Source organism: Oncorhynchus masou, chromosome 30 (genome assembly GCF_036934945.1).
Source record: "Oncorhynchus masou masou isolate Uvic2021 chromosome 30, UVic_Omas_1.1, whole genome shotgun sequence".
NCBI classification, from domain to species: domain Eukaryota; kingdom Metazoa; phylum Chordata; class Actinopteri; order Salmoniformes; family Salmonidae; genus Oncorhynchus; species Oncorhynchus masou.
The window spans coordinates 41,430,959-41,719,316 of record NC_088241.1 but is presented as its reverse complement, the minus strand read 5'-3'; the positions used below and the strand labels follow the sequence as shown (position 1 = coordinate 41,719,316).

The window sequence follows — 288,358 nt, the reverse complement described above, 5'->3', positions numbered from 1 at the left end:
TGTGCCATCACAGCAGCACGATTTGTGACCTCTTGCCACAAGAAAAGGCAACCAGTGATGAAGAAACGCCATTGTAAATACAACCCATATTTATGTTTATTTATTTTCTCTTTTGTACTTTAACTATTTGCACATTGTTACAACACTATATATAGCCATAATAAGACAATTGAAATGTCTTTATTATTTTTTAACTTTTGTGAGTGTAATGTTTACTGTTCATTTTTTTATGTCACTTTTGTTTATTATCTATTTCCCTTGCTTTGGCAATGTAAGCATGTATTTCCCATACCAATAAAGCCCCTTAAATTGAAAATGAAATTGAGAGAGACTGAATAAAACCTTGTCACAGAGCTTATAGTCCAGATGTTAGGGCACAAAAAGGTCTGTGCAGCCCATGATCACCAGCAGCTTGAGTATGGCTATTCAGGCCTCTCAGTACCTCTCAGCCAGGGGACAGATAAAATAAGATGGTCTATTGTGTTTGAGGTTACTGCAGAGAAGACGAGGCGGCTGGCGTCTAATAGAGCTCCATGTTCACACACTCACCACGTAAAAACATTGCAGCATGGCCCTCCGCCCGTTAGCTGCTACCACATGATAACTGTCTGCTCCACTCAACCCCAACAGAGGAGGAGAGATCTAGGGCTCTGAAGATGTGGGGCGTTTTATGACCCCTCACGTCCCTGGTAAATCTCAGGCCACAGACAAATTCCTTTGTCCTGTTACTATGGAGAACCAGCCTCAGAACAATAAACATTAAATAAAGGGACTTTGGAATAATGGTTTCCGTCAGCCACAATGGTGGTCATGACGATAGATGGAATATGAAAATGTAGGTAATTTTGGTTTGTTATTAAAGGTTAATAGTTCACGTTATTACGAAAACATTGTAATGTGATGAGTTTTCCTAGTATATGTTTGATGTTTATACATTGTACGTTGTATGGAAAATATCCAATTCAAAGAGAATGTTTTGTGGAAGATGAAATGTTAAGTTTTTTTGTCTAAAATTGGATTTGAATAAAATCTAGACCTTGCCTCATTAACTTGGTACGCCCAGAGAATTGCCCTAAAGGCAGTTATGCCCACTTCTGACACCAAGGGTATAAAACCTGTGAGTATAGAATTTACAAGAGGACTACGTGACCCCAGCTGCAGCAAGGTCTAAAAAGTCAACGAACCCAGCAAGTTTGAGGACAAAGAAATCATTTTCGACCCAAGCTACGGATGAGTAGCTGTGTCTAAGCGTGTGAATTCAAGTCGAACCACCTAGCCTCCATCTCCCATCGAATCGTGGTATCTAAAGGGTTTCATTCCTATGCTGTGAGCTCTGAGCTACAGAGCTGTCTGTCCTCAGAAGACCCATTCCAGAGCAAAGGGTGAGGGAACAGACTTCTAAGCCAAAAAGGACACTGACATCGGGAGGACTCTCAGAGAGGTGCTCCGGAGGAGCGCGTCAACGAACAGCTGAAGGCCTACACAGAGAATCCTTGGTTATCATCCCCACGTAATTACATCATTATATTCTGACCCATAAGAGCAGCAGTTTGGGGCAAGGCTAGGGTTAGAATAGCAGAGCTGACAAATTCACCCAAATGTATATTTCTCGTGTACTTTCTGTTTTCTCTCTCTATTGAAATCCCCATCGTGGGCAACATGCGCCATAGTGTGTTGGCCCGTTATACTAAGTTCTAATCAATAGCCTATAATGTGTTTTGTCTATGTGTATCTTTTATTATCATTTCAGCTATTTAGTAAATACATTTTCAACTAAGATTGGTGTGGTACGAATTCATTGGTGAAACCTGGGTCCGTGCAGATTCACGGGCTATATGATGTTGGTAGAGGCAACTGGTTAATTAGCGGCTGCTGTAAAATCGATATTCTGATATTCTTAGAGTTCATTTGGGAAATAGAAACTCAATAAAAACTAGTTTTCCCATGGTGTCCCAGGTTAATGAGTTAATAATTGCTTGATTCAGTTAATCACGCAATTAGAAACTTTAATCATTCGATGAACAACAGTCGTCACATTAACTAATACAACGTCACGACAAGTGTGTGAACCTTTTGTCCTTTGATATAAATGACGATAACAGAGGAAGATAACACCTTGGATGATGTAATGTGTGGGTGTGTGTGTGAGTGCATGTCTCTGATACATTGATGAGGGTTTAGTAGTTTTGTATGTGAAATGGAACCTGATGTTAGCTCCTTTGTGAGCAAATTAAAAGGGCACCAAGGGGATTATGTGGAAAGCATAATGGCAGCATATTTGGTCCCTCCACAAACCTTAATTCTAGTCTCAACCCTAACTCTAGCCTTAACCCTAACCCTGTGATGGCAGCCTGCCCAGTCTACATGTTAGCACCCTTCCGTTTGAAAGAGTTTAAAGAAAATAACCACCAAACACCCAGGCACGACAACAACAAGTTGTTGGCAGAGTTGCAAAGAAAAAGCCATATCTCAGACTGGCCAATAAAAATAAATGATTAAGATGGACAAAAAGAACTTAGACGCTGGACAGAGGAACTCTGCCTAGAAGGCCAGCAACCCGAAGTCGCCTCTTCACTGTTGATGTTGAGACTGGTGTTTTGTGGGTACTATTTAATGAAGCTGCCAGTTGAGGACATGTGAGGTGTCTGTTTCTCAAACTAGACACTCTAATGTACTTGTACTTTTGCTCAAGTGTACACTGGGGCCTCCCATTCCTCTTTCTGTTCTGGTTAGGGCCAGTTTGCGCTGTTCTGTGAAGGGAGTAGTATGCCGCGTTGTACGAGATCTTCAGTTTCTTGGCAATTACTCACATGGAATAACCTTCATTTCTCAGAACAAGAATATACTGACGAGTTTCAGAAGAAAGTTATTTGTTTCTGGCCATTTTGAGCCTGTAAACGAACTCACAAATGCTGATGCTCCAGATACTCAACTAGTCTAAAGAGGGCCAGTTTTATTGCTTCTTCAATCAGGACAACAGTTTTCAGCTGTGTTAACATAATTTCAGAAGGGCTTTCTAATGATCAACTCTCCTTTTAAAATTATAAACTTGGATTAGCTAACACAACATGGCATTGGAACACAGGGGTGATGGTTGCTGATAGTGGGCCTCTGTACGCGTATGTAGATATTCCATTCAAAATCAGCCGTTTCCAGATACAATAGCCGAAGTCAAACTCTAAAGTAAAAGTGAAAGTGAGACAGATTTTTTATTTGAGGAATCTTGGAGTGTTATCATTCAAACGAACCGAGGAGCTGTTTCTGCAAGGACAGGACGTACTTCTGGACGGGTAAGTGCTAATGGCGTTTTATGAAATATAAAAAAAATATATATATTATATATAAAAAAATATATATATATTTTTTATTTTTTTTGCAATGAAATGTGTAGTTTGTTTTTGTGTGTGTGTGTGTGTTGGTTTGTTTGTGTGTGTGTGTGTGTGTATATATATATATATATATATATATATATATAGGAATAGGAATAAAAAGAGATAGAGATGTGGAGTGAGGAGTGGGGGAGTGGAGCAAGAGGAGAGTGGAGGGATAGAGGAAGAAGAGAGTGAAGGAGAGGAGATGGAGGGGAAGAGGAAAGTGAAGGGGAGGGAGAGGAAAGTGAAGGGAGAGGAAGAAGCAGAGGGAGGAGAGGAGGAAGAGATAGGGAAGAAGGAGAGCACACCCTAGAGGAGGGCCCGAAGTCCAACCATTCGCCCTTGTACCACAAACCCTGGGCCTAAAGTGACAGTGGCAGGGGTTTTGGAGTTGGTTTTAAAAGCGGCAGGAACTGATATCTGTTCCAGTGCTTGTAATGGATTACGATAAGAACATGGGCGGGGTTGACCCTCTTGACCAACTGAGGAGCTATTACAGTGTTGGACGCACAGGCAGAACATGGTGGAAGTATGTGTTTTGGGGATGCTCAACATTGCCATCGTAAATGCATACATTGTGTAGGGGATCCTGCAAAGCCCCTTCCCAAATACCACAGGCATTCGTCCCTAAAGGTGTTCAAAATGTAGCTTGTGCATTCACTTTGTGGTATGGCTACAGTGGCAGGAAGATGGGAAAAAAGAGTGTGGCACCGGAAAATGTGGAGTGAGTTGTCACTCCTGTCACGAACCGGCTCAAAGTGCGTAACAAAAAGGGAGACAATGTGGAGATTTTTTATTTTTTAAATTTCACCTTTATTTAACCAGGTAGGCTAGATGAGAACAACTTCTCATTTACAACTGAAAAAGTTGGCCAAGATAAAGCAAAGCAGTGTGACACAGACAACAACACAGAGTTACACATGTAAACAATAAACAAGCCAATAACACAATAAACAAGTCAATGACAGTAGAAAAAAAAGAAAGTCTATATACAGTGTGTGCAAAAGGCATGAGGAGGTAGGCAATAAATAGGCCATAGGAGGGAATAATTACAATTTAGAAGATTAACATTGGAGTGATAGATGAGCAGATGATGATGTGCAAGTAGAGATACTGGTGTGCAAAAGAGCAGAAAAGTAAATAAAATAAAAACAGTATGGGGATGAGGTAGGAAGATTGGGTGGGCTATTTACAGATAGACTATGTACAGCTGCAGTGATCGGTTAGCTGCTCAGATAGTTAATGTTTAAAGTTAGTGAGGGAAATAAAAGTCTCCAACTTCAGCGATGTTTGCAATTCGTTCCAGTCACAGGCAGCAGAGAACTGTAAGAAAAGGCGGCCAAATGAGGTGTTGGCTTTGGGGATGATCAGTGAGATATACCTGCGGGAACGTGTGCTACGGGTGGGTGTTGTTATCGTGTCCAGTGAACTGCGATAAGGCTCAGCTTTACCTAGCATAGACTTATAGATGACCAGGAGCCAGTGGGTCTGGCAACGAATATGTAGTGAGGGCCAGCCGATTAGAGCATACAGGTCACAGTGATGGGTGGTATAAGGTGATTTGGTAACAAAACGGATGGCACTGGGATTGACTGCATCCAGTTTGCTGAGTAGAGTATTGGAAGCTATTTTGTAGATAACATCGCTAAAGTCGGGGATCGTTAGGATAGTCAGTTTTACTAGGGTAAGTTTGGCGACGTGACTGAAGGAGGCTTTGTTGCGAGATAAGGAATAACGAAATATATTTATTAACTGAAGTAAACTAAATATAATTAACAATGGTGTGTGTGTAGTCAGTAATCAGTTGTGTAAGTGAGTGGTTGTGTGCATAAATGTGATAATGAGGGGTGTTGAAAGGTGCCAAAGCAAACAACCAAAAGCAAACAACCAAAAACAGGCACAAAAATGCCACAACCACAATCTGTGTCTGCATGGAGAGAGTCTCTCCAATGAATGGTGAAGAGCTGCAGTTTGTGGACGACACAACAGTGGTAGGCTGGATTACCAACAACGACGAGACGGCCTACAGGGAGGAGGTGAGGGCCCTCGGAGTGTGGTGTCAGGAAAATAACCTCACACTCAACGTCAACAAAACTAAGGAAATGATTGTAGACTTCAGGAAACAGCAGATGGAACACCCCCCTATCTACATCGATGGAACAGTAGTGGAGAGGGTAGTAAGCTTTAAGTTCCTCGGCATACACATCACAGACAAACTGAATTGGTCCACCCACACAGACAGCATCGTGAATAAGGCGCAGCAGCGCCTCTTCAACCTCAGGAGGCTGAAGAAATTCGGCTTGTCACCAAAAGCACTCACAAACTTCTACAGATGCACAATCGAGAGCATCCTGGCGGGCTGTATCACCACCTGGTACGGCAACTGCTCCACCCACAACCGTAAGGCTCTCCAGAGGGTAGTGAGGTCTGCACAACGCATCACCGGGGGCAAACTACCTGCCCTCCAGGAGACCTACACCACCCGATGTTACAGGAAGTCCATAAAGATCATCAAGGACAACAACCACCCGAGCCACTGCCTGTTCACCCCGTTATCATCCAGAAGGCGAGGTCAGTACAGGTGCATCAAAGCTGGGACCGAGAGACTGAAAAACAGCTTCTATCTCAAGGCCATCAGACTGTTAAACAGCCACCACTAACATTGAGTGGCTGCTGCCAACACACTGACTCAACTCCAGCCACTTTGATAATGGGAATTGATGGGAAAATATGTAAAATATATCACTAGCCACTTAAACAATGCTACCTAATATAATGTTTACATACCCTACATTATTCATCTCATATGTATACGTATATACTGTACTCTATATCATCTACTGCATCTTTATGTAATACATGTATCACTAGCCACTTTAACTATGCCACTTTGTTTACATACTCATCTCAAATGTATATACTGTACTCGATACCATCTACTGTATCTTGCCTATGCTGCTCTGTGCCATCACTCATTCATATATCTTTGTGTACATATTCTTTATCCCCTTACACTTGTGTGAATAAGACAGTAGTTTTGGAATTGTTAGTTAGATTACTTGTTGGTTATTACTGCATTTCGCTACACTCGCATTAACATCTGCTAACCATGTATATGTGACAAATACAATTTGATTTGATTTGATTTTTATTCTGGGACACACCCGAGCCCAGGTGTGTCCCGTTTCTCTGATGACCCTCCCGGCTCCGCCCACCGACATCCTATTTAGGAAAACAAGAGCAAAGAGTAAGAATTCGGCAGACAGAGTGGGTGGGTCGTCACACTCCTTTAAAATCAGGGTGAAGTTTGAAAGGCACAAGAGAGGGTGTGTGGTGTGCATCCGGAGTGGACATAGGGCAAAGAGTGGGACGGACGCAGAGTGTGGAAACCTCCTTTGGGTGCTCTACTTGTTCTGTGCCACTTTGCAGGATGAATGGGTGCTTAGAGAAGTTCCATGACATGTTTTAGGCTAAATGAAAAAACTAAAGTGACAGTGTGAAATATGAAATTGTCCTACAAATATTTTATTGTCTCTGAACAGTTGTTGCGTTTTGTATCTTCTCTCTTTATCTGTCTCTATCTAATATGTGTTGTATTCACAGAATTTTTGTCAAAGTAGGCTACTATTTCTGCATTTATGTGTCAGGCCTAGTCTGTACTAAATCTTATTGAGAGAGGATATCTACATTTTGAAATAGTCTCTGAATAGTTTGCATTTTTACTCATGTTACAGTAGTAAGAATTGTTGTCACTCAAATAGCCTACTTTGTGTGGGTTTTGAAATACTTTCTGAATATTGTCCTCTGGTCACATTTTTGCATTTCTTTAATATGTATATGTAATTAATATGTATAAGTATAATATATTATACTTGGTACATTTTGAGTGAGTAATTGTACTACAATTTAAATACTCTAGTTGTTTTGTTGTTGAGCATTAAATCATTTTTTTCATGGTGAATGTCTTTACACAATGGAAGACAACATTTGTGTTATTTCTATTTACATGAATGTGGTGTCATATTAAAGAAGAGTTTGTGCTCTTTAAAACAAAGTTAACTTGTAATTGTCATATGTTCTGTGTTTTTGAGCTACTGTATGTCTGTTTGTTTGAATTGTGTGAGAAAATTTGCTCAGTAAAGTACAACATCATTCTAGAATTATATTGGGGTCTAAAGGGTAAAACCAGAATTTAAAAAACCTGTATGGTTCTATATAACAGTTCTATAAATAAGCATAGAAAAGGATTCTAAATAGCCCCAAAGGGTTGTAACTTGGGTTGAATGGCAGGAACCCGGTTACCGAGATTTACCGCCCAAAACCACTCCCTTTTCCCGGGATGAATAACTGCGAGAATCTGGTCAATTATAGTAAATTATTATATGAATAGCATGGTGTGAAATGGAACAATTCAATTATACTGTATGTGATGTCTAAATCTGGCTTCTCTACAGCCTCTGGATGATGAATCAACACTCAGGGTGGGGACAAATAGCCCATCTCAGTACAGAGTCCACTTCACAATGCATGTACACTAGACCTATCATCTCATCATGGTAACTTTTTTTCTTGTCACAGGTAGGTCTACATTTGCTGCCACATAGCCTATGCTACAGTAATAAAGACCGAATGCGCATCTAATTTACCCATCTCCATCTGGCTTTCGGGGTCACCTTGTTTTTTAATTGTAAAGATTGTAATATTTTTACATTTCAGCTGCAGATTATTGAAACAGCCTATCACTTGAATATTGTTGTTATAAATCAAAGCATGCGCAAGCACTCTCCTGTTCTAGATTGATTTAATTTAACTTGAATTACAGGTTCCATTTAGAACCTTATGAGCATGGTTCTTTATAGAACCAAAAAGGGTTCTGCTATGGTTACAAGCCAAATAACACTTATTTGGCACTATATAAAATTATTTGTTTTTAGTGTGTACTGTAACAATTTAATTTGACACAGTTGGTCGGGGTGAAAACCACAACACTAGATTGAATGATGCACTCAGTCCTCTGATTATTCTGTATCTGTGAATAGGGCACTGAATAGCTGTGAGTGGTAGCTTTCAGCCAGCCAGCTACTGGATGCAATTAGCAGTAATTGCAAGATGAATGATGAATTATGAAAATAACCATAAGAAGAACTTGGAAAATTGCTGATGTTTATTTTCTAAGTAATAGTCCCCTCAAGTGGTTTCTCGATAACGACTGAAATTACTGAGAAAACGTGTGGTCTCTCACAGCACAAACTGTGTAAATGTCTTTATTGAAAGTTAATGCAGTTCATACAACATAACTATCTTAAAATAGTCTCTCACAGTTCAAAACGTATATAGAGCATCTTTGTTGTAATGCCAATACACAGTACATAGATTTTCAGAGTATCCTAAATATTGTATTTTAAAGATGCACTATGCAGAAATTGCTCCACCATTTCCTGGTTACTAATATTGTAATAGTTCACCTAATTTCAGTTTATGTGACAAAACAAGCAAGTATAGTGTAGAGAATTATTGTACCATCTAAATTGCTGTGAAATTTGTTTTCCATAACCATAAATATTGTATTTTCAGGTGTTTGAAGATACAACTCCGAGAGTAGAAGAAGTAAAAACTAAACTTAAGAACGGGAAGCATAGAAACAGCGCACATAGAACAGATCAACAGCTTCTTAGACTTGTTTTCATTGAGTATGACAGATTTATAACATACATATATGTGAATTTGGTTGGGTCACCCAAAAAGTGACATATTGCAGATTTAAGGTTCACCCTGGCTACATGGCTACCATCTTGTTTGTTCAGCAAATTATCTTTGTAGGAAAGGTGGGGAATAAAGATAAGGTGGGGAAATGAAGGACAAAGGATAGATAGTTCTCTCCTCCATGTCATTATCAAGGTAGCATTAAGATATCTCTCAAAGCACAACCATAGGGCTTTTTCTTCCCACATGAAAATGCCAAGCGTGAAGTCTCAGGATTTTAAATGTTTCTCCTTCATAAGAAAGAGTGAGCCCTGGGAAATTTAAGTAGATAACTACCTTTGAGGTTAGGGTCTATACCATCATGTTTAAATTCGGTAGAGAACAAGAGATATTTCTCTCTCTGAAGTCTACACTCTCCAAAAATCTTTATTGATGGGTTCTTTGTCAGGGGTGAGGATGATTTGTGTAACGATTTTTCAGGCAGAGTTCTTTACTGCTCAGGCAGTTTTTTTACTGCTGTGATAGTTGTGAAGAACCATCCTGTTCTTTCCTTCTCCTCCACCATGTTTTCCTTTATGCCATGAAATGCTATACTGTTAAAAATTTCCTGTAATTTTACAGTACACAACAGGCTACTGGTCGCAGTGAAAATGCAGTAAACAACAAGTTACTGAATGTTGTGTAGTTGTGCCAACCGTCGCTAGAAGTGTTGTACCAGTTTAAGTGGTTAACCTTTTAACAATTTCTATCATACCCACAGACCCGGTGGTGTAGAAAACCTGATATATCTAGCCATGATGGAGCTCTCATTTCTATGTGTGGCACCCTATTCCCTATATAGTACACTTCTTTTGATCAAGGCCCTTGTCAAAAGTAATGCATTATGTAGGGAATAGGGTTCCATTTGGGAAGCAAGTTCATCTGTCCAGAGGGGAATTCTTAGTTGGATTTTTATCATTATCACATTATATCAAAATATAAAAAATATTCCAATGATTAAAAACTCTCATGGAAGGAAGAAAAATATCAATTCACAATGATCCTTAAAACGTGTTCTAATTTCCCCTCTCTCAGATATTAGAGGGATGAAAAGCCAATTGAGCTGAGACTGTCTTTTAATATGGAGCTAAGGCTGTCTTCGTCCCAAATGACACTCTATTCCCTTTTTAATGCACTACTTTTGACCAGGGCCCATAGTGCACTGGTCAAAAGCTGTGTACTATTTAGGGAATAGGGTGCAATTTGGCACACATCAGCCTTAGCTCCATATTAAAAGACTGTCGTTAATATACCTCAATTTGGAATAAGGGAAGGATCCAGTCAGCAGAACAGAAATATATTAACTAGCTTCATATCCAGTCAAACTGAAAGAGAAAGAGCAGATTGCCAAATGGAGGCTGACAACTTAAAGCGATATCACTGGTATTTTGTTTATAATGCCAATAAATATAAATCTGTGGTGGAGACATATATAGTCAGCAGATTTAGACTACAGTAAATTGCATCATGTTTTGCATCTCTTGGAAAAAGGGATTTTTATAGTAGATGCAAGTTGAATGTTGTGGAACAGCTGTTCTGTTCATTAAAACATGGCCATGTAATATATTATGCCCTCTCAACATACCCGCCCTCTCAATTGAAAGTTCAAGGTATGATGACATAATTCTTTCAGAGGTGCAGTAGGGGGTAAATGTAAAAGGTTAATGAAAGGTACATTTATCTTTCCTCTTGTCCTTTCAAACCCCTGACAGTTCCTATAATATTAGGGCCTAGATTCAATCAGATCAAGCGTTAACTGGCAATAGCAGACACCCACATAGCGGATGTTTGGAGATCATTGTCATGAAGCCACACCCACCTACTCGTATTAGTTCAGAATGAGAAAGTGTAGGCCATATAGAAACATTTACGGTCAAATTGAAAAATAATTAGACTAAATCATGAGAATTTCTATCATCCTAATCATTCCAGTGTTTGAACTTGTAAACAAGGTTGCATGGGATTTCTGTTAATACGACTGTCATGGCAATATCTGCTTTAGGTGTAATGCTGGGAGCAATTTGTGGATTTGACAGCTCTAACACAGTTCCACCTCTGACACCGCCAAAACAAGCGCTATGTGGATGTTGGCTCAAGCGGATCTGATTGAATAGAGCCCTAAGTAATATTCCCATCAAAGTCATGATCCGCCACCACAATCAAAACATTCTATACACATTCAACAACCTAACTCTCAAAATGTTGATGCAACAGAAAGGAACATTGGATTTGACAAAAGTGGATTAAGGATGTGATTGTAGAAGAAGAAAAGAGAAAGAGTGGAAAAAGCTATAATTGGATATCTAGTGTGTGGATAAAACCAGGTCTCATTTGAGCTGTTTATTTATTTATGCTCTCCTTTCTGATTAAGGGGGTTATCTACGGGACACACAGGTGCATCCAAAGTAGTGCTATAATAATGTGGAAAAAATATTATTTTTTTTGCAGAAAAAGCTTCTTTGTCGATTTGAATGCGTCACGTAACCTGTTGAATAGCTCTGATTGGTGGGGGCTCTGATTATGATTATCACTCCATCTTGTTCTGAATGCAGCATGAAACAGTCTGTGGTCCATCCCAAATGGACCCCTATTCCCTGTATAATGCACTACATTTGACCAGAGCCTGTCAAAAGTAGTGCACTATAAAGGGAATCGGGTGTCATTTAGGATACAGACCCTGTCTGAGGATGTAATAAGGTAATCAAAATGGGAAGATCATTATCTGCCAAGATAATCAGAGAAACTTTGAAATTCAGAGAAAATAACTCAGCAGCCAGATAAATTACTTGAACAGCAGCGAACTGACAAGGGTATCAACATCTAGACCCATTTTAGAACTACGGTATTACTCATAGAAAACTAAACTTGTTCCACTATCTGCTGTCTTAACAAGAAGTGGTTTTCACAATACAGTATGTGTGGAAGAATTACATGACCATAGCATTTGTATTGTTGATATTGATTGGACACCAGATGGAACATTTGTTGGATGCTTATCAGTATCATTGATAGATTGGTGAAATACAACAAAACTAGGCCTACATAAATAAATTATCCCAGAATATCAATAAATTATTCCAGAATATGAGGTGTTACCAAACAAATTAACACAGCTCAGGTGTATGCTATACTCAGCATGGGGGGGAGGATTGGGTTGGTTTTAAGTTGGCAGAATGTTACTTATTATGCAAGTCAATGATGTTAGAGTGGATATGTGGACATGTTTGTCATAAAACTGTTTGGCTCCTTATTGATTTGGTTTCTGAGTAATGGAAATTGTCTCTATCACATTTCCTTACACCTACTTTCCATTTAACCTTTATTCATATAGATCACATATTGCATCCCAAATGGCACCCTATTCCCTAAAGAGTACACTACATTTGAGCACAGCCCTATGGGGGAATAGGGTGCCATTTGGGATATATACAATATTTCCCAGTATTCTTCCAACCGAACCTACTCTTCTCAACCAATGTTATATAGTCATTCTAGTGGTCATCCTCACACAACTAGTGTTTTTGCTGTGAGAAATTGTAGTTTATTTTCCATAAAGAATTGGAGTCCAGGGTGAATCTGACTGGGAATAAGGGTCAACACACTCTGAACAGAATTTAGATCCTTTGGTGTTTCCAATAAACACACAGTGGTCGCAGGGGAACTCCAGAGCAAGTGTTAATAAAGTGCTCGGTAGCAGGGGTTTCATTTATTTCCTCTAAAGAATCATATTAAATCATCTCTCCTCTGAGATTTGGATACCCGGGCCTTGGATTTGGCTAGCAGGCAATAGCAGTACAGGCAGAATAAAATGTTTCCCTTCCCAGTAAGAAGGAGCATGCAGAGATTCAAGATTCAACGGTAGCTATATTGTTTTAAAATTTGGTTCACATTCCAGTAATATGTTCCAGAAGACAATGGAGTGGAATGGAGGGAAAGAGCAGTTAGAGTAGCATATACAGTTTATGCAGTACATGCATGATAATTAAAGTGATTCCACTCTAACGTTCTCTGGGGAGTCATCTGAAGGAAGTTACTCATGGCCTGATACACTATTAGTGAGGATCCAACATCTAAGCTACTTATTATACACTTTAGAAAGCCACCTAGATGTTTCAGAAACCTTTCATGCGCAATTCTAAAGGATCACACAGAAGGGTTGTGGAGTATCTATGAAATGTTTTTGAAGACTTTATGAATGCTCTATAAAGTTATTGTTGCTTCTTTAAAGTGGGATGGAAATGTTGGTTATGTAAATGAGCTAAAAAGCAAACTCTGGTCCTTTCTCTGACATTTTCCATTAAAATTCCTCAAGACAAAACATCTCAGTTTCTGAGTTATTTTATGTAGACTAAAGACTTTACTAAAGCAGTTGAGGAGAATACTTTAGTTACCCACTTCGTGAATCTTTGAGGTTGTTCTATATGTAGCTATTCCAAGAACATCACTGTTCGTTGTTCCTTCATAATCTCTGCATATGTTTGCCTTTCATCTCTAGGGCTTCATTCATTCTGATTTGGAATGCAGCAAGGTGGTGTTTCTGTGTGGATATGTCGTCTACGTGCTTCTCCTAAATACATAAACGGCTCAGGAAATGTGGACAGCACCGGCAAGAAACCTCCCTAAAGGTCAACACAAGCTTTTTATCTCCGCTTCGGTAAGAATAATAAGTCCCCATGTGCCATGAAAATGGTCACACATAATCACGAAAGTGCAAACATTAATGATCACTGACAATTCTTACTATCACCTATAGGGCTTTAGTGTTTGTTGTCTCTCACTACAGGTATTCCCGAATCTTTTTGCATGTCTTCCGCATGCTTAATGACACTACAAAGGCATAGCGGAATGCACACTAGATTCAGTTGGATGATCTATAATACCAACAAAACAACCAATGGAATGGCCTCTTCCCATGGAAGACTTTACATTGTAAAGTATGCACTCCTATATACACTCCACTACAGAAAATGACTGAATATGAAGTTGCAATAAGCGTATAAACAACAGAGTGCAGTGCTGCACTTTCCCATACACTCCAAATCAGAAATTGTGATTGTTTGGTCTTATGCATATCATGGATGATGGATAAAGAGGGAATTCGCAACAAATATATCTTAAATTCTTCTTCTCATAAGGTGTAGGCCCTATTTTTATATATTTTTTTGCCACTTGACTTTGTCTCCAAAGAGCTCATTATCTCTTTAATTTCGAATTATTCTGAAAACAAATGACTACACCTGGTATCCCATGGCCCTGCTCTCAATGACATACATTGGATAGTGTATTGGAGCATCCGCACTCCTGTCTGTCTGTCAGATGATCAAAGAATCCCGTAGACGCCTGTATACCATTTATTGCAAAGTAAGCCTATATTCCATAGAATCTGAGGTAGAATTAATTTCCTTCCAAAAAAATAGTTTAGAAGGTGGAATGTGGAAGGCTTCCTCCTGGGATTTCATGCACAACTGTTCGTCTTCAAGATGAGTTGTTGAGAATGATGCATTATGGGAAATCTGTTCGATGGGGAACAGGGAGGATCATTTACTCTTGTTTAGGCGTTTACTCATGTTTAGATTGCTCCTCTCTGGAGACTTCGATTTAGAACTTGACTTTAACAAATCAAAACAAAGGGTGAGACTTTTACAGACTACAGTTAGATAACTCAGGAAAACAATACAGGATAGAGAACAGATAACAACTGAACAAAAATATGAGACAGTCAACAGGGTATGCATACAGTAAAGTCAGGCCCAACAAAAAACATAGGAATTGGTACATATACTATATATATGCGCAATCTTGGAGTGCCAAGTCTAGGTCAAAAAGGTTTCTTAACAGCTTCTACCTTGAAGCCGTAAGACTGCTGAACAATTAATCAAAATGCCACCCGGACTATTTGCATTGACCCCCACTTTGTTTTTACACTGCTGCTACTCGCTGTTTATGATCTATTTATTCATAATCACCCCTACCTACAGTACATGTAATTTTGTACTTTTTTTGGTAAATATTATCTTAACTCTATTTTCTTAAAAATGCATTGTTGGTTAAGTGCTTGTAAGTAAGCATTCCATGGTAAGGTTTGTATAAGATGCATGTAACAAACAAACAGGTGTATAAAATTGAGCAGACTGCCGTGAAATCACCATAGACAAACATGAAGATCTCAGTGACCAGCATAGGGTGCCACCTTTCCAACAAGTCAGTTCATCAAATTCCTGCACTGCTAGAGTTGCTCCGGTCAACTGTAAGGGCCCGGCGAGTGTAAAAATAGTCTGTCCTTGGATGCAACACTCACTACCAAGTTCCAAACTGCCTCTGGAAGCAACGTCAGCATAATAACTGTTTGTTGGGAGCTTCATGAAATGGGTTTCCATGGCCGAGAAGCTGCACACAAGCCTAAAATCACCATGTGCAATGCCAAGCGTCGGCTGGAGTGGTGTAAAGCTTGCCACTATTTGACTCTGGAGCAGTGGAAATGAGTTCTCTGGATTGATGAATCATGCTTCACCATCTGACAGTCCGACAAGCGAATCTGGGTTTGGCGGATGCCAGAGAATGCTACCTCCCCCAATGCATAGTTTCAACTGTCAAGTTTGGTGGAGGAGGAATAATGGTCTGGGATTGTGTAAAGGAAATGTTACTTTGTGCATCTACGTCTTTGGTGTCATAAACAATCCTTGGTTCCTGCCTGTGCCTTTTAAATATAGGATTTTTCAATTGCAAGAATGGAGTCCTTGTTGAAATGAAATTGTCTTAGTAATTTGATGAAGTACATTTTTCAGTATAAGGACGAACAGAGGGATTGAGCATTGGGACTGATATTAAATTACAGACTGCTCACTCTTCAAGGCCTGGTCCACTGCTCTTGTGTAATCTGTTTTTTTGGGTTAGAGATACGATTCCTGTGGAACAATAGATAGCTGCCAGTACCTTCTGAACTCAAAGAGGCTGTAAGAGAGACAGTGGGGAAAGGAATAACTGAGGTATGAATATTTGAATAAGACACCTAACGGCTCAAATCGGTCTTATGTAGCAAAATTTGACATTTAGTTTTTTACATTGGATAAAAGTAGAGACTCAGAGCTACACAATGGTGTATCATACACTTTGTCTACACCCATTCAGCATCATCCACCACCTCTTAAGCTTTAGCCCCACCCATCTCTTTAAGGGTTGATCTGAGCGTTCTGTACTAACAACAGCAGTCAAGCACCCAAGCTAACTTGCTAGCTACTTCCAGACCCAATGAGAGAACAGCTCACTTAACATTACCCGCCCTTGCATGGCTGGTTAGGCTGTTATGTTATCCTTTGCGTTGGTGTGTGCAACTGTGCTGTCAGATTGTCTGTTCGTAAATTCGGAGTGTTTCAGTCTTGGAGCATTCAATGCGCATACTGTATGGTTGATCCGAATTCCTACCTCACAATGGCAGTCAAGCACCCAAGCTAACTGGCTAACATTGGCTAGCTTGATAGCTACTTCCAGACACAAATGAAAGAACACCCCATTCTGACCATTTTTGCTCACCCTAACAGCGCTGGTTAGGCTGTTTTCATGTTATCCAAGGCATTGGTGACTGTATCTGTGCTGCTGACAACACTTCAAGGTGAAATTAAACCACTTTCTGTGAAAATTAGAAATGTGTAATGTCTGCAAATGTAGGTAGCCAGACTACTTTACCCGTATACATCATTCATGGATGGACGTGTCTCCTGTCGGATGCCATAGTTGCCCTGAGTTTGAAGATGTAATCCAGAGACAGGTGTTTTCTCCATGACCTTAGCTATTATACTTGAAATTCACTGATTTCAAAACTCTTCAGAAAGTGGAGAGCAACACTTATGCAGTTTTACTACACAATACATAAAAAAAGTTGTGTTAGACAGGATTACCTAGACATAATGACCACCTCAAATAGACAGAAGCGTGCTATATCGAAGACCAATCCCAACTCATCTCTCGGCATATCCAGCCCACTCATTATCTCAGCCAATCATGGCTAGCGGGAAAGTTGCTTACTTTTTCTGTAGCTAAACTAACTAGTCTTGTAATTTAACAATTGTATTCATATTTAAAGATGCATACATGTTTGTTATTAAGGCACAGGAAAGTTCACATGTTCGAGAAGGCATTTCTGGCAAAAAAAAACAAATTTTGCTAAAAAAGAACGTACGTTCAAATTGCTCTCCTTGTGAAGTAGTGACCCGCGACATATTCCTAGTTTACTGAAATGGGTCACAATTTATTTCTAAATTCTATAGTTTGGGTAGAACCAGTGATTTAAGTAAAAAGGTAATGTCATCTAAAACAATAATCTTTTTTCATTATGTGGCACTGTGTCCAGAATTGAAGTAGATCCAAGTAAACGTTTTTAGAACTGAATATATGCTAATTATTTTTCTTCACATGCCTGCCAGTAAAAGTAAAAATATGTTGGTAATGGTTGACAGTTACTCCACAAGGATTGAAGTTTTCCCCACCTCGCGTGAAATGTTTGTATCGCTGTTGCTGCTTTCTTTCTTTTTCTTTTTCTGTTTTTGTCTTGCTTCAATAACAAATTTCACCAGATTGGGTCTGCTAGATGTTCGGGATTTCTCCATAAGTAGTAGCCCTCTAACTCCCTGGCCCTGAGCCTGTAACTCTGCAGTGAGATTGCCAAGATGATAGGGGTGTAAGCCAATTTGGGGGAAGAAATGGTTTCAACTGTGTGTTGTTATTCTCTTTGATATTAATTTTAGAAATCTGTATTAAGAATCAGGTAGTAATAATATGTCATACAGTAAAGCATTTGTCTAGATTTCCTGAATCAGAAATGCCCTAAAATAAACTGTTGTCCTGGCCTGTCCTTTCTCAAGGTTATGGCGAATGTGGCCACAGATGGTATCTAGATGCATGTTGCATGGAAGGGATCATTTGACCAAGAACAGTGTGAACCTCCATCCCCCCCAAACTGGCTGAAGCAATTGCGACAATGGCTTTCAGTATGGTCCTTCATCACTTCTACCATGAGACCTGAGTCCGAGCCAGCAACCTGTACAGAGCATCCAGCCGAAGCTATCAACTGCTTTTTCTCTCATTCCTTTTCTCTCAGGAGTGCGACAGGAGTCCACATGGACACATGAGCATGGAGAGAGATCCCATCCAAACTTCTCTCATGCTGCTGGTGGACTAGTAGGAAAATGGACAATACATACTTTTTACTTTGTGAATGTTGTCTTTAGTGTTATAATCCATCCTTAGCAGCTGCCTGTGCATGGCAAAGATGTGAGGGGTAGTCGTAATGACCTCCTCCTTCAGACTATGTGGTAGAACGCCCAGACTATGTTCTTTAAGTTAAGATAGGAGACAATGCTAGACACAAGACATAACCAACTCTATGAACTATGCCTATGTAACGTGTCTGCAATCAGTATATAAGGGAACTAAATGGGACTGCCCCGTTAGAGCTCACTTCAGACCTGTACTTTATGCATCTCAGATTGACTGTGTCCTCTCCAGCTTGCTGACAATAAAGAATGATTAAAAAATAAAGAAAAACCCTTGAATGAGTAGGTGTGTCCAAACTTTTGACTGGTACTGTAGGTATTTGTAAATCGTTGTAAATAATAATTTGTTCTTAACTGACTTGAGGTAGTCACTTCATACAAGTACTTGAGAGTAGGGCTAGACAGTACACTGTCCTTCTCTCAGCACATATCAAAGCTGCAGGCTAAAGTTAAATCTAGACTTGGTTTCCTCTATCATAATCGCTCCTCTTTCACCACAGCTACCAAACCAACTCTGATTCAGATGACCATCCTACCCATGCTAGATTATGAAGAAATAATTTATAGATCGGCAGGTAAGGGTGCTCTTGAGCGGCTAGCTGGAGACTTATATTTCCCTCACTAACTTTAAACATCAGCTATCTGAGCATCTAACCGATCTCTGCAGCTGTACACAGCCCATCCAATCTACCTACCTCATCCCCATATTGTTTTTATTTACTTTTCTGCTCTTTTGCGCACCAGTATCTCTACTTGCACTTCATCATCTGCTCATCTATCACTCCAGTGTTAATATGCTAAACTGTAATTACTTCGCTACTATGGCCTATTTATTGCCTTACCTCCTCACGCCATTTGTACACACTTTATATAGACTTTCTTTTTTTTCTTTTGTGTTATTGACTGTACGCTTGTTTATTCCACATGTAACTCTGTGTTGTTGTTGTTGTCACACTGCTTTGCTTTATCTTGGTCAGGTCGCAGTTGTAAATGAGAACTTGTTCTCAACTAGCTTACCTGATTAAATAAAGGTTAAATAAAAAATAAAAATATATATTCTTTACCATTCAGCCATCAGATTTGCCACCTATTCTCCTGATAGGACACATCAGTGCACGCTATACTCTTCTGTAAACTGGTAATCTCTGTATACCCGTTGCAAGACCCACTGGTTGATGCTTATTTATAAAACCCTCTTAGGCCTCACTCCCCCCTATCTGAGATATCTACTGAAGCCCTCATCCTCCACATACAACACCTGTTCTGCCAGTCACATTTTGTTAAAGGTCCCCAAAGCACACACATCCCTGGGTCGCTCATCTTTTCAGTTCGCTGCAGCTAGCAACTGGAATGAGCTGCAAAAAACACTCAAACTGGACAGTTTTATCTCAATTTCTTCATTCAAAGACTACTGACAGTTGTGACTGCTTTGCATGATGTATTGTTGTCTTTAACTTCTTGACCTTTGTGCTGTTGTCTGGGCACAACAATGTTTGTACCCTGTTTTGTGCTGTTACCATGTTGTGCTGCTGCCATATTGCATTGCTAACATGTTGTGGTCATGTTGTGTTGCTACCATGCTGTGTTGTCATGAGTTGCTGCCATGCTATGTTGTTTGCTTAGGTATGTCTTTATGTAGTGTTGTCTCTCTTGTCGTGATGTGTGTTTTGTCCTATATTTTTAATCACCCATCCCCACAGCAGGCCTTTTGCCTTTTGGTAGGCCGTCATTGTGAGTAAGAATTTGTTCTTAATTGACTTGCCTCGTTAAATAAAGGTTAAATAAATAAATATATATTTGTAGGCCTGATGTGGCCTGTAAAACATGGGTTATAACTAGGCCCTCAATGAAAGGCCTTGTGATATACTGTACATTGAGTATACCAAACATTAGGAACACCTACAAGCTGTCGAAGGTGCTCCACAGGGATGCTGGCCCATGCTGACTCCAATGCTTCCCACAGATGTGTCAAGTTGGCTGGATATCCTTTGGGTGGTGGACCATTCTTGAAACACACATGAAACTTTTGTGTTGCAGTTCTTGACACAAACCTGTGACCTGGCACCTACTACCATACCCCGTTCAAAGGTACTTGTCTTGCCCATTCACCTTCTGAATGGTACACACACACAATCCACGTCTCAATTGTCTCAAGGCTTAAAAATCCTTCTTTCACCTGTCTCCTCCCCTTCATCTGCACTGATTGAAGTGTATTTAACAAGTGACATCAATAAGGTATCATAGCTTTCACCTGTATTCAACTGTCTATGTCATGGAAAGAGCACGTGTTCTGAATGTTTTGTATACTCCGTGTTTAAAATGTATTGTCATAAATCATTTAATTGTAAAGCTAATAAGGCTGGTGGAACCACTCATAGAGGGTTCCCAGAAGAACCCGTAGATGATTTAAAGGATTCTTGTTAGAACCCTTCTAGAGAGTTATAGGCAGTACCCTTCATAGAGGGTTCTCGGTAGAACCATATACAGGGAGTTTTATGAAGAACCCTACAGTACATAGAGGGTTTTAAGTAGAACCCTCTGCAAAGGATTCAACCTATGTCCAAAAAAGGGTTCCCCTATGGTGATAGAAGGGGATATTTTGGAAATAGAAGTCTCTGGTAGGAAGTGGTGAAGGACAGTTTTAGTTGTAATTACATTGCTTTTACATTTTCATTAATGCTTCCCTAATATGGTAATGATCAACAACGTCCTGGTATAAATTAATAAACTGGTTGCTATTTATTCAACTCACTCAACCACATGACTCCCATCAGGGGGTGTGTTTCACAGGAAAATTATATTTACCATCCCTTCATTGGGTTTTTCATTTTGAATCCCGGTTATCAGGTCTCAGATGAATAATTTACTCTTTAAAATATGTCTGCTTCTCAAATGGCATCCTATGGGACCTAGTCAAAAGTAGTGCACTAAATAGGGAACAGGGTGCATTTTGGGATCCTCCCTGGGAATGGTGCAGAGGCTGAAACCAAAATGAATCACTCGGGCTTCATCGCAAATGGCACCCTATATACAGAATAGGTATTGGTTGAAGCTCAATGTTGAATTCAAATCTCCCTACCATCATATCTAAGCCAATTTGATACCAATCTCAATGGAAATTTGCAAATCAACTCGACTGGAAGTACACAACACACTCCTCTCCTTTGTCATGAGCTGTCCCTTGGTTACCGAGAACCACATACCATTAGTAATTGATTTTTAAGAGTTTTTCTTGCGTTGGCCTATCTCAAATTCTAGTCGTTAGACTAAAAAGAGACTATAGTGCCCATAAAGTGACCGTTGGACCGTTGGACCTAAAAGAAATGCAACAGTTTTAGTAGGTGCAATAGTTTTTATTTCATTTATAATTTATCTCTCTCACGTGCTAATTTCTGTCTGTTAAGAACCAATGATGTACTACGTTTTTGCAGCATTTCTGACAATGCTAACATATTTTTTCAGGGTTCTAAAACCAGGTTGGTTGCTCGGCAACAACACAGCTGCTTGCACCATCCTACCGCTGCCAGTCATAAGATGTGTATGCAAACTAACCTATGCTACTGTGTATAACTAGCTAAATGGTGGTATTCAAGCTGAGGTTAATCAATAAATGCAAATAGATATTTTGATTAGCTAGATACAGTGGGGCAAAAAAGTATTTAGTCAGCCACCAATTGTGCAATTTCTCCCACTTAAAAAGCAACATTGAGGGTTAGGTGGTTAACAGTCTAATATTGGCTATCAATGTTGAAAGAAACTAACTACAACTTGTTTTTGCGACATAGGATAAGTTTAGAGTTCGTTTTTGTCAGTTGAATGGGAAGAACATGACAGAAAGACAATAGTAGACATAATATCTAAGTCTCACAGAAGAGGTAGAGGGAGAGGATATTAGGTAAGCGGTCATTAATATCCTGGGAAAGGTGGCTCCGTGCATCAAAGACAAGCTAAGAGACGTGATCGACGTGGTGCATCAACTTGGGAATCGAAGATCTGATGGAACCCTCGCAATGTCATCTTGCGCTTAACTATGCGCCATTACAGGGACATCATCTGGAAAATGGCCAAGGGGAACAAGTTTCTGGACGAGAAGAAACTCCGCATCAAAGAAGCTCTGATACCACAGGATCAGACTGCCAGGGAGAAACTGTGGCCGCTTATACAGAAGACATGACAAGAGGAAAAGAAGGCTGGTGTCAGGATTTGGCCAGGGTTGTTCCGGGTTTTGGTCACTAGATGCCCCCATTGTGCTTTTTGACCTCATGTTTTTTCCCTTGTTCCCCATTATTATTTGCACCTGTGCCTCGTTTCCCCTGATTGTATTTAAACCCTTAGTTTCCCTCAGTTCTGTGCTCTGTGTTTGTATGTTAGCACCCAGCCCTAGTGTTCTGTGTATTCTTGTCGATTCCGGTGGATGCTCTTGTGGAATTCTGTTTTGTTTTTGAGTATCTCTTGAGGCTTTTTTGTGCTATTCCTACCACCTTTTGGATTTGCCATTTTTTGTATTGAAGGACTTCTCCTTTTTACTTTATTAAATACACCGTCTTAAGTACTGCTGTGTCTGCCTCATCTTCTGGGTTCTGCTGACTATTTGTGGCTCAGTTGGTTAAGTGACTGTTTCTCACTCCGGAGACCCAGGTTCGTAACCGGGTCCTGACAGCTGGGTTCAAGGGCCCACATGTGTTTATTGATTACTGGCTAACTCTGTTGACATTAATAAAACTGGAACTGTGAGTACTGCCGAGTAAATATACCATTCGAACTACAACTGATGAACACTTGCCAAATATAAAAAAGGAAGTAAATAGATTTGTTATACGGTTAACCACCGCTACCTCAGCTGAGCGTAGTTTTCCGTCAGAGTAATCCTCTCAAGGTTCAATGTTTGTTTTATTGTTCACATTACTACTTTTATCTAATTTGTGTTCTTTATTTTTTTAATGCAGGAGTTCATTTTCAACTCACTCAATATTGTTAGTCTGAATGCTAGGGGTTTGAGAGATCTTACACAAAGGATAGCTTTATTTGTATATTGTAAATGCAGTAACGCAAATTTTGTCCTTTAGGAAACTAATTTGGGTGAAGGTGATTTGAAATTTTGGAAATCACAATGGGGAGACATGGCCTTTTTCAATCATGTATCAAATCATTCTGCTGGTGTTTTGACACTTATTCACAAGTTTAAAGGTGACAATTTAGAATCCACATCTTCACCGGATTGGAGATGGATCATAGTAACTGTTAAACTTGACAATGCTAGTTTCATAATTTGTAATGTATATGGACATAACTCGCATACCTCAAAATAAGACCCTTTTTACCCAATTTACCAGAAAAGTACAGGATTTAAGCAACAAATACTCAGAAGCTTTTCTAATTATTTCAGGGAATTTTAATGAAACACCTGATGCATCTGATATTTTTCCTCCTAGAACGTTTCAAAGCCTTCAAAATAGCAAAATAATCACTACATTATGCAAGGATCTCTGTGTTGATGATGCCTGGCGTTATTTCAACCCGGATTCAAAGGGTTATACCTGGACCAACAAAACTATGTCACGTAAATCTAGAATAGATTTATTCCTAATTTCACCCATTTTGTTACAATTTGTTATAGATGCAGATCATCAGTGGGCTCCCTTTTCTGATCATCACTTGATTTTCCTGAATTTACAAGCTACTAAAAATTCAAAAGGTACTCGAGGATATTGGAAATTAAACAACACTCTTCTTAAAGATCCTACTCTCATCGAAAACATCAAATCGTTAGCCAAAGATATTTTTTCAAGAAAAGACTTGGGTCATGGAAGTAGATGGGAGTGTTTCAAATATAAAGTCAAAGAGCTGATGCACTATTTTTAACTAGGCAAGTCAGTTAAGAACATATTCTTATTTTCAATGATGGCCTAGGAACAGTGGGTTAACTGACTGTTCAGGGACAGAACAACAGATTTGTACCTTGTCAGCTCAGGGTTTTGAACTTGCAACCTTCACAGTTATTAGTCCAACACGCTAACCACTAGGCTACCCTGCCGCCCCAATGTAATGAACCTTAGAGAAAAAGAGTTGATGAGCCTGCTTGACAGTTTTCTAAAGAAAGATAATCTATCTAAATAAGAGTGTGTATTTAAGTCTTTACAACTAGAATTGTCTTGACACGGATCTGGCAAATGTTGCCTTTGTAATGTCAAGAGCAAAATGGATGGACGATGGGGAAAGAAACACTAGTTACTTTTTTTGCACTTGAAAAGAGAAACTACAAAAGAAAATCTAACTGCACTCAAAAATGAATTATGTTTTATGCAAAGATCCCATTACAATATCAACATTTGCCAATTCCTTTTATGAAAACATTTACATCCCTCAGCTCTCAATTTCAATTTATGTCCCTGTCGTTGAGGATGATTTCCACTCAATTTGCGATTCACCTGTGTCAATTGAAGACATTAGAGAGGCTCTGAATTCAATGAAAAAAAGGCCATCAGGGCCAGGTGATTTCCCATCAGTTGAATTCTATAGACAGTTTTGGGAGTTACTAGAAGATCCGATTTTTTTGTGTTTCAAGATTGCGTTAAAAGTGGGGAAATGGTCTCCACTATGAAACAGGACCTTATTTCATTGATTCTGAAGCCCGATAAAGACCCTTCTCTCATTGACAATTGGAGACCAATTACTTTATTAAATATTGATTACAAATTGATTGCTTTGGTTTATTCCAAAAGATTAAAGAAAGGAATAGATACCATTATAAATGAGACTCAAACAGGATTTATGAAGGGCTGTCACAAGCTCTAATATTCTTTTAGTCTTGGAACTTATAGATTATTCAGATGCAATTGACTCAGATGTGGTTGTCTTATTTTTGGACTTCTATAAAGCCTTTGACACAATTGAACATTAATTTATTTTTAGGTCACTTAAACTTTTTGGATTCTGTGAAAATGTTATCAAAGTCATTCGTATGTTTAAAAAATATAAATATAAAAAAAATATAAATAGTTGTGTTACTAAACCTTAATACTTCCAAAAGATTCAGTATCAACAGAAGTGTATGACAAGGATGCCCAATTTTGCCATTTTTATTCATTTTGGTTGTGGAACTTCTATCTCTAGATATTCTGAATAATGTAAATTTGTATGGCTTAACCATTATTAACAAAGAAATCCAAATTTCCCAACTGGCTGATGATACTACTCTTTTTTTAAGAGACAATGTAACGTTCGTCGTCTTCCTCTGGTGAGGAGAAAGAGAGATCGGACCAATTTGCAACGTGGTATGTGCCCATATTGATAATTTATTATCATAAGAACACGAAACAAAATAACACCGAAGACCGACCGAAACGGTCCTGTCTGGTGTAAACACAAAGACAGAAAATAATCACCCACGAAACACAATAGAAAACAGGCTCCCTAAAGATGGTTCTCAATCAGGGACAACAATTGACAGCTGCCTCTGATTGAGAACCATACCAGGCCAAACACAGAAATAGCAAATCATAGAAAAACGAACATAGACAAACCACCTAACTCACGCCCCGACCATACAAAGACAATAAAAGAACTAAGGTCAGAACGTGACAGACAAAGACCAGGTTGCCCATGCAATCAATGCTATAATTGCATTTTCTATTGCATCAGGGTTAAAACTGAATGTTTATAAATGTGAAATCTTATGTTTATTTGACTTTGATGATAAAGAAATAGAAAATATTCCTGTAAAGGACTGTGTTAAATGTTATGGAATATATCTGTCAAAAAACCACTTAGTCAGACGACATGTGAATTTCTCTCCTAAAATTAAGAAAACCAAACATATATTTAATAATTGGCTACAAAGAGATCTTTCTATACTTGGGAGAGTACTTCTGTACAAGGCAGAGGGACTTTTGTGTACTCCTCATTATCTTTATTTGTAAATCCTTCTACTTCATCAATAAGATCAAATGGACCTTTCTTGACTTCATCTGGAAAAATAAGTCTCACAAACTAAAAAGTCAGTCCTTTCTAATAAAAGAGCTGAAGGCGGTCTGGAAGTGTTGGATTTTGTTGACATAAATAACACTTTCAAGATCAACTTGTTGAAAAGATGTTTGATCAATACTTATTCAATATGGTATTTCATTCCAAATAATGTTGGGAGGTCTTCAATTTTTTACTGAAATGTAATTATATTACTGAAAGATTACCCGCTAAATTGGCTAGGTTTCACTAATAAGTTTTAATGTCCTGGAAAATATGTAATATTCCAGGTAACCAGAAAGTGTGCAGATAAAAAGACTTTATAAATATAACTAAATAGTAAGGTAATGTACAGATACCACAAAAAAACTACTGAAGTAGTACTTTAAGGTATTTACACTTAAGTACTTTACCCCGCTGCTATGAAAAAACACATTTGGAATCATGTAGTAGCCAAACAAATGTTAAACAAATCAAAATATTTTTCTATTAGAGATTCTTCAAATAGCCACACATTTCCTTGATGACAGCTTTGCACACTCTTGGCATTCTCTCAACCAGCTTCATGAGGTAGTCACCTGGAATGCATTTCAATTAACAGGTGTGCTTTTTAAAAGTTAATTTTTGGAATCTCTTACCTTCTTAATGCATTTGAGTCAATCAGCTGTGTTGTGACAAGGTAGGTGGGGTATACAGAAAATAGCCCTATTTGGTAAGACCATATTTTGGCAAGAACAGCTCAAATAAGCGAAGCGAAACAACAGTCCATCATTACAGAACATTTCAAGACCTTTGAAGAAACAAGAAGTTTCTTCAAGTGCAGTCGCAAAAAACATCAAGAGCTAAAACTGTCTCTCATGAGGACCGCCACAGGAATGGAAGACCCAAAGTTATCTATGCTGCAGAGGATAATTCCATTAGAGTTATCAGCCTCAGAAATTACAGCCCAAATAAATGCTTCACAGAGTTCAAGTAACAGACACATCTCAACATCAACTGTTCAGAGGAGACTGTGTGAATCAGGCTTTCATGGTCGAATTGCTGCAAAGAAACCACTACTAAAGGACAACTATAAGAAGAAGAGACTTGCTTAGGCCAAGAAACACGAGTAATGGACATTAGACTGATGGAATTTTGTCCTTTTGGTTCCAACCGCTTTGTCTTTGTGAGACGCGGTGTGGCTGAACGGATGATCTCTACAAATGTATTTCCCACCGTAAAGCATGGAGGAGGAGATGTTATGGTGTGGGGGTTCTTTGCTGGTGACACTGTCTGTGATTTATTTAGAATTCAAGGCACACTTAACTAGCACGGCTACCACAGCATTCTGCAGCGATTCACCATCCCATCTGGTTTGGGCTTAGTGGGACTATCATTTGTTTTTCAACAGGACAATGACCCAACCCACCTCCAGGCCGTGTTAGGGCTATTTGACCAAGAAGGAGAGTGATGGAGTGCTGCATCAGATGACCTGGCCTCCACAATTACCCGACCTCAACCCAATTGAGATGGTTTGGGATGAGTTGGACCTCAGAGTGAAGGAAAGGTAGCCAACAAGTGCTCTGCATATGTTGGAACTCCTTCAAGACTTGGAAAAGCATTCAAGGTGAAGCTGGTTGAGAAAATGCCAAGAGTGTGCAAAGCTGTCATCAAGGCTGTCATCGTATAATATATTTGTTTAACACCTGTTTGGTTACCACATGATTCCATATGTGTCATTTCATAGTGTTGATGCCTTCACTATTATTCTACAATGTATAAAATACTACAAATAAAGAAAAACCCTAGAATGAGTTGGTGTTCTAGAACGTTTGACCTGCAGTGTATACATATGTGTACAGTGCCTTGCAAAAGTATTCACCCCCCCACCCCCCCTTGGCGTTTTTCCTATTTTGTTGCATTACAACCTGGAATTTAAAATTGCTTCTTTGTTTTTTTCTTTTTTTACTTGTTAAAAAAATAATAATAATGGGAAAGGGGTGTGTTCATATGTGTTCACCCCCTTTGCTATGAAGCCCCTAAATAAGATCTGGTGCAACCAATTAATTAACAAATGCAATCTAAGTGTCACATGATCTGTCACATGATCTCAGTATATATACTCCTGTTCTGAAAGCCTCAGACTCTGAAACACCACTCAGCAAGGGGCACCGAGCGAGCAAGTGGCACTATGAAGACCAAGGAGCTCTCCAAACAGGTCAGGGACAAAGTTGTGGAGAAGTACAGATCAGGGTTGGGTTAGAAAAAAATATCCAAAACTTTGAAAATCCCATGGAGCACAATTAAATCCATTATAAACAAATGGAAAGAATATGTCACCATAACAAACCAGCCAAGAGAGGTCCGCCAACCAAAACTCATGGACCAGGCAAGGAGGGCGTTAAAATTAGAGAGGCAACGAAGAGCCCAAAGATAACCATGAAGGAGCTGCAAAGCTCCACAGCAGAGATTGCAGTATCTGTCCATAGGACCATTATAAGTCATACACTCCACAGAGCTGGACTTTACAGAAGTGTGGCCAGAAAAAGCTGTTGCTTGAAGAAAAAAATAAGCAAAAACATTTGGTGTTTGCCAAAAAGAATGTGGGAGATTCCCCAAACATATGGAAGAAGGTACTCCGGTCAGATGAGACTAAAATGTTGCTTTTTTGCCATCAAGGAAAATGCCAAGTCTGGTGCAAACCCAACACCTTTCATCACCTCGAGAACACCCTCCCCACAGTGAAGCATGGTGGCGGCAGCATAATTCTGTTGTGATGTTTTTCATTGCCAGGGACTGGGAAACTGGTCAGGAATGATGGATGGTGCTAAATACAGGGAAATTCTTGAGGGAAACCTGTATCAGTCTTCCAGAAATTTGAGACTGGTACGGAGGTTCACCTTCCAGCAGGAGCAATTTGGGATGCAGAACTTAGAGCAGCATACAGTCAGTAATGTTGGTGAGAGTTCAGAGCTGTGAGAGCCCAAGTTTACAACAAGGGGTATTTCTAGGTTATCCATCTAGCTGACAGAGGCATTCTGAGCCTCTCATCTCTCACAGTCATTTATTTTTTTGGGGCGTTTCTATGGAAATTATTGTCATAGTAGATGCGCTCTAGTCAAAGGGTGTACATGCTGATTTTCTTGTTGTATAGAAACAAATGCATTTGTAGATGGATATAAATATTTAATGAAGAGTAGATGTATATGAACGGTGTGTGTGTGTGCGTGCTTGTGCATGCATCCGTGCATATTCTTGTCCATAGTTCCAAGGCCTTTGACCAAGCCAAGATGTCTGTATGGTAATACATAATACCATTGAATGGCACCACATAATGTAAAATTAGAATCAAGGCATATGTAATTCTATTTCTATGTGACACAACCCCTGGCCAATAAGGAACTTTCCCACTTTCTTCTTGAAGTGAAATGTCAGCATAAAAAACTTTTCATAACTCATGACTTTTCCCACTGCAAAAACACAACGTCTACTTCTTTACGTTTCAACACAACAACTCCCCTCTAATGATAGTGGATTGACTTTTGAAGAGGGGCTTAGTTCTTTGATGTTTTTAATTCCATTTCACCTTCAGACACTTTGAAGACTCATGAAAATTCAGAGTATGCAAAGATAGGCCCTCCTTCAATCATATTTACAGTATACCCTCCGTCCGTGATGCCTGGCAGGCTGTGTGCAGTCCTCTGGGGAGCCTCTGACCTCAAATGCCACGAAAGGCCTCTCAGTATTGACTCTTAAGGCCAAGTGTTACGCAACTACCGTTCTCCGTGAGGACATGCACACACGTGTACACTCGAAGGCAGGTAGGTGCCCCCCCACACACACGTACAGTACTTAAAAACACAATACTCACACAAAAACACACACACATGCAACAACTAAACAAATATACAGGCAAAGCTCTGGAATCAGTGAAATTTCCCTCTTTTCCCTATACAGTACACTCCTTTTGACCATGGCCCTATATAGGGACTACACCTTTTCAACAACGTAGCAACGCCCACTTCCGCTCAACTTCCTACCCGATACATAGCTTCCTGTCCCAATCGCATCCTGTCAGCCTGATTTTAGCCATACTAGCCTCGAAGTCGCTCGTTTTATCATTATCTCAGTATATTAATATAATAATATTTCCATTTTTTATCATTATTGTTGAAAATTCTGTTTATCCATTCAGTTAGGGATTTTTGTAAGTCGATTATTGTGTTCTGTGTCTTTTTGTGTCTCTTAGCTAGCGAGCGATTAACGCACTAACTAGTAAGGTGGCTAGCAATTAGCCACCGCCCCCTCCCTTACCAACACTGTTTTACACAAGGTGCTTGCAAGAGTTGATAAAGATAACAGTGACGGATGTTCATTGTCTGGCCAAGACAAGTAGCAAAGCACCGACCTCCAAGTTGGAAAAAGGATTCAAACTTTGTCACCAGTTACCTTTGAACTATGAAGGTAAGTATAGCCAAGTTGTTTGGTAGGCCGTAGACCATCATTATAAATAAGAATTTGTTCTTAACTGACTTGTCTAGTTAAATTAAGGTTAAATAAAATAAAAAAAGTTGCCTATCAGACCAGACAAGACGTTTACTCAAAGCAATAACATAGTTTAAAACATGCCTTTTACTGTAGCTAGCTAACATTATGATTGCTCATTCTTTATATTCCAAATAGTTTCGAACAGGGACAAAGTCACAGGAGAGGTCAGCATAAGGGCTTGCTGCTACAGGTCCATGGGGAAAAATGAGAAACCACACAGTTTGAGTGTAAGGTGAAATTTCAGCTGTTTGCGAGACTCTACATGCCGTTTACACAGTCAGAGATGAAGTCTAGTCTTAGACTAAGAAGTTCATTTCAATGGATATCTGCATTAAGAGGCATTGCTTAGTCTAGGACTAGGCTTAACCCATGTCTATGAAACCGTTCTTAGTGTAGTAATTGTTCAATCGTCTTCCTTGCTGTTTATGTAAACTTTGTTATGTTGGACGCATTAGATTACATTTAAACAAGGGCATATACTCTTAATGGAAAAGTTTAAACCCTTGTTGCTGTGATGAACTTAGTGGCCATTGCATGTTGCGCCAGTCACTTCTGTTTGCTGGTCATGACACATGTTGAGTGATTTTATAGTCTAATCATTTTCTTTGTATATCCCCACGTAGGTTGTACTGAAGCCCTCTGAGCCAGTAACAATGACACAACATCACTGTTCATGTGTTGCTGGCACTGCATTATGCAACCACACAGTTGCATTACTATTCCAGTCTGCACACTATTCACAGATGGGAACACCAGTTGTCCCACCTGTGCACAGCTGCACAGAGGCCAAGCAGCAGTGGCATAAGCCAAGGACTGTGCTATGTTTTAATAGCTATACCACATATCAACATCAAATGATTATAATCACATCGTGATGCTAATATATTATTTAATGAAAACTTAAATTGTCTCATGATTAGATTTAGAATAGTGCTCTTGTCTTTTTACAGGGTCTGCAACCTGGGCCCATAGGCAAAATGACCATCACCAAGCCCACCAAAGAGCGCGTGGCAGGAGGGATTAGGTGAGTATTCCCTAATAGCCAGAATAGTAGGTAGTAGCTGGTCATGTGCTATTACACTTTGACTGTATAAAATGATTTAATTTCAGGTGGTTTCAAGTACATTGTTTAGATTGGCTAACCACAGCGGCTGCTTTGCTTTGCAGAAGTACACTCTACAGCGCCCTTCTTGAACCGCTCCCTGACCTCTCAGTTCTCCAGATGGAAGAGGCATACAACAACTTTGACCCTCCATCCAAGCCATTGATCTGCAGCATGGGGATGTCTGCGGAAAAGCTTTTAGTCGACTCCCATTTTGGAAAGCGACAGGTGGGGAGCCTCCTGTCTTACCAACAGCCTCCAATCAAAACGCGACACGTAGTTCACCATAAGGAGACACCACCATTCCCTTCACTGCTCCTGGATGGCTACAGACTGGAGAGCAACTTTCAAGGCTGCACATTTGTGCTCAGTGAAGAAGACCAACTTCACGTAGTCTCTTCAGGTGAGAGAATACATAGAATCCCAGTGGTGTTCTCACTAATTAGAGAGAAGGGTGACTGGTACTATTTATGTGTACATGCGAAAGTTCTTAGGCAGGAAAGACTAAATAACAAAATAAAGGGACAGGCTACTTTATCGTTCAATTAATGAAAGAGAAACAAGCCAACAAATCTGTCTGTGCAATTAATTAATTAATCATTTACATGAATTCAGTTACATTTTTCTGTTCTCTTGTGACTAAATAAAAACTCTATAGCATTTTGTTTGGAGTATAAGCAGAGGTGTGTATTATCTATACATGGATTACGGGGTGTTAGACAATGTGGATGGTCACAGGAAAAAAAGGAAAGATGCATTGCAGTAGTACTGCTGTCTTCTTCAGACGTCGAAGCCCACTAGAAGGTTCAATGAAATCTTCTTAATTTCCTAACTTTCAATAAAGATGCCGCACCAACTAATAACGTTAACGTCGTTAGCACTAACGTTAGCTAGGTACTGGTAGCTAACGTTTGCTAGCTAAAGAGACAAAAAAAGACACAAAACACAGAAAATCACTAACTGAACGACTTCGAGGCTAGTATGGCTACAATCAAGCTGACAGGACGCAATCGAGACAGGAAGCTATGTATCGGGTAGGATGTTGAGCGGAAGTGGGCTTTGATATGTTGTGCAAAAGGTCTACAGGGTACAATTTGGGACGCAGCCTCAACCTCTATGACAATCCATGTCATAGAAATCTGGTGCAACATAAATCTATGATGTGCAGAGATTTACTCACTACTGACACTAAAATGTTATAAAGTGCCATTTTCCATGTTATGTTACCTCTGCACACAATTCAAAGCACAATGTCTCTACAAACCTTGTCGTATAACAATCGATTAAATATGATATTAAGATTGTTTCTCAACTGCAAGCTGTAATTGATGGGAGATGAGTTATGCCAGTCATGTTTGAAAGATGTCACCTCATATAAACTACAAGACTGTTCTTTTCTTTACTAGATGTATCCTCTGCACTGTATTTTAGGCTTGAGTGTAAAGATCACACACACGCAGGCACGCACACGTAAGCGTGCACACACAGACACGCACACACACAGACGATGGTGGATGGAGGAAATTAGACATTTTGAAATGTGTTGATTGCACAACTACATCAATTAGAGCTGGCAAGTGATTTCCTGGCAAGTGACACTGGAAACCATTGACTTGGACATTATCTGGGGCACAGGGAAGCACACACATAAACACATACACAAAGACATGCATGTACAAGCAGACGCAAACACACACACACACACACACACACACACACACACACACACACACACACACACACACACACACACACACACACACACACACACACACACACACACACACACACACACACACACACACACACACTCCTACATATGTTAATGGGAGATAGTGATACTCTCTGCTCCAAACCAACGTCCAGTAACTCAAAGCTTTCTAATCAAACCATGTCCCAATATTTTAACACCAATGTGAGTCACATCGGGGGATTATTGTTTTCTCCTGGTGGGGGAACTGTAGGGGAGGGTCTCGGTTGGTTGAGAGTCAGCTCTCTGGGAACTGTAGGGGAGGGTCTTGGATGGTTGAGAGTCAGCTCTCTGGGAACTGTAGGGGAGGGTCTCGGTTGGTTGAGAGTCAGCTCTCTGGGAACTGTAGGGGAGGGTCTCGGTTGGTTGAGAGTCAGCTCTCTGGGAACTGTAGGGGAGGGTCTCGGTTGGTTGAGAGTCAGCTCTCTGGGAACTGTAGGGGAGGGTCTCGGTTGGTTGAGAGTCAGCTCTCTGGGAACTGTAGGGGAGGGTCTCGGATGGTTGAGAGTCAGCTCTCTGGGAACTGTAGGGGAGGGTCTCGGTTGATTGAGAGTCAGCTCTCTGGGAACTGTGGGGAGGATCTTGGAGGGCTGGTGGCCTGGCGGTTGGAAGCTTTGGCTGGTGGCTGATCGGTCGCTTGTTCGGGTCCCCGTTTTTGACCTCGTGGGAGATCTGTCAACATGCCCTTGAGCAGGGCCTTGACCCTGGTTTCTTCTGTGGATCGATCTAGGTGGGAGTCTGCTAGATGAAAATGTAATGAAAATGTTGAGGGGATTCACTGTAAGTAGATTGTATGTTTTACAGTTTTTCTCAATTGCTAAAACACTAAAACCCATTGGCTGAACAAAGTTCTCAGTTGCCTGGACTCATTTAGCTAATTATGCAGTCTGTTGTCAATACCTTAAACCATTTCACATGGTAAAACACAATTTGCAGATCTCGCCTAGACTTTTCAGCAAAACACATTTTCATTCTCAAAACACATTCTGCACTCTAATGCACATGTCATCCATACTGGTCAACACAAGTGGCAACAATCAAATACAAATAGAGAACATATGTTATTGATTGAACACAACCACTCAAAATTGATTTAACCTGTTTCAAATGATGCGACACAACCAATATAAGCCAGTTCAGAGAGCAAACAGGTTGTTGAAGGTGGGAAGGAGAAAGTCTGAGAATGGATACTCTAGTACAGTGCATTGTTGGCGGTATACTGTGCAATGGACAAATTGTATGGCCCTGAACATTGTGCTTTCTATTTATTAACAGTACTGACTGCTCAATAGATTTTGACTGGTTGCAGATTCATATCAACAAAGAACAAGAATTATAGTATAACAGAGACAAAGGACAAGTTTGTGAGATGCAGGGTACAGTACTGTAAAAATAGGGGTGCAAGGAGGAGGAAGAACAAAAAACAAATTGCAAAGAGCAAAGCAGAGTAGTAATTTCTGATCATTCCTGAGAATTGTATGTTTTGAACAATGTGTTTTCAATTTTTCAGTGTATTGTTTACTGACTGCTTGAGAGTGTATATCATTTTGATCACTTTGTTTATGATTTGAGAGCAGTGTTTGATTTTGAACACAGGTAAAACTGTTTTGAGGCGAATGTTCATTTTGCAAGAGGAGTCAGAGCTTATGTAAATAGTGCTTGAAGATGAGGTTTTGTGTTGAATGTTTTCAGGAAATGGAGCAAGGTTTCAGAAATCGTGTTTTAGCAATTTGTCTTTAATACGGCATCTGTGAATTTCAGGAGAAAAGACAAAAGATAATAGAGATAATAGAGAAGAGAAGGAGAGACAGTAGCAAGTGAAAGGGAGAGAGAGAGAAAGTGAGTGAGAAAGCTTCAGAGAGAGAGAGAGAGAGAGAGAGAGAGGTATCAAAAGACAGAGAGAGAGAGCATGAGAGATAAGGAGAGAGAGGAGATGTGAAGAGATAAAGAGCGAGTCTGTAATATTCATCAGTCTCCCATCCCTTCATCCAGACCCTGTCAGTGTCTTCGTAGCAGCTATCCCTTATGGAAAAAAACACATGATTTCACATGTGACATTTCTGAGTTATGCATGTGGATTTTCACGTGATCATATAACGTTTCACATGCAAAATCATGTGGTTTTGGAACACTTCACACTTCACATGTGATGATATTATTTTTCAAGAGATTTCACCTGCAAATAGAAATGAGTCGTAAGCAGTTTTATATTACACAAATCCAGTCTCTTGACCACATATTGAGTGTCTCTGTCTTATCTCGGTATCAGATACATTTGTACTGGGTCTTGACTCAGTCACAGAGAGTGAGGACTCATAAGACCAGCTTCCATTCAGTCAACGCATAAAACGGCTTCGCCAGGCTAAATACACAGTATACACTCCTTTCTTGAAGCAATAATACACTATTTTAACAGCCTTCACATCTATTATAAACATGTTTGCATGTTTGGCTAAACTATCGGTCTTCAGTGTGTGACAGGTTCGTAATTCCATTTAACTAGACAAGTCGGTTAAGAACAAATTCTTATTTACTTATTTACAATGACAGCCTACCCCGGCCAAACCCTAAAGACGCTGGGACAATTGTGCTCCGCCCTATGGGACTCAGCACAAAGTGATCATGTCAAATGTAATTATATTGATTAAAGATGTTTACTCTATTTTAGCTGAACAGCGTACCACTTACTTTAAGTAATGATGATGACAAATACATTACTCAGTAAGGTCACTCCTATAGAATTCTATCTTCACTCCCACTAAGGCCACATTTGAATGGTTGATATCCCAGGCTTATATGTGCAGTGTTTGCAATAGCCTGGGGACGACATCACACCAAGAAACACTTACCTTGATGAAAGCCCCCAAACTAAAGAAATTGAAAGTGTCTTTCTTCTGAAACCAAGTTACATGTTGCTCAGTCAGTACACAAACACGGACACAACAAAGATTTTCCATACCGTGAGATGCTGGACCCATACAGGTCTTTGACACATTTACCCACTCAAAATGTTGCCACCATTGTAAGAGGTTGTCATCAAGCCCTAGTTTCCAGCGGAAGCATCATGTTGGACAATTCTAAATCATGTAGATTCTGACACACACACACAAAAACGCAAGCTTTGCAGGTCCAACAAGCAATTTTAAATACCTCTCACACCCTACATTTACCTGTGGATCCATGTAGTGTCCTGTAATTCATGTAGTGTCCTTTAATACTTTGAAGTGAGACACCTTCGGTCATTTATAACACATCCATATAGACTATATCACATGACGTTGTACTTAATTTAAAGTAAGACCCCTTTGGTAATTTATAACACATACATAAATGCCTTATATCATATGACACTGTTCTTACAAGGTCACATACACAACATGACCAAAAGTATGTGGACACCTGCTCATCGATCGTCTCATTCTAAAATCATGGGCATTAATATGAAGTTGATCCCCCTTTGCTGCTATAACAGCCGCCATTCTTCTGGGTAGGCTTTCCGCTAGATGTTGGAACATTGCTGCAGGGACTTGCTTCGATTCAGACACTAAAGCATTAATGAGGTTGAGCACTGATGTGGGGCGATTAGGCCTGGCTCACAGTCTGCGTTCCAGTTCATCCCCAAAGGTGTTCGATGGGGTTGATGTCAGGGCTCTGTGCAGGCCAGTCAAGTTCTTCCACACCGATCTCGAAAAGTAGTTAACTTCTTGACGCTACCCATCCCTGTCGCGGGATCATTTTCATCAGCGACCGCTGAATAGCATAGCGCCACAGTCAAATAATATTACTAAAAAATATTCATATTCATGAAATCACAAGTGCAATATTGCAAAACACAGCTTAGCCTTTTGTTAATCCCCCTGTCGTCTCAGATTTTGAAATTATACTTTACAGCAAAAGTAATCCAAGCATTTGTGTAAGTTTATCGATAGCATAACATAGCATTATGTACACTTAGCATCAGGAAGCTTGGTCACGAAAATCAGAAAAACAATCAAATTAACTGTTTACCTTTGTTGATCTTTGGATGTTTTCACTCACGAGACTCCCAGTTACACAACAAATGTTCCATTTGTTCCATAAAGATAATTTTTTTATAGCCAAAATACCTCCGTATGTTTGTCGCATTATATTCAGAAATCCACAGGAAAGAGTGGTCACGACAACGCAGACGGAAATTCAAAATAGTCTCCATAATGTCCACAGAAACATGTGAAACGTTTTTTATAATCATTCCTCAGGTTGTTTTTAATATATATATTCGATAATATATCAACCGAGTGTGTAGGTTCTTCAATAACCACGGGTGGAACAATGGCAGCTTTACTCTGTAGCGCAAAACTCACTCTGAGAGCCCCCACCGATCCACTTATGCAATGTGATCTTTCACGCTCATTTTTCAAAATAAAAGCCTGAAACTATGTCAAAAGACTGTTGACACCTTAGGGAAGCCCTAGAAAAGGACTCTGGTTGATATGTTAAAAATAGTTAAGATTTACCTTCACTGGAACGAAGGGACCTAGCCCAAACCACGAAAAACAGCCCCAGACCATTATCCCTCCTCCACCAAACTTTACCTTTGGCACTATGCATTGGGGCAGGTAGCGTTATCCTGGCATCTGCCAAGCCCAGATTCGTCTGTCGGACTACCAGATGGTGAAGCGTGATTCATCACTCCAGAGAACGTATTTCCACTGCTCCAGAGTCCAATGGCGGCAACCTTAACATCGCTCCATCCAATGCTTGGCATTGCGCATGGTGATCTTAGGCTTGTGTGCGGCTGCACGGCCATGGAAACCCATTTCATGAAGCTCCTGACGAACAGTTATTGTGCTAACGTTGCTTCTAGAGGCAGTTTGGAACTCGGTATTGAGTGTTACAACTGAGGACAGTCGATTTTTACCCACATTCGGAAAGTATTCAGAACACTTGACTTTTTCCACATTTTGTTACAGTACAGCCTTCTAAAATTGATTAAATTGTTTTTTCCCCCCTCATCAATCTACATACGATACCCAATACTGACAAAAAATAAACTGAAATAACATATTCACATAAATATTCAGACCCTTTACTCATGGGAAGTGTCGCTGCACAGCTATTCAGGTTCAAGACCGGGCTCTGGCTGGCCACTCAAGGTCATTCAGAGACTTGTCCCGAAGCCACTCCTGTGTTCTCTTGGCTGTGTGCTTGGGGTAATCGTCCTGCTGGAAGTTGAATCTTCGCCACAGTCTGAGGTCCTGAGTGATCCGGAGCAGGTTTTCATCATTGATCTCTCTGTACTTTGCTCCATTCATCTTTCCCTTGACCCTGACTAGTCTCCCAGTCTCTGGCACTGAAAAATATCCACTCAGCATGAAGCTCCCACCACCATGCTTCACCGTAGTGATGGTGCCAGGTTTCTTCCAGACATTACACTTGGCATTCAGGCCAAAGAGTTCAATCTTGGATTTCGTCAGACCGGAGAATTTTGTTTCTCATGGTCTGAGAGTCCATTAGTTGCCTTTTGGCAAACTCCAAGCAGGCTGTCATGTGCCTTTCACTAAGGAGTGGCTTTCGTCTGGCCACCATAAAGGCCTGATTGGTGGAGTGCTGAAGAGATGGTTGTCCTTCTGGAAGGTTCTCTAGAGCTCTATCAGAGTGACTATCGGGTTCATGGTCACCTCCCTGACCAAGGCTCTTCTCCCCCGATTGCTCAGTTTGGCCTGGCAGCAAGCTGTAGGAAGAGTCTTGGTGTTTCCAAAACATTCAAGAATGATGGAGGCCACGGTGTTCTTAGGGACCTTCAATGCTGCAGACATTTTTTGGTACCCTTCCCCAGATCTGTGCCTCAACACAATCCTGCCTCTGAGCTCTACATACAATTCCTTCAACCCCATGGCTTGGTTTTTGCTATGACATGCACTGTCAACTGCGGGACCTTATATAGACAGGTGTGTGCCTTTCCAAACCATGTCCAATCAATTTAATTTACCACTGGTGGACTCCAACCAAGTTGAAGAAACATCTCAAGGATGATCAATGGAAACAGGATGCACCTGAGCTCAATTTCGAGGCTCATAGAAAAGGGTCTGAATACTTATGTAAATAAGGTATTTCATTTTGCAAAAAATGGATGTTGTGTGTAGATTGACAAGGAAAATTGTGTATTTATGCCATTTTAGAAATTAGGCTGTAACGTAACAACATGTGGAAAATTGAAGGGGTCTGAATACTTTACGAATTTACTGTCTGAGAAAGATTACATGTATTTATCATTTTTTTGTCACTCAACAGCCTCCATATACATTGCCTTCGGAAAGTAATCAGACCCATTGACTTTTTCCACATTTTGTTACGTTACATCCTTATTCTAAAATGGATTAAATAACAAAAAAAAAACATTTTTCTTTACACAATACCCCATAATGACGAAGCAAAAAACAGGTTGTTTGAATTTTTTGACATTTATTCCAAATAAAAAGCAGAAATACCTTATTTTCAAGATAGTCTCATCTCTCCATAGAGGGTTCATAATATACTGAACGAAAACATAAACACAACATTTTCATGAGCTGAAATAAAGATCACAGGAAAGTTCCATACATACCGAAAGTTCATTTCTCTCAAATGTTGTGCACAAATATGTTTACATCCCTGTTAGTGAGTATTTATCTTTTGTCAAGATACTACATTCACCTGACAGGTGTGGCATATCTGAAAGCTGATTAAACAGCATGATCATTATACAGGTGCACCTTGTGCTGGGGACAAAAAAAAAAAGTTTTGAGGGAGCGTACAATATGCATGCTGACTGCAGGAATGTCCACCAGAGCTGTTGACAGATAATTGCATGTTAATTGCTCTATCATAAACTGCTTCCAATGTCATTTTAGAGAATTTGGCAGGGCGTCCAATCGGCCTCACAACTGCGGACCAGTTTGGAACCAAGCCAGCCCAGGACCACCTCATCCGGCTTCTTCACCTGCAGAATTATCTGAGACCAGCCACCCGGACAGCTGATGAAACTGAGGAGTATTTCTGTCTGTAATAAAACCTTGTAGGCCAAACTGCTACTGACGATTTTGAGAGAAGACTGATTCATGATCTAACAAACACAGCTCTCGCTCTGTCATTTTTCACAGCAGATGCGGGAGTGTTACATAGATGGATACAGTGGATTGAGACGGATCCAATGCAAAAATATATTCTCTAGCTTAAGCGGTGCGTATGCCACCCTTTATAAAGCACAGGTGTATGTCACATTTGACATTGGTGGTGTCATATAATTATGCCACACTTTTAAACCTTTTAAAAGCATGATAGATATATGGTTATAGATAATTTGTAAAACATTTTTCAGAGAGTTTATGAAGGCTTTATGAAGGCTATACTCAGTGGCTGTTTTGAAATCAATATCCCTTTTAAGAAGAATCATGGTTGCTGTCTATGGTGTCAAATAGATTAAAGGAATAGTTCGCCCGAATTAAAAAATGTGTCGAGGGAAAGCTTGAAAGTCTATGTTCATTGTTTTGTGGGGTGTCACACATGACCAGTTTAAATGGTTGTTTAAAATAGATAAACCTGAAATTATAGAAAATATTACACTTTCAAATTGTTATTAAAGTGCAAGTGATGGTTCAATATAACTTTTTGTGCATTAAGTATGTAAAGCTTTGCGTAAACTCGGTTCTACAAAAATAAAATAAAAGGTTCTTAAATGGTTTATCCTCATCTCATAAGGTTCCTTGTATCACTCTTTCCAGATAAAGACACTTTTGTTATATGTGGGGTTCTTGAGGTGGTATTTACGGGTCTTCAGAATTCTAAAAGGTTCTTGAAATATATGGAAGCCTGCAGATGTGTCTCTTTCATAGCACACAGAAAATTTGCCAGTGTTCAATAGTGTTGATTATTCAGTGTAACATTTGAAGTGTTGATTCAAGTAGGACTGTACCAGACTAAAAAAAATCTTGTTCAAACGAAAGTTGTCTGTTCTTATTTTAAACGTGTATTTTTCCATATATACTGATAAAAATAAATATGCTATCAATCACATTGGCTACGCTTGGCCTGTATGCAACGAACTTGAAACATTGTATCAACTAATAACTTGGGCCCTCATTATTCTGTGCGTTCAGAGTTTCCCACACCAGTGAGCTCAGGACAGACATAGCTGTAGGCTATTTTCTCAAGAGAGCTCACCAGACCTGTGTACCGGCACCTCAAATTGTCTACTGCTTGATCTCCTGTTCCTTGTATAGAATATTAGCTCAAAAGTATTGTGGAGCACCTGCACATTAATATAAATGCTACCAGCACCCAAAATGAGTACCGGAACCCACAGTTGAAGTCATATGTTTACAAACACTTAGGTTGGAGTCATTAAAACTCGTTTTTCAACCACTCCACAAATGTATTGTTCACAACTATAGTTTTGGCAAGTCAGTTAGGACATCTACTTTGTGCATGACACAAGCGATTTTTCCAACAATTGTTTACAGACATATTGTTTCACTTATAATTCACTGTATCACAATTCCAGTGGGTCAGAAGTTTGCATACACTAAGTTGACTGTGCCTTTAAACAGCTTAGAAAATTCCATAACATTATGTCATGGATTTAGAAGCTTCTGATGGGCTAATTGACATCATTTGAGGCAATTGGGGGTGTACCTGTGGATGTCTTTCAAGGCCTACCTTCAAACTCAGTGCCTCTTTGCTTGACATCATGGGAAGATCTAAAGAAATCAGCCAAGACCTCAGAAAAGAAATTGTCGACCTCCACAGGTCTAGTTCATCCTTGGGAGCAATTTCCAAAGGCTTGAAGGTACTACGTTCATGTGTACAAACAATAGTACGCAAGTATAAACACCATGGGACCATGCAGCCATCATACTGCTCAGGAAGGAGACGCGTTCTGTCTCCTAGCGATAAACGTACTTTGGTGCGAAAAGTGCAAATCAATCCCAGAACAACAGCAAAGGACCTTGTGAAGATGCTGGAGGAAACAGGTACAAAAGTATCTATATCCACAGGAAAATGAATCCTATATGGACATAACCTGAAAGGCCGCTCAGCAAGGAAGGAGCCAGACTGCTCCAAAACTGCCATAATAAAGCCAGACTACGGTTTGCAACTGCACATGGGGACAAAGATCGTACTTTTTGGATAAATATCCTCTGGTCTGGTGAAAAAAAATAGAACTGTTTGGCCATAATGACCAATTTAAAGGCAATGCTACCAAATATAAATTGAGCGTATGTAAACTTCTGTCCCACTGGGTATGTGATGAAATAAACAAAAGCTAAAATAAATTATTCTCTCTCCTATTATTCTGACATTTCATTTTCTTAAAATAAAGTGGTGATCCTCCTTTTTGACTAGGACTGTCAAGAATTGTGAAAAACTGAGTTTAAATGTATTTGGCTAAGGTGTACGTAAACTTCGGACTTCAACTGCATGTGTAATCAGGTACTCCTCCGTACTCAATATTGATAGGAGCGCTCCAAACAAAAGACAATGACATTCATACTTCTTGACCTTCGCAGGGAAGTGCGGAGCTGTTGTGAAGGAAGTTGTCAAGGAAGTGAATTTGTGTTTACACAGGCTGTACCACCCCCACCTACCATCAACCATTCATGTCAATGTGGAGCCCTCTGCATTGTTACAACATATGGGAGGCCATGGTGATGCGCTTCTGGGCTCAATTTGGCCTCTGCATGCCTCTGGAGGCTGAGCATTGCACCACACCCTACATATGGAGTCTCTGAACACATTTTCGGAGCACAAATGTATATTTAGTCTTGGCCTGCGCAATGGATTAGTTCACTGAGACGGGTGCATATGTGAGTGACTGGCTCAAATCGGTCTTATGTAGCAACATTTTAAATTGTGTTTTTTTACATTGGATGAAAGTAGAGACTCGTAGCTACAAAATGGTATATAATACACTACAGTTGAGGAACAATGGGAAAGTAATTTTGCTTTGAATTTGATCAACTTGTAAACTCACTTTTGAGAAAATGACCATTGAATATTTTGGTACTACTACTGGAGAGCCCTTCTTTGTCTACACCCATTCAGAATCGTTCAGACCCCCTTAAGCTTTAGCCCCACCCATCTCTTTAAGGGTTGTTTTGATGGGTCTGTATTAACCACAGCAGTAATGCACCTAAACTAACTTTCTAGCTACTTCCAGACACAAATGAGAGAAGAGCTCACTTAACATTACTCACCCTAGCAAAGCTGGTTAGGCTGTTATGTTATCCAGAGTGTTGGTGACTGCAACTGTGATGTCAGATTGTCCATTTGTTAATTCAGAGTGTTTCGCTCTCCGAGTGTTCAGAGCGCACACTGAGGTTGATCCGAATGTTCTGACCTCACAACGGCAGTCATACGTTCATACGTTGTGCAGAACACACCACCCTCTGGAGAGCCTTGCGGTTGAGGGCAGAGCAGTTGTCATACCAGGCTGTGAAACAGCCCGACAGGATGCTCTCGATTTTGCATCTGTAAAAGTTGGTCAGTGTTTTGGGTGACAAGCTAAATTTCTTCCGTCTCCTGAGGTTGAAGAGGAGCTGTTGCTCATCCCCTGCTGATTTCATCCCCTGCTGATTTTGTACGTTTGCCCACTGACAAATAAATGATCAGTCTATAATTGTAATGGTAGGTTTATTTGAACAGTGAGAGACAGAATAACAACAAAAAAATCCAGAAAAACGCATGTTAAAAATGATAGAAATTGTTTTGCATTTTAATGAGTGAAATAAGTATTTGACCCCTCTCAATCAGAAAGATTTCTGCCTCCCAGGTGTCTTTTATACAGGTAACGAGCTGAGATTAGGAGCACACTCTTAAAGGGAGTGCTTCTAATCTCAGCATGTTTCCTGTATAAAAGACACCTGTCCACAGAAGCAATCAATCAATCAGATTCCAAACTCTCCACCATGGCCAACACCAAAGAGCTCTCAAGGATGTCAGGGACAAGATTGTAGACCTACACAAGGCTGGAATGGGCACCAAGATCATCGCCAAGCAGCTTGGTGAGAAGGTGACAACAGTTGGTGCGATTATTCGCAAATGGAAGGAGCACAAAAGAACTGTCAATCTCCCTCGACCTGGGGCTCCGTGCAAGATCTCACCTCGTGGAGTTGCAATGATCATGAGAACGGTGAGGAATCAGCCCAGAACTACAAGGGAGGATATTGTCAATGATCTCAAGGCAGCTGGGACCGTACTCACCAAGAAAATAATTGATAACACACTACTCCGTGAAGGGCTAAAATCCTGCAGTACACACAATGTCCCCCTGCTCAAGAAAGCATATATACATGCCCATCTGAAGTTGGCCAATGAACATCTGAATGATTCAGATGACAACTGGGTGAAAGTGTTGTGGTCAGATGAGACCAAAATGGAGGTCTTTGGCATCAACTCGCCGTGTTTGGAGGAGGAGGAATGCTGCCTATGACCCCAAGAATACCATCCCCACCGTCAAACATGGAGGTGGAAACATTATGCTTTGGGGGTGTTTTTCTGATAAGGGGACAGGACAACTTCACCGCATCAAAGGGACGAGGCCATGTACAATCAAATATTGGGTAAGAACCTCCTTCCCTCAGCCAGGTCATTGAAAATGGGTTGTGGATGGGTATTCCAGCATGACAATGACCCAAAACATATGGCCAAGGCAACAAAGGAGTGGCTCAAGAAGAATCACATTAAGGTCCTGGAGTGGCCTAGCCAGTCTCCAGTCCTTAATCCCATAGAAAATCTGTGGAGGGAGCTGAAGGTTCGAGTTGCCAAACGTCAGCCTCGAAACCTTAATGACTTGGAGAAGATCTGCAAAGAGGGGTGGGACAAAATCCCTCCTGAGATGTGTGCAAACCTGGTGGCCAACGACAAGAAATGTCTGACCTCTGTGATTGCCAACAAGGGTTTTGCCTCCAAGTCATGTTTTGCAGAGGGGTCAAATACTTAAAAATGCAAATCAATTTATAACATTTTTTATAACATTTTTGATATGCATTATTCTGGATTTTTGTTGTTGCTATTCTGTCTCTCACTGTTCAAATAAACCTACCATTAAAATTATAGACTGATAATTTATTTGTCAATGGGCAAACATACAAAATCAGCAAGGGATCGAATACTTTGGTCCCTCACTGTATTCCAGTCTGCGTGATCAAAACAATCTTGAAGCGTGGCTTCTGATTGGTCAGACCAGTGTTGAATGGTTTTCCTCACCGATACATCCTGTTTGAACTCCGCCTATAAGACGGAACGAGCAAGATGGCGTCGTGGTTGGATTTGCCCGAAAGGAGGGCGGGGGAGGGCTTTGTATGCATCGCAGAAGTTTGAGTAGCAGTGATCGAGAGTATTAGCCCTGCGAGTCGTGCAATCAATATGCTGACAGAATTTAGCTTGCCTTGTTCTCAAATTCTCTTTGCTGAAATCCCCAGCTACAATAAACTTAGCCTCCGGAGATATGGTTTCTGGTTTACATAGGGTCCAGTGACGTTCCTTGAGGGCCGTCTTGGTGTTCGCTTGAGGGGGAATGTACACAGCTGAGACTATAAATGATGAGAACTCTCTTGGTAGGTAAAATGGCCAGAATTTGATTGTAAAGAATTCTAGGTCATTTGAGCAGAAGTACTTGAGTTCCTGTATCTTGTTATGACTGCACAATGAATCGTTAATCATAAAGCATACACCCCCGCTCTTCCTTTTCCCAGAGAGATGTTTATCTTTGTTGGCACGATGCACGGAGAAGCCTGGTGGCTGAACAAATTCCAACAACATATCCCGAGAGGGCCATGTTTCTGTGAAAACATAGACTGTTACAATCTCTGATGTCTCTATGGAAGGCAACCCTTGCTCGAATTTTGTCTACCTTGTGGTCAAGAGACTGGACATTGGTGAGTAGTATACTCAGGAGCGGTCAGCGATGTGCACATCTACGGAGCCTGATCAGGAGGCAGCTCCGTCTTCCCCTTCTGCGGTGCCGTTGTTTTGGGTCAGTTTCTGGGATTAGGTCCATTGTCCTGGGTGGTGGTCCAAACAGAGGATCCGCTTCTGGAAAGTTGTATTCCTGGTCGTAATGTTGGTAAGTTGACGTTGCTCTTATGTCCAATAGTTCTTCCCGGCTGCACGTAATAGGACTTAAGATTTCATGGGGTAACAATGTAAGAAAAAATAATACAATAAAAAAACAAAATACTGCATAGTTTCCTAAGAACGCGAAGCGACCATCTCTGTTGGAGCCATTTTTGTATCTAGACATATTGACTAACTCAAATAGACAGATGCGTGCTATATGGCAGACCAATCCAAACTCATCTCTCGTCATGTCCACTCATTATCTCAGCCAATCACGGCTAGCGAAAGGTTGCTACCTTATTCTGTGGCTAAACCAATTGGACTCGTAATTGAACAATTGTATTCGTATTTACAGAGAGCATTCAAGTTTGTTATTAAGGCACATGAAAGGTCACATGTTCGAGAGGGCTTTTCTGCCCCCCCCCAAAAACACATTTTGATAAAAAGAGTGGCAAATCTAACTCTCTCTCTCTCTCTCTCTCTCTCTCTCTCAATATATATATATATATATATATATATATATATATATATATATATATATATATATATAGAGAGAGAGAGAGAGAGAGAGAGAGAGAGAGAGAGAGAGAGAGAGATATGCTACTGGTCAATTAAAACAATTTTGGTCAACCAAACAATCGAGCAGTTGACTAACTAGGGTCAGAGTCAAATTCAAGAGTCAAATTAACATTCAATGTTGTAAAATAACCTCAGTATTTGTGTTAATAACCAGAGTTCATATATCACAGCATGCTCTACTGCAGGCCGATATTTAGAACTGTTTGTTTCAATGTCTAGGTTTTTACATTTATATTGATTGATTAATTAAACTTATACTACTCAAATATAAATAACATACATTTTTCTAAACTATTCCAATGTGTTACTTGGACTTATTGAACCCCTTACTGAAATTATTGTTCCAGTTTAGTTGTTTAGGGTAGTCTCATATCCTGGTCTTCCCAACCCTGGCAGTCATTGTGAATGGAGGTTACGGGTATATTACATTTCCATATGTTGGCCATCTCCTTTCCAATAGGAATTACTTACCACTTTACAATTCAGCATAATGTGACTTACTGGCCTGATGTGGCCTGTCAACCATGAGTTTTAGGCCACTATATTAGGGTAAAAACTGGCCCTTAAAAGCAGGCCTTATGAAATATGAATTGTCTTCATGAATACAATTTAAATGTCAATATATCCATTCAGAACTTCACTTGTTAAAGGCAACAGGAAAGAAAATTAATTAGTCCAACAAGCATTTCTCTGGCACTAGCTAACAGATTTATGGGTGGTACTGGTAACTTTAAAATGCACTCGAAAGGCACCCTGGGAAATATGCAAAAAAGGCTTAAAACCCTACAGCAGGGCTACTCAATTCTGGTTCTGGAAACATTTCTGTTTTTTTATTTTTGTATGATACTTGTATGATACTATCCATAAAATGGTTCCCCTATGGCACCGCTCTTAATAACCTTATTTGGTTCCAACTTGCAACTTTAAATTTAAGAGTGTAAGATAACCCTTACTCAGTGGATCTTCAGAAAAAAAGTTGACACTCCGTTTCACATATATCCACTCATATGGAATTCAGGACTTTATTGAGCAATAAAAAATATACACCAGGGAAAATATTTTCCTTTTTCCGTTAATCCTTAATATTTTTCCATCCACGAAATCTGATTAAATTCTTCTGCATATTAGAACCATGATCCAAAAAGAAAACTGAAAAAAGGGGCAGTCAGTTATTCAACAGTAAAAGTAGATCAGCTGGAATGAGTTCAAAAGCATTTCTGTTTCATTGTTTTAAAATGATTTGAGAAGGAGGATTGAGCGAGAGAGAGGATTAGTTTAACAGACGTTGTGACAGACGTTGAGAGTCTAGGTCGCCACTGTCAATGCAACCGCTACATCCAACTCTGCCACATCCATATCCTCCCCGTAGAGTTCTGCCAGTTTCTGAAATTCGGGCCCCCAGTCATCCAGGTAGTTATAATCCTGTTCTGAGTGTGTTCCTGGGGAGTCCAGAGAGCTGATGGAGCCTGTGGGCGACCCTTGACCCTCGTATGCATAGGTCTGGAGGGAGTCATAGGGAGGCCCACCAGTGTCCATGTCTGCCTCCACCACTCTCTGTTTAATAAACTTCTGCACATTCACCTGGTCCAGCTCTGGGGGACTGTGGCAGCCCCGCGCCGGCCTGCCACATTGTCGGGCCGACTCCGGCCGGACGTCCCGTCGGAACTTGAGCTCTTCAGCGGCTGCGGGGTTCCGCAGGGCAATAATGTCGAAAGCCTCAGTGTCCTCTTCACCGCCGCCCTCGTCGTCGTAGGTTACCACGTTCTCGCGCACGTCCTCCTCTGAGATGATGAGGGGCTCCTTCTTGCTCCGCCGCAGGGTGATGAACAGAACCACGATCACTGGAGGAAGACAAGGACAGATGCTGTGTCAACAACAACAACAATAATATCAACAATGCCATCAAAAAACAGTGAACAGAATCACAATCGCTGTAAGAAGAGAGAAATTAACAGAGATATCATGTCAATAACAACAACAACAAAATGGTGATGAACAGAGCCACGATCGCTTCAGAAGAGCGTGACAAGCAGAGACACCATGTCAACAGAAACAACAATAATGGAAGCAACATCAACAAAATGGTGGTTTTACAATGCCACTCCAGAGAGTGATGAACAGAACGATGATCGATAAAATTAGAAAATGAGACATGTAGAGAAGCCATGTCAACAACAACAATAATGACTGTAATGGAAACATCAACAAAACGGTTGGTTTAACAACACCCCATCATTATTGTAGCAGTTGCGTTTCAGCACAATATCCAAGCCTGGTCGCATGCTAATTTCATGCTCTGCATGTGGTGTTTGCATGTAATGTATTAAGTCATACAAAATGTGCATGTTTTGGGTCGTAAACAGCTAACAAAATGAAAGCTCTGTCTTTGTCCCAAATGGCATTCTACTCCCTATAAAGGTAAGAGTACCATTTGGAATATAGGCCCTGAAACATTCCTTCTTTTTATTATAATACATATGAATTCCTGATTATACACAGAAGCGAGCAGAGCTGTAAATCAGTATTTCACATTAGCAGTCATCAGTATTAGCTGTGAGGATGCTCTGAATGCAAGCTGCTGGGATGCTGATGAGAATCTTCTCATTATAGGCTGAGTCCCAAATGGCACCCCATTCTCTATATAGTTCACTACTTTTGTTAAGTGCCAATTCTTTATATTTGCACATGACATATTTTAACCTGTTAATGTAATAGGAAATTAGCATTGTGAAATCATTGTCAAAGCCGCAAGATATAATGTTGTATGTAGGTCTAGAGTATTTATGCATTGATCATATCAAAACAGAAATATTAAAACATTACTTTAACAACTGAAAACAACTGTATGTGGCGCCAGAACCATTGACTTGCTGCATTATTATATTATTAAGATGCTTGATGGTAACTCTTAACTGGTTTGGACAGCTCATGAGGTCTCCTAAATATCTGTTGACGAGGTTGGACACTAATGACTAAAGATTCTTCATAAATAGTGTTTATTTTTACCCAAAAGAGTAGGAATAAAATGGCTCTATTCTCAGCACTTACAAACAATTTTCTACTCTGAGACGCTTAGTGGATATGGGCCCTGGGCGGTACCTCAAACTGTCATGATTACCAGCTGAGAAACCTTTATGAATTGATTTTACTCCTAGCTCAGAGTTTGTCTGGGCAGTGTCTAACATCATCCTAAAACCTACTCTAAACTGGGATTTATTTTGCCTCAAATCAGGTTAACAGGATTCCTAAGACCCTTTCTGAGATACTTTGTGGAAACTGGCCCAGGTCTCTCCTCCGTTCTAGCAAGACGTCCACAGTAGTACACACCTCCACACTCAGTCACTTGCCTGCCACTCCACGAACCCAAAGGCTCTTTTAAGAGCCACCTAATAAATGTAAATACGTGTGTGTGTGTGTGTGTGTGTGTGCCTGTCAAACTATAAATGAGAAAATGTAGAGCCCTAGGTGGTAACGCTAACCATTACGCTACAAACCCAGTCGTAAACATGTTAACTTGACAGTCTATTTAAATGGACAGTCTGGTGATGACAGGAAGCATTTGTTCCAAAACGTTTTTTTTTGTTCATTCACCCAGTACTGATTGAACGTTTGTTTATCTTGCGTGGTTAAAAGACAACCATCTAAAACAGTTGATTTGTTAAAAACAGACTCATTTTATCATGTAGCTCAGTGGTTCCCACCCTTTTTCGGTTAGTGTAACGCTAACTGAATTTAAGATTGCCCGGAGTACCCCTGAAGTACCCCCTCATGTGCATTTTACCAGTAAGTCTATGGTCTCATGAATCTTCTCAAGTACCCCCTTGTGGTTAGGCCAAGTACCCCCAGGGGTCCTAGTACCCCTGGTTGGGAACCACTGACGCAACTAAACGTGTTAGCAAGCACACAGGTCACACAAGCAAGCAATGATGTTGTTGTTGTTTTACCACCTATCTTACTTTTTTGTTGTAAAACAACCACACAGCTTACACAACCTATGGTAGCCCAATGCCATCACTATCACACCAAAGCGACAATAGTGACACATCAAGGGATAAGAGTGTGAAAGGCTTGTGATGCTGAGTTGTTGAGCAACCGAGTTGCTGTAACCGGTTTAGAACTCTTGAGATTCAGATGAAAAAGATATTAGCATGGTCAGAAATGCTATAAAAAAGTTGCACATAGTTGGTTTTTATTGGGCACGTGAGAGCAATAAATTATTAATTTAATAAAAACTGTTACACATACAAACTTGTAACTACTGAAACATGGCAAATTATCTGATGCCTAGATTTTGAGCTCGGTCGAGGCAGAACTTTGATTTGTTCCTAATGGTCACGACGGGTTCTTAAATCGTTTCCCCTAACCTCTTAAGTTGACAGCCCCCGAAATTGGGCACTAGAATTACTTACAAAAATATATGTAGATGTTTACATTACAAATTTGGTTGATTTCTCACCGTTTTATAAATCAGAAGACAGCCATCTAGAGCTTCCGAGGACCATGTCAATGTCCTCTGTCGAATAAACGTGTATTGCCTCCTGCTGGTGGTCGGCTACATCATTATATCAATTTATATCACTTCACTCCAATGTTACGTCAAAGGGGCAGAAAAACATGCATCCAGCTCGACTGCCTCACGGCACAGACATGGCAAAGCAATCGCTGAAATTGTCTTGAGCAGGCAGATCTAAATACATAACTTTCATAGCTCTAAGATAAAGTATGCGACCGACACACTTCCTTAAGCCTAAAATATTAAAATAAGTCATTTTGTGTGGAGGCAAACATTTGTTTTACCTCAGACACATTGCATATGCTCAGAACAACAAAATCAAGGCCTTTACATAGCCCTTCTCCCTTGTCTGTTTGACTATCAATATTGTCATGGTATGTTTGGTAAAGAAGGTCATTATCATATTTCCCAGCATGCTCATTGCAGGCAGATTTTTGGAATGGTTTGTTTCAATATCTGTTTTTTTGCGTGTACATTGATTAAAGGTCAACTGCACTTACTCATTTGGCCTTGTTTTTGAATTTTTCTCACTAAGATATGCTAGCGGCCAAGACTTTACCCAAACAAGAGTTGTCTGAGGGCTGTGGTTTGATGTGGGTGTGTTATGTTTGTATATCGTACCCCGGCAGGTACTGTTGTTAGTCCCTCTTCAGTTACTATGGCAACAACATAGCCCTTTCCTCCAAATAGTAATTTCCTTAAAATAGTCAGAATCAATCTAAGATAAATCAATAAACCTGTGAATCATTTATACATTTTTGCTAAGGAGGTCTTAGTCGTGCAATTTTACATCTAGCTAAGGTGATTGATGCAGTATTTCTCAAATAAATCATGAAAGAAATGAGTCGAGAAAGTATTGCTGCGCACTAATGACATGATTTTGTCACCAAATCTATATATATTTTTGGGGGTAAAATTAATGTAAATTAATAGTTAGCGCTCATCCAGCCGTGGGCTCCCACTTTTTTTTAAAGGTACACCAATACAAAGCATTAACCACCATAATCATAACACAGAGACAAACAATAACAACCCATCCTGTGGGCCGGAAAGGAAAGAAAGTTAAAAAATATATACATATGCCGCCGCCACCATGCGTCGCCGTAGTGATGGTGTCAGGTTTCCTCGAGATATGATGCCTAGTATTCATGCCAAGTAGTTCAATCTTGGTTTCATCAGACCAGAAAATCTTGTTTCTCATGGTCTGAGAGTCTTTAGGTGCCTTTTGGCAAACTCCAACCTTCGTGTTCTTGGTCACCTCCTTGACCAAGGCCCTTCTCCCCCGATTGCTCAGTTTGGCTGGGTGTCCAGCTCTAGGAAGAGTCTTGGTTGTTCCTAACTTCTTCCATTTAAGAATTATGTAGGCCACTGTGTTCTTAGGGACCTTCAATGCTGCGGAAATGTTTTGGTACACTTCACCAGATCTGTGCCTCAACACAATCCTGTCTCTGAGCTCTGATGGCTTTGACCTGATGGCTTTTTTTTGCTCTGACATGCACTGTCAACTGTGGGACCTTATATAGACAGGTTTATTCCTTTCCAAATAATGTCCGATCAATTGAATTTACCACAGCCGGACTACAATCAAGTTGTAGGAACATCTCAAGGATGATCAATGGAAACAGGATGCCCCTGAGCTCAATTTCGAGTCTCATATTAAAGGGTCTGAATACTTATGTAAATAAGTTATTTGTGTTTGTTGTTTTTTTTTGCAAGAATTTCTAAACACCTTTTTCTGTTTTGTCATTATGGGGTGTTGTGCGTAGATTGATGAGGGAATGTTTTTATTTAATCCATTTTAGAATAAGGCTGTAACGTAACAAAATGTGTAAAAGGTCAAGGGGTTTGAATACTTTCCGAATGCACTGTATTACATATGCTGACCTTCGCTAAGGGAAACGCTGGCATCCTGAATAGTTTTTGTTCATTTTTTTAATTAATTGAATGTATTTTCACCTGGAAAAATTAGGCTACAGCTGTGACAACATTTTATCATCATGTCAATGTATTATTACAACTGGACATGTCGCCGACAGATGCCTGCCACATTGCCAAGCAAGAAAGATATTTCGCAATCGTCAAACGCAGTGAGTTGTTATGGCTTGGATAGGCTTAAGCCCGGTCGGGCGGAGGAGAGTGAGAACAGGGTAGTGGACAAAGTCATGTAAGCAACAAAGTGAGGTAGTTTGTGTGGATGATCAGATTGAATGGTGTGTGCGTGTGATCAGCTACATGTGCAGAGACCGTGGCACGAGTGAGGCAAGGTTGTAGATATAATTTCTTAAATTGAGGAGCTAGACAGGATTATCTAGGTTTTTACATTGGCGTCATCTAGGGGCTCAATGTTACGTGGATGGACCAGTTATCAATCTCTTTCCAGAACGTGTTTACATTTGTATAAACTTCAAGTATTACTGACTAAAAATTCTAATCTGGCAAGCCGTTTGAGCTTTCTCCCTACGGCTAGGCTAGGCAGTAGGCTTGTTTTGATCACCTTTGAGGTGATAACACTAATTTGCTTTGTAATTGGTTAAAAAGAGTCAAATTACTTTTCAAGTCATGTGCTTCAGTTCTTGTATACAATCACATCGAACATTTCAACAAGCACATCGAAGATTTGTAATAAACGCAAAAGTGAACAAACTAAGTTGGTCTTATTCGGGCAATGGGTCTTTGACTTTGTTTATTTGCATTTTAATTAAAGCGAATGGTATTCTGGGATTAGTCCATTTCTGCTTATCAAACAGAAACAAACGTGGCTGCCATCAGAAAGAATTTAGTACTATGTGTGTGTGTGTGTGTGTGTGTGTGGGGGGGTACACCTTCACCAACTCAACAGTACCCACCATCTTTTCCATCCAACTTCAAAAATCTCACTCCCACTGGACCAGACCTATCTTTATCATAACCATGTCCATCAAAGCAAGGCTTGGACTCCGAGCGCCTCACAACAACTTCTACCCCTTCCATTTCACCTCCAGAACTCAAACTGGTGTCCGGCTCACTATGTTTGGATTTAACACCAATCTTCCTCGACAAACCCTCTCCCTTGTTATTACTAGCTTCAACAGATTCAAACTCATCCCCTGCGTCCCTCAGTCTTTTGAACCTGCTCTCTCTTCCCCTCCCATCCTGCTCCCCAATTGCCCAATTCCTGAAAATATTCAACTTTTCCAAGCTGAAATCTCTTTTTAGCCTCCTCGAGAGACACGCCAAGCCCTGTACTCCAATGTTGAAACGTTCTTCTCAACAGTCATTGGCACAAGACATTGGTTTTTCTCCAGGACGCTCAATCACTGATAATCTGTTCATAATCAGGGACGTGCCTGTCAAGGCTTTCAAATGTACATTTTTAAATGGTTTCCTTGGACCAGGAGGAAACCATAGATTGAGTGCACCATGGATATGTATTCAATGTGTTGTTTTGTTTGGTTGTGGTGAGAATTTTGTGGCCTGGGTTAAAGTGTTGTATGCTGGGGCTTCATGTATGGTCAAGGTCGGGGGAGGGCTCAGTAGGCCAGTCTGGGTAGGGCAGGGCATTCGCCAGGGATGCCTTCTGTCGGGGCCGCTATACACTCTTGTTATTCTGTCCTTTCTGGGCCTGTTACTCAGGAGACTACAGGGAGTGTGTGAGCCAGGCATAGGGTTGGCGACAGTTATAGCAGTGTCAGCATATACTGATGATGTCTCAGTGTTGGTTAAGAATGAGCAAGAAATAGTTTGAGGGTGTACGAGGCAAGAGTGAGGCTCTGTTATGTGGGGCCTGGAGGGACAGGGCACCTCCGCAGTTTCGAAGGGGGTTGCAGTGTGCTGTGAGGGTCTCAAGATGTTTGGGGTGTCTGGGCTCAGGGGGGTGGGTTAGGAAGAACTGGGAAGGAGTGTCACAAGCAGTGCGGTCAAGGTTGACGAAGTGGAGGTGGCTCCTGTCCAAGTGTCATACAGAGGGAGGGTGCTGATCATCAACAACTTGGCAGCATCCTCCCTATGGCATAAATTGGCCGTTCTCAATGCCCCCGATGGTCTGCTTGCGGAGCTGCAGCGCAAGTTAGTGGATTTATTTTAGTCGGGGCATCACTGGCTGAGGGCGGCGGTTCTGTACCTGGAGAGGGGACAAGGCCTGGTGGACCTGGAGAGCAGGGTGGAAGGGATCCGACTCAAAGCGGCAGAGAAGGTACTCTACCATACTGTGCTTTGTTGAGAAGGTACTCTACCAGCATGTGCTCTATTGAGGAGGGCTGGTGGTTTGGGGCTAGATCTGCAGCTTTTCCTAATGCGGCCGGAGAGACATAGCAGTGGTCTCTGATTTTTGCGCTGCAGTACTGAGGGCCTGGCATCTGCTGAGACCCACACGAGAGGGGGGGGGGTATGGTGCCTGGGCCATGGGTGTGGGAGGAGCCCATGTGCCACGACCCACTTATCCCTTTGAGGTCTGGTCATTCAGCCACCCTGCACAGACGTATAATGGCAGCAAGCATCAAGAGACTAGCAGACCTACGGCTGCCGGGGTGTGGAAAACTGCCCAAGAGTTTGCACAGCAGGTGGGACTGACGGGGGCATCAGATCCAGTGTCTCTGCGTGTCTTAGGTTTAAGTTCAAGATTTACAAAATGATCAACAGTGTGGAGATGTTTCCGGTGTCTTTATAGCTGGAGCGGAGGGGCTGGAAGTACTGTTGTAATGTGGTGCTGAAGGGTGTATTGTGCTGTTGTGTACTGTGTAATGTGATTGTGTGAAGGTTATGGTGTCGCAAAATGGGGGGGGGGGGGGGGTGTTTGTGGTGTTTTTAGTATAATGAGGATGGCTCATTACAGTAAGACCATTCAGTCAATCTCTCTCTTGGCATGAAACAGCTTTGTATCACACTAACAATTCCTTCCCCACCTTATCTCAATATTCCTGCACCAGACAGTATCTCGCTCGCTCACTCACTCACTCACTCACTCACTCACTCACTCACTCACTCACTCACTCACTCACTCACTCACTCACTCTCTCTCACTCACTCTCTCACTCTCTCACTCTGCAGTCTCTCACTCTGCAGTCTCTCACTCATGTGTTTGCTTCAAACAGTGATGATGGCATTTAGTTGCTGGGTGCCTCAGTCTCTGACAAAGCCGTGGTGAGACTGTTATGAATATTCATCACCTTCACGCACCGATGTCCACAGACAATCAAGGGAGATGGGGTGAGTGGGTGATGGCGGATTCTGTTCATTATACACAGTCTCTTCACTGTCCTACCACTGTTCTGTTTGCTCTGGAGAGGCACTTTGTTGGTATTTGGCAGTGCCGTTTCCCCTTTGCTGAAATTCACATGAATTCTGTGGCACATGAATACTCTGTGATCTCTGATTATAAAGCATTTATTATTAGACAACACATTAATTTAACCTAAATAGTGTGTTTATCCTGACTCTATGGAAATAGAAAGCATCAGAAAATCTCTGGACAGGTCTAACACAGCTCTATCCCCCTTCTGTGCCACGCTCTCTAAAGTCTTGTATCCCTTCTTTACCTCCTTCTATTCTCCTTAGTCCATTTTTCTTCACTCATCCATCTCCCCATCTGGCCCAATCTCACTAACTCTCTGTTATCCACTTCCACATCATCCTGACCTTGTCCCTATCCTCCCTCTTTCTAAAACCCACTTGTGTCCTTCCTTACCCTTCCATTCATCTCTCTCCCTATCTCCTCCTCTACCCTTGGTCTGTCATCCCTCCTTCTGTGAGGTCTCCACTCCGCCTCCTGCTGCTCTACTCCTTACACTTCACCATGTCTTCAGGCGTTTTTAACGCCCATACCCTTCACCACCTTGCCCCTCAGACAAGATGCCCCCGGGGTGTTCCAAAAACATGCCCTAAAACGTGATGCCATCTAGACCTGCACCCATACCATCCATCATCACCACCAATAATCGACCAAAGATGGGGGGCCCGCCAGGTGGCCCATAACCTCCTCCATACCCTTAGGCTTGATGTTACCCTGCCCCAGGCAACACCTACCCAGCAAGATGACGATGCACAGCAGGATGGCGATCAGGGCCCCTGTGCTGAGGCCTGCCGAGGAGAGGAGGCCCCTCTCATCCTGGCACGTCTGCACCCTCCCGTTCCTCTGACATGGGCACACCTGCAGGGTCAGAGTGCTGGTGCCGCTCAGCGCCGGCTCCCCACCATCCCACACCACGATGGGCAGCTCATACAACTCCTGGACCAGTCGGCTGAACCGCCTCCGGCGCGCAATGATACTGGCCGTGTTGTCTGGAACGAGAGAGAGACAAAGAGAGAGCGGAGAGAGAGAAAATACACTCATTAGGACAAATTAGAGGAGAGGACTCATTCAGGACGACTAGCTACCCAGGCCGCACTTCCCATTAGGGGGGATTCTGTCCAGAGCGCTCCATTCTAACCCACTTCCACAGATGGATTTTTAATGGAGACAGCGACCAAATGTACATTCACTTTGAAATAGAAAATTCTTCTATTCCACAAGTCTACCGATATACACATACATACTTCTTGTCTATTTCAAGCTGGTAAATGTCTCTTTCTCTGTGCCTGTTAACTCTGTTTGTTGTTTACTTTATGTTCCTGTTATAGTTCATATCCGAGTCATTCCAATAAACCACGAAATAAGCAGTTCACCTTGAACATCCATGAGGCCACTCTACTAATAAAGGTGAGACAGGAAGGAAAGAGACATGAAAGAAAGATGGAAAAAGGGAAATAAAAGGAGATATTCCAGTGGAGGTTGTGAGAGGCACTGGCTCCTCTCTCTTCACCGTGAAAACACTTCCTCCATACAGACGGCACTGTAGTGTAGTAGTAGTAGCTACCAAACTAGTAGCTACTACTACTAGCTACCAAACTAGTAGCTACCAAAAAGTAGTAGCTACCAAACTAGTGTTCCTAGACCTCCACCACCTCACACTCTAATCTCTACTCCATCTATGGAATAATTACAATGATTGACAGTCGGAATGACAACACGTACTTCAAGCTTTATTAACTCAGACTCGCCGTATCACATTATCAGCAAGACAGGAGGGGGCGGAAGAGAGAGAGAGAGAGAGAGAGAGAGAGAGAGAGAGCTGTAAGATAAAGAAAGGACAGAGAGAGTGGTATTCACGATCATAGCTTGCATTTCTGAAGCCCAGATCCAAGATAATATAAACTACATGAGAGCCTCCTGGTGTGCAGGGACAAATAAAAGGGTTCTATGTGGCACCCAAAAAGCTTCCCCCAAAGGGAAAAATGACAGAATGTCTATTGGTTCTAATCTTTTAACAATCTGTATCATACAGTGGAGTAGGAGGAAATTCAGGCAGCTGGCAAAAGAGAATATTATATATTTTTTAATTGTTTATTGCAATATATGTGTTTTGCATGTACACTGATTGATTAATTAATCAATTAATTGATCTTGTGTGACACAAAGATAAATAACATATCTAAAGTAATCAAATATGTTTGGTGGATTCATTGCACCTATTACTGAAAGGGTTGTTCCAGTTTAGATGCTTTAGGTAGTCTCGTTAAATCATCCTTTTCACCCTGGTAGTCATTCTGGATGCAGATTTTGGGATTCACTCTGGTTGGATTCCAATGGGAATTAAACATCCTTTTGTCAACATAATGTCACTTGATGCTATTTTTGCTTTAGCTTACGCTGGTCACAAGTGACCAAAACACAGCGAAGGCTGGTCACCAGTGAAATCATAACGATCTGCCAGCATAACCAGCTAGACCAGGCCTGGGTAAAGGCCGGCCCGGGGGCCGTATGCGGCCCGCGACATGATTCATTACGGCCTGCGGAAGTCAAGTTTTGCAAATTAAAAGAACATATGTGGATTTCCCTCAACTGCAAGATAAAGAATGGTTGACTGATTTTGCCTTCCCTGTAGACATCACTGGCCCTCAATAATGAACTGAATTCCAAACTACAAGGGAAGGGTCTTTTTTTCACATCAGATGTACAGCCTTGTTAAATCCTTCAATGGAACATTTCTCCTCCTGACCCACCAAGTAGAAGCCAACAATCTCACTTACCTTCCGACACTACTAGTCTGTTCCCTATCAGATGATCAGCGGGAGAAGTATACATCGCTGCTGCGTGCTTTGAATGGTGAGTTTTCTCGTCCTTTTGAGGATTTCAAAGTGTTGGAAAATGACATGCTGTTGGTTTCCTCTCTTTTCACCTTCAATGTGGATAACGCTCACACTGACCTGCAACTTGAGCTTATCGATCTTCAGTCTTATGCAGTGATTGGAGAACTATTCAAAACAATGTCAGTTACGAGATTCTATGCTTCTCTCGATGAACAAAACTTTCCAATTATTAGGAGTTAATCTCAGAAGTTGTGTGTATGGTTTGGGTCAACATATGTATGTGAACAGACATTTTCAGTGATGAAATATAACAAGTCAAGGCACAGATCATCTCTTACTGACTCTCACCTCTCAGCAATCCTGTGCATAGCGCTGTCAGAAACTATACCTTGACTTTACTGCTCTTGTCAATATCCATCAGAGACTTCACTCCTCACACTGATTGAGTAGTTTAAATGTAATGTTGAGCTCTCTCTCTTTCTTATGTTTTTGTGCATACCCGTTAACAAGAGTTCTGTCCGTGGTGCTGAATGCACAATGTACTTTTCTCCCTCCTTGTAGTTCATTGAATGTTTAATAATGAAAATACCTACCAAAAGGAAAACATGGATGTGGTCTATTTCTGTACATGTTAAAACAGTAAATTAAGTGGTATATCTGGATGTGATTTACAGTAGATATATCTGTCAACACAGTCATACACATGATGTATAATCCTATAATATCATTCTGGCCAGCGATGGCAAAAATATAATCTAATAAAATAATTGACCAGGCCTGAGCTAGACAATGCTGTTCAGACCAGCTTGACCAGCTAGACCATACTGGTCTGCACCATAACCAGATAGATCATGCTGGTCAGACCAGCTTGGTTGTCTTACCAGAGGCAACTGTTCTATCCTACTGATACAGTGTATAACCTGCCAGCTGTATGTTATTCATGTCGTCGTTCTGCCACAACTTGTGAAACACAGTCGTGGCTGAACAGTTTTTAATGTCACTGTAATACAAACACAGTCATGGCTGTATTACAGATTGTAATGTCTCGTTGGTAGGATATTTTTTATTTATTTTATCTTTATTTAACCAGGCAAGTCAGTTAAGAACAAATTCTTATTTTCAATGACGGCCTGGGAACAGTGGGTTAACTGCCTGTTCAGAACGACAGATTTTTACCTTGTCAGCTCGGGGGTTTGAACTCGCAACCTTCCGGTTACTAGTCCACCGCTCTAACCACTAGGCTACCACTAGGATATATACGTGCTTGTAGTTTGTCCACTTTATTATTCAGCGATTGTACATTGGCCAATAGTACGCTTGGCAAAGGCAGATTAGCCACTCGTCGACGGATCCTCACAAGGCACCCCGATCTCCTTCCGCGAAACCTCTGTCTCTTTCTGCTGCAAATGACGGGGATGAGGGCCTGTTCGGGTGTCTGGAGTAAATCCCTCTCGTCCGACTCATTAAAGAAAAAGGATTCGTCCAGTTCAAGGTGAGTAATCGCTGTTCTGATGTCCAGAAGCTCTTTTCGATCATAAGAGACGGTAGCAGCAACATTATGTGCAAAATAAATTAAAAACAATGCGAAAAAAACTATCAAAAATGCACGGTTGGTTAAGAGCCCATTAAACATCAGCCATCCCCACTGGATTCATTTTGACTAAAGGCAATATTCCCGCGTTAGTGGAGACTGCATTCATGGTGAAAGCTGCAGATGTCAGCTCAATAGGAAATTACCTTTCTCCAAAGATACAGATTGCATAATGTCTAGCTGGCTCAGATAATATGTTATGCCATGCTACGTCACTGGATGTTTTGTAATGCATGTTATAACACATTTCGTCAAATGCCTGCCTCATGCAAATAGATGCTTTTTAATGTAGGCTTTTGGATATAAATGTCTTAGTGTCTTACCCAAGTTAGCAAAGCAAGCACATTTTGGAGTTAAGAATTATCGTAAATACTGGATTCTTACAGTACTCTTTGGCACAAATACTCCAAAAGCTAAACCAGATGATCGTGTCTCAAATGTTAGATAGAAATAGAGCACCAATGGTAAATTGTTGTAAGAATGATACATAGGCTAATTAAAATTTCCAAATATCAATGGCTTGACAGCGTTGCTTTCTACCAAGCTGGTTAGCTTGGAATAACAAAAGGTCCTCTGTATGAAAGGCCTTCACAAATCTATTGATCTATTCAAATAACTGGGTTGTTTTGAACACATAGCCTTCTAGATAATTAACAGTGAAGAAAAGCAAATGTCACGGCAATGATGTGGCACAGAAAACTCCGATCATAGAGGGATGTAATGTTGAGTAATTGGAAATCACCATTGGGAAAGGCAATGTCTGTTAATCTTTTTTTATGTAGATAATGTAACAAAATGTGGGATACACTGCAATACTTTACCAGCATTATTTGAGACGAGCCCCAGATTCTACAACTCACGATTGCATTGTGTGCATCAGCTGTTGTCTTACATATCTCTTTCCCATGGACATTGTTTAATGAAACACTGCAACATAAATTACGCCATGGCTTTTTGATTTGAAATAATGAAATAATGAAATAATAACTACTCATTCTGAGAAGAACAGAGAATAGCACACAATGGAATTCAGGTTTTATAATAGCTTTAGAGATTCAGCAAAGATGGGGTTGCAAGCAGACAGGAGAAATGGGACTCTGAAGTAACTGTAATGCTTTCAGGGCTGTTTTAAAACGCTGAAATGGGCAGTCAGCTGAAACCAGAGACGACATAACACCCTTAACAATAGCAGCGTATAGAACGTATCACTTAGCCAGTGTGTTTTCTTTAACCTAGCTTTTATGGCTAAAAGTGTAAAAGTGTTTGCAGCAGCAGTAACGGAATGATAGGGCATAGGATTTGTCCCAAATAGCACTCTATTCCTTCCCTAAATGGCACTCTATTCCCCAATGGTCTCTGGTCAACAGTAATGCACTATAAAGTGAATAGGGTGCAATTTGGGATGCAAAACCCAAGATGTTGTGTCTATGAGGACCATTTTGAACATAACAGGGAGACTGGGGGTGGAGAGAGGGATGAGGGGGGGGGGGGGGAGGGGTTGTCTGTCTGAGGGTGTGTGTGAGGAATTTTCTTAGATTTCACGACAACAGATGGGAAGTATTAGGCGCTGGCAGACAGACATCCACTCCCAACCTCTGTAGTAGTGCAAGAGCCTGCTGTAAAGAGGCAAGAGCTTACTCTACACGGGGGGAAAAAGGATTCTTAAAAGGGTTCTTCCTCAGCTCTTAAGGTTCCTTGGAGAACTCTTGCCCGATAAAGAACCTTTGAGTTAATTGTGGGTTTCTTGACGTGGCTTCTACGGTTATTCTGAACTCTGAAAGGTTCTTGAAATAAATGGAAGCCTGCAGATGCTACATGTCCCTTTCATAGCACACAGCAAATTAGCCAGTGTTATCTAGTGTATATTTTTTTGTGACTTTTCTTGTGTTGACTCAAGAGTCAAATCAAAACTATAAAGAGTTCAATTAACACTCAGTGGTGTAACATACCCTGTGTTGGTGTTAACAACCAGCATTGAACCAAAACCATGCACATCATGGTCATATTTCCCAGCGAGCTCTATTTCAGGAAGTTTTTTTTAAATGTTTGTTTCAATATCTGTGTTTTTGCATGTACATTGATTGGTTCATTAATATTGTTTTACTCAAATATAAATAACATACATTTTTCTAAACTATTCCAATATGTTACTTGAATTTATTGCACCCGTTACCAAAATAGTTGTTCCAGTTTAAATGTTTAATATAGTCTCATATGTAAGTCTTTCTGAAATAATTATGAATGCAGTTTGCAGGTGAATATTTCCAAATGTTGGAGATCCCCACTCAGGCTAGATTCTATAAGGAGTTAAAACATCACTTTTCGATCAAGCAAAATGTGACTGATGTGGCATGTACTGAGTTTCAGGCCACTATATTAGCATAAAACATCAAAAGAATGCCTTACGAAATATGCATTGTCTTAAAATATACATTTCAATGATATTCACTTAGGAACTAACTCAGTGAAAACCACAGGAAAGGAATGAATGCAACAGCAATGTCTCTGTCACTAGAAAATACAGGCATGGCTGGTACTGGAAACTCACATGCAAATAACCCTGGAAAATATGCAACTAAACCCTACAGCAGGGCTATTCAATTCTGATCCTGGAGAGCCGAAACATTCCTTGTCTGGGATTTTTCTATGGTTCTTCAAAGAACCATCACATTTATGGTTATTCAGAGACAGAAAGTGAATCCAGGACAGTACTCCTAATTATGGTGGAACCGTTCATCAAGGGTTATAGGAAGAACCCTTCAACAATAAAAGGGTTATCGGTAGAACTCTTCATAGAGTGATCAGGTAATCAAATGGCTACCAGGACTCTTTGCATTGTCCCGCCCCCCCAACCCCTCTTTTGCGCTGCTACTACTCTCTGTTTATCATATATGGATTGTCTTTTTAACTATACATTCATGTACATACTACCTCAATTAGCCCGACTAACCGGTGCCTCCGCACATTGGCTATCTGGGCTACCACATTGGCTACCTATTGTGTCCCGCCACCCATCACCCGCCAACCCCCCTTTTACGCTACTGCTACTCTCTGTTTATCATATATGCATAGTCACTTTAACCATACCTACATGTACATACTAACTCAATTAACCCGACTAACCGGTGCACGTACAGTGCCTTGCAAAGGTACTCACCCACTTGGTGTTTTTCCTATTTTGTTGCATACAACTTGTAATTTAAATCAGTTTTTATTTGGACATCATGTTGGACATACACAAAATATTCCAAATTGGTGAAGTGAAATTTAAAAAATACTTTTTTCAAAAAAAATTAACAAATAAAACGGAAAAGTGGAGCGTGCATATGTATTCACCCCCTTTGCTATGAAGCCCCTAAATAACATCTCGTGCAACCAAATACCTTCAGAAATAACATAATTATTTAAATAAAGTCCACTAAGATTATGTGCAATCTACACCTGTCCTGAAAGGCCCCAGAGTCTGCAACGCCACTATGCAAGGAGCACCACCAAGCAAGAGGCACCATGAAAACCAAGGAGCTCTCCAAACAGGTCAGGGACAAAGTTGTGGAGAAGTACAGATCATGGTTGGGTTATAAAAAAATATCCGAAACTTTGAACAGCCCACAGAGCACCATTAAATCCATTATTGCATATATATATTTGGCACCACAACAAACCTGCCAAGAGAGGGCCGCCCACCAAAACTCGGACCAGGCAAGGAGGGCATTAATCAGAGAGGCAACAAAGAGACGAAAGATAACCCTGAAGGAGCTGCAATGCTTTACATCAGAGATTGGGGTATCTCTCCATAGGACCACTTTAAGCCGTACACTCCACAGAGCTGGGCTTTACGGAAGAGTGGCCATAAAAACCCCATTGCTTAAAAGAAAAAATAAGCTAACATGTTTGGTGTATGCCAAAAGGCATGTGGGAGACTCCCCAAACATATGGAAGAAGGTACTCTGGTCAGATGAGACTAAAATGTTGCTTTTTGACAATCAAGGGAAAACCTATCTCTGGCACAAAAACAACACCTCCAACTTCATCCCCACAGTGAAGCATGGTGGTGGCAGCATCATGCTGTGGGGATGTTTTTCATCAGCGGGGCCTGGGAAACTGGTCAGAATTGAAGGAATGATGGAAGGTGCTAAATTCAGGGAAATTCTTGTGGGAAACCTGTTTCAGTCTTCCAGAGATTTGAGACTGGGACAGAGGTTCAACTTCCATCAGAACAATAGGAAAAATGCCAAAGGGGGTGAATACTTTCGCAAGGCACTGTATTTAGCCTCGCTACTGTTATAGCCTTACTACTGTATATGGCCTCACTACTGTTATTTTCAGTTTTTTTTATTTCTTTACTAATCTATTGTTCACCTATTACCTATTCTTTACTTAAGAATTGCATTGTTGTTTAGGGCCTGTAAGTGAGAATTTCACTGTAAGGTCCATACCTGTTGTATTTGGCGCACGTGACAAATAAACTTTGATTTGATTTAATTAGAAGGTTCTAAGAAGAACCTTTAGAGGATAAAATTGTTCTTGGTAGAAGCGTTCATAGAGGGTTAGATATAGGGTTCTAGGTAGAACCCACATTTTTATAAGAGTCTATTAGTATAATTTAATCAAATCAAGCCACAATCGACAAAGGTAATATATAGGCACATTTGATCATTCCTGAGAAGGAGATTCTTCAGAGATAGTCTGTGACTTGTGTGAACTTATCTAAAATTGGAAGAAAACATGATGTCAAGTTGGACAGACAATTCAAGGGCAAACCCAGTTGCATGCATACTATTTTGCATCATTTTTAGTTTCACACATAAACACATTTCGACCACTGTTTTCAATTAAGTGTAACTGCAGCCTGCAATTTGGAGCATTCCTGCAGGTGAGCATTCCCTCGAGCATCCCATTGATTCCAACATGAATGCCCCCCCTCCCCCACGAACATCCCATTGGTTTCTACACGAATAAGAATATGTACATATAAATATATGGATGAGCGATGGCCATGCGGCATAGGCAAGATGCAGTAGATGGTATAGAATACAGTATATACAAATGAGATGAGTAATTTAGGATATGTAGACATCATTAAAGTTGTGTTGTTTAAAGTGATTAGTGATACCTAAATTAAATCTATTTTATTTTGTATTAAAGTGGCCAGAGATTTGAGTCTGTAAATTGGCAGCAGACACTCTATGTTAGTGATGACTGTTTAACAGTCTGATGGCCTTGAGATAGAAGATAATTTTCACTCTCTCGGTCCCAGCTTTGATGCACCTGTACTGACCTCGCCATCTGGATACTAGCAGGGTGAACAGGCAGTGGCTCGGGTGGTTGTTGTCCTTGATGATCATTTTGGCCTTCCTGTGACATCGGGTGGTGTAGGTGTCCTGGAGGGCAGGTAGTTTGCCCCCGGTGATGCGTTGTGCAGGCCGCACTACCATCTGGAGAGCCAGGCGGTTATACAGGCCAACAGGATGTTCTCGATTGTGCATCTGTAAAAGTTTGTGACTGTTTTAGCCAAATGTCTTCAGCCTCCTGAGATTGAAGGGGTGCTGTTGCTCCTTCTTCACCACTTTCTCTGTGTGGGTGGAACATTTCAGTTTGTCCGTGATTTGTACTTCGAGGAACTTAAAACTTTCCAACTTCTCCACTACTGTCCTGTCGGTGTGGATGGAGGGATGCTCCCTCTGCTGTTCCCCGAAGTCCACGATCATCTCCTTTGTTTCGTTGACGTTGAGTGAGTGGTTCTTTTCCTGACACCACACTCTGAGGGCCCTCACCTCCTCCCTATAGGCAGTCTCGTCATTGTCTGCAATCAAGCCTACCACTATAGTGTCGTCTGCCAACTTGATGATTGAGTTGGAGGCGTGCTTGGCCGCACAGTTATGGGTGAACAGGGAGTACAGGAGAGGGCTGAGAACGCAACCTTGTGGGGCCCCAGTGTTGAGGATCAGCAGGATGGAGATGTTGTTTCCTACTCTCACCACCTGGGGGCGGCCCGTCAGAAAGTCCAGGACCCGGTTTCACAGCGCGGGGTCGAGACCCAGGGCCTCCAGGTTTGGAGGGTACTATGGTGTTAAATGCCGAGATGTAGTCAATGAACAGCATTCTTACATAGGTATTCCTGTTGTTCAGATGGGATAGGGCAGTGTGCAGTGTGATGGCAATTGTGTGGTCTGTGGACCTATTGGGGCGGTGAACAAATTGGAGTGGGTCTAGTGTATCAGGTAGGATGGAGAGGATATGATTCTTGACTAGTCTCTCAAAGCACTTTATGATGACAGAAGTGAGTGCTACGGGGCGATAGTCTTTTTGTAATCCGTGATTGACTGTAGACTCTGCCACATACGTCTCGTGTTTGAGCCATTGAATTGCGACTCTACTCTGTCTCTATACTGATGCTTTGTTTGTTTGACAGAGGGAATAGCTACACTGTTTGTATTCTGTCATGTTTCCAGTCGCCTTGCCATGATTAAAAGCGGTGGTTGGTGCTTTCAGTTTTGCACGAATGCTGCCATCAATCAATGGTTTCTGGTTAGGGAAGGTTTTAATAGTCACCGTGGGTACAACATCACCGATGCACTTGCTAATAAACTCACTCCCAGAGTCAGCTTATACGTCAATGTTATCGTCTGAGGCTACCCAGAACATATTCCAGTCCACGTGATTGAAGAAATCTTGAAGCGTGGAATCCGATTTGTCAGACATATCTTAGTTTCTGGCTATAGGCTGGGAGCAACAAAATTGAGTCATGGTCAGATTTGCCAAAGGGGGGGAAGGCTTTGTATGCATCAAGGAAGTTAGAGTAGCAATGGTCCAGAATGCTACCAGCTCGTGTCGCGCCTTCGATATGCTGATAGAATTTAGGAATCCATGTTCTTAGATTAGCTTTGTTAAAATCCCCAGCTACAATAAAGCAATCTCAGGATATTGGGGGTGGATATACACGGCTGTGACTATAATCGAAGATAACTCTCTTGGTAGATAATGCTTTCGGCATTAGAGTGTAAGGAATTCTAGGTTAGGTGAACAAAATGGCTTGAGTTCCTAGTGTTAGCAAACTGTCTATCTTACAAGTTAGGAACACAATGTGCTAGAGCTAGAGCTAGCAGACGGTGTTGCTCCCGCCTGCTGTGTACCAGCCTAGCTAAGCTAGCACACAGAGTCCTTTGCTACCGCCTGACGAACACCTGCCCACGCCGTCGGGAAAAAGTGCATGACAGGCGGGGACAAAGGACACTGTCTAACTGTGTACAGCTAGCTAGCGACAGTTGTTGACACCACCCCCTCCTTCTGTGGGGTTTATCGGCGGCTGGCATCCAACTTTATTATGCATTTACGCCACCTACTGTACTGGAGCGCCCCACCTTCTGCTTGTCCTAGCTTAAAAAATTGACCAATAGAATATTATTAGGGGTTCCTGCAGATGCAGGAATGCCCACATAAAGGAACTCCCTGAATTGCAGGCCGTAATTGCACCCTTGTCACTTTTTTTTTACCTCAACATTAAACACTCCAGACCAGTCAGTACTTTTGGTTGTTGACCTAACTACCTCCATGGAAGGTATAGGTTGAGAGGAAGTGAGGAGGGTCTGCAAGTGCCACTTGGATAAACACGGTAAATCCAGTCTCTGGGCTGGGTTTATAAAGGGAAGGTGGACAGAGGAGGCGGATGGTACAGAGCTAAGGTAAGGTCTGCATCATAAATGGCACCCTATTCCCTTTATGGTGAACTACTTTGACCCAGGCCCATTGGGCTTTGGTTAACAACTATATAGTAGAATAGGGTGCCATCTGGGACACATTCATCGTCTCTGGTCTGTATTGGTGGTGTGGACCTAAAGTACTATAAAGGCTCAACAGCCTTATCTCCTATTATCGCATTGATTTTCTTTTGCTTCTTTCCCCTTCCTCTTTCTTCCTCAGGGATCCATCCAGAGATCTGTGAACTCTCATCTCCCAGGGCTACCTACCTATGGGGTCTATCGTCCGCAGAAGAGAGTGTAAAAGCCTCATGATTGCAACACAGAAACCAACCTGTGGGTCTTAGAGCTAAGATAAGTAGCCTATCTATCCCCCTGACACTCACCCCTGACTGCCAGTTGCCATGGTAACTATTCACTGCTCACTCGGCCTCTGCCTTGGTACACAATACAATAAGGCAAGTGGTTGAGCAGTACCACGAGAGAGGCACGGACTAAAGCAATGAGAGAGAGAGGCACGGACTAAAGCAAGTAATCTGTCTGACAACAACAACAGTCCCAAGCATTCTATTCCAATCCCTTTATGCACTCTAATGTTTTGAGGAAATCACATAATATGAGCCCTCATTGAAATTTCGTTCCCTGAAATGTCAACAGTGCCTAACTGTGATGTGTTTGACAATCAAGCTATGTAATATTTACAAGTAGCAGGTATCTAAAGATATCTGGTATTGAGTGGTTGAATGTGAAACCTTGGGTGGAGGTTTAGCCAAAGGGCATAGCTAGAGAAAACTCATAAGAAATGCACACAGACTATATTGAACGCAATAAATACCTTCATTGTCCTTGAGGGTGAAGTTGGGGTTGACAGGGATTCCGCTCAGCAAAGAGAAGGAGAATCGCTGGCCGTTTGCAAAGTCATCCTTATCCACTGCAGCGATAGTCTGAATCACCTGTTGTTTATCAGGAAAGAACAACATCAATAGCTAACTAATAATGAGTCATGACCTGTCTTCATATTAAAAACAGTGCAAACCAAAATGTATGCACATTTTATGGTCGGCTGCTTACAAGATGTTGGATCTTAATTGGACCTTTATTGTCACATCAAAAATAATCCTGCAGTAACAGGATTTGAACGTTTGTACCATAATGTTGCTTGATCAGTGGTTAAGCTGGTCAAAAGTAGGCTACATGAAAAGTGCAATACTGTTAATATAACTGTGTTGGTGTGGGTTTTCAGTGAATGTATGTAAATCACAAAAGCAGTAAAGTGCAGCAAACTTCTCAGTAACAAAAGAGTGATCAAATTAAGATCCTACATCTGTATGTTCATGCTTAACTAACAAGTGAACATCCAGATGTCAGTCCTCGATACGCAATATGATGTGAACCACAGTTTAAAACATTTGCAGCGGATTTATAATTCATAATTTTGTTTAGTTATTCTGATCACATGCATCAGACATATCAATCTGACCTATGCCTCATGCATAATCATGTACTTAACAAATACCCGTACTGTGTCTGAAATGACACCTTTTGCATTACATTTGACCAGAGTCAATAGAGATCTGGTCAAAAGTAGTGTACTATATAGGGTACAGGGTGCCATTTCAGATGCCGCCCCTGTCTTATCAAAACACTTCTCGTTGGAAACCATCTGTTGTCCTCACGTACATTTCTTTATGTGATGGAAGCTGAATTGTTGAGGGCCTATAAATTCTCAAACATCCTGCTCCAGCCTCGCAGACAGTAGGAGTTATCATCAAAGGCCTGACGAGTGCTCTCATAAATGACCCTTCTGCACTGTTGTCTGCTTGTTACCCTAAATTGGTAAGATACTGGGAACCAGCCCAAGGAGAGGCACCCCAGGAGAAGGCTGACCCGACAGACCCTGCCTCTGTGGGTAATGTTTTGATGTATACAAATGTTTTGAGGTGCACAAAACCACTACCGCTTTGACTGCCAACCTATTTAACTGCTGACATGTAAGGCATTCAGAAACTTACATTGGAATTAGAGGACAAGGGCTCCTCAGCTGCTTAAGGGCACTAATTTAAGGGCAATCAGCAGTTGCTACATCCATTTTTAGGACTAAAATGAATTAATGATATGTAACCACTGATTCTTAAAGAATGTATAAATACCTCATGAGCTTAGTTCAACTGTCGTACCCCATCAGCGTGTTTGTAAACAAAGTAAATGTAAACAAACACTATATAGCCGCAAAACTATATTTTTGATATCAAGGATGGTCAGTCCTTGCATCCATAGCTCTGTCTATGAATTTGAGTGTAGTTGGGTTGTTCCACAAAAAGAGTGCATTTTGTGTCCCTTTGATATTTTAAGTAGAAATTGAGCACCAATATGGAATTTGTAAAAGCCTAGTATGTATAGAAATGAAAGTGCCCTTTAATATAGACCACATGGAGAATTCAATAAATCGGATTTGTATATGGATAAAGACGAGCTAGTGCCAAAATTCAGCATTTTGAAATGTCCATCGTTGCATCTTCTGTGACTTTTAGGAAGATTTAACCAACTCAACCGCAAAATGTCTCCAAGTTTTCCCCATTACCAAGTTTCCCCTATACTGTAAACATTTTCCCGTGAAATGTGTTTTGTGATTCCTTTACGTCTGTCCATAATTTTAAGTGTCCCAAACTCTCATTCTGATTCGCATGCAAAATAGCTTTTTTTATGCAACTGTTTGGTTATTGTATTAGCGTCAATATAGACAAAACGTTGGCTGTATAATTTAGCTAGCTAGCCCAAATTTAGTTGACAGCACTGTTTATCAAGCTAGCCAGTTCATCTTGGAGAATTTCAGTTACAACTTTACAGGGTGTAGTCAGCGTACTTGTCATGAAATATGTATACTGACTATCAGATGATTTTGTATACTGGAGCATGACTATCGAGGATGTCAATAAGATTGTATAACTTTTCCGTTTGGCATGTCTCTTGATGTAATGACTGCTTCAGAGTTTTGGACAACTCTTCCCTAGCTGGCCAGTTACTAGCTAACACCAGACACAAATGAAGCAGAAATCTATAAGTATATTTGCCTTGAATGAATAGAGTAAACCTCTAATTATATTTTAGCACTAGTAGACTAGCTACCTAGCTATGTAAACCACACCCCTCTGCGAACACGCCTGCTGCAATGTTTGTTACAAGGCGGTACCTATTTAAATTAGGTAGAGGAATAAGACGATACCATTGGTGCATTAACATAAGGCTTTTTGTGATTTCACAAAAATACCTTAATTATCCTGCCTCTATCCCGCCTCCTGAATCCAAATGTTTGATATGGGGGAGAAGACCAGTAACTTTATGATCAAACTTTATCAATGTAGGAAGAAACAATAATTTTTCATACTTTGGCAGTTCTGCTTAAATTTTTATCCTAATTGTATCCAATGACTTTGACTGTTCGGGATCTTTAAGGTCAACTCTGTTACATGAACTGAACTCTCGTTTTAAAATGGTGAAACTAAATAGGAAATATTAACACTTTATTTGGATAGTCTACAGACTATCAGCAACATTTCAACTAACTATCTACTAACCATACCCTAGCCCTAACTCTAACCTTAACCATAGCCGTAACCAATACATATTGAACATCTAGTAGTCAAATCATAGCAGTTGAACTGGTTCTACTCCTTTGACCAATTTCTGGTGTTTTGTGTTGGAAAACTGAGCAGGTCGAGCAAAACACGTCAAACCTGTTTTTTTTTAAAGCTTGCATTCAATTGCCCCTCCCTGTTGCACACAACAAGCTTTCATTCCCATGGCTGATTTAAGATGTTATGGACAACCCTGTTACTTTATTTGGCACTTAATAGGCAATTACTATAGTCTTTTTTTATTTAACATCTTGAGATGGGAAACATTATTTTTATGAAGTTGAATATCTGCCCTTTATGACAAAATGTTAAAATTATGTGAAATATACTTAAAAGCATTTTGTTGAACAAGTTACACTTCTCAAAAGGCACTGAATGGTAAAATTCAGTTACATTTCTTCAGCCACATCCCTCAACTTTTTACAGAAAATGATTTGTTATTGAATACGGTTACATGCACACAATAATGTGATTATTCTGGATCGATATAATAAAGTAGTCTGATTAAAATGTTTACATGCTTTGCAAGAAGAACAATTTCCCTAATAATTCGGTTTACATGGACACATCTGAAATCAGGCTACCTGATGACACTGATAAATGTAGAAAATGTCAAAATCTAAATAAACAATCTACCACATCTACGATGTTATTTTTGGAAAGTATATTTGATTCTGAGTTCTGACCAATAAAGTTTTATTCCTATTCCTAAAACGCATACATTTAATTGTTCGTAACTCACTTCACTCGCGTTAACGAGGGAGGCTTGCGCTACTGGCGTTGACACATATGCAGATCAAATACACAGCTGGAATGCTGATTAAGGTGTTTACATGGCCTAATAATTTGAAAGATTTCTCAGAAAAACAGATGTTTAATCAGCTTATGCTTACCCCCAATTTTGACCTTATGCCAATTAAGATTAAAACAGAGTACTGTAAAGTGTTTACATGACTATTGCATAATCTGCCTACTGCCATAATCTGTTTAATATTGAGGTTTTACTGTGCATGTACAGTAAACATACTCATTGTTTCTACTACTGATTGCTGCTTTAAGTCTATTTTTTCTATCTGCTGCTACTTAAATATGGACCACTTATACAGTGTGAACCACACCTATCCACCTTGACAAGGTTTTGCCAATTTGGCAGTTCATTTTCAGCTAAATCTCTTTTTTTAGATAATTTTCTTTAAGTATGAACAGCTTTAAAAGCCATGTTTTATATTTTGTTATTCAGTGTTCCTTTATTGAGTAGCACTTTCATTCAAACTCAAACTTTATGAACCTCCCCTCAATTTTTTAAATAAAATATACTTATTTTATTTAACTCAAGGTTCTGTTGCCATGGTGACACAATTAAAGTCACTCTTAAAAATGTATTAACTGCACCTTATCACCGCCCCCTCCACTCATGTGTAAGTGCATGATGCTCACCTGTCCTGGTCTTGAGCTTTCACAAACAACGACCTCCTCATCTGTTTTAATTTCCGGAGGGTTGTCGTTCACATCCAACACCTGCACCGTGACTGGGACGTGGCTGAGGAGGCTGGGGTTGTCTGGATAAAACATCAACACAAACACTCATAAATAATATTAAAACACACAAGTGAGAATAGGTAGAGAAGTTAGGTAGGTCTGAATAATTTTCCTGCACCACAGTAATGAAAATTAGCTTTGTGATTTACATAAATTCACAAAAAAATGCACCAACACAGTTATATTAACAATATTCCACTTTTCATGTAGCCTAAAACTACGATCAAGCAACATTATGACAAAAAAATTCAAGTCCTGTTGCTGCAGGATTATTTTGCTGTGACAATACAGATACAATTAAGATCCTACATCTATATGGCAGAGGTGGGCAAAGTTTTGGGCTCAAGGGCCACCTCAGGATTTCGAAATTCAAGCAAGGGCCGTACAGATATATTTTTAAACAATTTGTTTGTTGAAATCAATATGTGGGCCAGACAAGGGGTAGTTATTTGAAAATATATAGGTTTGTTACAATTAAAAATACTTTCTCTCTAGTTTTAGAAGTTCAAGAGTGGGTTCAAGTTTTTATTAAAACATTAAATAAACCCCAGATATATAGCATACATCTTTGAACATATATATTCACAAGGATGTAGAAGAATCACACGGATATTATATTTTTAAAGCATCTTGGAGTAGGAATGCTGGACAGCAAATTCTCCAGTGTTAAATAAAATACAATGAACACGGTGTTAAATCAAAAACGCTGTCTCCTGTGAGGTAGGGGACCAGTAACTTTACGATCAAACTTTATCAATATAGAAGCAACAGTCATTTATTTATACTTTGGTCTTGATAGTTTGATATTGTTTCATCCAGTTACCATCCAAAAACATATTTAACACAATACAATACATATTTCACAAGGCCTTATTTTGTGGGCATAGTTTTAACCTAAAACATGGGCCTGAAACGCATAAACATTGTTTTGAAGAAAAAAAACGTCATAATCATATTTATCCACCATGCTCTATTGCAGGTAGATTTATTTTATTGTTTCAATATGTATCTTTGCACAATTGATTGATTCATTAATTGAGCTTATGCAACTCAAATACAAATTACAAACATTTTCTAAACTAATCCAATATCTTACATGGATTTGTTGCACCCATTACTGAAACAGTTGTTCCAGTTCAGATGCTTTAGGTAATATAATAACTTAGTATTCCCAACCCTGGCTGTCGTTTTGAATATCGGTTGAGGGTGATTATAATAGTCAAATCTTGGATTTCCCACACTCAATGAATTCCAGAATCCCTTTACAAGCCAGAATAATGTGATTTGCAGGCCTCATGTTGTGTAAAGGATGAGTTTCAGGTCATTGTATTACACTCTCAGAAAAAAAATATAGATTTTTCCCCAAAAGGGGTACAAACAATTGTCACTGTAGTGGTAGCCTGTAAGATCATCGTTTGTGCATTTTGTTATAAGTAGTGATGGGGAAATGAAGGTTTCCAGCCAATTGTATCGAAAATAGGTGCATTACTCAAGACTTTGATCAACACAGTGTATGCTACTGGCACCTGCTGGTCAAAATATTTTAGAGCAGTCAAATTACTATAGATGACGTTCCGCACCGTAGCGCGTCCTTTTTGTTTTCTTCCAAAATAATCAGGTGGTTGTGTGATGAAACAAAGCTCCAGACGCCATTGATAAAGTACTTCTGATAAAGTGATGAAGGCATCGGCACACTGCTTCGAGGTACACTGCTTAGCGATTAGCTGGCATCAAACATAACATCACTAATTAAAGTGTATAATTGTACCCCATTTCATAACACAGCCCACATCAGGGCTACAAGTAGGGTTGCAAAATTCCGGAGACTTGGTTGAAGTCCTGGTTGAAGGATTTTGATTTCCTGCTTCTGTCTCCAAGAAACTTCCAAACAGGGTTTCTGGAAAACATGGGAATTTAGAAAATTTGCCTGAATTTTGCAACCCTACCTTCAAGTCACTTTATAATGGCTTGCAAAGTGATGTCTAATTTTGAATGGAGTCCATCAGAAGCAAAGCTATCCAACAGTTGAATATTGTATTCACCAGCATCCTGCATTCAGAATGCATGCCATCGTTAGATTCCTGTATTTAAAATGGAAAAACATTTAAATAACCGGTGCATAATTGAATATTATTTATCTTTGTGAAGGATTTGGGGAGTTTCTCCAATTAATCTCTGCAGATCCCCTAAAGCTCTGTCAGGTTGGATGGGGATTGTCGCTGCACAGCTATTTTTAGGTCTCTCCAGAGATGTTCAATCAGGTTCAAGTCCGGGCTCTGGCTGGGCCACTCAAGGACATTTAGAGACGTGTCCTGAAGCCACTCCTGCATTGGCTTGGCTGAGTGCTCAGGGTCATTGTCCTGTTGGAAGGTGAACCTTCGCCCTAGTCTTAGGTATTGAGTGCTCTGGAGGAGTTTTCATCAAGGATCTCTCTGTATTTTGCTCTGTTCATCCTTCCCTCGATTTTAACTAGTTTCCCAGTCCCTGCAGCTGACAAATATAGTTCCCCATAGGGATGGTGCTAGGTTTCCTCCAGATGTAACTCTTGCCATTCAGGCCAAATAGTTCCTTTTGGTTTCATCAGACCAGAGAATCTTGCTTCTCATGGTCTGAGTGTCCGTTAGGTGCCTTTTGGCAAACTCCAAGCAGGCTGTCATGTTCCTTTTACTAAGGAGTGACTTCCGTCTAGCCACTCTACCATTCCTTCTGGAAGATTCTCCCATCTCACAGAAGATCTCTGGAGCTCTGTCAGAGAGACAATCGCTGACCAAGGCCCTTCTCCCATTGCTTAGTTTGGTCGGTCGACCAACTCTAGGAAGAGTCTTGGTGGTTCCAATCTTCTTCCATTTAAGAAGGATGGAGGCCACTGTGTTCTTGGGGACCATCAATGCAGCAGAAATGTTTTGGTACCCTTCCCCAGATCTGTGCCTCGACACAATGCTGTATCTGCGCTGTATAGACAATTCCTTCAACCTCATGGCTTGGTTTTTGCTCTGACATGCCCTGTCAACTGTGGGCCCTTATATAGACAGTTGTGTGCCTTTCCAAATCATGTCCAATCAATTGAATTTACCACAGGTGGACTCCAATCAAGTTGTAGAAACATCTCAAGGATGATCAATGGAAACAGGATGCACCTGAGCTCAATTTTGAGTCTCCTAGCAAAGGGTCTGAATACGTCTGTATACTAATAATGCATTTCAAAAAACATTTTTTTATACATTTGCAAAATTTGTAAAAACCTGTTTTCGCTTTGTCATTATGGGATATTGTGTGTAGATTGATGAGGGAAATCATTTTAGATTAAGGCGGTAACTTAACAAAATATGGAAAAAGTCAGGGATCCAAATAATTTCTGAATGCACTGTAGATATCTAAACAAACAAGTCTAAACCTGCAATAGAGTATGTTGGGGAATAAGATAGGGATGGGCGTGGTTTTGGTTCAATGTGATGTGTATGAGTTGCAGGCCACTGTATTAGGGTAAAACTAGGCCCTCAAAATAAGGCCTTATGAAAAACATATAGTATTTTGTTATACCGTGCCTTCAAAAAGTATTCAGACCCCTTGACTTATTCCATTTTGTTGTGTTACATCCTGAATTCAAACAGTATTAATTCAGTTTTTTTCTCTCTCACCCATCTACACACAATACCCCATAATGACAAAGTCAAAACATGTTTCTAGATATTTTAGCAAATGTATTGAAAATGAAACACAGAAATATCTCATTTACATAAGTATTCACACCCCTTTGCTATGTCACTCGAAAAACAGAGCTCAGGTGCATACAATTTATTTTGAGCATTCTTGATTCTGTAAACACAACTTGATTGAAATCCACCTGTGGCCAATTAAATTGTTTGGATATGATTTAGAAAAAAACACACCTTTCGATATAATATTCAACAGTTGACAGTGCATGTCCGAGAAGAAACTATACCATGAAGTCAATGATATGGCTGTAGCTCTCCGAGATATAATTGTGATGAGGCATATATCTTGGGAAGGGTATAAAACAATTTCTAGTGTTGGAAGTTTCCAAGAGCATAGTGGTCTCCATCATTGGGAAATGGAAAAAGTATGGAACTACCTCAACTCTGCCTAGAATTAGCCATCCGACCAAAATGGGCAAACGGGAAAGAAAGGTGTTGGTCAGGGAGGTGACCAAGAAGCCAATGACCACTCTGACAGAACTACAGAGTTATTTGGCTGAGTTGGGAGAACCTGCCAAAAGGACAACAGTCTCTACACCAATCTGGGTTTTATGGGAGAGTGGCCAGATGGAAGCCACACCTGGTAAAAAGGCACAAGACCACACTCCTGGAGTTTACATAAAGGTATGTGAAAGACATTGAGAGGCAAAGTAGTTTGTGGTCTGATGAGAAAAACATGTAACTCTTTGGCCTGAATGCAAAGTGTTATGTCTGGAGAAAACCACGCACATCTCATCACCCATCTAACACCATCCCTACCGCAAATCATGGTAGTGGCAGCATCATGCTATGAGGACACTTTTCAGCGGCAGGGACTGGAAGACTGCTAAGGATAGATGGAACAATGAATGGAGCCAAATACAGGCAAATCCTTGATAAAAACCTGCTTCAGAGTGCTAACAACCTTAAATTGGGGGTAAAGATGTAGGTTCCAACAGGACAATGACCCAAAGCATTCAGCAATTCAATGCTGGATTGGCTTCAGAACAAGAATGTGAAAGTCCATGAAAGCCCAGACTTGAATCCCATTGATAATCTGTGGAAAGACTTGAAGATTTCTGTTCACTGCCACTCCCCCTCTAATTTAACAAAGCTTGAGAAAATCTGCAAGGACGAATGGGAGAAAATGGCCAAATCCAGATTTTCAAATCTGACATAGACATACCCAAATGACTCAAAGCCTAAGGTGCTTCTACAAAGTATTGACTAGGGGGTATGAATACTTATGTAAAGGAAATATTTCTGTATTTAATTTTCAATAAATGTGAAAAACATTCTTAAAACATGTTTTCACATTTTGATTATGGGTTATTGTGTGTAGATGGGTGAGGAAAAAGGTCACTAATTAGTAAGGATCTCCCCACACCTGGTTGTCTAGGGCTTAATTGAAAGGAATAAACAAAAACCTGCAAACACTAGGCTGTCCATGGAATGAGTTTGTCACACCCTGCACTTAACAGTGTGTTCATTTAACACTGTTTTCCGATGTGTATATGGGTCCACAGACTCCACACTTCCAGTGTTGATTTAAGACTCAGTGTTATTTATTTATCTGGATAATTTGCTCTGTGATCTAAGATCATGTTACCCCCTGTTCACATTGACTAATCGTATTAATTAAGATCTTAACTGCAAAACTGATCCAATGTCAGCACTCATACTCTGAGGCGCTTTATGAATACAGGTCCTTAAGTAAAGAAAACACAAACTGATAAATTGGTTTCCAATGCATCTTACTTTGCACACCAAAGACATATTGTGTACTTAAAATGGACTTGTATCACACTGTCTCTGCATTCGATTTTCTAATAAAACAAAAAACTAAACTATTCAGCAAGATATTCTAGAAGTATGAGAAGTCATGAAGCAATATGTTTCTTAACTTGGAAGCCAAATAAACATAAAAAGCAATATATTTTAGTATGTTTGAGTTCATTCATGTTGTGGTTGATGGATCATTTGGTCCCCAAGCTTGCATAGGAGATTATTCAGCACATCAGAGTAAGGGCCCAGTCTACTAAACCATGTGCCGGTGTCCATTCATGTGTATATGAACCATTCTCTCTGGCTGACGAATAACAGCTCTGATTTCGCTGATGCATTCAAGGGAAAATTCATGCATTTATGCAAGTACTGTATACTGAACAAAAACATAAACAAAACATGTAATGTGGCAGTCCCATGTTTCATGAGCTGAAATAAAAGATTACAGACATTTTTCAAACGCACAAAAAGCTTATTTATAATTTCTTTATATCCCTGTTAGTGAGCATTTCCCCTTTCCCAAGATAATCCATCCACTTGACAGGTGTGGCGTATCAAGAAACTGATTAAAAAGCATGATAAATACACCGGTGCACCTTGTGCTGGGGACAATAAAAGGCCAATCTAAAATATACAGTTTTGTCACACAACACAATAGCAAACCTGATTCAGTTACACCAGCTCTGTCAGGAGTAATGGGCCAAAATTCACCTAACTTATTTTTGTCATAATAATTTTTTTAACCAGGTAGGCTAGTTGAGAACACTTTCTCATTTTCAACTGCGACCTGGCCAAGATAAAGCAAAGCACTGCGTCACAAACAACAACACAGAGTTACACATAGAATAAACAAACATACAGTCAATAATACAATAGAAAAAGTCTTATTGTGGGAAGCTTGTGGAAGGCAACCTGAAACGTTTGACCCAATTAAACTATTTAAAGGCAATGCTACCAAATACTAATTGAGTGAAGTAAACTTCTGACCCACTGGGAATGTAAATAAATAAATAAAAGCTGAAATAAATAATTCCCTCTCCTATTATTCTGATATTTCACATTCTTAAAATAAAGCGGTGATCCTAACTGAGCTAAGACAGGGGATTTTTATTAGGATTAAATGTCAGTAGATGTGAAAAACTGAGTTTAAATATATTTGGCTAAGGTGTATGTAAACTTCCGACTTCAACTTTACACATATTTAGCAGGTGTTGTTGTGGGTGTAGTGAAATGCTTGTGTTCCTAGCTCCAACAGTGCAGTAATATCTAACAATTCACAATAATACACACAAATCTACAAGTAAAATAATGGAATTAAGAAATATATAAATATTAAATATTAGGACGAGTAATGTCGGAGTGGCATTGACTAAAATACAATAGAATAGAATATATAATATACAAATAAAATGAGTAAAGCAGTATGTTATTAACAGCTATGTAAAGTGATTAGTGTTCCATTATTAAAGTGACCAGTGATTCCATGACGATGTATATAGGGCAGCAGCCTCTAAGGTGAAGGGTTGAGTAACCAGATGATAGCCGGCTTGTGATGGCTATTTAGCAATCTGATGGCCTTGATATAGAAGCTGTTTTTCTGTCCCAGCTTTGATGCACCTGTACTGACCGCGTCTTCTGGATGATAGCGGGGTGAACAGTCTGTGGCTCGGGTGGTTGATGTCCTTCATTATCTTTTTAGCCTTCCTGTGACATCGGGTGCTATAGGTGTCCTGGAATGTAGGCAGTGTGCCCCCGGTGATGTATTGGTCAGACCTCACCACCCTCTGAAGAGCACTGCGATTGCAGGCGGTGCAGTTGCCATACCAGGCAGTGATACAGCCCGCCAGGAGGCTCTCAATTGTGCATCTGTAAAAGGGTCCAAGCCAAATGTCTTCAGCCTCCTGAGGTTGCTGTTGCACCTTTTTCACCAGACTGTCTGTGAGGGTTGACCATTTCAGATCGTCAGTGATGTGTACGCCGAGGAACTTGAAGCTTTACACCTTCTCCATGGTCCCGTCAATGTGAATAGGGGCGGGATCCATCTGCCTTTTCCTGAAGTCCACCTTTGTTTTGTTCATGTTGAGGGAGAGGTTATTTTCCTAGTGCCACTCCTCCAGGGCCCTCACCATCTCCCTGTAGGCTGTCTCGTCATTGTTGGTAATCAAGCCTACTACAGGTGTGTCGTCTGCAAACTTGATGATTTAGTTGGAGGCGTGTGTGACCACAGAGTCATGGGTGAATAGGGAATACAGGAGGGAGCTGAGTATGCACCTTTTTGGAGCCCCTGTGTTGAGGATCAGTGAAGTTGAGGTGTTGTTTCCTACCTTCACGACCTGTCATTGTCCCGCCAGGACCCAGTGGCACAGGGCGAGGTTCAGACCCAGGGCCCCGAGCTTGATGATGAGTTTGGAAGGTAATAGGGTGTTGAAGGCTGAGCTATAGTCAATGAACAGCATTCTTAAATGGGTATTCCTCTTGTCCAGGTGGGATAGGGCAGTGTTTAGTGCAATTGCATTGTCTGTGAATCTATTTATCTATTGTCAGGAAAGGTGGAGGTGATGTAACCCTTATCTAGCCTCTCAAAGCACTTCATGATGACAGAAGTGAGTGCTGCGGGGCAAAGGTCATTTAGTTCAGTTACCTTTGCTTTCCTGGGTACAGGAACAATGGTGGACATCTTGAAGCAAGTGGGGGCAGCAGACTGGGATAAGGAGAGATTGAATATGTCCTTAAACACTCCAGCCAGCTGGTCTGCGCAAGCTCTGAGGATACGGCTAGGGACACCGTCTGAGCTGCCAGCCTTGCGAGGGTTAACACACTTGAACGTCTAACTCACATTGGCCATGTAGAAGGAGAGCCAACAGTCCTTGGGAGGGGGCTGCATTAATGGCATTGTGTTATCCTTAAAGCAGGCGAAGAAGGTGTTTAACTTGTCTGGGAGCAAGAAGTCGGTGTCCACGACGTGACTGTTTTTCCCTCTGTTTTCCGTGATTGTCTGTAGACCCTGACATATATGTCTCGATTCTGAGTCGTTGAATTGCGACTCTCTGTACTGAGGTTTTGCCTGTTTGATTGCCTTAAAACTTTCCATGTTGTGTTCATATGTTTGTTCAGTGTACATGTAATGTATATTAGGTGCTCAATTTACTGAAACAGCATGGAAATCATTCGAGGTGATACAAGGGAACACTTATGTGAATTTTGTTATTGCTCTGCATCATGTTGAGATTTTCATGCCGAGATGATAATTTTCCATCTGCAATAGTGACACATTATCTCTTTTTAAATGTTATGATATTACAGTATATCATATGACAATACACATACTATGAGTTTACAATCTGGAGAAAAAGCTGCAAAGCATTGTACAGTATATTCTCCACTTTATGCCAGTTTCCCAGACAGAGATTAGGCCTAGCCCGAGACTAAAAAGCACAATGCACGGAAATAAACGATTGAGAGTTCATGCAGTAAACAGACCAATGGAACGCAGACGTGGACACCATAGAACGAGGACACCATCATTGACACCCATTCAAATCTGCTCTAACAAAGTGGATATTTGTAAAATCCATCATGATTTACAATATGTGTTCTAACAGGCCGACAATGTGGATACAAAAATCAGATTTGGATATATTTGGCTATTTTCACTGCGGAATGTGGAAGTTGTCATTTTCGGCTTTAGAAAAAATATCTGGTAATTGCTAACTCCCGTTTGAATAAACCTCACAGACTATATTTACTGGATTTCAGTACCATCCTTCTTAATACAGTACCATAGTGTATTTTTGGACTCTAGAAATCTTTTCTTTCAAATCTACAGGAATTTACTGATTCGGTACCACTCAACAGACTATTGTGGATGCATGGTATTGTTAAAGTTCTCTAATTAACACATTTTGGAGGTGTGCCTTATAAGACGCAATACTTCTTGCACCTGTTAGAGTACTGTACCAACGGACAGTAAGAGATTTGTGGTAGTAGTTCCCTAGAAATTAAATGTGTATCGGGAACAGATCAGAGTGCCAGCATGTCGCAAACCCTTAATTGGGGAGTTTTTAGCCTTGTCATTTTGATCTTTTTGCCCTGTCGTCACTGCCAGTTTGTAAGCCTTTGTTTAGGCCTAGGGAAGTGCAAGTGATATAAAAACACAACATATTTTGGAGTACGCTGTAATATGTAATTCCATATTAACTTTTAGTAATTGCTGTAGATGTATTAAAATGTAATTTAACAATAAAGTACTGTTATGCTATATATTTACTGCAGCTCCCGTGAGTCAATCAAAGCAACATAATAAAACAATCCCCATCAAAGTCCGTCGGTTTAAGCTAGAGATATTTTTTGCATGTGCTGTGTCTCAATCCACTGCATCTGCCTATGTTGGCCGTCCATATCTGCGGTGGTCGGCCGAGCTACAGCAGTGTTTGTCAGACCATGAGGCATCCCGAAAATCAGTCTTCTCAGGACGTATGTAGCGTCCGAATGGTTTGGCGTGCAAACTATTATGAAAGACGTTTTTCTCTACGACCCCCCCTACGACCCCCGCATTTATTTGGTTAGGCCAGGGTGTGACATGGGTTTTTTGTGGTGTGTTTTGTCTTGGGGGTGTCCAGCATTAGTCTATGGCTGCCTGAGGCGGTTCTCAATCAGAGTCAGGTGATTATCGTTGTCTCTGATTGGGAACCATATTTAGGCAGCCATATTCTTTGAGTATTTCGTGGGTGATTGTTCCTGTCTCTGTGTTTGTTGTCACCAGATAGGCTGTATAGGTTTTCATGTTCCGTTTGTTGTTTTTGTATTGTTCGTTTATTCGTAGTCATTAAACATGTATCAAAAATACCACGCTGCATTTTGGTCCACTTCTCTTCCACCAGACGAAAGCCGTTACACATACACATACAAACTAATGGAAGTATGTAGGTAGTTATATGTGTGGGTTAAATATGTGTCCAAAAACACAAATATATCTTGATCTTTTTTGTATCTCTTAAATAAAGGACAGACACATCAAAACCTTTTTCCTTAAGATTTTTTTTTTTTGACTGTGTTTTTTTTGCCATTTATGAATGTGTTATTCAATTCATTTCTATGGGCGATAGTAGTAAAGGTCAAATTTAATATTTTATCAAATAGGCGACATGAATTGTTGTTCATGCCAGTGAAATAAAGTAATGATGGACTGTCTTTTCTATTTGCTTATTTGAGCTGTTCTTGCCATAATATGGACTTGGTCTTTTACCAAATAAGGCTGTCTTCTGTATACCACCCTTATCTTGTCACAACACAACTGATTGGCTCAAATGCCAATTAAGAATTAAGGAAATTAAGACATATCACAAATTAACTTTTAACAAGGCACACTTTTTAATTTAAATACATTCCAGGTGACTACCTCATGAAGCTGGTTGAGAGAATGCCAAGCATGTGCAATGCTGTCATCAATGCAAAGGGTGGCTACTTTGAAGAATCTCAAATATAAAATATATTTTGATTTGTTTAACACTTTTTTGGTTACTACATGATTCATATGTGTTATTTCATAGGTTTCATATATTTTCTATTATTATACAATATAGAAAATAGTACAAATAAAGTAAAAGTAGTTGTGTCCAAACTTTTAACTGGTACTATATATAAACAATAGCCCAAATGAAGGCTAATTTTGGTGGGTGGCAATTAGGAGCTTCTGTATGTACCCTGCATGGGGGGGATGTGTGTGGCCTTTCCATTGCATTGGTCAAACTCTTACCTTCTCTATGCTTTTAAATTCAGGACTAGGCTCAATCTGTGTCTGGGAAAAAAGGCCCATTTTAAAGAAATCAGTCTTGATATAGAAACATATTATTCACAATTTTGATGGGAAAAGTTTAAACATGCCCATTGTACCTTTTGCATACTAAAGAGAGGCAAAGAGATAAAGACACATTTGTATGCAGCCTCAGTGTCAGTTGGTGAGGGATTGCCTAATTGTGATTACAAATTAGCCTGATAGGAATTCCTGAAGTCGTCGGGGCCCGGATTTATTTAATTAATTTACAACATAATATTAAGAATACAAAGAACAGTGTAACATTGACTAATTTCATAATTGATTATTTAATAGGAAATATAGCTAAGGACACAAATGTATGACTGTCCAATTTAAACCAATGCTATAAATATGCAAATATTTGATTTATTGTATGTATGACTTAGTTTTTTTGCATTTTCTTGTCAAACGGTTTTACATTTATAAATCATAATATCAGTCTATACTGTATATGATGTGCACATTTATTGTATAAGTTCCACAATGTCCTAGCAATAGAAAGAAAAAAATAACCTAAACTTGAAGCATGTAAATGTGGGTGTGAGAATATTTTTTTAGTTAGTTAATGGTTAGATTTGGCATGTGCAAGTTGAGGTCACAAGCTAGGTTTCTATCCAATTGGTGACAGATTTTCAAGTGAATATTAAAAAATGTGCATAAAACAATATGCACATTTTCCCACTAGAGATGTGCTTCCATCACGTTGACTTAATAGGATAATAATAAGCTGTGGGTGATGAGGTAGTGCACATAAAATGTTAAAATCAAATTGAACTCTCCTGAGTTCAAGTCCCTTGATATTTTTTGGAAAGGAGCATCAAGTGCATCACCTTGCACTTTTACTACCCTGTGAAGTTCATGATAACTTCCAGTGCCTTCAGAACGTATTAATAGCCCTTGACTTATTCCAAATGTTGTTGTCTTATAGTCAATGTACAAAATGGCTTACATACTGTAGATTCTCAACCACCTACACACGATACCCCATAATGACAAAAGGGAAAACATGTTTTTAGAAATGTATTGAGAAAGTATTTACACCCCTGAATCAATACTTTGTAGCAGCACCTTTGGCAGTGATTACAGCTTTGAGTCATTCTGGATAAGTCTATAAGAGCTTTACTCACCTGGATTCTGCAACATTTACCCATTATTCTTTTCAAAATTCTTTAAGCTCTGTCAAATTGGTTGTTGGTCATTGCTAGACAACCATTTTCAGATCTTACCATAGATTTTCAAGCATATTTAAAGTCAAATCTGTAATTTTCCCATTCAGGAACATTCATTGTCTGGTTGGTAAGCAACTCCAGTGTAAATTTGGCCTTGTGTTTTATGTTATTGTCCTGCTGAAAGGTGAATTTATCTCCCAGTGTCTGTTGGAAAGCAGACTGAACTAGGGTTTCCTCTAGGATTTTGCCTATGCTTAGCTCCGTTACGTTTATTTTTTTTATCCTGAAAAACTCCCCCAGTCTTTAACGATTCGAAGCATACCCATAACACCACTATGCTTGAAAATATAGACAGTGCTACTTGGTAATGTGTTGTATTGCATTTGCCCCAAACATAACACTTTATATTCAGGACAAAAAAGCAAATTGCTTCGCCACATTTTTTGCAGCATTACTTTAGTGCCTTGTTGCTACAATAACAGTGCCATGTTTTGGAATATTTTATTTTGCACAGGCTTCCTTCTTTTCACTCTGTCAATTAGTATTGTGTAGTATTGTGGAGTAGCTACAATGTTGTTGATCCATTCTCAGTTTTCTTGTATAACAGCCATTAAACTTTGTAACTGTTTTATAGACTCAATTAGCCTCTTGGTGAAATCCCTGAGAGGTTTCCTTCCTTTCCAACAACTGAGTCAGGAAGGACACCTGCATTTCTATAGTGACTGGATGTATTGATGCCCCATCCAAAGTGTAATAAATAACTTCACCATGCTCAAAAGGATTTTAAATGTATGCTTTTTTCTACCGATAGGTGCCCTTCTTTGCAAGGCATTGGAAAACCTCTCTGGTTTTTGTGGTTGAATCGGTGTTTAAACCCATTGAGGCCGGTAAGAAGGCGGGCAGGAAAAAAAATTAAGAGAGTGGAATATAATAAGAGTACATATGGGTTGCTGCAGAAGAATATTGATCATGAAGAGAGCGAGTATGAATTAACTGTGTTGGCAAAGTTTCAATCTCATCCTGATGGTGATGAATTATGTTTTTCTGCCCAGTCGGAATGACATTTTTGGAGAGAATGGATCCTTGCCTTCTGGCTGATCCATATGTGGTGTCTGGTTGAGTGGAAAAGAGGTCCGGGAATGTTTGGTCGATGAAAGGGACTCAAAGTGTAATCATGTAGATTTTTTTCATTTCTGCCTTCCAGACGGAGTGTGTGACTGGGGACAAGAACTGTGACTTGCATTCCTTTCCATAGCAGGGCGCAGTTGAAAGGAATGATAACTGGAGAGGTGTGAAATGTTGAGAAGGGTCAACCGAAGTTGAAGATTCCTGGTGTCTGTGACGCCCTCTGTTTGGTGCAACGGAGGTACAGTGGAGAGTGTGGTGAAACAGAGAAGACACTGTATGTACTACTGCGTTTTGATGCAGAGTTTTAACCAGATAAAGTCAAGTAAGGATGTAAAATCAAATCAAAATTCTAATGTTATTTGGTGTTCTGTTTTTAATGGGTGTGGAGTTAGTCGGTAGGGAAATTTTTTTCACAAAGTGTAATGAATACTACAGAATAGTAGGCTGATAGACTGCCAATACAGTACGTTGCGTTATTCACCTAAACTCAGCAAAAAATAAATGTCCTCTCACTGTCAACTGCGTTTATTTTCAGCAAATTTAACATGTGTAAATATTTGTATGAACATAACAAGATTCATCAACTGAGACATAAACTGAACAAGTTCCACACTCATGTGATGAACATAAATGGAATAATGTGTCCCTGAACAAAGGGGGATCAAAATCAAAAGTAACATTCACTATCTGGTGAGGCCACCAGCTGTATTAAGTACTGCAGTGCATCTCCTCCTCATGGACTGCACCAGATTTGCCAGTTCTTGCTGTGATATGTTACCCCACTCTTCCACCAAGACACCTACAAGTTCCCGGACATTTCTGGGGGGAATGGCCCTAGCCATAACCCTCCGATCCAACAGGCCCCAGACGTGCTCAATGAGATTGAGACCCGGGCTCTTCGCTGGCCATGGCAGAACACTGACATTGCTGTCTTGCAGGAAATCACGCACAGAACGGGCAGTATGGCTGGTGGCATTGTCATGCTGGAGGGTCATGTCAGGATGAACCTGCAGGAAGGATACCACATGAGGGAGGAGGATGTATTCCCTGTAACGCACAGTATTGAGATTGCCTGCAATGACAACAATCTCAGTCCGATAATGCTGACACACACTGCCCCAGACCATGACGAACCCTTCACCTCCAAATCGATCCTGGTCCAGAGTACAGGCCTTGGTGTAACGATCATTCCTTCGACAATTAACGCAAATCCAACCATCACCCTTGGTGAGACAAAACCGTGACTCATCAGTGAAGGACACTTTTTGCCAATCCTGACTGGTCCAGCGACGGTAGGTTTGTGCCCATAGGTGACGTTGTTGCCGGTGATGTCTGGTGAGGACCTGTCTTACAACAGGCCTACAAGCCCTCAGTCCAGCCTCTCAGCCAATTACGGACAGTCTGAGCACTGATGGAGGGATTGTGCATTCCTGGTGTAACTCGGACAGTTGTTGTTAACATCTTGTACCTGTCCCGCAAGTGTGATGTTCGGATGTACCCATCCTGTGCAGGTGTTTTACACGTGGTCTGCCACTGCGAGGATGATCAGCTGTCCGTCCTGTCTCCCTGTAGCGCTGTCTTAGGCGTCTCACAGTACGGACATTGCAATTTATTGCCCTGGCCACGTCTGCAGTCCTCATGCCTCCTTGCAGAATTCCTAAGGCACGTTCACGCAGATGAGCAGGGACCCTGGGCATTTTTCATTTGGTGATTTTCAGAGTCAGTAGAAAGGCCTCTTTAGTGTCCTACGTTTTCATAACTTTGACCTTAATTGCCTACCATAAGCTGTTAGTGTCTTAACGACCGTTTCACAGGTGCATGTTCATTAATTGTTTATGGTTCATTGAACAAGCATGGGAAACAGTGTTTAAACACTTTTCAATTAAGATCTGTGAAGTTATTTGGATTTTTACGATTTATCTTTGAAAGACAGGGTCCTGAAAGAAGGACGTTTCTTTTTTGCTGAGTTTATAACATTTGTATGCGGACCACGATAACAAAGAAGAAGAAGAAGAAAAGTGGTCACTGAATTGTTTGATTAGCATGAAAACTATGTAAACCATATGCCATGGCCATCTCAGTCACCAGTTCTCAACCCAATTTAACACTTATGGGAGATTCTTGAACCGCGCTTGACAGAGTTTTCCACCACCATCAACAAAATATCAAATTATTTAATTTCTCATGGAAGAATGGTATTGCATCCCTCCAGTAGGGTTTCAGATACTTGTAGAACCTATGCCAAGGTGCATTGAAGCTGTTCTGGCTCCTGGTGGCACAATGCCCTAAGACGCTTTATTTTGGTGTTTTCTTTATTTTTGGCAGGTACCTGTAGATATCATCATGATAAGTGCATCATCACCCCTTTGCAATGTTATGTCGGAGTCTTTGTGATGCTGAAATATTGCAGTTAAATGCTATGCTGTTAGATAGAATACTTTATATCATTATTCCAAATACTTGTATCATAAAGATGTTGACACATGTATATCATGTGGGTTTGTATGAGACATACTTATTTCAATCTCAAGTATACACGATTATTTGTTGCGACAAACTTCCTGCAAGTTTGTCAAATTTACTGTAAACTATATAGTGTGCCACAAAATGTTGTCAGAAGATTGAAAATTTTTGCCATTATTGGTGAATTTGCAGCAAAACATTGACAAAAATTATAGTTATTGCCACTAGAGGCAAACAGAGTGCCAGAGGTTTTTATCTGGCAAACAATTTTCGCAAGATTCTATTTGAATCTGTAGCAAACTTGTGGCAACAATACTTCTTGCCAGTAGTGACAAACAGTTTGCCAGAAGCCAGTTCTGGTGAACACGAGTTCCAAGAACAGTAACCGTTGACAAGCAGTCAGGGGTAGAAGAAAAATCTGTTGGAAAATGGAAACCAAGCTAGCTAAAATACCCACCAGGGTTGTCCGGTGAGTGTAACTTATTAAACTTCCTAATAAACTTGTAAATTGTGTATGCCAATTAAGGTCTGGTTAGCAATGTCATGTTGTGTGGGATAATTTGAAACACATCAGTTTCAATCTTTCAGCACGAATGACTTTCTAGTTAGCTAGCTAGAATGTTGTTTTTGTTTTGTGGTTTGTTAATGTTTCAGTGCATGCAGTACAATGCAAGTGGAACTAACTATGTTTATGAGAATAGTGAAGGGCATTGATGGCCAAAATGTCATGATTTTAATTATAATTTGATGAATAAAGCATCAATATTTTAATTATGAGCGAGCTTTCCCTATTCCTTCTAATTGACTAATAAATTAAATAATAATTGTTCAATCTGAGATGGAGTACAGTACATTGCCTTTGTCAATCATCTGCTTTACCAGCAGTGAGCCTGAAGTGCTTAACTCTGTGGATGGGATATAAACAAATTGAAGGCTGTTTAAAGTCATTTTTTTCAACACTTGAGGAGAAATCTTGCAACTCTTCATGATCCATGTATAATAATATACTTTTAAAAGCCAAAATGGTATGGGAATTGTATTTTTTTTCCCATTAAATGTGCTATGAATAGACTGTTAAAGCTTGTCCAAAACAACATCTCTATAGTTGTGCTTTTCATAAAAGAACAGCATTTTGGAAACGGTAACATAAATGACACATTAGACAACCAGAACTGAAATACTTTATAATAGGTTATAAAACACAATCATTAATTAATCATATGTTAACGTCCCAAATGGCAGCCTATTCCTTATTTAGTGCACTACTTTTGACCATAGCCCCATGGAATAGTGTGTCACTTGGGTCACACACTGTGACTCAGCCCCACAGCAGGGATGTCAACAACTTCATAAGTCATTTATCACTCAGTCACCTCCTTACAACCACAACTAAACCCCTCATTTCAAATTCAACAGTGACATACACACCGATTCATATTGAATCATCTCTAAATCTAATGCAACCATCTAGGCATATACCTCAATACCATTCGTCCATAATTATGTTTGTGTAAAGGCTAAAGGAAAGTTTAATAGCTGTGATGAGGTCAGAACAAGAAAATATGAATTGATTGACCCTTCAAACCTCACCTCCCAAACCTCTATACGGTAGATTTGAGATTTTAAGTTAGATGCTTCCCTTACCCTTTAGACACACACATACAGAGACACACATACAGACACACACCCTGCTGCAGTAGGAATGGAAACCCTGGGTACCTACCAACCTCCGAGGCCATCACAGTAATGTTGTGCCACGGCATGTCTTCCCGGTCCAGACTCTGGGTAGTCTGTATAACTCCGCTGTCCATGTCAATGTTAAAATACTTATCTCCATGTTCACTGAGGTTGATGAAATACCTATTTTGAGAAAGGAGGAGGTAGAGGATAGTTTAAAAACGCATTAATACCGTTTCTGCACAGTCTAATAAAAATGTCATGCAGACCTGTGGAAATGGGAAATGCATCACAATATAAAAACAAATTACCCTTGAAGGGTTGATGTCAAATGTATCCCTGTGTGCTATGGAGTCTACGGTCCACAGTTTACAGTACAGTGGGTCTGCATCCCAAATTGCACCCTATTCCCTATTTAGGGTGCTACTTTGACTAGGGCCCATAGGACTAGGGCTCACTATAAGATCAGGACCCATAGGACTGCATCAATCTAAGTATCATAATAAAAAACATCCCCATCAAAATATGTCAGTTTAAGCTACATATTTCAGTTTTTTTGGGGATGGGCTGTGTCTCAATCTGCCTATGTCCGCCTTACGCATCTGCTTTCGAAGATGGCCGAGCTACAGCAGTGCAGTGATGTAAAGTACTTAACCCTTGTGTAGTCTGAAAATTCTGTATACTCCCCATGTCCTAAAGGTAAACAATTACCCGCCTTCACTAAACCCCTAAAATAAAGCAGCTTAATTGAATTTTAAACCCCAAATCTATTTTGCATGAAGAAACAACCTGTCATTCATCACAAACTTGTGAATATCTGGGTTTTCCCTTTTCACAATGCAGAAAGACTGCATTTAATCAGTGGACACCACCTGTTTTTATTACAACACACCTGTCATAATTGTTTTATTTACTAAAGTAGAGGTTTATTATTATTATTGCTAAAGATACTGCATAGGTGTAAACAATTCATTTTAGCAAGAGATAGCTCTTGTATAGCCTAAAAGTTGAGGAAATGTGAAGAAAGTAGTTTTGAATGCATTTTATTGAAAGGAAGCAATAACAGTCTTGAACATTTTTGGCATCATAGTGATATATTCTGTACAATGAGGAATTCAACTGCAAAATACTAGTCTTCTCACATTTTTTTAACCATTGACCCCACCCTCAAGGTGTATAAACAACAACAATAAATAAGAATAAAATAAGATTATAGATACAAACAAAAATGTGAAGAACATAAATCAATCAAATTTAATTAGCAAACATGTAGGACAGTATGAAAGTGTGTGTTCATGGACTTGCAGATGTATTTATGACGTGCAGGACATAGTATTTGTTTTACAGTCCTTCTTTGGGGGAAAAATGGGCAAATCCTCCTCTTGCCTGCCCCAACTGCATCCTCAGGTGGATCAGGACAAGATTCAACAGCTTTCACAAGTGCTGCAGAGGCTACTGTGCAGGGGAGGTGCTCCCTTCTTTGAATGTGTGGGGTTGCAAGTGCCTTTCCCAGCTGCTCCAGGAACACCTTCCTCTTGTTCAGGTTATCAGGCATCCATTTAGGGTTGATCTTGTTCCACGAAGGCATTGTATGAGGACACATTAATGATGTTATGGAAGATGACCAGGGACCAGCAGGCAGTCATCCTCCTGCAGCTGTAAGTTCCAGTCACCTTGTCCAGGTTGTCCACGCCTCCTTTGTTGTGGTTGTCGTCCAGGATGACGCCTGGCTTCCTGTCCTCATGATCACTGATCTCAGCCGTTTTGTGCTGTGTGCTCAGGAGGGCCACATTCTTGTTCCTCTTTGGGAGGTAAAAAACTAGAGTGGTAGTGGGGGTGAAGGTAAACTTTGATGAGAAGGCCTCTCTCCCCCTTTTTGCGAGGAGTGCAGGGAGCTCAGGCTTGTTCTTTCTAACTGTGCCAACCATGGTAATCCTCCTCTTCAGGAGCTGCTGGCTGAGTTCGATCAGTAGCACACATAATCTCAAATTCTCATTGTATGTGTGTGTGTGTCTTTGTGGTTTTAGTGGTGTATAAATTATTTTATAACTGCCGGGTCAAAATGACCCTAAGACAATCTTTGTACCCTGGTGGTGTACAGCTTTTATGGAAATATGAACAAAGGCGATGTTTCACTTTTTCTAATGTTGTGGTCACTCAAATTTCATGTTGAAAAATGATTATGTAGGGGGTTTTCTCTGTGTAAGTTTCTGTATTTATTTTCTTAGTCAACCTTGTGTTCTGTTTCGTTGTGTTCTTGAATGTAGCCCTGTTTTCATTGATTTCACCTGTGTTAGTTACTCATCTGGTCTCATCAGCTCCTCATTTAGTTCACATCATTCTGTTTGTGCCTTTGTGAGGTATTGTTCATTTTGACTACTAAGCCTTTTTCAAGCTTGTTTGTGACAACCAGTTAGAGCCTTCAGTCCTTGTTTTGATTCACCTGCCTGTTTGCCTACCTGTGTATGACCATTGCCTGCCCTTGACCACGATTCCTGCCTTTTTTGAAGCGAAATAAACACTTGCCGCACGCTGAGCGTGAATATACACATTCTTCTCCCTGAGTATTCCCTACAGAATACCTCACACAAAACCGGAATGGATTTAGGGGAGCTACAGCTGCGCATAACCCAGTAAGAGAATCGTATTTGTGAAGCGTATGTGAGAAGTGCATCTTCTCCGCCAGCCTATCCTTGTTCCTCCGGTGCCTTGGTATCGTAACCCATAGCCCTGCTTCATTCATACCCATGCATGGAAAATATGAGGGATCACCTGGGAAATGTCAGGGATTTCTGATGCAATGCAGCAAATACATTGAGAACAACCCCACTAACTTCGCCATCGAAGTTAGTGGGGTTGTGCTCAATGTATTTACAGGCAAAGCCCTGGATTGGGCCACTGCCATATGGACTGCCAACAGCACAGAACTCGGATCCAAGACCAATTTCCACACCCTCTTCAAAGAGGTATTCGATCACTCTCATTCCTGTCATCCTATAGGACACCTCCTCATAGAACTTCAACAAGGACGCAATTCAGCTGCCGAGTATGCCCTTGAGTTCCGCACCATGGCTGGAGGGAGTGGATGGAGTGAGTCTGCTTTACTTACTGTCTACCGAAGAGGGTTCAATAGGGAACTTCAGGCGGAGCTGGCCTGTAGAGGTGACCTTCAGGATTTAAATCAATACGTTCATATGTCCATCTCCATCATTGCCGACCGCCAAAGAACTCTGCCACACAAGAACCCGAAACCTTCTCTTTCCATGATTCTGCCATCCCGTCCAAGTCTTCCAGAGCCCATGCAGTTGGGCCATGCTCCTCTCCAGTGTATCGAATGTCAAAGAAGGTCCAAGAAGGGCTCTGCCTATACTGTGGAGGGAAAGATCATCTACTCAGCCATTGCCCTGTTTGCCCCCCATGGAGAGATGAGAAGGGTCCCTCTGCTGCCATGCAGGTAGGTGTGTCCTTATTTCTAAATATCTCCCCGAAGCAATTCGTCATCCTCGTATTGATAACTGTGAAGTAGAGGGCTTGATAGGTAATTTTATCGATCACCAGCTAGTACAAGAGCTTGACAATGATCTAACCCCTGTCACCCCTCATTCTCCCTTAAGGATTAACACCCTGAACGGGCAGCCACTGGGCACGGGCTTCATTACGCACCTAACAAAGAGTGTCACCCTCCAGATTGGAGTCTTCCACACCGAAACTCTTCAACTCATGGAACTCTCCTCCCCCAAACAGCCACTCATCCTCAGACACCCAAGGTTTTGTCGTCACGACCCTGCCATCTCGTGGCGACAAGGTGAACTACTGTCCTGGTCTTCTACCTGCGTCACCAGTTGTCTCAGCCTACCCTGTAGAGTCACCACCATTGAGGCCTCTGCCTTTGCAGTGCCACCCACCATACCATCTGAATACGACCAGTACAGCAATGTCTTCAGCAAAATTAAGGCCTCCACTCTGCCACCACATCGCCTAGGGGACTGTGCTATTGACTTACGCCCTGGAGTGTCCCCACTGAAGGGCCGTGTTTACCCCCTATCTATCCCGGAAAATGAGGCAACAGAGAATTACATTGATGAATCACTAAAATGCTTTCATTTGTCCTTCTTCTTCCCCAGCTTCTTCTTCGCTGGTAAAAAGGACAGTGGTCTCCGTCCATGTATTGATTACCGTTCCCTGAATGACATCACGGTAACGAACCATTTCCCTCTTCCTCTGATCCCAGTGACCCTTGAACAAGTGGGCCGCCCCAACATCTATACAAAACTCGACCTGCGAAGTGCATATAACCTTATCCATAAAGGCGACAAATGGAAGACGGCCTTTATCACCAGACAAGGGCACTACGAATAACTGGTCATGTCCTATGGCCTCACTAACACCCCCGCCGTCTTCCAATCCTTCACAAACAAGGTTTTCCAGGATATAATCAACTGCTTTCTCATCGTCTACATTGATGACATCCTGATTTACTCACACTCCCTGAATGAACACATACAGCATGTGCAAAAGGTTCTTCAACGGCTCCTTGACCATAACCTTTATGTGAAGACTGAAAAGAGCACCTCCCATGTAACCTTTCTAAACTTCTTCAGTTTCGTACGGACACCTGGAGGGGTCAGCATGGATGAGAACAAAGTCACAGAGAACAAAGTCACCAAACCCACCACCGTTAAGGAACTCCGACATTTCATTGGGTTCTACAACTACTATCGCCGGTTCATTCGGAACCGCCTCTTCACCTCAGCTCACCTTCGCCAACCTGATCCGTCCTTTCCTTTCACCCTGGAGGTGGATTCCTCCGAAGTAGGAGTAGAAGCCATCCTCTCTTAGCGGGTGGGAACACCTCCAAAATCACATCCCTGTTGCTTTCTTCTCCAGGAAGTTATCCCCTGCTGAGAGGAATTACGATGTGGGGAACAGAGAACTCCTCGCCATCAAGCTGGCTCTCGAAGGAGTGGCACCATTGGTTGGAGGTCGCACAACATCCTTTTCTCATCCTAACAGATCATCATAATCTGGAATATATCAGAGGGGCCAAGAAGTTGAACTCCAGACAAGCCAGCTGGGCTCTCTGCTTCACACGTTTCCATTTTTATGTTACTTACATCCCTGTAAAGAAAAACGTAAAAGCTGGTGCTCTCTCCCGCCAGTTTGACCTTCTGTCCAGTAACTCAGACCCTACACCCATTCTTCCTTTCTCATACATTAAGGGACCGGTACAGTGGGAGGTTCACTCTGCCATACAAGAAGCCCTAACCTCAGACCAGGCTCCTCCTGAGACACCAGCTGGGAAGAATTACATACCAGCAGCTGTTAGCCCCAACTGATGCAATGGTGTAACAAGTCCTTGGTGTCAGGACATCCAGGCATTACACGATCCACCGAACCACTAGCCCGTAAATTCTGGTGGTACTGTAACGTTCTGTTTTTATTTTCTTAGTCAACCTTGTGTTCTGTTTCGTTGTGTTCTTGTACGTAGCCCTGTTTCATTGTGTTCTTGAACGTAGCCCTGTCTTTCATTTTTGTTCATTTCTTTCACCTGTGTTAGTTACTCACCTGGTCTCATCAGCTCCTTATTTAGTTCAGTTTATTCTGTTTGTGCCTTTGTGAGGTATTCTTCATTTAGACTACTAAACCTTTTCCCAGCTTGTTTGTGTGAACCAGTTAGAGCCTTCAGTCCATGTTTTGATTTACCTGCCTGTTTGCCTACCTGTGTATGACCATTGCCTGCCTGTGACTATAATTCCTGCCTTCTGTGAATGCGAAATTAACATCTGCCATGCTCTGCTCGTGAATCTACACTTTTTATTATCCCTGAGTATTCATTGCACTCTGTTTTGATCCTTAAGATGTAACAAGGGTTAAGTATACTTTAAAGTACTATTCAATATTTTTACTCCACTACATTCCTACAATTAATTTTAGTTTTTACTCCACACATTCTCCCTGTCTCCCAAAAGTGGTCATTACATTTGGAGCACATAGAAGGACAGGAAAATGGTCCAATTCACCCACTTATCAAGAGAAAATCCCTAGTCATCTCTACTGACTCTGATCTGGCAGACTCACAAAACACAAATGCTTTGTTATAAATTATTTCTGAGTGTTAGAGTGTGCCCCTGACTATCCATATTAAATATCATAAAAATAATAATAATTAAATCATGCCATCTGGTTTGCTTAATATAAGGAATTTGAAATAATTTATACTTTTACTTTTGATACTTAATAAGTATATTTAAAACAAAATACTTTTACTCAAGTATGATTTTACTGGGTGCCTTCCACTTTTTTACTTGAGTCATGTTATATTAAGGTATTTTTACTCAATATGATGAATGGCAACTTTTTCAACCACTACAGTGGTGTTTGTCAGACCATGAGACATCCCGGAAATCGGTCTTCTGATGAAAACGTCTGTAGCTTCGAATGGTTTGGCCTACAAACTAATATGGCCACTCTAAGCTCTCTGTTTTGCTCTACAACCCCCACGGATCACGTTTGAAGGTGATCCATATATAATTAATGGATGTATGGAGGTAGTTTTGTTGCAACACAAATCAGAGGTTAAATGTGTATCTAAAAAACGAAAATTTCATGAGCTTTCTTATATCTCCTCGATATAGGACAGACACTTCAAAACCGTATTCATTATGATTATTTTTTGACTGTATTTTACTGCCATTTATGAATGTGTTATTCAATCCATTTCTATCGGCAAAAGTACTTTTACATTTGACATGTTATTAATTTAGCAGACGCTCTTATCCAGAGCGACTTACAGTGCATGCATTTTCATACTTTTTTCCGTAGTAAAGGCAAAATTCAATATTTTATCAAATTATATATATTTGTATATTTATAATTAAAGAGGTCCTAAAATGTCAAATAAAACAGCTATATAATGCATGTTAAGACCATTTTAAAACAATTCCATATGTTAGCCTATATGCAGGTCAGATTTTTATTATGTGTGAAATGAACATTGAATGTGTGGTTGGTAATTTATCTTTTAATGAACCAATTAAGACTGAAAGAGAGATGTTAACAGCAAGGTTCAAGCGTTTGGTGATTACATGGGAGGAATCAAAAACAGAATGGGCGTTTGCATGACTATGTGTTTCCATAAGACGTTGAAATAGTGAAATGTTTTTAAGTGTGAAATTTTGACAGCACCAAAAATGCCTAAACACAACCTCATATCATATCAATTGCTTGGTGTGGTGGATTTTGCATCAGTCTATAAGGTAACTGAATATGATGGCAAAAGTTACACTCTCCTGGTAAACTGAAATCCTCCAACAAAGTTTGCCTGTCAATTATTCACATATCAGTGTCCTGAGATGGACATTTGCTAATGCCTATACTCCTTGCAGGGGTCAAGTAAGTCCAGAATTGGGCAGGTTACTTTATAAATGTAATATTTACAGGTTCTAGTTAACTGTCCAAAATTGTAATCAGTAACGTAACTTTTGGATTACCAAAACTCTGTAACATAATCGGATTACTTTCAGTTACTTTCGAAATGCTTTCCCCATAAAGAGATTCTCCAGTACTTCTGTATACTTTTAGCCAGTTGTTCTGAAAGTAGGGGGGCTGGCGCACGTATGGGAAAATGTAGGAAAAATGGCACCAAACAGTTGCTTTCAAACTAGGATTTTTGTGTCTAATTGAGGTAAAACAGTAATTATGCTCATAGATTATATGCATGTATGAACTACATATTGACACATCAAGCCCAAAGAGGGAGGTTTAAAAAATGCTAATTATTCACCAAAATTCCAGAGTATGTCTTTAAGAGGCATTAGAAGACAAAAAGGATCAATCAAACGCATTTGGTGTGTCATCATAGAGGTCTCTGACTTGTGGTGGAACAAACGTAAACTTGTGGCTTTTTTCACTGCTGAATTAAATATCATTGAGAAAACTGAAAGGTGTCATAATGTATTTTTTTGCAAGCATATTTTATAAATGTAAAACCCCTTTCATTGCAATATAGATCATGTTTTTATGGTTCTTCAAATAACCTTTATGAAGAATGGTTCTATAAAGAATGATTATTTGTAGATCCTTTCAAAGAACCATACAGGTTTTTTTATTATGGGAAGCCATATTATATTCTTAAAATTCCATAGGTGTTATTATTGGGTTAGGTGACAAGTTTAATCAAGTGAGCTTCCTCTGGAACAGCTGCAGTTCCCCGAGGAGAGACTTGAAAACCATTGATTGATTTAGTCAACCATTCTCAATTGTTCTCAATTGACTCAAAGTCTTTTACAAGACACTTTCACTGGCCATAGTATAGAATGGCATAAAACAACACGTTAGATGAACTGGAATGACACTCACTCACCGTTGCACAAAAAAGACCCACCCCAAAATATTCGAATGAGCTGCTTCCCCTACATTTTAATTATGACTAAACGAGCAAAGAACCCTTTGGTGAACTGTAAAGAACCATCAAAGAACTCAAAGGTTAATTTGAGTCATTATGATTCCACATAGAACCGTCACCCTTCCCAAAGCACCCTTGAGGAAGCCTCATATTTTAGTGTGTACAGTTTTTTTGTTTTTGTAATCAGATAACTCTCTAACCCTGAGTCATACATAGGGCTTTATTAAAAAATATGTTCGTACTATTACAGAAGACCATTTACAGTGCACTACGTGTGTGACACAGGTTATTACTCTCTGTAACTTAAGGAGTTGCTAGAGAACTCTCATCATGGAGGTGTCAGATCAGACAGCAGCTTGGTCAGAGGAACTTGAAGATGTTGTTCTGATGATCATGACTCACCACCTTGTTCGGCAATTAAAATGTGTCAATAACAAAGGGACCTGAAATTATCTTTCAAAAAAATCTAACTACTGGCCTTATTTCTTCGTATCTTGAGGGAACATAAATGATACATGAGGCAAAAGCAGAGAGAGAGAGAGAGAGAGAGAGAGAGAGAGAGAGAGAGAGAGAGAGAGAGAGAGAGAGAGAGAGAGAGAGAGAGAGAGAGAGAGAGAGAGAGAGAGAGAGAGAGAGAGAGAGAGAGAGATTGCTGTCCCCAACAGCAAACCGTCAACCACTAACTCAAGGAATATTATTTTGTGGCATTTTTCTTTTCCTCAGTTCAAATGGATTTTATTCAAACCTTTCCCATTGTCTCTTCCATTCTGGTGGTGAACAGTGAGACAGAGAGCTCTACAAATTAGACAAGGGGGAGGTATCCCACCAGGACCCTTTCATATGTAGATTTCCTTTTGTTAAACACAAATCCCTTTCAAATATCTTAAACTGTTGATTCACAATAAGAATCTTGTTTAAAAAATGTCAGACTCCGTCAGCATCTCTATCACTCCTTGAAAATGTATTATAGATACATCTTTCTTCATAAAGGGTCTGGCTAGCCAGCCTGTCTTTTGCAGACATGGCGGAAAGAGATATGGCCGCAATAACATGTGAAGGGACTGCGGTTCAGTGCTTAATACAGTTGAGGAATTCCCATATGTACAGCGTGGTGTTTCACCAAACCAAGATCTTATATCATGTAATAGGGACTATTAGATTACAATCTATTGGGGTATGGATAATATACTGTATCTGATATGAGGTTATGAAGCAATTCCCTCTTCATTTCTTGGAATGTGAAAATGAATACAAGGTTTGTATAGACTGAATGGCCCTAAGCTTTTAGACATGATAATTGGAGCCCATGCCGTGCAAACTAGGAAAGCTGATTCCTATTAGGACACTTGAAAGGTTGTATGTTTTTTAAAATCAGGTTAATATTACCATATCTTTGCGCGTGAGCATACATGCATATTATGTGTTGTCTAGTAGTTAAATCTATACTCATAACAACAAAACATTTGCCTGACCAGACTGGAGAATCATGTTGGAACACAAAACATGGAGTGGACACATGATTAGCCTAGTTCTGGAAACTGTACTACCCAGGCTTAGCGATGAGGTGATGCAGACAGATAATAGATTGTCTCCAAGCTCTTACCTGACAGGACTGTTTTTGCTGTCTGGATCCCGGGCTGTTACAGCCCCCACCTCTGTACCAATATGAGCGTTTTCATAAACATCCATGATGTAATAATCCATAGAGAATACAGGAGGCTCGTCCACATCTCCCACAGTGATCTTTAGGGTGGCAGTGTCTTTGAAAGGACCAAGGTAGGAAAAACGAGGTTCCACGTGGGTATTCACTCCTTCAATGTGAAGGGTGTAGGTCTTCTTCCTCTCATAGTTCAGTGGCTGTATGTTCAGGAAAAAGGCACCAGGAAAACATGCAGGATTAGGAACATACTTTACTCCACTTGTGTACCATGTAATTACAATGCAAGTAGCCCACTAAAGTACTATGTTACAAGATTTTAAACCAATGCGTCCCACAGCAACACCAGCATGTTTTAAACCAGTGTGTTTGAGATGTCTACAGACTTCTGGTTTATACCATTGGTTTAGTCTATTTATTCTGTATCAATAGATATAGATAACCATTAGTATGTGTGATTCATGGGGGCTGAGCTAGAGCGGTGTTTGTGAGACCGAATGGTTTGAGGTTTAAACTATTAGCTCTATCAATGAAATGCTGAGATGCTCACAAACACACACATGGAACATTTGCTCTATGACGCTCACAAGCTATAGAAGTGTTGTTACAAGGTAAGGGGTTCTTCTACAAAGAAGATCATTAGAAATCCCATTAGATATTGTAAATAATACTGTACTAATCTCACATGTTCGCTGTCACAAACTCCACACAATTGTCACTGACTAGTTGCATATTAATTTCACAGCGAGCAAACAATTTCTGTACAGCATTCATATGAATTCATTTTTTATCAGGTTTTTGCTCTCGCAAAACATTTTTATTGACATTTGTCAAATGGAATGGAAAAACACTTAAGTGTGAGGCCAAATACAGGTGTTGGACATGCAGATAAATGAAAAGCCAATCTTTGCTGGGGTCTCGGGAGAGATAGGGTTAATACAGCTGTTCCCAATCTAAGGTATGCAACCCCGGGTTTCCAAGACCACAGTGTTCTCCATCATTGGGAAATGGAAAAAGCATGGAACTACCCAGACTGCATAGAGCTGGCCGTTCTACCAAACTGAGCAAACGGGCAAGGAGGACGTTGGTCAGAAAGGTGACCAAGAACCCAATCACTAGTGACAAAAAATACGGAGTTCCTTTGCTGAGATGGGAGAACCTGCCAGAAGGACAACAAACTCTGCACCAGGGGCTCCCAAACTAGGGTTCGCGACCCCACGTGGGTTTGTGTAATATGAAAATGGAGTAGCTGGAGAATTTCTACAAAACAATAAATAATAATACATACATATATCCTACCAGCAAGACATTAGAAACTGTAATATCTTATGTTTCACCAAGTCATGGCTGAAAGATGACATGAATAACATACTTATTATACACTGTACTGGCAGGATAGAACAGTAGCCTCTGGTAAGACAAGGGTTGGCGGTCTATATACATTTGTAAACAACAGCTGTTGCACGATATCTAAGGAATGTTCAAGGTTAAATGAGTCAGGTTTGTAGGCCTCCTTGCTTGCACGCACTTTTTCAGTTCTGTCCTACACCCCCGTGCTTCACGGTTAGGAGGGTGTTTTCTGCTTGCAAGCCTCCCCTTTTTTCCTCCAAGCATAACCATAACGATAGTCATTATGGCAAAACAGTTCGGTTTTTGTTTCATCAGACCAGAGGACTTTTCTCCAAAAAGTACAATCTTTGTCCCCATGTGCAGTTGCAGACCGTAGTATGGCTTTATTATGACGGTTTTGGATCAGTGGCTTCTTCCTTGTTGAACGGGTTTTCACCTTGTTCTGTTTAGGAATCGTTTTACCCTGGATATAGATGCTTTGTACCTGTTTCCTCCAGCATCTTCACAAGGTCCTTTGCTGTTGTTCTGGGATTGATTTGCACTTTTCGCACCAAAGTACATTAATCTCTAGGAGACAGAACGCTCCTCCTTCCTGAGCGGTATGACGGCTGCGTGGTCCGATGGTGTTTATACTTGCGTACTATTGTTTGTACAGATGAACGTGGTACCTTCAGGCATTTGGAAATTGCTCCCAAGCATGAACTAGATTTGTGGAGGTCTACAATTTTTTTCTGAGTTCTTGGCTGATTTATTTAGATTTTCCCATGATTTCAAGCAAAGAGGCACTGAGTTTGACGGTAGGCCTTGAAATACATCCACAGGTATACCTCCAATTAACTCAAATGATTTCAATTAGCCTATCAGAAGCTTCTAAAGCCATGACATCATTTTCTGGAATTTTCCGAGCTGTTTAAAGGCAAAGTCAACTTAGTGTATGTAAACTTCTGACCCACTGGAATTGTGATACAGTGAGTTATAAGTGAAATAATCTGTCTGTCAACAATTGTTGGAAAAATGACTTGTGTCATGAACAAAGTAGATGTCCTTATCGACTTGCCAACACTATAGTTTGTTAACAAGAAATATGTTACCTATGTGTATGTAAACTTTCGAATTCAACTGTATGTGAGAATGCTATTCATTGACTACAGCTCAGCTTTCAACACCATAGTGCCCTTAAAGCTCATCACTAAGTTAAGGACCCTGGGACTAAACACCTCCCTCTTCAACTGGATCCTGGACTTCCTGACGGGGCACCCCCAGTTGGTAAGGGTAGGTAACAACACTTCCGCCACGCTGATCCTCAACACTAGGGCCCCTCAGTGGTGTGTGCTCAGTCCCCTCCTGTACTCCCTGTTCACTTATGACTGCACGGCCAGGCACGACTCCAACACCATCATTAAGTTTGGCGATGAAACAACAGTGATAAGCCTGATCAACAACAACGATGAGACAGCCTATAGGGAGGAGGTCAGAGACCTGACCATGTGGTGCAAGGACAACAACCTCTCCCTCAACATGATCAAGACAAAGGAGATGATTGTGGACTACAAGAAAAGGAAGACCGAGAACGCCCCCATTCTCATCGAGGGGGGGCGTGTAGTGAAGCAGGTTGAGAGCTTCAAGTTCCTTGGCGTCCACCTCACCAACAAACTAACATGGTCCAAGCACACTAAGACAGTTGTGAAGAGGGCACAATAAAACCTATTCCCCCTCAGGAGACTGGAAATATTTTGCATGGTCCTCAGATCCTCAAAATGTTCTACAACTGCACAATCGAGAGCAAGTTGACGGGTTGCATCAGTGCCTGGTTTGGCAATTGCTCGGCCTCCATCCGCAAGGCACTACTGAGAGCAGTGCGTACGGCCCAGTACATCACTGGGGCCAAGCTTTCCGCCATCCAGGACCTCTCTAACAGGCGGTGTCAGAGGAAGGCCCTAAAAAATTCTCAAATACTCCAGCCATCCTAGTCATAAACTGTTCTCTATGCTACCGCATGGCAAGCGGTACCGGAGCCCCAAGTCTAGGTCCAAGAGGCGTGCGTCTAAACAGCTTCTACCTCTAATCCATAAGACTCCTGAACATCTAATCAAATGGCTACCCAGACTATTTTCATTGCCCCCCCCCCCTTTTACGCTGCTGCTACTCTCTGTTATTATCTATGCATAGTCACTTTAATAACTCTACCTACAGTACATGTAGATACTACCTCAATTACCTCAACTAACCGGTACACCCGCACATTGACTCTGTACTGGTGCCCCCTGTATATATCTTCCCTACTGTTATTTTACTGCTGCTCTTTATTTATTTGTTAATTTTATTTGTATTTTTTTTTTGTATTTTTCGTAAAACTGCATTGTTTGTTAAAACTTCTTAAGGCTAGGGGGCACTATTTTCACGTCTAGATGAAAAGTGTCTGCCTGCTACTCAGGTCGAGAAGCTAGGGTATGCATATTATTAGTAGATTTGGATAGAAAACACCCTGAAGTTTCTTAAACTGTTTGAATGATGTCTGTGAGTATAACAGAACTTATTTGGCAGGCAAAACCCCAAGGACAAACCATCCAGGCTTTTTTTTGTTTGCGGTCACTCTCTTTTCAATGGTTTTTCAAAGGAAATCTAGAAATCTAAGGCAGTTGCTTGCAGTTCCTATCACTTCCACTAGATGTCAACAGTCTTTAGAAATTGGTTAATGTTTTTCCATTGAGAAATTAAGAAGTAGGGCTGTCCAGAACGAAGATCGAGTGAAGTGTACTGTTGTGGTTGAGGCGCGCGACCTGAAATCACGCTCCACTTTGTTTTCCTGCGGTATTGAACACAGTTTATTCCGTCTTAAATTTAATCGACTATTTATGTTTAAAAATACCTGAAGTTGGAATAGAAAAGTTGCTTGAAATGTTTGGATCAAGTTTACAGGTAACTAATTAGATCATGTGTAGTCATGTTGCGGGAGTTGGAACCGGTGTCTTTTCTGAATCATACGTGCCAAAAGAAAACATTTTGGATATATAACGACACAATTTATCGAACAAAAGGACCATTTGTGATGTTTAATGGACATAATGGAGTGCCAACAGAAGAATATCTTCAAAGGTAAGGCATGCATTATATGTTATTTCTGACTTTTGTGTTGTGCCTGGTGGGTTGAATTATGATTTTCATGTGTATGTTTGACGGGGTGCTATCCTTAGATAATAGCATGGTTTGCTGGATTAATAACCTCTTGAAGCTATGAGACTGATAACATTTTATTTTGTTTTGGAGATATGGGATCAGAGAATAACAATGTTCTATTTAACACCAAGGTTTGGTGGTTATCGAGGGGGGGTTTTGGAAATATTTTTTTGCGTTGAAAGTGGATCTATTGTCAATCAAAATGGATGTGAAAAAACGGACTTGGTGTCGGACTTGTGTCTCCATGCCTCTGTAACAGACATATTTGGGAAACTGGACCAAAGCATGCAGGGATAATACAAAAACATTCTACAGATGAGTGACCAAATCAGTGGATTCAGAGGAAATAATAATTATTGGATAGAGTCTTTCAAAAGCGAACCATGTCCCCTTTCCGCAGCTGTGCATGTTTATTGACAGAAAACAGTATCATTAAGTGTCCCACACAACTGATGACTTCTCACCTCTAACGCTCAGAGGAGCAGTTTGGGACATACTTCCCAATTTGTTTGACTGTGATCCTGGCTCGACAAGCACGAGGACACGACAAAGCCTCCCTCAGGAAACTAAAAAGATTTGGCATGGGTCCTGAGATCCTCAAAAGGTTCTACAGCTGCAACATCAAGAGCATCTTCACCGGTTGCATCACTGCCTGGTACGGCAATTGCTCGGCCTCCAACCTTTTTTTCGCACTATTGGTTAGAGCCTGTAAGTAAGCATTTCACTGTAACGTCTACACTTGTTGTATTTGGTGCACATGACAAATAAACGTTGATTTGATTTGAATCGAACAGCTGATAGAATGCATTCAAATGATGTGTGACTGTCGACCACGCCCCCTGACTTTGAGAAGTTCTGACGTAACATGCATCAAGCACACCGATCTCATTAGTGGTGGTGAGACAACATACTGTACATTATGTCAGACTAATTTGCAAATTGACAGTCATAGCCCAACATTTACAGTATGTGATGGTGAGTTGAGAAAACAATCAGAAATACTGTTAATGTTTTTCAATTGACTGTTCTAGCCCCAAATAAAAAAGTTAACATTGGCTATTAATTACATAATTGTTTTCACATGGTTGGGGTCGCTACGATTTTCCGATATCAAAATGGGGTTGTAGGCCAAAAACGTTTGGGAACCCCTGAGTTAATACAATGTTTTTACTAAAATAATAACAGTGTTATTACACAGGAATAGAGAGCAATATCATTGTTTTCCTAAAATTTGCATTTGCAAAATATGTCACATGGATTCTTACAATGGTAGAAACTCTCTCCAACCAGTGCTTACAACAATTGTATGCGTTTAAATCCATGACGGAGAGTGTGCAAGTACACACTTCTGGAAAAGAGTGCCTTAAGCACAACTTTGTCATGTACCTTCATGAAGTTGATTATTCCCTCCCTGTTGTCCCTGTTACTGTTTCATTCATTCATTGATTCATTCATTTACTCTGTCATGTACCTTCTTGAGATTCTTGATTATTCCTCCCCTAGAGTGCCTGTCATTGTTAATTCATTCATTTATTCTTTAATGAATTAATGAATTTATTCATTCACTCTGTATACCTTCTTTAGGCTGATGATTCCCTCTCTGCTGTCTCTGTCTGTGGCGATGGAGAACATGGCTGCTCCTTCTGAGTTGATGATGCTGTACTTGATCGCTGCGTTTACGCCAAGGTCCTCATCATTGGCTTTAATCTTCCCTACTGGCTTGCCCACCTGGGCTGATTCAGGGACGTACAACTGGTAATTTTCTGTGGATCATGAACATAACAATACAGACATTGTTTGCATCTCAAATGGCACCATATTCCTTAGAGTGTACTAAATAGGGAATAGGGTGGCATTTAGGACAAAGGCTAAGAAACAGCTTAGCATAACCAGTTGGTGCCATATTTTGGGTGGATTTTCCAAATGATGATGTATTTTACCTGTGTCACCCTGATTTGACTTCACAGAATGGAATTGTTACTAAATACCTTTTGATATCAAGTCAGATTGCTTGAATCAACATTTAGAGCTACAATGTGTCTGAGGGCACTTGAATAGAATTTACTTTAACTTGGACTCTAAAAGAGATGTGATTATTGAACTATAATTTTACAGTATTGATGTTCAGTGTTCTTACATATTTATTCAGCCAGCATGGCATTTGATGAGATAGATTTTGAGATCAAATGTCATATCAATATATGATTATTATTAGATAGGATACATAAAAAAATATATAAAATCAGGATTCACAATTGGTAAGGTTTTACTCAATGCTATACTAATCTAACTAATGTATGTTGAACATCTGTTAATTATTAAGGATTGGGCTCTTGACAGTCAATTAAAGCTGTTTAGTTTTTCTGTAATTAAGTTCAATCCATTTGAGTGAGGAGGAGTGTATTTCGATTCTTTAATAGATATATGAGAAATCTCCATTTGTAATTGGCCTGCTAAAAATACTCTCAAATTGACATTGTGCCAAATTGACATTGAGAAGCACTGCTGTTTATTAAACAAAGGAATTAGTATTTAGCATAAATAGACTGTCACACCCTGACCATAGTTTACTTTGTATGTTTCTATGTTTGGTTGGTCAGGGTGTGATCTGAGTGGGCATTCTATGTTGGATGTCTTGTTTGTCTACTTCTATGTCTGGCCTGATATGGTTCTCAGAGGCAGGTGTTAGTCATTGTCTCTGATTGGGAACCATATTTAGGTAGCCTGGGTTTCACTGTGTGTTTGTGGGTGATTGTTCCTGTCTTTGTGTTTTGCACCAGATAGGACTGTTTCAGGTTTTCGCACGTTTGTTGTTTTGTTAGTTTATTCGTGTACAGTTTCTTTATTAAAATAAAATGAATAACAACCACGCTGCATTTTGGTCCGCTCCTCCTTCTACAGACGAAAGCCGTGACATAGACATTCCTTAGATATTTCTTAGATACTGTAAAGCCATTTTTAAAATCACGTTCCAAGTGATATGGAGTAACTGTGAAACGTTCTGTAAATGGTGTGAAACGTTGCTGATATAAATTCTACGAATAAAACTGACGTGATTCCTTATTCCACATGTCAGAGAGGTATCTTTGTTCTTTCTCTCTGAACACTCTACAACGTTTGACTGCTGAAGGCAACCCTGGTGTCTGTACAGTACTCACTTTGCGGGAACTTGGGTGGGTTGTCGTTGACGTCGGTGAGGGTGATGTTGATGGTGGTGGATCCAGAGAGTCCTCCAACCGATCCTGCCATGTCTTTGGCTTGAATGACTACAGCATAGTGTTCCCTCGCCTCCCGGTCCATGTTGGCTAAGGCAGTCCTGATGACTCCTGGACAGGGGGAGAAGAATATAAATAATAGAAGAGTACCAATGTTACTACACACTTAAAAATAAAGGTGAAGTTGGAAACAAATAAGGTTATTGAGAACTATTCCATAGGTGAACCATTTTAGTCTCTCTGAAGAACCATAAATGGGATGGCTCTTTGAATAACCACACAAAAATCCCAAACCAGAAATGTTTCAGCCCTTGAGGATCTGAATTGAAAGGCCTTGCTGTAGGTTTTTAACCCATTCAAATTCATTTTAGAGTTAGCAGTACTACCCATGACTGTGTTTCCTGGTGATGGAGACATGGTTGTTGTATTCTTTGAGCCTTCTCCAAGTGAGGTCCTAGGTGAATATGTTGTCATTAAAATGTAATTATTTAAGACAGTACAAGACCTGTGTGGTTCAGTTGGTAGAGCATGGAGTTTCCATCACCAGAGTTGTGGGTTTGATTCCCACGAGGAACCAGTATGAAAATGTATGCACTCACTACTGTCATATGTTTGAGTGTCCTCATCAGGCCTGCAAGTCACATTATGCTGGCTTGCAAAGTGATGTGTAATTTCTATTGGAATCCAGACAGAATGGGGATTTCCATCATTTTGAATTTGTATTCACCCGCAACCTGTATTCAGAATGACTGTCAAGGTTGGGAAGACTTAGATATGAGACTACCTAACCCATTCACATCCTTCAGAAAGTATTCAGACCCCAACACTTTTTCCACATTTACTTAAGTTCCAGCCTTCTAAAATGTGTTCAATAAAACGTCCTCAGCAATCTACACGCAATACCCATAATGACAAAGCAAAATAAATGGAAATACCTTACTTACATGAGTATTCAGACCCTTTGTTATGAGACTCAGGTCCACCCTGTTTCCATTGATCGTCCTTGAGATGTTTGTAAAATTTGATTGGAGTCCACCTGTAGTAAATTCAATTGATTGGACATGATTTGGAAAGTCACACACCTGCCTACATAACGCCCTACAGTTGACTATGCATGACAGAGCAAAAACCAAGCCATGAGGTCGAAGAAATTGTCTGTAGAGCTCAAAGACAGGTTGTATCGAGACACAGATCTGGAGAAGAGTACCAAAAAAATATCTGCAGCATTGAAGGTCCCCAAGAATACAGTGTCCTCCATCATTCTTAAACGGAAGAAGTTTGGAACCACCAAGATTCTTCATAGAGCTGGCCGCCCGGCCAAACTGAGCAATCGGAGGAGAAGGGCCTTGGCCAGGAAGGTCACCAAGAACCCGATGGTCACTCTGACAGAGCTCCAGAGTCCCTCTGTGGAGATCGAAAAACCTTCCAGAAGGACAACCATCTCTGCAGCACTCCACCAATCAGGCTTTTATGGTAGATTGGCCAGACGGAAGCCACTACTCAGTAAAAGGCACATGACAGCCCATTTGGAGTTTGCCAAAAGGCACCTAAAGACTCTCAGACCATGAGAAACAAGATTCTTTGGTCCGATGAAACCAAGATTGAACTCTTTGGCTTTAATGCCAAGCATCAAGTCTGGGGGAAGCCTGGCATTATCCCTACGATGAAGCATGATGGTGGCTGTGCAACAACGCTCCTCATCCAACCTGACAAAGCTTGAGGGGATCTGCAGAGAAGAATGAAACTCCCCAAATACAGGTATACCAAGCTTTTAATGTCATACCCAAGAAGACTCGAAGCTGTAATTGCTGCCAAAGGTGCTTCAACAAAAGTCAAGGTCTGAATACTCATGTAATATTTCAGTTTTTAAAATTTAATAAATTAGAAAAAAATTCTAAAATCCTGCTTTTACGTTGTCATTATGGGGTATTGTGTGTTTATTGATGAGGGAAAAAATGAATTCATCTATTTTAGGATAAGGCTGTAGCCTAACATAGAGTGGAAAAAGTCAAAGGGTCTGAATACTTTCCAAAGGCACTATATTTAGTGCAATATCAAAATGCACCATTGAACAAATTCGGTTTTGGTGTGAATGAAATTTGGTGCCAGCATAGTACAAGTGTCTAGACAGGTCACCAAGGCATTTTAAGATTGACACAGAAAGTATGATAGATAATAACAATCAACGTTGGGATTTTGAGAACATTTTCAAATATCATTCAAATAATTTCAACATATGTATTTTGAAATACATTTCAGAATTAAATAGTTTAACATCATATAGCATTGTTATTTGACTTGTTCTATGCTCAAATATGCCAAATGTATGATTCATCTGGTTGTTGTTTTTGAAGTGTTTAGTACTACATGTGTACAAACACACCACAGACATACGCGGGTGTGTATGTTGATTTCTGTGATATGTGTGTACACACGCGTGTGCTTGTGGGAGAGAAAGATGGAGAATGCAGTAGCTGGCCTCACTTGCCATTGACATATTAGATTTGCTTATGCTGTACACAAATCAAATAATATTTTATTGACCACATACACATATTTATTAGATGTTATTGTGGGTGTAGGGAAATGCATGTGTTCCTGGGTCCAACAGTGTAGTAGTATCTAACAATTTACAACAATACAGACAAATCTAATAGTAAAATAATGAATTTAAGAAATGTTTATATATTAGGACTAGCATTGTCGGAGTAGCAATGACTAAAATACAGTAGAATACAGGATATACATATGAAATGAATAAAGCGGTATGTAAACATTATTAAAGGGACTTGTGTTCCATTATTAAAGTGGCCAGTGATTCCAAGTCTATGTATATAGGGCAGCAGCCTCTAAGGTGCGGGATTACATAACCGGGTGGAAGCTGGCTAGTTATGGCCTCGAGTTAGAAGCTTTTTTCCAGTCTCTCGGTCCCAGCTTTTAATGCACCTGTACTGACATTGCCTTTTAGATGATAACGGGATGAACAGGCCGTGGCTCAGGTGGTTGATGTCTTTGATGATATTTTTGTCCTTCCTGTGACATCGGGTGCTGTAGGTGTCCCGAGGACAGGTAGTTTGCCTCCGGTGATGCGTTGGGCAGACCGCACCACTCTTTGGCAAGCCCTGTGGTTTCAGAAGGTGCAGGTGCCATACCAGGCAATGATACAGCCCAACAGGATGCTCTCAATTGTGCATCTGTAAAAGTTTTAGTGGTCAATACACATTTCTTCAATCTCCTGAGAATGAAAAGGCGCTGTTGCACATTCTCCTCCACACTGTCTGTGTGGGTAGACCATTTCCAATCATCATTGATGTGTACGCCGAGGAACTTGAAGCTTTCCACCTTCTCCACTGCGGTCCTGTCGATGTGGATAGGGGCATGCTCCCTATGCTGTTTCCTGAAGTCCACGATCAGTTGCTTTGTTTTGTTGATGTTATTTTCCCGGCACCACTCAAACAGTCCCCTCACCTCCCCTCTGTAGGCTGTCTCGTCTTTGTTGGTAATCAGTCTCCAAACTTGATGAGGCGTGAGTGGCCACACAGTCATGGGTGAACAGGAATTGGGCTGAGCATGCACCCTTGTGGGGCCCATGTGTTGAGGATAAGCAAATTAGAGTTGTTGTTTCCTACCTTCGCCACCTGGGGGCAGCCCTTCAGGAAGTCCAGGACCCAGTTGCACAGGGCTAACGTTCCGACCCAGGGCCCCAGGCTTAATGATGAGCTTTGAGTGTACTATGGTGTTGAATGCTGATCTATGTATGGGTATGTTACAGTCCCTGATGTCTCTCTGGATGGAGCTCCTAACCTTGAGCCTGTCCAATATTTGTCCAGTGACAGAACATTAGCGAGTAATATACTTGGAAACGGTGGATGGTGTACACTCCTAGAAGTACACTCCGAACACCTCTTCTTCACAGGCGGCGTCTTGGATCAGCCTCTGAGATGAGTTCCATTGCTCCAGGGGATACGAACATGCTGGTGAGTTACCGACATTCTGATATCCAAAAGTTATTTCCGGCTGTATGTAATAACACAAAAAACTGTTCTGGGCTAATGATGTAAGAAATATATATATATGCCTTGATTACAGCTTTGAGGAATAACATGACAAGGGTTTGACTCATTACTGGAGCAATTCCGTGAACCATCTATCGGGCAGCAAGCCACAATGAAAACCTCTAGAACGCTCTGTAACCCCGCCACCAGTGGTGCTTTTCCCCAGCCTACCCCGGCTTCCAGATAACCGCGTTTACCTCCTCCTTAGCGCTATGTTGGGGAGCCTGGGACCTCCCGGACGTTTCTCTCCCAGTGCTACCTCATCTTTGAGCTGCAGTCCTCTTCATTTCCTTCAGATCGTTCGAAGGTAGCATAACTCATAATACTGATGTCTGGAAGGGTGCTTGCATGGGCTACGGCTGTGTGGGAGCAACAATCCGCCACCTGCCTTCGTCTGGAGGATTTCATAGCAGACTTGAGAAAGGTGTTCAATTCTCTGGTGTCCGGTAGAGAGGCGGCTCAGAAGCTACTTCAACTACATCAAGACTTCCGTAGTGTGGCAGACTATGATGGCGGTTTTTGCACGTTGGCCTGGAACCCGGAGTCCCTGGTTGACACCTTCCTTTATGGTTAACCTGTCTTGGACTGGGGTAAAAACAGCCACATCATGGACACAAGCTAAACACCTTCTTCGCCTGCTTTGAGGATAACACAATGCAGGTGAATCAGTAGGTATGAGTACGCTGGTGGGCCATACTAGAAGTCTCCAAACTCTTATTACTCGTACTCCTCTACATGCTATCCTGCTGTGGGGTCAAAATCTCTCCCGGTGCTCATTGACTCTGGGGCTGACAAGAGTTTCATGGATGCTACCCTGGTATCTGAGCTGGGTATCTCCACACAACTCCTCTCTATTCCCATGGACACCAGAGCATTGGATGGACACTCAATTGGCAGGGTCATTCACAGTACAGTTCTCATTAACCTGCAAGTGTTGGGCAATCACAGTGAGTCTATACAGTTTCTACTCATTGAATCTCCTCAATTTCCTGTGGTTTTGGTACTTTAGTAAAAGTATGAAAATATTTCAAATTCCTTATTTATTTATTTTTTTATGGAACGCAAACAAAGCATGTAGGTTTAGTGAGTCCGTCAGATCAGAGGCAGTAGTGATGATCAGGGTTGTTCGGTTGATAATGCATGAATTGGACTATTTTCCTGTCCTGCTAAGCATTCAAAATGTAAATAATATTTTGGGTGTCAAGGAAAATGTAAACAGCAAGAAGTACAATGTTTTCTTAAAGACTGTAGTGAAGTAAAAGTACTTAAGTGATACTTTAAAGTATTTTTACTTCAAGTACTTTACACCACTGCCCAGGACGTCCTCCTACGGGCTTGATAAAAGCCTTAGATCTCTGAGAAGTCCTGGTACTAACCAATACTCCTGCAGTGTTCAAGGCCCTGTTCAACGATGTACTCCTTGACATGTTAAACTGGTTTGTGTTTGTCTACCTCGACGACATCCTTGCCTTTTCCCGTTCGGCTCAAGAGCAAGTCCTCCAGCACCTCCTGGAGAATCAGCTGTTTGTCAATGCGGAGAAATGTGAATTCCATCACCCAACTATCTCCCTTTAGGGACACGTCATTGCTACAGGGAACGTTCAGATGGATCCTGTCAAGGTGAGAGTTGTGGTGAGAGTGGTGGTGGATATCTAGAGTGCAGCTAAGAAGTTTCCTGGGATTTGCACACTTTTACCATTGCTTCATTCGGTGTTACAGCACCCTGGCTTCCCCCTCTATGCACTCACCTCTCCCAAGGTTCCGTTCAAGTAGTCCCCAGCTGCTGACCGGGCATTTGTGGATCTTTCACCGCTGCCCCCATCCTAATCCATCCGGACCCGTCCCATCAGTTCGTGGTGGAGGTCAATGCATCTAATGTTGGGCCGTTGTGTCCCAACGTTCTGCCCAGGACCAAAAGTTGCATCCCTGCCCTTAACATCCCATTGCCATAATCCCGCTGAGAGGAACCATGATGTTGGTAATCGGGAACTTCTCGCAGTCAAGATGGCCCTGGAGGAGTGGAGGCATTGGCTTGAAGGGGCGGAACACCCATTCTTAGTGTGGACCGGCAATAAGAATCTAGAATATCTTTGCACCGCCAAACGCTCCAACTCAAGGCAGGCTCGTTGGGCTCTGTTATTCACTCAGTTCCATTTTACAATCTCCTACCGCCTCTGGGTCCAATAACGTTAAGCCTGATACCCTTTCTCACCCGTATAGTTATATGGCTACACCCTCTGACCCAGAGACCATCCTCCCTACATCCTGTCTTGCTGCTACCCTTGTCTTGGGTATCGAGAGCCAGGTCCGCAAGGGGCAGTGTTCCCAGCAGGACCCAGGCGGCAGCTAACCAGATGTTTATCTCTGATTCGGCCAGGTTCCCGGTCCTGGAATAGGCTTATTCCGCTAAACTTACCTGTCATCCCGGCTCCCATCAGACCTTGACTTTCATTCAAGAACGTTTTTGGTGTACAACCATGGTTCCTGTTGTCTCCGCATTTGTCGCTGCCTGCACTGTGTACGGGAAGAACAATACTCAGCCGCAAGCTCCTGCTAGCCTCCTTCAACCACTCCCTGTTCCTCACCACCCCAGGTCCCTGGATTTTGTCACTGGTCTCCTCCCATCAAATAGAAACACCACCATCCTTACGGATAGGTTTTCCAAAGCCACACGTTTCATTTCCCTTTTCAAGTTAAATATTTATAATAGTGTAGTTTGATTTTCGCACTCTGCAATTTCACTGGATGTTGGCCAGGTAGCGTCCCACCTGACCAACATCCGGTGAAATTGCAGAGTGCGAAATTCAAACTACACTATTATAAATATTTAACTTTCATAAAATCTAAAGTGTAATACATCAAAATAAAGCGTAACTTGTTGTTAATTCAGCCACTGTGTCAGATTTCAAGAAGGCTTTATGGTGAAAGCAGACCATGCGATTAGCTGAGGACAGCGCCCAGCACACAAACACATGAAAACATGAAAAACATATTTCAACCAGGCAGGTGCGACACAAAAGTCAGAAATAGCGATATAGAAAATGCCTTACCTTTGATGATCTTCTTCTTCCAAAAGGTCCCAGTTACATCACAAATGGTCCGTTTGTTCGACAATGTCCTTCTTTATAGCCATAAAAACTCAGTTTAGCTGGAGCGCTTCAGTCAATAATCCATCCATTTTCCCTCCATCTAAATGCATACAAAATGAATCCCAAACGTTACTAATAAACTTTTCCAAACAAGTCAAAAAACGTTTATAATCAAACCTTAAGTACCCTTATACGTAAATAAACTATAAAATTTAAGATGGAGAATCGTTATTGTCTTTACCGGCGAAAAATACCAAAGAATGTGCTCTCTTCCATGCTCTTAAAAACACTACAGCCAAAATGGGAGCCACCTAGAAAAACCACAATGTTTGGTGAATTTTTCAGAAAACCAGCCTGAAACTCTTTCTAAAGACTGTTGGCATCTAGTGGAAGCCCCAGGAATTGCAACGTGGCCTTAATTAATTAAAGTGATAGCCATTGAAAATGGAGGTAGGCTGAAATATATTATTCTCTGGGTTTCACCTGCCATATCAGTTCTGCTATACTCACAGACATTTTTAGTAACATTAGAGTGTTTTCTATCCAAATCTACCAATTATATGCATATCCTAGCTTCTGTGCCTGAGTAACAAGCAGTTTACTTTGGAAACGCTTTTCATCCAGACGTCAAAATACTGCCCCCTATCCAAGAGAGGTTAAAACCTGTTGAGGCTAGGGGGCAGCATTTTCACTTTTGGATGAAAGGTTGGAACCTTATTGCTGATTAATGTTTAAAACATCCTAAATATGGATTGCATACATCATTTGACTTGTTTCTACGACCTGTAACGGAACTTTTTGAGTTTTTGTCTGGAGGAATTGCTTGTGCTTTTTGAGGACTGAATGCTGGGCTGAACAAGCTAACATCAAGTGGCTAAATTATGGGCTTTTTGGAACTTTATGGAACAAATCAGTCATTTATTGTCGAACTGGGATTCCTGGAACTGCCTTCTGATGAAGATATTAAAAAGTTAGTGAATATTTATAGTGTTCTTTTTGTAGCTTCTGTTGACGCCACAATGGCAGCTATTTCTTTAGGTTCTGAGCACCGTTCTCAGATTATTCTTTTTCCATAAAAAATCTTTTTGAAATCTGACAAAGCGGTTGCACAGAGGATACATTTATCTTTAATTCTGTGAATAACACTTGCATCTTCTATCAATGTTTATTGTAAGTATTTCTGCAAAATCACCGGATGTTTTGGAATCAAAACATTACTGCACGTATCGTGCCAATGTAAACTGAGATTTTTTATATATATATATAGAGTGGGGCAAAAAAGTATTTAGTCAGCCACTAATTATGCAAGTTCTCCCACTTAAAAAGATGAGAGAGGCCTGTAATTTTCATCATAGGTCCACTTCAACTATGACAGACAAAATGAGAAAAAAATCCAGAAAAATTACATTGTATGATTTTTTATGAATTTATTTGCAAATTATGGTTTTGGGCAGAGTGTATGGCTCTCCACTCGGGATCTGCCCCTCAGGGTGGAGTCCCTTAAACGTTTCCCCTGCTTTATCAGCCCTTTCCCCATCTCTAAAATCCTTAGCCCCACTGCTGTTCGTCTTCTGTTGCCCTGAACCCTCTGTATTCATCCCACTTTCCATGTGTCAAAGATTAAACATCTGTCTCACAGTCCTTTGTCTCCTGTTTTCTGTTTGTCTGTTGCCAGTTTGCCTTGTTTTGTCAGGTCTTACCAGCGTGTTTCCCATTTCTCCAGTTCTCTAGTTCTTGTTTTCTCGTCTTCCCGGTTCCGAACTTTCTGCCTGTCCTGAGCCTGCCTGCCATTCTGTCCCTTTTTGACTCTGCCTTGGCTTTTGGACCTCTGCCTGCCCTCAACCTGCCCTTTTGCCGGCCCCTTTGTTACAATAAATATTCGGAGAACCGAACCATGTGCCTCCATCGCGATCATATCCTGCGTCGTGATACAAACATTTAAGAAAGTTATTTTTGCAGTGTACTGTATGAATTCCAATGTTACTGCTGCAGTATACAGCTAGGCCATAAAGTACAGTAATAAGGCCATCCTGGACAGGAGGAGAACATTTTGTTATCAACGTATACCAATGTAACTAATGTATTGTATGACTATGCAGTCCTGATGATTCCTGGACAGGGGGAGTTGAATAGAAGAATACCTATGTTAATTACTGTTTGGAGACCCTTTATTGGATTTTTGACATGCATGTGTTATTTCTATTGTTAAGTGGGGAGAAGTGACGATGGAAGCAACATATTTGTACTGTAATGGACAACTGTAAATTATACAGTAAGTTTTTGAATTATTAACAGTAAAGTACTCTGAAACGTTTCACTGCAGCATACTGTACATTTTGGTGCATTGTGGGAAAATGTTTTGTCCGGGGAAATAATTGCTGTATTTCTAACAATACTGTGATTTGACCCCACAGAATACACTACCGTACTGTATTTATGGAGCGCAAAAACCTTTTGAGCACTAGTGGCTCATTACAACGTCTTATGAATGGGGGGCAGTATTGAGTAGCTTGGATGAATAAGTTGCCCAAAGTAAACGGCCTGCTCCTCAGTCTCAGTTGCTAATATATGCATATTATTATTACTATTGGATGGAAAACACTCTAAAGTTTCTAAAACTGTTTGAATGATGTCTGCGAGTATAACATAACTCATATGGCAGACAAAATCCTGAGGAGAAATCAAAACAGGAAGTGAGAAATCTGAGCTTGGTATGTATTCACCACAGTTCCCAATGAAATCCCCTTGAGATATTAATGATGTTGCACTTCCTAGGGGTTCCACTAGATGTCAACCATCTATATACATTTGAATGAGACTTCTACTGTGTTGTGGGACTGAATGAGAGCAGAATCTATCAGGTGACTGGCAGTCAGCCATTTTCTGATCACGCTCATTCCTCATGTTATTAACAAATGTAAAGGTGTTTTGTAAGATGCTATTGTCACGCCCTGACCTGAGTATTCTTTTTTTTCTATATATACTTTGGTTAGGTCAGGGTGTGACATGGGTGATGTATGTGTTTTTGTACTGTCTAGGGGTTTTGTAGGTTTGTGGGGTTGTTTATCATCTAGGTGTTTATGTATGTGTATGGTTGCCTAGATTGGTTCTCAATTAGAGGCAGCTGTTTATCATTGTCTCTGATTTGGAACCATATTTAGGCATCCATCTTCTTTGGGTATTTTGTGGGTCATTGTCTATGTCTAGTTGCCTGTACTAGTATAATATAGCGTCATGTTAGGTTTGTTGTTTTATATAGTTTGTTAAGTGTTCTTCGTCATTCATTAAAAAGTATGTATTCTAATCACGCTGCGCTTTGGTCTCCTCACTACGACGATTTTTTACATTGTGAGTGAGACTGCTGTACCAATTTAACTCCAATGTGGTTATAGTTCCCCAAAAGCTTAACTTCTTGAAACTCCCCATCCCGGATCCGGGTTTGTGACTAAAGCCTCAGGCTCATTAGCATAACGCAACGTTAACGATTTCTGAAAATCACAAATAAAATGAAAATAATGCGTCTGCTCTCAAGCTTAGCCTTTTCTTAACAACACTGTCATCTTAGATTTTCAAAATATGCTTTTGAACCATAGAAATTGACTAATTTGTGTAAGAGTATGCAAAGCTAGCATAGCATTTTGAGTAGCATTTAGCACGCAACGTTTTCACAAAAACCAGATAACCAAATAAATAAAATCATTTACCTTTGAAGAGCTTCTGATGTTTTCAATGAGGAGACTCTCAGTTACATACCAAATGTGCAGTTTTTCCTGAAAGCGTCTGTGTGTAGGAGATCCATCTCTTCATTGATATGCAGTTTGTGGAAGCTTGCTTTCCTCTCTGTATCGCATGGAAAATACTGGCAGGTGACTTTTGCGCACCAATTTCGGCGCAGGACACCGGGCGGACACCTGGTAAATGTGGTCTCTTATGGTCAATCTTCCAATGATCTGCCCACAAATACGTCACAATGCTACCTACACCTTGGGGAAACGACAGAAAGGGTTGACTCACTCCTCTCGCATTCACAGCCATATAAGGAGACAATGGAAAACAGAGCCTCAAAAATCCTTGTCATTTCCTGGATGCCATCTCATCTTGGTTTTGCCTGAAGCTCACGTTCTAGGGCACGCACAGAGAATATCTTGGTATTTCTGGACACGTCAGAGTGTTTTCTTTCGAATGGTATCAATTATATGCATAGTCGAGCATCTTTTTGTGACAAAATATCTTGTTTAAAACGGGAACATTTTTCATCCAAAAATGAAATAGCGCCCCCATAGATGTAAGAGGTTAAGAGGTATAGGGGACAGATAGGCACAGCAAGTCTCTATAGTGGCAGCAAGTCTCATACCGTAAACAATATATTAGACTCTGGTTTCTCTTCATTAACCACACCAGGCGTGGGGAGCATTTTCTAGGGTTGTGTCCTTCTATCTACCGTATTTTCTCTGTCTTGTACTTCCTATCGACAGACTTGGGGACAGTGCTAGTAACAGTGTCTTTAACGCGGCTGGTGTTGTTCCCCAAGTTCACAGACCACTCTGATACCTGAAGGACTGGGGACGAAGGAAAGGTAACAGTGGCTTGACTATGGCCTGACCTGACTCCCAAGTGCACAGACCACCCCCCTCAACCCACTGAGGCCCTCATCCAAATCTCAAATGAAATGATCAGACCTGGACCCCCCAATAACCCATCATGACCCTGACAACACACTCCAAATAGAAGGACTTTACTCAGACGGCTGCTCATGGTTGCCTCCCCACTAGGGAATCCACCTATGGACAGTACAAGGTACGTACAGAGAACTGCCCCCATGGAAGTAATCTTACTGAACACACCCACCAACTGTTTGTGAGTGCTCCGTGGCCAGGTGGGTCTGGGCCCTGTTTGCTCCCTCTGTCTTCAAGCATCCGGAATCCAGCTTTGCCACTGCATCGCTTCTCCTCCAACACCAACCCAGGCAGATGGACAGGCCCTCCACCAACCCCAACCCCCTGCTCTCTCTTTATCCCTTTCACCCTTCCTCCCTCTAAATGTATAACTCTCACAGAACCAGACAAGAACCAGGAACCATTAATCACCAGACCTGAAGAGGCACGGAGGGAAGAACAAAAGCTCTAGTCCTACACCCAGAGTGAGCAAGCCTGGTGTGGTTAAAATGCTAATTAATTACTTAAAAATCATACAATGTGATTTTCTGGATTTTTGTTTTAGATTCCGTCTCTCTCAGTTGAAGTGTACCTATGATAAAAATTACAGACCTCTACATGCTTTGTAAGTAGGAAACCATGCAAAATCGGCAGTGTTTCAAATACTTGTTCTCCCCACTGTATATGTTTTGCCTTTCATCTGGGTCTGCTAGTTACTAGCTAGCTAGGGCTTGAGCCAGCATGAAACAAAAGGGGGGGAGGGTCATTCAAAACTCTGACACAGTTGTCATGTCAACACATCCGTCAGTGCTGCTGTGAAATGCATCACAAAAGACGTCAAATGAGAGATGTATAAAAAACATGTACATCGTTGATGCTATTTTAAATGATTGAGGAGCTTTGTGTATCACCGCATTTGCTTGAGATGATTTGATGGCAACACTGCTCACTGCATCCAAGTTGCTTGACATAGGCGTTACAAAGAACTATCAGTCAAAGTGAGCTCATGAATATATGCTCCCTGCCCAATCAACCAGTCTTTTCAAACTTCCTTGTAGTTTGCCATGAGAGAAACATTTATTTTTGTAAAATGTTAAGCATCTCTATCCCCCCAAAAAATTCTACGTGATATTTTGGTCACTCAAAAGGCTATTTTACATGGGAATCAGATTGACTGTTCGGGACCTTTAAGGCCTCTAGAAGTGTAAGTGATATAAAACACAAATAATAAATTAATGTGGTGTCATGTATGTAAAGACTTTACCTAGCAGCCAACCTGCTTGCACCAATCCCTTGTAATTATAGTAAAATACTGTGAAATACAAACCCCTCCCCTCAATGAATCTCATCCATCCATCCATTCCAATTATAGTAGCATTTACTTTTCTAGAGTATAATACAGTCAATTGTACAGTGTTGTACTGTGTGTCATTACACGGTACTTGCTTTGATAATGTATTTATATTACAGTAGGTCTATTGTAATAAAAATAAATATTTGCCACGAGCTGCCTGCAAGCTACTGTTAAATTCACGGCAACCTCTTTACACATGGTGGTAAAAGAGCCTGACCCTAGGCTCTTTACTTTACAGTAACTGATAATACAATTTTAGGAAATAGATTCTGAAGGGAGGAAGTTATGGTGCGGAAGTCTTTGAGTTAATATGGCATTACTGTCTAGGATGGAATTTGGATTCTCACAAGAGCCTTGTTAAAAATAATCATACAGTTTGACAGTTTAAGATGCATTCATAATAATAGGCTGCTCCAATATCCTTACGATCTTGATTCTTATTTCATTGCCAAGGTTAGCTTCTCCACTTTTCATTATATTTCAAATGACTATACAGCCTTTGTAGGACAGAGAATGCAACCTTCCTGAAATAACCCATTCAATCATGTTTATCACTATGATAACGCAGGAATTAGCACCATGATCTTTTTATTATTTATTATTTCACCTTTATTTAAATAGGCATGTCAGTTAAGAACAGATTCTTATTTATTTACAATGATGGCCAAACCCGGACGACACTGGGCCAATTGTGCACTGCCCTATGGGGCTCCCAATCACTTCCGGTTGTGATACAGCCTGGAATCAAACAAGGGTCTGTAGTGATGCCTCTAGGACTGAGATGAGGTGCCATAGATCGCTGCCCCACTCAGGAGCCCCCCAAGTGGTGCAGTGGGTTACTCGGGTTAAACATAGGTATCCTGCATCAAAGCATTGCATACTACAGTAAATATAGTATCAAAGTAGGAAGGTAAGTTGTCACTACAAATAAAAAATATGTTCTCAATGTAATGTTGGAGCTGTTGTACTATATTTAATTTTCCACACATTGAAAAGAGTACATAATCTGTTCAACAAACTTCCATTTTAGTCCATTAGCAAACGTTCTAATCCAGAGTGATTTACATGAACATGTTGGTATAAGTGCCTTGCTCAAGGGCACATCAACAGATGTTCTACCTAGTCAGCAAATGGATTTTAACCAGCAACCTTTTAGTTACTGGTTCAATCAACTTAGGCTACCTGCCGGCTAGGCTACCTGACATCCAGATTAGTGTGTGTGTGTGTGTGTGTGTGTGTGTGTGTGTGTGTGTGTGTGTGTGTGTGTGTGTGTGTGTGTGTGAGTGCGTGCATGCGTGCGCGCGTGTGCGTATTTCAAGTTTTATTAGTCATATGTATGGGATACGTACGATATACGGTACATCAGCCAACGAAATGCTTACTTGCAGGTTCCTTCTCCAAAATGCAATAACAGTAAGAAATAATAAGACAAGAATACGAACATAACGTAAACGGCAGCAGAATATAATTATACATTTTAGCATAAGAATAATACAGGAAGGCACAATTTATAGTCCAATATTTACACGTGCATTGGGGAAGGGGACGGGGGGAAAGTGTATGAATTGGGCAGTATAATAGTCTGGTAGCAGCATTTGTGATGTGTGTAGCATGTGTGTGTGTGTGCGCATGTTTGCTAAGATGCGGAGAATCAGAGCAAATGGCCAGTCCAGTTCAAGTCTTCAGCAGTCTGATGGCTTGAAGATACCACCAGGCTCAGAGACATTTTTATCAGACCTCATGCTCCGATACCGTCTGCCCGATGGTAAGGGAGAGAACAGCTCATGGCTGTGGTGTGTGGGGTCCTTTATGATGCTTCGTGCCTTCCTCAGGCACCATTGAGTAAATTCCCTGGAGAGGTGGGAGCACGATCCCAGGGGTGTGTTTGGCTGTCTTCACTACCCGCTGAAGGGCCTTGTAGTCATGGATGGAGCAACTCCCATACCAGGCCGTGATGCAACCGGTCAAAATGCTCTCGATTCTGCAGCGGTAGTATTTGTAGAGGACCCGGGGCAGTATGCCAAATTTTTTCAACCATCTTAGGAAGTAGAGACGCGGTTGCGCCCTCTTGACAAGAGTAATGGTGGTGGTGTTGGTCCATGACAAGTCCTCAGTGGTGTGGATGCCGAGGAACTTATAAATCATGACACTCTCTACTGCAGTCCCGTTGATGTAGATAGGGGCATGTTCCCTCCTTTGCTTCCTGAAGTCAACAATCAACTCCTTTGTTTTGCTGACATTGAGGGAGAGGTTGTCATCACAATACCACAATGCCAGTTCACTTACCTCCTCCCTATGTTCTGACTCGTCATTTTTGGTTAGGCCTACAACCATGGTGTCGTCAGCAAACTTGATGAAGTTGGTGTCGTGCAAAGCCACACAGACTTGTGTGAACAGTACTACAGCAGAGGACAGAGGACACACCCCTGGGAGGCCCCTGTGTTAAGAGTCAGTGTGGAGGAGGTGTGGTCTTTTCCGTTTGCCAATCCTCACAGCCTGTGGCCTGCCTGTCAGGAAGTCAAGGATTCAGTTGCAGAGGGTGATGTCCAGACCAGGGCTCTGAGCTTGGAGTCAAGCTTGGAGGGAATAATAGTGTTGAATGCTGAATTGAAGTCAATGAACAGAATTCTCACATAGGTGTTCCTCTTGTCCAGATGTGTTAAGGCTGTGTGAACAGCAATGGAAATGGAATCTTCCATTGATTTGTTGGAGCGGTTAGCAAATTAGAGTGGTTCCAGTATACATGGCATGCTGGCCTTGATGTGGGGTGGGGCATGACCAGCCTCTTGAAGCACTTCATAATGATCGAGATGAGCGCGAAGGGGGGATAGTCGTTTGTGCATATACAGATGAAATCACACACACGGGGGGGGGTTAAAGTGGCCCACTCTTTCGCCCCGCTGTACACTGAAACCAGATCAAGGACCTTGATTTACTATGTGTTGCCTGTTACCTCAGTTTTCATTCTCAATCTCTTTCTCGCTCTTGGTTTTCTGTTTCTCTCCCAGAGGCAAAACCCTAGAGCAACTGGTGAACTTGTGTTCTTGTGAACCTGTGTGTGAACTCTGTAACAGCAATCTACAGAACACAGCAGGGTCTCGCCTGTAATATAAAATCATTGATCAAGAAACGAATTGGTTGCTACTGAAGAGGAGTGTGTCCTAGGTTATTTGAAATCACAGCTATCAATGACAAGGTTATAGAAAAGATAAGCAGTCGTGTGATTTCATCACTACAAGGCCCCTTGAATAATATGTCAATATGGAATTTAGTGACTATGTTTGCAGGATTAGGGTTGTTTACTTTTAACAATATCAGGAACCTTCTAGGAGACAATCTGTAGATTATTGGAGTAAAAGTGCAGTTTGTCTTGTATTCCTTTTTCTTACCCCTTTTCTATGTACTTCTTCCTTGAGGGTAAAAATAATACTTGTTTACTTGGTAAGGTAGTCTCTGCATGTGTAAAAATCCTCAAAGTAACAAACAAACAAAACAAAGGTTTACGTCTGGAAAGAGCACATAACTAGCTACAATCTTCTCAGTTTCACGCCCACCGTTGCCATAAATCAAAATACATTAATGTGGAGAAGAAATGGGAAGCCGAAAGGCACCCACACAACAGACAGAGTTGCAATATTATGTGCATATCTAATGTAAGTATTTGCAATATGATTTTACTATTTCTGAGCAAAATGTGCCTATTTGATTTTGGTAGGACAAAGATATTGTAACAATTTATTTTTGACTTATCTATGATCACTATCTATCTGTTTGAATAGAAATAATGAAATGTTAATGAAAAATAGGATGTTGCTTTCCATTACCAGTCCTGCTGGAGATTGTTGATCTATAAAAAAAAAAGAATCCTCTTGTACTCTGATCGGATTCTAAGAGCAAAGCCATCTTAATATTGTAACTGTTTTAATGTTTCAGAAGAAAGGTGTTTCCATTACAATCCTGCCATATATTGTTAATCTATAGATAAACCTTATTCCCTGTATCCTTATTCTATTGTATTCTTAGAATCCACTGATCATCCACTGATCGGATTTTAAGAGCGAAGCCATATTTAGATTTTATCATGCACCATCAAACCAAGTTTGGACAAAAGAGGCCCTACTGATGTTTATTTTCTTACAGCAATCCATTCTTTCTTCTCTTTTCAAGAAGATGTTATAGGCAGAAAATAATCCAATCCAATTGCCTCGGCAAAATAATCACTGGAAGTGGGTCAAGGAGCAATGCAGCCAACATTTTTACCATCCAATGGATATGGGAGGCTAGGTTAAATATTGTCTGTATCCCAAAAAAGCACCCTATTCTCTGTTTAGTGCACTACTTAAAAAAATATATATATAAAAAATGCCGACAGCAAGTCTACCAGACATAACGAAAAAGACATTACAGGAAAAAATGTTAACCATTAACATATACATTACAAACATACACAGGAAACAATTAATTAGTCTCCCAGTCCATGTTGGCAAAGGCAGTCCTGATGACTCCTGGACAGGGGGAGAAGAATATCAATAATAGAAGATTACCAATGTTACTACACACTTAAAAATAGAACTCAGATCTATTCCATAGGGGAACCATTTTAGGCTCTCTGAAGATCCATAAATGGGATGGTTCTTTGAATAACCACACACAAATCCCAAACCAGAAATGTTTCAGCCCTTGAGGATCTGAATTGAATAGCCTTGCTGTAGGGGTTTAACCCATTCAAATTAATTTTAGAGTTAGCAGTACTACAAATGACTGTGTTTCCTGGAGATGGAGACATGGTTGTTGTATTCTTTGAGCCTTCACCAAGTGAGGTCCTAGGTGAATATGTTGTCATTAAAATGTAATTATTTAAGACAATACAAGACCTGTGTGGTTCAGTTGGTAGAGCATGGAGTTTCCATCACCAGAGTTGTGGGTTTGATTCCCATGGGGGACCAGTATGAACATGTAGGCACTCACTACTGGCATTTGTTCTAGATAAGAGTGTACTAAATTACAATATATTTCATAAAGCCTTCTTTTGATGGTCTAGTTTTACCCTAATACAGTGGGCTGAAACTCATAGTTTATATGCAAGTCACATTATGCTGGCTTGCAAAGTGATGTGTAATTTGTATTGGAATCCAGACAGAATGGGGATATCCATAATTTTGAAGTTGTATTCACCCGCAACCTGTATTCAGAATGACTGTTAGGGTTGGGAAGACTAAGACATGAGACTACCTAACCCATTCACATCCTTGTACTATAAAGTGTCTTCAGAAAGTATTCAGACCCTAAGACTTTTTCCCACATATTCTTAAGTTCCAGCCTAAAATTGATGTTCTCAGCAATCTACACACAATACCCATAATGACAGCAAAAAAACAAAAAAATGGAAATACCTTACTTCCGTAAGTATTCAGACCCTTTGCTATAAGACTCGAAAATGAGATCAGGTCCATCCTGTTTCCATTGATCGTCCTTGATATGTTTCTAAAACTTGGAAAGTCATACACCTGACTGCATAATGCCCTACAGTTGACTGCATGCCAGAGCAAAAACCAAGCCATGAGGTCGAAGGAATTGTCCGTAGAGCTCTGAAAAAGGATTGTGTCGAGGCACAGATCTTGGGAAGGGTACCAAAACATTTCTGCAGCATGGAAGCTTCAAGCTTCACTAACTTTATGCATCAGCTGTCAGAGCAGCTTACCAATTACTGCACCTGTACACAGCCCATCTGTAAATAGCCCACCCAACTACCTCATCCCCGTATTGTTAATATTTTTTTGCTCTTTTGCACCCCAGTATCTCTACTTGCACATCATCATCTGCACATCTATTCACCCCATGTTAATGCACAATTTTAATTATTTTGCCTACTATTGCCTATTTATTATCTCCTTAATCTTACTACATTTGCACACACTGTACATAGCTTTTTTTCATTGTGTTATTGACTGTATGTTTGTTTATCCCATGTGTAACTCTTTGTTGGTGTTTTTGTTGCACTGCTTGTTTTTATCTCGGCCAGTTCACAGTTGTAAATGAGAACTTGTTCTCAACTAGCCTACCTGGTTAAATAAAGGTAAAATACACAAATACAAGCTTGTCATACCTGTATTTGGGGAGTTTCTCCCATTCTTCTCTGCTCAAACATCTAATTTCAGGTCTCTCCAGAGATGTTTGATCGGGTTCAAGTCCGGGCTCTAGCTGGGCCACTCAAGGACATTCAGAGACTTGTCCCAAAGTAACTCCTGCGTTGTCTTGATGTGTTCTTAGGGTCGTTGTCCTGTTGGAAGTAAGGCAAGCTCTAGGAGGTCTTGGTGGTTCCAAACTTCTTCCATTTAAGAGTGATGGAGGCCACTGAGTTCTTGGGGGATCTTCTTTTGCTTTTCTTTTTATTTCACCGTTATTTAACCAGGCAAGTCAGTTAAGAACAAACTCTTATGTTCAATGATGGCCTAGGAACAGTGGGTTGGTCAGGGGCAGAACGACAGATCTGTACCTTGTCAGCTAGCGTCTCACCCAATAAAACTTGATTCTGTAATCGCTGCCAAAGGCTGCTTCAACGAAGTACTGAGAAAAGGGTCTGAATACTTAGGTAAATGTGATATTTCAGTATTTTGTTTTTAATAAATTAATAAATTAGTATAAATGTAGAAAAATGTTTTTTTCCTTTGTCATTATGGGGTATTGTGTGTAGATTGATGAGAAAATAACGATTTAATCAATTTTGTAACTTCAAATTTCAAATAGTGTATATACACTATATATATACACTTAGATATATATATACACTTAACCATAGGTTGGCACTGAGGTTGGAGTCATTAAATCTAGTTTTTTTTACCACTCCACAAATTTCTTGTTAACAAACTAAAGTTTTGGCAAGTCGATTGGGACATCTACTTTGTTCATGACACAAGTAATTTTTCCAACAATTGTTTACAGAAATATTCACTTATAACTCACTGTATCACAATTCCAGTGGGTCAGAAGTTTACATACACTAAGTTGACTGTGCCTTTAAACAGCTTGGAATATTCCAGAAAATTATATCATGACTTTAGAAGCTTCTGATAGGCTAATTGACATCATTTGAGACAATTGGAGGTGTACCTTCGGATGTATTTCAAGACCTAACTTCAAACTCAGTGCCTCTTTGCTTGAAATCATGGGAAAATCAAAATAAATCAGCCAAGACCTCAGAAATAAAATTGTAGACCTCCACAAGTCTGGTACATCCTTGGGAGCAATTTTCAATTTCATCTGTACAAACAATAGTACGCAAGTATAAACACCATTGGACCACGCCGCTGTCATACCGCTCAGGAAGGAGACACATTCTGTCTCCTAGAGATGAACATACTTTGGTGCAAAAAGTGAAAATCAATCCCAGAACATCAGCAAAGTACCTTGGCCATAATGACCATCGTTATGTTTGGAGGAAAAAGGGGGAAGCTTGCAAGCTGAAGAATACCATCCCAACTGTGAAGCACGGATGTGGCAGCAACATCTTGTGGGGGTGCTTTGATGCAGGAAGGACTGGTTCACTTCACAAAATAGATGAGAGGGAAAATGGTGCATGTTTAGTTTACTTGCTGTATTGAATACAGATTGCCCCGTCTACAATTTGATCGATTATTAATGTTTAAAAATACCTAAAGTTGCATTACAAAAATAGTTTGAAATATTTTGGCAAAGTTTATATGCAACTTTTGAAATGTTTTGTAGTGACGTTGTGTTTTGGAAAGCTGTTTTTTTCCAGATCAAACCTGCTTTATAAATGGACATTTTGGGTATACATGGACGGAATTAATTTTAAAAAAGGACCAATTGTGATGTTTATGGCACATATTGGAGTGCCAACAAAGAAGCTCGTCAAAGGTAATGCATGTTTTATACTTTATTTCAGCATTTTGTGTAGCGCCTGCTACGCTAGTTCTTTTGTTTACAACTGGTTCAGCTGGGTGCATGCTATCAGATAATAGCTTCTCATGCTTTCGCCGAAAGGCATTTTTAAAATCTGACATGTTGGCTGGATTCACAACGAGTGTAGCTTTAATTGAGTACCTTGCATGTGTGATTTAATGAAAGTTTGAGTTTTAACGCATTTTATTTGAATTTTGCGCTCTGCATTTCCCGAGGCTATTGGCCACTTGGGACGCTAGCGTCTCACTATCCCCAAGAGGTTTTAAAACAAGTCAAAATGAGGCTCAGTAGTGTGTGTGGCCTCCACGTGCCTGTATGGCCCCCTACCACGCCTGGACATGCTCCTGATGAGGTGGCGGATGGTCTCCTGAGGGATCTCCTCCCAGACCTGGACTAAAGCATCCGCCAACTCCTGGACAGTATGTGGTGCAACGTGAAGTTGGTGGATGGAGCGAGACATGATGTCCCAGATGTGCTCAATTGGATTCAGGTCTGGGGAACGGGCATCAATGCCTTCCTCTTGCAGGAACTGCTGACACATTCCAGCCACATGAGTTCAAGCATTGTCTTGCATTAGGAGGAACCCAGGGCCAACCGCACCAGCATATGGTCTCACAAGGGGTCTGAGGATCTCATCTCGGTACCTAATGGCAGTCAGGATACCTCTGGCGAGCACATGGAGGGCTGTGCGGACCACCCAAAGAAATGCCACCCCACACCATGACTGACCCACCGCCAAACCGGTCATGCTGGAGGATGTTGCAGGCAGCAGAACGTTCTCCATGGCGTCTCCAGACTGTCACATCTGTCACATGTGCTCAGCGTGAACCTGCTTTCATCTGTGAAGAGCAGAGGGCGCCAGTGGCGAATTTGCCAATCTTGGTGTTCTCTGGCAAATGCCAAACATCTTGCACGGTGTTGGGCTGTAAGGACAACATCCACCTGTGGACGTTGGGCCATCATACCACCCTCATGGAGTCTGTTTCTGACCGTTTGAGCAGACACATGCACATTTGCTCCTCCTTGCACAAATGCAGAGGTAACGGTCCTGCTGCTGGGTTGTTGCCCTCCTACGGCCTCCTCCACGTCTCCTGATATACTGGCCTGTCTCCTGGTAGCGCCTCCATGCTCTGGACACTACGCTGACAGACACAGCAAACCTTCTTGCCACAGCTCGCATTGATGTGCCATCCTGGATGAGCTGCACTACCTGAGCGACTTGTGTGGGTTGTAGACTCCGTCTCATGCTACCACTAGAGTGAAAGCACCGCCAGCATTCAAAAGTGACCAAAACATCAGCCAGGAGGCATAGGAACTGAGAAGTGGTCTGTGGTTATCACCTGCAGAACCACTCCTTTATTGGGGGTGTCTTGCTAATTTCCTATAATTTCCACCTGTTGTCTATTCCATTTGCAAAACAGTATGTGAAATGTATTGTCATTCAGTGTTGCTTCCTAAGTGGAGAGTTTGATTTCACAGAAGTGTGATTGACTTGGAGTTACATTGTGTTGTTGAAGTGTTCCCTTTATTTTTTGAGCAGTGTATATATATATATATATATATATATATATATATATATATATATATATATATATATATATATATATATATATATAAATATACAATAGACACACATTTACACACACACAATAATAAGAAACAATTCAACGAAAGAATAATAATGTCTGGGTGTGTGTCATAGTGTGTGCTTGTAATTGTGCATTCGTCAGTTACACAAACTTGGGCCCCGGTTAAAAGTAATGCACTAAATAGGGGATAGGTTGCCATTTGGGAGGCAAGCCTCATCTGTCACCCAGGAGAACGGATCAAGTAGTCCAGTTGTCTGTGTTCGCTGATCTCCACACTACCGTAGCCTTCCATTTCAAAGAAAAGAGATAGACGGCTTTAAGCACACAATAGATAAGAGGATGCTGTGCTGGCGGGCCAGTGGCTTTGACTACCAGGGGCAGAATGCAGAAAGAATTTATAGTCACAATGGGTAGGCCTTGTGTATGCCAACAGTATTAAGTCAAAGAGCCATTTTTCTGTATTTATTGCACAGGCTACCCTTGGTGGCATAACACACATTCAATACGTAGGTAGCCCATCTTGTGAACTGTTCGCGATCATCTGGAATCTGGAAATAACGCAACCTTTCAAAATGTACACCATGCTTAGCTGGGTAAACAAACTAGATAGGAAATGAATGAATGTTTGATTTCACCTTAGCCCAGTACTTGTGCATGAAATAACCTTAACCTTTCCTGTTCATTCCTCTTCAAAAGTATCTCATGTTCTTATCCCTTACAGAAAAACCACATGAATTTTACATGTGATCTTATGTTAATGTTATAACAAGTATCATGTAAAAGCAACATGTGATGGCATGAAACGACACGTGAAAAATCTGAGCATGTGAAATAAAAGTGGTATCTTGGGGATGGAAACTTCAACACGTGACAACATTTTAATGTTTGTCACATGTATAAACTTGCAATTCCACATATGGGATGTATTCTTTTTTACAATGGATGTAATAAAATGGTATGGGGGTTTTAATAAATATTCTTACGTGTAAAGTCCCCTGTTTAGCGGACCTGCGTGGTTCTGGTACCTGTTCCAACCAACATTTTCAGTTATAAATCGACCATAGATCGAAATGGCTTGCATTGAGTGGTAGACCTGATTCTCACGGACATGGTAGTATATTTTCAATGAAATCTGAAACCAACTGAAGCCGGGATGTCCTTCCTACCATTTCATTCGCTCTTTCGACTGTCCACCAATCCATGGCTGAACCCGACATCACAGCTACTGAGAAAGGACATGCATGCAATCCTGCATCGTAGCACAGCAGGAGAGAATGGTTTCATCACTGTAGCAAATTCAGAGATTGATATATACTGTCGCTGTGAATATAAAATAATGAATGGATTTTTAAGCTCTGTGATACGTTCACAGCAATGGGGGCAGAGGTTTTGATCAAGCGATTCTTCTCTACCACTAAACATACAAATATGTATTTTACAGTTATAAGGGAGGTGAAATGTTATTATTATACTACATTGAGAAAGCATATGTCATTTCAAGCGTTACTCACACAGTTTTGTTGAATATGAAATACATCATCAAATACATATTTCTATCAATCTTTTTGCTGTGTAATTGAGCTTGTGTCCTCAAAAATGACTCCAGTGCAACAATTTATAAAACATTTTACCAGAAAGGTTTGATTTTAACTTGGAGTATGCAGCATTGCTTTTCGATTACATTTAGTTACATTTAACTGTGAAGGTAAGTGGTACGCTGTACAGCAAAAAATAGTGTAAACATCTTTAAACTTCTTATGGCTGGGGGAAGTATTGAGTAGCTTGGATTAATAAGGTGCCCAGAGTAAACTGCCTCCTACTCAGACCCAGTTGTTAATATATGCATATTATTAGTAGATTTGGATAGAAAACACTGAAGTTTCTAAAACTGTTTGAATGATGTCTGTAGGTATAACAGAACTCATATGGCAGGCAAAACCTGAGAAAAAAATCCAACCAGGAAGTGGGAAATCTGAGGTTAGTAGATTTTCAAGTCACTGTCTATTAAATATAAAGTGTCTATGGGGTCATATTGCACTTCCTGAGGCTTCCACTAGATGCCAACAGTCTTTAGAACCTTGTTTGAGTCTTATACTGTAAAGGAGGGGGGAATGAGAGCTGATTGAGTCAGGAGTCTGCCAGAGTGGCATGAGCTGATCACGCGCGCTCACGTGAGAGCGACCTGCGTTCCATTGCATTTCTACAGGCAAAGGAATTCTCCGGTTGAAACATTATTGAAGATTTATGATAAAAACATCCTAAAGAGTGATTATATACTTCGTTTGACATGTTTCTACGAACTGTAATAAAACTTTTCGTCTGAACTTTTGCCTGGACTTGCCTGCGCCTCATGAGTTTGCATTGTGTACTAAACGCGCAAACAAAAAGGAGGTATTTGGACATAAATGACGGACTTTATTGAACAAATCAAACATTTATTGAGGAACTGGGATGCCTGGGAGTGCATTCTGATGAAGATCATCAAAGGTAAGTAAATAATTATAATGCTATTTCTGACTTCTGTTGACTCCACAACATGGCGGATATCTGTATGGCTTGTTTTGATCTCTGAGCCCTGTACTCAGATTATAGCATGGTGTGCTTTTCAGTAAAGCTTTTTTGAAATCTGACACAGTGGTTGCGTTAAGGAAAAGTTTATCTAAAGTTCCATGCATAACACTTGTATTTTCATCAACATTTATGATGAGTATTTCTGTAAATTGATGAGGCACTCTGCAAAATCACTGAACGTAAAGCGCCAATGTAAACTGAGATTTTTGGATATAAATATGAACTTTATTGAACAAAACATACATGTATTGTGTAACATGAAGTCCTATGAGTGTCATCTGAAGATCATCAAAGGTTAGTGATTAATTTTATCTCTATTTTTGCATTTTGTGACTCCTCTCTTTGGCTGGAAAAATGGCTGTGTTTTTCTGTTACGAGGTGCAGACCTAACATAATCGTTTGGTGTGCTTTCGTCTTAAAGCCTTTTTGAAATTGGACACTGTGGTGGGATTAACAACAAGATCATCTTTAAAATGGTGTAAAATACTTGTGTGTTTGAGGACTTTTTAATTATGAGATTTCTGTTGTTTTGAATTTGACGTCCTGCACGTTCACTAGCTGTTGTCATACCGATCCCGTTAGCGGGAACGAGACGTTTTAATCAGTATGATTTCTCTCTCTCTCTTCAACGACTGTGATTATTATTATCTGACCCTGCTGGTCATCTATGAACATTTGAACACCTTGGCCATATTCTGTTATAATCTCCACCTGACACAGCCAGAAGAATCCTGGTTCCTCTCTGGGGTTCTTCCTAGGTTCTGGCATTTCTATGGAGTGTTTCCTAGCCACCGTGCTTCTACACCAGCATTGCTTGCTGTTTGAGGTTTTAAGCTGGGTTTCTGTAGAGCACTTTGTGACATCAGCTGATGTAAGCAGGGCTTTACAAATACATTTGACTGACATGCATTGGTGGCTCTGTATAGGCAAGATATTAACTGGAACCAGGTTATTACTTAACCTGGGGTCCTTAAGTAACAGAAAATCTTGGCAAATGGCCACCATTAAACCAATACAAAGACAGATGATCTGACCTTTACAGTGGCTTTTTCCTGATTTACTCATGAAGGTGCATCGCTCCCGAGCCATCATTCACCGAATATTGTTTAGGAATAGTGAGCACAGCCCCACAATGAACTATGAAATGTCTCTTGGCTCTAGATATTCTGCACTTTTCCATCCAGCTATTGTGTCTGAAAATGAATCGTCAGCCTCCTCCCAATGACGGTCTGAAATCTGTCAGGAAGATGGAAAATGGAAGAAACTCACTAGACATACCACTTCTACAACAACAACAACAACAATTAAAGCTACAAGCAGCATTGCCTGGGTTCAAGCTGTGGTCCACTATGTCACCATCAGGAAAATTTGGACACATTGCCGTAGGGTGTGACACTTCTGTACTCATTTACATTTTAGTCATTCAGCAGACGCTTTTATCAAAAGCAACTTAGTAGTAAAGACATTCATTTTCAAACTTTTCTTTTTTCATACTGGTCCCTCGTGGGAATCAAACCCACAACCTTAGAGTTGCAAGTGTCATGCAAACACCATTGCAAGTGCCATGCTCTAACAACTCCATAGCAGAGTTGGCAAATATTCAAACTCAAAATCAACCAAATCATACAAAATGCTTTTGATGTATTTTGGACAAATGTTTATGATATTGACTACTTTAAATGTCTCCTCCTGAACCGCTGAACCAATCGGAACCAAGTTTAGTACAGTTGAAGTCAGAAGTTGGCTGTTGTTCTGGGATTGATTTGCACTTTTCGCACCAAAGTACGTTCATCTCTAAGAGACAGAACATGTCTCTTTCCAGAGCGGAATGATGGCTGTGTAGTCCCATGGGGTTTATACTTGCGTACTATTGTTTTTACAGATGAACGTGGTACCTTCAGGTGTTTGGAAATTGCTCGCAAGGATGAACCAGACTTGTGGAGGTCTACATATTTCTTTCTGAGGTCTTGGCTGATTTCTTTTGATTTTCCCATGATGTCAAGCAAAGAGGCACTGAATTTGAAGGTAGTCCTTGAAATACATCCACAGGTACACATCCAATTGACTCAAATTATGTCTATCAGACGCTTCTAAAGTCATGACATCATTTTCTGTAATTTTCCAAGCTGTTTAAAGGCACAGTCAACTTAGTGTATGTAAACTTCTGACCCACTGGAATTGTGATACAGTGAATTATAAATTAAATAATCTGACTGTAAACAATTGTTGGAAAAATGACTTGTGTCATGAACGAAGTAGATGTCCTAACCGACTTGACAAAACCATAGTTTGTTAACAATAAATTTGTGGAGTGGTTGGTTGAAAAACTAGTTTTAAGGACTCCAACTTAAGTGTATGTAAACCTCTGACTTCAACTGTAGCATCTACTGTATGTGTGCATGTTTTTAAATGCAACATTTTCCAAGAGTCTAGTTAAAACAACATGAACCAACGAGCTTGCATGAACGTTTTGTCCTTTCCATCAGTGCCACCATGCGGCCAAACTCAACCATACTCAACCATATGCTACAGGTTAGCTAGCCTCACCTCCCTGAGTGTGTGTGCCAAATTTCATCACTAAGTCAAACATATCAAGAGATATAAACATGTGCCTGTTACAGCGGCAGGTAGCCTAGTGGTTAGAGTGTTGGACTAGTAACCGAAAGGTTGCAAAATTGAATCCCCGAGCTGACAAAGCAAAAAGCTGTCGTTCTGCCCCTGAACAAGCCAGTTAACACACTGTTCCTAGGCCATCACTGAAAATAAGAGTTTGTTCTGAACTGACTTGCCTAGTTAAATAAAGATTTAAAAAAGTAGTGCCACTGTGTGTTCGATCAAAATGTGCTTAAATATGTTGAGGCTCACAGTGTTTGTAACATGTGGACCCATTTTTCTCACAATACAAAGGTCCTTGTCTGATTTGCATGCATTTATGTACGAGACCATGCCCATGTGAATGCTCATTGATCAATAGTGGCCATGTTGTTTTGTCACAAGTTTGGAAAATATTGCATTTCGAGACCTTGGTCGATAAATGCCACATGTCAAGTTTCATGCTGATCAGTCAAATCGGTACTAGAGGAGTAGCATTTTAAGTAATTTTCACAAAATTCAAAATGGTTAATAGTTTCATCGGGGAAATCTGTTCCTTGTGAGGAGAGAGACCTATGAACTACATTTAATGACTCTAGGTCACACGTGGTACGAGCTGATCTTTCAAAATATGCCTTTTCATTCGCTTGTTATAGCTCTACCATGTGGCCAATTGGCATGGTATTGCATGAGGGGGTGTGGCCCTTGGGTCTTTACCATGTTGCTAAATTGCAAAGTCATGGGCCTTTTCATCTCACAGGAATTAGATTTTTTCCACCAAAACTGCAGAAATAGGAATCATAAAAATAACAATAATGATCTGGAACAAATACAATAGGGTTTAACAAGTTTTACTGCTTGAACCCCTATCCATTTACTGCTAGCACTAAACCTTAGATATACAATCTTAAAGGGATGCTTAAATAGGCTTATTGAAGAATCAAAAACAGTTGTTTACTGTTAATATTAATTAATATTAATATTTCTAGAACACATGCATTCAATAGATGTGTAACTATACTGTGAGAGACAAAGCTACAGTTCTGAATATGTCACTAAAATACATACTCTGGATGTGATTCCCTCCAAATTGGCCAAATGTGTTCAGGGGAATATCCTACCAAACACAACAAAGACAAAGTGCATATACTTCCTCCAAAATGAGGTACTATAACAAAAACGCACTGCCCTGAAAGGTGCCTTGACAGTTTGACATAAGAATGATCCTTGAATCGCCTCCTCTACCGATTTCCTTTAGCTTACATCCATCCCTGATAGTCTGGGCTAGGTCTCAATGGAACAAGCCCATTAATTTAGAAAATAATTGAAAAGGAGCTGTCTTGCTTGAACCCAGGGCTATTTGAGTGAGTGAGATGGTTAGCCTTAACTTCAACCCCCACCAGTCTATTAGAGTTGATACCATCACAATATACACCTCTTTGTCTGGCTGGAAACTTCAAAAGGAGGTCAATCTCCAGGGTGAACAGGAAGGATTATGGGGAGATTACCAAAGCTTTTCTCCTGCTCTCGCCTGCTTCAGGGGCCCTTGATTTTGTGGTCCACAGTGCAATCCTTTGTATGTCTCTTGTCTTTATGATCCTAAGATCCTTCAGACAAACTAATTGCCTAAAGTGCCATACTGCGAGAAAAACAAATAATATTTTTTGTGGTTCTGTGGTTTAACAAATAAAAACAATTATCAGATGGAACAAACTGTGGACATTAATCTTTGAATTGACAAATCTGCATGGATCTTCAAGAGTCTTGGAGAACAGGAACCTTTTAAATGATGAGACAAAACAGAACTTCTCACTCCTAATTTTCTTGTTACATCTTCAAGGTTTATTCAAGCATTAAAAATAGCCATCTGAATTATTTTGAACAATAACATATTTGAAAGTTTTGTTATGCATCTACCCACATGCCTTCACACTTCCGCTAAACCAAAAATGTAAAGACATAACATAAAGAATTGCCAGATACAGTGATTTAATGAAAAATACTATTTTGATTAAAGCAAATCTACATTGTAGTTACAATTCAACAACCTTTGCAGACAATAGGCTAACCAGGAGATATAACGCATTGAGAATACTACACCATATTTTTTTTTCATGTACATTACACAAATTCCAATTTGATCTTAGTATATATACACCCTTTCTGAAAGCCCCAAAGTCTGCAACACCACTAAGCAAGGAGCACCACCAAGCAAGCGGCACCATGAAGACCAATGAGCTCTCCAAACAGGTCAGGGTCAAGTACAGATCAGGGTTGGGTTATAAAACATATCCAAAACTTTGAACATCCCACAAAGCACCATTAAATCCATTCTAAAAAAAAATAACGAATATGGCACCTCAACAAACCTGCCAAAGGGGGCCACCCACCAAAACTCATGGACCAGGCAAAGAGGACATTAATCAGAGAGGCAACAAAGAGACCAAAGATAACCCCGGAGGAGCTGCAGGGCTCCACAGGGCGTTTGGAGTATCTGTCCATAGGACCACTTTAAGCCCTACACTCTACAGATCTGGGCTTTACGGAAGAGGGGCCAGAAAAAAGCCATTGATTAAAGAAAGAAATTAGCAAACTCTTTTGGTGTTCGCCAAAGGCATGTAGGAGACTCCCCAAACATATGGAAGAAGGTACTTTGGTCAGATGAGACTAAAATGTAGCTTTTTGGCCATCAAGGAAAAGTTTATGTCTGGCGCAAACCCAACACCTCTCATAACCTCAAGAACATGTTCATCGGCAGGGACTGGGAAACTGGTCGGAATATGGATGCCGCAAAATACAGGGACATTGTTGAGGGAAACCTGTTTCAGCAACACTCGAGTGGTTTAAGGGAAACATTTAAATGTCTTGAAATGGCCTAGTCAAAGCCCAGACCTCAATCCAATTGAGAATCTGTGGTATGACTTAAAGAGTGTTGTAAATGTTGTGTAAATCAAATGATTAACCCCCCCCAAAGAAAAATCTATTTTTTTCCAGGTTGTAAGGCAACGAAATAGAAAAAAATGGCAAGGGGGTGAATACTTACGCAAGCCACTGTATACGTAGGGAGTTGAAAAGAGAACAAACAAAAGGCAGTCTCTTGTCTCTGGATTACATGCGCAACCATGGCATCCGTGACAGAGAGGGATAAGCATATATTCATGTATACAGGTAAAAGAGTCTAGCTAGCTACATTTTCATGTCATATACGTTTCTAATTTGGTCAGAAAGTCAAAGCGTACTGTTAGGTAGCTAACTTTAGCTGGCTAATGTTTCGTGTATGATCTGTGTAGTAATGTTATTCGTATCTCAGAGGCATTTGCATTTCTAGTTTTAGCCTAATGTTAGTTAGCTAGCTGACATTGAACCTAGTTGGTTAGCTTGAGCTACCTGTAGAGTCATGCATGGTAGTAACGTTATGAGTTGGGATTATGGTTCATTGTTTAGCTAGCTAGTAACCATTTCACACAACTGCAAGGCTCTCCAGAGGGTGGTGCGTCTGCCCAACGCATTACCGGGGCAGACTTTCCACCCTCCAGGACACCTACAGCACCCGATGCCATAGGAAGGCCAAAAAGATCATCAAGGACATTAACTACCTGAGCCACTGCATGTTCATCATCCAGAAGGCGAGGCCATTACAGGTGCATCAAAGCTTGGATCGAGAGACTGAAAAACAGCTTCCATCTCAAGGCCACCAGACTGCTAAACAGCCATCACTAGCACATCAGAGGCAGCTGCCTAAAGACATAGATTAGGAATAACTGACCACTTTTAGAAATGGATCACTAGCCACTTTAATAATGTTTCCATATCTAGCATTACTCATCTCATATGTATAAACTGCACTCCACACTATTCTATGGTATTTTAGTCACATTTAAATTGTGTTTACATATTGCATCACCATTTCATATGTATATATTGTATTGTATTCCATACTACACCACTGACTGTTAAACAGCAATCTCCAGCACATCAGAGGCTGCTGCCTATAGACATAGATTAGGAATCACTGGCACTTTAAGGAAATGAAACACGAGCCACTTTAATAATGTCTCCGTATCTTGCATTACTCATCTCATATGTATAAACTGTACTCTACACTATTCTACGGTATCTTAGTCACTTTAATTGTGTGTAAATATTGCATCACCCATTAGATGTATAGACTTACTCTATACTATGCCACTATATCTTAGTCCAATGCTGCTCTGAATATATATATATATTCTTAATGCATTCCTTACTTAGATTTACATGTATTTTGGGTATATGTAGACATTACTGCACTGTTGGAGCTAGAAGCACAAGAATTTCGGTCCACCCGCAATAACATCTGCAAAACATATGTATGTGACCAATACATTTGATTTGATTTGTATCCTGTGCATGTGATTAATAAACTTTGACTTCATTTCATATAGTGTGTGTTTACCAGAGACGGTAATGTGAAGAAAAACAGAACCTGCACCAAAGTCAAATTAGGATATTACATTAGGTCTACGAGACAGTGTCTAAGTTCTAAAATGATCAGCTTTTATTTAGTCACAATCACAAACGTAAGCTATTTTCTGTAATTAGCTCACCATTAAATTGTCAATGATGATCTTGTTGTGAGTTTATTTTCCTGTAATAACCAATGCAAATGAGCAAAAGTTAAGACCTTGTCAGCTATGTGATATGAAGCTACCAGCTTGGCACACCTGTATTTGGAGAGTTTCTTCCATTTTTCTCTGCAGATCCTCTCAAGCTATGTCAGGTTGGATGGGATTCGCTGAACAGCTATTTTCAGCTCTCTCCAGAGATATTAGATTGGGTTCATGTTCTGGCTGGGCCACTCAAGGACATTCAGAGACCTGTCCAAAGCCACTCCTGCGTTGTCTCTGCTGTGTGCTTAGGATCGTTGTCCTGTTGGAAGGTGAACCTTTGCCCCAGTCTGAGGTCCTGAGCTCTCTGGAGCAGGTTTTCATCTAAGATCTCTCTGTACTTTGCTCTGTTCATCTTTCCCTCAATCCTGACTAGTCTCCCAGTCCCTGCCACTGAAAAACATACCCACAGCAGGATGCTGCCAACACCATGCTTCACTGTAGGGATGGTGTAAGGTTTCCTCTAGATATGACGCTTGGCATTCAGTCCAAAGATTCCTATCTTAGTTCCATCAGACCAGAGAATTTTGTTTCTCATGGTCTAAGAGTCCTTTTGGTGCCTCTTGGCAAACTCCAAGCTGGCTCTCATTCCTTTTACTGAGGAGTGGCTTCCTTCTGGCCACTCTACCATAAAGGCCTGATTGGTGGAGTGCTTCAGAGATAGTTGTCCTTCTGGAAAGTTCTCCCATCTCCATAGAGGTACTCTGTTGGTCACCTCCCTGACCAAGGCCCTTCTCCCCCCAGGTGTGTGCCTTTCCAACTCATGTCCAATTAATAGAATTTACCACAGGTGGACTCCAATCAAGTTGTGGAGACATCTCAAAGATGATCAATGGAAACAGGATGCATCTGAGCTCAATAGCACAGGGTCTGAATACTTATGTAAATAAGGTATCTATTTTCTATTTTGAATACATTTGTAAGCTATTGTGTGTATATTGATAGCATAAGCATGTAATATAGCAAAATGTGGAAAAATTCAAGTGGTCCTATTGCACTGTACTCTCCTTTTTGGATGTGAAACATGGACAGTCTACAGCCTTTCACATAAAATGCCTCTGAGGAATTTTCAAAGTGACCTGACAGGACCGTACTCCATACTCAGAGATCCTGCAGGTAACCAACTGCAGGATTATTGAGGTGTCCATCACACACCACCAACTTAGATGGCTCAGCTATGCCATCTGAATACCAGAGGATTGCTTGCCGCGACAGATGCTATATGGACAGCTACAACAGGACATGCCTTTGAGTGCTCTGTCTGTGGCAGACAGTGTGTATCCCACATTAAACAATCATCAGCAAACCCACAAGTAAGTAAGCTTAACTTAATCTGCTGGCTAGCTATATTAGTGAATCATGGGGAAATGCTAGCTAGTTTCACCACTCTGGGTTAGTACGTTTCACTAACTAAAATAGTTGCTTGGAGTCTGAAATGGGGAACTGAATTTGAATGGTTTGAAAATTAATCCTTGCCAAATCCGTTAAAGAAAGGTCAAGTAGAAAAATGTTTTCCTGTCTCCTTAAATATCCTGAGTTACAAAAAAAAATCACTTCAATGCACTTATGTACAATGTACATTGTATATAATACATGTATATCCCCTGCAACAATATTTTAATTACAGAGCTGGTTGTTAAAGATTGTTACATTTTAAGTACAATGTCACTGGGTTATGTATACCTAACGTTATTCTATCTCCTATTTTATCCTGGTTAGCATATTGTCTACATTGTTACAAAGTGATTATAAAGGTTATACCCTACTGGGTTTCACTTTACATTAAGTGGCTTGCTCCTGGGTAGGTAGATGATCATTACACTTGATTCGATTAGCCTTTGAGCCATGTCATAACATAGAAATAAACACATGTAAAATGACTGGTAGTTAATGACAGGGTGTGCCTTGTTACAATTGTTGTTACCAGGTCCTAGCCTACTTATCAACAATGGTATTTCATGCGGATTCGATGGTAGTGGCACCTTCTACTTACATGTAAGGTCAGATTTTGGTTTAAGTTATTAACATGGTAATTCACAGGTGACTTTCAAACATGTAATTACAAAGCAGATACATAGTGGAAATATAAAATGTGTAATACAATCAGTAATTAGACATGTGGAATAAGCTTCTGCATATGGATGTGTAATTACACATTCCTTGTTCCAATTGTGTAATAACTGATAGAACTACAACCTTATTACCATGTACTTACATAGTAACATCTATATAACTATTACGTTGTTACTACAGTTATTACTGTGTAGTTCCATAGTGATAGGGGTAACTTAATGTAATGTTTTCGAATACGGGAAGAGATGGAGAACCGCACCCTGTAGAAAAAGTAAAAAATAAATAAAAAATTGAGGATTAAAGCAAAAATAGTGTTGGTTAATTGTGTGAACAAAACGTATTCCCTAACATCTAGCAGTGAGGGTTAGACTGTTTTTTGTTAACTACAAGATACATTTCTTGACTGGTATAGTCTAGGTGACCAAGTGACGGTGTTTAATTTGATCCAACAAAGCGTAGAACCTAATCCATGCTCTGAGAAAACCACCCGATCTGTGTCAGCTCCTTCAATTGAATTCCAGATCAGCTGAGAAATTAACCTACTTAAAATGCAGTGGGAACCGAGGGGTAGGAGGGTGGGTTCACCATCAGACTCGGAAACTCAGCAGTGTGCCAATTGGGACACAGCCAGAAACACGACATGCCTTAGTTAGCTCCCTGGGTACCTGTTCTAATGATTGGAGAAGACGGGAGATATGACCCGGCTATTAAAAAGGATCAATTATTTTTTTCCTTCTGTTCTGTTGCTAAAACATGTAATGCTAAAAAAGATCCCGCTTGCATTTTGAGCAGGTCACAACTCACTCACTGCGCTCATCAAGGGAATCCATTTAACTAACTTTTATGACATGCCGTTGATTTATATAGTAATTGTTGGCCTACTTTTCTACAAGTCAGGATTGGTTTTTCCTACTGTGTGTAAACTGTCATTGTACTTTTCACAAGATTTTCACCTGCAACAGAGCAATGTCTTCTTAGGCACTCATACTGTTTGTAAACATTCAATCTATCATGCAATGTCTTATGAGAGTCGAGGATTATTCACACGAGAAGACTCCATGCCTGCAAAGAATGTTGTCATCATTAATGAAGTATGCAGTGACACACACATAGATATACACCAGCATTTAAAAGTAAAGGGGTCACTTAGAAATGTCCATGTTTTCATGAAAACATACATGAACTGAGTTGCAATATGAATAGGAAATATAGTCAAGAAGTTGATTAGGTTATAAATAATGATATACACTAACATTCAAAAGTTTGGGGTAACTTAGAAATGTCCTTGTTTTCATGAAAACATACATGAACTGAGATGCAATATGAATAGGAAATATAGCCAAGATGTTGATTTTTAATTGAAATAATAATTGTGCCCTTCAAACATTGCTTTGGTCAAAGAATCCTCCATTTGCAGCAATTACAGTCTTGTGGATCCTTGGCATTTTAGTTGTCAAAATGTTGAGCTAATCTGAAGAGATTTCACCACATGCCTTCCTGAAGCACCTCCCACAAGTTTGATTGGCTTGATGGGCAATTCTTACATAGCATAAGGTCAAGATGCTCCCATAACAGCTTAATAGGGTTGAGATCCGGTGACTGTGCTGGCCACTCCATTATAGACAGAATACCAGCTGACTGCTTCTTCCCTATATAGTTCTTGCATAGTTTGGAGCTGTGCTTTGGGTCAATGTTCAGTTGTAGGTGGAATTTGGCTCCAATCACTTGGCGTTGCAACATTGAGTGATAGCCTTCCTTCTTCTAGATCCTTTTTACCCTGTATAAAACTCACACTTTACCACCGCCAAAGAACAGACAGACCAGCACATTGCCTCCACCATGCTTAACAGATAGATGAAACTCACACAGGATGTACCAGTGACGAGAACCTGAACCAGACGGCTGGCCCAGGCGGCGTCCTAGCCTCATCCTCAGAGCATGCACAGACTAGCTTGCTGTTGTGTTTACAGACATATTCAATCTCTCCCTATCCCAGTCTGCTGTCCCCCCATGCTTCAATATGGCCACCATTGTTCCTGTACCCAAGAAAGCAAAGGTAACTGAACTAAATTACTAGGGCTCTGTGTCACTCACTTCTGGCATCATGAAGTGCTTTGAGAGATTAGTCAAGGATCACTATCACCTGTCACCCTACACACACACTTCAATTTGCTTACCGCCCCAATAGATCCACAGGTGATGCAATCACAATCAACCTGCACACTGTCCTATCCCATCTGGACAAGAGGAATACCTATGTAAGAATGCTGTTCATTGACTATAGCTCAGCATTCAACACCATAGTACCCTCAAAGCTCATCATTAAGCTCAAGCAGATTGTCTGTGTCACGTTCTGACCATCGTTCGTGTGTGTTTTCCTTGTTTTAGTGTTGGTCAGGACCTGAGCTGGGTGGGCATTCTATGTTGTGTGTCTGGTTTGTCTATTTCTATGTTTGGCTTGATATGGTTCTCAATCAGAGGCAGGTGTTAGTCATTGTCTCTGATTGGGAACCATATTTAGGTAGCCTGTTTTGTGTTGGGTTTGGTGGGTGATTGTTCCTGTCTCTGTGTTTGTTGCACCAGATAGGGCTGTTTCGGTTTTTTCACATTTCTTGTTTTGTAGATTGTTCATCTTTATTAAAGATGTTTACAAGTAACCACACTGCGTTTTGGTCCGCATCTCTTTCCCCAGAAAACCGTTACAGTCTGTTGGTAAATTCAGAGCGTTTCACTCTCAGAGCATTCAGAGAGCACACTGGAAAATGTGGCTGAGGAGTAGGGTTGATGTGAGCGTTCTGACCTAACAGCAGCAGTCAAACATCCAGGCTAACCGGGTGACGTTGGCTAGATTGCTACCTACTTCCAGACACAAATGAGGGAACAGCTCACTCTGATCATTTATCTCGCCCTAGCAGAGCTGGTTAGGCTGTTTTTATGTTATCCAGAGTGTTGGTGACTACAAGTGTGTTATTGGAAATTTTATTACGCTTTTTTTGCCAACGTTTCTTGACACCGGCCATATTCAATAGGTGTTGAGCATTCATAAATTCGTCAGTTATCCTGCACTCTGGCACATTCAGATGAGTGCTCTAAAATCAGATTAGATAGCCAGAGCAAATTTACCAGCTTAGTCTATCGACAGTTGTCGCAGTGAGATCATGAACATTCTATTGAAATGGTTAATTGCGTAGTGGAGTCTTTTGTTTATACTTGTAGCTAGCTAGCTAAACAATGAACCATAATCCCAACATATGTCACTACCCTGCATGAATCTGCAGATAGCTCTAACCAGGTTCAATGTTAGCTAGCTAGCTAACATTAGGCTATAACTAGCACTGTAAATGGCTCTGAGATACAAATAATACAACTATACAGATCATACACGTAATGTTAACTAGCGAACCAGCCAGCAAACTTTAGCTATCTAGCTTACAGTATGCTTTAACTTGCAAAGAAAACGACTTTGACCAAATTAGAAATGTGTAATATCTGAAAATGTAAATAGCTAGACTATCTTATGGATGCTTCTCCCTCTCTGTCACGGATGCCATGGTTGCCTTAGTTTGAAGATGTAATCCGGAGACGTGTTCTATACAAGCGTTCTATGTGTTCTCTTTTTGACTCTGCATATTTGCAATCAAACTGCAGAATTGTCTCCATCTGTTTAGCTGTCATACTATAATTCCACTGTGCATTCCACTGATTTCAAAACTCGGTCCTCCAGAAAGTGAAGAACCACACCTTTGCAGTTCTACTGCGTAATATCTTTCAAAAAAGCTGCGTTAGAAAGGATTACCTACACATACTGACCTTCTCATGTTATATACAGAAGCCATTCTCCATGGCAGACTAATCCAAACACATCTCTCAGCATGTCAAGCCCACCCATTATCTCAGGAAATCATGGATAGCAGGAAGGTTAAACCATATTTACAGATGGCGTACAAGTTTGTTATTAAGGCACATGACAATTCACATGTTCCAGAATACATTTCTGCCAAAAAATTCATTTAGATTTAAAAAAGTTTAAATTCAAGTGGCTTCAAAACACCTTTGGCAGTGATTACTGCCTCAGTCTTCTTGGATATGACGCTACAAGCTTGGCAGACCTGTATTTGGGGAGTTTCTCCCATTCTTCTCAGCAGATCCTCTCAAGCTCTGTCAGGTTGGATGGAGAGCGTTGCTGTACAGCTATTTTCAGGTCTTTCCAGAGATCTTCGATTGGGTTCAAGTCCAGGATCTGGCTGAGCCACTCAATGATATTCCGAGACTTGTCCCGAAGCTACTCCTGTGTTGTCTTGGCTGTGTTCTTAGGGTTGTTGTCCTGTTGGAAGGTAAACCTTCACCCAATCTGAGTTCCTGAGTGCTCTGGAACAGGTTTTCATGAAAGATCTCTCTGTACTTTGCTCCACTCATTTTGTCCTCAATCCTGACTAGTCTCCCAGTCCTTGCCACTGAAAAACATCCCCACATTATGCTGCCACCACCATGCTTTACCGTAGGGATTGAGCCAGGTGTCCTCCAGACATTACGGTTGGCATTCAGGCTAAAGTGTTCAATCTTGGTTTCATCAGACTAGATAATCTTGTTTCTCATGTTCTCAGAGTCTTTTAGGTGCCTTTTGGCAAACTCCATGTGGGCTGTCAGGTGCCTTTTACTGAGGAATGGCTTCTGTCTGGTCAATCTACCATAAAGCCCTGATTTGTTAAGTGCTGCAGAGATGGTTGTCCTTCTGGAAGGTTCTCCCATCTCCACAGAGGAACTCTGGAGCTCTGTCAGAGTGACCATCAGGTTCTTGGTCACCTCGCTGACCAAGGCCCTTCTCCCCCAATTGCTCAGTTTGGCCGCTCGAGGAAGAGTCTTGGTGGGTTCAAACTCTTTCCATTTAAGAACTATGCCAACCACTGTGTTCTTGAGGACCTTCAATGCTTCAGAAATGTTTTAGTACCCTTCCCCAGTTCTGTGCCTCCACACAGTCCTGACTCTGAGTTCTACGGACAATTCCTTTGACCTCATGGCTTGGTTTTTGCTCTGACATTCACTGTCATCTGTGGGACCTTATATAGACAGGTGTGCGCCTTTCCAAAGCCTGGCCAATCAATTGAATTTACCACATGTGGACTCCAATCAAGTTATAGAAACATCTGAAGGGTGATCAATGGAAACAGGATGCACCTGAGCTCAATTTGTCTCATAGCAAAGGATCTGAATACTTATGTAAACAATGTATGTGTCATTTATTTGTATTACATTTACAAAAATTACTAAAAACTTGTTTTGGCTTTGTCCTTATGGGGTATTGTGTGTAGATGGATGAGAAAAAAATATTAGTAAATTAATTTTAGAATAAGGCTGTAACGTAACAAAATGTGTTAAAAGGGAAGGGGTCTGAATAGTTTCTGATTGCACTGTACAACTGCACGCTGTTGGCTAGAGCGCACATATAGCCTACATTATTAGATTAATATGGACAAAAGAGGAAGATACTGTCACGCCTTGGTCTTAGTATTTTGTGTTTTAGTTTATTAGTTAGTCAGACCAGGGTGTGACATGGGGTTATTATGTATTGTATTTTATTGGGGTTTGTAGTGTTTGGGATTGTAGCTGATTGGGTGTGTGTGTGTTAAATAGGTTGGCTGCCTGAGGTGGTTCTCAATCAGAGTCAGGTGATTCTCGTTGTCTCTGATTGGGAACCGTATTTAGGTAGCCTGGTTTCGCTTTGCATTTCGTGGGTGATTGTTCCTGTCTCTGTGTAGTGTGCACCAGTCAGGCTGTAATTGGTTTCACGTTCTGTTTGTTATTTTTGTATTTATTAGTTATTCGTGTATAGTTCGTTCGTTTGTCTTCACTTAATAAACATGAGTAACTTACACGCTGCATTTCGGTCCGACTCTCCTTCAACTAAAGAAGAACGCCGTTACAGATACGTTTTATTTGCAGCCAAGTATTGATGACCATGTCACCAAAATAAGACCCTCTATATTTATTGGAAAGGATCATCAAGCATATCACTTTGCACTTTCACCAACCTTTGAAGTTCATCATAGGTTTTCATCTGTAACCTAATAAACTGCATGCTTTTTCGTAGTGGGAGGACCACACATCGTTTGAATATCACTTCAATATGATGGTTATTATATCAATATTTGCACATAAAAACATTTCCACTGACATTTCTTGCATAATTCATTGTACCAACACAAAAAGATCCAACCTTGTCTTGCGGATTTTGTTTTGTTTTGACATTTGGAAAGTTTACCGAAGAATCAGGCCAGTCATTACATTTTTTATCCCATGTATTTTATTCCCATACAAAAGTTGGAGGGAGAGCCTCTCGATTAGTGCAGGGGTCTAAGGCACTGCATCGCAGTGCTAGAGGCATCCCTACTGAGCTGGGTTTGATCCCAGGCTGTATCACAGCCGTCTTCATCGACCTTGCCAAGGCTTTCGACTCTGTCAATCACCATATTCTTATCGGCAGACTCAGTAGCCTCGGTTTTTCGGATGACTGCCTTGCCTGGTCCACCAATTACTTTTCAGACAGAGTTCAGTGTGTCAAATCGGAGGGCATGCTGTCCGGTCCTCTGGCAGTCTCTATGGGGGTGCCACAGGGTTCAATTCTCGGGCCGACTCTTTTCTCTGTATGTATCAATGATGTTGCTCTTGCTGCGGGCGATTCCCTGATCCACCTCTACGCAGACGACACCATTCTATATACTTTCGGCCCGTCATTGGACACTGTGCTATCTAACCTCCAAACGAGCTTCAATGCCATACAACACTCCTTCCGTGGCCTCCAACTGCTCTTAAACGCTAGTAAAACCAAATGCATGCTTTTCAACCGATCGCTGCCTGCACCCGCTTGCCCGACTAGCATCACCACACTGGATGGTTCCGACCTTGAATATGTGGACACCTATAAGTACCTAGGTGTCTGGCTAGACTGCAAACTCTCCTTCCAGACCCATATCAAACATTTACATTTAAGTCATTTAGCAGACGCTCTTATCCAGAGCGACTTACAAATTGGTGAATTCACCTTCTGACATCCAGTGGAACAGCCACTGTACAATAGTGCATCTAAGTCATTAAGGGGGGGGGGGGGGGGGTGAGAAGGATTACTTATCCTATCCTAGGTATTCCTTGAAGAGGTGGGGTTTCAGGTGTCTCCGGAAGGTGGTGATTGACTCCGCTGTCCTGGCGTCGTGAGGGAACATCTCCAATCGAAAATCAAATCAAGAGTCGGCTTTCTATTCCGTAACAAAGCTTCCTTCACTCACGCTGCCAAGCTCACCCTAGTAAAACTGACTATCCTACCGATCCTCTACTTCGGCGATGTCATTTACAAAATTGCTTCCAACACTCTACTCAGCAAACTGGATGCAGTTTATCACAGTGCCATCCGTTTTGTCACTAAAACACCTTATACCACCCACCACTGCGACTTGTATGCTCTAGTCGGCCCTCGCTACATATTCGTCGCAAGACCCACTGGCTCCAGGTCGTCTACAAGGCCATGCTAGGTAAAGCTCCGCCTTATCTCAGTTCACTGGTCACGATGGCAACACCCATCCGTAGCACGCGCTCCAGCAGGTGTATCTCACTGATCATCCCTAAAGCCAACACCTCATTCGGCTGCCTTTCGTTCCAGTACTCTGCTGCCTGTGACTGGAACGAATTGCAAAAATCGCTGAAGTTGGAGACCTTTATCTCCCTCACCAACTTCAAACATCAGCTATCTGAGCAGCTAACCGATCGCTGCAGCTGTACATAATCTATTGGTAAATAGCCCACCCATTTTCACCTACCTCATCCCCACAGTTTTTATTTATTTACTTTTCTGCTCTTTTGCACACCAATATCTCTACCTGTACATGATCATTTATCAATCCAGTGTTAATCTGCAATATTGTAATTATTCGCCTACCTCCTCATGCCTTTTGCACACATTGTATATAGACTCCCCTTTTTTTTCTACTGTGTTATTGACTTGTTAATTGTTTACTCCATGTGTAACTCTGTGTTGTCTGTTCACACTGCTATGCTTTATCTTGGCCAGGTCGCAGTTGTAAATGAGAACTTGTTCTCAACTAGCCTACCTGGTTAAATAAAGGTGAAATATTTTTATTTTTTTTAAAACAACCGGCTCTGATTGGGTGTCCCATAGGGTGGCGAACAATTGGCCCAGCGTCGCCCGCGTTTGGCCAAGGGAAGTTTATTTGGCTCATTGCGCTCTAGTGACTCCTTGTGGCGGGCCGGATGCCTGCAGGCTGACTTAGTCGTCAGTTGAACAGTGTTTCCTCAGACACATTGGTGCTTCCTGGTTAAGAGGTTGGTGTTCAGAAGCGTGGTTTGGCTGTCCTGTTTCGGGGGGGACGCATGACTCGACCTTCACCTCCCAAGCCTGTTGGAGAGTTGCAGTGATGAGACAAGATCAAGATTGGGGAGAAAAGGGGTGTACAATTTTTTTAAAGGTTGGATGGAAACCTGTATACTACCAAAGTGTTGGCTTGGTGAACTATGCAATGATCTCCATTGATCAATACATAAAGAGTTTTATGTTCAATATGTGTCATAGTTCATTATTGTTGTCAAGCCAATCTTTGTGATAAAGTTCCATACCACTTTCTCAGACTTTTAAGTTATACATAAAAATGAAGATTGTCAAATTAATCTCAGAAACAGACTTCAGTGGGTGAAACAAGGACACAGTTTAACAACACATGCTTGGCTTGTGATGCCTTATTAAGAGTAGGAAGCTGAGGAGGGAGGCATTCTAAGAACTCATAAACACTTCTTAGAATCCAAGATTCCAATCAAATCTTTTCAGCCTTGCAGTATGTCAAATTGTAATTTAACATCCAGAATTCCAAACTATAGTTATCATCATGGTGTGAGATATTTGGTGACAGGTTTGCACATAGTAGCCTGAAGCGTGAATGGTCATGATTAGAGGTGACAGTGTAAATTGCTGACTGACCCCTGTGTGCTTGTTGAAGGCTAAGAGCATATAGGTTGCAGGCAGGTGCATCACCATGGAAACAAGCACTTCAGGTATACTTTAAGAAGGCATGTTGAAATCTGTCTGTACCTTTGGCAAAATTGTATTGGCAACAAGAAAAAAATGTTTTGTGTTAATTGCTGCTTGATGTTTTAGGCATAATTGCAGGCAGTATTTTACACAAGTAAGGAAGGAACCAAATAATATTCTGAGTGCAATAAGAAGTTGACACATTGGCCTACTGTTTATTTCTGGGAGATGTTGTTGGATGTATTACATTGTTGTTATCAGGCCTACAGCAAGACTAGTTTAGATTCAAGTAACACTATACTTATTGGGTTACTGCGAGATTCCGGCAGTCAAGCCCTTGTTCTACTTACCCAGAGTCACGTAAACTTGTAGATACCATTATTATGTCTCTGCAGCCTCGAGTCTTCTTGGATATGAATTTACCACAGGTGTACTCCAATCAAGTTGTAGAAACATCTCAAGGTTGATCAATGGAAACAGGATGCACCTGAGCTTAATTTCAAGGCTCAGAGCAAAGGGTCTCAATACTTATGTAAAATAAGGTATTCTATTTTTTATGTGTAATACATTTGCAAAAACTTCTAAAAACCTGTTTTTGCTAGAATAGACTGATGAGGGAAACAAATTATTTAATGCAAGGTCTGAATATTTCTGAATGCACTGTATATACTGAACAAAAAGTTAAAATGCAAAATGCAACAATTTCAAAGATTTAACTGAGTTACAGTTCATATGAGAACCAGTCAATTGAAATAAATTCATTAGGTACTAATCTGTGGATTTAAAATGACTGGGAATACAGATTTGCACAGGTTGATCACAGATACCTTAAAAAATGGACCTCACAATGGGCAACAGGATCTTGTCACAATATTTTTGTGCATTCAAATTGCAATCGATAAAATGCAGTTGTGTTCGTTATCCATAGCTTATGCCTGCTCAAACCAAAAACCCAACCAAAACCCCCGAAAATGCAGCAATGGGGCTCTCTGTCCACAGTGTTGACATCAGCAAACCCCCATACACGTGGACTGCGGTTATATCCAGGTGTTAGAATGGCCAAGTCAAAGTCCAGACCTGAATCCAATCGAGAATCTGTGGAAAGAACTGAAAACTGCTGTTCACAAATGCTCTCCATCCAACCTCACTGAGCTCGAGCTGTTTTGCAAGGAGGAATGGGAAAAAATTTCAGTCTCTCGATGTGCAAAACTGATAGAGACATACCCCAAGTGACTTACAGCTGTAATCGCAGCAAAAGGTGGCGCTACAAAGTATTAACTTAAGGGAGCTGAATAATTTTGCACGCCCAATTTTTCAGTTTTTGATTTGTTAAAAAAGTTTGAAATATCCAATAAATGTCGTTCCACTTCATGATTGTGTCCCACTTGTTGTTGATTCTTCACAAAAAAATACAGTTTTATATCTTTATGTTTGAAGCCTGAAATGTGGCAAAAGGTCGCAAAGTTCAAGGGGGCCGAATACTTTTGCAAGGCACTGTATGTACAGTACCAGTCAAAAGTTTGGACACACCTACTCATTCAAGGATTTATCTTTATTTATACTTTTCTACATTGTAGAATAATATTGAAGACATCAAAACTATGAAATAACATGTATGGAATCCTGCAGTAACCAACAAATTGTTAATCAAAACTAAATATATTTTATATTCTTCAAAGTAGCCACCCTTTGCCTTGTTGACAGCTTTGTACATTATTGGCAATCGCTCAACCAGCTTCATGAGGTAGTCAACTGGAATGCACAGCTGTGCCTTGTTGAAAATTAATTTGTGGAATTTCTTTCCTCCTTAATGCTTTTGAGTCAATCAGTTGTGTTGTGACAAGGCAAGGTATGGAGGGTATACAAAAGATAGAAGATAGACCAATTCCATATTATGGCAAGAAGAGCTCAAATAAGCAAAGAAAAATTACGGTCCATCATTACTTTAAGAAATGAAGGTTAGTCAATGTAAAATGTCAAGAACGTTTCTTCAAGTGCAGTCGCAAAAACTATCATGCGCTATGATGAAACTGGCTCTCATGAGGAACGCCACAGGAAATTAATACCCAGAGTTACCTTTGCTGCATAGGATACGTTCATTAGAGTTAACTGCACCTCAGATTGCAGCCCAAATATATGCTTCACAGAGTTCAAATATCAGACTCATCTCAACATCAACTGTTCAGAGGAAACAGCGTGAATCAGGCATTCTTGGTCAAATTGCTGCCATCAAAACACTGCTAAAAGGACACCAATATGAAGAAGAGACTTGCTTGGGACAAGAAACACGAGCAATGGTGTCACACCCTGACCATAGTTTGCTTTGTATATTTCTATATTTTGTTTGGTCAGGGTGTGATATGAGTGGGCATTCTATGTTGTGTGTCTTGTTTGTCTATTTCTATGTCTGGCCTGATATGGTTCTCAATCAGAGGCAGGTGTTAGTCATTGTCTCTGATTGGGAACCATATTTAGGTAGCCTGTTTGGTGTTGGGTTTTGTGGGTGATTGTTCCTGTCTCTGTGTTAGTTTGCACCAGTATAGGCTGTTTAGGTTTTCTCGTTACGTTTTTGTACTGTTCGTGTTCTTTTTTTCATTAAACATGAACCTAAATAGCCAAGCTGCATTTTGGTCCGCCTCTCCTTCACCAAAAGAAAACTGTTGCAGAATCACCCACCACAACAGGACCAAGCGGCGTGGTAACGGGCAGCAGCAGGAGCAACGCGAGGAGGAATGGACATGGGAGGACCAACTGGACGGTAAAGGACCCTGGGCTCAGCCAGGAGAATATCGCCTCCCCAAAGAGGAGCTGGAGGCAGCGAAGGCGGAGAGGCGCTGGTATGAGGAGGCAGCACGGCGGCGTGGATGGAAGCCTGAGAGTCAGCCCAAAAATGTCTTGGGGGGGGGTACACAGGAAGTGTGGCGAAGCCAGGTAGGAGACCTGCGCCAACTTCCTGTGCTTACCGGGGGCTAGAGAGACCGGGCAGGAACCGTGTTATGCTGTGGAGCGCACGGTGTTTCCAGTGCGGGTGCATAGCCCGGTGTGGTACATACCAGCTCCTCGTATCGGCCGGGCGAGAGTAAGCATCGAGCCAAGTGCCATGAAGCCGGCTCTACGCATCTGGTCAACAGTGCGTCTCCTTGGGCCGGCTTACATGGCACCAGCCTTGTGTCCCCGGTTCGCCTGCATAGCCCAGTGCGGGCTATTCCACCTCGCCGCACTGGCAGGGCAACCGGGAGCATTCAACCGGGTAAGGTTGGGCAGGCTTGGTGCTCAAGAGCTCCAGATTGACATCTATTGGAAGCCCTAGGAAGTGCAATCTCATCCATATCTCAATGTGCATTCGGTAGGCCAAGCTTTGAAAAACTACAAACCTCAGATGTCCCACTTCCTGGTTGGATTCTTCTCAGGTTTTCACCTGCCATATGAGTTCTGTTAGACTCACAGACATCATTCAATTTTAGAAACTTCAGAGTTTTCTATGCATATATTAGCATCTGGGACAGAGTAGGAGGCAGTTCACTCTGGGCACTCTATTCATCCAAAAGTGAAAATGCTGCCCCCTATCCCAAAAAGGTTAAAGCAGATTTTCCTAAGTCTGTCGCAACATTCGGAATTTTCGGAGTTAGCCATCGCTGTGATCGGGTATGGTAACTCGTGCTTCTATGGGTAAGTAAAGATGTCAGGTAATGTGGGAGTTTTAGCAAAAGGTCTTTATAAATGAATTGTCACGCCCTGACCATAGAGAACCCCAAGGGCGTGACTAGGGGGTGTTCTAGTCTAGAATTTCTATGTTGGTGTGAGTATGGTTCCCAATTGGAGGAAGCTGATGATCGTTGCCTCTAATTGGGGATTATACTTAGTGTGGTTCTATTCGCACCTGCGTTTGTGGGATATTGGTTTGTTTTGGTTTAGTGCTATGTGTGCTACGAACTTCACGTTTGTTTATTCTTTGTTGTTTTGAAGGTTCACTTTAATAAATATCTGGAACTCTACTCACGCTGTGCCTTGGTCCGCTCATTATGTATATGACGAACGTGACATGAATAAAATGCAGTGCTTCGACCTACGTGAGCCATCCTACGTTCTGACAGAGAAAGCAGTAATAAGTGCAAAACCTGTCATTCGTGATAAAACAAAAGTGCACTATGGTAAACTGCTTCTAACTGCTATAATGAAGTGGCAGCTGCATTCATGTAGATGATGCCCCCATAGTCTAGGAGAGGAATAAATGTCAACTGAATGATCTGCATTATAATATTTACTGAGAGGCATGACCTATTTCTATAGAAGAAGCCCAACTTCTTAGTTAATAACTCAGAAATATGTGTTTTACCTATCCAAATGCCCAGATATTTGTAAGCAGGGATATAAACGAACAATGTTGGGACCATCCAAGGTACATATACTTAAATCATAACAATTTTTGTGTGCTCTAGAAAACAACAACTTTGTTTTATCTGCATTCAATACGAATTTAAGATCAATAAAGGTTTTCTGCAAAACAATAAAAGAAGACTATAATTCAGAACTTGGTCAACAGTGGGGGCAAATGAATACACAGTATCGTCCACATACAGGTTACAATTATTTTACAGACAAACCAGTATTGTTAATGTATACAATAAAAAGTACTGGACTCAGAACCGACTCCTGCCAGACACCTTTCATTATAATCAGAAAACTTGATTTACCACCAGTAGTTAGTCTCACTCACACTAGAGTCACGTGCTCGTTTTTGGGAAAGGGGCACCAGGCCGTAAACCTTTCAGATACCACAAATTGTATAGGAAACTCATTCCGATACCCTCTGTGCTATAGCCCTTAGTAGACTCTCGTTGTAGTTTTTTATTGTCACGCACCGGATAGGTACATTGAAATGTGTTATTTTACAGTGTCAGCCATAGTACGGCACCCATGGACCAAATTAGGGTTAAGTACCTTGCTCAAACCAGCTACCTTTCGGTTAGTGAAACGGATTGGACAGATTAGTTACTAAAACAGCAGACAGAGACGGTATTGTATTAGCACGCATGGCTAACACTGCTATGGAGTGGAGAGAGCAGCTGCTGGCTACACCTTCAATCACATCCCCCCACACACACACATCCCTGCACCTCCCTCCATGCCTCATGCCCCATGCTGAATTACAATGCAGACAAGATGCAGAGTCAGCCGGAGCAAAACAACCCATCGAAAATATGACCAAGAGCACACCGCTGCATATGGGTAAAAATGAACATTACATACTTTATGCTTGGTGCAGAATAACAATGAACCCTTTTACACTCAATAATACCAACTGCATTTACAGAGGTTTCAACATCCAGTTATAGATTAGGCAATGGGGAGATGTTAATTTTGTTGGGACATACGGTAGGCAGCAATGCTCTACTGCAACTTGTTTCATCACATACATTTCTATGGAGAGACTTTCCCAAGAGACATATCTGAACTAGTCTTCAAGTCATCTTTCATTCATCGAGGTCATTAAAGCATTGCTTCTATGTGAGTAGTTCATGTTATGAGACACATGTATGCTACACACCCTTGCCATCTTACACAGACACAGAAGTATTGTGTGCACTTTGCCATCCGCATTAAATATTTTATAGAATCATGTAAGGCCATCTAAAACAAAATATGCATTTTTGAGTGAAAAAGTTTAAACCTTTCTTTTAAATTTTATTTTAAAGGCTGACTATAGCCCAGAGAGAGAGAGTGCATCTAATACAAATGGCCTCAGAGGAGATTGTTAGTGATTGCCTACAGAGTAAATAGGGAGCTGAACAATACCTTAAAGCAGTGGTCACCAACCTGAGCAGCTAACCAATCGCTGCAGCTGTATATAGTCCATCTGTAATTTTTTTTACTTTGCTGCTCTTTTGCACACCAGTATGTATCACTACTTACTCACCATCATCTGCTCATCATCATCTGCCCATCGATCACTCCAGTCTTAATCTGCTAAATTATAATTATTTTGCTACTATGGCCTATTTATTGCCTTACCTCCTCAAGCCATTTGCACATACTGTATATAGACTTTCTTTTTCTTCTATTGTGTTATTGACTGTATGCTTGTTTATTCCATGTGTAACTCTGTGTTGTTGTTTCTGTTGCACTGCTTTGCTTTATCTTGGCCAGGTCGTAGTTGTAAATGAGAACTTGTTCTCAGCTAGCTTACCTGGTTAAATTAAGGTGAAATAAAAAAATAATCAATGAAAACCTTTTCTGAGTCAAGATCACTTTCACAGTCAAAAAGCAAGCCAAGATCTACCGCTCCGATAAAAAAAACCACATTACTCAAAAAATGTAACATTAACCTAATAAAACAGTTCTTTAGGAATGAGGTTAGTGCTGTCATGTCTTTGGCTATGCCGGATTAAGTGATATGACATGCTATTCTATAAAATAATTTCTCCGTCATTAATATTACCTGATAAAGCTAATCATGTAAATGTAATTAACTAGAAGGACGGGGCACCACGACATAATGTTTATAGAGCTGTTATCTTCCGAATAAACTCTTTAAGACCTAGTAATCTTTTACGTCAGTAGCAGTCAATATTTAATCGTCACTTTATTCAGGCTCATCTGAAAGTTGTAAATTCTTGGTTATCTTTATGAACCCTGACAAGTTGAATCAGCTATACAAAATTTGGTTTAATGATTTATTTACTAAATACCCAAATAATCACACAGAATTACATATACACAGAATGTATTATACATTGATTACAAATGATGTCACAAAGGAAAACGTCCCTAGCGGACGGAACAGATATGACGCCTAGTTACCCAAAGAAAGTGGGTTGGGTTTGAGTGAAAGAGCGGGAAGACTGAGGAACAAAAAGGTTTTGTGTCTCTATCGGCCCGTAGGAAGCTATGTTATTGTAAATACAGTATCTTATGCAGTCTAAATAACCCTCCATTTGAAAAAATGAAAATGCAATAAATATTTACTCTGAGCTGCGCTTCGATAGATTGGTCGTAGATAGAAGGCGGGGTGGTCCAGCATGGATCTCTGGTCCTCTGAAGAATGTCTAGTGGTGAACTGGAGCGTGGTAGAATGGATACGCTGTCCGTCCTCTCCTAGCCCACATCTACATTTGCTGCGCTAATGCTAAATTCGATTCGTTAGGTTATTGTCATTCAACCAGTGCTCACGCTGAGGTTGGCTTAGTTCTGTAGGTGACCTTGTCCTTTTTAACATGGGGACCGCAAGTCCGCACGTCCCTGGAACAGGAAGTTTCATTTTTGTTAATGGGTTTGACATTTTGGATGAAAAGTGTGCCCAAAGTAAACCGCCTGCTACTTAGGCCCAGAAGCTAGGATATGCATATAATTTGGATAGAAAACACTCTAAAGTTTCCAAAACTGTTCACATAATGTCTGTGAGTATAACATAACTGAAATGGCAGGCGAAAACCTGAGTAAAATCCATCCAGGAAGTGTTATTGTTTTGAAATGGGTGTTTTTCCATTGAAAGCCTATCCACCATTTAAAGGGATAGGACCCAGATTCCGTTCCCTATGGCTTCCACTAGCTGTGAACAGTCTTTAGAAATTGTTTCAGGCCTTTATTCTAAAAAATGAGGGAGAATGAGCAGTTTCAATGAGAGGCCAGTGGAATTTCCCCAACCTGTTTGGTGCGCAATACCGAGAGTGCACCTTTCTTGTTTTTCTTTTATATTGAAGACATTATTGTCCGCTTTAAATATTAGCGATTATTTAGGCTAAAAACCACCTGAAGATTGATTCTAAACATCGTTTGACATGTTTCTACGGACTTTACGGATACTATTTGGAATTTTCGTCTGCCTCTTGTGACCGCATTTGAGCCATTGGATTACTGAACAAAACACACCAACAAAATGGAGGTTTATGAAATATAAAGAGCGACTTAATCGACCAAAACAAACATTTATTGTGTAACTGGGAGTCTTGTGAGTGCAACCATATGGAGATCAAAGGTAAGTGATTAATTTTATTGCTATTTCTGACTTTCGTGACTAATCAACTTGGCTGCTAACTGTTTGTAATGTTTTGTGCGCTGAGTGCTGTCCTCAGATAATCCTCATGGTTTGCTTTCACCGTAAAGCCTTTTTGAAATCTGACAGCGGCTGGATTAACAACAAGTTAAGCTTTATTTTGATGTATTGCACTTGTGATTTCATGAAAGTTAAATATTTATAGTAATTTAATTTCAATTTGGCGCTCTGCAATTTCACCGGAAGTTGTCAAGGTGGGACACCACTGATCCATAAGAAGTTAAACATTTAAAATGCACAACAATTCCATGTGAATCTGATAACTAGAATGTGTCGACTTTCCAAGATACAATTTGTCATCCTGTCATTAGTAGTAATGTCTTAGACAACAACTGATCTGAGATCATATTCATTAAGTACCAATGCATATTTTCAAGTGGTTGGATTACCGAAATATGGTTCCGTTTCCCACCTTTCAATGTTACCAGACTCTCTATGTTACAAAGGCTTTACAAGAGTCAACTCTATGGAGTAGAGAGAGAGAAAAGGAGAGAGGTATTTATGGGGGTCATAAACCTCCCCCTACGCCAATGTCATGACAGTGCATTAGGCCAAATATATTATCACAGCATATTGGGTATATGCTTGCCATGACAATATTATTCTTCTCAGACCATATTATATTTCAAAACTCAAGCTCAAACAAAATCAAGTGGATTTGTAAAGAATTCAGACCCCTTGACTTTTTCTACATTTTGTTACGTTACAGCCTTATTCTAGCGAATAATGACAAAGCAAAAACTATTTTTTACAAATATTTTTACATATATTACAAATAACAAATGGAAATATTACACTTGCATAAGTATTTAGACCCTTTACTCAGCACCTTTGGCAACAATTACAGGCTCTTAACTTTTTGGTTATGACAATACAAGCTTGGCACACCTGTATTTGGGGAGTTTCTCCAATTCTTCACTGCAAATCCTCTCAAGATATATCAGGTTGGATGGGGAGCGTCGATGCACAGTTATTTTCAGGTCTCTCCAGAGATGTTTGATCGTGTTCAAGTTCGGGCTCTGGTTGGGCCACTCTGGTTGGGCCACAGGACATTCAGATACTCCCGAATCCACTCTTGCGTTGTCTTGGCTGTGTGCTTAGGGTCGTGGTCCTGTTGGAAGGTGAACCTTCACCCCAGTCCAGGTTCTGAATGCACTGGAGCAGGTTTTCAACAAGGATCTCTTTGTACTTTGCTCTGTTCATCTTTCCCTCAATTCTGACTAGTCTCCCACTCCCTGCTGCTGAAAAACTTCCCCATAGCATGATGCTGTCACCACCATGCTTCATCGTGGGGATGGTGCCAGGTTTTCTCCAGACGTGACGTTTGGCATTCAGGCCAAAGAGTTCCATCTTGATTTTATCAGACCAGAGAATCTTGTTTCTCATGGCCTGAGAGTCCTTTAAGTGCCTTTTCTCAAACTCCAAGCAGGCTGTCATGTGCCTTTTACTGAGGAGTGGCTTCCGTCTGGCAGAGTACTGTAGAGATGATTATCCTTCTGGAAGGTTCTCCTATCTCCACAGAGGAAGTCTGGAGCTCTCTCTGAGTGACCATCAGGTTCTTGGTCACCTCTCTGACCAAGGCCCTTCTCCCCCTATATCTCAGTTTGGCCAAAAGGCCAGCTCTAGTAAGAGTCTTGGTGTTTCCAAACTTCTTCCATTTAAAAATGATGGAGGCCACTGTGTTCTTGGGGACCTTCAATGCTGCAGACATTTTTTGTTACTCTTCCCCAGGTATGTGCCTTGAGACAATCCTGTCTCGGACTTCTACGAACAATTCTTTCAATGTCATAGCTTGGTTTTTGCCCTGACATGCACTGTCAACTATGGTAACTTTATATAGACAGATGTGTGCCTATCCCAATCATGTCCAATCAATAGATTTAACCACAGATGGACTCCAAAATCTCAAGGATGTTCAAAGGAAACAGGATGCACCTGAGCTCAATTTCGAGTCTCAGAGCAAATGGTCTGAATACTTATGTAAATAAGGTATTTCTGTTTTTTATTTTTAATAAATATGCTAAAATCAGTTTTCGCTTTGTCATTAAATGTGGAAAAAAGAAGGGGTCTGAATAATTTCTGAATGCACTGTAGATATTGGTGTAGCACTTGCGACTATGCATAGATAATAAACAGTGAGTTGCAGCAGTCTAAAAACAAAGGGGGGGAGGGTGTCCATGTATATAGTCTGGGTGGCATTTGATTAATTGTTAGGCAGTCTAATAGCTTGGGGGTATAAGCTGTTAAGGAGCCTTTGGACCTAGACTTGGTGTTCTGGTAACGTTTGCCATGCGGTAGCAGGGAGGACAGTCTATGACTTGGGCGACTGGAGTCTTTGACAATTGTTTGTCCTTCCTCTGGCATTGCCTAGTATATAGGTCCTGGATGGCAGGGAGCTTGGCCCCAGTGATGTATTGTGCCGTACCCACTACCCTCTGTAGCGCCTTACGGTCAGATGACGAGCAGTTGTCATACCAGGCGGTGATGCAACCGGTCAAGATGCTCTCGATGATCCAGCTGTAGAACTTTTTGAGGATCGGGGGACCCATGCCAAATCTTTTCAGTCTCCTGAGAGGGAAAAGGTTTTGTTGTGCCCTCTTCACAACTTTCTTGGTGTTTTTGGACCATGATAGTTTGTTGGTGATGTTGACACCAAGGAACTTGAAACTCTTCACCCGTTCCACTACACGCTCAGTCGATGTTAATTGGGGACTGTTCAGCCCTCCTTTTCTTTAGTCCACGATCATCTCCTTCACAATGAGGGAGAGGTTGCTGTCCTGGCACCACTCTGCCAGGTCGCTGACCTCCTCCCTAAAGGCTGACTCATCATTGTCGGTGATCAGGCGTACTACTGTTCTGTCATCAACAAAATTAATGTTGGTGTTGGAGTCATGCTTGGCAATGCAGTCGTGGGTGAACAGGGAGTACAGGAGGGGACTAAGCATGCACCATTGAGGGGCCCCTGTGGTGAGGATCAGCGTGGCAGACGTGTTGTTGCCTAACTTTACCACCTGGGGGGCGGCTCGTCAGGAAATCCAGGATCCAGTTTCAGAGGGAGGTGTTTAGTACCAGGGTCCTTAGCTTAGTGATTAGCTTTGTGGGCACAATAGTGTTGAACGCTGGGGTGTAGTCAATGAACAGCATTCTCACATAGGTGTTCCTTTGTCCAGTTGGGAAAGGGCAGTGTGGAGTGCAATTTAGATTGCGTCATCTGTGGATCTGTTGGGGCGGTATGCGAATTGGAGTGGGTCTAGGGTTTCAGGTATGATGGTGTTGATGTGAGACATGACCTTCAAAGCAATTCATAGCTACCAACGTGCTTCGGGCGGTAGTCATTTAGGCAGGTTACCTTCGCATTCTAGGGCACAGGAAATATGGTGGTCTGCTTGAAACATGTGGGTATCACAGACTCGGTCAGCGAGAGCTTGAAAATGTCAGTGAAGACACTTGACAATTTTCCATGCATGCTCTGAGTACACACTCTGGTAGTCCGTCTGGCCCCACGGCCTTATGAATGTTGACCTGTTTAAAGGTCTTTCTCACATCGGCTATGGGGATCGTGGTCACATAGTCTTCCGGAACAGCTGGTGCTCTATCCGATTGGCTATTCGATTGGACAGCACAGTAGGAGCACTCGATTTAGCCAAAGATCCCCGGTTCCGCCGGGTAGTCAAAGTTTGTATTTTCATACAAATTAAATGGTCTACCTGGTGCACAGGGCTTCTGAACCAAGTGCACCTACCGCCAACAGCACAACACAAAAAAACTGAGCTTAAGCTTTTTTCGTTGGCTTTTCTACAGAAATGTTTGGTAATCGACTAGGATGATCGACCTGTTCAAACCAGCGGTCAAAACAGGGAAATGGTTCTAATCCTTTTTCAACCATTCATTTTTCCCATAGAGAATTTTAGAAACACTTAAAATAAGTGCTGTGTTTCGTGAAGTGGTGTAAAGTACTTAATTAAAAATACTTTAAAGTACTACTTAAGTAGTTTTTGTTGTATCTGTACTTACTTTACTATTTATATTGTTGACAACTTTTACTTTTGCTCCACTACATTCCCAAAGGAAATAGTGTATTTTTTACTCCTTACATTTTCCCTGACACCCAAAAGTACTTGTTACATTTTGAATGCTTAGCAGGACAGGAAAATTGTCTAATTCATTCACTTACTTCATCCCTGCTCATCCCTACTGCCTCTGATCTGGCAGACTCACTAAACACAAATGCTTCGTTTTTAAATTATGTCTGAGTGTTGAAGTGTGCCCCTGGCTATCCGTAAATAAAAAAAATGAATTAAAAAATCCTGCCATCTGGGTTGCTTAATGTAAGGAATTTTAAATTATTTAAACTTGTACTTTTGTTACTTGAGTATATTTAATTAAAACCAAATTCTTTTAGACTTATAATTCATGTACTTTTTACACCACTGGATTTCGTGTAAGCTTACCCTGGTGTGACTTTATGATAATCATAAATCTCTCTCGGACAAGTTGACTTTTATTAATATATTCGGCTATATTTACTCTCAGAATCAAAAATGCTAATTAGCATCAAAGAAGACATCGTGCACGACTACAAATCCCTGTCAGCTCCTGCACGTATTCTCTAACTGACACCTATGCTAACAAGTATTGTGTCAATCTAAAACTTGTACAAGAGAGTCCACAGAACTGTCAATACTACTAAATTTAGCAAACATAAGAGAGTTAAATCAGAGATTCTTACCTTTGCCTCAATTCGGTAGTCTTGTCCAGATGATCATGGCAGTTGTAGTTCTTTATATGCTTTATGAGTGTTATGACTTATTCCGTGGTACTCTATGGCTGTAGTTTGCTTACATCTCAGAGATAGCTTCTGTCATTACCTGTACACTGTATGTCATTTGCCCACGGAACCATTGTGGAGAGATTTCCGTGGAGATAATTCCGAAGAAAAAATCACAGCATATCCGACGATAGTATACTATGTATAAATATTTTATGTTGATTCTATTTCATGACTAATTCAAACCAGCACTGCATTCAGTCAAAGTAAGTTGATAATGTGTACAATATTGTGTCTTACCAGTTTTGGGATCAATAGAGAAATATGGCTGTCCTTGGAGAATACTGTAGACAACTCGGGCACTATTTCCATACGTTGGGTCATCAGCGTCCGAAGCAGTAACTTGATATACAGAAGTACCTGAAAATATAATGAAAGAAAAATCAGAATCAAGCATTCTTATCGATATGTGATACTTATGAGTATGTGTGTCTTCATGAGTGCCTTTAATTTCGTACAGAATTTGTTTTGATGTTGGGTAACTTCATATACTTAATTGAAGAAGTAATAGTTTCAGGACTGTTGATGGAATTTATATGTTTAAATGAATGACTAGAATATTACAGTATGTGCGTAGGATACTTACTGTTCATGTGTATGTATGTGCGTATGATATCTACTGTTTGTGTGTGAAAGTATGTGCGTAAGGAGCTAGTATAAAATGAATGGTTTTGTACAACGAACTAGCGCTCTCATGAGTAAACATTTTGACTATTTAGCTGGGCCTCCATCTGTTTCATTCAACAAGTATCTTACAAATTCTTGGTTGCAGGCCGAGTAGTGTAATTGCATTGGGTTATGAACATTGAGAACATAATTCTCGTGATAATTTGGTCCTTCGAGCCGGATCTCAATATCTGCCTCTGTCGTCCCAAGAAACTGCTGAAAACCGTGCACGGGCAGATCCAAGATCCGTAAGACAAAGACCAGACCTCTGAATTCAGGGTTTATTTCAGGTCAGTGGTGAACTGGTACACGACAAAGGTGGTGACGAGATCCAACCTGCACTGCTTTTCCCAGTCTACAAGACGAAGGTCAGTAAATCTTTATTCATGAATTCTGGGGAATTGATGCTCGGGCTACATTCAGAAATTTTTGATTGTTTTTGTGTAGTTTAGGTGTTGATTTTAAAATTCCCATAAGGCATTCTAACCCGGTGACCTATCTTTAGAATTTTAGAATTTTGTGTAGAGAACAAAGTATTCTATGCAATTGGGAGATAGGAATTGGGTGTAGAGCCACCTCGGCAGCAGTAGAAGGGGGTCCGTAATGACACCGGGTATCTGCAGTACCAATATAAACTAGAGAATATTGAGATCTAAATAATTAATTAATTAATTAATCTAGGGGATATTAGCAGGAAGGGGAGAGTCAGATCTTCGCACATCTAGGTCTGATTATCCAACAAAGAAGGGAAGTCTAATTTAGCGGAGTGAGTTACGAGATATTAACATCAAAATAACAAGCAACAACAGAAAAATAGGCTGCTGACTAGGGATTTACGACCCCTGGAAAATAACTTATAGGTTGTATACGGGTGAGACCTAGTGTCCAATCGGCACCTCTATAGATACAGTTTCAAGAAAGGAAAAGCACACATAGGTTAAGAGATAGCAAAATAAGCATAATAACTGTGAGCCCACACATAGGGAGTAGTGACATACACATCAGTGAGACACATAGGAGTAATTTAATCAGAATTAGAAATACATACACATAGATTTTGAGAATAAGCATAGGAACTACAAGGTTTTACTAACAATGGGTAACAATGGGAAAAATTATGTGCGTGTGAGACCTAATAATTTATCAAAAGTCATAATAGTAAGTGTTCCTAAATGCTGAGTAGGAGATAGAGAGAGTGACAAGGGCCAAGAGAGGAAAGGAAAAGAGAAGATAAGGGGACATACAAGGAAAAGACAGAGGCAGAGACAACGAGAGTGAGAGAGAGAGTAAGGAGATTCCTCGCTGGGGAAACGCTTGGACCTTTTTTCTATTTTCTGGGAATTGTCTCGGTAGTACGTGCCGGAGTTTACGACTTCAGACAATTATAATAATTGGGTTATTTGCGTCTCCATTTTAATAGTGTTGGTGGTCCAGGGGTTGAATTCTTGCCTACACGCGGGAGAATCGAGTTCGTATCTCAGCCTATGCACCAATAGACTAAAATTCATTCTGATTGTAATTCAAATATTGATATGTTTGGCCGGGTGAGATACGGTTGTTAGTGTTTGTTTAAGATATAAACTGAACGTTTTAATAGCTGGTTTAGGTTAAATTGAAAGACTAATTCATTCTAAATAACATCGAGGCTATTTTGATGTAATACGTTGTCTTGCCTAACTGATCTACTGGAATAACGTATTGAGAAAGGAGTCATATTGAAATTACTGAATCATAGAAGAGACAGTTACCTAAATCTAAGGAATTCTAAATAATAGACGAGAGATAATTGCGGTAGTTGTGCCCATCGAATGGTGTTTTTATTCTTATGGATTGACTGATGTAGGTTATACATTTTGGCGATTTACATAATGCTTTTAAGTCTGGGACAATTCATAAGGGTGAAGCCGAAAGAGAAGGGAAAGTTGTAGATTGTTTAGGTAACACCAATGAATTTGAACAGGAAGTTAATGTATTCTAACATTATAATGTTGTTCCATTACGTGGAACAATGTCAGCTCAGCAAAGTGGATTGCAGGTTGAGTTAATTTTATTTTAAATGGACAGTGCACATTAATCATATTTGTCTGTGTCTAACGGCAGGGTTTCCTATTAAGCATTTTCAGAGACTGCTTGCAGACATACTGAATGGGATTTAATGTTGCAAAGCAAGCTTGGGCTAAACTAGTCAAGTAGTAGGGGGATTTCATTGATTTAAAGTACAGTATTGTAACCAAGGGTAGCGCACGTTCAATTAAGTTTAATGAATCATTGAGGAAATGTAAAACTAATTATTGGAGGGAGTAGAATGGAATTATCATTATTATTAGGTTTTGTTTGTAGTAAACATTTGGGTTTCTGAATCGGGGTAGTATAATGAATGCTGACCAAGTGTTTTTTCTGTGAAAAGGAGAGCTTCATTTTCTTTCTTTCGGATGTTTTCTGGGGGCTGTAATCTTGAAGGGAGCGAGTGAGACAGAGGCATTTTGCTACCAAATTGAAAAGGCCTGGAAATATTTTGTTTGTTTTTAGCCTTTGGGTTTGAGGAGATTGCCATGTTTCCTAGATACGATATCTTAAAGGGGTGCACACACATATGGAATATTAGAAGTTTTAATTAAACACATTAATTATTTTGATAATGTTCTGGGAACCTAGGATACAACATGTAGAAAATGTTTGATGGTCTTTCTTTCATTTGTATAATATAGTATGAAACACGACTGTAAAAGGGTAGTATGACTTTTGACCTCTATCATGGCTTTCCTTTGTGGTCTGATCAGCCTCATGGGAGGGCCATTTGGATAATGAACTTAAATAATGGATGACAGTTTAGCTAATCAGGCAGAACAAATAGAAGGCCAGAGTTAAGGATCAGAACAGGTAGACGTAGAAAAAATACTAGCAGAACACATGAGAAGACTGTTTGTTAACCAAATCCGTATGTCCAAGATGTTGTGTCCTACAGGTGAATTACAGGAGAAGATGATTCACTCAATCCAACCAGGAGACGGGGGGGGGTGAATCCAGTCCCTGAGAAGAATATACTGGAAGCAGCCCCGTTGGAAAGGCCCATACCAGGTTCTGTTAAAACCACTGCCTTTGCCATTAAAATAGCTGGGAGAGTCACTTGGGTCCACGTTACCCACTGTAAGAAGGTGTGTACACATATAAACACTGCTGACACTGCTGATCACACACAGAGTTAGGAGAAGAACCAAGTACCAACAGGGTCCAGGGGTTACCTCCTTATCGAACATTTCCTATCCTGACCGTTCATCACTGTGTGTGCTCCTAGAAGTGTGAGTATGGAGTGGTACCTAGCAGACAGACTAAGGGCAGGAGAGGGTTGGCGGTTTTCGGGAAGAGTAGGGGCTCTGAGCTGCATCATAGTCTTGGTAACCTTTCTGATACTTCCAGATCCATCACCTGCTGGTACTGATTATATGACGCCATTGTCATTGATACAAAGTAAAAGATAAACTACAGAATAAGGAGTCAAAGAAGATTAAGATGTAGGATTTAAGGTAAACATTAAACAATTCCCTAGAAAAGCAATAACTCTAGAGAGATTGGGTTGGCCAGATTGATGTACTCAGCCAACCCACCTCGGTTCACTTTAAAAATAATAAGTTGTATTACAAAAGTAGTTTGAAATGTTTTGGCAAAGTTTACAGGTAACTTTTGAGATATTTTGTAGTGACGTTACGCAAATTGGAAGCTGTTTTTTTCTGGATCAATCGCGCCAAATGAATGGACATTTTGGATATATATCGATGGAATTAATCGAACAAAGGGACCATTTGTGATGTTTTTCGGACATATAAGAGTTCCAACAAAAGAAGCTCGTCAAAGGTAAGGCGTGATTTATATTTTATTTCTGCGTTTTGTGTGGTGCCTGCAGGATTGAAATATGCTATTGTCTCATTGTTTACTGTTGTGCTATCATCAGATAATACCTTCTTAGGCTTTCGCTGAAAAGCCTTTTTGAAATCTGACATGTTGGCTGGACTCACAACGAGTGTAGCTTTAATTTGGTATCGTACATGGTTGATTTAATGAAAGTTTGAATTTCATAGCATTTTTTAAAAATTTGTCACTGCATTTTTCCTGGCAATTGGCCAGGTGAGACATCAGTTCTGTCATACTCACATACAATATTTTGACAGTTTTGAAAACTTTAGAGGGTTTTCTATCCTAATCTGTCAATTATATGATTATTCTAGCATATGGGCATGAGAAATAGGCCGTTTACATTGGGAACGTTATTTTTCCAAACATAAAAATAGTGCCCCCTAGCTGAAAGAGGTTAATGGCTGAAAGGTAATCGTTAATGTGACTCATTTAGGTTTGGAAGTACAGGAGACAATTCTTAACCTCACAGCAGCTTTATCTGATGTAGGGTGGGCTCGTACCAGCAAAAGACGCATACAATAGAAACCACCAGAAGGTGGTGGTTAGGCACTTGCGCTCCTGGGTTATTGGTCCAACCAGTTGGAGTTAATCTTTCAAGCGCAGGGGTAGCGGAACTCAAAAATATTTTTTTGAAATATGTAACTTTCACACATTAACAAGTCCAATAGAGCAAATGAAAGATAAACATCTTGTTAACCTCTCTAGGGTATGTTAACAAAAGCATCCAACATTTCGAATGCTGCCCCCTACTCTAGAGAAGTTTACCATTTTGGGATAGGAGGCAGCATTTTCACTTTTGGATGAATAGCGTGCCCAGAGTGAACTGCCTCCTACTCTGTCCCAGATGCTAATATATTATTATTGGTATTGGATAGAAAACACTCTGAAGTTTCTAAAACTGTTTGAATGATGTCTGTGAGTATGACAGAACTCATATGACAGGTGAAAACCTGAGAAAAATCCAACCAGGAAGTGGGACATCTGAGGTTTGTAGTTTTTTAAAGCTTGGCCTACCGAATACACATTGAGATATGGATGAGGTTGCACTTCCTAGGGCTTCCACTAGATGTCAATCATCTTTATAAACTGGTTTGAGGATTCTACTATAAAGGAGGGACTCATGAGACCTCTTTGAGTCAGTGGTCTGTTAGAGAGTCTCGGTCTCATGACGCGCGCTCCCAACAGAGTTACTTCTCATTCCAGTGCTTTTCTGAAGACAAAGGAATTCTCCGGTTGGAACATTATTGATGTTTTATGTTAAAAACATGTTAAAGATTGATTCGTTTGCCAGGGACTATAACGGATCTTTTCGAGTTTTTGTCTGGATGAAGTGCCTGCGTCTCATGAAGATGGATTACTGGGCTGAACACGCTAACAACAAGTGGCTATTTGGACATGGTTTGAACTTTATGGAACAAATTAGTCATTTATTTTCGAACTGGGATTCCTGGGAGTGCCTTCTGATGAAAATCATCTGACACAGCAGTTGCAATAAGGAGAAGTCTATCTATAATTCTGTGAATAACACTTGTATCTTTTGTCAATGTTTATTATGAGTATTTCTGCAAAATCACGGGATGCTTTGGAATCAAAACATTATTGCACGTACCGCACCAATGTAAACAAAGATTTTTGGATGGAAATATGCACATTATCGAACAAAAGATACATGTATTTTGTAACATGATGTCCTATGAGTGTCATCTGATGAAGATCATCAAAGGTTTGTGATTAATTTTATCTATATTTCTACTTTTTGTGACTCTTATCTTTGACTGGAAAAATGGCTGTGTTTTTTCAAATTGGCTATGACATAACATAATCATATGTTGTGCTTTAGCTGTAAAGCATTTTTGAAATCTGACACCATGGGTAGATTAAGTCATCAGAGGCCAGTTATAGGAGGCTGAAGTAGGCACAGGAGGAGTTTTGACCAGGATGGGAGTAGCTTTGTCTCAATGCTATTGGCATCCTCAGGGAAGTTTCAGATTAATTCAAAGCTATGAATCCAATAGGTGAAGACTTATAAAAATGTGGATTGGATTAATGACATCTTTTATAATCACCAGAGATCTGTGAATGATACTGGGGATGCAGTAAAGGGTTTCTCTGACCAATTATCCGCCACCTCCCTCATGACCTGGTAAAATAGACATACTCTCGATATGTTAATTGGCAGAAAAGATCGGGGTATGTAGAATACTTGGGGTTCATTGCTGTACATTTATTTTTTTATAACATTGCCATTGCTGTATGTTTAAATTGTAATAACACAGCTCCAGAAGAATCAGTGACCAAGGCCCTGGCTGTTTTAACCACATTAGCTCATGATTTAGTGGAAAACTCAGGGGTGGATAATTGTCTAACAAATTGGTTTGACAGTATGTTTGGGAAATGGAAAAATGTCAATCACTGTGTTGTGGGCAACTTTCACCTGTATGAGTGTTTTGGTTCTGTTTGGATGTTGTTTGTTCCCCTGTGTGAAGGGTTTGATTTCCAGGACTCTGGAGAGGTCAATGACGCAACAGATGGTGAGGTAAGGACCAATTACGAGCTCCGGCCAGGGGGATGACAAATACAGGCATCCAGGCCTAGGAGATGGCTCCATGTCTTTTAACTACGAGGAGCCAATGTTAGATGAGACTGTTTTAATGTTTACGACTGTTTTTTAATGAAGATTGTGTTAAAAATCCTAACAGGAAGCGTTATAATTGGATATAGGCCTATAACAGTCATTGCTGAGTATCAGATGTATATGCATGTATTGGTTTGAATTATTCTTGTATACCATTTATGTTTCCATATAGTATTTGAGGTATCAGTGTATATTATTTAGTCATTAAGGGTGGATTGTTGATGGAATTATTATTATTAATATTCCACCCTGAAACCATATAATTGTATGAAATTGATAAAAAAGTATAAGTATTATTAATGATGTGTGTAGTTTTAGTCAGTAAAATTATAAATCTTTACAATATATCATTTTAGTATCTTAAACACAGACTGTCTGAGCAAAATTCAGTGCCGGCCTTGCTAGAGGCCTCTGAGAGATTTGGGAGAGGGCAGTGAGTACTCCCTAATCTTGAGGGAGGACAGGGAGTGCTTCTCACGGTCCCTAATCTTTGTCGGCTGGGTATTGATACAGTATGTGCGTAGGATACCTACTGTTCTTGTGTATGTATGTGCATATGGTATCTGCTGTTTGTGTGTAAAAGTATGTGCGTAAGGAGCTAGTATAAAATGAATGGTTTTGTACAATGAACTAGCGCTCTCGTGAATAAACATTTTGACTATTTAGCTGGGCCTCCGTCTGTTTTATTCAACCAGTATCTTACAAATTCTGGGTTGCAGACTGAGTAGTGTAATTGAATTGGGTTATGAACATTGAGAACATAACTCTCGTGACAAGGGCACAGAGAATGGTTACCTTTGGGATTTTTTAACCTCTTACAGCCACCCTTCTACTTTTTTAAAGTTCCTCCTGAACACACACCCACATCTAACTGCCTGTAGCTCAGGCCCAGAACCAAGGATATGCATATTCTTGGTTTCATTTGAAAGAAAACACTCTGAAGTTTGTGTACATGTGCATTGAATGTAGGAGAATATAACACAATAGATATGGTTTAGATATTACAATTAAAAAAACATATATTTTTTCTTTTTATTGTTGTATCATCATCTTTAAAACGAACAAGACAAAACAAACATTCAGATAGGATGATGGGGACAATTTCAATGAAAAAAGTTTCAGAAAAGATAACTTCCAAAATGAGTTTGCTACATGACATTTATCATGAAGTCACCCAGGTGTCCCACACAAGTAGCCCAAATGTACCCAAATTGGTGAAGTTGTACATTTTGAAGGGAATAACTATATACAAAATACCAAAATGGTATTCTAACACACCACCCCAAAAAATGCAGAAAAAACATGAAAAAAATATATACATTTACAAAATAACACTTTCAATATTTGGAAGACCCTCAGTCCTCTACACAATATTGTGCTGCTGATGCCAGGTGCCATAGCAGTCTCTTTCTGCTGTAAACCAGAGGGTCAACAAGCATGTGGTGCAGGTAATGGGGGACTTCATTTTGCAAAGAACACAGCAACGCCTCCTTGCTGTGCCCTTTTGGCCCTGAGACACATCCATGCCTGCAGAAATAAATTTGGGCAGATGACCACCACTTGTGGCAGGAGCAGAAGGGACAGAGGTAGAGGGGCCAGAACGTGGTGCAGTGGTGCTGTGGTGCTGTAGCCAGCAAGCTCCTTGATGAGCAGCTCTCTGAAGGCTAGCTGTGAGATGGGGGGCTTTCCACAGCTCTTAGCCATTTCCTTGTGTAGGATGAATGCATTCACCACAGCAATGTTGATGAAATAATAGAAGAAGGTCTTGTAATATTTCATTGTCTTTTGGAGAACATTGTAATAGCCTATCAGTGCATCTGACAGGTCCACACCTCTCATGGCCTTGCTGTAGTCCTTTATTGCAGTTGGAATGGGTACATTTTTTGCAGTTCATGCCCCAGTAGCGCTGAGACAACAGGAGTCCGGCAAGATGAACCAGCTTCATTGGGGGATGGACATCTTGGCACAGGGGGATACCATTCGGAGTCAGTGTCACTGTGAAAGAAAATGTTCAGTTAAAGTAGTTTCACATATGAGCCCTGTATCAACAGGTATAATAAACAGATATATATAGAGCACAGGAAACATAAGGTTGAATATATTATTATAGACCTGCTAGATCCACTGTCTCATTTCTATTATTAAAGACCAGATAGATCTACTGTCTATTTTATATTATGACATTTGGCTAGATCTATTGTCTCTATTATATTATGACAGACAAGCTAGATCTACTGTCTTTATTATATTACAACAGACCAGCTGTATCTACTGTCTCCATTTCACTTTGGCCATTGTTGTGGGCCTGCCCTCCCCTCAACAGTCTCAAATAGGCTATTTCATGTGGGTAAGGTGGAGCGGCAGACACACGCATCTCGGCCATGCTCCCTCTAATCCACAATATGTACAGTGCCTTGCGAAAGTATTCGGCCCCCTTGAACCTTGCAACCTTTTGCCACATTTCAGGCTTCAAACATAAAGATATAAAACTGTATTTTTTTGTGAAGAATCAACAACAAGTGGGACACAATCATGAAGTGGAACGACATTTATTGGATATTACAAACTTTTTTAACAAATCAAAAACTGAAAATTGGGCGTGCAAAATTATTCAGCCCCATTACTTTCAGTGCAGCAAACTCTCTCCAGAAGTTCAGTGAGGATCTCTGAATGATCCAATGTTGACCTAAATGACTAATGATGATAAATACAATCCACCTGTGTGTAATCAAGTTTCCGTATAAGTGCACCTGCACTGTGATAGTCTCAGAGTTCCGTTAAAAGCGCAGAGAGCATCATGAAGAACAAGGAACACACCAGGCAGGTCCAAGATACTGTTGTGAAGAGGTTTAAAGCCGGATTTGGATACAAAACGATTTCCCAAGCTTTAAACATCCCAAGGAGCACGGTGCAAGCGATAATATTGAAATGGAAGGAGTATCAGACCACTGCAAATCTACCAAGACCTGGCCGTCCCTCTAAACTTTCAGCTCATACAATGAGAAGACTGATCAGAGATGCAGCCAAGAGGCCCATGATCACTCTGGATGAACTGCAGAGATCTACAGCTGAGGTGGGAGACTCTGTCCATAGGACAACAATCAGTCGTATATTGCACAAATCTGGCCTTTATGGAAGAGTGGCAAGAAGAAAGCCATTTCTTAAAGATATCCATAAAAAGTGTCGTTTAAAGTTTGCCACAAGCCACCTGGGAGACACACAAAACGTGTGGAAGAAGGTGCTCTGGTCAGATGAAACCAAAATTGAACTTTTTGGCAACAATGCAAAACGTTATGTTTGGCGTAAAAGCAACACAGCTCATCACTCTGAACACACCATTCCCACTGTCAAACATGGTGGTGGCAGCATCATGGTTTGGGCCTGCTTTTCTTCAGCAGGGACAGGGAAGATGGTTAAAATTGATGGGAAGATGGATGGAGCCAAATACAGGGCCATTTTGGAATAAAACCTGTTGGAGTCTGCAAAAGACCTGAGACTGGGATGGAGATTTTTTTTCAACAAGACAATGATCCAAAACATAAAGCAAAATCTACAATGGAATGGTTCAAAAATAAACATATCCAGGTGTTAGAATGGCCAAGTCAAAGTCCAGACCTGAATCCAATCGAGAAGCTGTGTAAAGAACTGAAAACTGCTGTTCACAAATGTTCTCCATCCAACCTCACTGAGCTCGAGCTGTTTTGCAAGGAGGAATGGGAAAAATTTTCAGTCTCTCGATGTGCAAAACTGATAGAGACATACCCCAAGCGACTTACAGCTGTAATCGCAGCAAAAGGTGGCGCTACAAAGTATTAACTTAAGGGGGCTGAATAATTTTGCACGCCCAATTTTTCAGTTTTTGATTTGTTAAAAAAGTTTGAAATATCCAATAAATGTCTTTCCACTTCATGATTGTGTCCCACTTGTTGATTCTTCACAAAAAATACAGTGTTACATCTTTATGTTTGAAGCCTGAAATGTGGCAAAAGGTCGCAAAGTTCAAGGGGGCCGAATACTTTCGCAAGGCACTGTATATATACACACACAAACATAGGCTATGGGTCATACACATACATACAAACATACTCCCTCCCACAATGTATAGCCAACGTGTACTTTACACATTTCATTACACTTTTATACATTGCTACTAAAAAAAATTTAAATCACAAATAATATTTTATATTATTAATTACAAACAACGTCATTAGCATGAGAAGAACTTACCCGTCCAAAACGAGGTCCTCTCCGTTGAAAAAATATTCCTCCATTTGGGAATCAAAGCTATTCTAGCTAAATTAATCATCCTCCAACAATCTCTGTCTCACTTTCCAGATCAATTTCTACTAAAATTAGGTGTACATCTATATATCTAGACTTAGATTTAGCTTTCCCTGACTTAGTCGCTATACTGATTGATTTATAAACAGCTGAAGATGCACTTTACCAAAATAGTGCTGTGCATAACATGCGTGGCTCCTTCCAGTATGAATCTTCAATGGCGAATGGCCCTCTTTACGCCGGAGTTTACTACATGGGTTGGTCTTCCAACACATAACCATTACATACTGCCGATGACCTCAGCTCATTGGCTATCGACCAAGCTAGATTTCAAGACGATCAGTGGTCATTGGGTTAAAATACAGTCAATCAACGAAACAGCGGTCATATCATTGGTGCACAATGATTTCATTACTTGTTGTCTTCAAATCGGTTTCTTTCAGTCAATACGTCCCGTGAAATGACCCATCACGTTTGGTTGTGTTACAAACAACCAGTTGATTGCAATGAAACCAAACATGACTGGATAAAGTCACCTTTAGTGTGTGTATTTACATCGAATGTGTAGTTGAAAATTGAATGAGAAGGAATTCAAAACACAAGCAGTTCACAAAATGTTTTGTGTTAAGATATAAAAATAGATTTTATCAAACAAAACACCATTCATTGTGTAACAATGAGCATTGGGATTGCAAACAGAGGAAGATAGTCAAAGGTAATCAATTTATTTTATTGAAACTTGTGATTTTGTTACGCCTGTGCTGGTTGAAATAGTTTTTTTTATTGGGTTCTGTCCTCGGATAATCACATCGTATTCTTTCGCAGTAAATCCTTTTTTAAATCTGAAAACACAGTTGGATTAGCAATAATCTAGGCTTTCGAATCATGTGAGACACTTGTATTTTCATGAATGTTTAATATGACTATTTACGTAGCGATCACCGTATGTTGTCGAATTTAATTTAACAAAACAACAAACGAAACGTGACGCTTCTGATGTGCACTAAGGCAAGTAAACATATACAAGATTCCACAACACAAATGAGGAAAATGGCCACCTAAATATGATCCCCAATCAGAGAAAATGATAAACAGCTGTCTCTGATTGGGAACCATATCAGGCCAACATAAACATACAAAAAACTCTAGACATACAAAACCCTAGACAAACAAAAAGTAGAGTACCCAACATAGTCACACCCTGACCTAACCAAAATATATAGAAAAACAGAGATATCTAAGGTCAGTGCGCGACAATATTTGAGATTCTTCAAAGTAGCCACCCTTTGCCTTGATGACAGCACTCTTGGCATTCTCTCACCCAGCTTCAGGAGGTAGTCACCTGGAATGCATTTCAATTAACAGGTGTGCCTTGTTAAAAGTTAATTTGTGGAATTTCTTTCCTAATGCATTTGAGCCAATCAGTTGTGTTGTGACAAGTTTTTTTTGTTGTTGCTTTATTTAACTAGGCAAGTCATTTAAGAACACATTTTTATCTACAATTACAGCCTACCTCAGACCAATTGTCCGCCGCCCTATGCAACTCCCAATGAAAGCCGGTTGTTAAACAGCCTGAAATTGAACCAGGGTCCGTAGGGACATCTCCAGCACTGAGATGCAGTGTCTTAGACCACTGCGCCACTCGGGAGTCCAAGGTAAGGGTGGTACACAGAAGATAGCCTTATTTGGTAAAAGACCAAGTCCATATAAGAGCAAGAACAGCTGAAATAAGCAAAGAGAAACGACAGTCCCATCATTACTTTAGGACATGAAGGTCAGTCAATGCTGAAAATTTCAATAACCTTTTTGCAGTCGCAAAAACCATCAAGCACTATGATGAAACTACTGTAGCTCTCATGAGGACCACCACAGGAAAGTTAAGACACAGAGTTACCTCTGCTGCAAAGGATAAGTTAATTAGAGTTAACTGCACCTCAGAAAGCAGCCCAAATAAATGCTTCAGAGGTCAAGTGGCAGACACATCTCAATATTAACTGTTCAGAAGAGACTGTGTGAATCAGGCCTTCATTGTTGAATTGCTGCAAAGAAACTACTATTGTAGAACACCAATAATAATAAGAGACTTGCTTGGGCCAAGAAACACAGAGAAATGGACATTAGACCGGTGGAAGTCTGTCCTTTGGTCTGATGAGTCCAAATTTAAGATTTCTGGTTCCAACCGTTGTGTCATTGTGAGACGCAAAGAGTAGGTGAACATATGATCTCCGCATGTGTGGTTCCCACTGTGAAGCATGGAGGAGAAGTTGTGATGAGGTGGGGGTGATTGGATGGTGACACTGTCAGTGATTTATTTAGAGTTCAAGGCACAATTAACTAGCATGGCTACCACAGCATTCTGCAGTGACACGCCATCCAATCTGGTTTGAGCTTAGTGGAACTGTCATTTGTGGCTATTTGACCAAGAAGGAGAGTGATGGATTGCTGCATCAGATGACCTGGCCTCCACAATCATCATACCTCAACCCATTTGAGATGGTTTGGGATGAATTGGACCAAAGAGTGAAGGAAAAGCATCCAACAAGTGCTCAGCATATGTGGGAACTCCTTCAAGACTGTTGGAAAAGCATTCCTCATGAAGCTGGTAGAGTGGATGTCAAGAGTATGCAAAGCTGTCATAAAGGCAAAGGGTGGCTACTTTAAAGATGTCCAAATATAATACTTATATAAAAAAATATATATATAATACATATATTTAAAAAATATATATATATTAATAGATTTGTTTAACACTTTTTGGTTACTACATGATTCCAAATGTGTCCTTTCATACCTAGTTTTGATGTCTTCGCTATAATTCTACAATGTAGAAAATAGTACAAATAAAGAAAAACCCTTGAATGAGTAGGTGGGTGCAAACTTTGACTGGTACTATATGATACTATCATCGTTTGAAATGTCCAATTGGTTATTCCCATTCAGGAGTCTCAAGCTGTTAATAAGTAAAATATGTTTCCAGTAAAGATCTACTACTACTACTACTTGCCCAAAAGAAGAATAATATAGCTTTTGTGATCCATGTTTTTTGACTTAGCTCAGAAGTCAAACGTCTGAAATATGACATTCTTCTACATTTATAAAGTTTATCATAAAGTTACAAGTCCCCTCTCTCATGTCAAATACTGTGATTCAGGAGGTGAGATTATTAAGGGCATTTTGTGACCTTTTGTGACGTTTCATTTAATTCTCTTTGCTAATTTGAATAAGTACTGCCTTGTGACCAACAATGCAGGAGTCTCCATATATCGGCATAGTTTACATAGCTCGGTAGCTATTTGACTGAGCGTGTCAGCAAATATATACTGAACAAAAATATAGATGCGACATGTAAATTGTTGGCCCCATGTTTCATTCGATTAAATAAAAGATCCCAGAAATGTTCCATATGCAAAAAAAGCTTATTTCTCTAAAATGTTGAACAGAAATTTGTTTACATCCCTATTAGTGAGCCTTTCTCCTTTGTCAAGATAATCCATCCACCTGACAGGTGTTGCATATCATGAAGCTGATTGAACAGCATGATCATTACACAATAAAAGGCCACTGTAAAATGTGCAGTTTTGTCACACAACACAATGGCACAGATGTCTCAAGTTGAGGGAGCATGCAATTGGCAAGCTAACTGCAAGAATGTCCATCAGAGCTGTTGCCAGAGAATTAAATGTTCATTTGTGATAAACTTTTGTTATTGACCAAATACTTATTTTCAACCATAATTTGAAAATAAATTCATAAAAAATCCTACAATGTGATTTTCGGGAATTCTTTTTCTCATTTTGTCTGTCATAGTTGAAGTCTACCTATGATGAAAATTACAGGCCTCTCAACTTTTTAAGTGGAAGAACTTGCACAATTGGTGGCTGACTAAATACTTTTTTTACCCCACAGTATGAAGTGTACCCAGACTTCACCCTGTCTAGTTTCAACTCTAATAGTCCAAGATGAACTAGCTAGCTCGATAAAACAGTGCTAACAATTCATAAATCATTTGTGAAAACATAATGTGTGACAGGATTGAATGTTGCATGCAATGTTCAATGTTGTATGAGTTGCTTTGCGTATCAGCAAATTTGCATGAGATGATCTCACCGCAGCACTGCTCAATGTGTCCATGTTACTTGACATGGGCGTTTTTCTAATATCTTGTTGAGCTCCCCGCCCACTCAGGCTGTTTTTTTGGTCTTTCTAATAGTTAGAAAACATACATTTTCAAAAATGCTGAGCATTTCTAGCTGGAAAAATATTATTGGTGATGTTTTGGTCATTCAAAAGGTTATTTTACATGGGATTCAGAATGACTGTTTGAGACCTTTAGAACCCATGTCACATACCTCATCTTATTGTGATGCTGCATTCATAACCAAGTGGGAACAATATTTAACGGCCCTCGAAATGGTAATTACTAGTGGGAACTCGTTCATCATCCTGAGCTCCCACTTCTCTCACATGCTCAACAACAGCATTTTTGGCATTTAAATGCAACAAAACATTATTTATAAAAACGATCTATTAATATATTTATTTTAACACAATCATTTGTGTACAAGCTTGATAGCTGTACTTTTAGTTTATGGTTCATGCAGCATGATGACCATTAACCAATCAGTGATTCTCAATGTGTTCAAAGCACGTGAATGCATCCAACTGGTATTTAAGACATCACAACTAGTAAATTCCCACCTCCTACTTGATTACGAATGCAGCATTACCTATGACTTGTCCCTGCTCAATTTAACTCCCATTGGTTTCAATCCATTAATCTACACTGTCTGCTGTTTACTTATTGCAGGGACCACAAACCAGTTAATGCAGTTTCGAGAGCTCAAGATGACCATTTGAAATATGATTCAGTAAAATTCAGTGAAAGTCACAGTAAAAAGAGAAAACCTGTCCATCTTCAGACAATTCAACATTACTACCACATATTTTGTTTCTGTTTGAAAACAATTCCAGTTCATGGGGTAGTTTATCGAATGAGCTCAGTGCTTTATGAAAAGTTTAACAAAAGCAGTAAGCTTTTAGACTGATGATCGTCTCAGAAGACAGAGAGGGGAATCCTAGCGCAACAGACAGGTAGAAACTGAAATTTAAATCCCCCTGTTAAACAGCATCTTGAAAAATGACTTTTCATGTAATATGGATTGAAGAAATGTAAAACCACTTAATCGTAGACACAATTACTTTCTTCTTGCCAGCTCCCATGGGGTAGCATTGATCTGTATTTTATGACAGGTGACAGCACCTATTGGGATGCCCATTTCTCACTTGCCAAGGGTTTAGATTGAGCAAGGGGTAGAGGATTGAAATATGTGTTCCATCTTTTATATTGGGGCCTTGAATTCCTTTTAATATCTAAACAATCTAGAACAGAACAAATATTATTTTAGTTACTCAAAATGATTGTCACCCTTCCACATTTACCAGTTGAAAACACCCTTAATCTTTTAACTTGTATTTTACACCAATTAAACAACAATATTCTGGCCAGCTGAGGGAAGATGTATACAAGAAAGAGAGAGAGAGAGAGAGAGAGAAATGTATAAATGCACACCCCCTGTCCATTTAAAGATGTTCAAGCAGGAGTGTTTGCCAGAGATCAGAGTTGAGTAGATGGGTAGAAAATGGATACCCCTTTCATCTAAGCCTCCGAATATTTTTTTTCGGTTCAATTCTGAGAAGTGAAATGGTAATGTTGGAGTACCCTTGCACATGCCCAGCTAATCAATTTAGACAGCAAAAAGGAACACCACAGGCAATTAGCCGCCACACTCCCAGAAAGCCCGTTCATGGGTAAGGAGAGAGCAGGTATTGACAAACTCAGGGGAATTAGAGCTGTGAAGTGTGAGGACAGTTGATTGTTACAGCCGATTTGATGCCACAGACGCCAGCAGGCCGAAGAGGATTAGCTTAATGGACACAAGCAAAAGGGGGGAGCGGGAGGGAGAGAAAATGGGTAATTATTTTACCCATCACAGTCCTTGATTCCTCCCATTGGGTCATCAATGTTGATTGATTCTACATGTCGTAGGGACTAGCTACCTGGCTGGTTGGCAACGTTTTTCCAGGAAACAGGGAAACTTTTGAAACCTGTGGATTTTCCCCAACTGAGTCAAATCATAAAATGTCAAAGCAACACATTAGATGCAACATGGAAGCTCTCAAACCAGTAGCCAATTACATTAACATAGCAGTTTGTTAATGAGCCACCAACACATTCAGCCAATATTTGGCTTGTGAACTGCCAATTCCTACAGCCACTACATCAAACATTCCTGTCAGCTTTTATCATACGTTTACATTGAGATTACGAAGAATTTATTGTCCAGTATGAAACAGGGCTTCATAGAGGTTTATAAACATGGATACATGGGGTTTGTAGAAAGATGTTTAGCAACACAGCTCTATGGAATGCATGTCTGCTCATTAAAATGCATAAATACATCAAGGGTCATTATCATGACACAAGGAAAGACCCAGATGCAGACACAGGAGGCAGATGGTTGGAGTGTTTATTAATCCAAAAGGAGTAGGCAAGAGAATGGCCGAGGACAGGCTAAAGGTCAAAACCAGATCAGAGTCCAGGAGGTACAGTGTGGCAGACAGGCTCATGGTCAAGGCAGGCAGAAAGGTCAGGCAGGCAGGCAGGTACAGAGTCCAGAAACAGGCAATTGTCAAAACCGAGAGGACTAGAAAAAGGAGAATAGCAAAAAGCAGGAGAATGGAAAAACGCTGGTTGACTTGGAAAACATACAAACAAACTGGGGCAGAGAGACAGGAAACACAAGGATAAATACACTGGGGAAAATAAGCGACACCTGGAGGGGGTGGAGAAAATAACGAGGACAGGTGAAACAGATCAGGGCGTGACAGTCATATTGACTGTTTATGGATAAGGCCTCTACAGGCCTTATTGGGTTTACAGAGGTCAATATATTTTGGACAGATCCACACTGTCAATCGAGTTTTTTTAAACTCAAATACTTCTAGTAAGTTGAACTCAATGTCAATTAAACGTGATTATTACTTTAAATGTTTATGTGGTACTGACTCAAATCTATGAGACGTCACATCAACAATTGTTTTGAAAGTTACGATAAAAAAATATATTTTTGCTTGTAGTTAACGCTTGTAGGTAATTCTGTCGAAATCCCTGAGCAGTGTACTTCGAAGCAGTGTGCCGATGCATGTATCACTTTATCAGAAGTACTTAATTATTGACGTTCAAAGCTTCGTTTGATCACATGCTTTTTTCAAACCGTGTGTTGCAAAATGCGAGATCCCATTGATTTTGCTGTGGTTCCGGTACTTTTTTAGATTCCAAGCTGTTTGAAACACCAACCTCTACTGGTCACCTTACTTACAAATATGTGAAGGTAGTGATGGGGAAACCAAGCTACCTGAAGCACTGAGGTTTTCCAGCATGTTGTGTAAAATATAGGCTTTGATTAAAACCCCCCTACTTTTTTCAATTTCCGCCTGAAGACAAACCCAAATCTAACAGCCTGTAGCTCAGGCACAGAACCAAGGATATGCATATTCTTGGTACCATTTGAAAGAAAACACTCTGAAGTTTGTGTAAATGTGAATTGAATGTAGGAGAATATAACACAATAGATCTGGTTTAGATAATACAATGATTTTTTTTTTTTTTTAATTTTCAAGCTGATACAAGTCAAATCTGGACCCCATTTATGGTCACAGTGACTCTATTGGTTTGAGTAATGACTACAAATCACTATAAGTAACTGTACTCAGATATATTACATGCGTATTTTGAGTCATGACATCACATTGGGGTTTACAGTGCAGGTCTATACAGTACACTGAGTGAATTCCACTGAAGGCCCTATTCGCTAGACCACCCCAGGCCATCACTTTGTCATTTTTCAAAAGCACCTAAGAAGCTCAAAACGATAAACACCAAAATGGGTGAATGTGGACAGAAAGGAGGATAGCTTCTCAAAGAACACAAAAAGTGGCATTGATAGACCAATCATCACCAACTTTGAAAAATCTGATCAAGTGTCTAAAAGATGATGATATAAGCTTGCCACCATTCTGGGCAAAACACAACACTTTTTGGACCCAAGTCTGATATTTTTCAGCAAAACATTTTAGAGCCATTTGGCTGCCAGGCAGAGAGAAATCCATTGCACTGAAAAAACACTAAAACAGCTTTTGTTAGTCCATAGCTAAAATGGAGAGACAACAGATGCTGCCACATGATGCAGGCATTTCAGGAGGAGGCAACTGGACTCTTTCTCTCCTTGATGGAGAGGTTTCCAGAGGCTTGCAGAGTCTTGAGGGAGGGACGGAGGGATGACGGAGAGCACTATTGAGTGCTTCATAAAGACCTTCCTTTCTCTCTCTCAAAAAGAGAAAGAAAGAAAGAAAGAAAGAGGGAAGGAGGGAAGACTCCACTGCCACACAAAAATATGAAAATGGAAATGAAAAGAGAGGAAACAACTGAGAACATGGAACATGTTGCGTGTTTTTATCATCCTGTTGTTGTACGTGTACACTATAAAACTATGTATGGGCTTTTAACAATTAATTTAGTAGTGTAACAGGGTTAGAGTTTTAATAGTCGGGTTAAATAGTCGGGTTAAATCTTTTAGAATGTCTTAAACCCAGAGGTCTTGTGCCAGATGTTTTCAATTCGCAATCTATTTCTTGAGATTCCAATTATTTAAATAATAACATGTTGTAAATAAGAATTTCTAGATAAAGGACACACTCCAACAATGCCAAAATGGCCACCACGTCTTTTATCTAGTATTTGCATACTGCAAAGTCAAGTTAACTTATTGGAAGCAGGTAGCAAATTACAGGGCTGTCCTTACCCACTTGAGACATCTCAGGCACAGCAGCTACAAAGGGACCATCTGGAAATTTGGGGGCATTGTCATTGATGTCCTGGACTTTGATGATGAATTCCGACTTTGGTTCGAGGGGCTTTTCGGTGTTGCGGTCGAAGGCTTGTGCGTGGAGGACGTAGTGTGCTTTCCTTTCCCGGTCCAGACTCTCAGTTGCATGAATATCTCCTGTCACCTCGTTGATGATGAATATACTCCCAGCACCTTCCCCGCTCAGAATGTACCTTACGGAGCCATCCCCTTTGTCTGAGTTGGAATGAAGCTGTAAGAGAGACCAGAGACAACATATCAGAGCTCTACTACATTGCATAACCAGAATTATTAGATAATTAACTCCTTTCAGTTATAGCAATTGTAAAACTTAAATATTTAACAAGTGCTAAATGCCAGTCCAAAATGCTACAAAATATGGAGATATTCTCTAGAAAATCAAAGGAAGCCTATTAGTTGTGAGTGGGCTGGTAAGCTAATACTGTACATCAGACAAACCTGTGCGTCTTACATTATTCAATGTAACATATTCAAAATGTCATAGACAAAGCTTTAGCCAGGGATTACTAAACATGTGTTTGCCAGTGTTTCCCTGTGCCAGCAGATTGCTTTTACACGTGTGCAAATAGGCGTGCCTGGGGAAGACGAAAGCGGTGAATGTGTCTTTAGTCCAAATTCCAGTGAGGCAGCCTGGTTGTCGTAAATATGTGCTGTTCAGCCAGGAAACACTCTCCTTCTCCCTGTGGCACGTCTCCCTCAACAATGCATTTTGTTTGTATGCTCTTGTCAAGATAATAATTGTACCAGAATGACTTTACAACTGACAGCGCCGAAGATTGTTATATTTATAAGTGGACCTCTCTGAAGATTATTAGAGGACATCACCCTACAATTCTACGGAATCTACAAACTGAAACTATGCTGCTGCAGAACAAATGAAAGGGTTTCTATTTGAAACTTTATTCTAAACTTTTTATTTCCATGCTCCACCTATGTTGGTAAAGAACCTGTATTATTATAGATTGTTGATATGGTGTTTGGTAATTATCAGAGGTCCTCACCTCTTTAAGTAAAAAGGTGGCGTAGATTGGCTACACTTACTAACGCTTAATTCTCAGTAAGAGAGCAAAACATGGGAGAGAAAACCAAGCAGTTTGTTCAGGCATAATTGATAACTTGAGAATTGCCACTCTCATGCCAGTTATTCTGCTCAGAACTTCACAACAAATACTAACAACAAATCTCATATTATTCACCTGCTTTTAACCAAATCCCAATTAGTTGACCGTTTTAGTTTGTATCCTGTGAAGGTCTTACGGTAATAGTCACCTGCTTTACCAAATCCCAATTACCTGACCGTTTTAGTTGGAACTTAAAAGCAAAACCATAAAATATGTTTGTTTTACGGGGTCAGTTATAGTTTTACAGCAAATGAGGGTTAAGTGCCTTGCTCAAGGACACATCAGATTTTTCCACTTTGTAGATTAAGGTATTCAAACCTGTGATATTTTGGTTGCTGGCCCAACACCCTAACCACTAGTCTACCTGCCACCCAACATGACTTCACAGCAATAATGCTTCATGATAGCAGCACCATTTTCATATTGCATTGCATATGTATCTACCCCAACCATTATTGAGCATATACAGAACTCCTGAAGCCCAAGGACAAAAAATGTCCAACAAAATTTGACTCTTGGAACTTAATATCTCATTTGAATTACTTATCTCGTTCAAACAACTTAATTGTTATTTTCTTTTAATAAGGTGTCATTTGTTATGCAGTGCCAGTTGTGCTTGTCAGACCATTGATGCAGCCATTCATTCACTGATTCCATCCATTGATATGATTACTAATTGGCAGTTTTTGATAGGGCTGCGTTTGAATGCAAAAGCATGCGTGGGCCAACATGATCTCACGGTTTTACCAATTTGACTTCATATTCTGACATGTATCCATGTTTTTGGCACCCTTGGCTGCTCCTCCTACTCAGCACCTTCATTCATTAATTCCAGATGCTTAATTTAAAGGGGCAATCAGCAGTTGAAACAATAATAAAGTGCTATGGATGCAAGGAGTGACAATCCATATCAACATTATATACTGAACAAAAATATAAATGCAACATGTAAAGTGTTTGTCCCATGTTTGATGAGCAGAAATAAAAAATCCCAGAAATGTTCGATACTCAAATTTTGTGCACACATTTGTTTATATATCTGTTAGTGAGCAGCTCTCCTTTGCCAAGATAATCCATCTACCTGACAGGTGTGGCATATCAAGAAGCTGATTAAACAGCATGATCATTACATAGGTGGTGTAGTCAATAATTGGCCACTCTAAAATGTGCAGTTTTGTCACAGATGTCTCAAGTTTTGAGGGAACGTGCAATTGGCATGCTGACTGCAGGAATGTCCACCAGAACTGTTGTCAGAGAATTGAATGTTAATTTCTGTACCATAAGCCACCTCCGACATTGTTTTAGAGAATTTGGCAGGATGTCCAATCGACCTCACAACCCCTGCCACGTGTAACCACCCCAGACCAAGACCAAGACCTCTATATCCAGCTTCTTCACCTGCAGGATTGTCTGAGACCAGCCCACCGGACAGCTGATTAAACTGTGTGTTTGCACAACCAAAGAATGTCTGTCAGAAACCGTCTCAGTGAAGCTCATCAGGGTGCTCGTCAGAAACCGTCTCAGTGAAGCTCATCAGGGTGCTCGTCGCCGGCACAAGGGTGTTGACCTGAATGCAGTTTGGCAAATGCTCACCTTTGATGGCCACTGGCACGCTGGACAAGTGTGCTGTTCACGGATGAATCCCGATTTCAACTGTACTGGACAGTGTACTGGACAGTGTGTATAGTGATGTGTGGGTGAGCGATTTGTTGATGTCAACGTTGTGAACATACTGCCCCATGGTGGTGGTGGGGTTATGGTATGGGCAGGCATACGCTACGGACAATGAACGCAATTGCATTTTATCGATGACAAGTTGAATGCACAGAGACACCATGATGAGATCCTGAGGCCCTTTGTCGTGCCATTCATCTGCCGCCTTCACCTCATGTTTGAGCATGATAATTCACAGTCCCATGTCGCAAGGATCTGTACACAATTCCTGGAAGCTGAAAATGTCCCAGTTCTTCCATGGCCTGCATACTCACCAGATATGTCAACCATTGAGCACGTTTGGGATGCTCGGGATCGATGTGTATGACAGCGTGTTCCAGTTCCCACCAATATCCAGGATACATTGAAGAGGAGTGGGACAACATTCCACAGGTCACAATCAACTCTATGCGAAGGACATGTGTCGCGCTGCATGAGGCAAATTATGGACACCAGATACTGACTGGTTTTTTGATCCACACCCCTACCTTTTTTAAAAGGTATCTGTGACCAAGAGATGGGTATCTGTATTCCGAGTCATGAATGTATTTAAATTGACTGATTTCCTTATGTGAAATGTAACTCAGTAAAAACATTCAAATTGTTGCATGCTGCACTTATTTTTCTGTTCAGGGTAGTTTTAACCATGTTTTGATGCAAAAATGTTGTTTACATTTACTTTGTTATAAACATTTGAGTAAAGCAAGATTATATGTTGGGTTCTGATGTGGTATGACAGTTAAAATAAGCTCGTGAGGCATTTATACGTTATATTCTTTAATAATCAACGTGTACATATGAGTTTATAAGTCAAAAAAAGTATGTAGCAACTCCAGGTTACCATTTTAAGGGTGAAGGTTTTGGATAGGGTAAAAAATAAATAATTTACCACTTGGAATGTACATGCAACCTTCGGAATGATGATGCTGAGCAGTAGGAGCAAACCTGAGGTCAAATGACACTGAAAACATTTGACATTTGGAGCAATGTGGATAAGTGGCAGAATCGGCAGTAAAATTGGTAAAACCGTCTGATATTGTTGGCCCACTTAGATTCTCTGGCATTCAAAAGCAGCTCTATCAAAGAACTGTCAATGAATAATCATATCAATGGAGGGATTTAGTGAATGAATGGCTGCAGCAAAGGTCTCAATAGCACAACTGGCACTGCATAAAAATGAGGCCCAATTAAGTCGTTTGAACAGATAATAAGCCATTTAAACTACGAAATAACTTGTTTGGACGACTTAGTATCTCGTTTGAACGACATATTCTCAATGTCTTTTTCAGAGATCAGTAGGTAAGTGCTTGTGCAAAATAAAAAAAGGTGCGTAAGCAGCATTTACGTGTGTTTTCCCTCCACTAACTCCACCACTGAAGGTAGCCATTATGAAGCATATGAGGTTGCCATTACTGAATTTATGAGGTAGCCATTATTGATGAGGTACACTCCCCCTGAGTGAGCATGTGAAGTAGACTCCCAGTGAGTGACAGACAAGGAGTACTGCATTAAGTCAGCAGGGGTTGTTGGTGGTGAAATACTCTATTTACAAAGAACTCTAGTAGTCCTGCAGGACAGCACCTAAGGGATGGTTTGGAGTCACGGTCTAGTTGTCAGCTGATTTGCACTGGCAATAACAGGCTATTGAGTTCCGATTACAATGATTATCTCAATTAGACAAATACAAAACAGCAGGGGACATAAAAAATACTTAATTGCTGGTGTCCTTCTGCATGTCAGGAATTACCCCTCCCCTACACACATCTGACCCCATCTCCCCTTGTTCCCCTCTGCATTTCACAACATTAAGTTGAGCAGTGCGAAAGGTACCGGGTCCAAATCTAATCAAAACTGTGCCGAGCCAAATGAATCCCTAATTAAAAAGCTGCTGGCTGATTGTAAGGCTTGCCACTTGATGGGAGCAAACTGTCCTTTCTCTGGTACACATCAGAGCCTCTAATTAGATAGGGAGTCAAAGATCCCATTGAGTTTTTACTCTCCTAATCAGGAATCAGGATTAAGTTAATGACAACCCACCAACCATACAAAAGCACACATTGAAACAGGCTGTTTACACTTCCCATGAGTGATGGAGACTGCAGGAAAGAACCTGGAGTAATAGAGTAAATGTAATATTATAGATTTTAAATGTGCATTATACATGCAAGTATTATGATCAGGGTGTGTAGTGTTTGGAGAAATCAGGATGTAGGGAGGAAATAAACAACACCTCACTACAGGAGAAGAAACCACTTACATGTCCGAAGGAGGCACTCTGCAAGTACAAGCACATAAATGTAATTTAGCCTGCGGTCAGAGTGCTAATTTGGCCATTGACTTATTTGGCAAGAGCTAATATATCACAGTCGCTGAAGAGAGTGTGAGCCACTGAGCATATGGTGACTGGTCCCTTTCCAAAGCCAGGAGTGATAACAGGTTACGGGTCAGTACCCCAACATCCAACACTATAGGGGAAGACACAGTTTGTTAGGCCACATGGGAACAACAAGACTGACACAGAAGTCATAAAACCAAATCAGATGGACAATACTGATCAGCATCAAAGGTTGAACCTGTTAGGTAGATGGTGTTACAGAAAGCTTCCTTTGGGGCTATGGCTACAACTCCATGTAGAGTGCACTTCTGATACTTGTAATGCATTTGATTCCAGCAGAGTCAGGAAAATCCTGATTGACATAAAAGCCATAACATCATATTCGATGGCCAATATTGATAGGCTAAATCTACTAGGAAGACCACTCAATGCTCTAACAGACATACTGTCACGCCTTGGTCTTAGTATTTTGTGTTTTCGTTAATTAGTTGGTCAGGCCAGGGTGTGACATGGGTTTATGTTGTTGTATTTCGTAGTGGGGTTTTTTAGTTATTGGGATTGCGGCTGAGTAGGGGTGTTGCATAGGTTTGGCTGCCTGAGGCGGTTCTCAATCAGAGTCAGGTGATTCTCGTTGTCTCTGATTGGGAACCGTATTTAGGTAGCCTGGGTTTCACTTTGTATTTCGTGGGTGATTGTTCCTGTCTCTGTGTAGTTTCACCAGATAGGCTGTACTTCGGTTTCATGTTCCGTTTTGTTGTTTTGTATTTTGTCTCAGTATTTTCATGTGTTCGTCATTTGTTTCATTAAACAACATGAGCAACCAACACGCTGCATTTCGGGTCCGACTCTCTTGCAACAAACGAAGAACGCCGTTACAGAATCACCCACCACACTCGGACCGAGCAGCATGTTAACAGGCAGCAGCGAAGGGAGGATGTTATGGACAGCAGAGGCTTGGAGTATATGACGTGGGAAGAAATAGACAGGTGGGCGGACGACCCAGAGAGAGTGCCGGAGCCCTCCTGGGATTCGCTGGAGCAGTGCGAAGGGGGCTATAGGAGAATGGAGTTGGAGAGGCAATCACGACGGCGCAGAGTAAAGCCCGGGAATAAACCCCAAAAATTTCTTGGGAGGGGGCTTACAGGGAGTGTGGCTACGCCAGGTGGGAGACCTGCGCAGACTCCCTGTGCTTACCGGGGGGCTAGAGAGACCGGGCAGGCACCGTGTTATGCAGTGGTGCGCACAATGTCCCCAGTGCGGGTGCATAGCCCGGTGCGGTATATTTCAACTCCGCGTATCGGCCGGGCTAGATTGAGCGTCGAGCCAAATGCCATGAAGCCGGCTCTACGCATCTGGTCCCCAGTGCGTCTCCTTGGGCCGGCTTACATGGCACCAGCCTTGCGCTCGGTGTCTCCGGTTCGCCTACATAGCCCAGTGCGGGCTATTCCACCTCGCCGCACTGGCAGGGCGACCGAGAGTATTCAACCGGGTAAGGTTGGGCAGGCTCGGTGCTCAAGAGCTCCAGTGCGCCTGCACGGTCCGGTCTATCCAGTACCACCTCCACACCCCAGCCCTCCGGTAGCAGCTCCCCGCACCAGGCTTCCTGTGCGTGTCTTCGGCCCAATACCACCAGTGCCAGTACCACGCATCAGGCCTACAGTGCGCCTCGCCTCTCCTGCGCTGTCGGAGCCTTTCTCCTCTCCAGTGCTGCCGGAGCCTCCTGCCTGTTCGGAGCAGCCTGAGCTGCCAGTCTGCATGGAGCAGCCAGAGCTGCCAGTCTGCATGGAGCAGCCAGAGCTGCCAGTCTGCATGGAGCAGCTAGAGCTGCCAGTCTGCATGGAGTTGCCAGTCTGCATGGAGTTGCCAGTCTGCATGGAGTTGCCAGTCTGCAAGGAGCTGCCAGTCTGCAAGGAGCTGCCAGTCGGCAAGGAGCTGCAAAAGCTGTTAGTCTGCATGGAACAGTGAGAGCTGTCAGTCTGCAAGAAGCCGCCAGAGCTGTCAATCTGCATGGAGCAGCCAGAGCCGCCAGTCAGCATGGAGCAGCCAGAGCCGTCAGTCAGCATGAAGCAGCCAGAGCCGTCAGTCTGCCAGGATCCGCCAGTCAGCCAGACTCTTCCAGATCTGCCAGTCAACCAGACTCTTCCAGATCTGCCAGTCAGCCAGACTCTTCCAGATCTGCTAGTCTGCCAGACTCTTCCAGATCTGCCAGTCAGCCAGACTCTTCCAGTCAACCAGACTCTTCCAGATCTGCCAGTCAGCCAGACTCTTCCAGATCTGCCAGTCAGCCAGACTCTTCCAGATCTGCCAGTCAGCCAGACTCTTCCAGATCTGCCAGTCAGCCAGACTCTTCCAGATCTGCTAGTCAACCAGACTCTTCCAGATCTGCTAGTCAACCAGACTCTTCCAGATCCGCCAGTCAGCCAGGATCTGCCGGATTCAACTGCCTGGCTGGGCTTCATCTCAGTACTGGGCTTCCTCTCAGTACTGGGCTTCCTCTCAGTGCTGGGCTTTCTCTCAGTACTGGCCTGCCCCTCAGTCCCGAGCTTCCCCTCAGTCCCGAGCTGCCTCAGTCCCGAGCTGCCCCTCAGTCACGAGCTGCTCCTCAGTTCAGTGGGGTTCTGGGTGAGGACTATTAGGCCATGGTCGGCGGCGAGGGTGGATCATCCCAGGACGCGAAGGGGAGGAACTATGACATTTATGGTGTGGGGTCAACGTCCCGAGCCGGAACCGCCACCATGGACAGATGCCCACCCGGACCCTCCCTATGGTTTTGAGGTGCGTCCGGGAGTCCGCACCTTAGGGGGGGGTTTCTGTCACGCCTTGGTCTTAGTATTTTGTGTTTTCGTTAATTAGTTGGTCAGGCCAGGGTGTGACCTGGGTTTATGTTGTTGTATTTCGTAGTGGGGTTTTTTAGTTATTGGGATTGTGGCTGAGTAGGGGTGTTGCATAGGTTTGGCTGCCTGAGGCGGTTCTCAATCAGAGTCAGGTGATTCTCGTTGTCTCTGATTGGGAACCGTATTTAGGTAGCCTGGGTTTCACTTTGTATTTCGTGGGTGATTGTTCCTGTCTCTGTGTAGTTTCACCAGATAGGCTGTACTTAGGTTTCATGTTCCGTTTTGTTGTTTTGTATTTTGTCTCAGTATTTTCATGTATTCGTCATTTGTTTCATTAAACAACATGAGTAACCAACACGCTGCATTTCTGTCCGACTCTCTTGCAACAAACGAAGAACGCCGTTACACATACTTTGTAAACGGCTACATCTCTATGCAGTGTGACTTCTAATGCATTCAATACCAGTAGTCAGGGATCATTTATTTATAGTTCATTAAAGATGATCACTCAGAAATGTTCATGACTCCCCGCCTTTTGGATGTAATTAGTGTTCATTTTGTTAATACAGTACATCAACGGGCCTGTCCGAAAAGAGCTGAACATACATCATCACTGTCTGTGTGTATGGGTGTGTATGTGTGTGTGTATGCGTGTGTGTGCTTGTGTGTGTGTGTGTGGAAATAATGAAGGCCATATGAAAAACAACTGCAATGTCATGAGGAGCGGATGGAAAGATGTGTGGGGGACTGCCTGTCAGTTAGCTGTGAGTGTCCACATACAAATAATTATAAATCCTCTCTACTGAGCTGCTTCCTCCTCTCTCTCCTCAGGGCAGGCAAATCATCGCTAGGTGAGTCGTGTCTTGATTGGCCACTAAGGGAGAGTCAGCTAGTTTTTTCTTTATTATTTTAACCAATAAGACATACAGTGCATTCTGAAAGTATTCTTCCACATTTTGCTACGTTACGTCCTTACTCTAAAATTGATTGAATATTTTTTTTCTCATCAATCTACACACAATGCTCCATAACGACAAAGTGAAAACAGGTTTTTAGAAATACCTTATTTAAATTAGTATTCAGGAGTTTGCTATGAGACTCGAAATTGAGCTCCTGTGCATCCTGTTTCCATTGATCATTCTTGAGATGTTTCTACAACTTGATTGGAATCCACCTGGGGTAAATTCAATTGATTGGACATGATTTGGAAAGGCACACACCTGTCTATATCAGGTCCCACAGTTGACAGTACATGCCAGAGCAAAAACAAAGCCATGAGGTCGAAGGAATTGTCCGTAGAGCTCCGAGACAGGATTGTGTCAAGGCACAGATCTGAGGAAGGGTACCAAATATGCAGCATTGAAGGACCCCAAGAACACAGTGGCCTCCAGCATTCTTAAATGGAAGAAGTTTGTAACCGAGCAATCAGGGGAAAAGGGCCTTGGTCAGGGAGGTGACCAAGAACCCGATGGTCACTCTGAAAGAGATCCAGAGTTTGTCTGTGAGGACAACCATCTCTGCAGCACTCCACCAATCAGGACTTTATGGTAGTGGCCAGACGGAAGCCACTCCTCAGTAAAAGGCACATCATAGGCTGCTTGGAGTTTTCCAAAAAGGCACCTTAAGGACTCTCAGACCATGAGAAACAAGATTCTCTGGTCTGATGAAACAAAGATTGAACTATTTGGCCTGAATGCCAATCGTCACGTCTGGAAGAAACCTGGCACCATCCCTACGATGAAGCATGGTAGTGGCAGCATCATGCTTTTGGGATGTTTTTCAATGGGAGACTAGTCAGGATAGAGGGCATGATGAATGGAGCAAAGTACAGAGAGATTCTTGATAAAAACCTGCTCCAGAGCGCTCAGGACCTCAGACTGTTGTAAAGGTTCACCTTTCAACAGGACAATGACCCTAAGCACATAGCCAAGACAATGCAGGAGTGGCTTCGGAAAGAGTCTCTGAATGTCCTTGAGTGGCCCAGCCAGAGCCCGGACTTGAACCCGATCGAGCATCTCTGGAGTGACCTGAAAATAGCTATGCGGCGATGCTCCCCATCCAACCTGACAGAGCTTGAGAGGATCTGCAGAGAAGAATGGGAGAAACTCTCCAAATACAGGTGTGCCAAGCTTGTAGCATCAACACTGCCAAATGTGCTTCAACAAAGTACTCAGTAAAGGGTTTGAATATTTATGTAATTGTGATATTTCAGTTTTGTATTTGTTATAAATTTGCAAAGATTTCTAAGAAACTGTTTTTGCTTTGTCATTACGGGGTACTGGTGAGTAAAAAAAACAGTTTAATCAATTTTAGAATAAGGCTGTAACGTAACAAAATGTGGAAAAGTTAAAAGGGTCTGAATACTTGCCGAATGCACTACAAGTTACTTCCAAAATGGCAACCTATTCCATATACAGTACAGTGCTCTTTTATTACAGCTGCTACTGTTACTGCTACTACTGCTACCGCTGCTACTGCTACTGCTGCTACAGGGCTCTGGTCAAATGTAGTGCTCTATATTAGTATATAAGTAAATAGGAAGCCATTTGAGACGTACTGTACTGAAAAGTTGAGCCCTCTCCTCCACTGTGCTACAGAGAGGAGGATGCAGGGATTGTGCTTCTCTCTCTCTCTCTCTCTCTCTCTCTCTCTCTCTCTCTCTTCCTCCCTCCCTCTCTCTCTCTCTCTCTCTCTCTCTCTTCCTCTCTCTATGGTGAGTTCAATAAGACCTAGCCAAAAGGATGACTGTCTGGCGCATGGCTGGTGGATGGTGACTGTCTGCATGGAATGCATTAGGACATTGAGTGTTAAAGGGATCAAAATTGTCAGGGGCAACACAGTTACTGGCAGGAACATTCAGATCCCCAGACAAACCTATTGATAAACAAAGTCTAGATAGATTTAATCACTTGGCCAGTGTGCAGCATGCTAATGGAGGGGTACACAGAGACAAAGCTGTGGACATAAAATGTTTACTTGCTATGACTCTGATATGTTCATGTTCATCTACTTTAGTTTATTGCACTGACTGTTAGTCACTCTGGATAAGAGCATCTGCTAAATGCCCAAAATGTAAATGTAAAAATGAACAGGTGCAAAGCACACTGTAGGGTATTATTCTAATGTGTGCCACTCTCTAACTATTTGTATTTTGATCAAATGTTGCCTTGTTTGGGGGCGGAGCTTATTAAAATAATCCCCAGCCGTGTGCTTTGCAAGTCTTAATTTTTCACATTTACATTTTGGTCATTTAGCAGATGCTCTTATCCAGAGTGACTTACAGTCAGTGCAATAAGCTAAGGTTGATGAACAAGAACATATCAATTAATTTTTTTACAAATACCGTCATACGATTACAGTAATGCACTGTACTGTTGTTTTACGGTAATTTACAGGCAGCCAGTTGCTTGTCAGTGATCATAAAAACAATGGTAAAAAATATTACAGTAACAGTATTGGATACCGTAAAATACGGTACGCTAACACGCTGTACCTTTTCTACGGTAATTATAGACAACTCTCTGACTGTAAGTTACTGTAAAATAACAGGACATTTTTACAGTGTAGTGCACTATATAGGGCATAAGGTGCTATTTGTGACACAGACATGCATTAGCATGTACATCTACTTGTTGAGATGTGTGATTATCTCAACTGATTATCTTGTTGTTTGTGTCTGTACGTGCACTTGGAGTGTTTGTATTTGACCATTACGATTTATATGCTGTCACATTTGCCAGCTGTGCTATGCAGCAGGAACCAAACAAGTGTTGGTGTCAACTGTCTTGCTTGGAAGCTGCCTAGATTCATCTAAGAGTTAGCATCTCTGAAAACATAGAAAAGTGCTGATGGGGAGTTGGAGAAGTTAAGGATATGTGTCTTTAGTGACGAGCTCTCTGTCTTTCCACAAATAGGCAAGGAGGAGAGGGGAAGCGGTTTGAGAAAAAGGGGTTGGCTCTTCAGCGCCAGGCCTCACATTTGCAATTAGCGAGGAGGGTTTGTTTTTTTATTAAATTTCAGCCCTTATTCTTTGCTCAAGGGGACTTAATCACTTTTTATGTGGGTGCGCTTGATTATTGCTTGATTATTGCTGCATTTCGTCCGTGCTTCCCCCAATCATATCCTCATAGCACTCTCTTGACAATTGATTTGTCACAGTCTTGGGCACCTTGGTGATGATGGAACACACAGCTAATGACCGTGAATTGGGAGATTGTGATGGGGTCATGATAAAGATGTGCTGTTTGTCGCTGATGCACATCATCTTCCCTAATGGCTGTCCTCTATTTTGACTTCTACTGCTGCTGGGGGAAATAAAATGAAACCCGGCACTCAATATGCACAAAAAGCTTATTTCTATCAAATGTTGTGTAATTAAACATGATAATTACACAGGTGCACCTTGTGCTGGGGACAATAAAAAGGCCATAACAGGGCTCTAACATCATTTTAGAGAATTTGGTATCATGGGGGCGAGCGGTTTGCTGATGTCAACGTTGTCTGTACACAATTCCTGGAAACTGAAAATGTCCCAGTTCTTTCTTGGCCTGCATACTCACCAGATATGCCACCCATTAAGCATGTTAGGGATGCTCTGGGTCGACATGTACGACAAAGTGTTCCAGTTCCCGCCAATATCCAGAAACTTCGCACAGCTATTGAAGAGGAGTGGGACAACATTCTAGAGGCCACAGTCAACAGCCTGATATCAATTATATACAAAGGAGATTTGCCGCGCTGTATGAGGTAAATGGTGGTCACACTAGATACTGACTGGTTTTCCGATCCACGCCCCTAACTTTTTTTTAAGGTATCAGTGACCAACAGATGCATATCTGTCATGTGAAATCCATAGATTAGGGTCTATTAATTCATTTAAATATACTGATTTCCTTATATGAACTGTAACTCAGTAAAATCTTTGAAGTTGTTGCATGTTGAATTTATATTTTTGTTCAATACAATTGATGTCCACAGTAGAGGTCTGTGCGGGACTGATTTTTATACCACACCTTCCTGCTGCTGCTGACTTATTTTCCGACTCCCACTCGCTCATGCAAGAACTAGTCCTGAACCCAACCGCAGACACTCAATGTTATTTTAAGTATATGTGATGCAGCTCCCTTTGCAGGCCCATGCCAGCAATTTTGACACCCTAGTCAAGTTCAACATGTGAAATAATTGCCTTAGAAATAGGTTAAAATACCAGAGATTCTCACATGGCTATTGGTACAGATATTTATATACAGTGGGGAGAACAAGTATTTGATACACTGCCGATTTTGTAGGTTTTCCTACTTACAAAGCATGTAGAGGTCTGTAATTTTTTATCATAGGTACACTTCAACTGTGAGAGACGGAATCTGAAACAGAAATCCGGAAAATCACATTGTATGACATTGTAATTCATTTGCATTTTATTGCATGACATAAGTATTTGATCGCCTACCAACCAGTAAGAATTCCGGCTCTCACAGACCTGTTAGTTTTTATTTAAGAAGCCCTCCTGTTCTCCACTCATTACCTGTATTAACAGCACCTGTTTGAACTCGTTACATGTATAAAAGACACCTGTCCACACACTCAATCAAACAGATTCCAACCTCTCCACAATGGCCAAGACCAGAGAGTTGTGTAAGGACATCAGGGGTAAAATTGTAGACCTGTACAAGGCTGGGATGGGCTACAGGTCAATAGGCAAGCAGCTTGGTGAGAAGGCAACAACTGTTGGCGCAATTATTAGAAAATGGAAGTTCAAGATGACGATCAATCACCCTCGGTCTGGGGCTCCATGCAAGATCTCACCTCGTGGGGCATCAATGATCATGAGGAAGGTGAGGGATCAGCCCAGAACCACACGGCTGGACCTTGTCAATGACCCGAAGAGAGCTGGGACCACAGTCTCAAAGAAAACCATTAGTAACACACTACGCCGTCATGGATTAAAATCTTGCAGCACACGCAATGTCCCCCTGCTCAAAACAGCGCATGTCCAGGCCCGTCTGAAGTTTGCCAATGACCATCTGGATGATCCAGAGGAGGAATGGGAGAAGGTCATGTGGTCTGATGAGACAAAAATAGAGCTTTTTGGAAGAAGAATGAGTACAACCCCAAGAACACCATCCCAACCGTGAAGCATGGAGGTGGAAACATCATTCTATGGGGATGCTTTTCTGCAAAGGGGACAGGACGACTGCACCATATTGAGGGGAGGATGGATGGGGGCATGTATCGCGAGATCTTGGCCAACAACCTCCTTGCTTCAGTAAGAGCATTGAAGATGGGTCGTGGCTGGGTCTTCCAGCATGACAACGACCCAAAACACACAGCCAGGGCAATTAAGGAGTGGCTCCGTAAGAAGCATCTCAAGGTCCTGGAGTGGCCTAGCCAGTCTCCAGACCTGAACCCAATAGAACATCTTTGGAGGGAGCTGAAAGTCCGTATTGCCCAGCGACAGCCCCGAAACCTGAAGGATCTGGAGAAGGTCTGTAATGGAGGAGTGGGCCAAAATCCCTGCTGCAGTGTGTGCAAACCTGGCCAAGAACTACAGGAAAAGTATGATCTCTGTAATTGCAAACAAATGTTTCTGTACCAAATAATAAGTTCTGCTTTTCTGATGTATCAAATACTTGCCACACAAAAAATGCTAATAATTACTTAAAAATCAAACAATGTGATTTTCTGGATTTTTCTTTTAGATTCCATCTCTCACAGTTGAAGTGTATGATAAAATTACAGACAGTACCAGTCCAAGGTTTGGACACATTTAATCATTCAAGGGTTTTTATTTTTACTATTTTCTACATTGTAAAATTATAGTGAATACATCAAAACTACGTGTGAAAGAACACATATGGAATCATATTGTAACCAAAAACATGTAAACAAATCAAAATGTATTTCATTTTTGAGATTCTTCAAAATAGCCACCCTTTGCCTTGATGACAGCTTTGCTCACTTTTGGTATTCGCTCAACCAGATTCATGAGGTAGTCACCTGGAATGTATTTACATTAACAGGTGTGCCTTATAAAAGCTAATTTGTGGAATTTCTTTCCTTCTTAATGCATTTGAGCCAATCAGTTGTGTTGTGTCAAGTTAGGAATGGTATACAGAATGGTATACAGAAGATAACCATATTTGGTAAGAGAACAAGTCCATATTATGGCAAGACCAGCTTAATTAAATAAACAAAGAGAAACAACAGTCCAGTCCATAATTACATGAGGTTACTCAATCCGGAAAATCTTCAAGTGCAGTCTCAAAAACCATCAAGCTCTATGATGAAACAGGCTCTCATGAGGACTGCCACAGAAAAGGAAGACCCAGAGTTACCTCTTCTGCAGTAGAAATGTTCATTAGAGTTACCAGCCTCAAAAGCTGCAGCCCAAATAAATGCTTCACAGAGTCCAAGTAGCAGACACATCTCAATATCAACTATTCTGAGGAGACTGCATGAATCACGCCTCATGGTCTAATTGCTGCAAATAAACCACTACTAAAGGACACCAATAATAAGAAGAGACTTGCTTGGGTCAAGAAACACGAGCAATGGACATTAGACCTGTGGAAATCTGTCATTTGGTCTGATGAGTCCAAATGTGAGATTTTTGGTTCCAACCACAGTGTCTTTGTGAGACGCAGAGTAAGTGAACGGATTATCTCTGCATGTGTTGTTCCCACCGTGAAGCATGGAGGAGAAGGTGTGGGGGTGGTTTGCTGGTGACAATGTCTGTAATTTTTTAGAATGCAAGGCACACTTAACCAGCATGGCTACCACAGTATTCTGCAGCGATACGCCATCAAATCTGGTCTATGCTTAGGGGGACTGTCATTTGTTTTTCAACATGACAATGACCCAACACCTCCAGGCTGTGTAAGAGCTATTTGAACAAGAAGGAGGGTGATGGAGTGCTGCATCAGATGACCTGGCCTTCATCATCACCCGATCTCAACCTAATTGAGATGGTTTGAGCCAATGAGTGCTCAGCATATGTAGGAACTCCTTCAATACTGTTAGAAAAGCGTTCCAGGTGAAGCTGGTTGAGAGATGGCCAACAGTGTACCAAGCTGTCATCTAGGCAATAACCCCAAGCAAAAATTTAGTACCAACGTTTCGACAGCCAAGCTGTCTTCATCAGGGTATCAATGATGAAGACAGCTTGGCTGTCGAAACGTTGGTAAATTAAATTTTTGCATCTGAGCTCCTAGAGTGTGCGGCTCTCTTTTATTTTCAAGTTTTCTACTCCGCTAGCCAGCACCTCGCCTAAATAGGTGTGCGTTTCCTTTTCTTCTAGATCACTCCAATACATTGACTTTGTTGGCCACTTTGCCACAAATGTAAAAGTTTGCTTGGGGTGGTTCATTTTTCAAATGTATTGGAGTGACCATCACAAAGCCTCGACCTCAATCCTATAGAGAATTTGTGGGCAGAACTGAAAAAGCATGTGCGAGCAAGGAGGCCTACAGACCTGACTCAGTTACACCAGCTCTGTCAGGAGGAATGGGCCAAAATTCACCCAACTTATTGTGGGAAGCTTGTGGAAGGCTACCCGAAACATTTGACCCAAGTTAAAGAATTTAAAGGCAATGCTACCAAATACTAAATGAGTCTATGTAAACTTCTGACCCACTGGGAATGTGATGAAAGAAACAAAAGCTGAAATAAATCATTCTCTCTACTATTATTCTGACATTTCACATTCTTAAAATAAAGTGGTGATCCTATCTGACCTAAGACACATAATTTTTACTAGGATTAAATGTCAGGACTTGTGGAAAACTGAGTTTCAATGTATTTGCCGTTCAGAAGATTGGGGTCACTTTGAAATATCTTTATTTTTTAAAGAAAATCACATTTGTTATCCATTAAAATAACATCAAACTACAGAAATACAGTGTAGACATTGTTAATGTTGTAAATGACTATTGTATCGTAATAGGGTTTTCTAATTATCAATTAGCCTTTTCAAATGATAAACATGGATTAGCTAACACAACGTGCCATTGGAACACAGGAGTGATGGTTGCTGATAATGGGCCTCTGTACGCCTATGTAGATATTCCATAAAATAATCTGCCGTTTCCAGCTACACTAGTCATTGACAACATTAACATCGTCAACACTCTATTTCTGATCAATCTGATGTTATTTTAATGGACAAAAAAACTTTTCTTTAAAAAACAGGGACATTTCTAAGTAACCCTAAACTTTTGAATGGTAGCGTAAATATAAATAATGGTGGGTATAGACAGTATTGATGGTATATTAATAGAAAAGGTGTGTACAGTTATATAGGATGTGCCATGACTAGAATACAGTATATACATATAATGTAAACATTATTCAAGTGAAATATGTTCAATGACTATGTACAGTAAGTAGGGAAAGCATTTCAGGGCAGGGTTCCGCGTGGAGGCCGGCTAGTGGTGATTGTTTAACAGTCTGATGGCCTGGATATAGAAGCTGTTTATCTGTCTCTCGGTACCAGCTCTCTGTCCCAGCTGGGTGAACAGGCCGTGGCTCGGATGGTTGAGGTTCTTATTGATCTTCTTGGCCTTCCTATGACTCTGGGGGCTGTAGATGTACAGGGGCAGGCAGTTTTTTATTTTTTAAGGATCCCCATTAGCTGCTGTCACTCTTCCTGGGGTCCAGCAGCATTAAGGCAGCTATACAAAATGATAAATATTACATGACATTACATTTCATAACACTTTTCACAACACATTAAGTGTGTGCCCTCAGGCCACAGCCTACTACCACATACACTGTATCTACAATTCGAAATCCATGTGTACGTGTGTGTAGAGTGCGTGTCTTATCATGTGTATATGTAAGCATTTGTCTGTGCCTGAGTGTGTGACTTCCCAGTCCCCACTGTTCCATAAGGTGTTTTTTTAATCTGTATTTTAAATCTAATTTTGCTGCTTGCATCAGTTACTTGATGTGGAATAGAGTTCCATGTAGTCATGGCTCTATGTAGTCTGTTCTGGGCTTTGGGATTGTGAAGAGACCTCTGGTAGCATGTCTTGTGGGGTATGCATGGGTGTCCGAGTGCTAGTAGTTTAAACAGACAGCTCGGTGCATTCAGCATGTCAATACTTCTTACAAAAGCAAGTAGTGATGAAGTCAATCTCTCCTCTACTTTGAGCCATGAGAGATTGGCATGTGTATTATGAATGTTAGCACTCCGTGTACATTTAAGGGCCAGCTGTGCTGCCCTTTTCTCAGCTAATTGTAATTGTAATCCCTCTTAGGAAAGTGTACACCCGATGGTGTGTTGGACTGACCACAGAACCCTCTGTAGAGCCCTGCTGTTGTGGACGGTGCAAATTCCATACCAGGCAGTGGTACAGCCCGACAGGATCCTCTCAATGGTACATCTGTAGAATTTTACAAGGGGCTTAGGGGTCAAGCCAAATTTCTTCAGCCTCCTGAGGTTGAAGAGGCGCTGTTGCGCTTTTTTCAACACACTGTCTATATGAAGGGACAGTTTCAGGTCGTCAGTCCTGCGCACGATGGGGAACTTGACGCTTTTGACCGTCTCCACTTCGGCTCCTTTGTTTTGTTGACATTGAGGGAGAGGTTATTCCTGGCACCACTCAGCCATGACTCTCACCTCCTCCCTGTAGGCTGTCTCGTCATTGAAGGTAAACTTGAGTTGGAGAAATGCTTGGCCATGCAGTCATGAGTGAAAAGGGAGTACAGGAGTGGGCTGAGCATGCACCCCTGTGAGGCTCCGGTTTCGAGGATCAGAGTGGCGGAGGTGTTGTTGCCTATCTTCACCACTTTGGGTAGGCCCGTCAGGTAGTCCAAGACCCAGTTGCACAGGGAGGGGTTCAGACCCAGGGCCCCGAGCTTAGTAAAGAGCATGGTGTTGAAGGCTTAACTTCTGCTAAATGTCGGAAATGTATAGGGCAGCGCAATTGCGATTGATTCCTCTGTGGATCTGTTTGAGCGGTATGTGAATTGTAGTGTGTTGGCGTTCGTTTCCTTGTTCCTTGTCAATCATTGGCTCATTGGTGAAATTAGCATAATGACAATAACTTTAATCAAATCATTCAAAACATTTATTATTGCAATTGCAGACAGAAGTTGACACCAGGAACATAGCATGTTATTTTATCAATCCCAAAGTCCAGCCCTAGTGATGTCACTGCCTATGTCATTATCTTTTACTCATGAGACCAAAACCATGCCTACTAACACTAAAACTCTTGTTTATATAGCTATCTAAACTTAGCAGTAAATGTCCAAGTTGATTTATCGTGGAATGTCTGACTAATCTCTTATCTCTTACACTCCCTGCAGAGTTCTGTCTTCACAGTCACACATTTCTCAGAGGGGTCTCTTTATAAGAGGCAAAGAGACCAGAGAACAACTGTGGAACAATACTGAACCTAGTCTAGGACCCTATAAATGTAAGGAGGGTGGGGTCTTATAATGTAAGGAGGGTGAGGTTTTATAACCCCTCCCCTTCTGTTAATATAACATAAGCATAATCAATTATTATAATACATCAGACATTTGGTTCTCCACCCATGCGTGTAGCCTACAGGCTTTTTAATTGACTCCACGCATAGGCACGTTTGATCTCGCACGCTCAACACAAGAGAGCAGAGGTAGTCCACTGAACTTGAAGCAGAATTAGCCTACTAGAGTTTGTGAATGGTGTGACAGGTGCTTTAACAACCATTACGGTCCTGTCTTAGCAAGGGGTTCAGGGGGGTTCAACTAAGTTATACGGAATTGTTTAAGGTCATATCAAGGATCATTTAGCTATTTGATTTATAATTTTAAGACCCCTTAAAGTATAATATTTTTTCATGAATATTAAAAAAATAATTAACTAATATATTTTTTTTTTAATCTGAAGGAAGTTTGTTCTGAAGTAACTGTCCTATATCTGATGGATATATGAAAGATCTTCATTTTTTAACATGTATTGCAACCCTTATTTTTGGCACTAAACAGTCTCCATATATACTGTACTTCCATTCATTTTTTCAACTGGTACATTCAGGGAACATTCAGACATTATTGTGGGGCGTCCTAGAGCAAAACAGAGAACATCATCGTGTCGGTGAGAGTCTCATAGTAATAATAAATCCCATTTAGCAGACGCTTTTGTCCAAAGCGACTTACAAGTCGGCTGGGGCCACTACTTTTACATATGGGTGGTCCCAGTGGGAATCGAACCCACGACGCTTGGCGTTGCAAGCGCCATGCTCTACCGACTGAGCCACACAGGACCCAGTTTGTAGATGCATCCAATGCAAAACCCCTGTCACTTTCTGACCTTAATTCATTTTTTATGTCTTTGTGTTAGTTTGGTCAGGGCGTGAGTTGGGGTTGGGTAGTCTATGTTCTTTGTTCTATGTTGTATTTCTGTGTTTGGCCTGGTATAGTTCTCAATCAGAGGCAGCTGTCGATCGTTGTCTCTGATTGAGAATCATACTTAGGTAGCCTGTTTTCCCCATTTTGGTTGTGGTTGATTGTTTTCTGTTTAGTGTATGTCACCTTACAGAACTGTTTTGTTTCTTTCATTTTGTTTTGTGCGTTCAGTCAATAAATGATGACGAACAGTTACCACACTGCATATTGGTCCGATCCTTCTTACTCTTCCTCAGACGAAGAAGAGATTCGTTACAACCCCAGGTGCACTGAAAGGCTGAGAAAAATCAATACACAACTATGGATGCATGACACACACACAAGCAGGTGGTGTTTCAGGGATCTGGGAAGTGGTTTACACTTGTGAGTGCACATAACCTAACTGTAACTGGGTTTAGAGTTTTGTAAAAACCAACTCTTGGAGGATTGTTTTTTTTTCTGTATTACAAACGGTGAATGACACGAGCTGTGACAGTGTATTTTATTCTGTTCTAAATTACCACTCAATGTGTAATGAGCATTCAGAACCCAGCAAGCGCTCAGCTCAGCTCCTTTGCAAAGCATGGGCGCAAAAAAAGCAATTTAACTAAAACCCTTGCTTCACTTTTTTCCACTGTAGCATTAAATATAAGACAGTTGCCTGATTCTGTCACAGCACAAACCATTTATAGCGGTATGAATAAAACATTTATGTACCTTTTCTTAGAGGTTGGCATTTAGCTCTACAAATTAAAGGTCCCGAACAGTCATTCTAATTCCCTTGTAAAACAGACTTTTGACGGACTAAACTATTATCCATCATTTTTGTTTTGGATAGTAATGCTCAAAATTCGTTTTTTCATCGCTAGCTACCTGGAAGTTTGAAAAGACAGACTGAGTGGGCTGGGAGTTTATATTCATGAGCTCACCTTGACTGACTGCTCTTTAAAATGCCTATGTCAAGCAACTTAGATGCAGTGTTGCAGTACAATCATCTTGAACCAATTTGGTGATACACAAACGACATTGAAATTGCATCAATGATGTCCCAAACAAATTCATAGTTCTCCCGTTTGGCATGTTGTTGATGATGTTGTTGTGGTTCAGATCAGCACTGACGGATGTGTTGACTTGACAACTAACTGCGAGCTATTAACTAGCTAACACCAGACACAGATAAAAGGGGAAACATATACTGCAGACATTATTGAAACATATAGATATACTGTATCTTTGCCATAGATGAATAGGGTAAACTTTTAATTATATTTTCTGACACCATACAGTACCATTTTGGCACCAGTAGAGCAGCTATTTAGCTATTTAAACCACGCCTTTCTGCAAACACACCTTCTCCGATGTTGGTTACAAGGTGGTACTTATTTAAATTAGGTAAGAGAACATCATGTTACCATTGGTGTATTGAAATGAGAGCGTTAGGGTGATCTCACCCTATCCCTTAATAATCTTGCCTCCTTAATCCAAGTGTTTGATACAGAGGGGACCAGTTACTTTATGATGAAAGTTTATCAATGCAGAAGCACCAGTCATTATTTCTCATTTGTTCTTCATACTTTGATCTGGTTTCATGCAAGTTCATGAAAAATAAATATTTGGACTATTCATTACCTTTACGGCTGTAATATGTAACTTTTTAGGCCACCCAACCAAATTCACATAGAAATGTTTCTCATAGATATGTAATTCTCATTCTTATTCTCCAGTCTTCATTGAAAGCAAGTCTAAGAAGCGGTAGATCTGTTCTATGTGCACTATTTCTATTCTTCCGGTTATTTGTGTTTAGTTTTGCAACTTTTACATTTGGTTTTGTACACCACCTTCAAACAGCTGACAATACAATATATTTAATTTTATGGGAAATATATTTCACAGCGGTTTAGATGGTACAATGATTATCTTCACTATACTTGCTTGTTTTGTCACATAAACTGAAATAAGGCGGAGCGATTTCTGCATAGTGCATCTTTAAATACATGCCTCCTGAAAGTAACCTGAATAAAATCCCAACTGATGGTTCAACGAACCCATATCAGTTCAAAGGTGTGGCCTATTGGTGGCATAGCTTTCGGCTAGTTATTTCTGGCTAACCATGAGAGTAAATGTCATTCATGTTCATCATTTTGAGTTTGTACACTGCAAATAAAATGTAAAGTCAATAGTTTTGCACATTGCTTTACATGACATGACGTCTTGCCTTTTGTGCTGTTATGTGTTTCTCCCATGCTAAATCAGATCAAATTTTATTTGTCACATACACATGGTTAGCAGATGTTAATGCGATTGTAACGAAATGCTTGTGCTTCTATTTCCGACAATGCAGTAATAACCAACAAGTAATCTAACTAACAATTCCTAAACTACTGTCTTATACACAGTGTAAGGGGATAAAGAATATGTACATAAGGATATATGAATGAGTGATGGTACAGAGCAGCATAGGCAAGATACAGTAGATGGTATCGAGTACAGTATATACATATGAGATGAGTATGTAAACAAAGTGGCATAGTTAAAGTGGCTAGTGATACATGTATTACATAAGGATGCAGTCGATGATATAGAGTACAGTATATACGTATGCATATGAGATTCATAATGTAGGGTAAGTAACATGCTATGTTGTTGTCTTTGGTCTCTCTTTATGTAGTGTTGCGTTGTTTCTCTTGTTGTGCCGTGTTTTGTCCTATATTTTCATTCAATTTATTTTAATTCCCAGTCCCTGTCCCCGCAGGAGGCCTTTTGGAAGTCATCATTGTAAATAAGAATTTGTTGTTAACTGACTTGCTAGTTAAATAAATACAATAAAACATAGTCCTATATACATTTTACAACATTTGAATCGTATTTAAGTGGTAACTATTGCAAAATGCATAGGCACTTAGGGAGCTCAAACTCTTATGTAAACTTTATTAATTGTCCAACATCAGTACCCAACGTGTGAACAATAGAACGGAACAGGTTAACTGGAATGACATTTACTCTCACGGGTGGCCAAAACTAACTAGCGGAAAGCCACACCCCTACTAAGCCATGCCTACAGTCTTCTGATCTGACCTGGTGGTTCATAGCTCAATAACCCAGCATCAACAACCCAATTTGAAGGATTATATGTGACCCAACTGGATGGGTGAAAATAACCCAACATGTGTTCTGCCTAATACTTACACAATTTGGGTTGTTTTAATTCAGCATTGTTTGGGGTGTAGAGAGAGTAGGGGTGTATGGGCGTGGAAATGCAATTGAAGACTTGTTTTTAGAATGGGCATTGTCATACACCAGAATAGCATACTACTAATAACTAGTGTAACAACATCAGGGCACCGTGTGGCTTTCCCTGGGTGACATGAACACATCCAAACCTCCCCCTGGGCCTGTGGGCGTCTTCCTGTCTGCTTCTCAAATAGCACACTATTTGTTATATAGTTCACTATAGAAGAAAATGGTGTCATTTGAGACGCAGCCGCCCGTCTCACTGTACATATCAGCACAAGGCCAGTCCCCTAACTTGTATTTCTCTCTCTCTCACTTACACAGACCTGTAATTTCCCAAATGCATGGGTCCCCAGAGAAGTGTCACTGGGGATTATACTACACACCACAAGTGGATTAGGGACACAGTTTGACAGACTGGCTTCCACACTCACTCATTCAAATTCTGAAGTAGTTCTGCAATGTGTGCATATATGGATCCCACTACCACGTGTGTGTGTCCGTGTGTGCGTATTGGGGTACAAACTCCGAGACAGCTTGTACCCCAAGCCAGAACACTGCTAAACAGTCATAAGACTGCTAAATAGTTAATTAAATGGTAACCTGGACTATCTGCATTGACCCTGTCTTGCACTGACTCTATGCACACCCCTTACGGAAAAACCACATGTGAAATTTCCATGTGGCTTCGGAACACTTCACATGTGATGATAAATCACATAAAGATTCACAGGTGATGCCCTGCAAACAAAAATCTGTCGTAAGGATGTCCCCGGAATGTCAAGAAGTTGTTTCAAGTATTTGACATACATGATAACATTTTGTTTTATTTTATTTATACAGTAATTATTCATATTATTCATTATTATGTCCTCATCTTTGATTTGAACTCGCAACCTCTTGGTTCACAGCATTCTGATTTCCCTGCTATGCCACCATGGCTGTGTAAATAACTGATTTTACTTTGAAGTCCAAAGTGTAGGAATCCAAGTAAATCTCAGCTATGTTAAAAATACTCCCAAGAGAAACCATTATATTTATCATAGTAATTTAGGTGTAACATTAAAACAAAATAATATGCCCCACCAACATTAAACAACTATACAGTAAGCACTCAAATTGCTGAAATAGTAAATTAAATCAATGATGAGAGAATAGTCAGATGAACTGACCAGCAGTGCAGGTGAAAAAACCCACACACATATTGACACACACAGACGCAAGCACACCACCATGCACATATGCATAAGCACACACACACTTTTCATTGTGTTACAACCTGAATACAATTTTGTGTCATTGGCCTACACACAATACCTCATAATGTTAAAGTGGAATAGTGTTTAAAGGAATGTTTACAAATGAATAAAAAATGTTAAGCTGAAATGTCGAGTCAATAAATATTCAACCCCTTTGTTATGGCAAGCCTAAAAAAGTTTAGGAGTAAAAATGTGCTTAACACATCACATAATAAGTTGCATTGACTCTGAGTGCAATAGTCTTTATTAACATGATTTTTGAATGTCTACCCCATCTCTTTACCCCACACATACAATTATCTGTAAAGTCCCTCAGTCGAGCAGTAAATTTCAAGCACAGATTCAGCCACAAAGACCAGGGAGGTTTTTCAATGCTTTGCTAAGAAGGGCACCTATTACATTTTTTTAATATCCCTTTGAACATGGTAAAGCTATTAATTACACTTTGGATGGTGTATCAATAGACCCAGTCATTACAAGATACAGGCGTCTTCCTAACTCAGTTGTCGGAGAGTAAGGAAACTACTCAAGGATTTCATCATGAGGCCAATGGTGACTTTAAAACAGTACGGAGCTTAATGGCTGTGATTGGAGAAAACTGAGAATATATCAACAACATTGTAGAATAAAAATATTGCAAAACATGTATCCTGTTTGCACTCAAGTAAATCTGCAAAACATGTGGCAAAGAAATGTAGTTTATGTCCTGAATACAAAGTGTTATGTTTGGAACAAGTCCAAAACAACACCACTGACTACCACTCTTCATATTTTCTAGGGAGTTTTTTTATAAAAAGAAAGGAATAGAGCAAAGCACAGTTAAAATCCTAGAGGAAAACTTGGTTCAGTATGCCTTCCAACAGACACTGGGAGACAAATTCATATTTCAGCAGGACAATAAAATAAACACAAGGCCAAATATACACAGGAGTTTCTTACCAAGATGGCATTGAATGTTCATGAGTGGCCTAGTTACAGTTTTGACTTAAATAGGCTTGACAATCTATGGCAAGACATGAAAATGGCTTGCTAGCAATGATCAACAACCAACTTGACAGAGCTTGAAGAATTTTAAAGAGAATAATGTGCAAATATTGTACAATCCAGGTGAGCAAAGCTCTTAGAGACTTACCCAGAAATACTCACAGCTGCAATCACTACCAAAAATTATTCTAATATGTATTGACTCAGGGGTGTGAATACTTATGTACATTTCTTATTTCTGTATTTAATTTTCAAAATATTTGCAACAATCTCTGAGAACAGCCTCAATTTGTCAGGGCATGAACTCTTCAAGGTGTTGAATGCGTTCCACAGGGCTGGATGTCGTTTGGGTAGTGGATCATTCTTGATACACACGGGAAACTGTTGAGTGTGAAAAATACAGCAGCGTTGCAGTTCTTGACACAAACCGGTGCACGTAAGACCTACTACTATACCCAGTTCAAAGGCACTTAAATCTTTTGTCTTGCCCATTCACCCTAAGAATGGTACACATATAAAATCCATGTCTCAATTGTCTCAAGGCTTAAACATCCTTCATAAACCTGTCTCCTTCCCTTCACCTGCACGGATTGAAGTGGATTTAACAAGAAACATCAATAAGGGATCATAGCTTTCACCTGGATTCATCTGGTCAATCTATGTCATGAAAAGAGCAGGTGTTCTTAATGTTTTATATACTCAGTGTAAAATGTCCTAATAGTTGGTTGCACCGGTGATTTGATGTGTTACACTTCATTAAAATAAATATTGTACAGTATTTATTCTAATGATTTTCAAAAGTATTTCTTTTAAGCAATTTAAAACACACAAAAAAAAGCATGGGCACGGTTCGACATTAAAAACAAAACGGCCAATTTCTTCAGGGGAAACCTCCTCCCGTTCCTTCATTGCTGCTTGCTAGTGTCTGCAATTCTTGTCAAGCGCAGTGACGAGAACAATATAGTGTTTGAATGTGAAGGATTAATCCTCCTCTCTTGGCTTAATTAGGGGTCATTCAGTCTCCTAGCCACATTAGGACATGGCACAGCAATCCCGCAGCCTCATAATTAAATGTTGCCCAGTTTCTCTCCAGCCATCAAGACACTTCATCATCTCTCTCCATCCAAATGTGGTGTGTCAAATGAATTCCTTAAAGTACAGTATAATATACTGTATATATGTCCAGTGTTCCAGATGTTTTATGAATTATTACTTCAAATTAATTACAATATGAATTAAATAGATACCATTCACAAACAATATAATGAACTATGTTAAAAAGCAGCTTTTCTTTATGCCCAATCTTGATCTTTTACGACAGACCAGAGTGGTTTGGGCTCATTCAATAAGACACTCACAAACACTTGGATATTAACTGGGGGCACAGGGGCAGATTTCCGGCTGCACCAACTCAAATTGGAGGGATTGAATGGATTGAATTCAGGATTTGTAAATTATTAATGGAACTACTATGGCACTTTACTATTACAGCAACAAATGCAGGCTGATTATTTCACAAGGGTGAGTTGTTTTTGTCCTATGTTGCTGATATTTTCGTTGTTAGCTACCTATTTAGCTAGTTAGGTCGTCATGAAGTAGCTAGCTAGCTACTACCTCTACCTATATCAGTCATCAACAGCCAACTAGGTTTCCTCTTGACATAAAATGTTTAGCAACAAACCACAGTATTTAAATTAGAATGGCGAGATGGTTGTTGTGTGGAGGATCTGCTTTGACTTGCTTTCTTGTTGGCTCACCAACTAGCTCATGATAACTCATGTTAACATGCTAATGTTAGCTATCTGCTTCTAAAGAGCCTCTTACAAACCACATATCTTACAAACCACATAATTTCAAATAGAAGTGACTGGCAAGACAGTTGTTGCATAGGCTTTGTCATTTTGATAAAAACAGTTGTGGATAGCTTGGCTTGCTAGCTGGTTTGCACTTGTGCAGTAAGCTCGTTTCTCTCCTCGTCTAGAAAAAGATTGTTCTCCCCAACGGAGAATGAGGAAAAAAGAAAATAGCTGCTGGACAACTCACATAATGATGTCATTATCCAAGCAAATTTGTTTGAGATGGGGATTTTGAAGTGTTTTTTTTTTCTTCTAACATGTATGCTTTGGCCACAAATACTGTATGAATATAGGATGAGTCAACAACATTATTTGGGTTAACAGAATATGAGTTAACAGAATATTAACTTTTAAAAGTGAGATTTTCACTGCAGACAGAGTAAGGATGACCTGTTTTCGTTTGTTTTCATCATCATGCATGCGTCCGAAATGGCATCCTATTGCCTCTATAATGCACTACCTTTGACCAGGGCCCTGTTCAAAAGTTGTCCACTATGAAGGGAATCGGGTGTCTCCCTCTACTGTAGAATATGAGGGATGGAGAGACGTGGCCAATATCAACTCAGCATGATAGCGACAGCAAGCCAATCAAAGTCTTCAAATGATGAGCAGCAGCTGTATTAAATGTTAATATAATCCATGAAAGTAATTATTCTCTCATGTAATTAGTGGCAACTGATACACTGCCATTATACAATGTTGCCATTTCAATAAGGATGTTCTCTACGCTAATATCCTTGTACTACTCCAGTTAGTCAGCTGTAATAATACAGACAGAACCACAGAAAAATGCTGAGAGAATGTTTTGGTGGCACCTTGGGAATGTTGTGGTTCACTCATGCATTTTATAACCTTAGCATCAGCATAATTCATCAATAAATAACACCTATAAGGATTCGTTTTTCCCTGCTCTGTCAAAACCACTACCCAGGCATCTGTGATAAAGCCATGCCTTCTGTAGCACATTATAACAAACTTAGTGGTGATGGTGAGTAATAACATTAAGAAGGATATTAGAGGGGTTTAGTGTTTTCTTTCCATTCCTCTATGTTGTCTCTCTGGACTGCTTTCTTTTTTTTGATGTATTTCTCTATTCCACATCATGCTCCCTCCTATGTATTGAAATACAGACATATGCGCATGCAGTCAGAGGGAGAGGAGTGATCTGCCTCCCTCGTTCTTTCTGAGTGTCGGTCGAAGGGATTAGCTTCTGCCGAGTGCCTAGAATAATGATCACTGCAGCGGAGAAACACATTTCCACATTCCAGGAGATAAGGGGGGCAGGCAATCTGCAAGCAGAGGACTTATTAACCAGTTTCCCGTGGCCCATTGTGTAACTAACAGAAAAGTCCTCACAGCGACCGCAGACCAGACTTGCTGGGTCGGTCTTGTCCTCCGAGCATGAGGATAGGACCACTAGTCATCTCTGGTACCTGCCTCTCAGTCTTTGTGACACCCAAATGTCTGTGACAGTCTGAGCCCATAGCTGGTATGACATGCAGCTCAGACCAGCCACAGGTCTCAGAGTGGTGTGGCAGAAAAAAGTAAGGGGCCTGTAGGTTTGATATGGGCCATGACGGGACCAGAGTTTTTCTAATCAGGTCACGTTTTAAAAGATCTGATGGAAAAACTCCTTGCCTTGGGAATGATGAAAACCTTGTCAAACTGCAGAAACCGTGCACTTGTTCATATGAATTATATTTTAAATAAGGACTAGGGGGGTTTCCTATACACAGAAACAGAGAAAGTAACATGATTGGACAATAAAACTCACAGGGCTGACCTTGCTTTATGCTGGTTTGTATCATGTAGTCCTGCCCTATGCAACTGTAGGTCTAATAAAACATTAACTCACAGTCTATGCTAGCTATTGTGTTTATTGATTAATTTCAGTTAATGATTTTTGATCAAAAAAGTCTGTTGTCTAGTCAGCCCAAGTTTGAATATAAACCAAATTTGATCCTAATCACATTTTCTTACAAACTAATGAGCTATAAATACACATTGCTACTCCTTTGTTACACTGGCCAGAGGGACAGGGTGCATAGTAGGCTAGACTATGCAGGTACTTTTTTAGTGGTCTACAGTTGATCAGACAAACAAATTGTCTCGTTTCCATGCAGTGAAACATGTCGGATCGCTAATGCTTTGGTGTATATACTGCTACGAAGCAAATTGGTAAAAATAACAGCCCTTTGCTCCTCTTTTTTTGCCAATATATTTGATTAAATAAAATAAAAGGTGATTTAAAAGTGCTGTGGCAAATGTTGCCACGCCACACTTTTCCAGCGGCCCTGGCTCAGACGTACTGCTACAAAAGGCCCACAGTCACAGTAGATATCGTGTACATAAATAAGCGACTTCATTCCGGTATCCTTGATAGTTGTTTTTTTATGGAGACTATATGTATTTTATAAATTGTAAAATAAATTCAATTCAATCCACACTAACTATGTAATCAAAAGCCATTTCAACATGGACTCAGGGATAGACGTTACGTAGTATATGAAAATCCAGGACATTCAAAATAGTATGATAAAGTCGGAAGTTTACATACACCTTAGCCAAATACATTTAACCTCAATTTTTCACAATTCCCTGACATTTAATCCTCGTAAACATTCCTTGTCTTAGGTCACATAGGATCACCACTTTATTTAAAAAATGTGAAATGTCAGAATTCCCAGTGGGTCAGAATTTTACATATACTCAAATAGTATTTGGTAGCATTGCCTTTAAATTGTTTAACTTGGGTCAAACGTTTAAGGGTAGCCTTCCACAAGCTTCCCACTATAAGTTGGGTGCATTTTGGCCTATTCCTCCTGACAGAGCTGGTGTAACTGAGTCGGATTTGTAGGCCTCCTTGCTCGCACACACTTTTTTTTCAGTTCTGCCCACAAATTGTTAATAGGATTGAGGTCAGGGCTTTGTGTTGGCCACTCCAATACCTTGACTGTGTTGTCCTTAAACAGATGCACCATTGAGAGAATCTTGACTGGCTGTATCACTGCTTGGTGTGGCAACTGCTCGGCATCTGACCACAAGTCACTACAGAGGGTAGTGCGTACGGCACAGTACATCACTAGGGCCAAACTCCATTTCATCCAGGAACTCTATACCAGGCGGTGTCAAAGGAACGTACCAAAAATTGTCAAAGACTCCAGCCACCCAAGTCATAGACTGTTCTCTCTGCTACCACATGGCTAGTGGTACCGGAGCACCAAGCCTGGGACCAAAAGGCACCTGAACTGCTTCCGTTGGGTAGGTGGCTCGGTTGCTAATGTTAGATAGACTAGGATTTTAGGTTAACCTCTTACACTTATGGTGGCGCTATTTCATTTTTGGAAGAAAAACGTTCCCGTTTTAAACAAGATATTTTGTCACAAAAAGATGCTCGACTATGCATATAATTGCTACTGTTCGAAAGAAAACACTCTGACGTGTCCAGAAATACAAATATCTTCTCTGTGCGTGCCCTTTAACGTGAGCTTCAGGCAAAAACAAGATGACTTGGCATCCAGGAAATGACAAGGATTTTTGAGGCTCTGTCTTTCATGATCTCCTTATATGGCTGTGAACGCAAGAGGAATGAGTCTGCCCTTTCTGTCGTTTCCCCAAGGTGTCTGCAGCATTGTGACGTATTTGTAGGCAGATCGTTGGAAGATTGACCATAAGAGACCACATTTACCACGTGTCCGCCCGGTGTCCTGCGCCGAAATTGGTGCGCAAAAGTCACCTGCCAGTATTTTTCCATGGGGCACAGAGAGAGAAGCAAGCTTCCACGAACTGCATGTCAATGAAGAGATATGTGAAAAAACACCTTGAGGATTGATTCCAAACAACGTTTGCCATGTTTCGGTCGATATTATGTAGTTAATCCGGAAAAAGTTTCACGTTGTAGGTGACTGCATTTTCGGTTCGTTTCGGTAGCCAGGCGCAATGTAGAAAACGGAACGATTTCTCCTACACACAGACGCTTTCAGGAAACACTGCGCATTTGGTATGTGGCTGGGAGTCTCCTCATTGAAAACATCAGAAGCTCTTCAAAGGTAAATGATTTTATTTATTTGGTTATCTGGCTTTTGTGAAAATGTTGCGTGCTACATGCTACACAAAATGCTATGCTAGCTTTGCATACTCTTACACAAATTAGTCAATTTCTATGGTTCAAAAGCATATTTTGAAAATCTGAGATGACAGTGTTGTTAAGAAAAGGCTAAGCTTGAGAGCAAACGCATTATTTTAATTTTATTTGCGATTTTCAGCCTGAGGCTTAGTCACAATCCCAATAACTAAAAAACCCCACTACGAAATACAACAACATAAACCCATGTCACACCCTGGCCTGACCAACTAATTAACGAAAACACAAAATACTAAGACCAAGGCGTGACAGAAACCCCCCCCCTAAGGTGCAGACTCCCGGACGCACCTCAAAACCATAGGGAGGGTCCGGGTGGGCATCTGTCCATGGTGGCGGTTCCGGCTCGGGACGTGGACCCCACTCCATAAATGTCATAGTTCCTCCCCTTCGCGTCCTGGGATGATCCACCCTCGCCGCCGACCATGGCCTAATAGTCCTCACCCAGAACCCCACTGAACTGAGGAGCAGCTCGTGACTGAGGAGCAGCTCGGGACTGAGGCAGCTCGGGACTGAGGGGAAGCTCGGGACTGAGGGGCAGCCCAGTACTGAGAGAAAGCCCAGCACTGAGAGGAAGCCCAGTACTGAGAGGAAGCCCAGTACTGAGATGAAGCCCAGCCAGGCAGTTGAATCTGGCAGATCCTGGCTGACTGGCGGATCTGGAAGAGTCTGGTTGACTAGCAGATCTGGAAGAGTCTGGTTGACTAGCAGATCTGGAAGAGTCTGGTTGACTAGCAGATCTGGAAGAGTCTGGCTGACTGGCAGATCTGGAAGAGTCTGGCTGACTGGCAGATCTGGAAGAGTCTGGCTGACTGGCAGATCTGGAAGAGTCTGGCAGACTGGCAGATCTGGAAGAGTCTGGCAGACTGGCAGATCTGGAAGAGTCTGGCTGACTGGCAAATCTGGAAGAGTCTGGCTGACTGGCAGATCTGGAAGAGTCTGGCTGACTGGCAGATCTGGAAGAGTCTGGCTGACTGGCAGACCTGGAAGAGTCTGGCTTACTGGCAGACCTGGAAGAGTCTGGTTGACTGGCAGATCTGGAAGAGTCTGGCTGACTGGCGGATCCTGGCAGACTGACGGCTCTGGCTGCTTCATGCTGACTGACGGCTCTGGCTGCTCCATGCTGACTGGCGGCTCTGGCTGCTCCATGCAGATTGACAGCTCTGGCGGCTTCTTGCAGACTGACAGCTCTCACTGTTCCATGCAGACTAACAGCTTTGGCAGCTCCTTGCCGACTGGCAGCTCCTTGCAGACTGGCAGCTCCTTGCAGACTGGCAGTTCCTTGCAGACTGGCAGCTCCTTGCAGACTGGCAACTCCATGCAGACTGGCAACTCCATGCAGACTGGCAACTCCATGCAGACTGGCAGCTCTAGCTGCTCCATGCAGACTGGCAGCTCTGGCTGCTCCATGCAGACTGGCAGCTCAGGCTGCTCCGAACAGGCAGGAGGCTCCGGCAGCACTGGAGAGGAGAAAGGCTCCGACAGCGCAGGAGAGGCGAGGCACACTGTAGGCCTGATGCGTGGTGCTGGCACTGGTGGTATTGGGCCGAAGACACGCACAGGAAGCCTGGTGCGGGGAGCTGCTACCGGAGGGCTGGGGTGTGGAGGTGGTACTGGATAGACCGGACCGTGCAGGCGCACTGGAGCTCTTGAGCACCGAGCCTGCCCAACCTTACCCGGTTGAATACTCTCGGTCGCCCTGCCAATACGGCGAGGTGGAATAGCCCGCACTGGGCTATGTAGGCGAACCGGAGACACCGAGCGCAAGGCTGGTGCCATGTAAGCCGGCCCAAGGAGACGCACTGGGGAAGGGGAAGGGGAAGGGTTAGCTAATATGCTAAGTACTTGCAAAGTAGCTAAAATGTAGTAAGTTGTTGCAAATTTCTAATTAGCTAAAATGCTAAAGTTGTCCCCAATGAGAACATTTGGATTGCTAGATGTTAGCATGATATGTCTACCCTTCCACCCCGACCAAACACCCTCCTTTTGTTTTTTGCCATAAGTAACCTTATGTAACCATACCAAATTTAAGAAATTATACTAATTTGAGTGTCCTGGATTTTCATTTACTGTGTTACTGTGTTACGTTATGAGACCAGCCTGGCCAATTACGGGCCACCTGTGGTACATCCCTTGGGAAAGAAACAGGAATTTCTCATGATCTTATGTGAGGTTAATGTGATAACATAACAATTTAGTTATAATTGAATCCGATAATTCTCTCATTGATTTCATTCCTTGGACACTGTGCTATCCAACCTCCAAACGAGCTTCAATGCCATACAACACTCCTTCCGTAGCCTCCAACTGCTCTTAAACGCTAGTAAAACCAAATGCATGCTTTTCAACCGTTCGCTGCCTGCACCCACACGCCCGACTAGCATCAACACCCTGGATGGTTCCGACCTAGAATATGTAGACATCTATAAGTACCTAGGTGTCTGGCTAGACTGTGAACTCTCCTTCCAGACTCATATCAAACATCTCCAATCTAAAATCAAATCTAGAGTCGGCTTTCTATTCCGCAACAAAGCCTCCTTCACTCACGCCGCCAAACTTACCCTAGTAAAACTGACTATCCTTCCGATCCTCGACTTCAGCGATGTCATCTACAAAATAGCTTCCCAATACTCTACTCAGCAAACTGGATGCAGTTTATCACAGTGTCATCCATTTTGTTACTAAAGCACCTTATACCACCCACCACTGCGACCTGTATGCTCTAGTCGGCTGGCCCTCGCTACATATTTGTCGCCAGACCCACTGGCTCCAGGTCATCTACAAGTCCATGCTAGGTAAAGCTCCGCCATATCTCAGTTCACTGGTCACGATGGCAACACCCACCCGTAGCACGCGCTCCAGCAGGTGTATCTCACTGATCATCCCCAAAGCAAACACCTCATTTGGCCGCCTTTCGTTCCAGTTCTCTGCTGCCTGTGACTGGAATGAATTGTAAAAATCGCTGAAGTTGGAGACTTTTATCTCCCTCACCAACTTCAAACATCTGCTATCTGAGCAGTTTACCGATCGCTGCAGCTGTACATAGTCTATCGGTAAATAGCCACCCAATTTTACCGACCTCATTCCTATACTGTTTATATTTATTTACTTTTCTGCTCTTTTGCACACCAGTATCTTTACCTGTACATGACCATCTGATCATTTATCACTCCAGTGTTAATCTGCAAAATTGTAATTATTTGCCTACCTCCTCATGCCTTTTGCACACAATGTATATAGACTCTCTTTTTTTTCTACCGTGTTATTGACTTGTTAATTGTTTACTCCATGTGTAACTCTGTGTTGTCTGTTCACACTGCTATGCTTTATCTTGGCCAGGTCGCAGATGTAAATGAGAACTTGTTCTCAACTAGCCTACCTGGTTCAATAAAGGTGAAATAAAAAAATAAAAAATGTCAATGTTTTCTGTATGTTGGTGGTGCGTATTATTCTGTTTTAATGTCACTATTGAATCACTATGATAAATATAATATTTTTTCTTGAGTGTATTTTTAACAAAGCTGAGATTTATTTTACATTGAAGTCCAAAGTGTAGGAATAAAAGTGAAAAACTATTATTGGCATAGACATGGTGGCGTAGCAGGAAGATCTGAATACCGATCTCAGGGTAGCCTAGTGGTTAGAGCTTTGGACTAGTAACTGAAAGGTTGCAAGTTTGAATCCCCGAGCTGACAAGGAACAAATCTGTCGTTCTGCCCCTGAACAGGCAGTTAACCCACTGTTCCTAGGCCGTCATTGAAAATAATTGTTCTTAACTGACTAGCCTAGTAAATTAAAGGTAAAATAAAAATAAAAAACCAAGAGTTTGTGAGTTAAAATCCCAGGTGAGGGCATGTTGAATAATAATTACTGCGTAAATGAATATGTAATCAAGTGTGTCAAATATGTAAGTTGAAAACACTGTGACTATGTGACATTCTTATGACAAACTTTTGTTTGCAGGGCATCACCTGTGAAATTTCATGTGACATATCACATGTGAAGTGAACCAAAACCACATAGTTTCACATTTTGTGCACAACGTGGACATTTCACATGTGAAATCATGTGTTTCTTTGGTAAGGATTGGTTTGATTTTGTACTATGCTTAACTCAAACAAAGAACAAGCTATTTTCACAATTGAATGTCACATCCCTTAACAGATAGCCGAAAGTGACAGACTAAGATGATCTAAGGGGAGCTTGTTGATTAATCCTGCATAAAACATAAGACATTATCATGAGAAGAACTTGGACAGTGTAGACCTCTTTTCTCTACAAAATATACCCAAGTGAGATTTGTTGTGCATCCCAAATGTCACTCTATTCCCTACACAGTGCACCACTTTTGACCAGAGCCCTATTGGCCCTGGTCAAAATGATTGTGCTATGTATGGAGTAGGGTGCAATTTGGAACATAGCCTTGTCTTCTACATCATTAGACAGAACAACAGCACCTGGAATACCAACAAGGCAAGTCACATTAATAATCAAAGCTGTACCTGCCACAATGCATTTCCAACACACAAGACTGCCGAGCAGAAAAACAGAGTATTTGTCAAAAAGGGCTCCCTTTTCCATAAGTGGTGCACTACTTTTGACCATGGCTCAGAGCTCTGTCAAAGGTAATGCATTATGTAGGGCATAGGGTGCCATTTGGGACACAAGTCAGAGCCAAGGAGTCAAATATCCTTGTAATGAAAAAGTGGTTGTTTACAAGCATCTACATTCAAGCCATGAAGTACTGTGAAGTAAGATAAAACAATACCTTTCCCACATATTGAGCATCTGGTCCAATGTGTTCTTCTAAAACAAAGAATTGGTTCCAGATCCAGCCACGTTTAGGTCTGTGGTGCACTTCCGTCTCGCCATTGGCCAGTTTGGTCTGGTTCTTTGTGATGGGCACTTTGGATGTTGGGACATGATGGCTAACCCCATAGCACCTCTGGAGAAAGCAGAGGCAGACCAGTACGGGACAGAGACAGAAGATCGTGGATATCCTCATGGTGTTTCCTCAGTATGTTTGTAAATATATCCCAGTGTTTATTGTGCTACGTTTGAAAGTCCTCCCACCACCGCCGTCGCCACCACCACCGGCCACGTCTGCAGGCTCACGTGGCTTGCAGTCTCAACAGAAGGACGAGGGTGGCACTAAATCCAAACTGGGGAAGGCCCTGTCCGGGTTACAGTAGATCCTCTAAGGCTCATGGCCTAGCCGTCTGTTGAGTAGAATCAAGGCAAGCTTCATTTACATTATGGAACAGCCAGGGAGGGTCTGGAGAAAAACACGGATGGATTATGGCTTTTGTTTAGTTTTACCACAAACTGGAGTTGATTATGGTGACCATTTTGTGTTTCCTGGAAGAGAAAAAGAGAGAGAGACATTTTTTTAGTTTTAACTTACTTAATCTCCTAAAAATGTGTAGGAGCTGGCCATAATAATACTTGACACAGAGGGCAAGCATTTTAAATAGATGTCTTTGAATACAGAAAAGATGCCACTATCATTACATTTAGTTTGGAGAACACGAAACACATTTGTGGTGAGTTTAGGACTCTTACCGTGACCTTATTGGTTATTTAAGTGTATAGATGACATGTATGTATATTTATTTTTCCCATGCCCATGTTCCGTGACAGGTGCATGATAATGGTCTATTCTAAATCAAAACTAATTTCACTCATATTATTTAGTATATGTAAAGACAACATTACATTAAGAATAGTCTGATGAGTGACAATATTAGCCTATCACTTGTGAACAATGTATTATCACCTGTGAATGATGCTGTGTGTGCTGTAAGGCAAGAAATAGCCTTTTTTTGCCAAATTTTTCAAATCATAGTTGCACACCTCATATAGCCTAGCCAAAAGCCAAATACTGTAGATTCTTGAAATTAAGGACATTAATCTGGGTCTATCGCATCCCACAACTGTCCCAGCGTATGTTTGGAAAATGTATTTCTTACACAGAAGGACAAGTTGAATAGGTCAACTGTTGTACTTTGGGGGATAGTAGATTGACATAGGCCAGTGCTTTTGCTTTTCATTAGGCCTACTCATTTTTATGGCTGACAAAAAAGTAGGCTAAATGTGGACAGTTCTAACATCTTCAATATGCACCAGGAAATTTGATGAGGGATGCAAGCAGTTGCATCCCCGACATGTTGGTCTTCACTTGTAGATGAATTCTTAGCTGTGAGAAGGACCAGATCATGTGACGGGCATTGGCTAATAAGAATTGAGACATAGAGCGCCATGTAAGTGAGAGGTGCTTCGGAGAACAGCACCTGGGAATTATAATTATTATATTCAGCACAATGGCACACGTTTGTATGACAACTAACGTTGCATAAATAACTCTAAATTAAGCATATAGGAGGACCTGTTTCTTAGTTATTTACTCAAAACGTAATATTTCCTTGGAAATCTTTAAGAGAAAATATACTTTTGGCTTGTAGGCTATGCGTGGAAGCCAGGGGATGCTAAAAATGTTTATGTTAATTGCCGGGAGACCTGCAGTTATTTGCTTGGCAATCACCAGCTGAAAAACCTTCATGACTACCACAACCCTAGGTGACTTGTTCAATTATTCAAAGGTTGTCTGTGCCGGTGAGGTCACAGAAATGGTTTGCATCCCAAATAGAACTTTAGTGCACTACTATTGACCAAACCTATATGGAACCTGGTAAAAGTAGTATACTATATAGGGAATAGGGTGCCATTTGGGATTCAGGCATGGCATTTTCTAAGTAATAGTGCCCAATGTTAGTTAGGATCCATCTATAAAGCCCGTATGGGGCTATAACTGTAGTGCAGGGGTAGGCAACCCTGTTCCTGGAGTGTCGCAGGATTTTGTTCCAATTAGGCACCACACCTATTTGATCAGTTCAGTGAATGCCTTCTAGGTCAGTTAAAAACATGAAGTGCCTGCTGCACTCCAGGACCACGGTTGCCTACCCCTGCTGTAGAGACTCACATAGATGAGTTGGTGTTTTGTTGATAATAATTATTTATTTTTCAGTGCTGGGCCATTGTATGAAAGGATTAGTTGGTGCCTTGGCAATCTGAATTATAACCAGGGCAGCAAGAAATACATTTGCGTTGATAACGACAGATATTAAGCTACTCAAATGCATGACATTTGGAGAGTGTGTTTCGGTAGGCAATGGAAAATCAAAGCGGAAAATTGTTCTAGTAAATGGGTTTCTTCAAAAAACTAAATTGCATATTCAAGGCAAAATTTAAGTGCAAAAAATATGACTATACCCGTATTCTTTTTCTTCCCCTGTAATTTTGCACTTGATTATATTCAAGTCAGCAAAAGTGCATATTTAAAAAGAAAACACGTTTTGTTGAAATAATAATTAACTGCTTATTCCCGGATATGGTTATGGTCTATTTGAGTACCGCAGAAAATTCTCCTGTGTAAAAAGACAAACAAATGAACACTGAAAGTGTTGAGTCTGTAGACTCTTATAGAGACCGGAACAGTGTTAAATTAATGTAAAGCCTTATTTAAATATTTCCCAGAGTGCCTAGCCTATCGAGTAAATTGTAGTATTACCACCCATGATTTCATTTGTTAGAGACAGAGACATGCACGTTGCTTCCATCCTTTATTAGTCATGTGGACATCACAAAGTGACATAAGTGAATATGCCATAACAAAGTATGTATGTATTTAACACAAAATTGCTGAAGTTGGAGACTTTTATTTCCCTCACCAACTTTAAACATCAACTGTCTGAGCAGCTAACTGATCGCTGCAGATGTACATAGTCCATCTGTAAATAGCCCACCCAATCTACCTACCTCATCCCCATACTGTTTTTATTTTATTTACTTTTCTGCTCTTTTGCACACCAGTATCTCTACTTGCACATCATCATCTGCTCATTTATCACTCCAGTGTTAATCTGCTAAATTGTAATTATGCGCTCCTATGGCCTATTTATTGCCTACCTCCCCATGCCTTTTGCACACACTGTATATAGACTTTCTTTTTTCTACTGTGTAATTGACTTGTTTATTGTGTTATTGGCTTGTTTATTGTTTTCTCCATGTGTAACTCTGTGTTGTTGTCTGTGTCACACTGCTTTGCTTTATCTTGGCCAGGTCACAGTTGCACAACTAGCCTACCTGGTTAAATAAAGATGAAAAAAAACAACAACAACCAATACCATAAGTTTTTCATAAGGCCTTATTTGAGGGCCTAGTTTTACCCTAATACAGTTGCCTGGGAAAAAAACATGTATGGGTGAAGTTAAAGGTAAGGGTTAAGGTTTGGGATAGGGTTCAAACGGAAACATTTTTAATGAGTGCCTATAGCACTGGGATTGAACTCACAGTACTGTGGCACATCCCTGCATCGAGGTACATTTTCTGATCCATAACTCGCGCTGGCTCAACGGCATCTTAATGTTACCATGGTTGCATTCTGACCCCAGTGCAGATCAGTGTAAGCAAACGTAAAGGTAAGGTCGGTATCTTCTGGCAACCTGTATCACTATGCTAGATGTGTGTAAGCTACCTGTATCCAGCGGTGTAAAGTACTTAAGTAAAAATACTTTAAAGTATTTCTAAAGTAGTTTTGGGGTATCTGTACATTTATATTTTGATAGCTTTTACTCAACTACATTCCTAAAGAAAATATATACTTTTTATTCAAATACACTTTCCCTGATGCCAAAAAGTACTTGTTGAATGTTGAATGCTCAGGAAGGACAGAATTATGGTCCAATTCACACACCTACACTACATGACCAAAGTATGTGGACACCTGCTCATCAAACATCTCATTCCAAAATCATGGGCATTAATATGGAGTTGGTCCCACCTTTCCTGCTATAACAGCCTCCAATCTTTTGGGAAGGCTTTTCACTAGAAGTTGGAACATTCCTACGGGGACTTGCATCCATTCAGCCACAAGAGCATTAGTGAGGTCGGGTATTGATGTTGGGTGATTAGGCCTGGCTCGCAGTCGGCATTCCAACTCATCCCAAAAGTGTTCGATGGGGTTGAGGGAGGTCAGGGCTCTGTGCAAGCCAGTCAAATTCTTCAACACCAATCTCGACAAACCATTTCTGTATGGACCTCGCTTTGTGCACGGGGGCATTGTCATGCTGAAGCAGGAAAGGGCCTTCCCCAAACTGTTGCCACAAAGTGAAACGCACAGAATCGTCTAGAATGTCATTGTATGCTGTAGCATTAAGTTTTCCCTTCACTGGAACTAAGGGGTCCATCCCAAACCATAAAAAACAGCCCTAGACCTTAATTTCTGTAAGCTTGTGTGGCCTACCACTTTGCGGCTGAGCCGCTGTTGCTCAGAAGTTTCCACTTCACAATAACAACACTTAGAGTTTACTGGGGCAGCTCTAGCAAAGCAGAAATTTGACAAACTGACTTACTGGAAAGGTGGCTTCCTATGATGATGCCATGTTGAAAGGTAAGTAAGTGCATTCTATTTTACTGGGTGACTTTTACTTGAGTGATTTTCTATTAAATTAATGTGTCTTTACTATTACTCAATTACTTTTTTCCCAGCACTGCCTGTATCCCTATGCTAGACTTGTGTGCGCAACCTGTATCCCTATGCCAGACTTGTGTGAGCAACCTGTATCCCTATGCCAGACTTGTGTGAGCAACCTGTATCCCTATGCTAGACTTGTGTGAGCAACCTGTATCCCTATGCCAGACCAAGTAAGCCTATTCTATTATCAGTGCTTTCAGGCTGGCATCTCCTGTGTAGCTCTTTAATCAGTGTGCTAATTGTGTGGTAATCATGCTGATAGGTGGTAAAACAGTGATGTCAGACAGTCATTAAATAAGCAGCAGCTGGCATAGTCAGTGAAAGGCACCATATCCCACGATCCAACTGATATGGTGGAAAAATCAGCTCAGAAGGTATATACACATACAGTACATATGTTTGGGGCGTCCAAGTGGTGCAGTGGTCTAAGACACTGCATGTCAGTGCTATAGACAACTTGGCTCAAATCCAGACTGTATCACAACTGGCTCTTATTTGGCGGTGCACAATTGGCCCAGCGTTATCTGAGTTTGGCCGGTGTAGGCTGTCGTTGTCAATAAGAATTTGTTCTTAACTGACCTGCCTAGTTCAATAAAGGTTCAATTTAAAGAAGTGTTCAAACACGGTTGTTTATCCATCTGTGATGAGGTGAATGGTTAATTACAACAGAAAGAGAGAGAGAGAGTAAAGGAAGAGAGACAAAGAGACAGAGTGAGAGATTGAGGGAGCCCTTGCCTACTGTCTATGGCTAATGTTTTGGCCACCTGCTGAGTGCAAACCCACTGCATTCGTTTCACAGCATCAGCTTTCTGCTGATGTCAACCACAAGATAGCAGAGGAGCGAGCGGGTCAAACACATATCATTGCAACAAGGGCCAGGGACTGAGAGGAAGGAACCACAAATAATAGAACTCTTGACTTTACACCTCTCCTAAATTGAATGAGGGTGGGTGGCATAACAAAACGTGGAAGGAAAGGAGAATTTTGAGAGACATTGTAATGACATTGTGAAATTCCATGTCTACCAAATGAGCTTAATGTTTTATTTGAAAACATTTATCAATTTCTTGCCAAACTAATCTGCAGTTGTATGTCCCAATATACAAAATTGGATGCAAACCAAATCCCACAGTTGAGCCCTAACTGAAATTATATCTTGAACAGAACACAAGTTTTTTTTTAAATGAATATTCATATACATTTCACACTAATTTGAGACCGTTTTTGGCAACAGAATGAATGATATTTTCTGGTCCCCAGAGTGCATATTTGATGGAGCTAACAGCTGAGCAACTGCAGATGATGACAGTTTTGGTTTCATTACACAATCAAGCGAAAGCTTGACAGAAAACACCTCTACATCATCTAATAATTATGACCTGTTTTGTGTGTTCTTTTTCTTTTCCCCTGCTGTCAAACTGAGATCTGCTTAACCACCTTCACAACCTCCATGAAGAGATTCAGGATAGGAGATAATTTTGTTTTCACGTTACAGGCAGAAAAATTGGCTTCCTGAGTTCTGTTGTAACAGGTTGGAGCTTTACAAATTAGGAAATGTGTGGTTGTCAAACAGACATCCAAATCTGCAATCAAATCAAGCTTTAGCTATGAAGCACATTTCAGACATGGAATACAACGCAATTTGCCCTACAGGAAAACATTTAAATAAAAAACAATGATGAAATATTGACTACAAAACAAACAAAACTATTGAACTAAAAATTACACAAATGAAAAACAAAGCAAAAAATATGTGTTTTAAGATCTATTTTAAAATACGGTACCAGCCAAAAGTTTGAACACACCTCCTCACTCAATAGTTTCTTTATTTTGACTATTTTCTACATAATAGTGACATCAAAACTATGAAATAACAAATATGGAATCATGTAGTAACCAAAAAAAGTGTTAAATAAATAAAAAATATATTTTAGATTTTAGATTCTACAAAGTAGCCACTCTTTGCCTTGATGACAGCTTTGTACACTCGTCTACCCAGGCCCATCCATGTCTACACCCTTGATGCAAACACTTCGGACTGCATTTTTTCAATACCTGGTTTGCATACACATTGTTGCCTTAGCATTTACTGGTAGATATCATCAATTGAAAAGTCTTTCCTATCCTACCGGGTACTGACGTCATTATTGTGTGAGCTGCACTATCCCAAAACCAGTTGAGAGCTGCACGCACCTGCTGCCTGCAGATAATATTATGCTTAAACGAGGCTGTGTGCGGCGCTCATGTGAATATATTTCACATCATTTGCGATTTTATAGGCTACTTTGTGCATGATTTCTCTGATGTGCCTGAGTATACCCTCGACTACACCACTGGCTCTTTGTGTTTTACAAAAAGTGCACTCTCCTATTTCAGTGCACTCGTATTACAGTTGCTGTCATTTCAGAATCACAAACCTGTCACACACTGAAGGCCTATATGGACTTATAATAGATAAGGCTGTTAAGATATTAACATTTCAAGAAAGGAGTGTATATACTTGGCCTGGGGAAGCGGTTTTATGCCATGACTGAATGGGAGCTGATAATTATGAGTTTACTCCACTGATCTCGGGAAGAAATTACCAGTCCTCACTGTCTGAGACCAGTCAGGAACTAGTACAAATGAACCCGACACCGAGACAAGATCGAGACACTTAATATGTGGTCTTGAGTACTAGAACACTAGCCAGAGGACCCTACTGGGTACACAACTTAAAAGCATTTCTGACATGTATTGGGGTGCACAATCGTGGATTGATTTGAAAACCTATAGAAGAAGCTTAAAATGAATTCTAAAACTTAAAGGCAGCCAGTGCGGAGACCTTAAAAACGGTGTAATGTGCGCTCAGTCTGATCTTGGTCACTGACCGTTCTGCAGCACTCTATTTTTCGCAGTTGACCAATGGCTTTCATTGGTAGACCAGGCAGGAGAGCATTACAGTAGTCAAGCCTGCTTGATAATACAAGCATTGATGATACACGTTGATGAGTTGACTCCTTGGCATGTTCCTCAGGTGGTTAAAAGCTATTTTGGTCACATTCCTAATGTGTGACTCAAAACTTTGTTCAGAATCTAAAATAAAACACCAGGTAACAAACCTAGGTGTTATCTTGATGATCCATTAATTAAAATGTGCGGCTAGATTCTCTCTGTGCTTTGTCTCCAACAATAAGTACCTCGGTATTGTCTTGATTTAGCTGGAGGAAGTCGTGGGCTATCCAAGTATTTAAATCACTAATACAGTGTAATAATTTATCAGTGGAGCTAAAATCCTCTGGTGACACAGAAATGTAAAGTTGTGTATCATCTGCGTGAAAATCAATGTTGCGGTTTCAAATAACGGTGCCAAGGGGTAACGTATATAAACTGAACAGTCCTGGACCCAAAATCAAACTTTGTGGAATGGTACATGTGATTTGTATTTTCTCTGAGTTATGTTAATAGGTCCTAAACTAGATAAATAGGCCAACCCACCTCTCCAGTCTGTCCAGGAGGACATCATGGTCAACAGTGTCGAATGCAGCAATTAAATCTAAGGACAGAGAGCTGTTTGGCATCTATGTTGGTTCTACGATCATTTACCACTTTAACTAAGGCTGTCTCTGTGCTGAACATGAAAACCAGATTAGAATTTTTCAAAATACAGAATTTAAAAAAATTCAGTTTGAACACCAATTTCTCCATAATTTTTTTTAAAGAATGGAAGGTTGGAGATTGGCCGAAAATTGCTAAGAGCTGAAGAATCTAGATTACTTTTTGTCAGAAGCGGTTTCACCATAAGTTTTTAGTGCAGTGGGGAAAGTGCCTGTGAACAGTGAGTGATTAACAATAGTCTGCACTTCTTCAGACATACAATTAAAAACTGTTGAAGAAGGTGCTGGGGATAGGATTGAGATGGCAGGTAGAAGGCTTAAATTGTGATATCACTTTCCTGAGCATGTATGTGTCAACCAGAGAAAATAAATCCATAGTGCCTTTGTGTGGTAAACTAGGGGACATGTCATCAAACTTCTCATCAGGTCTTGCTTGACTGATACCCAGCCTAATGTTAGTTCTTATATTTAACAGTCAGTCTGGTCTTGAGATAGAAGCTGTTTTTCAGTCTCTTGGTCCCAGCTTTGATGCACCTGTACTGACCTCTCCTTCTGTATTGTAGCGGGGTGATCAGGCAGTGACTTGGCTGGTTTAGTCCTTGTTGATGTTATAGGTGCCCTCGAGGGCAGGTAGTCAGCCCGCGGTCATGCGTTGTGCAGACCGCACCAGCCTCTGTAGAGCCCTGCGGTTGTGGGTGGTGCAGTTGCCGTGCTTCACCATAGGGATGGTGCCACGTTTCCTCCAGACGTGACACTTGGCATTCAAGCCAAAGAGTTCAATCTTTATTTCACCAGACCAGAGAATCTTGTTTCTCATGGTCGGAGAGTATTTAGGTGCTTTTTGGCAAACTCCAAGCGAGATTTCATGTGGCTTTACCTGAGGAGTGGCTTCAGTCTGGTCACTACCATAAAGACCTCATTGATGGAGTGCTGCAGAGATACTCTTCTGGAAGGTTCTCCCATCTCCACAAATAAACTCTGGAGCTCTCTCAGAATGACCATCAGGTTCTGGTCACCTCCCTGACCAAGTCCCTTCTCCCCCGATTGCTCAGTTTGGCCGGGCGGCCAACTCTAGGCTGAGTCTTGGTGGGTCCAAACTTCTTCCAATTAAGAATGATGGAGGCCACTGTGTTGTTGGGGACCTTCAATGCTGCAGACATTTTTGGTACCCTTCCCAAGATCTGTGCCTTGACACAATCCTGTCTCGGAGCTCGGTTTTTGCTCTGACATGCACTGTCAACTGTGGGACCTTATATAGACAGGTGTGTGCCTTTCCAAATCATGCCCAATCAATTGAATTTACCACAAGTGGATTCCAAACAAGTTGTAGAAACATCTCAAGGATGATGAATGAATACAGGATGCACCTGAGCTCAATTTCGAGTCTCATAGCAAAGAGTCTCAATACTTATGTAAATAAGGTATTTCTGTTTGGTATTTTCAAAAAAAATTCAAACATTACTAAAAACCTATTTTCGCTTTGTCATTATGTGTAGATTGATGAGGCAACAAAAATAATTTAATCAAATTTTAGAATAAGGCTGAGACAACTAAATGTGGAAAAAAGTAAGGGGTCTGAATACTTTAAGAATTCGTACGTTTTCCTATCGTCTATGTAAATCGAAGATTTGGACGAGACTGACTTTGTGACCAAAAAAATCCTTTTACATTGTGGAGTCAAATGTAACACTAGAATAAATGTTTGACTCATATTTATGCCACAGGCTGTTTTTAAAACGAGAAGTTGTTTTTTAGGGGCAGTCACTTTTTAAACACAGATTAGACCGCATGGTAATTAGGTAACAACTCCCACTGAGATGTGGGCCGGGCTGCATGGCACTCATCACCTACCACCACCTCTCCCAAAGTCAACAACACCCGGCTCGGTACTGTCTCTGTATACGTCCTCATCTGCATCCCAAATGGCAACCTTTTCATTATATTGTGCACTAAATTTGACCAGGGCCTTGGTAAACATTAGTGCTCAATATTGCGAAAAACGTGCCATCCCACCATTCCCCTGCTCTCCAAAATGCCATGTGTTCTAACCTCAAATCAACATTGATTACCTGCTCTATTATATCTTTATATCTCATGCAGTAGGTGTCACTTTCCTTGTTGGTGGTAAATTAGAAAACATTCCTACACTTTTCAATTCCCCCTATACGTCATTTGGCTCTGTGTCCCAAACGGCACCCTATTCCCTATGGACTCTGGTCAAAATAGTGCACTCTCTAGGGGATAGGGTGTTATTTTGGACACTGTTTTTCTCTTACAGCACTTTTGGAGTGCCAGGACATTGCAATAAGCACCCATCTGCTGGTCACTGCAGGGAAATATACAGCTTTTATCTTTCAACTCCCATTATAATCATCTCTCTCTCTCTCGCTGTCTTTCTGCTCACTGTTGCTTTATATTGGCAGGTAACCTAGTGGTTAGAGATTTGGGCCAGTAACAGAACGTTTTCTGGATCGAATCCCCGAGCTGAGAAGGTTAAATATTATTATTATTTTATTTTAAATAGGCGTTTTCAAATAACCACTAGTTAAGGTGTGCTCCACGCCCACTCAGCTTACTAGCTCCTCGACCATTCAGTCTATCTTTTTCAGACATCATGTTAATTTTACATGAGAGAAAAAGTACTTACACTGTACAAAAATATAAACACAACAATTTCAAAGATTTTACTGAGTTACAGTTCATATATGGAAATCAGTCGATTGAAATTTTTTTGGGGCTTTAATCCATGGATTTCACATGACTGGAAATAGAGATATATATCTGCTGGTCACAGAAAACCAGACAGTATCTGGTGTGACCACCATTTTCCTCATGCAGTGCGACATCTTTTCATATAGAGTTGATCATGATTGTGGCCTGGGGAATGTTATCCCACTCCTCTTCAATAGCCATGCGAAGATGCTGATATTGGGGGGAATTTTAATACACGTCGATCAGTGGAGGCTCCTCAGAGGAGGAAAGGGAGGGCTATCCTCCACAGTGAATTTCAAACAAATTGTAATTTTTTTTTAAGTATAATTTTTAGATAAAAACTAAATATATTTACATTGATTAAAACACACTGTTTTGCAATGACGGTCTACAGTATCCTCAACAGCTCTCTGTAGGGTAGCACCATGGTGTAGCCGGAGGACAGCTGGCATCTATCCTCCTCTGGGTACATTGACTTCAGCACAAAACCTAGGAGACTGGGTTCTCACCCTCTTCTATAGACTTACACAGTAATTATGACAACTTCCGGAGGACATCCTCCAACATGTTGTCCACCCAATCAAAAGGATCAGAGAATTAGTTAGAATCTAGTACTGAAAGCATAAGCTACATCTAGCGAGCACTGCAGTGCATGAAATGTGGTGAGTAGTTGACACAGAGATTAAAAGACAATAGTTTAACAGTTTTGAACAAATTTATTAATTCAAAAATGAAGGAGGATCAAGTTGGAGAGAGTGAGATAGCTACAGTTAAAGTCAGAAGTGTACATACACCTTTGCCAAATACATTTAAACTCAGGTTTCACATCTCCTGACATTTAATCCTAGTAAAAATTCCCTGTTTTAGGTCAGTTAGGATCCCCACTTCATTTAAAGAATGTGAAATTTCAGAAAAATAGAAGAGAGAATGATTTACTTCAGCTTTTATTTCGTTCGTCACATTCCCAGTGGTTCACAAGTTTATATACACTCAATTAGTATTTGGTAGCTTTGACCTTTAAATTGTTTAACTTGGGTCAAACGTTTTGGGTAGCCTTCCACAAGCTTCCCACAATAAGTTGGGTGAATTTTGGCCCATTCCTCATGACACAGCTGGTGTAACTGAGTCAGGTTTGCAGGCCTCCATGCTCGCACATGCTTTTTCAGTTCTGCCCACAAATTGTCTATGGGATTGAGGTCAGGGCTTTGTGATGGCCACTCCTATACCTTGACTTTGTTGTCCTTAAGCCATTTTGCCACAACTTTGGAAGTATGTTTGGGGTCATAGTCCATTTGGAAGACCCATTTGTGACAAAGTTTTAACTTCTTGACTGATGTCTTGAGATGTTGCTTCAAAATATCCACGTAATTTTTATCCTCATTATGCCATCTATTTTGTGAAGTGCACCAGTCCCTCCTGCAGCAAAGCACCCCCACAACATGATGCTGCCACCCTCGTGTTTCACGGTTGGGATGGTGTTCTTCGGCTTGCAAGCATTTTTCCTTCAAAAGTTATATTTCTGTTTCATCACACCAGAGGAAATTCCTCAAAAAAGTATGATCTTTGTCCCCATGTGCAGTTGCAAACCGTAGTCTGGCTTTTTTATGGTGATTTTGAAGCCGTGTCTTCTTCCTTGCTGAGCGGCCTTCCAGGTTATGTCGATATAGGACTCGTTTTATTTTGGATATAGATAATTCTGCACCAGTTTCCTCCAGCATCTTCACAAGGTCCTTTGCTGTTGTTCCGGGATTGATTTGCACTTTTCGCAAATCTTTTTTTCCCTGAGGTCTTGGCTGATATCTTTTGATTTTCCCATGATGTCAAGCAAAGAGGCACTGAGTTTGAAGGTAGACCTTGAAATACATCCACAGGTACAACTCCAATTGACTCAAATTATGTCAATTAGTCTATCAGAAGCTTCTAAAGCCATGGAATTATTTTCTGGAATTTTCTAAGCTGTTTAAAGGCACAGTCAACTTAGTGTATGTAAACTTCTGACCCACTATTTCACTTGTGATACAGTGAAATATAAGTGAAATAATCTTTCTTTAAACAATTGCTGTAAAACAGTACTTTGGTCATGCAGGAAGTGTATATCCTAATCGATTTGCCAAAACCATTGTTTGTTAACAAGAAATTTGTGGAGTGGTTGAAAAACTAGTTTTAATGACTCCAACCAAAGTGTATGTAAACCTCAGTTATGGCATCCGTTACTGAAATTGTTTTTTTCAATTTAAACGTTTTAGGTTGTCTTCTTTTTACTTATGTACACTATGTAAGTGGATGAAAATGCCTAGTTTTGGATAGCCTATCTCTGGCTGTATTCTAATAGGAATTGCATATCACTTTGCAAGCCAGTGTACTGTGCCTTGAAGATATACAGTGCCTTGCGTAAAGTATTCACCCCCCCCCCCTCCCCGCCCCCCTTGGCATTTTTCTTATTTTGTTACATTACAACCTCGAATTGAAATAGACGTTTGGGGACTTGTATCATTTGATTTACACAACATGCTTACCACTTTGAAGATGCAAAATATTTTTTATTGTGAAACAGACAAAATAATTGGATTTCTTTCAAACTGAACTTGATTGTGCATAACTGTTCACCCCTCCAAAGTCAATACTTTGTAGAACCACCTTTTGCAGCAATTACAGCTGCAATTCTATTGGGATATGTCTCTATAAGCTTGGCATATCTAGCCACTGGGATTTTTGCTCATTCTTCAAGGCAAAACTGCTCGAGCACCTTCAAGTTGGATGTGTTCCTGCTGGTGTACAGTAATCTTTAAGCCATACCACATATTCTCAATTGGATTGAGGTCTGGGCTTTGATGAGGCCATTCCAAGACATTTAAATGTATCCCCTTAAACCACTCAAGTATTGCTTAGGGACATTGTCCTGTTGTTGTCCAGTCTCAAATCTCTGGAAGACTGAAACAGGTTTCCCTCAAGTTCTTCTCTGTACTTAGCACCATCCATCATTCCTTTAATTCTGACCAGTTTTCCAGTCCCTGCAGATGAAAATCATCCCTACAGCATGATGCTGCCAACGCCATTCTTCACAGGGTGATGAGAGGTGTTGGATTTGTGCCAGACATAACTTTCCTTGATGGCCAAAAGGTACATTTTAGTCTAATCTGACCAGAGTACCTTTTTCTGTATGTTTGAGGAGTCTCCCACATGCCTTTTGGCGAACACCAAACATGTTTTCTTATTTATTTCTTTAACCTCTCTGCACACGGAACCCACTAGCGGGCTGAAATTCCACAGCATACGGTGATTGCGACATAAATAGTCATATTAAACATTCATGAAATTACAAGTGTCTCACATGTATCGAAAGCCTAGAATCTTTCTAATCCAACTGCGTTGTCAGATTTAGAAAAGGATTTACTGCGAAATAATACGATGCGATTATCTGAGCATAGAGCCCAATAAAAAAACATTTTTTTTTAACCAGCACAGGCGTAACAATCACAAACTGTATTAAAATTAATCGTTTACCTTTGACAATCTTCGTCTGTTTGCAATTCCAATGCTCATTGTTACACAATGAGTGATCTTTTGTTTGATAAAATCCATTTTATAGCCTAACACGAAACATTTTGTGAATCGCTCGTGTCGTGAATTCCGTCTCATTCCATTTTCAAAGACACATTCCAGGTAAATAACCCACACAGAACATGACTTTTCCAGTCATGTTTGGCTTCACTGCAATCAACTGGTTTATTTGTAACACAATCAAACCTGATGGGACATTTCGTGGGATGTATTGACTGAAAGAAACCGATTTGAAGACAACAAGTTTCGTTGATTGACTGTCTTTTAACCCAATAACATTTACATTTAAGTCATTTAGCAGACGCTCTTATCCAGAGCGACTTACAAATTGGTGAATTCACCTTCTGACATCCAGTGGAACAGCCACTTTACAATAGTGCATCTAAGTCATTAAGGGGGGGGGGGGGTGAGAAGGATTACTTATCCTATCCTAGGTATTCCTTGAAGAGGTGGGGTTTCAGGTGTCTCCGGAAGGTGGTGATTGACTCCGCTGTCCTGGCGTCGTGAGGGAGTTTGTTCCACCATTGGGGGGCCAGAGCAGCGAACAGTTTTGACTGGGCTGAGCGGGAACTGTACTTCCTCAATGGTAGGGAGGCGAGCAGGCCAGAGGAGGATGAACGCAGTGCCCTTGCTTGGGTGTAGGGCCTGATCAGAGCCTGGAGGTACTGCGGTGCCGTTCCCCTCACAGCTCCGTAGGCAAGCACCATGGTCTTGTAGCGGATGCGAGCTTCAACTGGAAGCCAGTGGAGAGAGCGGAGGAGCGGGGTGACGTGAGAGAACTTGGGAAGGTTGAACACCAGACGGGCTGCGGCGTTCTGGATGAGTTGTAGGGGTTTAATGGCACAGGCAGGGAGCCCAGCCAACAGCGAGTTGCAGTAATCCAGACGGGAGATGACAAGTGCCTGGATTAGGACCTGCGCCGCTTCCTGGGTGAGGCAGGGTCGTACTCTGCGGATGTTGTAGAGCATGAACCTACAGGAACGGGCCACCGCCATGATGTTGGTTGAGAACGACAGGGTGTTGTCCAGGATCACGCCAAGGTTCTTAGCGCTCTGGGAGGAGGACACAATGGAGTTGTCAACCGTGATGGCGAGATCATGGAACGGGCAGTCCTTCCCCGGGAGGAAGAGCAGCTCCGTCTTGCCGAGGTTCAGCTTGAGGTGGTGATCCGTCATCCACACTGATATGTCTGCCAGACATGCAGAGATGCGATTCGCCACCTGGTCATCAGAAGGGGGAAAGGAGAAGATTAATTGTGTGTCGTCTGCATAGCAATGATAGGAGAGACCATGTGAGGTTATGACAGAGCCAAGTGACTTGGTGTATAGCGAGAATAGGAGAGGGCCTAGAACAGAGCCCTGGGGGACACCAGTGGTGAGAGCGCGTGGCGAGGAGACAGATTCTCGCCACGCCACCTGGTAGGAGCGACCTGTCAGGTAGGACGCAATCCAAGCGTGGGCCGCGCCGGAGATGCCCAACTCGGAGAGGGTGGAGAGGAGGATCTGATGGTTCACAGTATCGAAGGCAGCCGATAGGTCTAGAAGGATGAGAGCAGAGGAGAGAGAGTTAGCTTTAGCAGTGCGGAGCGCCTCCGTGATGCAGAGAAGAGCAGTCTCAGTTGAATGACTAGTCTTGAAACCTGACTGATTTGGATCAAGAAGGTCATTCTGAGAGAGATAGAGGGAGAGCTGGCCAAGGACGGCACGTTCAAGAGTTTTGGAGAGAAAAGAAAGAAGGGATACTGGTCTGTAGTTGTTGACATCGGAGGGATCGAGTGTAGGTTTCTTCAGAAGGGGTGCAACTCTCGCTCTCTTGAAGACGGAAGGGACGTAGCCAGCGGTCAGGGATGAGTTGATGAGCGAGGTGAGGTAAGGGAGAAGGTCCCCGGAAATGGTCTGGAGGAGAGAGGAGGGGATAGGGTCGAGCGGGCAGGTTGTTGGGCGGCCGGCCGTCACAAGAAGCGAGATTTCATCTGGAGAGAGAGGGGAGAAAGAGGTCAGAGCACAGGGTAGGGCAGTGTGAGCAGAACCAGCGGTGTCGTTTGACTTAGCAAACGAGGATCGGATGTCGTCGATCTTCTTTTCAAAATGGTTGACGAAGTCATCTGCAGAGAGGGAGGAGGGGGAGGGGGAGGAGGATTCAGAAGGGAGGAGAAGGTGGCAAAGAGCTTCCTAGGGTTAGAGGCAGATGCTTGGAATTTAGAGTGGTAGAAAGTGGCTTTAGCAGCAGAGACAGAGGAGGAAAATGTAGAGAGGAGGGAGTGAAAGGATGCCAGGTCCGCAGGGAGGCGGGTTTTCCTCCATTTCCGCTCGGCTGCCCGGAGCTCTGTTCTGTGAGCTCGCAATGAGTCATCGAGCCACGGAGCGGGAGGGGAGGACCGAGCCGGCCTGGAGGATAGGGGACATAGAGAGTCAAAGGATGCAGAAAGGGAAGAGAGGAGGGTTGAGGAGGCAGAGTCAGGAGAAAGGTTGGAGAAGGTATGAGCAGAGGGAAGAGATGAAAGGATGGAAGAGGAAAGAGTAGCGGGGAGAGAGAGCGAAGGTTGGGACGGCGCGATACCATCCGAGTAGGGGCAGTGTGGGAAGTGTTGGATGAGAGCGAGAGGGAAAAGGATACAAGGTAGTGGTCGGAGACTTGGAGGGGAGTTGCAGTGAGGTTAGTGGAAGAACAGCATCTAGTAAAGATGAGGTCGAGCGTATTGCCTGCCTTGTGAGTAGGGGGAAGGTGAGAGGGTGAGGTCAAAAGAGGAGAGGAGTGGAAAGAAGGAGGCAGAGAGGAATGAGTCAAAGGTAGACGTGGGGAGGTTAAAGTCGCCCAGGACTGTGAGAGGTGAGCCGTCCTCAGGAAAGGAGCTTATCAAGGCATCAAGCTCATTGATGAACTCTCCGAGGGAACCTGGAGGGCGATAAATGATAAGAATGTTAAGCTTGAAAGGGCTGGTAACTGTGACAGCATGGAATTCAAAGGAGGCGATAGATAGATGGGTAAGGGGAGAGAGAGAGAATGACCACTTGGGAGAGATGAGGATCCCGGTGCCACCACCCCGCTGACCAGAAGCTCTCGGGGTGTGCGAGAACACGTGGGTGGACGAAGAGAGAGCAGTAGGAGTAGCAGTGTTATCTGTGGTGATCCATGTTTCCGTCAGTGCCAGGAAGTCGAGGGACTGGAGGGAGGCATAGGCTGAGATGAACTCTGCCTTGTTGGCCGCAGATCGGCAGTTCCAGAGGCTACCGGAGACCAGGAACTCCACGTGGGTCGTGCGCGCTGGGACCACCAGATTAGGGTGGCCGCGGCCACGCGGTGTGGAGCGTTTGTATGGTCTGTGCAGAGAGGAGAGAACAGGGATAGATAGACACATAGTTAACAGGGTACAGAAGAGGCTACGCTAATGCAAAGGAGATTGGAATGACAAGTGGACTACACGTCTCGAATGTTCAGAAAGTTAAGCTTACGTAGCAAGAATCTTATTGACTAAAATGATTGAAATGAAACAGTACTGCTGGAGTAGGCTAGCTGGTAGTGGCTGCGATGTTGACACTACACTAATCAAGTCGTTCCGTCGAGTGTAATAGTTTCTACAGTGCTGCTATTCGGGGCTAGCTGGCTAGCTAGCAAGGTTGATTGCGTTCCGTTACTTAAAAGAACGACAATAGCTGGCTGGCTAACCTAGAAAATCGCTCTAGGCTACACAATTGTCTTAGATACAAAGACGGCTATGTATCTAGCTAGCTACGATCAAACAAAACAAACCGTTGTACTGTAATAGTTACTACGGTGCTGCTATTCAAACAGTAGAAGAACGACAATAGCTGGCCAGCTAACCTAGAAAGCTAACCTAGAAAATCGCTCTAGACTACACAATTGTCTTAGATACAAAGACGGCTATGTAGCTGGCTAGCTACGATCAAACAAATCAAACCGTTGTACTGTAATGAAGTGAAATGAAAATGTGATACTACCTGTGGAACGACGCGGAATGTTGACCGGGTAGTTGGAGTTCAATTCGGTAGAGGTTGGCTAGCTGTTGGCTAGCTAGCTAGCAGCATTTCCTACGTTAAGGACGACAAATAGCTGGCTAGCTAACCTCGGTAAATTAAGATAATCACTCTAAGTCTACACACTCTAAACTGCACAATTATCTTGGATACGAAGACAACTATGTAGCTAGCTGACACTACGCTAATCGAGTCGTTCAGTTGAGTGTAATAGTTACTACAGTGCTAGTGGACAGTGGATGTTAGCTAGCTGCTTAGCTGCTTAGCTAGCTGCTTAGCTAGCTGCTGGGCAGATACGTTAGGACGACGAAATACGATAATTATGCAATTGTCGTTGATACAAGGACGGCTATGTAGCTGGCTAAGAAGAAATTGCTAAGATTAGACAAATCAAACCGTTGTACTATAACGAAATGTAATGAAAAGTTATAAAAAGTTATACTACCTGCGGACCGAAGTGTAGATGCGGCCGCTCGCTCCAACCGGAACCGGATAACCACTGATCATCTTGAAATCTAGCTGGGTAGATAGCCAATGAGCTGAGCTAAACGGTAATACGCCATGTTTATGTGTTGCAAGATCAACCCTTGTAGTAAGCTCCAGCGTAAAGTGAGTCATTCGCTATTGAAGTTTCATACCGGAAGAAGCTACGCATATTACGCACTGCATTGTTTGGTGAACGCGCAGATTCAGCTGTTTAAAAATCAATCATTATGACGACTAAGTCAGGGAAAGCTAAATCTGAGTCTAGATATACAGATGCACACACAATTTTAGAATAAATTGTTTGGGAAGGTGAGACAGAGATTGTTGTAGGACGCTTCATTTAGCAATTGTGGAGGAATACTTTTTGAACGGGAGAGGACACCGTTTTGGACTGGTAAGTTCTTATCATGCTAATGCCCTTGTTTGAAATTAATAATATAAAATATTATTTGTGATTTATTTATTTATTTAGAAGCAATATATAAACGTGTAATGTCATGAAATAGCCTATTTGAGGCTGTTGAGGAGAGGGCAGGACCACATCAATGGCCAAAGTGAAATGGAGACAGTAGATACAGCTGGTCTGTCATAATATAATAGAGACAGTAGATCTAGCTGAAATGTCATAATATAAAAGAGACTGTAGATCTAGCAGGTAATAATAATATAATAATATATTCAACCAAATATATTCAACCTTCAACTCTCTATATATATCTGTTTATTATACCTGTTGAAACAGGGCTCATATGTGATACTATTCTAACTGAATATTTTCTTTCACAGTGACACTGAATCCGAATGGGAGTCTTATCCGGTGTCCTGTGTGAATTTAAGTACGCTCTCTCTAATTCTCTCTTTCTCTCTCGGAGGAGGACCTGAGCCCTAAAACCATGCGTCAAGACTACCTGGCATGATGACTCCTTGCTGTCCCCAGTCCACCTGGCCTTGCCGCTGTTCCAGTTTCAACTGTTCTGCCTGCGGCTATGGAACCCTAAACTGTTTATTTTTACTCTTGAGGTGCTGTCCTGTTGCACCCTCTACAACCACTGTTATCTCCACCCGGCACAGCCAGAAGAGGACTGGCCACCCCTCATAGCCTGATTCCTCTCTAGGTTTCTTCCTAGGTTTTTGCCTTTCTAGGGAGTTTTTCCTAGCCACCGTGCTTCTACACCTGCATTGCTTGCTGTTTGGGGTTTTAGGCTGGGGCTATATAAATTGATTTGATTTGATCGAGGACTGAGGGTCTTCCAAATATTGAAAGTGTGTAAATAGTTACCCAGGTTATTTTGTAAATGTATATACAGTGCCTTGCGAAAGTATTCGGCCCCCTTGAACTTTGCGACCTTTTGCCACATTTCAGGTTTCAAACATAAAGATATAAAACTGTATTTTTTTGTGAAGAATCAACAACAAGTGGAACGACATTTATTGGATATTTCAAACTTTTTTAACAAATCAAAAACAGAAAAATTGGGCGTGCAAAATTATTCAGCCCCCTTAAGTTAATACTTTGTCGCGCCACCTTTTGCTGCGATTACAGCTGTAAGTCGCTTGGGGTATGTCTCTATCAGTTTTGCACATCGAGAGACTGAAATTTTTTCCCATTCCTCCTTGCAAAACAGCTCGAGCTCAGTGAGGTTGGATGGAGAGCATTTGTGAACAGCAGTTTTCAGTTCTTTCCACAGATTCTCGATTGGATTCAGGTCTGGACTTTGACTTGGCCATTCTAACACCTGGATATGTTTATTTTTGAACCATTCCATTGTAGATTTTGCTTTATGTTTTGGATCATTGTCTTGTTGGAAGACAAATCTCCGTCCCAGTCTCAGGTCTTTTGCAGACTCCATCAGGTTTTCTTCCAGAATGGTCCTGTATTTGGCTCCATCCATCTTCCCATCAACTTTAACCATCTTCCCTGTCCCTGCTGAAGAAAAGCAGGCCCAAATCATGATGCTGCCACCACCATGTTTGACAGTGGGTATAGGGGGTTCAGGGTGATGAGCTGTGTTGCTTTTATGCCAAACATAACGTTTTGCATTGTTGCCAAAAAGTTCAATTTTGGTTTCATCTGACAAGAGCACCTTCTTCCACATGTTTGGTGTGTCTCCCAGGTGGCTTGTGGCAAACTTTAAACGACACTTTTTATGGATATCTTTAAGAAATGGCTTTCTTTTTGCCACTCTTCCATAAAGGCCAGATTTGTGCAATATACGACTGATTTGTAAGTCGCTCTGGATAAGAGCGTCTGCTAAATGACTTAAATGTAAATGTAAATGATTGTTGTCCTATGGACAGAGTCTCCCACCTCAGCTATAGATCTGCAGTTCATCCAGAGTGATCATGGGCCTCTTGGCTGCATCTCTGATCAGTCTTCTCATTGTATGAGCTGAAAGTTTAGAGGGACGGCCAGGTCTTGGTAGATTTGCAGTGGTCTGATACTCCTTCCATTTCAATATTATCGCTTGCACAGTGCTCCTTGGGATGTTTAAAGCTTGGGAAATCTTTTTGTATCCAAATCCGGCTTTAAACTTCTTCACAACAGTATATTGGACCTTCCTGGTGTGTTCCTTGTTCTTCATGATGCTCTCTGCGCTTTTAACGGACCTCTGAGACTATCACATTGCAGGTGCATTTATACGGAGACTTGATAACACACAGGTGGATTGTATTTATCATCATTAGTCATTTAGGCCAACATTGGATCATTCAGAGATCCTCACTGAACTTCTGGAGAGAGTTTGCTGCACTGAAAGTAAAGGGGCTGAATAATTTTGCACGCCCAATTTTTCAGTTTTTGATTTGTTAAAAAAGTTTGAAATATCCAATAAATGTCGTTCCACTTCATGATTGTGTCCCACTTGTTGTTGATTCTTCACAAAAAAATACAGGTTTATATCTTTATGTTTGAAGCCTGAAATGTGGCAAAAGGTCGCAAAGTTCAAGGGGGATAAATACTTTCGCAAGGCACTGTAAATGGAGATGAATAGGCAGAGAGGGTCAGTTAGCTACACACAAGGCCTGAGTTTGAGGCTGGGGCAGACAGATTAACAAAATTAAGTACCGTGTTAATGAACAGTCAAGCAGGCATCGGCTGTGTAGCCGAGTGATCATAGGGTCAAATGAGCAGCAATAGGTGAAACATGGAGCCGTTCAGCCCCCCCCGCTTCTCCGTCACCCAAATCCAGACAGCTTATGTTCTGAAAAAGCTGTAGAATCTGGATCCATACAAATCAGCTGGGCTAGACAGTCTGGACCCTCTCTTCCGAAAAGTATCCGCCGCCATTGTTGCAACCCCTATTAGTAGTCTGTTCAACCTCGCTTTCGTGTCGTCTGAGATTTCTTAAGATTGGAAAGCGTTCGCAGTCATCCCCCTATTCAAAGGGGGAAGACACTCTAGACCCAAACTGTTACAGACCTATGTCCATCCTGCCCTGCCTTTCTAAAGTCTTCGAAAGCCAAGTGAACAAACATCAACGACCATTTCAAATCCCACCGTACCTTTTCCGCTATACAATCTGGTTTCTGAGCTGGTCTCGGGTGCACCTCAGCCACGCTCAAGGTACTAAATTATATCATAACCGCAATCGATAAAAGACAGTATTGTGCAGCCTAGCCAAGGCTATCGACTCTGTCAATCATTGTATTCTAATCGGCAGACTCGTCAGCCTTGGTTTCCCTAATGACTGCCTCGCCATGGTTCACTAACTACTTCTCAGATAGAGTTCAGTGTATCAAATCGGAGGGCCTGTTGTCCAGACCTCTGGCATTCTCTATGAGGGTGTCCCAGGGTTCAATTCTCGGGCCGACTCCTTTGTCTGTACATATCAATGATGTCGCAGGTGATTCTTTGATCCACCTCTATGCAGACGACACCATTCTGTATACATCTGGCCCTCCTTTGGACACTGTTAACAAACGTCCAAAACGAGCTTCAATGCCATACAACACTCCTTCCGCGGCCTCCAACTGCTCTTAAATGCTAGTAAAACAAAATGCATGCCTGACTAGCATCACTACCGGTTCTGACTTAGGTACTTATAGTTGTCCACATAATCTAGGTGTATGGCTAGTCTGGAAACTCTCCTTCCAAACTCACATTAAGCATCTCCAATCCAAAATTTAATCTAGAATCTACTTCCTATATCGCAACAAAACCTCCTTCACTAATGCTGCCAAACATATCGTAAAACTGACCATCCTACCGATCCTTGACTTCGGCAATGTCATTTACAAAATATATTCCAACACTCTACTCAGCAAATTGGATGCAGTCTATCACAGTGCCATCCGTTTTGTCACCAAAGCCCCATATACTACTCACCACTGCAACCTGTATGCTCTCGTTGGCTGATCCTCACTATATATTCATCGCCAAACACACTGGCTCCAGGTCATCTATAAGTTTTTTCTAGGTAAGGCTCCGCCTTATCTTAGCTCATTGGTCACCATAGCAACTCCCACCCATAGCATGGCTCCAGCAGATATATTTCACTGGTCATCCCCAAAGCCAATACTTCCTTTGGCCGCCTTTCCTTCCAGTTCTCTGCTGCCAATGACTGGAACAAATTGCAAAAATCACTGAAGTTGGAGACTTATATCTCCATCACTAACTTTAAGAGTCAACGGTCAGAGCAGCTTACCGATTGCTGCAGCTGTACACAGTCCATCTGTAAACAGCCCATCCAACCAACCAACTACCTACCTCATCCCCATGTTTGTTTTTCTGCACACCGGTATTTCTACTTGCACATCCTCATGTGCACATATATCACTCCAGTGTAAATTGCTAAATTGTAAATACTTTGCTAATATTGGCCTATTTATTGCCTTACCTCCTTACTTCATTTCCACACACTGTATACAGATTTTTCTATTGTGTTATTGACTGTACGATTGTTTATCCCATGTGTAATGCTGTGTTGTTTTTGTCACACTGCTTTGCTTTGTCTTGGCCAGGTCGCAGTTGTAAATGACAACTTTTTCTCAACTGGCCTACCTGGTTAAATAAAGGTGAAATAATTTTTTAAATACTTTTTAAAAATGTCTCCCTGACCTGTTTAGAGAGCTCCTTGGTCTTCATGGTGCTCCTTGCTTAGTGGTGTTGCAGACTCTGGGGCCTTTCAGAACAGGTGTGTATATATACACTGAGATCATGTGGCAGAACATGTGACACTTATATTGCACACAGTTGGACTTTATTTAATTAATTATGTGACTTCTGAAGGTAATTGCTTGCACCAGATCTTATTTAGGGGTTTCATAGCAAAGGGGATGAATACGTATGCACGCACCACTTATCCGATTTTTATGTTTTAGAATTTTTTGAAACCGTTTTTTTTTTCACTTCACCAATTTGGGGTATTTTTTGTAGGTCCATTACATGAAATCCAAATAAAAATCAATTTAAATTGCAGGTTGAAATGCAACAAAATAGGAAAAATGCCAACGGGGGTGAATACTTTTGCAAGGCAATTTAGCCTTTGACCTCAATGGTATCATTGTTGCTAATGAGCTCTAATGTGACTAGAATGACGTTGTATTCAACAACCAACTTTCCAGGACATAGACATTTCCTATATGGGCAGAAAGCTTAAATTCTTGGTAATCTAACTGCAGTGTCCAATTAACAGTTAAATACCATGCTATTTTTTTGAGGAGAGTGCACATCACAAAACACTTTTATCACGGCAACTGGTTTGATACATTATCTCCAAAGATAAATAATGAACTTACATTCAGTAATCTTGCTCTGATTTGTCCTCCTGAAGGTCCCTGAGATAAAAGTATTCAGTTTGTTTGATAAAAATCTATTTTTATGTTCAAATGTAGGAACTGGCTACTACAGTTCGACCCCACTGCTGTCTCCGGCTCCACACCCACCCCTCCCGGCCATTGAAATGTTTGAACGTTAGTGTATGAGCTAACGATACATCATGTATGACATTCCTAGGAGTGTGTAAACAAAAATATTTTATTTCCATATAAATGTTTGTATGATCTCTGTAGTTATGTACTTGTATTGACCAATTCAGCACAGTTGGGCAAACTCCTGGTAAAATATTGTGCAGTAATGTAATTCTTCACTGGATCAGTCTGAAACTTTGTACAAACACTGCTGCCATCTAGCGGCCAAACTCTAAATTAAACATAGACTCCTATCTGAAAGTATGGCCTTTCTCTTGCATTTCAAAGATTGTGGAACATCAAAGTGTTTCCTTTCAAATTATATCAAGAATATGAATATCCTTACTTCAGATCCTGAGCAACAGGCAGTTAGATTTGGGTTCCTCATTTTAGGTGAAAAATTAAAAAAGGAGTCAGATCCTTATTAATCAATAAGTGTCAGGCAACTGTACTAGGGTAAAATTGGGCCTTAAAATAAGGCCTTACTAGACATCTAATGTACCTCAATAAACAGCTACATTTTAGTTACGTTAATCTTAAAACTCACTTGGTGAAGGCAACATGACTGAATTTTAACAAATTCAACAACCATGTCTTTGTTACTAACAAATATTGTCATGTGTGGTAACTTTAAAATTCACTGGAAAGGCAAGGCACACTGGGAAATAATATTGGAGGTGTGGCTTTCAGTTTGGCTTTTCAATTTTAGGCCACCTGTGAGTGGAAGTGTTGTACCAGTTTAACTGTTCTATGGTTGTTATTTTAAGTGTTCCCCCTGCTTGTTTTTGTAGATGCTCACATGAGGTCATCGGACAATAAGGAATTGAGAATAATTATTTGATTCATGTGACCCTACACTAAGCAACACTGTCTTGTCAAAATGCTTACATTTTTGTAATTTAGCAGATGCTTTTATCTAGAGTGACTTACAGGAGCAATTACGGTGACTTACTTAATGGCACATCAATGGATTTGTTACCTAGTCGGCTCGGGGATTCAAACCAGCGACACTTTGGTTACTGGCCCAACACTCTTAACCGCTAGGCTACCAGCCGCCCAGTAATAATGAGTAATGAGTAATATGAGGTGTTATTGCAGAACATTAAAAGAGTCAATTCCCTAACACTGACAAAGTGTAACAGTATCAGCACCAAACACAGTTTTAATATAGCAGTTAAAAGTGTGGCCCATATGCAGTAATACTGCCCCAGTGTTTCATTTACCACTGTGAGTAATCACATTTCCATCCACAGCTTTTATGCAAGTAGTCATACCGTATCAAAAAAAATCATTACAACTTTGATGGAAACAGGAAGTTTTGGTAAAATTGTATAAATGCCGACAGATCATTTGTTAGTTCGACATGGTGGGTTCTTTTTGTGTTGGTAAAATGTATTATGTGAGAAATGACAGTGGAAATGCCTTTATGCTCAAATACTGATATAATCACCATCATATCAAAGTCAACTTGGAGTCACGCAATTATATGTAGTGTGGTCCTCTCACGATGACTCGGGAAACCATGCAGTTTATTAGGCTAGATTAAATAAATTGTGGTCATCTTCACAGGGTGCTCCTGTCCAATAAATATCGATGACTGCCATTTGACAAGTAAGAATATTCTCGCTTTAATCCATAATAATATCATCATCATGTAGACTAGCCTACCCGCACAGACTTCCTGCACTGCTAGAGTGCAGGTACCAAAACCAGAGTAGGCAGATATGCTAATTAATGCAACAGTTGTGACAAAATTATCAGTAGAGTTGAAAATGCGATGCAAACACATTGAGCTTTCGATTGTTATTCTGGGTACATGAAAACGTAAGCAAAAAAAGTAGATTTTGTGTTCACCGTCATCGCGCACTGATTTTTATCGACAACAAGTCAGTCTGGTGGACACTGTTGGGAAAACGTGCATGTATCCTTTATGCATGTTTTATAATATTCTCAAGAATATCTGTTGCCGATTGGATGGAAACCTAGCTAGTGTTGATTCAACATTGGATTATTTGCTGTGTACATGCAGCCCTGGGAATCTTTTTTGTCTGGAAAGGTTGCATTTGGTGTAAAGCTATGGAAGTTTGGCAGCCCCCCATTTTACACATGCTAAATAAACATAGAACTGAGAATACCAGAAATGCGTTCCAAATGGCACCCTTTTCCCTATATAGGGTATAGAGCGCCATTTGGGTATTATTGCTCTCCTCTCCTCAAAGGAGGTCTGGAGCTGTCTGCATTAGCATTTCATACAGAGACACTGAATGCCCTCCTGTTGCCAGGTGGATTCCCCCGTGAGAGGAGGTGGTAGAGAAAGGTGTTAGTTTTCACATAGCCCCTCGTCAAGCAGAGAGAGAGAGAGAGTGAGACACCGATAGAGATGGATAGACAGAGAGAGAGAGATGAGAAAGAGAGAGGAGAAACAAACAAATAAAGAGCTTCATGTAGGTCGGACTGATGAAGGCCAGTGCAGTAGCGAAATGCCAGGTGACAGGAGAAAGGAGTGGGGAGGGGTGAGGTGGAAAAAGGAGAATGTGGGGGAAGCAGTGAGACAGGATGAAGGAGATAGTGTGGAAGTATTGTGGTGGGTGGGGTGAGGGGAGTGGGTGACGCAGGCTGGTGGGTGTGGTGAGGTGAGTGGGTAATGTGTGGACAGCGCCCTGCGGCTTCTCTCTCATCTAAGTTCTGTAAATCGATGGGGACGCCCTGCCTCTCTCTCTCTCTCTCTCAGAGTGTTGGCATGGGCCAATTAGCATCTCTCTCACATTTCCCCGTCTCTGCATTGCACGTGAAGGGCAGAGTTACAGGCAAGCCGCTCGGCACACTGTTTTATTATCAGTGAGACATATCAGGCATCCTCTCTCTCTGCACTCAACACACCACTGACTGACTGATACCCTTGTACTTGATGGATGACTCAAGGTCACTAATTAGTAAAGAACTCCCCTCACTTGCTTGTCTAGGTCTTAATTGAAAGGAACAACCAAAAACCTGTAGACACTAGGCCCTCCATGGAATGAGTTTGACATCCCTGGACGAGAACAAAAGTACATTTTGTGCGTAGCAAATGACACCCTATTGCCTATGGTGATGGCGTTTGACCAGGGCCCATAAGGGACAGGGTGCCATTTAGGTAATGACCTAGTACAGCAGTTACACTACACAGTATATGCAACCACACCCGTTGCTGATGGGTGTATAGAAATTGAGCACACATCCATGCAATGTCCAATGAAAAACATTGGCAGTAGACTGGTCTTACTGAAGGGCTCAGTGACTTTCAACGTGGCACCGTCATAGGATGCCACCTCAGTTTGTAAAAAAAATTATGCCCTTCTGGAGCTGCCCTGGTCAACTGTAAGTGCTGTTATTGTGAAGTGGAAACGTCTAGGAACAACAACGGCTTAGCCGCAAAGTGGTTGGCCACACAAGCTCACAGAACGGGACCGCTGAATGCTGAAGCAGGTAGGACGTAAAAAAACGTACATTCTTGGATGCAACACTTATTACCGAGTTCCAAACTCCCCCTGGAAGCAAGAACTGTTCTTCGGGAGCTTTATAAAATGCTATTCCATGGTCAAGCAGCCGCACACAAGCCAAAGATCACCATGGGCAATGCCAAGCGTCAGCTGGAGTGGTGTAAAGCTCACCGCCACTCTGGAGCATTGTAACCAGGTTCTCTAGAGTGATAAATCATGCTTCACCATCTGACAGTCCGACGGATGAATCTGGGTTTGGCGGATGCCAGGAGAGTACTACCTGCCTCAATGCATAGTGCCAACTGTAAAGTTTGGAGGAGGAGGAATAATGGTCAGGGGTTGTTTTTCATGGTTCGGCTAGTCCTCTTAGTTCCACTGAGAGAAATTCTCAACGCTACAAAATACAATGACATTCTAGACGATTCCGTGTTTCCAACTTTGTGGTAACCGTTTGGGGAAGGCCCTTACTTGTTTCTAGCATGAGGGGGCCTGCAGAGACTGGCCTGCACAGAGCCCTGACCTCAACCCCATCAAACAACTTTGGATTGAATAGGAATGCCGGCTGCGAGCAAGGTCTTTTCGCCCAACATCAGTGCCCAACCTCACTAATGCTCTAGTGCCTGAATGGAAGCAAGTCCCCGCAGCAATGTTTCGACATCTAGTAGAAAGCCTTCCCAGAAGAGTGGAGGCTGTTATAGCAGCAACAGGCCAACTCCGTGTTAATGCCCATGATTTTGGAATGAGATATGCGACAAGCAGGTGTCCACATTCTTTTGGTATTTTGTATTTCCCCCCAGTGTTTGGATGGAATCTAAAATCTCTGCTTGCTCATTTATGGGAGTTCGTTGTTTATATAACAATCAATCTGAAGTTGAAAAATAGTGTCTGGAGCTGTACTATAATTGAAAGTTTACCCATATCTTAACACTGTCTAGACTGAATAGTATTGACTGTTTCTATTGACCCCCTGCAATAAAGGGATGGAGGAAATAGGGTTTAGATAGAACAAAACCAAGTAAATACTTCCAAAGTGTTCGCCAAGCCTTGAGTATGGATTGTAAGTCCCATATAAATCACACCTTCACCCTTTAAAGTGGCAAGGAGGTATACCTACAGCACATGGCAACAGTGGCAACAGTGCAACTCCACTTGCGGATCTCAAACTCAGCCCATAGGCAGAGCTGCTAACCAAGTCTAAACTATAACTGATTTGAGGAGAAAGAGTAGGACCAGGAGGCAGCCCTTAGGTTCCCAGCAGTAGCTCCAGTAGGGATATTACATAATCACTATTCCTCTTAAGAGCTCTTTAAAAAAGAAAAGGGAAAAATATAATATCTCATAGCAAACACTCTCAAATGAAGGAGGAGAAAATCCTAGCAATCCCAAAATGCGAAATTAAATATTAACGCAACCTTTTGCCAATCATCTATTAATTTTGCATTCTTTCCTCGAGTTTTATAATTAAATGATTTGGAGGGCGGGAAATTATTTATAAATCATGCTCTGTTCACAAGGATGTTTTTTTTGTAAAGGTCCCCAAAAGTATGTAATTTTCTCTGCGGCCACAAATATGGAGTTTTCCAACTGACTCTCTAATGCCATTTTCATACCCCATGGAATAAGTAGAGATCACAGGTCCTTTGCAAATGGAGGCTATATTCTCGTATATATTATTTATGTATCTCAGGAAGATAGTTCTTTGATTGCCCAGGTGACGGATCTCTGTAAAAGTTTACAATAAATCCTGGGCTATGTTTCAATGCAAATCTATAGGCCTACACATACTATTTCTGTTGGTTTGGCGACTAATATGTAGCGAGGGCCAGCTAAAGAGAGCATACAGGTCGCAGTGATGGGTAGTATATGGGGCTTTGGTGAAAAAACGGATGGCACTGTGGTAGACTACATCCAATTTGCTGAGTAGAGTGTTGGAAGCTATTTTGTAAATGACATTGCCGAAGTCAAGGATCAGTAGGATAGTTAGTTTTACGAGGGTATGTTTGGCAGCATGAGTGAAGGAGGTTTTGTTGTGAAATAGGAAGCTGATTCTAGATTTAATTTTGGATTGGAGATGCTTAATGTGAGTCTGGAAGGAGAGTTTACAGTCTAACCAGACACCTAGATATTTATAGATGTCCACATATTCTAAGTCAGAACCGTCCAAAGTAGTGATGCTAGACGGGTGGGTGGGTGTGGCAGCGATCGGTTGAAGAGCATGCATTTCGTTTTACTAGCATTTAACTGAAGTTGGAGCCAACGGAAGAAGGGTTGTATGGCATTGAAGCTCGTTTGGAGGTTTGTTAACACAGTGTCCAAAGAAAGGCCAGATGTATACAGAATGGTGTCGTCTGCGTAGAGGTGGATCAGAGAATCACCAGCAGCAAGAGCGACATCATTGATATATACAGAGAAAAGAGTCGGCCCGAGAATTTAACCCTGAGGCACCCCCATAGAGACTGCCAGAGGTCAGGACAACAGGCCCTCCAATTTGACACACTGAAATCTATCTGAGAAGTAGTTGGTGAACCAGACGAGGCAGTCATTTGAGAAACCAAGGCTATTGAGTCTGTCGATAAGAATGCGGTGATTGACAGAGTCGAAAGCCTTGGCCGGGTTGATGAAGACGGCTGCACAGTACTGTCTTTTATGTTGGTAGGTTCATTTTCAAATATACATTTACATTTTGGTCATTTAGCAGACACTCTTATCTGGAGTGACTTGCTCAAATAAGGTAGAAAAACATATCACAGTCATAGCAAGTAAAAAGGTTTCTGTAACCGTTACTGAGCATGTTGTTGGTGTTCGTGCCGTCTACTTGCCAATGTATTTTAAAATACAAAAATACATGCATTTTAATTAAATACATTACGAAATTATCTGTTGTTTATTTTGATACATTGAGCTTTATGGTATTTTGTCATTCTTGCCCATCCCTGCTTTTGACAATTTTAAAGAGTAGCTTTTTGGCACTCCTATTATTTTCCCTGCCTCTGGGCTCTTTTCAATCTGCATCGCTGAAGCATTACAGATTGTGTGCTAGAAATGTAAAGGTATTTTCAGATTGACCTGACATATGCAGCGTTTACCGTGAATGCAGTCTCCTTGACTACGGGAACATGGTCTTTTATTGTCAATTGTGCTAAAAAGCTGAACTTACGCGATACGGATTGAATAGAGCCCTAGGTTGAACCATGTTTTGAGGCTGTACAGTGTGTTTGTTTACATTTACTTTGTTTACAAACATTGCAATAAAAAACAAGCTTATATTTTGGGTTCGGATGGGGTATGACAGTTAAACTAAGATCATGAGACATATATATGTTATATTCTTCAAGAATCAACGGGTACATATCGTTAATTTAGAAATCCAAATATGTATGGAGCAACTGCTGATTGCCCCTTTAATAAATACACCAAAACATAATCAGCCTTCATCACAGGGTTATCACTGACCTCTGGCATGCTGATTAAAATCATTAGGATGCCATTTGTTAGACTGTGACTGAAGGTGATCTGGAAATGGAAAAACATCATGATTTCACTGCCCCAGTTGTGTTTCTTATGGAGAGAAAAAGGGATGATAAAAATGAAGAAATTATGTAAGAAATCAATTTGTCAGCTCTTGCTGACTGACCATGCATTGTTCAGAAACAACCTTTGAATTCATTACTATTACATGAGAAATTGAAGCTTGACAACCCACAGCAGAACATACTTATCTCAGTTTTACCACAAGTCCCTCCTATTCTCTCATCTTGTTAAATTGGTGTTATGAAACCCACTCACTCACAAAGTAAGAAACCTCTAAACCAGTAGATGTACAGTACATATCACAGCTGGAGAACAATAACAGTATGCTTGTTCTAAGACTGCATGTTTGTAGGCAAAATGTGTCTATATCTTTGATATTCCATTCAGGCTACATTTTGACTGCCTGCTCTGTGTCTCATCAGTGCTTGATGTTTAATTCCTTTAACGTTGATGTATAACTAGCATCATATTGACAGATATCAAATTTCAAACTGACATGTCGTACAGTAAGAGGGGTTTACAGTGTTACAAAGCATTGATTATTATGATAAGCAAGAAACCAATTAATTTGATTATGGTTTCAAACAAGCCTGATAAATGCTTTGCTAACATTATACATTCTGAAGAGACAAACAAACAATGAACACCTATATTTAGCAACATATATCATCTTCAAGTTCTACTGCGCAACAAGTAAGAGGAAAGAGCATGCTCACACACTTGAGACACTATTAGCTATTAGCATAACTGTACCCACTTTATGGATTACATATTTTTCCTCATCAATCGACACACAATACCCCATAATGACAAAGCAAAAAAGGTTTTTAGAAATGTTTGCAAATTTATCAAAAAAAGAAAACAGAAATGCCTTATTTATAAAAGTATTTGCTGTGAGACTCGAAATTGAGCTCAAGTCCATCCTATTTCCATTGATCATACTTGAGTTGTTTTGACAACTTGATTGGAGTCCACCTGTGGTAAATTCAATTGATTGGAAATGATTTGGAAAGGCCTGTCTATATATGTTCCACAGTTGACAGTGCAAGTCAGAGCATAAACCAAGCCATGCGTTTGAGGGATTGTCTGTAGAGCGCCGATACAGGATTGGGTCGAGGCACAGATCTGGGAAAGTGTACCAACACATTTCTGCAGCATTTAAGGTCCACAAGAAAACACAGTGGCCTCCATCAATCTTAAATGGAAGAAGTTTGGAACCACTAAGACTCTTCCTAGAGATGGCTGCCCGTATAAACTGAGCAATCAGGGGAGAAGGGCCTTGGTCAGTAAGGTGACCAAGATTCTGAGTACCTCTGTGGAGATGGGAGAACTTTCTAGAAGGACAACCATCTCTACAGCACTGGTAGAGTGACCAGACGGAAGCCACTCCTCCATAAAAGGCACATAACAACCCTCTTGGAGTTTCCCCAAAAGGCACATAGAGGACTCTCAGACCATGAGAAACAAGATTCTCTGGTCTGATGAAACTAAGATTGAACTGTTTGCCCTGAATGGCAAGCGGCACATCTGGAGGAAACCTGGCACCATCCCTACGATGAAGCATGGTTGGTGGCAGCATTATGCTGTGGCTGATGTATTTCAGAGGAAGGGACTGCAAGACTATTTAGGTTTGAGAGAAAGATGAATGGAGCAAAGTACAGAGAGTTCCTTGATGAAAACCTGCTCCAGAACACTCAGGACCTAAGACCGGGTTGAAGGTTCACCTTCCAACAGGACAATGACCTTAAACACACAGTCAAGACAACGCAGGAGTAGCTTCAGGACAAGTCTCTGAATATCCTTGAGTGGCCCAGCCAGAGCCCGGACTTGAACCCGATTGATCTCTGGTGAGACCTGAAAATAGCTGTGCTGCGATGCTCCCCATCCAACCTGGCAGAGCTTGAGAGGATCTGTAGAGAAGAATGAGAGAAACTTCCCAAGCTTGTAGTGTCATACCCAAGAAGACCCAAGGCTGCAATCACTGCCAAAGGTGCTTCAACAAAGTACTGAGTAAAGGGTCTGAATACTTATGTAAATGTCATATTTCCGTTTTTATAATTTTAAAACATTTGCAAAAAAAAATCTAAAAACATGTGTATAAATTGTAGAGGGGGGAACTATGTAATCCATTTTTGAATAAGGCTGTAACATAACAAAATGTGATAAAAGTTAAGGGGTCTGAATAATTTCTGAATGCACTGTATACTTTAAATTCTACAGACCCTACTGAGTATTCATATACAGTGCCTTGCGAAAGTATTCGGCCCCCTTGAACTTTGCGACCTTTAGTCACATTTCAGACTTCAAACATAAAGATATAAAACTGTATTTTTTTGTGAAGAATCAACAACAAGTGGGACACAATCATGAAGTGGAACGACATTTATTGGATATTTCAAACTTTTTTAACAAATCAAAAACTGAAAAATTGGGCGTGCAAGTATGAAGCGAGGATCAGCCAACGAGAGCGTACAGGTCGCAATGGTTGGTAGTGTATGGGGCTTTGGTGACAAAACGGATGGCACTGTGATAGACTGCATCCAGTTTGTTGAGTAGAGTGTTGGAGGCTATTTTATAGATGACATCACCGAAGTCGAGGATTGGTAGGATGGTCAATTTTACGAGGGTATGTTTGGCAGCATGAATGAAGAATGCTTTGTGGCGATATAGGAAGCCGATTCTAGATGTCATTTTGGATTGGAGATGCTTAATGTGAGTCTGGAAGGAGAGGTTACAGTCTACCCAGACACCCAGGTATTTGTAGTTGTCCACGTATTCTAAGTCAGAGCCGTCCAGAGTAGTGATGCTGGACGGGCGAGCAGGTGCGGGCAGCGATCGATTGAAAAGCATGCATTTAGTTTTACTTGCGTTTAAGAGCAGTTGGATGGCAGAATGCTGTACCAACACATGGGTGTGATCATTCTACAGTGGTCCCTGTAGGTACGATCAAACAGGTGTGATTAGAATGTGTATTTAGAATGTCCAGTTTAGAATGACACAACAGTCAGCATTTGAGCTGGTCAGTTTGTTCAGAAACATTTTGCACATACAAAGTTATGTCCAGAATGTAAGCAGTTTATTTTTAGATGCAATATTAAGACATTCACAGAAGTAGATACAGCATAGCACAATCATCCAAACTGGAAAAATGTAGGCTATATTTGTCCTAGCGCTAACTGAGGAAAGACTGAGGAAAGATTGACATAACACAAGCAGTCATATATTTATAACTCTCGGCTGACATAAACAACAATATTAATTATCTAATAGCAAATACTATTTGAGTTCACCATTGATCGAAATAATTGAGTACAGCACTTTCTAGAAATCTAAAGTTGTCCTAGGATAGGTAGTTTGTGCGTCCCGCCATGCTTGTTTTTTTCCGAATCAACCAACGATAATAGGAGGAGACAAGATTAGTTTGGACTGTTTATAGTATGCATGTTGAAGGGTGTGTGTCATCTACGATCATCCACTACCCTTCATTCCCTTCTGGAAGTTTACCCGAAAGATGAGTGAACCATTCCTCCACCTCATTACAAAATCTTCCGTATGGCAGATTACGTGACACCCAGAATGCATTGTATAATGTCAAAAGACATGGCGCCACACATAGTTGGCAAATAGCTTAGCTCATTACAATCTATACAACCTTGCAACAAAATAATTTTACACACATCATAGGTGTCCATTACAATATATGCAATAATCAGAATGCATTATTTGTCACCAGTAATTGAAAACGTGAATAAAACTGTAAATACATTATGCTCCATACATACATTATTACATACTGTACATACTGTATGCGCCTACAGTAGAAACGACAACACAATATGCAGAAAATAAGGAACTTACTTTAATAGGAACACATACATGTCCAAAGTTATTATGTGTAAAGAAAACAACAACGAAGGCAAAGCGAGCGACAGCAAGAAAATGTTTCAATTCTTGCAAGACTGAATTGCAAGACAAATATATGCATACTTGATCTGCGCAAACATGAGTGAAGTGTGGTGGGTTCTCCTGGAAGAGAGAAGTTTATCCAGCTCTGCAAAGACTCAAACATAAATTGTCCGCAACGCTGAAATGGACTACTTCTATATGAATTAATGAGGAGGCAGAACACACCTCAATTCAATTTGTTGTTAGAAAATACTTTGATATTGACAAGTTGAAACATAGCCTATAGGTAATATTTTGGAACAGTGAGTGCATTCTGACATCACGTGCATAAAGCAACTCATGCTGGGGTGACCATTAGAGATAAACTTGGCAAAAAGAAATGTCCCTTTTTCAGGACACTGTCTTTCAAATATAATTCGTAAAAATCCAAATAACTTCACAGATCTTCATTGTAAAGGGTTTAAACACTGTTCCCCATGCTTGTTCAATGAAACATAAACAATTAATGAACATGCACCTGTGGAATGGTCGTTAAGACACTAACAGCTTACAGAGGGTAGACAATTAAGGTCACAGTTATGAAAACTTAGGACACTAAAGAGGCCTTTCTATTGACTGAAAAACAATCAAAAGAAAGATGCCCAGGGTCCCTGCTCATTTGTGTGAGATGGAGGGTCCGTCATGGTCTGGGACGGTGTGTCACAGCATAATCGGACTGAGCTTGTTGTCATTGCAGGCAATCTCAATGCTGTGCGGTACAGTGAAGACAACCTCCTCCCTCAAGTGGTACACTTCCTGAAGGCTCATCCTGACATGACCCTCCAGCATAAAAATGCCACCAGCCATACTGCTCGTTCTGTACGTGATTACCTGCAAGACAGGAATGTCAGTGTTCTGCCATGGCCAGGGAAGAGCCCTGATCTCAATACATTAAGCACGTTTGGGACCTGTTGATTCGGAGGGTGAGGGCTAGGGCCATTCCCCCAGAAATGTCTGGGAACTTGCAGGTGCCTTGGTGGAAGAGCGGGGTAACATCTCACAGCAAGAATGGGCAAATCTGGTGAAGTCGATGAGGAGGAGATGCACTGCAGTACTTAATGCAGCTGGTGGCCACACCATATACTGACTGTTACTTTTGATTTTGAACCCCCCTTTGTTCAGGGACACATTATTCCATTTCTGTTAGTCACATGTCTGTGTAACTTCTCAGTTGTTGAATCTTGTTATGTTCATACAAATGTTTACACATGTTAAGTATGCTTAAAATGAACACAGTTGACAGTGAGAGGATGTTTTTTTTTCTGATGAGTTTATTTGGAACTCACATGTCAAAATGTTAAGTGTGCCTTGAATTCTCAATAAATCAGTAGCACAGAACCCACACACCATGTCACCTCTTCCTTCATGCTTCACGGTGGGAACCATACATGCAGAGATAATCCGTTCACGTATTCTGCGTCTCACATAAACACGGAGATTGGAACCAAAAATCTCATGTTCCCCGCATTGGCGGTAAACGCTGCACAAGTCGGCTTAATCGGAAATTACCTTTACATTTCTATTGTGCAAACCGTAAGTCTTTAGCAATACAGAATGAATAGAACCCTGAGGAAGGGAAAAAAAATGGAGTGCTAAAAAGTTACTGAAAAAAATTATCCTAGAGTCACAAGCAGGTTTGACTTTTTGATGTGTATGTAGTATCCGAAAGAATCAAAAATAAGAGATTCTGCAGTTTCTAAATCACCCATCCATGCCAAACAACTCATATATTTACCCCTTGAGCTCTATTTCAAATAACATGCACTCTCCGCGTACATTGGCAACACTCAAAGCACAGTGACATATTTCAAACCAAAATAGGCCATTCTGTTCTTTTGAAATGCATTTTCAGAAATTCCTAACGTTCCTTAAATACCTTAATGATTTAATAATGAATGATCTTTGTGATGATGTTTAATTCATGGATTGTAACACTTTAAATTGTGATGTTTTAGTGATTTTTCATGTGTACGTACTGATACATAATCTAATAAAAATGCCATTGTGTTAATTGAAATACATTTTCTTTGGTATTCTAAATGTTACCTTCATAAACAGAAATCAAATGATTAATCTTCCGATAGCATATATGAAATGTAATTATTAGACTGTTAGAATGTTGACGTTCAAAAGACGCGTCATTGGCCCGACGGGGGGGTCCAACAAGGCTTTTCTAGTGTTAAGTGCCGCGGCATATTATTTGAAACCTTGGGTTAAGTGGTTTTTTAAATCTATTTCTAACCTAGGTATAGCCTAGTACTTGTTTTGTCTGGCAAGGTTGGAGAGGTTGGTGAGTGTTAGCGACAAGGACAAAGTACAAACCGTTCTGTCTTCACTGTCGTACAAGTATTGTGCACTTATTATTTCAATTTATCATCCAACACAGCCATTTCTCAACATACCAACCCTCCAAAAACATGATGCCTTAAGTGTATGCCTTAACTTTCACTCTCCAGTTAAACTGTTATATTCAATTTGTCTGTAGCCAAATCTGTATGCTTTCAATAGCATTCTACAAACACTGTCTGCGTTATGCATCAATAAGATCTGTTGTATGAACTGACATCACGTCAAGCAACAAAGGCTGGATGATGGCCTCTGAAAACACTGTATGGGTACGAAATGGCAATCTACTCCCTTTGTAGTGCACTACCCATAGGGCTCTTGTCAATTAATGCACTATAGGGATGGGGCACAAACACTGCTTGGCAACGATGGTGGAAATGGTTGCTTGATTCATTGTTTTAATGACACTTTGATGAGACTGTTTAAATAGTAAATAGTTGTGTTTCCATTGTTTGACTAATTTCCTCAAAAAGCTAGGGAGGGATTGAATTTGCCGTAGGAAGTGCTCCAGTGATGACTGATTCAGTTTGTCTGAAGTGACTACTATGAGTCACATGCGATCCGTATCAGGCCAGTATCACAGGATTGATCCTGGTCAACATCCACAAGCTATCTCGAGGTTACTGTAAAATGTCTCATGAGGAGAGACAAATGATGGAATCCAGATTCTGTCCAGACACTTTCAAATGTCACTTAGGTATGATATTTTAGGGGATGTCAGATGAGTCTTCCTTAAAGTGCATACTTTAACTATGTATTCAGATAAGGAATTATTAAAAACAATCAAAATATTTTCTAAAAGTATGGACCAGGTGCTATAATATCAATCTATACAAACAATATGGCTGGTATGGACTCCAATTCAATACAGTATCAGAGAAAAGCTTTGGATTGTGCTTCAGTCTTTATAATAATTTCATCAGAATAATTGATTGGATTTTTATCTTGCTTTTTTCACTTAGGTGCTCAAAGCCCTTTAGGGGGAAACTCACCTCATCTACCAACATAGTGTAGTACCCACTTGGGTGACGCACGGCAACCATTTGTGCCATTGAGTTTCAGCTATGCCTCTAGAGAAAGCAAGCTTTAGCCATTAAAAGACATAATGGTAACTGCGGACACCAGTTCATTGCCCGGTCTACACCAATGACAATCACATTGATGCCAAGGTATGTGCTTCAAACAAATAATTAAAGACATGTTCTGGTGCTTCAGCATTTTTTTAACCTCCCGCTTTGGGCTGGATGTGTCAATGTGTAGTTCATGCATAATCTCTTATCAGAATTACTGTTTTACCTCAATTATCCACGAAATCCCTTTTCTTGCAGCTGTGCTGCGCCATTTTCCCAACATTTCTCCCCACGTGGGCTGGCCCCTTAGCAATTTGAGTTCTAGCCAAAGAGGCCTGCCCAACATTATCCAATAGAGTTTGCAAGGCTGTCCCAATGGCTCAGTGGACACAGCAGAAAAAGAGTAAGAGCAATGACATGGTTCATATATGTGACGTAGTATACAATTTTCAGGAACCACTTAGAACTACTGGCTAAATCGTACAGTATACACAAATATTAGAGAATCTCTTTAAACAGAGCCACTGATCTAGGCTGAATAAAGAGATGGGGATAATTCTGCCCTCAAATCAGACTTTCATTCATGTTCAGTGTTCTTATTTTCTGAAGAAAAGGTCTAGATCCCCTGAAGCTAGTTTAGAGACATCATGAAAAGTCATGAAGTGATTGCTATTATCCGTTTTGGGCTTTTTTCTGAACACAGATTAAACCTATTGTACTGGATTAAGAATAATGCTCAATGGAGATTCTTCATTTAAAGTGTTTTGTAGACAAGCACTAGGCTTAATCTGTGTCCAGGACACTGGCAATGGATGTCCAGGTTTCATCAAGGCATATATTGGTTGATTTCTGTTGGGAGCCACTACAGAATACTCCTAAAGCCATGCTACCTGCACCAGCCAAAAATCTCACCAAAGTTGACGGCATTTAAATGCGGTTGATTGAACGTCAGCCCAAGTAATGCAGTGAAATGTCTCCACAATAGGGGGCTGGAACTCTCTAGTCTAATGCAAATAATTAATGCAAATAATTATGGCAATACTCTGACTTGTATATGGTACAGCGGCTTGACATACTGTACAGTATATGCATTATTATGCTGTGCAAGGATTTGATGTTCAAAAGCTGTTGTCAAAGCACAAGAGAACCTACAACGATACAAAACCAACAACAACAGTGCTTCCAGAAATTCCCTCACACTCCAACCATTTTACCGTTACCCCTCACTCTGCTGAGCACACCTTCCTAGACAGAGATTTACAATCACAATATCAACAGTGCAAAACTGAGCAGAGTCTAACGAGGTACAGCTACCTACCTTACACTGGGGGGGAAAAAGGTTCTTAAATGGTTCTTCCTCAGCTCTTAAGGTTCTTTGGAGAACTCTAGCCTGATAAAGAACCTTCGAGTTATGTGTGAGGTTCTTCACATGGCATCTACGGTTCTTCAGAATTCTAAAAGGTTCTTGAAATGTATGGAAGCCTGCAGATGTGTCAATTTCATAGCACACAGCAAATTGGTCAGTGTTAAAGTAGGGTTCATTTTTAGTGTAACATTTCTAGCTGTTTATTCAAGAGTTAAATTAACACTAACAAGTTTAATTAACACTCAATTGTGTAACTGTAAACGAACCCCAGTGTTGGTGTTAATAACCAGAGTTTAGCCACGCCCATCATCATTATCATATTTCCCAGCATGCTCTATTACAGGTATATTTTTTTGAATTGCTTCTTTTAATATCTATTGTTTTTACTTGTACATTGATTGATTATTACATTTGAAGCTGCTCAAATATGAATAACATATTTCTAAAACTATTCCAATCGATTACTTGGACTTATTGCAGCCATTACAGAATTGGTTGTTCCAGTTTAGCTGTTTAGGATGGTATCACATTGTAGGCTTCTCAACCCTGGCAGTCAATATGAATGTCGGTTGAGTGTGGAGAGAAATTCCAAATGTTGGATATCCCCACTCCAGCTGGATTCCAATAGGAATTACACATCACTTTGCAAACCAGCATAATATAATTTGCAGGCCTGATGTGTCCCATAAACTATGAGCCCTACAGCAGGTCTAATCAATTCCTGACCTGGAGGGATGAAGCATTTCAGGGTCTTACATTTTTTTTGTATGCTTCTTCAAATAACCACCACATTTATGGTTCTTAGGAAACCCTAAAATGGTTCCTTTATGGCATTGCTCTCAAGAACCTTATTTGGTTCCAACTTGCACCTTTATTTATAAGAGTTGTGTTTCTAAAGCATTCCAACATAAGGGCATGCCTGCCTCTCTTTTGAAATTATAATTCAGAGTGGGAGATGGAATCTGATACGGAGAAAGACCTCTGCTTATAAAAGGATAAGAAATCAATGAGTGGAGTCCCGTTTCCTGCCGCGCATTTATATTTGTGTCTGAAGCTACTGCTACAGTGTCGCTGCTCATGCATCAGCTATCCTAACTCACACTCACTATTACACCCCTACAGCAGCTGTAGCAGCGGCAGAAGCAGCAGTCCATAACTCCAGCGAGGGAGAGAGAGGGAGGCTTACAACGTACACACCACAGGAGACAGAGGCAGAGCCAACGAGCTGCAAGTGCACTCATTAAGCACTGACAAATAACATGTGATAAACCCCCTCGCTCCGTTTCTTCGTCGCTCTCACACATACACAGAGAGAGAGACATTCAAACACTCACGCACATATTCTGTAGAAACAGCTCAAAGCACAAATGGTACTTTAATTTTTCCATACCTGGTGGGACTTCCTTTGACAGGCATGACAGCTGACAGTTCGTGAGGATGAGTGAGAAGGACTTTCTGTGCTTGCCTCACCATTTTCTCTCTTTCTCTCGCTCCCTCTTTCCCTTTTTCTCTACCACCGTCTGTCTCTCTGGGGCAGTGCTTAGTGCTCGGCTAGCGGAGAGCTCACTTTCTTTCTCTCTCTCTCCCTCTTTCTCTCACTGTGGGTGTGAGCAGAGGATTGAAGGAGTGTGTGTGTGAATGGTATACGCCATCGTCCAATCCAGCCTGACTACTGCTCTATGGCTGCAGCAGTTCCAGGAGGAGGAGATCTCTGATTGGTCGGTTTAGAGCTGAGTGCATGTCTGTCAGGCTTGCACCACCCTCTTTGTCTTTTACACTACCCTCCTATTTTCTCTCTCTCTCTCTCTACATATATGTTAACCTTCATTTTCATCCGCATATTTCTCCCTATTTCTCCATCCCTCAGTCATACGTGTCTCCCTGTATTCTTGCTCTCCTTCTCATGCAAGTGCGTGCACACACACACGCACTCACTCTCCCTCTCTCAGGTACCCTAGGGCTTTTACTCTCTCTGGCTCCAAAGGGAAACTTAATGAATAATAAACAGAGGAGTGAAAGGGGAGAGTTGGGGGTGGAGGTAAAGGAGTGGGCAGTGGGAGAGAGGAGAGAGAGAGAGGTCCTTCAGGACCATGGCACATTGAAGAGATGGAGAGAGGGCTACTTTGAGGTGTTCACCCATCAAGTAGACAAGAAGAGAGGAAGAGAATAGAAGACGTGGCAAAGTGGAAGAGGACAGGGGATAGAGGGATGAGGTGCAGGGGTGGAGGTGTCTAAATAAAGAGGGCGCTTGGTGAAGAGACAGATTACACTCCAGAGACAAGGAGGGAGGCTTGGGTTGAGAATAGAGGCAAGGGGAGAAATGGATGTTGAAAGAAAGGGGGACTCACTAGAAGATGTCACAGGAACAGCCTCTCCTTAACAACGTGGTCCATCTCCTTCATCTATCATCCAGACCCAGTTCTCTCAGACAGACCAGAAGTGTTTCTCGTTTACTAAAGAGTTTAATCTGCATACTACTAGTTAAACATTTCTGAAACGTTGGATATATGTTTGAAAAGAAACAGTACATCAGAGGTTTTCAAAACTATTTTTAGATTAACCGCATTACAGAGTATATTGAATGGTTTGGTTGTTTTGGAGGATTTCTGCAATTTTTGACTCGAATCCATTCGGCATTCATATGATACATGCATCTAATGACTGGGTGGGCTATAATATAAACTAAATTGTGGTTATTGGTGGTTTATTGATGTGGGTCAGTTAGCCACCTAGTTGCAGTCATACATGAATGTTAAACCACTTAGCATTTCCTTACAGACACCACACCAGTGTCTAAACGTGGCCATTTTGTTTTCCAAATAAATCGAATTACAAACTCTCACTTTGTTCAAACCAAGGGCATCCACCTCACTGGCTGTTCATTGGGCTTTAAGAGGTTTTAAGCCCTGACCATTGACTTCAAAGCTGGTCTGCCATTTTGCTAGCTCAAACACTGAGTGAGCGAGTGTGACCATGGATTCATGGATTCATGTAGTGTGAGATGGTTGTGTGTTGCAGTGGTTGGTCCCCTCCATAAGAAACACTTGTGTCAATTAATCACAGCTAAGCAGAACAGAGAGATTATGCAGTCGACTGAATCTCATTTCAAGCTGATGGTTTGTGGTATAGGTGGGTGTGTGCGTGGGACATGCTGGGGACACAGACAAATGGCCAACTCTGTGGACTCCAGCATCAGTGGAGCTATAGGGAGACACATTACCGGGTTGGAATAAAGAATGTGTCTTCCTCCCATAACTTGTCTAATTTATATGGTGCTAGACAAGTATCAAGGTTACATTGCATTTTTCCATTAAAAAGCGATACACCATTGTTTCACTGCATGAATGGAGGAAATACAGTAAATACTTTTACCCTTGGGCAAATTATCCAACAAATGAGAAGAAATAGCTACCAGACTATTCCACAGAAATACAGTGCATTCGTAAAGTATTCAGACTAATGCACTGTTTCCACATTTTGTTACGTTACAGCCTTATTCTAAAATGGATGAAATCGTTTTTTCCCTTTATCAATCTACACACAATACCCCATAATGACAGAGCAAAAACATGTTTTCAAATTATATATTTTTTTGCAGTATTCAGACCCTTTACTCAGTACTTTGTTGAAGAACCTTTGGCAGCCATTACAGCCTTGAGTCTTCTTGGATATGACGCTACTAGCTTGGCACGACTGTATTTGGGGAGTTTCTCCCATTCTTTACTGCAGATCCTCTCAAGCTCTGTCAGGATGGATGAGGAGCGTCGCTGCACAGCTGTTTTCAGGTCACTCCAGAGATGTTCGATCGGGTTCAAGTCTCAAGGACATTCAGAGACTTCTCCCAAAGCCACTCCTGTGTTGTCGTGGCTGTGTGCTTAGGGTCGTTGTCCTGTTGGAATCTGAACTGTCGCTCCAAGTCTTAGGTCCTGAGCGCTCTGGAGCAGGTTTTCATCAAGGATCTCTCTGTATTTTGTTCTGTTCATCTTTCCCTCTATCCTGATGAGGCGACAGGGTAGCTTAGTGGTTAGAGCGTTGGACTAGTAACTGAAAGGTTGCAAGTTCGAATCCCCGAGCTGACAAGGTACAAATCTGTCCCTGAACAGGCAGTTAACCCACTGTTCCTAGGCCGTCATTGAAAATAAGAATTTGTTCTTAACTGACTTGCCTAGTAAAATAAAGGTAAATAAAAAATAAAAATAAAAATGAGTCTCCCTGCCACTGAAAAACATCACCACAGCATGATGCTGCCACCACCATGCTTCACTGTAGGGTTGGTGCCAGGTTTCCTCCAGATGTGACGCTTGGCATTAAGGCGCATCTGTTTCTCGTGGTCTGAGAGTCCTTTAGGGGCCTTTTGTAAAACTCCAAGTGGCCTTCCATGTGCCTTTTACTGAAGAGTGGCTCTGTCAAAGTGACCATCGGGATCTTGGTCACCTCCCTGACCAAGGCCTTTCTCCCCCGATTGCTCAGTTTGGCTTGGCGGCCAGATTTAGGAAGAGTCTTGGTGGTTCCAAACTTCTTCCATTCAATAACAATGGAGGCCACTGTGTTCTTGGGAACCCTCAATGCTGCAGAAACGTTTTGGTACCCTTCCCCAGATCTGTGCCCTGAGCAGCTCTACGGACAGTTCCTTCAACCTCAGGGCTTTGTTTTTGCTATGACATGCACTTTCAACTGTGGGACCTTATATAGTGTCATGACTGTCCTGTGAGTATCACAATTGGTCAGATCAGCTTGGCAAAGTCTGACAATAAACAGACATTCTCTCACCCGCTGAGAGAATTCTCTCACCCGGGTTTTTGACACCTCCACACCCGGTCGTAAATTAAGCAGAAGAGGACTCTCTCCAAACTCCAATGTCCCTTTGTCTCCAGAGACTTTTGCCAGGCCAAAACTCTTAACGTCCAAAAAGTGGATAATTGTACAATAATTCTATCATAAAGAATGTTATGGTCAGTGGGGAGATGTAGAAAACTAATGTCATATTGTTTTTCATTTTGTGAGGTCATTAAAACATGTATGGACAAAATACTGTAACTTGGAAAGTATACCGTATTTATCTGTCTGTTTACCTACCAGACCAGGACATCACCAGTCAGCAGCTGCACGTGTAAAGTGATTCAAACTCCCCTCTCAGACAACAGCTAAGAAGAAGTTCTGAGGAAACACCCTATGGAGTTTGGACAACTAAGAAAAGGGACATTGTGACCTCTGGTAGACAATCAGAGCATGTACAAGTGGGCAGAGGAAAGGCCCAACCAAGCCCTTTTTAAGAAGGCTTTGATCCGACAGAGTTAAAGGACAAATGAAGGCATTTCACACGTAAATACATTCATGATTTCTTACTCCAAACAGGTGTTGGTTCGTGTGCAAAGTATTTGATTAATGGGATAAAAGTTATGGAACGTGTCCATAATAAGTGTCCCTTTTTCGCTCTCTCTCTCTTCTCCCCAACTCTCTTCATTCGTTGTGTATAAGCCCGATATTTTGTCATTCCACTAGGGACCATGACTCATGTAGTATGTGTGTGTGTGTGTGTGTTCAGTCTGTGTTATTATTTGGTTAGCTAGTAAATAAATCATTAAATAAATTAGAATAGTACTTAAAAATTAGCAAGGCTGGGGTTTTTGCAGATCCAAGAGGTTCTGATCGTTCAGAATGATGAAATGATAAGAGGTTATGACTAATATTTTGACTGTTTTATGGATGTTATCAAGTTTAATTCGGGAGATGGGAACTATTTAAACAACTTCTTCCGTGGTGCCCCAAATCCTAATGAGTTAATTGTTACATGATTGATTTAAATCGGGTAACAATTAAACATAGTTAGTGGATGAAAATAAATATTCATCAGATTAATGAAAGTAAAGTCACAATAATAGACAGACGTGTGCCCTTCCAAATAAAGTCCAATCAATTGAAATCCTCACTGGTGGACTTCAATAAAGCTGTAGAAACACCTCAAGGATGTTCAATGGAAACAGGATGCAACTGAGCTCAATTTTGAGTCTCATAGCAAAGGGTCTGAATACTTCTATAAATAAGGTATGTCTGTTTTTTTATACATTTGCAAAAATGTCTAAAAACCCGTTTTCACTTTGTCATTATGGTCTATTGTGTGTGGAATGATGAGGTAAAATCAATTGAATATATTTTAGAATAAGGCTGTAACGATACAAAATGTGGAAAAAGGAAAGGGGTCTGAATACTTTCCAAATGCACTGTATATATACACTGAACACAAATATAAACGCAACATGTAAAGTGTTGGCCCCATGTTTCATGAGCTGTAATGACAAATCCCAAAAATGTTCCATACACACATTTTTTTTTTTTAAATGTGTTTACATCCTTATTAGTGAGCATCTCTGTTTTGACTAGATAATCCATCACTTGACAGGTGTGGCATATGAAGAAGCTGATTTAACAGCATGATTGTTACACAGGTGCACCTTGTGCTAGTGACAATAACAGGCCACTTTAAAATGAGCAGTTTTGTTACATAACACAATGCTCCAGATATCTCAAGTTTTGAGAGATCGTGAAATTGGCATGCTGTCTGCAGGACTGTCCCTCAAAGCTGTTGCTAAAGAATTGATATTCATTTCTCTACTCTAAGCTGCCTCCAATATATATTTAGAGAATTTGGCAATGCGTCTAACCGGCCTCACTACCACAGACCACATGTAACCACGTCACCCCAGGACCACCACATCCGGCTTCTTCACCTGCGGCATCATCTGAGGGGGGTGCTGAGGAGTATTTGATGGAGGCCATTGTGTTCTTGGGAACCTTCAATACTGCAGAAATGTTTTGGTACCCTTCCCCAGATCTGTGCCCACATAATCCTGTCTCGGAGCTCTACGTTCAATTCCATCAACCTCATGGCTTGGTTTTTGCTCTGACATGCGCTGTCAACTGTGGGACCTTATATAGACAGGTGTGTGCTTTTCCAAATCATGTCCAATCAATTGAATTTGCCACCGGTGGACTCAAATACAGTTGTAGAAACAACTCAAAGATGATCAATGGAAACAGGATACACCTGAGCTCAATTTCGAGCCTCATGGCAAAGGGTCTGAATACTTGTGTAAATAAGGTACTTTTTTTAATATATATATATATATATATATATATATATATATATATATATAAATGAGGAATATTCTCTAAAAAACTGTTTTAGCTTTCACATTATGGGGTAGTGTGTAAATGGCTGAGGATTTTTATTTAATCCATTTTAGAATAAGGATGTAACGCAGCAAAATTGGGAAAAGGTCAAGGGGTCTGAATACTTCCCGAAGGCACTGTATATACAAAAGTATGTGGACACCCCTTCATATTAGTGGATTTGGCTATGTCAGCCACACCCGTTGCTGACAGGTTTATAAAATCGACCACACAGCCAGTAAAATGGACTTACTGAAGAGCTCAGTAACCAACATGGTACTGTCATAGGATGCCACCTTTCCAACAAGTTAGTTCATCAAATTCCTGCCCTGCTAGAGCTGCCCTGGTCAACTGTACGTGATGTTACTGTGAAGTGGAAATGTCAAGGATCAAAAAGGACTCAGCTGCAAAGTGGTAGGCCACATAAGCTCACAAAACGGGACCACCGAGAGCTGAAACGCGTAGCAATGTAAAAATCATCTGTCCTCGGTTGCAACACTCCCTACCGAGTTCCAAACTGCTTCTGGAAGCAATGTCAGCACAATAACTCTTTGTCGGGAGCTTCATGAAATGGGTTTCCATGGCTGAGCAGCTGCACACAAGCCTAAGATCACCATGCACAATGCCAAGTGTCGGCTGGAGTGGTGTCAAGCTCGCCGCCGTTGGACTCAGTGGAAAAACTTTCTCTGGACTGATGAATCAAGCTTCACCATCAGGTTGTCCAATGGACGAATTGTAGTATTCATAAGGACATGAAATCAGAAGGCAAAGCAGGAAGAAGGCAATGCAGGTTGACATGCTCAGAGTGTAGATTTATCATACAAAATATAAAAGTAGATTTAGCAAATATGCATGGGCAATAGCCCAAAAGAAATAGCTTCAATTTCAGCCTTAACCTGTCCTATCTGAACAGGCACAGGTCGAGGGCAAAACTCTACAGACTGGTTCCCCCTGAGAAGCCAAATAGAATCTGTCTAAAAGGAGCTCAAAGAGTTAGGTCTACATAATATAAGCACTTGCCCCCAGGATCATACAGTTACCCAATTGGCAATTACAACCAACAGTTTCCCCTGTGTATCAACAATGGTCCACCACCCAAAGGACATCCAGCCAACTTGACAACTGTAGGACGCATTGGAGTCAACATCGGCCAGCATCCCTGGAGGGTTACCACTCAATATTAGGAAGCTGTTCCTAATGTTTAGTATACTCAGTGTATAATGCCCAACTAGGACTGAATGAGACACTTGTTTTGTTAAGTTTATAATGCAACAAATGCATCTTAACAGCATTGTTGTCTGAAGAGCATCTAAACAATGTTTTGAATTTTATTGCTCAATTCGACATTTTATGGTAAAAGATAAATGTAAACTTCATCATCCAAGTATCACACATCTACAACCAAACACATTCCATGAACCAGTCTAAATAACAGGTTGCGCTGACAAAAAAATAAAACTTAAGTTAGCGACCTAACAGCTAGACTTGTTTACCATGTACAACATATCTGTTGAGAACAAGGGAGAAAGTTAATATTGTTTAGAAAAGAGATGTATGTCAGCTAAGCTAACAGCAGCTAAATTCTTTAGGATGGCAGCAATGTTTGTTAATGACAAGCAAACTCCCTAATCCCAGAATCCCACTATAAAATGCAAATAAACAAAGGCAAAGATAGCTGCTCCCATTGCCTGAAAAATATTAACTTAGTTTGGACACTTTTCAGCATATTGCAAATCTTCAAAGTACTTAATACAGTGTATACAACAACCAGAGTATATAACTTGACAAGTCGTTCACAGTTTATGACAAATCACAAAGGAAATAAATGTTGTTTTCACCCCACAGATCATAGTCAGATTGGAAAAAATTGCTTTGAACGATCATCCTCTTTCTAGGGCTCCGACTTTCCAACATGAACATCATTGACGTCATGATTTGACCATGATTTGAGTTCCCAATTGTCTTGAATGCTCCATAAGTCTGTCGAGTAAACTATCCCTTCACCTCGTTTTGTTATAACATCTTTGGTCTGACAGACCAAAGATATCCAGAATGCATTGTATAACGTCAACTAACATGGCGCAACACAAAGCTGGCAAATAGCTTCGCATTAGCTCGTCATATTCAGTAAAACCTTCAAAAAAAGTAATTTACACATTACAATCTATGCAAGAATCGGAATGCATGATTTGAAAATGTGAATTAAACAGTAAATACATTACGCTCCATACATATGGCATGCTATAGTAGGAGCGACAACACGCAATACAGAAGGTAAGGCACTTTCTTTGATAGGATTGCACACATGATCAAAGTTATTATTTGTAAGGAAAACCACAATGAAGACAATGCGGGTGCGATCTAGAAAATGTGCCAGGGAGAAAAACTTTGTGCAAGGACTTTTCTGACTAGAAATACGCAAATGTCTGAATAGTTGAAACACTGGGGAAGTGCTTGGGCTCTCGTTAAAAACGTTTTCCGGCTAAGTAAAGCCTTAAACATTAAAGCCTCAACTTGAAATGGGCTACTTCTTATGTGAATTATTGAGGAAGTGGAACACACCTCAATTCAAACTGTTGTAGAAACTAATTTGAAATTGACAAGTTGAAACATCGCCTATGCATAATTAGAAGGCAGCATGGGTTAACTGTCCTGTTGCGTAACAATCACGTTTAGGAACAGCGAGTGCATTCTGACATCATGCTCATAAAAAAAACTCAAGCTAGGGCGACTGTAGAGATATCTGGAACTCACACATGAAAAAGGGTAACTTGTAAATAATGAGTTTATTTTCCCGTAGTAATGAATGACAACTGTATGCAGACATGTCGATAAATGTAGTATAAAACAGACTTCATTCTTGAAATATTTTATTGTTTAGACATGGCTTCACGTGAATCCTTAAGGAGACGGGTGGGGATAAGGTTTACGAGTGTGTGAACAATGCTGAATGAGTGTAGACAAAGAAGAGGTCTCTAGTAGGTGTACCAAAACATTCAAGCGGCATTTTCTCAAAAGTGGGGATACAAGTTAATCAAATTTCAAAGCAGAATAAATGTCAAAAAACAATAAATTGTTTCTGAATTGTAGTGTATGATATACCATGTTTTAGCTCTGTGTCTCTACTTTTATTCAATTTAAACAACACCAGTTAAAATGTTGCTACAGTCAGTTGGTCACATATTCTATTTTTTATTGACATTATCGGCTTTACAGGCTTCAGACGAGTCCCAAGAAGCTTGTGGGAGTTGTAGATCAAAACAGATAACATCATCATGTTCGTGAGAGTCTCATCTTTCCATAGAGGGGTCATAACAGTTGGCCACACTGTTCCTACACCGCAAACGATTTTGTGAGACCGATTTTCGAGATATCTCACGAACACCGCTCTATTTTTTTTATTTCACTTTTATTTAACCAGGTAGGCAAGTTGAGAACAAGTTCTCATTTACAATTGCGACCTGGCCAAGATAAAGCAAAGCTGTTCGACACATACAACGACACAGAGTTACACATGGAGTAAAACAAACATACAGTCAATAATACAGTATAAACAAGTCTATATACGATGTGAGCAAATGAGGTGAGATAAGGGAGGTAAAGGCAAAAAAAGGCAAAGTAAATACAATATAGCAAGTAAAACACTGGAATGGTAGATTTGCAATGGAAGAATGTGCAAAGTAGAATTAAAAATAATGGGGTGCAAAGCAGCAAAATAAATAAGCTAGTGAGGGAGATAAGTGTTTCCAGTTTCAGAGATTTTTGTAGTTCGTTCCAGTCATTGGCAGCAGAGAACTGGAAGGAGAGGCGGCCAAAGAAAGAATTGGTTTTGGGGGTGACGAGAGATATACCTGCTGGAGCGTGTGCGGCAGGTGGGAGATGCTATGGTGACCAGCGAGCTGAGATAAGAGGGGACTTTACCTAGCAGGGTCTTGTAGATGACATGGAGCCAGTGGGTTTGGCGACGAGTATGAAGCGAGGGCCAGCCAACAAGAGCGTACAGGTCGCAATGGTGGGTAGTATACGGGGCTTTGGTGACAAAACGGATTGCACTGTGATAGACTGCATCCAATTTGTTGAGTAGGGTATTGGAGGCTATTTTGTAAATGACATCGCCAAAGTCGAGGATTGGTAGGATGGTCAGTTTTACAAGGGTATGTTTGGCAGCATGTGTGAAGGATGCTTTGTTGCGAAATAGGAAGCCAATTCTAGATTTAACTTTGGATTGGAGATATTTTATATGGGTCTGGAAGGAGAGTTTACAGTCTAACCAGACACCTAAGTATTTGTAGTTGTCCACGTATTCTAAGTCAGAGCCGTCCAGAGTAGTGATGTTGGACAGGCGGGTAGGTGCAGGTAGCGATCGGTTGAAGAGCATGCATTTCGTTTTACTTGTATTTAAGAGCAATTGGAGGCCACGGAAGGAGAGTTGTATGGTATTGAAGCTTGCCTGGAGGGTTGTTAACACAGTGTCCAAAGAAGGGCCAGAAGTATACAGAATGGTGTCGTCTACGTAGAGGTGGATCAGAGACTCACCAGCAGCAAGTGCGACCTCATTGATGTATATAGAGAAGAGAGTCGGTCCGAGAATTGAACCCTGTGGCACCCCCATAGAGACTGCTCTAGCTCTGTCACTTTTTACCGCAGATGAAGAAGTGCGACATAGGCGGAATCTGTAGATTGAGACACGTCCAATGCAAAAAAAACTGATATTTCTAGCTTAAACTGACAGATTTATATGGGGATTTTTTTATTTTGCAAATTGGATTTCCGCCCGGGGCACGGACATCGACCTTAGGGGGTTAAACTCCGCAGTAGTTATTGTACCCCCGGGGAAACACTAAAGATGTTCTACATGTATATTTTAATTAAATGCAATGTTTCACAGTAATCGCCTCTCAAACAATAATCTGTAGTGCATAAATGTATCAATACGATGGAGTATGTCACTCTGTTTTTGTTATTCGACATTTGTGACACAGTCTGTTTTCAGTCTTATGTTCCAAAATTTGAAATTGTGTTTTTTTTTATACCTTGGATAGAAGTACAGACTCAGAGCTTCGAAATGGCATATCATACACTGTAGTTGGAGGAAACATGGGGAAGTAGTACTGCTTTAGAAGTTGATAAACAAATAATTCAATTTAGGAGAAAAAAGGCATTCAACCATTTTGCTGTGATTATCACACTTGCTCTACTTTCATCATTGGGAAACATATTTAGAAAAGGAATACTTTAAAAAAATGGCCAAAATTGATTTTCTGAACATTATCTCACCAAGTTATGCCATTAGGAAAACCATTTACAGTATTAAATTGCCTATTGTTGTACAATAAAGATAACCTTTCACATTGAACAGTTACAGTGCTGCTCTTTGTTTACGCACATTTAGCATCGTTCACACCTTCTAAAGCCTTAGACGCACCCATCCACATTGGAACACATGTACATGTGGCCAAATGCTAAAGAGGTATTGCTTAAAAAAACAAGAAAAGATTTCAACAATAAAGTACTTTATTAACTTCCAGTGCTAAAGGTAGTTGCCTACAATTAGGAACACTTAAAACACACAAACACATGAAGGCTTAGCAAAACAAAAAATATCTAGACCTAGGCCTATATTATAACATCCTTTGAGTAACTTTGGCTCAGGTCATGTGTTGATATGAACAAAGAAATCTACAGTAGCCTGAGAGCATATTGCTGTCCTACCCTTTGGAGCAGAACATGTAATGTCCATGGCCTTTTCATTGCAAAAGTCCTGATTGTCTCCAAAATATATGTTTGACAGGTTGTGTCCAGTCCGGTGGATGCTTTCACATCTCTGGGAGGAAGGGGTGAACATTGCACAGTAGCTGAAACCTGGTTCCATCTGAGTGAAAGCTCCTTGGCCACAACAACACCAGGCTCCAGACAATTAAAAGCTGTAAAGGAAGAAAGTAGACAAAAAAATAGACAAGACATTAAAACCTTGCATATGAGCAATAGCATTCATTGACTCCTAAGTCCAAGCAATAAGGTCAAAGTAAAGACAAAATACCTGAAGTGTTGCTCGTTCACTCTCGATCATCTCTTTGCACTGATCGGAGATGGAAACTGGTGAGGGCCAAAAAAGATGACACTTTTCTTTTTGCACTGAAACATGCAAAAAAATACCTGCTAGGGGAAAATGCAGGTTAACTAATTTACCAATAAATAATATGATCTACATGATCAGTCTCTGTGTGTAAAGTAAAAAGTGGCTATTGTGAACCTGACAGCTAAAAAATGTAAAGAAAGCAATCCAATGTTATTTGTTGCTAGACTTCACTGTAAATGACTCTCAAGTTGAGAAAAAAACAACACACTAATATTGCAGTTAGCCATGACAGCCTTTATAATAGAACGCTTGAGACCACACACATATACATATTGCACTTGGGAAAAAACATCTTACGGTAGAAATAGAATGAAACAAACAGGCATTCTATTATAGTCTTTTATAGTGGCCACTATAGTAGACATCGATCAAGTGCACAAGGCTACATGTGTGCAAAAATAACATTCACTGAGTAAACATTTGCATCATGCCCCCTCACTCACACATAAATGTTACTGTCAAGTTCAACACATCAAAAACAATATATTTGGGCTACACTGCACATTATTACATTGTACACTTTCTGCCTGTGGACATCTGCTCTACAATGTGCCAGCAGAGCATGATACCCTTTGTTGGAATAATTCTCCTCTTTTAGACCTGGCAATCTCCCTTTTTATCCACTTTATTGAAAAAGTAAGAAAGAGGGAAAGTGTGTGGTGTTCCTTTCACCTCTATAGTGGCATCCAGCTTAAGCCAGGCCCAGCTCCAGCTACACTTGATCCCTGAATCCACTTGTTTAACAAGCAATGCCTAATTTTCACCTTATTCTCTCATTCTGAAAATGAACCACATACTGTAGAGGGAGAACATTAGCTAACAGATAGTGGTTAGTTCATTAGCTAGTTAACATTCCACACAGATTGCCAGGGTCCAGTAAGCAACTAACACATTATAACTTAAGGAACCGCAAGGAGTTGTATACCAGTTAATAATATGGTTAGGTTACTAATGTTAGCTCATCTGATGTTGTAACATTAGCTAACCAACGTTAGCTCTCTGACTTTATTAGCAACCATATTTTCACACCATAAACTCAATTATTTGATCAGATATTTTGGCTAACGTTGCTCAACATTTCTCTGGCTAGCTAACGAAGAATTTGATCCAGTGAGCAAGATACTTAACAATGCTAACAATACTTGTTCCACAATACTTTCTTCCTCACCTCATACTTTCCAAATGCCAGTTGTTTTTCAGTTACAGCTCATGAAGTACGGTTCATCACCTTATTACCCCCATCTCCATGGTCAGGCTTCTCACCTAACGTTACCTCTTCGTTTTTGTTCCGGGACGCGCTGCTGTAACTGGCAAGCTGCATTTCCAGAGCGCACACTGATGCTGTAACTAGCAAGTTGGTTGTATCTTCTTTATTCTGTAGCGTGCTGCACTGCATTATGTTGTTATGTGAACGAATGGCTGAGCCTTGGATACAGCCAGTATTGCTCCAAACGCGCATCACTCGTTCGCTTACAGCCAGTAGTGATCCAAAGCCCCCCCCCATCCCCTTCAAAACTTTTCTCATCGGATGTACACGTATCAGGTAGGACACCTATTTTGGATTCAAAAAGGTGACTAGCTTGCATCAATGATTTATGGCGGAAAGCAGGTTTATGCGGAAAGACAGATTCCATAAAAATAGGTTAAAATATTAATGAATTCATGTCCTATAGTTTGTTATTGCCTGTTAACTGCTACAGCTGTACTGAAATGCAATGGAAATGCAAACACAGGATACAACCTCGATTCTATAGTCCTGTAGCTAGCTAGCTATTTAGCTATCATTTCATGGTGGTTAGTTAGCTAGCCAAAGATGAATGTGTCCCTATAACGTAACATGGTGTTTGATTAGTATTCGCACCAGAGTGGCTAGCTAGTTGAACATAAAACATTTTATAATCATGTCATACATGCCTTAGCACATCAGCAATCAACATTAACAGCAGAATGCAACTGGCCTGCAACTGTCTTAACACTGCTTGGTTCCACAACAAGCCACCTGTAAACAATGAATGTCTCGTTGCGGGACAATGCAAGCTATATGGTACCTGTATGCAACTGTCTAGCAAGCTATATAGCTAACAACAGCTAGACATAAAAAATACTTTCTGATACCAGTTGAGGCAATAACATACAGTTGAAGTCAGAAGTTTACATACACTTAGGTTGGGGTCATTAAAACTTGTTTTTCAACCACTTCACAAATGTCTTGTTAACAAACTATAGTTTTGGCAAGTCGGTTAGGACATCTACGTTGTGCATGACATAAGACATTTTTCCATACACTAAGTTGACATTATTTCACTTAAAATTCACTGTTTCACAATTCCAGTGGGTTAGAAGTTTACATACACTAAGTTGACTGTGCCGTTAAACAGCTTGGAAGATTCCAGAAAATGATGTCATGGCTTTATCAGATTCTGATAGGCTAATTGACATAATTTGAGTCAATTGTAGGTGTACCTGTGGATGTTTTTCAAGGCATACTTTCAAACTCAGTGCCTCTGTGCTTGACATCATGGGAAAATCAAAATAAATCAGCCAAGACCTCAGAAAAAATGTGTAAACCTCCACAAGTCTTTTTCATCTTTCGGAGCAAAGGTACCACATTCATCTGTACATACAATAGTATGCAAGTATAAATGCCATGGGACCACGCAGCCGTCATACTGGTCAGGAAGGAGACGCGTTCTGTCTCCTAGAAATGAACGTACTTTGGTGCGAAAAGCGCAAATCAATCCCAGAACAACAGCAGACTTTGTGAAGATGCTGGAGGAAACAGGTACAAAACTATCTATATCCAGAGTAATACGAGTCCTATATCGACATAAACTGAAAGGCCGCTCAGTAAGGAAGAAGCCACTGCTCCAAAACTGCCATAAAAAAGCAAGAGTACGGTTTGCAACTGCACATGGGGACAAAGATCATACTTTTTGTAGAAATGTCCTCTGGTCTGATGAAACAAAAGTAGATTTTATTTGGCCATAATGCCATCATTGTGTTTGGAGGAAAAAGGGGGAGACTTGAAAGCTGAAGAACACCATCACAACCATGACGCACGAGGGGTGGCAGCATCATATTGTGGGTGCTTTGCTGCAGGAGAGACTGGTGCACTTCACAAAATAGATGGCATCATGTGGTAGGAAAATTATGTGGACATATTGAAGCAACAGCTCAAGACATCAGTCAGGAAGTTAAAGCTTGGTCGCAAGTGGTTCTTCCAAATGGACAATGACCCCAAGCATACTTCCAAAGTTGTGGCAAAATGGCTTAAACACCACAAAGTCAAGGTATTGGAGTAGCAATCACAAAGCCCTGACTTCAATCCCATAGAAAATTTGTGGGCAGACAACTGAAAAAGCATATGCAAGTAAGGAGGCCTACAAACCTGACTCAGTTACATCAGCTCTGTCAGGAGGAATGGGCAAACATTCACCCAACAACCAGAAACGTTTGCCCCAAGTTAAACAAGTTAATGGCAATCCTACCAAATGCTAATTGAGTATATGCAAACTTCTGACCCACTGGGAATGTGATGAAAGAAATAAAGGCTGAAATAAATTATTCTCTCTACTATTATTCTGACATTTCACATTCTTAAAATAAAGTGGTGATGCTAACTGATCTAAGACAGGGAATGTTTACTAGTATTAAATGTCAGGAATTGTGAAAAACTGAGTTTAAATGTATTTGGCTAAGGTGTATGTAAACTTCCAACTTCAACTGTCATGTACATTTAGCTATCTTGGAATTTTAATTATAAACTCTTACCGGTGTACGGATTATAATGATTCACGGCAGACTGGAACCCTTTCAAAACAATCCTTCCCATGCCACTCGGCTTCAACCAGTCCAGACTGCTTTAGCCACAGAAGACAGAGCTGTCTTCAGAACAACACTGGTATTGAAAGCTACACAAAGTGTAGCTACACTTTGCATGTTGTCCATGAAGAAAATATGAGTAAATCCAACAGATCTTTAAAATATCTGCGGTAGTAGAGAGCAGGATGTATCATTTGACAGAGAATCCTTTAGTGATAGAATGGACACTCATTCTTGTGAATGTCCCACCCCCCTCGTTGTTTCAACCAATCATGACTAGGCAAGATTCTATATTTTCTCCATGTCTAAACAGCTTTGTGATTTCACATTTTATTTATATTTACAGATTACATACACGTTTGTTATTAAGGCACATGTTTATTATATTAAATTCACACTTTGATAAAAAAAATATGTTCAATTGCCTCTCCTGTGAACTAGTGATGGGGAAATGAAGCTTCCTGAAGCATTGAGCATTTTCAACCAATTGTGTCGAAAATATGTTCATGACGCTAGGCTTTCATCAACACATTGTACACTAGTGACACCTTCTGATCAAAATAATTTGAAAAACGCCAAATTATTATAGATGACATCATGCGCAGGGTAGCCTTTTTTGTCTTCTACCGAAACCAATACCAACCCAATCAGGTAGTTGTTCAACAAAACTAAGTGTCAGATATCATTGAGCACGTGCTTCTGATAAAGTGATACAAGCGTCGGCAAACTGCTTTGAAGTAAACTCTGATTAGTGATTTTGACGCATACCTCAGACCTCCGGTATAAATTGTAACATTACTAGTGTGAAGAAGTGACGTGCGACTTAAGCCCAGCTTTCTGTAATGGGTCACATTTGAGAAAATCGATGCTGCTGTGCCAGTGAACAGCGTTTGAACACCGAGCCATTCACTGCACCGGGTGGCTGTGTAATGAGTGGGTTGCTTTTTGAAAATAGGATACCCGACTGTCTACAGCCATAAAGTTTTGAACCTAGAAGAAGACTGAGAAACGGGAATAGGCAAGAAGGAGTCAACCTGAATTGGAAAGAAGAATGTTCAGTCTGAAAAGAAAGGTTAGCTACAGTAGTAGTTGGTTAGCTAGATAGCTAACAAGCTGTGTTTTACAGCCAAACTGTCAGTTTTACACATAGCTAGCTAGTTAATGAACTAAACTGCAATAATCGTAAGCCATTATTATCTAGCTACCTATGGTAGCAATATCTGTCAGATGTAAAGCAAGAAAGATCATGGCATATTTTAGAAGCAATGCATGTTGATAAGCTACCTCACATTAGCTGGATCCCATCAGCTAGCTAGCTGTAGCCTACAGATGTAAATAGGAAGTGTAGCCTACTTAAGCAGCAGAGTTGATACTTCAATAAGGTTGTCACTTAGCTCGTCTGAAATGTAGCGTGCACTTAGTCCAGCGCAAATCCTATCAACTGCTTGCTGAACACGGTTGTTTGAATAATTTTTCTCCATACATCGCTTGATATATTAAACTTTTGCCATAGCCAGTTGGCAAGCATGCTAAAACGTATACTTTGCCAGAGATTTTTTTTGCATAACTGTGGCAGTGTCTTAAACGATGGGTTGGACGCTGCTAAGATTCAAAATAGCTGTGTTGAAAACATCCTTAATCTGCTTTGTGTGTGTCCACACACGGCGGAAGGGAGGGATTTGGCCGAGATATTCTTTTTGTGAGGGAGGAGACTTCAATTCCTTCACACAACAGTTCATGTTATTCCCCCCAGAAGTTAAATGGAAGTGACAACTTTCGCAATTATTTTACTTCTAGGTAACCGAAATGAATGGCAAAGATATGTATATGTCTCTGGTGTTAGCTAGTAACTGACAAGCTAGGTCTTCAGCCAGCGTGGAACAAAAGGTGGGGAAGGGTCGTTCAAACTCTGAAGCGGTTGTCATGTCAACACATCAGTCAGTGCTGCTGTAAACTGCAGCACAAGAGACATGCCAAATGGGAAATGTATATATATATATATATATAAAAAAGTGATATTATTGATCCGTTTGAGTTGCTTTGTGTTCACCAAATCTGCTTGTGAAATTTACTACAACACTGCTCACTGCATCAATTGATTTGTTCTGATCAGCATGATAGGCCTACCTCTGTTTTTTTAAGCCAAAGGAAAGGAATAGGTTATCCCGCTTAGGGTCAATAACAAGAGAAAAACAACATAAAAAGCACTGCCATCACTGGTCAAAAGTAGTGCACTATAGAGGGAATAGGGCGCCTTTTTGGATTCAACAACAGTCAAGTCAAGTGTGATAAGTCTTAATAGACTGACTGCAATTCCAATGAAGGATGGAACACTGGTTTTAATGAAAACAAGAGATCCGTCTAAAATGGAATGTGGAATGATTGAACGTAATCCAATATCCTTAAATATTAAACTTGCTGGTTTCATTAATACATTTTAAAGGCCATTTTAAGATATTGATGGGTAATGATTTGTTCAGTTTTGCTATCTATTAATTCAGTTCTCATATAGCACAAGAGTATGAAATTGTGCAATACAGGACATTCCCTTAGTTATAAAGGAGGTTCCATTCATGTTCTGCATTGACCTTGAATATCTCTCTAATGTGCAATAATCAGTCGGGCTCACGCGTTCTCATTCTACCTTAAGGCTTTACACAGCAGGAGACCATTATTCCCTCTCATTAATGCTACGCTAACCTTGATCAGAGTTACTCTAGCCTATATGCTGAGGAATAACAATGTCGTTTTTTTCTCTTTTGCCTTTTTTTCCCCTTTCTTTCCCTTCCATTTGTTAACATCCAATCAAGGGAGACTTGCAAAATCTGCCACTCCTGAAATCATTTTTTTAATGTTACAAAAAGTGAATCTGGATGTATTTCATAGACTGAGCCAAATTGAAAACCTTAACGTTACTTCCGCCCTAAAACATATAGCGAATTGGCTGTAATCTTAATAATGGACATGTTATGAGCCAATCAGAAATAACTAAAAAAAGTGGTTTATAGGGAAGTGTATGACAGTAGAGTATTAGGATATGGGAGATTTCTGGTCATTGGCAGCCATCAGGGAGTTAAAACTAGACTTTTGGAGCCACTGGGAGATGTGAGTGGTCTTGTGTGTGTTCAGATCAATACTCAAGATCTAATACCGGAACAATCACATAAGGGAGATTCTGCAACTACAGACTTTTCTGTGTCCCTGGGGTAGATAAAAAAATTTAAAATATTAAAAAATCCATATATATACTGTATATACTTTCCATTTTTTTGGTAACACTTTATTGAGATAGTCCATCTGTAGATGCTCAACAGACTATCGGTAACATTTCAACTATCTATCTACTAATCCTAGCTCTAACCCCAACCTTAACCTTTATCCTAACCCAAACCTTAACACTTACCGTAACATTAGCAAGCATTTGCTTATCAACAGATATACTGAACAAAAATGTAAATGCAACTTGCAATGATTTAAAAAATGTTAATTAGTTAAAGTTGATATAAGGAAATCAGTCAATTGAAATAAATTCATTAGGCCCTAATCTATGAATTTCACATGACTGGGAATACAGATATGCATCTGTTGGTCACAGATACCTTAAAAAAAGGTAGAAGTGTTGATCAGTAAACTAGTCAGTATCTAGTGTGACCACCATTTGCCTCATGCAGCGCGACACATTTCCTTCAGGCTGTTAATTGTGGCCTGTGGCATGTTGTCCCACTCCTCTTCAAGAGTGACCTCTTCCTGTCCCCCAGCACAAGGTGCACCTGTGTAATGATCATGCTGTTTAATCAGCTTCTTGATATGCCACACCTATCTGGGTTATTTTGACAAAGGAGAAATGCTCACTAAAAGGGATGGAAACAAATTTGTGCAAAACATTTGAGAGAAATAAGCTTTTTGTGCGTATGGAACATTTCTGGGATCTTTCTTTTCAGCTCATGAAACATTAGACCAACACTTTAGATGTTGCGTTTATATTTTTGTTCAGTGTAGTTTGTTGATAGTATGACCCTCTGTAGATGCTCTACAGATGGGAAATCTGATGCCTCACAAGCTCTCAACTGGCTCTTTCAAATAGTTCCGGCAAAACACCAGTCTCAACGTCAACAGCGAAGGGGCGACTCCGGGACGCTGGCCTTCTAGGCAGAGTAGCAAAGAAAAAGACGTATCTCAGACTGGCCAATAGAAAGAAAAGATGAACATGGGCTAAAGAACACAGACACTGGACAGAGGAACTCTGCCTAGAAGGCCTGCATCCCGGAATTGCCTGTTCAGTGTTGACATTAAGACTGGTGTTATGCGGTACTATTTAATGAAGCTGCCAGTTGAGGACTTCTGAGGCGTCTGTTTCTCAAACTACACTCTAATGTACTTGTCCTTTTGCTCAGTTGTACACCCGGACCTCTCTCTTCTTTCTATTCTGGAGAGAGATAGTTAACTGTTCTGTGAAGGGAGGAGCACACAGCGTTGTACAAGATCTTCAGTTTCTTAGAAATTTCTTGCATGGAATAGCCTTCATTTCTCAGAACAAGAACAGACTGAAGAGTTTCAGCAGAAAATTATTTGTTTCTGTCCATTTTGAGCCTGTAATCGAACCCACAAATGCTGATGCTCCAGATACTCAACTAGTCTAAAGACAGACAGTTTTATTGCTTTTTTAATCAGTCAACAGTTTTCAAATGATAAACTTGGATTAGCTAACACAATGTGACATTGGAACACAGGAGTGATGGTTGCTGATAATGAGCCTCTGTACACCTATGTAGATATTCCATTAAAAATCTGTCATTTCTAGCTACAATAGTCATTTACAGAATTAACAATGTCTACACTGTATTTCTGATCAATTTTATGTTATTTTAATTGACAAAAAATGAAATTTTCTTTCAAAAATAAAGACATTTCTAAGTGACCCCAAACTTTTGAACGGCAGTGTACGCTGTGCACTTGTTGGCTGCCTTTACTTCACTCTGCGGTCCAACTCATCCCAAACCATCACAATTGCATTGAGGTCGTGTGATTGTGGAGGCAAGGTCACCAGATGCGGCACTCCATCACTCTCCTTCTTGGTCAAATAGCCCTTACACAGCATGGAGGCGTGTTGGGTCATTGTCCTGTTGAAAAACAAATGATAGTCCCACTAAGTGCAAACCAGATGGGATGGCGTATCGCTGCAGAATGCTGTGGTACCCATGCTGGTTACGTGTGCCTTGAATTCTAAATAAATCACTGACAGAGTCACCTGCAAAGCACCTCCACACCATCACACCTCCCACTCCATTCTTCACGGTGGGAACCACACATGCGGAGATGATCTGTTCACCTAACCAAAATCTCACATTTGGGCTCATCCTTACCAAAGGACAGATGTCCACCGGTCTAATGTCCTTTGCTCGTGTTTCTTTGCCCAAGCAATTCTCTGCTTGCTTTTTTGGTGTCCTTTAGTAGGGGTTTCTTTGAAGGCCTGATTCACTCAGTCTCCTCTGAACAGTTGATGTTAAGATGTGTCTGTTACTTGAACTCTGTGAAGCATTTATTTGGTCTGAAATTTCTGAGGCTGTTAACTCTAATTAACTTATCCTCTGCAGCAGCGGTAACTGGGTTTTCCTTTCCTGTGGCAGTCCTCATGAGAGCCAGTTTCATCATAGCGCTTGATGATTTTTGCATATGCACTTGAAGAAACTTTGAAAGTACTTGAAATGTTCTGGATTGACTGACCTTCATGTCTTCAATTAATGATGGACTGTCATTTCTCTTTTCTTATTTGAGCTGTTCTTGTCATAATATGGAATTGGTCTTTTACTAAATATGGCTATCTTCTGTATAGCACCCTTACCTTGTCACAACACAGCTGATCGGCTCAAACGCATTAAGAAGGAAAGAAATTCCACAGATGAACTTTTAACAAGGCACACCTGTTAATTAAAATGCATTCCAGGTGACTACCTCATGAAGTTGGTTGAGAGAACACCAAGCGTGTGCAAAGCTGTCAAGGCAAAGGGTGTTTTCTTTGAAGAATCTTAAATATAAAGTGTATTTTGATTTGTTTAACACTTTAGTGGTTACGACAGGAATCCATATGTGTTATTTCATAGGTTTGATGTCTTCACTATTATTCTACAATGTAGAAAATAGTAAAAACAAAGAAAAACCCTTGAATGAGTAGGTGTATTCAAACTTTGATTGGTACTGTAGATGATGAGTACCTTAGTCAGAAAATCCCAGGAGTGGTCAATGCACCTGACCAGTATGGTAAATGGAACCAATGAGAAAAGCCTGTTGACATTACTGTTGTTTGAGGAGACTACCTGAATATGTGAAGCTTGGATACGTGAGATATGCGGTGTAAGCATTTGTGTCCAAACCATTACAGTGTGGAAATTGTAAAAGATACATCCACGTGTCAAATGTTTGCAGACAGTAGAAGTATGGTATTGAAGAATCTGTGAATGGAAAATGTTTGTAACATACTCCGGACTTCCTTGAGTGCCCTGTTAGGGTGAAGGAAGTTGAGGTGTCAAGGATCAGGGCTGTGCAGCAGATCTCCTGTGAAGAGTCGAAGGGGCAAGAGGCAACAGTGTGAATACATTGCAATCTATTGCTAGGGTTAAGGTGGATTTTGTGTTATAGCCACAGTGATTAATTGTACAGCACAAGTGTCTAAGAAGTCCAAGAAGCTGCATTATATCTGCAGCCGAGAAGTTTTTGGGGCTCCAAAATTTTACAGCAGAAGCAGTAGGGACTTTTGTCACTAGTAAATGTCCAGCCCTCACAGAAGGCTTCTGAGCATGTGTTGGGACCTGATTTAAAATGTGTTTTTACAGAAAAGCAGATTGATTTTGTTTAGTTAATTTCATCTTTTTGATAGTTTGTGTGATATTTTATTTATTTTTACCAAACATTTACCTAAATATTTTCCTTTTTTGGGATCCTTATTATCCACCCGCACTGTAGGTGGC

The 288,358-nt window shown here is 40.9% G+C and overlaps 1 protein-coding gene and 1 non-coding gene across 2 annotated transcripts; both read right to left on the bottom strand.

Moving 5' to 3' along the window:
• Positions 1-48,387: 48,387 nt before the first annotated feature.
• On the bottom strand, positions 48,388-265,827 carry LOC135523160 (cadherin-18-like). The gene is made up of 12 exons (XM_064949884.1): positions 265,653-265,827; positions 223,505-224,094; positions 186,807-187,101; positions 166,692-166,811; positions 109,936-110,103; positions 108,353-108,540; positions 102,197-102,450; positions 92,236-92,372; positions 74,356-74,477; positions 70,119-70,236; positions 57,893-58,147; positions 48,388-49,220 (listed from the first exon to the last, which is right to left on the bottom strand). Exons 2-12 carry the CDS (start codon positions 223,739-223,741, stop codon positions 48,685-48,687), a joined length of 2,430 nt encoding a protein of 809 aa, XP_064805956.1. The 5' UTR covers positions 223,742-224,094; positions 265,653-265,827; the 3' UTR covers positions 48,388-48,684.
• Positions 207,071-207,146, bottom strand: trnaa-ugc (transfer RNA alanine (anticodon UGC)). The gene has a single exon. It is a non-coding gene; the product is annotated as a tRNA-Ala (tRNA).
• Positions 265,828-288,358: the final 22,531 nt, after the last annotated feature.

Excerpts from the sequence above, each read along its gene's own strand:
- LOC135523160 (XM_064949884.1), bottom strand. The coding sequence starts at position 223,741 with ATGAGGATATCCACGATCTTCTGTCTCTGTCCCGTACTGGTCTGCCTC. Across the intron at positions 102,451-108,352 it reads GAATCATCAGCCTAAAGAAG|CCACTGAACTATGAGAGGAA; the intron begins GTATACAGAGTG and ends CTGAACATACAG. Across the intron at positions 70,237-74,355 it reads AAAGCTCAAGACCAGGACAG|GTGATTCAGACTATCGCTGC; the intron begins GTGAGCATCATG and ends GATAAACAACAG.